This window comes from Temnothorax longispinosus, chromosome 8 (assembly GCF_030848805.1).
Source record: "Temnothorax longispinosus isolate EJ_2023e chromosome 8, Tlon_JGU_v1, whole genome shotgun sequence".
NCBI lineage: Eukaryota > Metazoa > Arthropoda > Insecta > Hymenoptera > Formicidae > Temnothorax > Temnothorax longispinosus.
Window position 1 is genome coordinate 9,903,260 of NC_092365.1, and position 267,500 is coordinate 10,170,759.

Below are 267,500 nucleotides of genomic sequence, written 5' to 3' on the forward strand. Positions count from 1 at the left end.
ACATGATAATGTGAAGGCAGTAAAATCGGATGTTTTTGTGAAAGGGGGATGTTTGCATTTTGCAGCCTGCCGCCGACACGGAGCAATTTTGACTCATCGATTATAGGATTTAAGGTGGCCAGTTTTGTGCCCTTCACTCTTTCTGAATTCGAAATACGATTGATTTCGTCCGAAAAATGCGCCCTTTGAATCAATCTTAGTACCCGCTGTTCGGATTCTATGATTTCTTGTACAGAAAGTGCACCCTTATTTCGATTTGAGAGTAGCATTCGCAAACAATATGCGATGGTACGAATTAACTTCGTATAAGAAGAAAATCTTTTGAAAATATCATCTGAAATAATCTGTGACGCTAGACAAACAGTTTTCTTTAAGCCGGGTAATTCCATGATGGAAGTTTCGAGAGAGATTGGCCAATTCGCTTCGGACTGACTAAGCCATGATGGACCGTTGAACCAAGATTTGTTTTTCAAAAATTCTCGCGGAAGTTGACCTCGCGACAGCGCGTCGGCTGGGTTATGTTCCGATTTAACGTGTTGCCATTTGACATCTTTACAAACTTCTTGAATCTCCTTGACACGATTTGCTTCGAACGTTTTGAGCATGCTCGGAGATTTTTTTAACCAATGTAAAACGATCATGGAATCTGTCCAAAAAATGAACTTATCAGGTTCGAAAGTAAACGCTATCTTTGCTTCGCGATATAATCGTGCTAGTGTAAGCGCTCCATTCAATTCAAGTCGAGGCATTGTCATGTCCTTAATAGGAGCGACGCGCGCTTTAGCGCAACACAGACGCACAAGTATATCTCCCCGCTTGTTACGAGATCGTATGTATAAACAGGCTCCATAACCGAACTTACTCGCGTCGCAAAAACCGTGAACTTGAATTTCGATAGGCTCATCGACCGTCAAACGTCGATCAATAGCTAAATGATCAATTAGATCAAGCTGATTTACGAATGATGACCATGAGGAATATAACGCGCTGGGTACTGACTCATCCCACGAAATTTTGGCCTTCCAACATTCTTGCATTAAAACCTTGGAAGTTAGAATAATCGGACCGATTAATCCGAGGGGATCGAAAATCTTGGCAATTTCCGAAAGAATGCGACGTTTAGTTACTCGATCAGATAGTTGAATAGGTTTGACTGTATAAAGTAATTCATCTCGACATGCGTTCCAAGAAATGCCTAACGTGTTCAAAATTGGATTTTCATTGATAAGAAACTCGACATCTACGTTTCTTTCATTCAAATTTTCAAGAGCTCGCGGATGATTTGATGCCCACTGTCTTATATTGAAACCACCGCGTTTTAGAATCTCGATAGTTTCATCTCGAATCTGTATGAGCTTCTTTAAAGTTTCTGCCCCGGTTATAAGATTGTCTACGTAAAAATCAATTCGACGGAAATTTAGAAAAATGGTTATCATTTAAAAATACGTTCATAACAATGATCGATTCGTTACAAGATATTACAGATTTACAAAAGTTCTTGTATTTGAAAGATTCGTTACGAGACGACGCTCTGAATAAGATCTCAATTTACGACGTGAGCGGGGAAAATTATAAAAATGCGTGGAAACTTCTCAACGATTCATACGAGAGAAAACGAATTCTAATCGCGAAACATCTCGACGCGATTATTGATCTGTCAGTACCGGGTAAAGCTACACATAAAGATTTGACAAAGCTCGTTGATGACATGCGACAACACGTAAACATGCTCGCATCGTTAGGAGTGCATCCGGATCAGCATTTATTAATTCGGATAATAGAACGGGCTTTGCCAACAAACTTTCGGACGAAGTGGGAAGAAACTCTTAGTTTAGATGTTTCGCCGACTCTCGAGCAATTGTATGTACAAGTTTATTTCTGAGACTGCATTCCGCATTTTCACGCTTGAGCAAGACGCGTCGCGTTCTAAATTTGGAGTCAGCAATAAGCGACAATTCTCTAAAGGGGAGTCATCTTCGTTTAAAAAGCGCAAAGATGATGTAGGTGCACACGCTTTAGTTACTAATACGCCTTCGAACTGTCTTTTTTGCAAAAAGGAAAAACATTCGATTTTTAAATGTCTTGAGTTCATTAAACTGACGATACCACGCAGATGGGATTTCGTTAAAAAATCTAAGCTTTGTCAAAATTGTCTTCGATCGCATACTGGCAATTGTAGTTGGTCGCATTGTAAAATGTGCAATAAATATCACAACACTCTTTTGCATAATCCGACTTCCAAATCCTTTTCTACAAACCAGGGATTTCCCAAGGTCGAGTCCGCGAATTCTGCAACTCAGGCAACGATATCGCAGCCCAAAGTGGAATGACAGAGACCACTCGTTTTTGAAGTATTTTCGCGAAATTTACAATCGCAATTAATGATGAGCGCAGTAATTCGTATTAAAAATGCTCACGGTAATTTTATCCAGTGTCGCGCCTTATTAGATACTTGTGCAACGGCTCATTTTGTAACGCAAGATTTTATTCAAAGGGTAAAATTACCCGTACACCCATGTTCCGTTCAGATCGGTGCGATTAACGATATGCACACAACATCAAACGGTACAGTTGAATTGGTCATTCATTCAATCAACAACGACTTCAAGAAAAAACTTTCATTTTTAATAATTCCAAAAATCGCAGATAGAATTCCAGACGAAGTATTTCCACGCGAATTGATTAACATACCAGCTAACTTAAAACTAGCGGATCCTCATTTTCATTTACCGCGTTCAGTCGACATGATCATCGGTTCTGGAGCGACCTTATCCTTACTTTCAATCGGACAAATTAATCTCTCACGAGAATTAAAAATTCCAAAAAAATCACACATCATCTGAGAACTACAAAGAATACTTTTCAGGGTGTAACCGATTTTTTAGACCTTTTTTCTTTAGTTTGTAGCTATGTAAGCAAAAAATTTTGATTTTTTGGACTACTCTTAGTTTTTCGCTGTTTTCAGGCCTTAGAATTTATTTGAGACGAATTTTATCGTATGCATCTTGTTGTGGACGAAATTTGCAACAAAAAAGGACCCTTGTATTTTTTTCGTACGACGAACGCTGATTTTTTTATTGACGCGCAAAGTTATCCAATATTGCGTACAGGTCAGATAACGCTTGTTTTACACTAAAATAATTATTTTTTATTAAAATTTACGTAATTTTTCGCATTATTATTAAACCATATTGCAAAGCCGTTTTCAACACATTCTCTCATGTTTACTTATTTATTAATAAATTGTTTATTTAAAAATTATTATAAACAATTAGAAAAACATATTATATTCGTTGTACTCGTCGTCTTATTTCAACTCAAAAAATGTTTTTAAAAAATTTATTCATGTTATTTATAACATTTATTCAAACATACAGTGCATCTTTTGACTATTTTTCGCACCATCTCTGAGCCAATGGTGCGTTTTTTGTGGTTTTTCCAGTAGGCCTAATCCACAAGCATTGAATATATGTCCTTTCTATGTGATAATTATTTTGACATTCCTTGGATACTAAAATTATCCAACACGCAGATGTTGATGAATATTAACATTTGCCTCAAGATCGTCAAAAAGTCGTACGTTTTTCAGTAAATTCGGGGGTTTTTTTTTTTTAAGGAAAATGGAAAATGCTATTTTTCCATCGTAAAAAAAATATGCCATTTTTCCCTTGTTGGAAAATTGCGCTCATGGTGTCACAGCCAGTAAAAGCATGAGCGAAAGGAATTTTCTCTTTCCTTGCTGCGTTTCCTTCTGATGAACACACGATATATAGCGTTTTTTTTCGCCCATGTTTGAAAAAATGTATATTTAAATCCGAAAAGTTGAAAATCATCTAAATGAAAGACTGTCAATGTTGCCTGTCAATGTATAACGTTTCGAGTGAATAGTCCACGTTTCTGAGCATTGCATTGTATTAATCGTGAGCAGTTTGTATATTTGTGAATTTAAAAAGTTGTATTAATTGCGAGGAAAGTTAACTTATGAAGACAAACATGTCTAACGAGTGTTTTATTTGCAATGAGAGCCTGTTAAAAGAAACTGTAGTTACAGCAAAACGTCGAGCAATCAACACCTTTATAACGAATAGTAAGAGGCGTAAAGACAATAAGTGGTTGGTTTTGCAGAATTTAGACGAAATCCGCATTCATGACAAGTGTCGGAAATCATACAGTTCGGAATTGAGAACTCTTCGTATCGAGAAAAATCCGACGCGATATTCTCAAGCTGGACCATCTCGACGATCGAGCAGTCCTAAAAAATTTAATTTCGAATCGAACTGTTTCTTTTGCGACAAACAATGTAGAGACTATAGATGTAAAGACGATAGAACGAGACGACTTGTTTCGGCCGACAGCATTCAGCTGAGAATTCAAGAGACCGCACGAAAACGAAATGACCAATGGGCCCATGATGTACTCAGTAGAATTGAAGGAGTACATTCATTAAAAGAAGTTGGTGGTCGGTACCATACTAACTGTAATATACGCTTCTCGCACATTCCTACGGGGAATTCTGCACGAAAGCCACCAATAACTGACTTAGAGACTGCTTTTGAAAACGTTTGCCATTACATCGAAGAAAATGATGAATGTCAATTCACATTGACCGAATTACTGGATGAAATGAAGGAGTACAAGCCTAAACCAGAGACATTGAAATCGAAATTACTGAAAAGATATGGAGAAAAGATAATGATTCATGAGAAAAATGGCAGACCGACACTTATATGCTTTCGTGGTAATGACTATGATGCTTTAATCGATTCTTGGTACACCAACAAGGAGAAAACTGAACAAGGAGAGCGCTTACGAATTGTTAGGGCAGCAGCTGCAATTGTCAGAGACGACATAAGGAAACAATTCTATGATACAAGATCATATCCATCTCCTCACCAATTTCTTGACAACGCAGTGGACGATGTTCCGGAATCTTTGCAATTATTTTTAAGTGAAGTTATGCTGAAAGGAAAAAGAGGCAACGAGGAAAGCTTGGAAAGGAAAAAGGACAGCATAGCACATGCTATCATTTCTGTGACAAGGCCCAGGTCGTTTCTGTCATCGATTCAAATTGGCGTTGGTGTTTTCTTGCATCGTAAATTTGGCTCAAAATTATTGATCGATACTCTTTCCAATTTAGGACTGTGTGCATCATATAACAATGTAACGCTCTTTGAAGCCTCTGCAGTTGTAAATTCTGAAGTACTGATTAAAGAGCACGCATTTAGTCAATATGTTTTTGACAACGCTGACCACAATGTTTGTACATTAGATGGCCTCAATACATTCCACAGCATGGGTGGCATTTGTTGTGTTACTCCAAAGGATAGCTTAGAAATACAAGGACGGATTGAAAAATTGAAAGCCATGCCATCTGCTGCAATTTTGGCATCGCAAGCAAAAATTAAGATTAAACATTATGGAAATAATAGTGGATCTGGATTGAAAAATCTTATCTTTAAAGAACTGGAACAAGATGGTTTACAAGAACCTGAGCACCTTCCTCTTACGTATGCGCTCCACGTAATTGCAAAATCTTTTGGAGTAGATAATCTCCCTAGTTGGAAAGGCTATATCGAGGCTATTGCGACAAACATAGAGTACGATGTCTCTCGTGTTTTGTGTTTGCCGTTTGTCAATCTTCCTCCATCAAGCAAGGATGCCATTAATACAGTGCTGTTTTATGCAGCTTCAGAATGTCAAAAAAGAAGGCAAAAAACTTGCTTTGTCACTTTCGATCAGCCACTCTACATTAAAGCCAGAGAAATCATCGCTGAGGGAGATGAAAAATTAGCAAATGTTGTCGTTAGATTGGGAGGATTTCATTTGCTTATGTCTTACCTTGGAGGACTGGGAACCATAATGGAAGCCAGCGGACTGAGCGAATTATGGTCCACGGTGTATGCATCCGTTTCTGTTGAAAAAATGCTCTCAGGACACGCTTTCGCGCGTGCCCTGAGAGCTCATTTGCTAACATACCAGGCATTAGGCACTATGATTGTCCGAGGTATGACAAACATCGATGAAAGCGTTCGTGAATATGTCATCGAATTCTTCAGTAACTGTGACGCTGAGCCACCAACGGCAGAAACTATAAAAAATGATACACGTTTATTTGACTTAGCAATCCGATTGAAGGATGAAATGGATGTAGTGAGGAAAAGAGGACGCACAGCGCAACTTTGGATGCAGTATATGGACTGCATAAATGTCATCAAGTTATACATTGAGGCGGAGCGTTTAGGAAACTGGCATTTGCACTTGCGGTGTATTCGTGAAATGCTGCCTATTTTCCACGCATCAGGTCATTTGGCATACGCTAAATCCGCCCAGTTATACCTCCAGGACATGTCAAATCTCGAACAATTCATGACAGTAAACGAATACCAAAAATTCACGGAAAGTAGTTATTTTACTATCCGAAGATCCGACAAAATGACTTCGGGAAATTGGACGGATATGACTATAGAGCAGACGATTATGCGCCTTTTGAAGTCTGAAGGAGGAGTTACACATGGACGTGGAATATCCGACAGCGTTCTAGCCAGATGGATCCTTGCTATGCCGACAGCCTATGAGGTTATTGACCAAATAGAGACGTTTTCCGGAGTGAGATCGACCACAGGTGAACAACACGTCGATTTGCGATCGAGTCGCATCAAAAGAGACGTGGAAGATTGCTCGCGCCTGATAGAATGGCTGGAACTACATGATCCATTCCCCATATGCGATGAACTGAGATCGATATCCACTGGTTTGGTTGGAGGGCCCAAAATTAATTGCGACAAAGCATTTGAAATAGGAACAACTGCAATGAAGTCGATGGTAGGGATTAGTCTGTCAGATTTAAAATTGAAACGTTCAAACCGAGTCCAGACTTTAGCTATTGTGAAACGAGGTGTAGAAATCCATGGAGAAGTTGTCACTGTCAATACGACCTTACTTTTCCAACGAATAGTTGTATTGCTGAGTGGCAATGAGGAAGCGACACGTGATGCATTTCGCTACGAATTGGCACCTTTTCCGTTATTTTTATTCGATGATCAAGGCTTTATGAGAAAATCGAAGAAATCCGATTTATATAAATCGTTAACACCAATGGCAGCCGATCAATTCACTTTGACTGGAAGCAGAGTAATTATTGATGGTGGATTTTTATTGCATCGAGTAGTATGGTCGCTGGGGAATACGTATACCGACATATTCAAAACCTATGAGGCTTACATTCGGAAGCATTATGGTTTCAATTGCATTGTGGTTTTTGATGGATATGGAGACGATTCCTTAGGTGCAAAAAATTATGAGAGGATGAGACGAACGAACAAAAACTTTGGAGCTGATGTGACATTCACAGAGGATATGGTGGCAACCATGAATCAAGCAAAATTTCTGAGCAATGACAAGAACAAAAGTAGACTGATCAAATATCTCTCGAAACACCTTGAAACCGCTGGCATTGCCGTCAAGCAAGCAGATCATGATGCTGATCGTTTAATTGTCACCACAGCTATTGCCGAGAGTATCCAGCATGATAAAGTCGTAATCGTGGGTGAAGATGTCGACCTTGCCGTTCTCATGATTGGATTAACACCTGTGGATCGAAATATACATTTTTTCAAACAAGGGCGAGGAAAAACAATAGATGTCGTGTATTCATCAGAAGGAAACGCAGCAAAGAAAGAGATAATTCTTTTTGCTCATGCTTTTACTGGCTGTGACACCACGAGCGCAATTTTCCAACGAGGAAAAAATAGCATTTTCCATCTCCTAAAAAAAAAACCAAATTTACTAAAAGATATACGAGTTTTTTACGATTTTGAGGCTTCAGGACAATCTATCGATGATGCAGGAGAACGTCTGATGTTGGCATTATATGGAGCATCAATTGAAGATACCTATCTTGATAATTATCGTTTCAAGCGTTTCCAAACATCAGTTGCTCGAGCTAAGCTGGAGGTTCGTCTTGCTCAGCTGCCACCGACACTGGCAGCAGCTTCACAACATTTCCGTAGAGTATATTTTCAAGTGCAAGAGTGGCTCGGCGACAATGAATTTTCAATTCTGGATTGGGGATGGAAATATAAAAATTCTACGTTGATGCCAGTAATGACAAAATCAAAGCCCGCTCCAGAATCATTACTAAGAAATATCTCGTGTAAATGCACAGGGTCTTGTGGGAAGGCATGTGGCTGTCGACGACTCGGCTTACAATGCTCCCAAATCTGTTTGTCTTGTCAAGGAATGTCTTGCACGAATCGAATGGCAATTGACCTTGGAAACGATGAAGTGGACAAAATAGATGATCCTAACTACGAAGAATTTGAGATCTTCCCCGGACACCAAGATCAAGAAGCTGAGCAAAACGAGGTAGAAAAGGACGAAAGTGACATAGAAGATATCGTAATGCAAGCTGAGCCTATGGATACTGAGAATTGAAATAATTATTCAAGACGCGGATGTTAATTTTCATCAACATCTGCGTGTTGGATAGTTTTAGTATCCAAGGAATATCCAAATGATTATCACATCAAAAGAACATATTTTCAATGCTTGTGGATTAGGCCTACTGGGGAAACCACAGAAAAAAAAACGCACCATTGACTTTACCTCAGAGGTGGTGTGGAAAATAGTCAAAAGATGCACTGTCTGTATGTTTGAATAAATGTTATAAATAATATGAATAAATTTTTTAAAAACATTTTTTGAGTTGATATGAGACAACGAGTACAACGATTATAACATGTTTTTTTAATTGTTTATAATAATTTTTAAATAAACAATTTGTTAATAAATAAGTAAACATGAGAGAATGTGTTGAAAACGGCTTTGCAATATGGTTCAATAATAATGCGAAAAATTACGTAAATTTTAATAAAAAATAATTATTTTAGTGTAAAACAAGCGTTATCCGACCTATGCGCAATATTAGATAACTTTGCACGTCAATAAAAAAATCAGCGTTCGTCGTACGAAGAAAATACAAGGGTCCTTTTTTGTTGCAAATTTCGTCCACAACAAGATGCATACGATAAAATTCGTCTCAAATAAATTCTAAGGTCTGAAAACAGCGAAAAACTAAGAGTAGTCAAAAAAATCAAAATTTTTTGCTTACATAGCTACAAACTAAAGAAAAAGGGTCTAAAAAATCGGTTACACCCTGAAAAGTATTCTTTGTAGTTCTCAGATGATGTGTGATTTTTTGGGAATTTTTAATTCCATTTTAAATGACTGAAAAAAATCACCGACGCAATATTAAAAAAACGATGAAATCGAGGGTTTTCGAGATCCGAGTCTCGGACTTTGACGGCGCGTGCAAGCTAAACGACTAACTTGACGATAAATGTTGTTCAGATCATTATTGTAGATAATTTTACGCTCTACAAAAAAGGTACGTATAGTTAGTTACCCTATCTTGCTTAGTTTTCGAGATATTTGAGAAAAAATAAAAAAAATTGCGTTTTTTGTTGATAATATTGTTAATAACTTTTTAATGCGCATGCGCATTGCGAAGCAAAATCAATCCCACTTACAGCACCTTAAATCAAAGCGATTCATGGTGGTTGCAACCTGAAAAGAGTAATTGGAAGGTTCGATGTCTAATATGACTGGCCTATAATTGAAATATTCTTAATTCGCACAAAATTTATTTAAATAATTTATTTAAATAAAATATATGTATATCCCGGAGTTCTGCATAAGTGTATCGTTCCATAACGATTAGTAAGAGATTGTAAAAAACACCAAGACACCATTTACTTTCAACTCTGCAACGTAAACAACCCACGACCCTTTGCCCGCACGAACAAAGCGTCGTCTCTACAATACACGGAGTAAGCGTGGAGTAAGGAGTAAGAGTAGGCAGGTGTAAGCATTATAGCCTGTTGCGTTCTGATTGGCCGAGCGTAAGTGTAAGAGTAAGAGTAAGAAACAAAATTAATTTATTTCGCTTACGCCCTTACGCCAGCTCTCTTAAACCGAAAATAGCCCTCTTACGCCTACTCTTACTCCTTACTCCACGCTTACTCCGTGTATTGTAGACGACACTAAAAACTGTGTTTAATAATTTTTTGAAGTTAGTGGCGCTACTACGGTACGCCATCTTATTAAATTTTGTTAAATATGTATCAACTACGTGTTTGATACATTCATACACTATATAATATGCGCGGTATACTTGCTATGTATTATATAGGGGAGATCGGGGCAAAGTCGTCACTATTTTCTTGGTGCCGATTTTTAACAACAAAATAAATAATTTTATAAAATGTGGTATACCCCGTTGTAAAGAGTAAACTCTTGGCTAAAAAATTTATACGGACATTATAGGGCAGTCATTTGACATCAGATAACACGAACCAGAGCATTACATCGCACTTTGAAAGATATTTTAACAAATATATACAACTATTTTTACACCTTGACTACACAATCTTGACAAAACAACGAAGCAACAATTCTTATGGACCGGATCCGATTTATTCTCGCCTCCTAACGAGGAATTAATTATGTTAATTTGCTCGCTGACGACCTCCGTTTTTACCTTTGACTTCATAGATGCAACGACAATATCCCTGTGTGTATTTATCAAGCCTTCGAACGGTGATGTGGCTCTGTAGGTTAAGAATTTTATATGGTTAGTTAGGAATTACATTGCGTAGGTTAAGAATTTTATATGGTTAGTTAGGAATTACATTGCGATTATTCTACGGCTGAAGAAGACTCGGTGAAGTCGAAACGTTCCGTTGTTTACATATATGTGATTAATAATTATAAAAATTAACATCCATTATTGCTCGATTATTGGCCTTTTTCTTTAAGTATAACTTTATATAGTTATATATGGTCTTATATACTAGTATATTATTATGTGTGATCATATAAAAGTATATTTATAAGGTTAAAAATAATCATATATAAATCTATACTCTATAATAGATCTATCCATATAAACATGTATAACTATTATAAATATTCTTCTAGTATATTATTTTACTTGACAATATCAAATTAATATGAGATATACAATATTATTTCTAGTTTTAGTTTACACAATTGCGTTTTAAGTCCGACAAAGTCCATATTGGCACGCGCAGTGCCAAAAAAACTGAACATGTATTTAATAATAATTGCTATTGTGAAATATTATTAAGCATCAAGATCCGTTTCGACCGAAAACGGCACTTCTCATTGCTTATGTTATTTTAAGTTTTCTTTTTTTTTAATTTTGCATAAAATACTTAATTTTTTTAATTGACATATTAATTTTTATAAAATATTTTCGTTAACAGTGAAATTACCTGTAATAATTTGTGAAAAAACTGTTATATAATATATATTATAGTTTTTATAAACAAGTATATTAACCCTCAGGGTACGGACTGGGTTAGCGTAACCCGAGCGAATTTTGAAAGTAGCGCCATTTCAAAGGTATCTTCAGACAATTTTCAAATGTATCTTTGTTTAAACAAATAATGTAATAAATCTGTCAACGCCATTGTATTTTTGAGAAAATTTCCAATAAAAAAAAATTGTTTCAATTGACAAATTACAGCCCGATATACAGTCAATCAAAGTGGCCGGGTTAGACTAACCCATGTCCGTACGGAACGTAACTTTTTTATAGTCCGTACCCTGAGGGTTAATCGTATTTTGCAAACATACCTTATAGTTTAAACTGAAAATAATATAATCGTATATGAAATTATATAGTCATATAAGATTATATATGATCAGATCAGAATATTGCATCTCAAAGTATCCGATAGATGGCATTTGATGTGATCTGTTTCTCGTATTTAAAATTTAACAAACAGTGTTATAAGAACGATACACAACGCGACACAATTTTTGTATCAGTTATATCGTGGAGTCCACTCTTATAATAAAGTGACACGCTTAAAAAATAACATTTGAATATATATAACAATTTTCTAAAACTTATTTAAATATATACCAGGTCTGTAAATATGAAACCGGAATTTGTCCTAGATAGCCCTAGCTGTCAATGTAGTTACCGTCAAACCGCGTCATTGGCGCTAGATGTCCTTGTTGACATCTGACAAAGATTTTCAACTTACAATAATACAAGATTCATACAACAGCATAGTTTGTAATAGCGTTGAACATGTCGAATTTTGTGCCTGGAAGCTACGATTTGCGGACAGCATTAATTTTCTGTTACCATTTGAAGAAAACTGCTGCAGAATCGCATCGAATGCTTGTCGAAGCTTACGATGAGCATGCTCTTGGTAAATCACAGTGCTTTGAGTGGTTTAAAAAATTCAAACGTGGCGATTTTGACATGAGAAATAAAGAACGTGGAAGACCACCGAAAAAGTTTGAAGACAGCGAATTGCAAGCATTGTTGGATGAGGATGACGCTCAAACGCAACAACAACTCGCGGATCAATTAAATGTGACACGAGAAGCCGTCTCCATACGTTTGAAAGCCATGGGAAAGATCCAGAAGATGGGAAAATGGGTTCCACATGAACTGAATGAAAGACAGCAGGAAAACCGAAAAATCACTTGCGAAATGCTGCTCGCCAGGTACAAAAGAAAGTAATTTCTCCATCGAATTGTGACGCGATGAAAAGTAGATATTGGTACCAGGTGTTGTTGCGTTTGAGCGTCATCCTCATCCAACAATGCTTGCAATTCGCTGTCTTCAAACTTTTTCGGTGGTCTTCCACGTTTTTCGTTTCTTACGTCAAAATCGCCACGTTTGAATTTTTTAAACCACTCAAAGCATTGTGATTTACCAAGAGCATGCTCACCGTAAGCTTCGACAAGCATTCGATGCAATTCTGCAGCAGTTTTCTTCAAATGATAACAGAAAATCAATGCTGTCCGCAAATCGTAGCTTCCAGGCACAAAATTCGACATGTTCAACGCTATTACAAACTATGCTGTTGTATGAATCTTGTATTGTTGTGAGTTGAAAATCTTTGTCAGATGTCAACAAGAACATCTAGCGCCAATGACGCGGTTTGACGGTAAATACATTGACAGCTAGGGCTATCTAGGGCAAATTCCGGTTTCATATTTACAGACCTGGTATGTCCTCGTATATAATCTTATATAATCATATATGACCATATAAACTTTTATCAGGCCAAAATTCATATATAAGGTCGCTTCTTATATGAGCATATAAGACATAAGAGATATTTTTTATTTGTTCTTATATAATCTTATATAATCATATATGACCATATAGGATCTTATCCGGCCAAAATTCATATATGAGCATATAAGACCGCTTCTTATATGAACATATAAGACATTATAAGGGTTTTTTTGCCCGAAAAATTATTTGTTTTGTTGTTAAAAATCGGCACCGAAAAAATAGTGACGACTTCGCGCCGGTCTCCCCTACGTATTTAGACATATTTCATACCTATTGTATTAAATACGTATTTAACACATTATATTTTATATGAAATAAAATGCAATGAAAATGCGATATACTTACGTATTTAATATATTGTAACGATGCTCCCCTCAGATGCATCGAACTCCCGACCAGCCGGATGCCGCCCGACCGACCATCTGTCGGACGAAAACAGGGCGCGGTGCGCCCACATTTTTTAATCGCTCATAAAATTGTGTGCGCGAGCAATTAGCGCCTTGCGGGCACCGATATTCTCCTCGGAGCTCCGACCAGCGCCTACGGGAGCCGATCTTCGCCGAGTGCGAGAGCGCGGCCGAAACCGTGATTCCGCACCGCTCCGCTCGGCGGCTGCGGCTCGCACGAAGATTGGCTACCCCCACCGAATCTTTTTTTTTATCGCAGGAGAAATCTTCTACTACTGGGATCCCGGTCGCCCGGTTTACCCAGTAGCTCCAAGAGGGGAAGACCCCCCCCCCCAACCTCCGGGAAGAGGCGACGGGAGTGCCGGATTCCATGCATGCACATCGCCAGTGATACTGCATGCGTGGTCTACCGGCTATAACTCCTGCGGATGTCCTTTGCGGCGCTTATTAGGGGATCCCAGCAAACGCACTGATTCTTCCGGGGTCCCCCAGCGCCAGGTCCGTTTTGTTAGGCACCTGCCCGGGATGGGTATTGCGACGGGGTGGGGGGACATCAGCCCTAACTCGCTGCCTCTCTAGTAGGGGTGGTCTTATGTTCAGCGGGAGTGCGGTAGCCCCGCCCGCACGCCCGCCCACCCTCACTGTCCTTTGTGGTGTTAGACCCCCACCGAATTTATCGGTCCGGGGGGGGAGGGGTATAAAATATCGATGCCGCCGCGAGAAAAATCACTTCTTCTCGAGACAGCAATCTGATCCGCTGATCCCGAAGGAAGCCACTTTCCGATTCCTAGAGCGGCAACGAAAGCGGGGTCCAGTGAGGGCCTCGTTCCAAGTGGTCTTGGGCGTTGCTCGAACTCCGTCACCCTATCAATTCTCGGTTGCAACGGCAAAACAGCGGGGTCAATAAACTTGGTCTCGCGACAAGTAGTCTTGTCACCGAAACACCGGGAATTCCTAGAATCGACCGGCCGTCTAGCCTCATCCTGACCGTGCGACCGTACAGCACGGTGTCGCGTTCCCTAGCACGGCAGGTCCCTCGCGTTCTCGTTCAGAGGTTTTCAGCGGAGACGGTGCGGCTGGCAGCAGAATAGCAGGCGAGCAGAGCAGAGGACCTGCCAGCGGACAACGGGACGAAGGCCAGGAACTTAGATTAGAGCGCTCCGAGGATGAGGAACATTTCTTATTTCCAATATTAATTTCAGTTTTAATTCTGTATTGGTTCGTTTCCCATCCGGCGCATTGTTAGTAAGCGTTTGCGGCGAAGTCCGCGGAGCCAGGGCTCAATTAGGCTAAGTTACGACAGGCGTCGATTGTTCATAAATGGTGCTTGATATTCGGTTCGAGCAATAGATATTGTTTATTTTCTTCGCGCGAGCCGGCGCATGACGCGCGTTCAGTATGCTCGAGCCACACACGGTCTTCATGGAGGGTCGGTCAAGCGATCCAAGACCGCGTTCGCGAGATAACTCACCGAGGGCTTAAACTCGAAAGGAACAGCCCATGATCGACTTACGAGAGACGGAAGTCAGTCAGGGAAGGTCGGTAGAGCGATCCGAGAACGCGTTCGCGAAATAGTTTACCGAGGGCGTAAACTCGAAATGTACGGCCCATGATTGACGTGCGAGAGAAGGAGGTCAGTCAGGGAAGGTCGAACGAGCGATCCGAAACCGCGTTCGCGAAATAATTTACCGAGGGTTTGAACGTGAAAATAACAGCCCATGACTGACGTGCGAGGGATGGAAGTCAGCCAGGGAAAGTCGGTCAGGCGATCTGACACCGCGTTCGCGAAATAATTTACCGAGGGCATAAGCGCGGAAATAAGGGCCCATGACCGACGTGCGCGAGATAGAAGGTGGTCAGGGAAGGTCGGCCGCGAGATCCGACCAAACATAAGCGAAATTGCGGACCATGCGTTACTTCCCAGAAATAATAGGCTATGACCGACGTCCGACACCTGGGAGACGGTCAGGGGAGGTCGGCGTCAAGCTGGTGACCTTGGTCAGCAATCCGGAAGCCGGGACGTCATCTCCAGGAACAAGCGGCGGAAACGAGTTCCAGCGGCCCCAAGGATCGGTCATAGGGGGTCGACGTCAACGGCAAGCACGGTGCAGGTCACCCGGACATCTTCTCCGAGGAGGTCGTCTGGGAGCGTGTTCCTTAGTGTAAGAGAAGTCGTGCGCATAGGTCGGCGTCGTCGGCGGACGAAAAACGAAAAAGGTGAAAACCTGGTGCATCGAGGCCAGGGCGCGCAGGTCGCGCGAGCGCAAATCCGGTGGAAATTTCCGCGGTGACGTAGTAGAGCGCCCGCACGCGTAAACAGCGTGGTAGGGGAAAAGAGAAAGTCGGAACATCTGGCACTACGGCGCAATAGGCGACGGAGTCCCCACTCCGTGAGCCCCCGCTGCGACCAATAGTGGGAAGCCTGAGAGAGCGCCGTCGCTCGAGTTCGAGGCAGTCTGTCGGGGATCCTCGTAGAGGTAACACTGGGTGCATTCGGGGAGACGCTATTAACGCTATAAACGCAAACGCTATGAACTTCGTTCGAAGAGCCAATAGCGCGACAGCGATAGCAAGCTGCCCGAACGCAGCTTAAGCGCCAATAGTATTTCGTGCCTCACCTCGAAAATAATAGCGAAAATAGCGCGAGTGATGACGTCACGCTGCCTTTACAGTGACGTCATCATCGTATATCACAGCGCCACAAAGCGTCTCCTCGAACAGTTTTGGACGATAATTGTGCTAATAGCGTGCTCCCCGAATGCACCCTAAATCACGCGCTAACGTTCCTCGTGTATTCTAAGGGTGCGTTCGGAGAGCTCGCTACCGCGCTACCAACGCTAACGCTATTAACTCCGTTCATGGAGCCATGATAGCGCTAGCGAATGCGAGCTCCATGAACAGCAGTAGCGTACTAGCGTAGCGTTTCGTAGACCCCTGCGTCGCCAAATTTAAAAAGCTGAGTTAATAGATGCTGTTGTATCAATTACTTCTTTAATATTTTCAGGTCAGAAGTTGAGAGTAGTATGTGTGTAAATGAATACGATTTATTCGTAGTAAAACAACTTAAAGAAACTATTTTACAAAATATAAAAAAGCGATTTTAAATTCATGAAACTCATATTTGCGGAGCACTTCTGGATCCGACTCTTCAAAGTGTTAGAGGTGTTGCTGAAAATCTCGCAGACAAGCAGCAATCTCCTAAGGAATTTTTAATATGATCCACAAAATGGTTCCCCTGAATATTAGAAATGAGCAGATTAGATTATTTTTATATTTTATTTATTAACATTAAACGACGTTTTAGATTAGATCATATGTTAACAAATATTTTTGTTCTAGTAAAACTTATTGTCCAATTAAGTGACATTGTTTTTATATATAAAATGAGAAATATAATTAAATATATTTTTTAATAATATATCCATATTTGGTTCTATTTGATTATATGCTATATAAAATTAATTTATACTTTTAATACAATGAAAAAATTAGTGTATATGAATTTTGTCTATTAAGCTATATATAACTTTTATTACAGTTTTTATAAACTATATATCTAAGCAATACCTAGTCTAGGTAATTTACAGTATCTAGATTTACAAAATCTAGGCTTAATATTGTATAATTAAGCCTAGTATATATAAGTCTTACATAGTTTATATTTGCAACAGCTTCTATATTAATCACCAAATATAAGATTATTATTTTTATGATATATATAAGTTAAATTTTCATGTTTAGTTTTACTTTTTCATATACTACGTTTACGCGAGCGTTACTTCTGTAGTAACTTACGATATATCACTCGTTTACGCGGAATAAATTATCGTAAGTTACTACAAAATCCCGTTTACGCGAAGGAATTATTGTAAGTTACTACAAAAGTAACGCTCGCATAAACGTAGTAATAGTAGCAGATTATCCTAATAAGTCATGTAAGCTTCTTGGAGTTAAAAAATTACGATTGGAGTTGGCTGCGAAACATATAATAAGCATTATTTTTCCTGAAGATCCTATTCTTGTCAAAGTTAAAAAGTATTTACATATGTCAGAATCTATTATATCGAAGATCTTCTACAATGGTGGAATAAATTAAATGAAGTTGTCACTGCCGAATTTGTACAAATTGGTATGCTGCATTTATGCCATACCGCGATTACAAGTTCAGCATCTGAATGCGCGTTTTCTTCTGCAGGTTTGCTTATCACAGCAAAACGTTCTTCGTTAAAACCATCAAGATCTAATAAAATATTTTTTATTTACGGTAAAGTAAAATAAGTTTTACTATTATTTATACAACTTAATATGTGAAGAAATATTTAATAAGTAAGAGAGAAAGAAGTCTGATATCTGATGGTTATATATAGTGAATTACATTTTATTTTTGTTACGTATGATGGTCAGGAATAACATTTTAAGATAAATTTTATTTTCTTTTGTGAAAAAAAGAGACATTAGTAATGCTAATGAAATGATCGTATTTTGAAAACAAGTGCTGAGTATTTATTGTTTGCTATTTTTGTTCATTCCGATAAATTATCACTCGCCAATTCCGCCGCCGCTGAAAAAGAAAATTATTATATAAATATATTATATATATATATATATATATATATATATAATATATATATATATATATATCTGTTTCTATATAATCCATATTTGTAACTTTGTAATTAATACGATATTTACAATACGTGTGCACACGCAAAGCTTTTTCTTCAAATAAACAATCACAACAATTCACTACCATTCACTATTGCGCTGTTCATAGAGCCTATAAACGCTAACGCTATTAATGTACTCTCGGAAAAAAGAGCGTTGGTAGCGAGCAGTTATGACGTATAACACTACCAGTAATGACGTCACGACAGCGTTTGGTAGCGCTATCATAGAGCTCCGCGAACAGCCAGTAGCGTTAGGTAGCGCTAATAGCGTCTCCCCGAACGCACTCCAGGGGTGCATTCGGGGAGACGCTATTAACGCTATAAACGCAAATGCTATGAACTTCGTTCGAAGAGCCAATAGCGCGACAGCGATAGCAAGCTCCCCGAACGCAGCTTAAGCGCCAATAGTATTTCGTGCCTCACCTCGAAAATAATAGCAAAAATAGCGCGAGTAATGACGTCACGCTGCCTATTTACAGTGACGTCATCATCGTATATCACAGCGCCACAAAGCGTCTTCTCGAACAGTTTTGGACGATAATTGTGCTAATAGCGTGCTCCCCGAATGCACCCTAAGTCCCGCGAGTCGAGCCCGGACGCGTCGATGGTTCGCCCCGAGGTCCGAAACAACCGGCAACGCCCGCGGAAACGCGTTACGTGCTCGCGATATGAAAGCGAGAGGTGCTGAGTCACCAAAAGAAGATTGTGAAAGCGAAGCGAACGGTACTTGTACCGAGTGACACGCGTGTCAGCCATTTTGTGAACAACGAAGATCTGTGAATAACTTCTTGCGGGAAAACATTCAATTGAATAAATTGTTGAATTATGATATAAAATAATTCAAGAATTATCATCATTTACTTACCTTATACTTACCTGGTCCATCGTCGATCCTGGGTATGCGGTGATGCGAGAATCCTGGTGTCGGCAGCAGCGGTGATCCAGCGTTAGCAGGAACCTGAAAACAAGGGAGAATAATTAGATTGATAATTTGCGAAGTCATGACTACTTACCTTCTCGGTTGATAAAGGTTAAACTGAGTGGCGACCGTGTAAAGGAATAAAACATCGGGAATCGGGCACCTAAATCACAACGTCCGGTCACAACCGGCCGTTCCTTTCCTCCGGATGTTCCCGATTGCGACTCGCGTTTTTGTTCGGAAGATCCGCATATCGATTGTACATAGTCCGCGAACCGTAAACTCCCGCGTACCGTCGCGTAATCGACACACCGCACCATGTGTCAGAATCCGATTCCCGGATACCTCTGCGTAAAACATTGTATATCTTCCACGTTCCGTTTCTCCGTATGCATTCGTATAAATCGCTGTAAATATCGTGTTCCGTTTCTCTCCGTATGCACCCGTTACGATCATCAAGCTATATTACCGACAGCTTTAACAAAACCTCCAAAACTTACGTATACTTACGATAATTACGCGCAAGAACTTCGAGAAAGAATACGCGGAACGAACAAAATAGCGAGAGAACACACCGAGCAAGAAAAAATTAAGGCGAAGCGACAGTATGATAGAAAAACGAATATAGAAATATTTAAAGCAGAGGATCAAGTATTATTATATGATGAAACGGTTCGGCGAGGATCAAAGAAGTTAGAATCGCAGTGGATAGGACCGTACATAGTAATGGAAAAAATTAATAACTTAAATTATCCAATTAAAAAAGGACGAAAAATGTTACGCGTACAGGCGAACAGACTAAAGGCTTTTATCGAAAATTAGAAACAAAAATAGATAAGACAACTCTACCTTACTGAGGCCTAGAAACACCGTGCCCGCCACCGATTCCCTGTCGTCGAAGGGCCCTTTGGAAATCACGAATGCGCCGTCCCAGCCGGTGCAAAAAATACTCGTACCAATCTCAGTATCCCGGAGCATCCTCATCCTTCTCTCATAGACGAGGCAGCTCCTCTATTTTTGCGAGCTCCTCGCCTAACTTAAGTCTCCTGGTCCCTGAGCCGAGAACTCTGCGTTGACGGTGGCGACGTACCGTCGCGGCAGAAATAAGAACTCTCTCCAATGGAGAATTCTGTCCTTTGTGACATGTTGACAACCTATTTTGTCGTGCATGCTATTTTTTTATTATTCACTCTGTACTTGTGTTCTAACGTGTATTCGTGAAAATCGTAAAATTGACCGAAAAGTAAGATTTGCATGCGGAAGGAACGTTTTCACTTCTTTTTGATAGTCGTTAAACGGCTGTTTTCCCGTATGTTTAGGTTTCGTTTTATGACTGTTTGTTTATTGTCGAGGGAAAAGGATAGTTTTCGGTCAATTTTGGAAGTGTTCTGAAACGATCTATAGTGATGTTTTATTGAAATGTCTTTTTATTTGAAAATGGCATGCACGACAAAATTGGGTGTTTTCCTCGCCTCGATAGTAATATGGCCGCGGTGACTATCCAGGAGCCTTAAACTCGAGATCGAGTACTTTGAATGCACTGGGCATAGCGTAACAGAATTGACAAAAAAAATTTTACTCTGCTCGAAGAATAGAAGTAGACTGAAGCCAGAACTCGTCAAAGAAATTATGAGAGTAGCGATTCGCTGACAGCCGCTGTCAGCAAAAGAGAAGATAAAATAAAAAATTCCAAGAAAGTATTTCTATTACAGGATACCTATCATCATCCTACACCTCGCAGGAGAAATAACACCTGAACCGATACTACACCGTACGAGGTGACACCGTTTAGCGACGAACCTGGAATTTACTTCGAGAAAATCGGAACCATGCAACTAAAGGAAGCAACGTGGAAATTAGCGATACGCATAGACGTAACCGCATTAAACATTAAACATCAACAGCTACAAAGATATCTAGGTCACACGGAAGAACTTTGCAATTATGCCATGGGAGATATAAAAAATACATATCAGATTGCTGTCCAAATTACTAAAAGAGTAAATGACAGAATGACACGCGCTTTGGAACATTTACAAATAATTTACAAATTACCCGTAAATAAACGAAGTTTAATCGATGTCATCGGTCAGATAAGAAAAACTTTATTTGACACCATGGATGCTAAAGATGCAAAAATAATAAACGAGCAAATATAAATACTGAATAATCAGCAACAAACGCTACAGCACGCAGCGAAGAACCAACTGAAGATCATCAACTCCACAATAGGCCATATGGAAAAATTAGAACAAACGCTTTCACATAACAAAAATTTACTGGCTAACGTTACAAGGAAACTGCAAGATTAATTCATACACCAAGAGGAAATAGATGAACAACTACTAATGATAACCACTATCCTAACTGACCTCACGACAGACATAAACGATATTACAGATTATTTAACATATACAAAAAATAACATTTTACTTACACGCGTACTTCCAATAGAAAATATAATTGTAGAATTAAAAGAAGCAACCTCACACTTAACCAGAGGATCACACTCCCATTTAAAATTCAGACAGAAAATTGGAACACTATCAAAAATATGTAGACGTAAGCGCGTATTACGACAATTCAAACGTATATACTATCCTCGCGTTTTCTATAGTAGCGTTCCCTATAGTAGCTTATCCGGTATACAAAATTAGAAAAATTATACCCGTACCAATACACAACGACCATAATGTATTTACAATACATTTCAAGAACCTTCATACACTCTATTAGGAATTAATCGAGAAAATCATAATTATATAATATTAACTCTCTCTCTTTCTCTCTCTCTCTCTCTCTCTCTCTCTCTCTCTCTCTCTCTCTCTCTCTCTTTCTCTCTCCCCCTCTTCCTCTCCCTCTCCTTCTCCCTCTCCCTCTCCCTCTCTCTCTCTCTCTCTCTCTCTCTCTCTCTCTCTCTCTCTCTCTTTCTTTCTCTCTCTCTCTAAAATGCTATAAATTGAAAAATATTACTTTTTTATCGACTGAAGTTCAATTCTGTCGTATACAATTTGAGATTCACTCAATTATTTCCTAAAAAATTGGAAAAATTTCGTAACCGATTTCCAAAAAGATATCGGTTCCCAAAAAGATCGGTAATAAAAAACTATACAGTTTGTAGCACTTTCCGGGAAATTCTACCCGTTTTATATACAATTCTTTAAAATTTGATCAATTATTTCCCGACAAATTCGAAAAACTTCTGATACCGATTTCCAAAAAAATTGGTAACGAAAAATTATGTACTTATTGTTAGTAGCACTCTCCGAGAAACTCTACCCCTACTTTTTATGTGCAATTCTTTGAGATTTGATCATGCGGAACCGGTTTCCAAAAAAATCGGTAACAAAAAATAGTACACTTTATAGCACTCCCCGGGAAATTCTACCTCTACTTCATGTATAATTCTTTGAGATTCAATCAATTATTTTACGAAAAATTGGAAAAATTAAAAAAACCGGTTTCCAAAAAAATTGGTAACAAAAACTGTACACATCATGGCACTCCCCGAAAAATATATATTCTAGCTCTACTTTATGTACAATTCTTTAAGATTCGGTCAATTAATTCCCAAAAAATTGAAAAAATTTCGGTACCGTCTTCCAAAAAGATCGGTAACGAAAAATTATACACTTTATAGCACTCCCCAGAAAATTCTACCCCTGTTTGATCTATAATTCTTTGAGATTCGGTCAATTATTTTCCGAAAAATTAGAAAAATTAGAAAAACCGGTTTCCAAAAAATCGGTAACAAAAAACTATACACATAGTGGCACTCTCAAGAAAATTCTACCCCTATTTCATATACTTTTGGTAAAAATTCGGTTTAGGAGTTTGGGCTGGGCGTTTATGAGTCAGTCAGTCAGTCAGTCAGTCAATCAGTCAGTCAGTCAGTCAGTCAGGACATCTTCCTTTATACCTATATATAGAAAGAAAGCGATTTAAATAAATGTACGCGAGAAAATACCAAATTTATATGCGATCAAAATTTTCCTATGTAATTTTATAACTGCGAATGCACCAAGCGAGGTGCAATTTTTTGTAAAAGTGTTTCGATACATAGAAAACCGTAGACAACGTCACATCTTCACAAATGTAACATTCTGGATAACATTAGCCGAACTTCAAACATGGTTATATTCCACTCCAAAAATATCAGAAATAATAATTTAATGTAATAAACTTCCAGAAAATAAAATTAAAATAGAAGAAACCGGAAAAATAACATTGCGCGATAATTGTAAATTAACTACACCAGATATAACTTTAGAAACAAAAAACCGAATTTATACTAAATATGTACAAATGTATTTACCAGAATTCAATGTAACAAATACTATAGAAAAAAGTATAACTATAAACAACAAATTAGAATCCGAAAAAGAAATAAAGTTAGAACCGATAATCAGAGATCCGTCAGAATTAATAAAATTAAGTTTAAGTCTAGATGAAATTAAAAAAAAAGTGAAAAATAACAAACCAAGCGTTTTTGCAAAAAAGAATATATATTGTATATTCCATAGGTTCCGTGACCATAATTCTAACCGTAGTAAGCATTATAATTGTAATCATTTATATAATAAAGAGAAAAAGAAATCATTAAGAATTTAAAGGGTGAAAGTACACCGTACATATTAGCATATAAGAAAATTAGATTGTAACCTCTCAGAAAAAAAAACACGCATAAATAAATAACGAAAAACTTCATATACCTAAGTTTTTCTTTTTCTGCAGGGGAAGGGATGTTGTGAGCGCACAACGTTATAATGATTAATTAGTGCACTTAGCAACAGCGAGTTGCCTCCTATAAGTAATCCGATCTTAGCGACTAAAGTCGAATCTGAAGTCCGCCGAAAAACCTGACGATTGCATCGGACGATCGATCTTCCGATGCAAACTGACACCGGAACCAGGAGCGTTCAAATCCAGGACGACCGAAAGCGCTGATGCGAAGGTCAGCGCAAAGCGCTGACAACGAGAAGTCAACGCTAACTCGGGAGCCCCCGAGTTAGCAACAGGATGTCGATTCCGACATTATAAATACCGCCGAATAGGAAGATCGGACGGACAGTCGCTAATACAACATCTAAGCATATACGTGTACAATAACTGTCACATTAATAACTGTCATATTATTCGTCAAATTAGTAACCGTAATAATCGTTAAGCGACTTACAAGTATAACGCGAATATCGGGACTTAAGTCATTTAATCTAAGTCTAATTAAGTCATTTAAAACAGTGCGACGAGTTAATTCTTTCTCCGACCCGGAATCCCCGAATCCTGTGCCGGACCCGAGCACAACTCCCGGCACAACAATTTTTTTCCTTTATCATAGTGAGAATTCCCACTGTCATCCATGCCGGTTGAGAACTCTTTTTATTATACTCCTCTGTGCCTAGAACTTCCTGCGCTGTCTCCTTGATCATGCACTTGAGATTGTCGTACTCTAGCTCTACATTCTCCGTGCTTTCCTTACAGCATAGCTTATCTTCTAGTCTGCGCTGGAATAGATCTCTGATACTTGGTTGATTAAGGAGGTAGGTTTTATAGCGCACCGATTTATAGTTAGCTATGCTTCCGTTCTCCTCTTGCTGTATTATCTCATTCATCCTCCTTCTAAAGAGACATATTACTCTCGCCGTCACTAGATAGTGATCTGATTAACAATTAGGTCTCTGTTTCACTCTGCAATCCACACACTTCAGTCTCGTGATCTCTTTCTCATAATTATATGATCAATAATCGACTTTTGGCACATTGATGGACATGTGGTCACTTTATTTACTCGATTAAAATGGATTGGCATTAATACGATTGGAACCGATAACGGCGGATTTAGATCAATCCGGAAATGCCGAATTAAAAACAATTCCGATTGATTTGTTATTAAAACCGATTCACTTCCAATCGGGCATCCGATTAACCAGATTGAAAACGCATTCATTCTGATTCAATTTCACCAAATTTAATGCGGAACCAATCCGATTCAATCGGTCATTTTCAGCAGGGCAGTGTTACACAGTGTCTCTTGCTGGAAAGCATCCACAATTAGCATTGTTATGCTTGCATTGACGAAATTTGCACTCCTGCTCATATAATAGGCGCAACGGCTATCGAGAAACTGCCGTGGTTGTGATATCGTTAGTCGATTGCAGGTGGTGATTCAAAACTTTCGAACGATTGTCTCAAATTTCACACTAATGATTCACATACGAACGTTGACGAGCATTTATGTAACATACTACATACATACGATCTGTCCGAAAACTATCAAACTCGTCAAACACTGACATATGTCATATTGTGCTCGTTTCAGAATATCCACAAACCGATTCGGCTGCAACCGTTAAAAGCGACATCCAGCATCATTCTCACCGGATACATTCCTGAAAACGCGTCAAGGTATTCATTTTAATTACATACCAGGTTATGTGTAATTTATATTTCGTATAAAATTCATGTTGTGTGGAAAGAATATTCCTTAAATTATAACTTGTTAATAAAAAGCTGAAAGAACGCGAATCATTGCGAACTATTTCATTCTTGTTGGTTCGTGTATAACGCTATATATTCTGTACATTTTTGGAGTTTACGTTGAATTATCGATTAATTCTTTATGTCTTTTTGATACATATGTATTATTTTAAAAATTTATGATGTTACCCCATACAGCACATGTAGATACTGAGAATATTCGAAGGATATCGCAGCAGTATATTGCGTACCTCTCAAAACATTCGAGATACGTACTACAATTTACTGTAGACATATTGAGAAGATTTCTATGTCCGCCTTTTTCCAGTTTGTATTATATACTGAGAATATTTTGCAGAATACCACAAGTACTAATATAGAATAAAGGATAGAATGTGCACGGTATATATACTTATTATGTTAGATTAAATTAATAAAATTATGTTCGTTGCCTTCTGCACTGTGCTACGTGAGATATAAGGATCACTTAAGGAGACTTAAGCTGATCCACAGCGAACAATATCAAGGTTTAAGCATTTTTATCTGCATCTGCATCTCGCAGCTTCGCCTCTTATATTAAACGCGTGAGGATTTTTTATTACGAAAAAGTACGGCACGCAGTAGCCGCGTGGCGGCAGCGTGTGTTACTAGCGTGATGGTAGATTGAGTCAAATTGAGTTTATATAGGGTGAGTCATTTTAATCGACACAGGTAAATATCTCGAAAAATATGAAAGATACGGAAAAAGTTTCGGGCAAAAGTTATCTAAAGGGGAACATATAATTCCGATATAAGTCATGTCGTAGATGTCGTCGTTTTTAAGAAAGGCGACTAATTTCTTAAATGGAACTTGATTTTTTCCTTGAAATAAAAGTTGTACATCTTGTTGAGACGTTTTCAAAACACTATAATAAAGCCCTCTATCGTTAAGAATTTCCTGAGATATTTAAAATTTTATTATAATATTGTTAAATATAAAATATAAAATATCTCGTGAAGTATTCACTTTTCTATGACTTTACCTTTATTCCCTTATACGTAGAATAATGAAAAGAAGCGAATAATAATATTAATTATTACATTTGCACTTTTGCAAAATTAAATGCGTCTATAAAATGCAATCAAATTTTTTAAAATAATTTTTTCTGGTTTTTTTTAATACAACAATCGATTTCTTTTTCGATTTCTATTATTCTACGCATAAAAGTATGAAGGTAAAGTTATCAAAAAGTGAATACTTTACGAGATATTTATATTCATATTTTATATTAAAAATATTATAACAACATTTCAAATATCTCTGGAAATTCTTAACGAAAGAGAGCTTTATTATAGTGTTTTGAAAACATCTCGACGAGATCTACAACTTTTAATTCAAGAAAAAAATTGAGTTCTATTTAAGAAATTAGTCGCCTTTAAAGTTTCTTGAAAATGACGACATGTGCAACATGACTCACGTCGGAATCATGTGTCCTTTTTTAGATCATATGACTTTTGTCTGAAACATTTTTATCTTTCATATTTTTCAAGATATTTGCGTCGATTAAAATGACATACTCTGTAAATTCTGAGTCGTATAAAAGAATTTATGAAAATAATATATACTACTGTAAAATATTACAAGTACGTATTAAGAATTTATGAGAAATAATATACTACTAGAGATATTAGGAGTAATATTCGGAAATATTCGGAGTATATTATATACAATACGTATATTTACAGTACGAGTGCAGAACATTCGAATGATATCATGTGCTGTACGGGACATAACTGGTAAAAAATTTTTGACGTAGAACTACGTCTTTGTCGACAGTAAGTAGGGGGTAACATTGGGAGCACAGATACAACGAAAACATGCCACACTTTTAACGTTTATATCTTCGAAACTAATAATCGTAGAGTAATTATTAATACGTCATTAGATAGCTTATATAGTCCCATTTCCTCTTGAAAATTTCAAAAGTCTCAAAAAGCTAAATGAGGAAGCCGAACAATATTATATTATAAGCAAATAATTATGCTCAGGTCTTAACCACTTTCAATTTTGACAATTTAATATCAATTATTGGCAACTTTTCTAATTCCATTATATTCTTCAGTCTTTTTTACCTCTGTTTCATATGTATATAATACTTTAAGATTTGGTTAATTAGACCCAGCTTTATTAGACTTCTATGTATGTACATATTCCTAGCAAATTTTAACGTATGTAATTCAAGAACTAATCAACTACATTTTAAAGAATTATATATTGTGGCGGTCAGCTGTCCGCCACGACGCGCGACGGTGCGCGCGCGACGACGGCAGTAAGACGGGAGGCGCGCGGCGCGAGCAGCGGCACGGTATCGATCGGCCGGGCAGTTCAACGCGCGCCCGCTACGCGGCACATCGCCGGTCGATTCTCTCGTAAGAAAGATTCAACATCGACCTCTATATAAGGGGCAACCCAGCGGGGTTTCTTTAGCGATCAGCTCACCAGTCAGGGTGTGCTACTACCAAGGCCCCTGACATAATCTCTTTTGGAGACGGAGCGTGCTCTTCAAGGCCTCCGTTTGATACGGAGCGAGCTCATTCCGGGCCTTCGTTTACACCTGCTTTGCAGGGCATTAACTCTCCGCGGTAAGAGTCGACAGAATCCCTGCCGTGGAAAGATTTCCTGGGTCGTTTACGACCCAGCTCACCAGACAACACCGAGACCAAGGCGCTGCCTTCTCTAACTCCGATTCCGACTCCGATTCCTGCACCTGGGACCACGACGAAGGGTCTGTTCCTGATCTCCAAGGTGGATACTTTCCTCCCGTGAAAGCCACACCTCATCGACCGGCCAACTCGAGTACCACATATCTAACTCCAACCGGAGCACTCTGTGGTGACGCACTCACTGGCCTCGTCTTCGAGATTTACCGACCGGCCAACCCGAGTACCACGCATCTAACTCCAACCGGAGCACTCTGTGGTGACGCACTCACTGGCCTCGTCTACAAGAACGTCAAGACTCCTCTCCAAGCTCGGCCTCAGCGAATCTAACTATTCGGGACGGATAATACGCAACACACCGCGTTAACACTACACATTAATCTTCTACACAAATCACACAGTCCACCTATCCGTACACATCCAAGAAATAATTTACCTGTACATACATAGAGCATGAACAAACCTAGCGAGATTCTACCTAATTGAATGACTGGTTTTTGTGGGAACCGACGCACCTTAACCTAATCCTAACCAACAACCCCACATATATGAAATAGGGGTAGAAAAAAGACTGAAGAATATAATAGAATTAGAAAAAAATTGCCAATATAATAAAAAAAGTGTAGAAATTACAAATTTGTACATTTTTTCGCTTAGGGTAACTCCGGTATTTACGCCGCGCGGGGTTTTACGCCGCAGATGTCAGAAAAAATAGAAGGAATGAAGGTACTTGCTCGCAATTATTCTGTTATGTGCCTTTATGCCATATTAGTATTGTGTTGTAATTTCTGTTATTTACTGTTAATATTAACGAAACTGTCGTGAGTTGAATCGATTTCTCACCGTAGTAAGAAGCGCGATCTTGTGTTACGACCTTTTTTTTGTTTTGGAGGAAGAGGGGAAATGCCTCGCGCATTCGACCGGGGGCCGGCCCCGGGGTATGTGGGGCTTGCACCCACTAAAACCCTTCTCCCTAAACACCGCACTATGGACTATAGTCACGACACGCGGAAAACACGAGGTACTACTTCACGTGCCACAACAGTCCTCACGCTCGAGGCGACAGATACATATACTAGACCAACGACGGGTCAATCCAGGAAAGCCCGGATTCCAGGAAGGGGAGGCGAAGTCCCTAGTCGAATGGCCCACACGTTCGTGTCGCCATTCGACCACCTCGGAGACCTCTCATGATAGTGACCGCGGGCAGTCATATCATTGAGGGGTGTCTTCATCGGGTGCGGGACCATTCCCCCATGGGAACCGACACCCCAAGGAAGGACGCACACGAACCAGGACGCATACAAACTATACAAACAGGAAGCCCACTCTATCCGGAGAGGGGTTCAACGCTACAAAACACGAGTCCGAACGGACTCGCCAACGAATAGGATATGACCACTGAAAAATTAGACCAGACTCTTCTGGTCCACATTATACATAGCCAGCTGAGTATTCCTTAGCGGAGAAGAAAGCTGCGCCCCTCCCCAAGACCCACCCATATGGGAGGGTCCAGGGAAAGGGCGCGAAGACATTGCACCAGGGAGAGTAATCCCCCCCGCCGGACCGCAGAAATCCACCAGGGGGGCGACCAACCGCGCCCGGCCGCCACGAAGAAGCTCCAAGCCACCATTGCCGAACAATGGTGCCGGAGCCCCAAAGCAGTGAGCAGCCAGCCGCGGCCGACCAAACCCCAGCGAACCCCACGACCCAGGCGGTGGATACCCCGGAACAAAAAAAACCCGGCGAACGATGGATAAGGCACAGGGAACGCACGCAGGGCACGGAGCCACCCCAACGGCACGGAAGAGAGCGACGACCGCCGGCCGGCCCCGAGCCACCAATTCCCCCCCTCCAGGGATCCGGCATTGTCGCATCAGGTGACCCCCCGGACCCCAGGAGAAAGGAGGCCCGCTACCAGCCGGCGCCCCGCCGCTCCAACTAGCACACCGAGAAAAGTCGCACGCAAAGTCGCACGCAAAGTAACTAACAATAGATCGCACACCATAAGTCGCAATAACATTCACGCATTAGGACGTCACGCATCGTCCTCGCTTACAATGCCCTCGACAATTCTGCCGACCCCGAGGCCCCGTTGCCTCCTTCGTTCGTCTTCTTCCTTCTACCTGAGCACTCTTTCCGCGAAGGTGGAGAACGCGCTCCAGGCCTCGCGAGAGCCGCACATGTGTCCCACTACTGTAGACAAGGTCAAGTCCTGACCCAAAACCGCAGTCAATTCTCCCCGTTCGAAGTTCCAGAAATGTCAGGAAGCAAGTGTGTGTTCGGCCGTATCTTCGGTCTGGAGGTAATAATAGCAGATAGGGGACTCCTCCTTACCTATTCGATGCAGAAAGGCCCTAACTATGACGCGCTCAAATGTCTTACCGACCTCATTCAACAGACATATGGCCCGAGTCTTGGGCAACTCTCCAGGAATGGTCTCATCCTTAGGAATAAAGATGAGATCTGCTAATTTCCAACTTGGTGGAAATATTCCATGTTTTAAGAAAATGTTAAAACACTGTGCCAATCGACCGATCATAGCTGGGGGTAGTTTTTTCAAGACAGTGGCCCTGAAACCATCCGGACCGGGAGCCGTGCTCGTGTTAGTTTTGGCAGCAATGGCTCTCGCTACCTCTTCCTCGGTTACAGGAACACGATTCTCTTCGCAATTCCCTAGATCGACAGGGACAAGCGCATTACCCGGTGGAAAGAGCTTATCTAGCAAATTACTCAAAATGCTAGGTTCGAGAGTGGCGGTAAGGCCGAATGTTGATTTTCGAAGCCTGTTCATGACGATCCTATAAGGCAGACCCCAGGGGTCGTCGTCGAGTGTGGCGATTAGTTCCTGCCACGCCTTCGATTTGGCCCTACGAATTTCTCGCTTTAGCTCCTGATCGGCGAGGACATACGTCGTCCTTTTCCGCTCCGAGATCTCTGGAATATCCCCAGGACGACCACGAATCCACGCTTGCCTGGTTTTATTAGCCACAGCTCGAAGCGAAGCGATATCCGCGCTCCATCAATACGCGTGGGGATTACCCCGTCCACGCGAGGAACGTCGAAGACGAGGAACGGCAGCTTTGCAGGCATCGGTAATGCAGCGATGTATCCAACGATCTGGTATCACATTTACCATGGATTTCTCATCACTAGGAGTAACGGCGCATGTCCATTCAATTGAAGCCCTGTAAAAGTCAACGTCTATCTTCTTGTAATTCCAACATTTGGAGTGCGGGCGTACATAGGGCCTACTTGTCGAGTCAGTGACGGAGAAAGTAATGTAGAGGTGTTCCGATAGGGACGTAATGTCCTCGCGGACTGATCAATTACGAACATCGCGAGACATATCAGAGAAGGCCCACGTGAGGTCGATAACGGAGCTACCTTGGTGACCTACAAATGTAGGTCTACTTCCCACATTCATTAGTCGCAGATCCATTTGTGAAACCCAGCCATTTAATAAATTTTCTTTAAAATTAGTTTGTCTTGAGCCCCAAGAGCGCGCGTGGGCATTAAAGTCGCCACAAACGAGTAGTCTATATTATTTGCAACGGTTGAGCACATGTTCGAATGTTTGTCTAGAAAAAGCAATCCAGTATATTAGGTTCGCCAGTACATATAAATAACAACTTCAAAAAATTACTCGACCCCACTGGCCATTACTTCTTTATTCTTCCTCTTCACAACGTTTCGGCCTCAATCAGGCCCTTTTCAAGTGAGAAGTTATACATTATACATCAAGCAACAATCAAATCACGCGTCGCCAGACGCCGCGTCCAAACCAGATCGTGCGCACGCCAAAAATAATTGTTGCATCAAAGGAGTGAGATTGTAAAACTCGCGAACATCGCTAGCGTAACCGTGAAGAAACTTATTTTCTCCACACGGTCCGCAACGTGCCGTATTCAAAGTCGCAAGTGCAACTCAGTGCGACTCATGCGGACGACCCACGTACGTATGGGGGGGGGGGGGAGGTTATGAGTTATAAATAGTTGATATGCATTCCAGAATCATCGTATGCTTATTCTCACGTACGAATGCAAGCGTTGTTGTTAGCGACACAGTTGTTACTGTGCCCGTTTTTTTTTTTTTTTTTTTTATAATTTTTGGTCATATACATGCGAAAAATAATAAGAAGATTAATCGAAAAAAATTAGATAGAAAAATAAGTTTTCAAACCGTACGATGACAGACCTCGGTTCGTCCTACAAGGACCCAGGGGATGCGATGAGGTGGATCTCGCTTCACGTGAAAAATTAGAAGCTCATGTGGAACATGTTTTCAATGCCTTTTTAATCTCTATAGGATCGGCCTCTTTTTTGGACAATTTTTTTAGTTTTAGTGCTAGAACATTTTTGTCCTTGTCAGTGGGTTGAACTACGAAAGAGATGGCGTTACTCCAGCGCCTAATATTAGGCTTCCGGTCCCGATGAGGTTTCAACATAAAAACTCTTAAAGTTTGATTGTTGACTTGAACAGAAAGATCACGTTAAAATAAAATGGGGAGGTGTTTATAATATATAATGGTGATTTATAACAATTTAGAACATCTTGTAGAATTGTTAAAATCTTCTTATACTTTTTATTATTTTATCTTAAAAAAAGACTTTGTTATAGAAATCGCCAAAATTCCCTTTAAAGGCTTTTATCTTAACCCAAAATAAAACTTTTTATAAAATTTCATCGAAATTGGAGGTAAACCGTTTTCGGAACTCCGCCCCTTATTCCTTCAAACTTTACTTTTTATAAAAAAGAAATGCAAAAGTTATCCTTTTAATTACTTCAAAAATTTTCCTTTTATTATATTTATGTATTTACAGAGATCATACAAGAGAAAAACAAGTAGAAACTTGCACATTGCTTCCTCATAGTTTTTAAGTGTGCAAGTAGAAATAACTTGCACATTGCTTCCTCATAGTTTTTAATTGTGCAAGTAGAAACTTGCACATTGCTTCCTCACAGTTTTTAATTGTGCAAGTAGAAACTTGCACATTGCTTCCTCATAGTTTTTAAGTGTGCAAGTAGAAACTTGAACATTGCTTTCTCATAGTTTTTAAGTGTGTAAGTAGAAACTTGCACATTGCTTTCTCATAGTTTTTAAGTGTGCAAGTAGAAACCTGCACATTGCTTCCTCATAGTTTTTAAGTGTGCAAGTAGAAACCTGCACATTGCTTCTTTATATTTTTTAAGTGTGCAAGTAGAAACCTTCGCTCACGTGCTTCGTGTTATGCCTTTTGAAAAATGTCGTGACGATAAATCGTCTTATTGGCTCCAAACTGCCTAGCGACCATGCTATTGGACGAAATACTTGCGCTCACGCGGCTGTCACGCGCTTCGTACCTGCGAGCCGTTTGCTCGAGAAAAGAAAAGAAAAAAGGGGGAAATGTAAATATACGCGTTTTTTCAGACATTTCGAGCGTTCGAGGACGATCCCTGCTTTCACTTTCCAATCGTCAATTCGCAACAAATATTATTTCGGAAATATTCGAGCACGCGTTCCGCACCTGCGGGAACGAGCTTTCAACAGTATTAAATATCGTAAAAATATCAAGATTCTAATAATTTTCGAATTATTGAAATTAAAGTTCAACTTTGAATAATGAAAAATTGAAATTTCTTTTGTGAATTAAATTTCAAGGAGTTGACTGGATTTTAAAATTGCATTTAATTGATTTTAGATAGAATTTAATAAAATTTTAATTTGAGATATAATTACGAGAGATACACGATATTGAAGATTGGAAATTTGCGATAATAAATGATGACTTCTTATTTTCGATATATTTTTAAAAAGAAAAATTGACCTTAAATTAATTTAAAAATTAGTAAAAACTAAGTGAAAATAATTTATATCACGATGTAAGAGTATTAAGGAGGTTGGCGCGTTTACTATATATAGTATAATTTTGTTTTCTTGATTAATCAGTGTAAAGCTAGTCTCAGAAATGATTTATAAACAACATGTTATCATTGGGATAGATTGATAGAAAAAGCGTAAAAATCGCAATTTTGTCCCATTTTTATACTTAACCTTTAAACACCGCACTGAGTTCCCGGGAGAAAAAAAGTTTATATATAATTATATAATATATATGATTATATAATGATTATATGCAGGGGTAAAAGTCATAGTGGTATAAGTCAAATTTTTTTAAATTTTTTCTTGCGTGGATAGATGCAATCTATACAATATATAAATTGCATCTATGCCATGCACACGAAAAAATATTTTTAAAAATTTGACTTACACCACTGTGGTTTTTACCCCTCCATATATGAAATTTGGTACTTTATACAAAATTATATATGGGTCCATATATTATTATCTATGTATAAGCATATATAATTCCAAATATAACTAAATATGAACAATAGATCATATATGCACTCATGTATGAATACATATAAGATTTATATGGAAGTATATATAATCCTATATGATTATATATAATTTCATGTAGCGTTATATATAAAAAGCAAAATCTTTTTATGTATTTATATATGATATCATATATGATTATATCAAGCGACGCGGTAGCGTCGCGACGCCAAGTACATAAAAAGAGAGTAAGCTAGTAGACGATGCAAGTAGCTTATCCGGAGTTTTTGGGCCGATCGATTTTCTGAATAAAATATCTCAAGAAAGAAAACTGCAATCAAAAATCTGACGACAGTTTTCTAATATAATGTTGATACGAGCTTTCGATTGCGACCAGTTTGATTAAGATTGGTGCAGTCAATACTGAGATCTCGAAATCTCACATGTCAAAAAGTGAATTTTTTCGGCGATATCAGATTTCGGTAATTCTTCAGTTTAGCTACAGCAGCACAAAAAACGATGAATTTAGGCTCATTCGACGCGTTTTTGCACGAAACGACCGAATCTGGCAGAAAAAAGTGTTGCTCTGCCCCGCGACGCGAGATATTAATCGTTAAAGTTTTTTTTTTTTGGAGTTTGTTCTCTCGGTCAAGAGAAACTTAGTGCCTTCGGTCCCACCCCGGAACCATACGACACAACGATGCTTAACCCAGATTGTGATTATCTTCTTAGCTAGATGATCTTTCCTATCCTTTTTATATAGTTATAGATACTTCTAATAGTGATCTATTCCTTTCTCTTGAGCGTTCTTGTGATGTCGATTTCTTCATTGATTCCTCTCCGTCTAAGGTCCCTGTCTAGTATCTCCCTCTCCTCGTCATACCTGTTACATTTCCACAGCACGTGATCAATACTCTCGCACTCCTTGCCGCAATCGCACCTGGCGTCCTCTATATACCCCTTTCTTGCCAGTGACTCATTTACATTGTAGTGATTACTCCTCAGTCGGTTAATAAGAGTTATAAAATATCTTTCTTCATTCATCCCATGAAACCATGGTTTTTTCCTTTTCCTTTTATAGAAATTTTGGAAATAATATATGCCTTTATAACTTGCATCCTTAACTATGGAATCTTGAGTTTTGTTCCAAATTTCTTGTCTGAATCCTTGTCGAAAATCCATAAATGGAACTTCTATAAATTCATCTTCTTCCTCTTCTGTCGCTTCTTTCGCCAATTTATCTGCTGCCTCGTTGCCTTTTATTCCCACATGTGATGGTATCCACACGTAGACTATCCTTTTCTTTTTTTCTTTAGAAAGTTTATAATGTCTTTCTCTAATTTCACTAATATATCTGTTTTTGTATACACTAAGATGATTATTGTTGATTGCTAGTAATACTGCTTTGGCATCTGATAGGATTGCTATATCACTTGGTCTGTTGTCTGCTTCATTTTCCATAATTTCTAAAGCAGCCTTGATTGCTATTGCTTCTGCGGTAAACGTCGAGCAATTCTTCGATATACTAATATTGTACGCCTCCTCCTGTTCTTCTATCACTACACTCGCTCCCAATGATTTGCCTCCTTTCTTCTTCGATCCATCCGTGTATATTATGGCGAATCCTTCTTCTAAGCCATGAGTATTTTTAATTTTTTCTATTAGTTGAGCATCCGTCACTTCCTTTCTCTTACGACAATATCCAGTACTTACATCTATGTTTACTTTTTGTGTAACCATATCATATTCCATGTCGAATATTTCAAATTTTCTTCTCGCTCCCATCTTCTTTCTACACCATTTAATTCTTCTCCATGCCTCTCCTATAATACTTCTTTGGTGTAGAGGTTGTCTATATCTAGCATAGTCTTCATTTTGTACTAACTCTTCGATTTTTGTACATAAGTCTTCCTCTCCGTATATACTAATCGTACTTAGAAAATTTCTAGCTAATAGTTTTGCTCTATCCCTGAGTAAAGTTACTTTGGCTTCCGCTATGATAACATTATTTGGTGTACTATTTCTATACCCTAACGCTGTACGTATTCCTAAATATTGGGTTCTTTCCATTTTTAGTTTTTGATCTGCTCTTTTTGGGAAATATACAAAACTTCCATAATCGGTTATTGATCTAATCAAGCTTTTATACAACATTAAAGCTGTATTAACTTCCATGCCTTTAGATTTTTTATTCAAATACACCATTAATGAATTTGCTTTACTGACTTTACCTTTTACTTTTTGAACCTGTTTCATAAATTCTAGTTTATTGTCTAGCCAAATTCCTAAAAATTTCGCTTCTGTCTGCGCATATATCTTAATATTGTCTAATTCTATATAAGTATTATTACAGCCACCATGTTTTGAGAATTGTATCAATACTGTTTTTTTTGGTTCTAGTTGGAGTCCTAGCTCTATTAATTGTTCATTAATACTATTCACAGCCTTCTCTAATATACGTTTATTATTGTCTCTATTATGTCCTTTGACATATGCTGCTATATCATCTGCAAATTGTACTGACTCATACTCTATCTGTTCTTTATTCGTTACATTAGATGTATATAACGCGTATAACAAAGGGCTAAGTACTGCTCCCTGCGGTAAGCCTCTATAGACTCTTCTATGTTCGGATTCTTGTCCGTTAATAATAAATTCCGTATCTCTATAATATAACCATTTACCTATAAACTTTCTAATATTAACTGGACATTTAAGTTTCTTTAATATTGCCATTAATATACTATAAATTACATTATCATATGCTGAGGAAACATATAAAAAGGCTGCTAGAACATATTGATTTGTATAAATACCGTTCCTTATATCTGTTGTTAACCTGACCAAATTTTCTGCGCACGACCTGCCTCTCCTAAATCCATTTTGGTCCCTAGCCAGCTTGTTGTTTCGTTCCGCCCACTAAACCATTCTTTCATTCACCATATTCTTTCCATGATTTTTCCTACACAAGATGATAGAGCAATTGGTCTGACTTTTTCTTTTCCAGCCTTGTCTATGAACATCGTTTGGTATTTCCTCCAGTCTTCCGGGAACCAGTCTGTAGTTCATACTTCATTGCATATGTCCAGCAGTACTTCCTCCATTTCTTCCGTTAAGTCCTTCAGCATACAATATTCTACTCCGTCTCTTCCTGGGGCTGAATTTTTTTTATCATTTGTAATGCTTTTTTTAATTCTTCCCTTGTGAACTTATCTTCCAAGCTGTCTTTTGTGTTTTGATTTCCTTCTTGGTCTATCATTTCTACTTGAACACTTGGAGGTGCTAATTTATTAATTTCTTTTCTTATTTCTTCTTCTCTGTTTTTATCTTTCCAGCTATTCCAGTTTATCTTTTTTCTTACATTTTTGAAAATCCTCATTTTGTTCCAAACATACGTCTGACTCGTAAATCTATTTATTGATGCACAAAAATTATCGAAGCTCTCTCTTTTCTTTGTATTTATGATCTTCTTTGCTTCCGCTTTTCTCTTATTATATTCTGCCAATGAATGAAGATCTTTCTTCTTTTTAAAATTTTTTAATGCTCTTTGTCTTCTTGTTATTGCCTCATCCCACCATTGAACTTTTCTTCCTCTAGGTTTTTCTTCTGTTCTTCTTTTTTTCTGATCCTCTGTTGTAACCCTTCTGTCTTCCGTGATGCTTTTAATAGTTGATTTAAATATCTTGATAAAATTTGAATATTTTTCTTCCCTGTTGATCTTGTTTCCAAATAGTGTTTCTTTGTATTCTTCCATGTTGTCCTGGATTATTTTATTCATTGTATAATTATACTCACTCCATCTAGTTTTTTTAGTCGAGAATTTATTTGTTTTCTTCCTGTAACTTTCAATTTCTGTTGTTAATCGTAATAATACTGGATGATGGTCTGAGTCCCAAGTATCATTGATTTGTTCATATTCAATATTATCATATATTTTGGTTGAAGCGAAAAACAAACCCAAATTATTTGAGCGTTGCCCTATTGCTCCCATTCTTGTTAGTGTATTTAAATTGACACAAATGTAATCATTATCATACATATTTTCATATAAGTATTCTCCTTGTTTGTCTATATCCTGACGGTTCCATAAAGTATGATGAGCATTAAAATCGCCTGCGAATATTGTCTCTAAATTTTTTGTCTCAAATTTGAGTATGTCCTTTCAGACCCTATCTGTTATTTCTCCCGGTCTTTTATATATTGCAATAACATTAAATTTTTCTTTTGTGTTTATAGTTCTTATACCTATAATATCAAAAATATCGTTTATTCTTTGTCAGCCATTTATAATTTCAAACTCTATATTTTCTTTGATACTAATAGTAACTCCTCCACTATTACCTCTACTTGGTTTATTATATGATTTAAAACCTGGTATATAAATATTATTTTTGTTACTTTGTTTCTGTAAATAATTATATCATATTCTTGTGCTCTTTTTATTATCTCATTTTTCTTACCATGAAATCCTCTACAGTTCCAATTAATAATTCTTAAGTTAAATTTTTTAATATTTTAATAGCGCTGTGCAGAGTCCACGCGGGCTTCCACACGCTCTATCTGTTGCTCTTGTTCTCTTTTAAATTTCTTCTTCATATCGCTAATCATTGTTCTTTGATTATACATCTTTTCCTCTAGTTCTGCTTCCTTTTTTTTCCGTGTTACATTTCGTCTAAATTTGTAGTTAGCTCCCTGCTTTCTTATTTCTTGTTCCTTTGATTCTAGTTCTTGAATCATCTCCAATATAGTTCTTCTAAATTCCAAATTTTGTTGTGCGTAATGGATTAATTTCGCTGCCAGATTTGTAACGACCTCGTCATTTAGTCCTACTTCTTCCGAGGTGTTCTCCGATTCTTCCTCTGATGTCACCTTGTCCCAGCCTTCCGGTTGTTTTTCTGCTTTCTTGAGGGCTATACCTCTCTTGTCTTTTGTGATTTCTTCTCTTCTATTGTCGAATTGTTTGTAATAGTCCTCTTGTTTATTTTTCTGCGCCATTAATTTGTTTTTATATGGGCTTGTTTTCTTTCTATCCTCTTCATATGTTATTACTCTTCTAGCTGCAGGTGGTTGTTCCCATCTTCCCTCCATCTCTCGTCTTGGTTGAGTAAGTTTTGGCCATTGATTCGGCGATTCGTATCTATTGTATGTTTGCTCTTGTATTTTATCTTGTTCCTTTCCTGACAATATCCTTTCTGCTTCCATACGTGATACGTTATTCAAACCCATAGCTAGGTTTATGTTTTTGTTCCTTTCATATTCAAGACACTTTCTCCATGTAGATCTATGGTTACCTCCACAATTTCTACATCTTGTTTCTTTTGTACAGTTTCCATGAGCCAGGTCTCCACATATTATGCATCTTTCTTCACTCTTACACAGGGCTTTAATATGGCCATATCTGAAACACTTAAAACATTGTTTGACCGATGCTGTGAACGGTCTAATTTTTATCGCCGTTCTTCGTCCGAACATATCCATGCTCTTGCGGACTTTGTCGCCCATGAACGTAATTATCAAATTGCCTGTGTCCTCTTCCGTCAAAATCTTCTTTTCTTTGTCCCATTTTTTCCTATACATCCTTGAAATTCGGATGACGTCGTCATGGTCGTCCATCGACTCCCATAGCTCTGGGATGCTATCTCCCCAGTCCGAGATTACCCCGACAAATTTTGATCCTCTCTGGTCAATTTCTGCCGATATTCCAGTTTCTTTGGTTAATTTGTTAATTCCCTCTAAACAAAGATTAGCATTAGTACAATCATCGAATTTGCAGATCGCCGTTGTGTGCGATAACATTATGATATCCTTCGGGGAAATTTGTTCCCTTGTCGCAATTTTCCATATTTTAAATCTATTCTTACCTCTTTTGGTTTGTATATTGTCTTTATTCAGTCTTAGGACTAATCTATATGTAATGTTGGCCCCTTCTTTAAACTTAACCTGTTTTTGGTTTGCTAATTCCGATGCATCCAGCTCATTAATCTTTTCCAAAACACCCGCACGATTCTCAAATATCTCCCGTGCCGTTCTATTCGTTGATCTGCTACTGTCCGACATACTCGTATTTCGTTTATCTTTCACGCTAGAATTTATTTCTACGTTACACGAGGTATTCGCGTGTTGCATCACGTCCGAATCTAACGGTTCTATTTCCATCTCACTCGCCGTTTCATATCTAGAGTCTTCTGTGGTGATATTACCTGATTCGTGGATCATTCCTTCCGAGATTACGTCATCGTTACCTGATTGGTCGTCTTCCTTGTTGTCTATCTTCATTGCAGTCTGTTCCTGTATTTTGGCGCGCTTTTCCTTCGCCATCTTGTTCTTCGGCTCGACCAGATGCCAATCTCCCTCCTCCTTCGAGAATCCTTGTGTGTCTATAACTTCCACACAATCCTTTTCGTCGTCAGCCATCCTCTTCTTCTCGTTAATCACCTTGGCTGCTGTACTTTCCATTGCTGTTTTCTTTGCAGCACTCATCGGTATCTTTGTTTGTACTTTGTTTGTACTTTGTTTGTTCGTTCTGTTTGGCCTTCATCTTCCCCGGCCCCGAAAAAATCCTATTCCCCCCTTCACGGGGGGAAATTAACTTTCTCCCCTTTTCTTTCGCTATCCTAGCTATCGGTGATAACCCTCACGGATCCCCAAACTACTTCCCTTAGCTATAAATAAACCTAAAATTGGATAAAACTTTTCGCGAATCCTAGCTAGGTTAAAACGCGTGTGTTCGCTACGGCGGCCATCACGCAACTCCAATCGTTAAAGTTGACAGGAATCAGGTTATGATTTCTGTCATACCGACGACATGTAGCAACACTGAACGTGCCCTGCGGCCACATGCGCATGCTCAGTGGTCGCACGCGCATGTAAAACTGCGCCAATTTTAAATGAATCAATCGTGCAGAATAACCAAGCATCTTGATTCAAGCAGTTAGGTCTCACGCTGGGAGTTTCTTTAATTTAATTATGCGGGGGAAGCACACACACACACACACACACACACACACACACACACACACACACACACAACGGGGGGGTGCGAGGGGGGGGCCCTTCGGACATACACACACACGTGTGTATGTCCTGCTTTATAGAAGTTGTGATTTTCGTTAAAAAAAGCGTCATCTAATCTACATAGGTTAGATGACGCGCTTTAAACACTTAAATACTTTTAAAGCGCGTCATCTAACCTATGTTCATCATTGAAAGCTAATTGTAAGTGATATGTAAGTGATTTATTATTCTAATAAAATAGAATTAATAGATTTTTTAATTCAGCATGGAGTATTAGCAAATACAATTAAGTGTAGTCAGTGCGATAACAATATAAACATTAATAAAAATACATTAAAATATCGATGTGGAAAACGATATTACATAAAAAATATACATAAAGAACGTGTCTTCAAAATGTGCGATATAACATGTTTTTAACGTGCAGTACTTGGTCCCGGCTTCTCGGATGAGACTGGCTGGTCCTCGGTAATGGACATTGGAAGATACATCTCCGCGATTATCTCAAAAAAGGCTTCAATACGTTCCAGTCGTTTATAGGCGCGTTTGAACAGATATTCGGACAAATATCCAAGAAGGTGCTCGGATTTAGTTCCGTATCTTGGAATATTTGCCCGAACCTCTCTCCAAACACGCTTTATATGTTGAGTGTGTGCACCTGTAAATTGAAAAAATGTATTGGAATACAGTACAACATTAATAATATAATTAGCTATATATATATATATATTTAACATTTTTTACCACTCTCAGGATCGACAAAATTGTAGAAATGGTTCACTGTCAGATGTTGGAAGTCTTCATTGCTTAAGCAATTGTAAGACTTCCAACAATCTGACACGATCGTGGTTCCTGGCAGAATCCATTCCTTGATGCATGCCAGGAGTGTCTTTTCTGTCCGATCCTCGACTGAAGACCTTTTTTGAGTCTCGCTCGTACCCTCCAAAAATCCAATTACCCTTTAGAAGTCGGCCACGATTGTACTTGCGATGTCCAATTTTCGCCTCATCTATTTCAACTGTGTGTCCTGGGCCACCAAGCTTTGTACTATACTTATCTGCCCAGAACACACAGACCTGCAAGTAAAAAAATAATATTAAAACTATTTTTCGACATTAATTATTATACATTTTTCTTTACTATACAGTACAATTATTATTAACATAAATTAAGATATAATTACCTCTCGGCAAAAATTGAACCAATCTGTAATCGTGGCTGACGCCACGCCAGTCTCATCCATTGTGTCATCGTGACGCGGATGTCGAAGCATAAAAAAACATGCTACTATTTTACAAATAGTAGCGATGTCTAAATGACTTTTATGGAACCAAGTACCGGTTTTCGCACTTTTGTAATAATTGCACGTTTTGCAGACGCGTTTTTTATGTACATCTTTTACATAATATCGTCTTCCACATCGATATGTTAATGTATTTTTATTAATATTTATATGATTACCACACTGACTACACTTAATTGTATTTGCTATTACGCCATGCTAAATTAAAAAATCTATTAATTCGCTTTGGCTATATGTTAAGTGGGAGAACTCTAACAAGCCCAACATTATTGCACGTGTCTGCGACTTCACATATGACTTTAGCGCGTTTCATTTGTTTAATTCTACTTGTTATTTTGCACACTAGTTTCAAATTGGCGCACTTTGCATGCGCAGTGCGACCACTGAGCATGCGCATGTGGCCGCAGGGCATAGTCGTAGTCGCTGCATCTCGTCGGTATGACAGGAATCATAACCTGATTCCTGTCAACTTTAACGTTTAATATCTCGTGTCGCGGGCCAGAGCGACACTTTTTTCTGCCAGATTCGGTCGTTTCGTGTAAAAACGCGTCGAATGAGCCTAAATTCATCGTTTTTTGTGTTACTGTAGCTAAACTGAAGAATTACCCAAATTTCAATCACACGAACACACACACGCAAAGCCAGTTTGTCCCTCAAAATGCGTTCATACCGCTCTGGTCAATGCAACTGCATTCACACGTTCACATTCCTTGACGCTGATTGGTTATCTCGCTTATATGCAGATTGAATTTCGAAATTATCATAAGAGTGAAATTGATGTTAAATGATGTTGGTTAGTTATCTCAACGGCTTGTCAATGTGTGTCAAAAAAGGTTAAATTTGTTTCGCATTTGACAGTGCAAAATTACAGAAAGAGTTCCAAGAAAGAATTTTTCAAGAGAGAGAGAGAGAGAGAGAGAGAGAGAGAGAGAGAGAGAGAGATTGATTGATTGATTGATTGATTATATTTATGCTATAGTCAAAGACTTTAGGCAAATCATGAATAACAAATGTATGAATATATAAAAATAAAAATAAAATGTAAGGAATAGTATAATTGCCGCGGATGTACAATATGCTATAAATGAGAATAGAAATACAGGTGATAGGTACACCCCCAGCGAAGGATGCAATAGGTCTATAAAGAAATAGAAAATGAAATATAAGATTAAAGCATGCTACTCGTCCCCCGCGAAGGATGCACAAGGAAGCGATACATAAGTACCTAAACTAATTTCGCAAGCAAAAACAGATTACAAGAATAATAGCATAAGAACCAAAATGTAGCATAAATTGCTTAATATATGTACAGTGAGTTGACACCCTTAAACTAAATTGCGCTTAACCCGTTGTGGTCACATGGGGTCCAGTGGACCCCAGGCTTTTTTTTTTTATTTTTTTCTTAAAAGTATATTATTTTGAGAGTAAAACGCACAAAGTTTTTTTACTCTATCTCAAAAAATTTTGATGAATATTTTTGTGAAAAAAATCAAATTTCTCGAAAAAAAAATTTTTTTCTCGCGTTTTTTCAACATAAAAAAATTTTTTAAATTATTGGATTATCAAGAGGAAGTCATAAATTAATTCCAGTTCAAGGTTTGAGTCGATACATCAAAAAAGAACGCAAATGGAAACTGTTGTGGGGTCCATTGGACCCCGTGTGACCACTACGTTATTTTTAGGAGGTGTGACCACAACGGGTTAAGGGGATCCTGGAATGACAGTGACACTGACATTATCGGTCTAAGCAATATCTTTAAATTGGCTGAACAGAATGGAAAATTCTTTTACACGATTAAAGTACGCACAAAAATGTAGAGGGCTGTACGTCATTTTTTCTGATAAACTAAAAGAAAGAGAGAGAGAAAGAGAGAGAGAGAGAGAGAGAGAGGTACATTTACACAAATTTAAAAAATATTTTAATATATTTTAGTATCATGTAATATGCACTGTTCGTGGGCAGAACGGGCAAAACCGGATCGAAAAGTCCTTTATTATTTTGCAAGTTTCTTAATAATTAATGAGAAATTAACACAGATACGTGAATCAGAATGCGATTCGACGAGATGAAACAGCCCAACGTTCACGTTTTGTTAGGTGCGTGGCGAGGCATTGGAAGGAGTGCATAACAACGGCTATACATGAACGACATTCGTGCGTAGCAATTGTTATTTATAAAGCGCTCCTTCTAATATTTCTCCGCACGAGTAACAACGTGAACGTTGAGCTGCTTCTCTTCGTCAAATCGCACGGACGCATCCTGATTCGCGCCAAAAAACCAAAAAACAGCCTTATTGACACCCCTTCTTTTTGGTTCTAAAATCGAAAAACGCATTACACAAAACCTTTTTATACCAAGTTTTATGAATATCGGTCAAATACTTTCTAAAACGAAATTATGCGTGCATGCTTTGTCGTCAAAGGGTAAAACGAGCTAAACTTCGCTTATTCTAACCATGTTCCCACCACTTCAGGATGAAATAAATGTCATTTTTAACATCCTCCGTCATTTTTAACCTCTCAGGAGTACCCTTACTTTCTCTCATCACTGCACCTCAATCACACTATCCTCAACCTCTCCTCCACTTTTCCGACTTCCTCCGATCCTCCTCCACAGGCTCCTCCACCCCACTTCATCCTCTCATTCTCCCTTTTAATTCACCTTCTCTCGAAAACCCTTTTCTTACTCCTCTCCACTCCGGGCCAAACCGTCCACCGCTCTCCCTCCGTCAACCACCAAATACGTATTTATTATATTTAATGTTATTCTTGCAATTCTCTATATTAAGTGGATATAAAATACACATATATATCGTATATATACATATATATAACATTAACATAATGTTTTTAAAATCATGTTTAACTGCAATAATTAAATTATTTATATTAAACCAATTAATAATTTTTTAAATAAGTAATTTACCTGACGAGACTAATTATTTCTTATCCACTAATTATTAATTTTCAAATAAATAATAATTTATTTCTTACAAACTATTAGTTTTTTTAATAATAAAGAATTTATTTTTACTATACAAATTTTTACGTAATTAGAAATTTTTTTCTGACAAATTATTATTTTTTCTTTGTAATGCGTAATTCACTTTTACCTAACTATTATTTATTTTACGTAATTAGTAATTTTTTGTGACTAATTACTAACTTGCTAGTTCAATAAAACTTTAGGTAAATATGTACGTAGTATTACGACACTCTCTCCAATTTCTTTTCAAATTTTATGTATTTTGGGTAGTAAAAAATATTCTTAAAAGGAAAATTGTCGTTTCGTTTGTTTATAATTAATACTTAAAATATCACAATATCAGTATAAGTAAAGAAATAATAATTTATGAATGTATATTTTACTTCTTACTATTAGATCATATGTTATTTACAACTTCATTCAATTCAATTCAATTCAATTTGTTAAAGCAGAGAATAATTGAAAGCATAAATACAGACAATATGTGTGAGAGAGGCAATAGGAGCCCAGCGCGGTACTCAGTGCGCAATAAATTTACCACGTGTACATATAAAACAATATATTTAGTCGTTAAAGACAAAAGAAACGAACGTTTCGGCCCTTTCTTTGGCCATCCTCAGTGTAAAACTATATCAATTCCGCGCAACGCAATTTCCTACATCCTACCTTGATTGTAACATTTAACGTAATCAGACGCACAATAACAAATTAACGTTAGTCACGATGATCACATCGGTCGATTATGTAGCGCATTCGCAGTCACAAAACTCTCCAGGCATGGTACGCAGATGTATATTCCTCTGTATTTGCCCGATCTCCGGTGTGTCTGAACTCCGGTCGTACAACGCATCTCACCGCTCGACTCCTCGGTTGGATAGCCAAGAAGTGGCTGAGATTTCATGCACGGAAATTTCTTAGAATCTACAATTTCGGAGTCAGACACACGACGTCAGTGCGCAAATAAGAATTAAACTTTTTACAAATGAGTGACAATTGAGCAGAACTCACGGAAATTCAATGCATTCACTCTCGGGGCCACTAATCCATCGTAAAATGTAACTGTATACGACGCTTTTATTCTACATGTCTCGGTGAAGTTACGTGAGACACTGCCGTGACTATCAAATTCGGAGGTCGATAAAGGACTCGAAACAATGATACACGCCGTCGTTATACATCGGTTCAGGAATAACAGTGTTGTGTGTTTATTTATCCGCGGAAAAATTAAATTTTTCGGAGCTTGTCGATAACATTCAGGTAAATGTCAGGAAGGCATTCCGTGTCCGTCTGCAAATTCAAGCCGTTTTTTTGCCTCTAAATCTATATCATCTCAGATATTAGTCGTTTATGATAATATTGTTCACTATCTAGAATTTGCACGTCATCCCATTTGAAATCATGATTACAAGCTTTTCTATGATCAGTAATGACAGAATGGCCCGCAGTCTTTCGTCTAATATGACTCTCGTGTTCCGTTATTCTCGTTTTTAGTTGTCTCCCCGTTTGGCCTACATATGAGGCGTCGCAGTTATTGCAGTTAATCTTGTAGACGATGTTTCTATGCTTGGTTTTGGGGAGGACGTCTTTATGCGCTTTGATGAACGTTCCCATTTTGTTTAGACGTTGGTACGACGAGCGAGGAAGATTGTCCAGCGGTAGTAGAGATACCAAATGGCCACGTACGACTGGCACTTTGGTTCGGACAGCACACGCGTCTGCGGTGGCTCCTGTCTAGCCGCCTGTCTCCACCTTCGCCCGATCTCCAAGCACCAGAGCTTGTTCACCATTGCGCGGCGACATAGCGAGCATTGTAGGAAGAGCAACAGCAGTCGTTTAGAGGAAGGCAATCCTGTGAACGAGAGTACCATCCTCGAGAGAGACTGTCTCGCGATGACGCGACGACTAATGTTGCTGAATTGCTCCGTGATCTTAGGAACATATGGAATTGTAAAAAATGGAGTTATTTCCTTCTCGGTCATGTTGTCGTTCCCTCCGTCTTTCCTATAGTTCACAAGTAATTTAAGTCGCTCATGTAAGACTCTAAAGACAAAATCGAGAGGGTAACCATTGTTGAGTAAAATCTCAATGACCAGTCCGAAGTTCTTGGCGTGAAAGGACGGGTGAGATAACCGAAAGACTCTATCGATCAAGCCTATCACTGTCCCTCTTTTTTGACAAGTAGGGTGCTGAGACATAAAGTTTAAGTACCTCCCGGAAAAAGTTGGTTTGTGAAACCAGTCAAATGTTAGCCGGTTATGTTTTAAGATCATCGTGACCTCCAAGAAATTTAATGTGTCTCCCTCTCCTACCTCCATCGTAAACTGTAATCTCGGGTGGAAGGAGTTGAATACATCTAGAGTGTGCTGAAGCAGGGCGGACGGAGCTGCAAGAGCAATGTCATCGACATATCTATTAAAGAACGAGGGGGTGTATCTCAGAATTGTAAGGGCTTTATTTTCCAAGTCTTGCATAACTATATCTGCTCCTATAGGTGACAAAGGAGAGCCCATGGGTGTCCCGAAGGTTTGTTGGTAAATCCTGCCATTAAAGGTAAAAAAAGTAGAATTTAACACTAATTTGACCGTTGTGAGAAATTCTGGTTTCGGAATTTTGCATTTTGCTGCAATATAATTCCATCTGGCAGAAATGCTATCCAACACCATTTCAACGGAGACGTTATATATAGTGAACAAGGAGACAACATCGAGAGAGATTAGCTTATAGCCGTCTTCTATCCGTGTGTTCGCCAGTCTCTGAACTAGTTCGAAGCTGTTTTTTATGTGGCTTTTTGCCGTCGGAAAATTCTCTATCATTATTCGGTGGAGAAAGGCCGCAAGATCGTACAGAGGGCTATTCAGAGAAGAGATAATCAGTCTAAAAGGACAATTTGCCTTGTGGATTTTTGGGAGCCCGTAAGCTCTCGGCAACACTCCGTCGCTGCAATATACCCTCCTATAAGTTGAATTCGAGATGAAGTTAGACTTTTTCCACTTAGTTAGTATTTTCCTAGCATAGGCGGTGAGTTTATTTGTAGGGTCTACGTTTATGACTTGATATGTCTCTCTATCACCCAGCAATGATTCAATTTCGTTGATATATTTATTCTTGTCAAGAGCCACTGTTACATTCCCCTTGTCTGCCCTTGTAAGAATTAAATTTGGATTGTCGTTGAGAAAAATTTTTGTGTCAGAGACAAGTTTTTGAATTTTAGTATTAAATATATTTTTCGGAACAGAATAATAATTGGGGAGGTTGTTAATGATATTAATTAATCGGTTTCTTATTGCAATTTGATGTGTTAAACTGTGTTTTTTTAGATTATTTTCAATACTCTTTATGAATTCTATCATTACGCTATTCTTATTGGTTACCGGAAGACTAAAATTATTCCCCAGTTGCAGAAGGCATTGAATATCTTTCGGAATCACTGTAGACGACAAATTGACGAACCATTTGTCATTAATCTGCATGAATGTTGACTGAGTATCAACAAACGACTCCGGACTCACCTTAATCTCAATTTCCGTTCTTTTGTCATTGTAAAGTCGGTGTGTCGGTTTAAACGAAAACTGGAAATCCCCGCCTTCAGGTGGGTTGGAATGTTCCGTGGGGAAGTTACAATAATATTTTATCGTGCCAATATTTGCGGACCGGTCAATGGATTTCGAAACAAAAAATTCAAATTTCTTGTTGATTCTGTAAAAGTGACTTCTAAAAAAGGAAGACAACGGGCCACTCTGTCTTTCAAAAAACGAATTGCAGACGGACGTCGGTACGCACTTGTACATAGATTTCGAGATTCTAAATATTTGTATGTATGCAAACCTAGCGCGGCAATAGTTGTCCCTGAGTTCTATGTTTATAAGTTGTCTAGTGAAACGAAGTTTGCAATATTTATATTTGCCGATTGCCCTGTGGCTGACAAGATTATTCTCGAAGTTCGATAGAAAATTCGAGACGTGTGACGGTGTGATATTATACCTAATGCATTTCCGTAAAAATTCGATACTTAACTTGCATCTAATGAGAATCTTATTGTACTTAATCCAATCCTTGAATAATCTAACCGCGCACCTGCCATAATAATAATAAATGTATTAAAAAAAAAGAATAAAATCGACGCATTTTTCAGCCTGCGTGTAACAAATATAAAGTAAAAAGGCTCATTGTATAAATCGACAATATGTGTGAGAGAGGCAATAGGAGCCCAGCGCGGTACTCAGTGCGCAATAAATTTACCACGTGTACATATAAATACAGCCAACACATAAATACAGAGTATTCTCTGTTTAACCAAAAGCACAAACTGTTTTCTGCTTAAATTGTGATTCTTTATGTTTTTATCCTAAAACATTTTTTGAATGGGCCATGTATTCACATTACCAATTACATCTTGAATTGCAAGCAAGGACTATTATTAATCTAAAAATCTCGTGTACTTGTAACTCGTGCGTTCGCGTAAAAGAGTCACGGCGGTTTCGCGCTGCGCGTGTACTTGGCGCGAGACACTAGGGGAAACCGGGGCTCATTGGCACCGTTTTCATAATTTCGGCATTTGAGTTTTTATACAACTAATTATTATGATTAAACAGTACTAATATGATAGAAAGAACCATTCTCTACATTTTCATGCCAGAAACGCTTCTGTAGACTGTACAGTTTCTTTGTAATAAGTAAAATACGAATATGCTGAATTGTAGCTAACTTGCCCCGATAGTAGGGTAAGTTGGCTATGCGACAAAAGTCCATGTTAAATTAATAAAAATAGAAACACAAAACGGGTAACAGATATGTACTTCTTGATAAAGATTGTATCTTTTAAAGTTATTTTGTAATGATCGAGTAGCAAAATACTGTTGCAAAATAACAATTGTAAACTATTTTAGATGTAGCTTTCTTCAACATAAAAAAATTAGGTAAAACTGAAGATTAAGGGCGACTTCACCGATTTCAATGACCTTGATGTATGTTGTCAAGGTCATGACCCCGAGTGACCTTCAGAAGGTTTTAGCCGTCGCTCGCTATTCGTTAAAAAGTTATTAACAAAAAAAAGTTTGGAAAATATAGCAGCTATTTTGAGTATTGGAAGGCATAAAGAACGGTAATTATGCAGTAATAGGGACCACCCTCCGATGACCTTGACCTTGACATATGTTGTCAAGGTCATCCTCCTGAGTGACCTTCGGAAGGACGCGTTTTAAAAGTATTTAAGTGTTTAAAGCGCGTCAACTAACCTATGTAGGTTAGTGACGCGTTTTAAACACATAGGTTAGTTGACGCGCTTTAAACACTTAAATACTTTTAAAGCGCGCCACAAACCCATGTGACCGCAGGGGGATGATAAAGAATTACAATAAACTAAGTAGGTTTATATATTTTGAGCTTGTAAAGCGCGTCACAAACCTATGTGGCACCTTGTTTTGCGTGGAAAGTGTATGCGCATTGAACTATTTTGACATATATATTAGTTATTTATGCCTTCCAATACTCAAAATAGGTGCTATATTTTCCAAACCTTTTTTTGTTAATAACTTTTTAACGAATAACGAGCGATGGCTAAAAGCTTCTGAAGGTCACTCGGGGTCATGATCTTGACAACATACATCAAGGTCATTGAAATCGGTGAGGTCGCCCTTAATCTTCAGTTTTACCAAATATTAATACATATATATCTAGCTTTTATCATTGTAGGTAGCAAATCACATGCTCACACAGGTCTTACGCGCGCAGCAACAAGTCAAGCTAAGCGTGTCTTGATATGAGCCAACATACCCTATCCCTACATACCTTTGATTTCAGTCATTTTATTACAATAAATTACTGTTCCTCAAAATGACATGTCGTATAGTAACAGAAACTTTTCTTTTAACTAATAATACGTCACTTTGATTTACTTCTCAAGTTGAAGAGCATTATTAATATGATATTTTAAAACGCTCGAAAACTTGCCATTTCTTGTATTAGAGTTTTCTCTTTTTCTGTAATACTTGTTTGATTTATATAAAACTTTGGGAAAAGTACCTATATCATAAAAGAGATATCTTGTGATAACTTTTCCATTGTTTCTTTCGCTATAAATACATAAACGGAACGCATTGCCAACTTGCCTCTTGTGCCAACAAGCCCCGATCTCCCTTACATTCGCCGCTTCATGCTCTCTCCACCCAGGACGGACTTTATTGGTATCATTGTCATGGACATCACTGATTCCAATTCTTTTTACCATGACAACTCACACAGCAAAATATATCACCAAGATATCTAGACGATATCTGAATGACGGAATATCTGATTGCGCAAGATAGCATGAAAATATCTCAGAGACATCTCCAAGATTATAAAAAGCTATGATAATTTTATCTTACTTAGATATAATATCTGATTCTGCATATATATTGGATATCTATCCCTCATTTAAAAGCAGATATGTTATATACTACTCAAATAGCAAGAAAAATAAAGAAGAATTTTTTTTAAATTCTTGATTTATCAAATTAATTTTTTTTCCGTATTTATTTCTCTGTTCTAAAATGATTCTTGAGAGTTCAAAAGAAATTCATTTTTATGTCACCAATTCTGAAATTCTGAATCCTTCGTCAGATGTAAAAGAAGTTTTTTTACATAAAAATTCGCAATAAATTCAAAATTATGCTTTGATACTAATCCAATATTTTGCATTTTGCCATTTCTGCACTGTATGATATCTCGGAGATATCACGAAAAATATTAGAGCCAAGTTCTTACAGGCTCGCCTTTTATTCTAGTGCGTAAGGATTTTTGCGAGAAGGTACTGGCGCATATAGCCGCGTCGCGGCAGTGCATGTTACTAGCGCTCGCCTGAGCAAAAATTTTTTAAGTCCCCTCACGGCATGTTGCTTTCGCGCCGCGGTTGTTACTTCCGGCGCAGCCCCAGCAAAAGTTTTCTAAGTCCCCTCGCGGCGAGTTGTTTTCGCGCTGCGGTCGTTACCTCCGGCGTCGCCCGGTGATAATTTTTTAAGTTCCCTCGCGGCGTGTGGTTTTTGTTGGGACGAATCCGTACGGCGTCCAAGTCCTCTCGGATTGTTTTATTGGCTACGAATAAACTTGAGTTAATCTTTATAAAATATATATAAGAGCTAACCGTGAATCGGCCATATATTCGAATGCAAATGTTGCAGAAATGTCTTTTTCAAAGATATAATGTGATATTGAGTAATGATGTCTTGCAGATATTCTGTGAATATCTGAAAATAAGATATCTTACATTTGACTTGAAATTGTAGGCATAAAGATATCTGGTTATATCTCAGATATATTTTGCTGTGTGGGAATATAATGAATTAGTAAAATTAATGATATTCAACATTTGTTTGTCATCAAACGAATAAAATGATATCATTAGGAAATCTGCTTTCGGCGGAAGTTTGAGAATCTAAAACCATTTTTTTAAATACTACTATTATTATTTACCAAATTATATATGATTGATGACTAGCCCAAAATTCTTATGAAAATGGGTGAAGTTTTTCTCAAAATTATTACATAACAAAACATCTGCAGCCAAAATCTTATTAACATAAAAAACACATAAGGAATACAAGATATAACTATTAATTATTTACTTTTTATATTAAATTGTGCTCCGAAACTATTTTTAAAAAATAGTTCTTAAAATAATTGTATTCATCAAGTTTTTCTTCGTAATCTTATGACTAAAAGCAACGTGATCTCATTTTAACTCATATAATCACATGACAGGTTTTCGGTAAATTTAATATGCAAAGCAGCTGGAAACATTGCTCTGCATTTCAATCCACGATTGGATAGAGGATATATTGTTAGAAATACGAAAGTGCGTGGATCCTGGGAGGACGAAGAGACCTGTTCGCCTGCAGGTCCAAGCGGATGTATTTTCCGCCGAAACACTTATGTACATCTTATGATCTTCTGTACGAATGATGCATTTCAGGTAAGAAGCATACAGGATATCTTATAATACTAATGCTCACTTCTATCAAACAGATTAATTTTACTCTGTTTAACTTGTTTTTTTATCTTTTTCTAATTTTTAGAACTGGTGGGCCACTAAAAACAAAAAAATAAGCGTGTTTTTTGGAATTTTACCTAATTTATTCGAAAAACGCTCGGACACTTTAGTTGCAAGAGGGAAATAAAATGATAGCAATGATTTGATCTTGAATGGTTGCTTGAAGGTCACGCGAATGTCACCTTCAATTTTTTAAATAAAACCTCATATATTATAGTATATTGTTTAAAAGGGCATAAAATAAGAAAAATTCTGGCGCAAACCAGAGGTCGATACGTTGACCTGTCTGGGAGTTATTTAAGGTCAAAAATTGGCTTTTTCGAACTTTGACCTTAAATAACTCCCGAACGGGTTAACGTATCGACCTCTGGTTTGCGTCAGAAATTTTTTTCTTTTATGCCCTTTCAAACAATATACTACACAATATGAGGGGTTTCATTTAAAATTTTTTAGTTGGTGTCTTCTGGGGCGCTGAAAATTTTAAGTGAAACCTCTTATATTGTAGTATATCGTTTGAAAGGACATAAAGGAAATTTATGTTTGCGCCAAAATTTTTCTTATTCCATTCCCTTTCAAATAATATACTATAATAAGGAGGGTTCTGTAGAATTTAATGCCAGATCCGTAACGTACCTTTATTAAACACTCTTATTCAGGTTAGCAATAGCAATCATTAAACTACACGTCGAATATATTATACAGCTTTTTATTCAGCTAACTCAGTTACAAGAAGTATTTCGTGAGAAAAACAGACAAAAGGAAGGAAGGAGGGAGGGAGGGAGGGGAGAGAGAGAGAGAGAGAGAGAGAGAGAGAGAGACGAGTGTAAACAAAAGCGCTATGAACCAAAAGAACTAAAATTATTACCAGATTGTATTGGTCAAAAGATAACTCGAATCTATATACTTTATCGTTATATGGGTTTAAACGTAAAAATCCAATATTACCAACACTCCTCGTTTAAACAATCATTCAATGTTACACTTTCTTACTGACAATTAATGGTTTTGTGAACAAATCCACGATCATCTCTTCAGTCGGACAATCTTTACATTGAATAATTCCCTTGTCGATGTAGATAATACCTAATGAAATGGAATTTCGTATCAATGTGCTTGGTCCTATTTGAAAATCTTTCTTTTTTGTACCAATTTCAAACAGCTCTGGTTGTCTTCATGAATCGTTGTTGAAAAGTCAATGTTCTGATGCATATCCTTCAAAAATTTTTGTAGCCAAAAATGCTTTTTGACAAAGTATCAGAAGGTGCAACAAACTCTGCTTCTGTTGAAGATAATGATACGCATGCCTGCTTGCGACATGACCAGCTGATTAAACCTCCATTGTAAAAAAATGCGCTGCCACTATTTGACTTTTGTGTACTACGATCTCTCCAATTTGCGTCTGCATCGCCGATTAATTCATTCTCGTCACTTGCTGTATTATTCAATTTTAATTTTGATGTGCCTTTTAGATACTTGACGACGCGTTTTAATTGTTCTAATATTCTTTTGAAATCTTTTGCGCAAGAATGCTAACACTTGCCGTGATATCTGGTCATGAATTTACTGACACATACAATAGGCATCCAATTAGTTTTTGTAATGGCCGTTGTTACGCATTTGATCTGATTTTGTTGATGACTTGTAATACCCGACGTCCAACGGTGTGTTCGCTCCTTTTGCGATTTGTAAACCAAAACTTGATGCAATCCTCTCAATATATTCTGATTGATAAAGCTCGAAATTTCCACCTTCGTCTTGTGTCCACCTTAATGCCAAGATATTGTTTTATTTTTCCGAGGTTTTGCATCTCAAACTTTGCTGAAAAAATTCTCTCAATTGTCTTTATTTGATCTCTTAACTTACACGCCACCACAACATCGTCGACGCAAATGAGTATGTATATAGCACCAATCGTTTTCTATTTTTTTCGAATACAGGTACTGTTAAAAGGCTCTGTATTGAACTGTACGAGAAAGGGAAAGAGCAATACCAATTGAGATCAATAATTCGTTTATAATTGTTCGAACACTCTTTTTATAAATGAGTGAGTAAAATGCAGCATGAGTTATCAACGTTTAAAACTATACATAATTAAATATATGTATATCATAAATAAATTCAAACAGATATATTCTGATAAGAAGAAGGTGAAGTTCTTGTTTATCTTTAAGTTGTTAATTACATTAAACTATAAAAGTATAAATCAACGAAATGGAGTGTTATTGAATAATGTAAGCTATTAAATTATAAATGACTTGAATTTGAAGAAAATGGTAATCTTTAATTAAGCCGAAGGACCATGTGAACTAGAATTAAATTGTATTTATAAGAAATGAACTATTATCTTTGTGTTCTGTTTGAAGAAGCATGTACAAAATATTAATTTAGTTTATCAGAATATATCTAAACATATATAAACATATCAAGGCATGAAAATTATGCAATTATCACAACAGAGCATGCATAATATATCAAATATCACGTCAGAACATGTACAATATGTCCAATATCACATCAGAACTTGCACAATATGTTAAATATCACATCAGAGCACGCACAATATATCAAATATCACGCAAACAATCTCTAAATATTCTAATTAATCTCTTTTGATTAATTACACAAATATCAACGGAATTTAACAATGCTTTGGTTAGATGCGTTAAACAGATGTTAACTGAAATTCTGATGGAATAAATTACAGTGAAGATTCCCTTAAATTGAGCAATGACAAACGTTTGTTAAGTTATTGTAAATTATAATTAAAGTAACTGAATGATTTTACTTAACATAGATTACAATAAAAAGAACGTCTTATTTTAGTTAGTGTAAATTAAAATTAACGTCTTGTTCTTACAAAATCTTTCTATATTAACGTCTTGCATGGAATTGGCTCGAATCTTGATCGATTGAGTGATGTTTCTGAAACCAAGAGAGTTACATCACAAACTCTTCTCGGGTTTCATTGAAACACTACTAAATATCTGTGTTCAGGATGAACGGTTCGTCGAACCGAACAGGCAGAGAGAAGATCTCTCGTGGTTCCTGGCGTCGGCACTAGGAGCTGGCTGAATGATGTCGTGTCGGCATCATTCCTTTCTCTCAATTATTCCTATGGACGGCTGGCGAGGGTGCTCCTTCGTTGTATGGAGGAGCTCACAAAATGGCCGGAACAATCCGTAGTCGTTATGCGATGGAAATCTCTTTTCGTCAACTCTCGTTGGAATTCGCCGTTCACAATCAAGAATAGATGATTTGAGAGCGCACGCAAAGCAGTTAACACGACTCTTTACAATGAAATCACTCAATCTAAACTGTTAACACAATGTTACAAAACGTAAAAGCACGTTAATCAAAACGTGTTGCTAGCTCGAACTGTAAAGACTGAATGGCCGAAAACGACGCACCGAGAGACGATCGTCGCTTAGTCTTCTTCGTTGAGAAAATCAGAAGTCGGAAGTGCGCCCTTGACAACGACAAGCGCCGTTTGTTTTTTATTGCTCTCTACCTTTCCTCGCGATCGTACTTTACGCGGTTATTTTTAAACAGGTACAGATCAGCTTTACTTTGTATAAAACCCGCTTCGATCAATACTTCATAAATTGTCTCATTCCAAGCTCTTGCTGCCTGCTTGAGACCATGCATAAATACTTTTCTTCGGTAGACATACCTGATTTAGATTGTTCTTATTAAAGCCTGGAGGTGCTTTATAAAAATAGTTTCATTAAGCCTTCCATTTAGAAATGCCGTCTTTGCGTCCAAGTGTTAAACCATTAGTATCTTCTTTGCCACTGATAACAGAGTCCTAAATGTAGATTGTCGAACCACTGGTGCGAAAACTTTATTGTAGTCGGTTCCAAATTTCTGGGAAAAGCCTTGAGCTACAACTCTTGTCTTGAAGCGCTAGATGCTTCCATCGGTATTTGTTTTTACCTTATACACCCACTTGCTCCCTATTACTTTTCTGTCATCTGGTGGGTCTGTCAACTGCCATGTACCATTCCTTTCATGTGATTGTATCTCTTCGTACATAGCTTTAATCCATTCGTCCTTTTCTCTGCATGTGATTGATGAGTTTTTGGGTCTTTAATCTCTTGCTTTGCCACAAGCATTTCATCAATCAGACGTTTTGGTGGTTTTCCTTTCGTTGTTTTTTGTGAGACACGTGGAGTTTCTGTTATTTTTACTGATTGTGCTTCGACTTGATGAACTTACTCCTCCTGAACGCTGGTATCATTCGCTTCATCGCCGTACTTCCTTTACTGATGATTCTAAATTTATGTCCACATCTTGCTGAACTGTTTTATTTGAATTTATTTGATCAAACTTGACATCACGACTGATTACTTACTTTTTCGTGACAGGATAAAAAAACGAAATGCTTTTGACTCGTCGTCGTACACCATGAAAATCATCTCTGTTACAGTCTGATCAAGTTTCTTTCTTCTTTCCGCTGGAACATGTACGAAACATCTACTGCTGAACACCTTGAAATGCTTCAGGGAAACTCTTGTAAGAGCCCGGGAGGTAGAGGCCAAAATCGGTCAGTGATGTTATTAAACTTGGAAAGCCATTTTTTCTCTTATTTTAGTGCTGAAAATGACGAAATGCAGAGTCTGGCTGCGGCCTCTTCCGGGACGACGGGCGTCGGGCGTCGGGACGCCGTTGACCTTGTCATAAAAATGAACACATTGGAATGATTTTATTAAAGCTGAGACTTTTTATGTACAATGTTTAGTTAATAAAAAACAATATTGACAGAGTCTGGCGGCTGTCAGCCGGGACGGCATGAGTCTGGCGACCCTCTAAACATGTAATGAAAAGTGACCCCCAGGAATCACTTTATTAAACCTGCAGGTAATACGAGAAAAAATGGCTTACCAAGTTTAATAACATCATGTCCAATTTTGGCCTTTACCTCCCGGGCTATACCGTTCCATCGCTCAGGGTTGCAAATAATTAAGTCAAATTTTAATTTAAATTTTCACGAATAAATCATAAATCAATTTTAAATTATTAATTATACTAATCTTTAATTCACAAATCAATTTTGATTTGTGAATTACACAGGCTTTAATTCATAATTAAAATTTGATTCGTGATTTAAAGCTGGTATTATAATTCACAAATAAAATTTGATTCGTAACTATTTAAATAATTATTTAATTATTTAAAAAATAACGAAATAATGCTTATCGCCAGAACTCTTCGGAGAACGTTAGGACACGTTCAGAACTGTAGGAAAATTATAATAGAACTCACAGAATTGTCAAAAATTGTCGAAAAGTTGATTTTTAAATGTTAAAAAACGGCAAAAACTTGAAAAATAATTATTTTACGGACAAAACTTATATGACTTTTTAGTAGAATTTTGGGAACACTACGGAGAACTCTTATCAGATCGGCTAGAACGTGTAAAAAAGGTTTTCTTAAATAAAAATTTCTTCTTATGTGTTAAATATGGTTTTTATCTTAAAAATAATTGCATTACTAGAAAGTGATTAAAATTTTTTGCAAAACTACGTGGAAAAGTCGCAAAAATACGATCCGGTCGGAACTGTTACCTTTCTTAGATAGGTGTTACAGTTTGGGCACTAGCATTGATATATTTGATACAGAACTGTAGAACTATTGTAAAACAAACTAGAACTCCGAAGAAATAATTGAGTTTCACGATTTGGTGCGTTGCGTGAACTTAGCGCACCATATTTTCAAATTCGATTTTTTTTGTAATTAATCATCCGGAACTATTTAAAATGCTTATCTAGAACTCTAGAACTATTCGAAAAAAAGTCAGAACTCTAAAAAAACTTTTAGATTTTTAGGTATGATGTGCCAGTTCACAGGACCCAGGGTTAGGACCTCGTTTCACAACTTACAAAGTACTAAGTTGTAAAGCGAGGTCCAGCCTGCCTACCGGCGGAGGGGGGCAGAAGGCCCCCCCTTGCACCCCTTCGCGCGCGCTTATGTGTGTGTGTGTGTGTGTGTGTGTGTGTGTGTGTGTGCTATAATTTTTAATTTAAAGATTAAATTACAGCATGTGCCCAATGTCTAGACACTTTGCTGTATTAGACAGTAAAGGGAAGTTTTCACACGCAATGATTAATGGCGCCAATTAATTAGCGCTAGTAAAAATGCGCGCAAGTGTAAACACTTGATATAAGCTGGCGCTAGTAATGAGGCGTTTACTAGCGGTTATTGGTCAAAGCATGTAACCTCAAAATTTGAGGTTATATGCTTGCTGTCATTTACTGTGTGTTTAATTAATAAATGTTAAGTATTTTCCATATTATACGTCAAATAGTTCAATAGCATCACTGTGTAAACACTTGTGAGTTTTCTAATCGGTTTCTAGCGCCAATGAATGCCAGTCAGTTGGCGCCACTAATCATTGCGTGTATAAACTTCCCTTAAAGTACATTATAATACCTTATAAAACTGTTATTTCATCCACAGTTTTACATATATTAATTATATACAATTAAAACAATTTTTCTCTTACAAATCAAACGAGTAATTTACTGATATGGGTGTATAGACGGTACACATGTAGGCGGGGGTGGGTGGGGGGTAGATCTCGGTTCGCGGGGAAAATTAGGTTTGGGTGGTAAACCAGAGACTACTTTGTATTTATACTTTGTAAATAATAAAATTGTACATATACTTTTCAATATACCTACTAACTATTCTCTGGTTTAACAAATTGTTTCTGTTACAGATGTTAAGCATTTCCACACAAAGCGAGGAAAAAAGAAAAAACGGGTTTTTAACTTTCCACGCAAACCCAGGTCCACTTCCACCCACCCCTGCCTGCGGTGGAGAGGCGGTAGTCCCTCCCCCGCCTACATGTGTTGTGTATAGACACATACCTGCAAATTACTTCCTTTAGCACTGACCCAAACTGGCAAATTTCTCAAACTTTTTCGTTAATAACTTTTTAACAAACAATGACCGAGGGCTAAACCTTCTGAAAGTCACTCAGAAGGGTTACCTATTGTTCGAGAACGAGCTCGATCGTTTATTTGTTCTTAAATTTGTTTCGTCGCGCAAACAAAGTTTCGAGAAGCTTGCTTCTCGCGTGATCGTCGCATGGCCCTATTGTTCGGTTGCCGTGATGGGCGGTCCTTAACTTGTTTTTCGTACAACCAGCAACGATCAGGCGAACGCGTTACCGTTCGGAGCAGCGCGACGCGTATTCAGTCGGCGTACCGAAATTGTCGGGCAAGCTCGTCGTCTCCGCGAATCCCGAAAAGTGGTGATCGCGCGGTGTTTCTCCGGCATGCATTACTAGCAGATCATAACGCTGTCCTACATCTCCGCCTGTGTTGCATTGAGACACACGGGATTCAATCACTGTTATTACTCCTGCGGAAAACCGAGCAAAGTCATTCGGAGTAACCGACGGCTTGCCCGCGAGTCAAGTGTGACTCCACGCCGCGAGTGACGTCACGCGCCAAGGTGACCGTTCGCTCGAATCAAGACTATATAAACTCTAACGCGAAAGATACTTTATTTGTGAGCATAATAAATAGTGCTGTTTGACAAGTTTGTCGAATTCTGATCTTTATTTTGTGAGTGCCTACTCCGATCCTCTGGCGATTGTCATAATCGCGTCACGCGCATTCCGGGCTCAGCGCTGGGCCGTTCCGGCGAATCGACTGGCGAGTGCAATTGAAACTTCTATACAATTGCGACTTGCACGCTTTCACACACCTATCTTGACAACATATGTCAAGGTCAAAATCATCGGAGGGTAGTTCCCTGTACTGCATAATCATCACAATTTGCAACACAGGTCAAATTTTCGTTTTAAATGGAACGATCGACTGTTTGATATAAAAATAAGTAATATGTAGAGTCGTCAAGTTTTTTAATATTTTTTATCAGAGATTCCATTGCTATATTTTAGCATGCCCGTTCTCTCTGTTTGTTTATTGTACTTTGATATAAAAATAACTGTTCGGATTGAAATAAATAACAAAAAATTTGTCTAATCCTATTTCGTATGATTCCAGAAAACTCTGGCTTATATTTTAATTGCAAAACTGATGCAATTGGATCAGACGTATTGCCAAGGTCTATTTTTTTAGCGTCTAAGTAAATTGATTCGCTTTGCGCAATACAGATTCGCTGTACAAATGCGCTAGCTCTATATCGCCAAATATCATTTATTTTGTTTGCCCTCTCTTTCCTCCAGCCATATGCTGACTACATTACATGTAAATCTTTGACTACACGACTTCTTTCAATATTATACGTATTGTCGCTTTTTATAATGAGTAATTTCCTTCGTATCATATGTAGAAATATGAATCTACATACGAGTCTTCATCTCTTGAAACATGGATACTATACATATTAAAATGTGTACCACATTTTGCACATTTTCCTTTTATTTTTAGATATATTTCGCCTAGAATATGGTTGATTTTCTCAGATTTGAAGGCATGGTAACACGATATAATTTTAGTTGTTTCCATATTTCATTATAAATAATATTTGTTCATTCAGGGTTTAATGTCGTATACTTTCTACAGATCGTGTTTCGCATATAGAAATGTTGCGCCATGTCTCTTTAGACAAATGTATAACCGACCACCACGGTTTAAAATGACATGATGAAGAAATCGACCAGTTCGAGTTTGATGTGTTTCATTAGACACATCAGTTAATTTCGTTTTATCATTTATATAAATCGAATCGGGTGAATCAGACAACGTGTTTTTCACGATATTATGTGCTCCTCGAAATCGTTTAGGGATTCCATTTCTATTTTGTGAAATATACTCAGATAGCCAAGCGTGTCTGAGCAAAATCGCGTAAACTTGTGATTGCTTATGATGCTAGCAACTTGCCGTATATTTGCTTCAATTGTTTTTGAGTAATTTAATATTTAAAGCAACACAGGCAACATTGGATATATGTATTGCCAGCAATTTATCGGCAAAAGAGCAGCATTAAATTTACTTCGCGTTGCTAGCAATATGACAGCATTGTGTGATCTTATGAATTATTACAGCAACAGCTCGAATTTTGAATCAGACAATTTTAGACCGCAGCATAAGTTGCTAACAAGTTGCTATACAAAATTGTTATATCGTAAAGGCATCAACTTGCTGACAAATGCGGACTCAGTTGCTACAATTCTGGTAGCAACACATACTATGTTGTTGGCAACATGCCAGCAACAATGCAGACACGTTGCTATCTGGGTAGACATCACAGAAGCGCATAAAACATTTCTCGATGTTAAAATATACATAATGTGTCATTATATGTATGTTGATGCATGATATATCGTCGCTTCCGAATAAAAGGGCGTTAACTTGGAAGCCGGTTGAAAAAGGCGTTAACTCGGAAGCCGGTTGAATAAGGCGTTAACTCGCGCGCTCTAATTTTTTGCGTCAATTTAAGTTGGCAGTACTGCTGAAATAATGTTGGTGTTTGAATTTCATGATTTTTATTTTAAATTGATGGAATAAATTTTTTTCATGCAAATATAGTTTAAGTTTTGCATTATTAAAAGACAATATTTTCTTTTCGTTAATTTTATATGTTTATGTTCTGTTAATAATTATATTATAGTAAATAAAAATACATATGTATATATATACAAATATGCATTGTATATAATTTATTTCATTCTAATAGAGAGAGGGAGGGGGAGAGAGAGAAAGAGCAATCATGGGTCATTCATGACCCACCATGTTTTTTACAATACTCGATAGATATTTATTAACTTTTAATTCATAAAAATTAGTAAATTAAAAATGGAATCATATTTATTGAGCAATGTAAAAACATGAAAAATTTCTCATTGTAAAATTTTTATAAAGACTGAATTTGTATTATTTATAATAATTTATGTTATTAAATATATCATTCCATCGATAGATTAAAATGTTATGCTTTTTTGTATGAGTTTTTTTCTTTATGAAAAAGCATAATATTATTTAGAATACAAGATTTTTGACATCAAATTCGTAATCAGCACCCTCGAAAACCTATATGCGCATGCTAATAATTTTTCGTTTCAATATGATTTATGTTATAAATATAAATCAAGCACCAACATTATTTCAGCAGTACTGCCAACTTAAATTGACGCGAAAAATTAGAGCGCGCGAGTTAACGCCTTATTCAACCGGCTTCCGAGTTAATGCCTTTTTCAATCGGCTTTCGAGTTAACGCCCTTTCCAACCGGCTTCCGAGATAACGCCTTTTCCAACCGGCTTCCGAGATAACGCCTTTTTCAATCGGCTTCCGAGCTAACGCCTTTTCCAACCGACTTTCGAGTTAATGCCCTTTCCAACCGGCTTCCGAGTTAACGCCTTTTCCAACCGGCTTCCCAGTTAACGTCTTTTCCAACCGGCTTCCGAGTTAACGCCTTTTTCAACCGGCTTCCAAGTTAACGCCCTTTTATTCGGAAGCGACGATATACTCTATACTGTGATATAAATTAAAATATATATCTCTCTCAAAAACATATAGTTTTAACATGGATGGAATTATTAATTTTTTATTATTTATTAATAAAAGTTTATACAAAGGTTATGATCTTAGAAGATCGAAGTCGACAAAAATACGTTTAATCAGACCACGTATAAATTATTTGGTATTTTTTGATAATAATTATTTTAAAAAAAGATTTGTAATGTTAAAATACAGCTATTCATGAAGTGGTACGTCACAAAGAAGTAGGTTAAGTGTGCGCATGCGTCAACCGAGTGAGACGGTGAGCATATTGCTTTCTCACTCGTGTGATTCCACGCATAAATGGCGACCATCCAGTTGTGGCCAGACTCTTATTAGAGGGTCTCTATACCTACCCTCTCTCATCTCATTACCCAACCTGAACTTCGCGACTCTAATCATTCTTTCCTCTCTTCCCCTTTCCTTTAAGTACCTCGGTAACCCTATTGTTCCCACTATTCTGTACCATCTGTTCCATCTGGACTTACTTATCCTTCCATATCTCTCCTGCTGCTGTACCTCTCTGTCTCTTTCCTCCACTTCTCCTCTAACCTCTCGACCCTCCTCCCTCTGCCTCCTCACCCACTCCACAGAGACTCCTCTCTTTCTATAAAATTCCTTCCTTTGTTCCTCCCATTTAGATCCTTTCCCATCTTCTATTTCTTTTATCTCTTTCCAACATCTCCTTGCCCACTCACTGCCCCCTCCTCCCTCCAGTTTTTCCTCATATCCCAGTGCTCTTTTTCCCATCCTTGTCCTCAACTTGTCCCTCTTCCCCTTTTCTCTCACCATGTAACCTGGCGTCCTCCCATCCAGCCCCAGTACCCATCTGATACATTTTTCTTGCATCCTCTCTATCTGTCTCCATTCTTTCCACCCCCACCTCTGACCCGAAGCTTAAAACACTTCTTATCAAATAATCGAACAACTTCATTCTCCTTTTTCAGTCTCCGCCAAACTTTCCTTTTCCTATTCCTTATACCTGCCCCATTACCCCCATTGCCTTCTTTACCCTTTCCCTCACCTTTAACTCCTGCCCCCCATTTTAATTGAACCAGTATCCTAGATATTTAAACTCCCTTACCTCTTCTAATTTCTTACTTTTTTACTACCATTTCTCCTTTCTTCCGCCTCCACCTCTTTTCCCAAATTTTACTATCTTTGTCTTGTCCACATTCAATTCCAATCCCTTCCTCTCTAAATACCTCTCTAACCTCTTCAACAACCATTTCATTCCCTCCTCATCCTCTGCTAGAATCACTACATCGTCCGCGCATGCCCTAGTACCCTTAGTTGTATTGGTTTATTGTCTATCCCCGTAGGGTTTACAAGGCGTTTTTGTCTGAGGAACTTACATAAACCTCTACAAAAAGCAAAACAACCCCTTTATCCTGGCCATTTGCGACCTTACATTTTTTTTTATTCTTCCTCCCCGTTTCCCCCCCCCCCACCCTCTCTTATCTTCTCTGCTTCCTCAGAGTCTTCGTCGCTCTGCCTCGATCCTTCCTGTCTCGCCTCGCCCCCTTCGTCCTACAGCCCTTTCCTCTTGTCCTCCTTCTTCTCGTCTGAAGTCATCAGAAGTTTCTCCTCCATCCCTCTCGTTAGTTCGTCCTCCTCCGCCCGCTCCTCGTTTCTGCTTTCCACCATCCTTTTTTCTAATCTCCCCTCTCTCTGCCTTCTCTCTTTGTCCCTTGCCTCCACCGACCTGTCCTCGTCTTCTCCCAATTTGACTCCTTACCTCCCCATTTCTCCTTCTCAACCCTTATAATCACGTTCCTCCTTAATTCCTCCCCTTCTTTCTCCTTTCCATTCTTCCTCCCTCTTACTCTCCTTTCTTCCTATGGCCCTCGTCCTCGTCCGTATCCATATCCATACCCTCGCCTCCATCGCTTTATCCTCGTCCATCTTCCCCCTTCCCACTCCCCTCCCTTCTCCTTGCCACCAAAGTCCAGCTCACGCACGCTCGTCACCTCCTCTCCTTCCTCGTTCTACTTCTCCGTTGCCTTCTCTCCTTCTCCTTCCATCACCTATCTATCTGTCCGGCCCCTTCAATCGTTCGATCCATCGATCTGTCGAGACAACTCCCTGCTCCGTTCCGCACCTGCCGCGCCACCATCGACAAACCCTCTGTCTCGACAGGTCGATCGATCGCCCGATCGATACTCCCTGCTACCAACTCGCTCAGTTCCCTCGTCGTGTAACCTGGGCTGCTACCACCGTTCCTTCAATCCCGCCCTTCTCCCTAACCTCACTTTCCACGTGTCTCTTCACCAACGTTTCCCGTCTCCTCCAGACCACCTTCCGCTTCACCTTCATTCTCCCGTCTTTCTTTCACACTCCCCTATCTACCCCCTTCCATCAACACCTTCCTCACCTCTCAATCTCTCCCTTCATTTCCTTTCACTCTCCTACTACTTATCCACCTGTTCCCCCGCCGAGGGCTACGGAGAAACTCTCCCCTAGTACCCTTAATTTTTTCCTCCTACTTGTACCCCTCCCATTCTATCTCTTCCCAGCTTTATCTCTATGTCCGCTACCAGTAAATTGAACAGCATTGGACTCAAAATTTCTTTCCGTATTTTTCCTCCACCCTCACTACATTTCTTGTTTTCTCGTATATTTCCATGATCCTCTTTCTCAACCTCTCATTCACTCCTGATTTTTTCGGACATCTTCCCAAAACCCTCCTGTTCACTGAATCAAATGCCGCCCTTAGATCTACAAAAGCAGCCACCACCTTCTTTTTCCTCTTTAATCGCTTCCCTATCGCATAATTCAGTATGTAAACGTTGTCCACCACTTCTCTTCCCTTCTTAAACCCTGCCTGACTTCCTGGTATCATTCTTTTCTCCTCCATCTCTTCCTTCAACCTATTTGCTAATACCGAAGTATACACTTTGTACGCCGTCGGCATCAGCGTGATCCCTTTATGCTCATTCACCTCTTTTGCCCATCTCTTTTTCGCTATTGGAATCACTACTCCGTCTTTCCACGCCTCTGGGAAACCCTCTCCTTTCCATACTCTCCTGCATATTTCCCATAACTCCTTTTTTAAACCACTTTCCACATAAATTCACACTTTATTTCCTATCTTGTCTTCTCCCGCCGTTTTACCTTTTTTCAGCACTCTCTCTACCTCGTCCTATTTTATCTCTTCCCCTTTTTTTACTTTCCTTTCCGCCCCCTGCTCTCCCACCTATCTTTCTTTTTTGCTTGTATTTCGTTCTTTCTAACATCTCCCTAAAGTATTTATCCCACTCCTCTATTGTTATCTTTTTATTAATTTCTACCCTTTTTTTCTTTTCCTTGTTTATTACTTCCCACACTTGCTTCTCTGTTTTCGCCTTTCTTGCCTCTTCCAGCAGATTTCTATTTTTTTCTTCCTTTTTCTTCTTACACATTTTTTTATACTTCTTTTTTTCTCTCTTATAATCTTCTTTGTGTTTTCTTTTTCTTTTTTAGTCTTTTAATAACATTTCTACCTCCTTTTTCTTTTTCCTACAGTCCCCATTCCACCATCCTCCCTTTCCTTCTGCCCTTTTTTTTACTCTTCTCACCCTTACTTTCATCTTAATTCTTTCTGTCAACTTTTCGACTTTTTCATCTATTGCCCTTCTACCTATTTCTACCTTCTACGTCCTTCTTCTAAACTCCTCTCTCGCCTCTTCCGACCAGTCCGTCTTTTCTACCCACCCCTCTTCCTTCGCTATTGTCCCTCTTCTTTCACCAACCCCTCCTTTATCCACCCGTACTGCTACTGATTAGTGATCCGAATCTACCGCACACCCCACCTCCAATCTTGTCACTCTTTCTCAAGTCTTCCCATCTCTTATTGCGTAATTGATCCCCTCTTCCTCCTGTAAAAGTCACTTCCCCCTCTTCATCTTCCTCCTTTGCTCTGTTCATAATTCCCCACTTTTCTTTTTTCACTTATCTAATCAGCCCTTCCCCTTGCTTATTTATCATTTTATCTTTTGATTTTCTTTCAACTCCCTTTTCTCCATCCTCCAACGCTCCTTTCTCCCCTGTTCTTGCATTGAAATTGCCCCCCACTATCCATCTCTCCTTTCTCCCTTCCTTCTCCTATACCGATTTTATCTTACTCATTATCTTGTCCAAGTTGCCGCTTACGTAAACTGTTGCCAATCTCCATTTCTCCTTCTTTCATCTTACTTTCATAATCATTAAACCCTCCCTTCCACCCATTCTTTTTCCTCTTCTAATCCTTTTCTGACTCCCATCATTATCCCACTTATTGCTCTTCCTTTTCTTTCAACTCTTTTTTCTTTTGCACCCTGTACCCTCCAGTTGAACTCCTTTGGCACCCTATTCTTCATCTTCTCCCATTTCTCCTGTTCCAGCCACGTCTCCACCAACCCCACGACATCCCACACTTTTATCCTTTCCCAAAACCTTTCCTGTTTTTCTTTCACTCCCGCTACATTCCAAAAGCCTATCTTTAAACTTCCTTCCCGTTTCTTCCCCTCCTCTTCCCTCCTGCATTCCTTTTTTCCCCTTCCTTCTTTCTCGCCTCTTTTTCTTCTCTTTTACTCCTTTTTAATTTTCCCACTCTACTCTCTCTGACTCCTTTCCTTTTCTCCTCTCAGTCTTACCACATTTTCTCCTTCCCTACTCTTCCTCTTTTTCCTCTTCTCTCCGCCCTCCCCTCCCATCGTTTCTCCTTTCACCTCACTACCCTTTCTTTTCATGTTTCCGTCTCCTTCTCTTTTATCGAAAAGTAAGTGTTTGTTCCGCCAATGATAATCAACAAAAAGGTGCATATATTTAATCGACTACTAATTGGCAATAATTACATAACTCTCACGACGTTTTGACCCAGGATTCGGGTCCTTCTCAAGTGATCTAACAAACAACAATTAAATAATCACAGCGTCAATAAGTTAGGTTAATACATGTTGGCTATTGCTGGAGGGCAGTGAATAACTCCGCACAAAAGATTATGATTAAGATACTGATACTTTATTTGTAAGATACTTTGAGAACATATGTAATGTCGTGAATCGTGAGCTTGATTCTGTGTGTGTATATGTGTTGGGTGCGCACGCAGTAAGTCTCCGTGCACGTCTCGTGTCAGTAACGTCGTTCGTTCATAGATGGCGTCATTGTAGCTTTTGGCTCCTAATTTGAACACTCCTCCTCAATGACGTCATCTTCATCGTTGGATAATACCAGTCCACTTGCTTTTGACAGTTTCCGTAGCTTCACCTGGTGTATCGCTTTTGTCAGCATATCTGCAAGCATATCTTCACTTGGACAATATTCAAGCAAAATTTTGTTACCTTCGCTTAGATCCTTTATAAAATGATACTTCGTGTCAATATACTTGGATCTTTTACTGAATTTTTTGTTGCTGGCCAATTTGATGCAGCTCTGGTTGTCCTCGTATATCTTCACTGGTAGCTTTATATTTTTTTGGAAATCTTGCAGTAATTTTGTCAACCATAACATCTCTTGACATCCATCACTCAACGCGATGTATTCTGCTTCAGCGGATGACAGCGCCACACAAGACTGTTTCCTGCAAGCCCAACTGATTGTGCTTCCATAATACTTAAACAAGTACCCGCTATTCGATTTTCTGTCTGCCTTAGACTCTGCCCAATTTGCGTCTGCATAGCCAATGAGTCCTTCATCCTTTTGACTGTTACTTCCCAATTTGAGCTTATATTTTTCTGTATACTTCAGGTATCTTGCAATCTTCTTGGCTTCTATCCAGTCTGTTTCTGTCGGGTTGTTTAACTTCTTGCTCAATATTGCGACGCTGGCCTTTATATCCGGTCGTGTAGATGTAGCTATGTACAATAAACTTCCGATTAGACTCTGAAAGTTTTTGTTATCCTGCAGTAATCTGTTATCTTCTAGGCCCTCATATCCGACACTTAGTGGTGTCTTGGATCCTTTTGCATCCTTTAGTCCATAAGTCTTTAGAATGTTATATATGTGCTTCCTTTGATGCAAGTAGTACACCTCTTCCTTGTCCCTCTCTATCTGGATTCCTGAATATTCTTTAATTCTTCCTAGTTTTGTTAGTGTATATACATTTGATAGTGCCTCTTCTAACTTGATTATCTCTTCCGTGCTGTTAGATGCTATTATGATGTCGTCCACGTAGATCGTCACGTAGCATATAGTACCTTTATTACGCTTTATATAAAGGCATGGATCAGCTTGGCCTTGTGTATATCCTGATTTCTCTAGTTTATCCGAAATATTCTTGTTCCACAAGTTTGCTGACTGTTTCAAACCATATAGACTTTTGTTTAACTTTAACACGTAGTGTTCCTTTCCTTTGACTTCATATCCTTTAGGTTGTCGCATATATATTGTTTCCGTCAAATCTGCGTTTAAGAATGCATTTTTTATATCATAGTGTTGCACTTGTAATTTATCTCTGCCTGCTATAGTTAATAGAGTCCTTAACGTCGTCTGCTTGACCACTGGTGCAAATACTTCATGATGATCTATTCCGTACTCTTGATTATATCCTAGTGCAACTAATCTCGCCTTATAACGGGTTATATTTCCTTTTTCATTCTTCTTGAGTTTGAATATCCACTTACATCCTATAATTTTTGCGTCCTCTGGTGGTTCTATTAACTCCCACGTCTTGTTTGCGATTAATGATTCATATTCTTCGTCAAGAGCCCTTTTCCAATTACACTTATTCTTTCCTGCTAGTGCTTCCTCAATCGTCTTTGGCTCGTCATCTTCATGTGTCGTTATCATTCCAGCAAATTCACCAAATCTTGATGGTGGGATTCCTTTATTCTTTCGCTTTGATTTTCTTTGTGGTGTTTCTGTTATGCCTGGTTCTTCTGTTGACTGTTCTATCTCGTCTTCTTTGTTTTCTTCTTCTTCTTCCTTTTTATTTTCTTCTTTTCTTTCATCTTCCTTAGTCGCCTGTTTTAGATTTTGGATGATTTCCATTTCTTCTTCTGATGTTTCAATTTCCTTTTCTTCGCTATGCTCCTCCTGTTTCTGCTTGCCGTCCAGAAATATTACATTTCTACTGATAACAATCTTGCTTGTTGCTTTATCTAGTAACCTGAATGCTTTTGACTGCTCACTATACCCTACGAAATGTAACTTATTCGCTTTATTATCTAATTTGCGCCTTAACTCATCTGGAACTTTTACATATGCTATGCATCCGAAAATGTGTATGTCCTTTAAATTTGGCTTCTGTGAATGCCATTTTTCGTATGGTGTTCTGTCTTCAGATTTAGTTGGCAATCTATTTTGTAGGTAATTAGCCGTAACTACAGCTTCACCCCAGTACTTCTTGGCCAAACCACTGTCGATAATCATGCATCTAGCCATTTCAATCAAGTACCTGTTCTTTCTTTCGGCCTTACCATTTTGTTGTGGTGAAAAGAGTGCCGTAAGTTCCATCTTGATACCCTCCTCCTTAAGGTAATCCGCCATCTGTTTATTCACGTATTCTTTACCGCGATCAGACCTCAATATCTTAGGCTTCCTGTTAAATTTTGTCTTGACTGCTTCAATGTACTCTTTGACATATCTGAAAACCTCCGATTTGTGTGCTAGTAAAAATACTTCCGTATAGCCGCTATAATCATCGATCATTGTTAAAACATACCTTTTTCCACCTGGCGTAATGGTTTGCATAGGACCGCAAACATCACTGTGTACGATCTCCAAGATATCCTTTGTTTGTCTACTTGACACTTTTGGAAAAGACTTTTTACTCATCTTTCCTTGGATACAGTCCTCACATACTTCCTTAATTCCACAGTCCTGTAGTGTAATTCCGTGTGCCATGTTCTCCTTTGCTAGTTTCCTTATTGCGTCCGGGTCCTTATGTCCTAGCTTCCTGTGCCATGTATGAATACATTTATCCGAATGTGTCTTCATTGATGATAAAGCCTTATGCTCCGTTCTGAGCCTATACAGGTTTTCTACGCTTTCTGCTGTAACAACTATCTTTTTATCTTCCATTATCATCCATCTTATGTTGCATACTTCCTTCTTGAATTCTATTGTAAATCCGTTTTCTGTAATTTTCTTTACTGATAGTAAATTACTGTGTAAACCTGGTATGTATAGGACATTTTTCAATGTAATTGTCTTCATAGTATTTTCGTTATAATACTTAATTCTTCCTGACCCTATACCCATTACTTTAGCTTCCTTTCCGTTTGCTACTGTAACTTTATCTTCCACGCTTGCGAATGTTTTGTCGAAGAACTCTTGCTCTCAAAACTGCTTTTTTCCATAGTCTGGACCTGGAAATTATTCCCTATAGAGTCCAGAACAATCCTCTCACCATCCTCGTGCGAGTCGTCGATCTGAACAACCTCCGGTTTTTTTTTCGTGCTCTGACCGTCGTACGTCACCTCGGCTGACGAGTCCAATACAATATTTTCGCCATCGTCGTCGATTTGCACCACTTGCGGCTTCGATCTACTCTCGCCTTCGTCAACAGCTCGGTTTGTGCCCTCATATATCAATTCTATGCTGATTCGTGATTTGGTCTGCGAAGATGGGATCTCGTCCGTGTCGTCAACAATCTTCTCAGTGGGTTCGGTGCACGTCGATTGTTCCACTTGATTATTTTCATCCAATACCGTTTCTGTATTCTTTACAGACTCCGTCTCGTCCAACGTTCCAATCCCAGATTTCTCGTCGGCTATCACAACGTTCGTGGAAGCAACATCCCCTTTCGTTTCGACCGACAGATTGTTGTCATCCAGCTGAGAATCATTTTCGTTTGTGGAATTCATAATAACTACAGTGCTGTCATTGGCGCTGGTGTCAGTTAATTTTGCCGAAACATTCAGATTCTCATCTTTCTTCACGTCGCATTTCTCGGATGTCTCGTCCCGCTGTTGATTCGTATGTTCAGTATGCTCCTGAGCCTTTTCATTGTCCGTCGTTTCTGTCTCATGCTCCATGGGAATCTTCAGAGAGTTCTGAGTAAACTCCAAGTTGGTTGGATCTTGAGTCTCCTCTATTATAACATTCTTTTCAATGTTTTTAAACAAATCCTGATACGAATCGTCAGATTCATAAGATTGATGACTTTCCTCCTCCTCCTCGAGTTGTTTCTTAACATTTGTCGCATCCTCTGCAGATGTTATTCGAGCGATCTTAGCAGGTAGTTCGTCGACAGTCTTAGCTTTACGCTTTAGACTTGCAACGTTGACGCTACCTGCTTTTCTGGATGGCGAGTAACTCTGAGGAGGTGTACCTTGGATGATCTCGTCCTCATCAAGAAGCTCGTCTTTCTTCTCTGACTCGCATAGCTCGCCAGATGCCTTTCCTTCAGTCTTTTCGATAGGCTCGTTTTCTATTACTTTTTCATTCGTGACAGTTTTGTCCTCTTTGTCGCTTGTAGTTATCGCGTTGTTATCCACTTCTGATCGTGATGTTTCCGGGATTTGTTGCAAATCCATTTGCTCGACCGACTCCTGGCACGTAGCCTCTACTTCCTGCGTCTGCTTTATCCCTTCCACCATGCTCTCGTCTGCCCCGGAATCAACGAGGTGAAAATCTTGACTCTCATTCAAGCTCATACTTTGCGTTTCGTTGATAACTTTGAAGCTTTCGTTGGCACCTTCGTAATAGGTCTCCTGCGTGTCTAGCACGCAGCTGCTCACTTCCTCAGGGTTAGACATTGTCGACGAATCGTGATAAGAGCTCATTATACCACAATTCAGCTATACATAAGTTGCGACTCCGAGACTCCGAGCGGTCGGCACCTTTGAGCCAGGCGAGCCAGGCATTCGGTTCGGTACTAACTCTCTGCTATTCGTCATATGACTTGTGGCGCCCGAATCAACGTACCATGAATTCCTTGAGTCATCTTCATTGCTTGTGCTAAAACAAAGATTATCCTTATCGTCTTTATCCGCGGTTGCTGTATTCGCCTTTTCGTTCTTCTCTTTCCAAGCTTTGTACTTTCTGCAATCCTTCTTCATATGCCCTTTCTTTTTACAGAAAAAACATTCTGCAAGATCCTGTCGTGGTTTCGTGTATTTTCCACTGTCTCGCGTCTTTAAAGCTTTGTCCTGCATTTCATTTGCTCCAGCGGAATTGCTTATTCTTCTGCGATATTCATCGATGAGCTTTCCTTTTACCAAACTAAGAGTTAAATCCTCTTCCGGTCTGCTTTCGAGTGCGTTTATTAGACTGTTATACGAATCTGGAAGACTACCAAGTATCATTGCAATAAACAATTGTTCTTTTATATTCTCTCCGATAGCCTCTAATTTATCCTTTATTATTGACATATTAATAATGTGTTCTTCCATATTACCATTTTCTGCGAGTTTCATGCTGCACAGATTCTTTAGTAGAATAACCTTACTTGATAGTGAAGATTTTTGATGGTAGTCTTGTAGTGCTTTCCATGTTGCCGCCGCTGTTGTCTTACTACGAATATGTGTGAGCTGGTTATCCTCCACCAGGAGTCCGATCGTCGCTCTTGCCTGCGCGTCCTTGGTTAGCCACGCTGCCTCTGGTTGTGCTGGTGCCGCCTTGCTCACGACGTCCCACAGGCCTTCTTTTATGAGTAGTAACTCAACTTTATATCTCCATGACTCGTAATTGTCGTTATTCAGCTTGGCGATCATCACACGAGGTGTTTCCGCCATTTTCGTGCTCTCTTATAACGTCTTAACCTGTACCTTACTTTATGCGACTTTATTCTTCTTGTATTGCCTTTATGATCTTAATCAATCTTAAGCCTGGGCCCATAACCTGTTGGCTATTGCTGGAGGGCAGTGAATAACTCCGCACAAAAGATTATGATTAAGATACTGATACTTTATTTGTAAGATACTTTGAAAACACATGTAATGTCGTGAATCGTGAGCTTGATTCTGTGTGTGTATATGTGTTGGGTGCGCACGCAGTAAGTCTCCGTGCACGTCTCGTGTCAGTAACGTCGTTCGTTCATAGATGGCGTCATTGTAGCTTTTGGCTCCTAATTTGAACAATACATGTACCGAATTCAATTTGTGTGTAACAATTAAAAGTACCTGATGAGGATAATGTACCATCGTCAAACGATTCTCAGTCAAAAATTCATGAGATTTTGATAGAAGTCACAAGAGTGCTAAAAAAATTAATTCGTCAAAAGGTAAGTATGCTATAATAAATAAAAAACAAGAAACAAGAAAGAAAAAAGGAAATTAATTACGCAGAGAATGCTTTCCAATGGCATCGGTTCGTCTCATGCTCGCTGAGTTACATTAAAACACAGAACAGCAGGCAAATTTATGTTTACGCGATGGACGACGGAAACGAACTGAAAGTATCGCGTCATGCTTTGTTTAAAGCACAAATCTAAGGTTGGCGGAGCAAGCACCATCGAATAACAAAAATTATAAACAAGAGATGACGTCATAAATGGGATTTAGATTATCCGTATCTTTTTGGAGATTTACGGTGTCAGAATATTTCTTTATAAGGAACATTTCCGCGATTTCTCTCTTTTTTGTATTTTTTTCCTTATGAAGTATCCCAATTTCGGACCATTTAAATTCGTGACCATGAGAGACGCGGTGCTTACTGACGACAGAACGCTGACGATCATTCTTTTTTATATCGTTGAAATGTTCTGTGACGCGGGTCTTTAAGTAGCGTTTTGTTTGACCAATGTAGGATGCACAACAATCATTACAGTTGATTCTATAAACCTTCTCTTTTACTCTTTCCCTCCTTCTCAGTTCCTCTTTTTCGCCCCTCAGCCGCGACGGATCGTCGGCGATTTTGTCAGGTGTCGAAAACGCGTCCTCGCCGGCCGCAGACTCCACGCCGACATCTCAGAAGGATTGCCACCTCTTAGTTTCCGCCCCTTTACGTCGCAGTTTCTTCCGCACCGCTCCCGAAAATTTCACTAATTTCTCCGCTTCTTGCGAGCGCGCTCGGCTTCTCCCTCGAGCTTCCTCTCCTCGATCGTTCCTCCAAAAACCGTACACTTGACGCGCGGCCACGCGCAATCTCGATCGCTTCTCGTGAAACTGATTCAATTTGACGAGCCAATTATCCGGACGTAGCTGCTGCTCCCCCTCCTCGATTAGGTGAATCGTTTGCACAGGCGACGCCGCACGCGCGCGGCGCCGAACTTTTCGAACGGCACCTTCCTCGCGCGCGATAGGTGTCCTCCGAATCGTTCGAATTTCAGAGTCGTCTCGATCGGGATCTCGATCGTGCGGAAAAGATCATCGAAAGATTGCGCGTCGACTTCTCCTCCTTCTCACTCGAACGTCAGGCACAGCTGAGTGCTGGTTCAACAAACAAATATGTCGAGCGGGTATTTTGATATGCCGAGAAATCGGAGTCGATTATCGCGATCGAGTCGTTGCCGTCCGCGTCGCGAGCGCGTGTTTCTCATCCGTCCTTCATCCCTCGCTCGGTCAAAACCGTCGATCCTCCCCCCGATCTTTTCCTGCTACCTGTCCTCTTCTTCTTGTTCCTCATCCCAACTCCACCACTTCCCTTCTATCCAAATATTTCCGTACTTTACAGGCTCTTTTTTTCTTTTAAAATAATAATCATCTATACTTCCCTCATTACATAAACTCGCACTTCTCTCTCTTCCTGTGCTAGCCACCTTACCTATTCTACCTGTCATCTTTTTGACTTCCTTCTCTGATTTATCCTTCCAAAAATATATCGCAATAAAATTTAAAAACTATTTAATTTAGAAATTACATTAACTGACCAAAACCCATGGTCGAAATTAATAATGTCTCGATATTGATCTGAAAAAAGTGCTGTATGAATCCGACAAACCAAGTTGGCTCGTAGTTTTTCAATGTTCATATCGGAAAGACGTTATATATATTGCCAGTCAGGTCGATTTAAATTACTTTAATTATTTTTTCTTAATAGAACGGACTTTAAAAAAAGCTTTAAAAAGAATAAAAAATGAAAAAAATTAACAAATAAAGAAGCTCTTAAAAGTATAAAATAATGCTTTTAAGAATTTCTTCCAATTTTTTGAAGTCGGCGCCAAATTAATGATATTTTTAATAGCGTTTTTCATTGGCAGAATTAGTGCGTACTCAGTGCACATTAAAAAGCCGTTGTATACTGATTTAATCTCTAATATTTAAAGTAAAATGCAAATATATCGACAGATAAAATACCCAATACATATTTTACCAAATAATACAATAAAGAATATTGAGTATTTCGTGACTTAACCCGTTTACATTAAACATATACTTTACGTTGATTTGTGTGTACGACGGCTTTAATGTGCACTACTAATACAATAAATAATACAATAAAGAATATTGAGAATTTCGTGACTTAACCCGTTTACATTAAACATATACTTTACGTTGATTTGTATGTACGACGGCTTTAATGTGCACTGAGTGCGCACCAATTCTGCAAAAAAAAAACGCTATAAGTATTTCTTTCGATTTTTTGAAGTCGCCGCTAAATTGATTTAGTAATTATTAATTTGGCGCCGACTTCAAAAAATTGAAAAAAATACTTAAAAATATTATTAATTTGGCGCCGACTTCAAAACATTGAAAGAAATTTTTAAAAGTATTATTTCATACCTTTTAAAGTTTTCTTATTTTTTAATTTTTTTCACTTTTTTTAGTTTTTTTGAAATCGGTTTTATTAAAAAAATTTTTTTTTTAATTTATACTTTTTTAGTGCGTTATTCAGTTGATACGAATCAAAAATAATAATTTATTATTTGCTTGTAATTATTAAGTATGCATATTTCCATACTGCTTCGTACCCTGATGTTTTAACGCGATATTTTACGTACTAAAACTTTCCGGAGCAAGGATTGCTCTACAGTGTAAAAAACTGCATCCGTCCAGTAGTTTCAGAAAAAATCGTGGACATACCCACGTACATCGTACTCGTTGAATTGAGAACCCCCTTTTTGAAGTCGGTTAAAAATAAATTTAATTTTTTATCATAAAATTAAATTTTACACGTGACTGTTATAGACCGAGAGCTAGCTACGAAAATACCAACGTCATTTCTTTAAGGAAATTTTCAACCTCAAACGATTGTGGCAATGTTGCAAATTAAGAAAAGGCAAGTCTGGCTGCTGGCCGCTGGTGCGTTTAGGGGGGCGTACGGCCTTAGGTGTAAAATATCGAGGGTAAAAAACGTCATATCTGTAAGGCTAAAAATTTTTTTGCTTGTAGTATATAATATTGTAAAGTACTTGCAAATGTTGCCAGACCTGTAGGTGGGGTCTAAAATATTGCCAGATCAGGGTATATAACTGCTTAAGACTTGATAACATTTACGTCATTTCTGTAAAGTTGAATTTTTTTTGCTTATTGTATACGTGTTTAATAATCTGTACATGAAATTGTTGCGATGGTCGGAGGAGGATCGTGATAAAATGCGCAGTAATAGTGTGAATACACGCTTCAGTCGTTTATTAAACGGAAGACTCTCAGATCAAGTCGTACACAGAATGCACGTTGAACAGAGTACCGGCAGTGAGTATATAAATAATAAGATGGGCGGCGCGGGCGCGGTTTGCCCAATAGGAAACTCGTGCCAGGGTGGTATCGCATGTACTGCCGGAAGTGCGTGTCGCCACAGGAAAGTAGAGTTGTAGACTCTCCAACACTCCCCCTTGAAACGCACTCTAGTCTAGTTGATAGCCGTACAGGGAGCCAGTCTGATTGATCTGAAACATTTCAAATGCTTGGGACCAGGCAGGCCCTTAGTCAATACGTCTGCAACCATATCCTCCGTTGGGATGTGCTCAATGCGAAACTGTCCCGCGAGCAAGGCATCGCGGACGAAATGGTGTCTCAGGTCAATATGCTTGCTTCTTGAGTGAAAAACGGGGTTTTCCGCAAGCTCCTTAGCGCCCAAACTGTCGCTGAAGATAACGATGTCCGCCAGATCACGAAAACCCAGCTCCATCAAGAAGCTACGCCAGTGAATTGCTTCTTTTGCGGCCTCGGAGAGACCCATGTACTCCGCTTCGGTCGAAGAAAGCGCCACAGTCCTCTGCTTCCTGGCTTCCCACGACACAGCGCACTTGCTCAAGATAAATGAGTAACCAGTGAAGGAACGCCTATCGATTGGACAATTCCCCCAGTCTGCGTCGACGAATCCTTTAAGTGGGTCGGTATCCGCCTCGAAAGTTAATCCTAGGTCTCCAATAACCTCTCAGATAACGCAATACGCGTTTGGCAGCAGTCCAGTGAATGCTTCCGTAAGAATTGCTGAACTGGCCCAACGAGCTGACTGCATAAGCGATGTCCGGCCTTGTAGCAACCGCCAGATATGTAAGGGCACCAACCAACTCGCGATATGGCAGCGCCTGGACACTGGGGTCAGAGGCATCCTCGGGCATCGCCAACTTCACGCTGGGATCCATTGGAGTTCGGACGGGCTTCGACTCAGTCATTCCGAAGCGTCTTAAGACATCTTCGATGTACCCCTTCTGGTGCATGATTATTTTTCCGCCATCTCGTATAAACTGGACTCCGAGACAGCAATTAACGTTTCCAAGGTCCTTGATTTCGAACTCTTGTGCCAAGCTCTCTTTCATCCTACTGATGGCGTTAGAGTCACGCGAGGCGATTAATATGTCGTCGACATAGATTAACAGCAAGTTCTTTCCTTGTCCGATGTAGTACACGCATGGATCACCGTGACAGGGGGTTGCTCCGAGTTTCTTTAGAGTCTGATCCAGCGTGTCGTACCAGCATTTACCTGCCTGTCGAAGGCCGTACAAGGATCTTTTCAGCAAACAGACCTTCTCGCCGGACTGCAATTCGTTGAGCATCTGTCTCGCCTTGATGCCGACTGGGCTGTTGCTTGCCTCCGATTCGATGATAGATTCCAGAGCTTTATGTAACATCTTAGGTGGGAACATAAATATTTCCTCGTTGATAGTACCATTTAGATACGCCGTCGTTACGTCTAATTGTTGTATGTTCATTCCGAAATGAGCGGCCACGGCAACCATCAGCCGTATGGAACTTATCCTAGCCACAGGAGCGAACGTCTGGCTAAAATGTACCCCTGGGCGCTGGGAGAATCCCTGAGCCACGATGCGTGCTTTCCTCCTCTCTATGGAACCATCTGGTCGAAACTTGTTTCTCAGTCAGTACTATTCGACTTCCGATGATGTGACGGTCGGTAGGACGTGGTACGATTTCCCACGTGTCATTTCGGATAATAGATTTAACCTCTGATGCCATAGCTTCCATCCATTCGTCTGCGTGCGGACTGGACATTGCTTCCTTCAGGGGAACTTCCGATAGAAAAACGTAGTGTTCTTCCATCGTGTTTGCGGACTCGCGTTGCTCGTGAAACAACTTTCGCGGTCTCCCCCTTAATCCTGTCCGGATTATGGCCTTCCGGGGCCTCTCTTCGGAGTTGTTGGCACTTCTTCTACTGGTTCTTCGTTCGCGACCTCCGAGGCGCCCTCGTCCTCCGAGTAATCCGAGTTCAGATCAAAATCTTCAGGGATGAAGTTCTGGCAATCAGTGCTTTCCTTCGATGTCGACAAGTCAACCTCCACCTCGCGTGGAGTGGGCTGCGCGGTCTCCTCTTCCAGAGGAATTTCCGGGACGGATGCTTCGTTACTTTTTGATACGTCATCATGGTCTTCCAAAAACTTCACGTCTCGTGATATTTCGACTCTTCGTTCTTCAAGGAGCCAAATCCGATAGCCCTTGGATTCGTCTGAGTAACCGAGGAAAATGCCCTCCATGCTGCGTGATGCTAACTTTCCTTTGGTGGGGTCGCGGTCCAGACACAGAACTTTGCAGCCAAATTCTCGGAAATGCTTTACGTCCGGTTTGTTTCCCGTCCAAGCTTCGTAGGGGGTCATTCCGTTTAGACTCTTCGTCGGGCATCTGTTTCTAATGTAATTCGCGGTATTAACCGCCAGCCGCGAGCGAATCCGCGCTTCGGAAGCTAGGTTGTTTCATGTTTTTGTTACATGTAAAATTTTATTACGTTGTCTTGTATACTCTGCTTTGATTTTAGTCTGTGTAATTCCTTACTTGCTGTCGTAATTGTCCCATCTTTAGTCATTCTTCTTATAATTTTTAAAATTAATGGTATGTAGTTCCATTCATGTTTACTTAAGCTGCAATCCATTTAACATTTCAAATGTTCTTCGAAGTATTCCTCTTCTCTTTTCTTTCAGTGAAAAAAAAACGAAGAAGATGAAGAACGCTTCAAAGCATTTGTAGCATCAAATGGACCACAGCCATCTACCACTTAACATCTTGTTCCTAATCTTCTACTTTTCTTAACGTTTGACAATCGACAACTGTACATATGTAATATGTACAATACATACATACATATATCTATGCAGGGTGTTTCCTAATAAGTGGGAAATATTGCAGTGGTGGATTCAGGACACGAAAACAATGAAAAAATATAAACATATGTCCTATTTGACCTTATTTCCGAGTTATGAAAATTTCTGTGCTCCAGTAATTTATAGCTGCTTACATTCGTAGGAAGTGTTTGAAATGGTCATATTTGGTTTGTATTTGTAAACAGTACTCAATATTTACTGAATATTTCCCGACCTTGTTGATTTTATAAATTCTATTAAGTAAATAGCAGTAAATTATTAAATTCTTCTAGCAAAAAAATTACGTTTCTAAACTCTCAACAAACTCTCGCAAACGCGCATGTAAACGCCAAACAAACGTTCATGAAAATTCTTCTTATTTTAACTTTGTGGCAACCTTCGTCAGCCACCAAGCCTTCAGGGTAACCTCCGCTCCGACGACACGTGGTTTTTGCGACAGCAAGCAGGTTAACATTTACGATGTACGCGGGGCAAAATTCAAGTCGACAAACGCGGAGAGATTCAAGTCGTCAATCGCGAAGAGATTCAAGTCATCAATTGACAGTTTCACGAAACGCAAGTTGCCTAGCAACACTCGTTGTTGATTCTCGCCGCCGAATTTCTCGGGTATAAAAGGAGAGCCCGACGCAAAGAAAATTCGGTCAATTCGGTGTGTTGTGAGCGATCAAGCGAAGCAGTTGAGCCAGCCTCACCACGCCACGCTCCGACAACATCCAGAACCCTTCCCGGCTTGCCGAAGAAGTGGTGGTCGCGCAAGCGACGAAACGGCACAGGACTCAACCGCTTCCTCTTCAGCGATATATTACTGTGAAGAAGAGGAAGGTTGTCCTGGGGGACTGTCTAGCGAACATTTCGCAAGCAACTCCCGGTGCTAGTCATCCGGTAGATCTCTTCCCGAATCCACCGAAAAAGATTTCTTCGTCAAACGGGAAGCAGCGTCCACCCAGCGCCAGACGTACAGTGGCAGAATCACCAAGGAAGGTGATCGTGATTGATCCGCCTCCCGGTGCTAGCCACCCGGAAACTGATTCTCTTCAATCAAAGGCGAGATCTCTACCTTCTCTTGAAAGCCCCCGATCCTCCGATGCCCAGACACCGACGCCTAGAGGTAATAAAACTTTAAGCGCCAAGTCGCTATCAGGCGCTAGACGCCTTGTCAATCATTCACCAATTCTTGGTGCAAGCAGACCAACTCTATTGGTCACACCAAAAACTCGAACCTCTTTTCTTCCAGCAACCTCCACACCAAAACCGGAGTTAGAGAAAATCCTAAAGGAATTCCAGGTTTCACGTCTCCTCTCTCCCCTTCCCTCCTCTCCTAAAAGACTCGACGAGGTTTCGCCAAAGAAGTCTGAGGATAAAGCAACCCAGACGACTGAGTTACATCGATCTGTAACGTCTCATCAAAGTGTTGCTACGCAAACCAAATCTCGTGGGAGAAGACAAAGAAGAAATAATCAAATAAATAAAGAAAATGATAAATGTTCTTGTTGTCATAAATGTTGGAATTGTGGAAAGCATTAAAGAAATAAAAATGTTCAAATAAAAAGGTTCCATGATACAGTGTCAATTTATATCTTAGCAAGTATCTTATAAATAGAAAAGCGATAATCCGCGATCGATAAATCAGCGAGCGACAAATTTATTTCCTAAAAACTTCTTATTTTTAAATATATCATTAGACTCGTAAAAATGTCAATAAATTAATTAAAAGACGGCGCGGTACGTGGTGCGCAAATAGAGAATTAATAGTTACAGAAGTAACGAATTACAATGTATATACGTATATACATATATATTCCAACTTAATAAACTGCGCGCCGATTATTTGTCGGACTTGAAACACAGCTATCGTTGGAACATTAATACCCTTCCCTCCCCGGAATTAAATCTATACGATTTAATTATTTTAAAAAACTGTAAAGAAATTATTGCGAAAAATATTACCTCAGCCAGGATTCGAACCTGGAACCTCCCTCATTCCGTGAAGGGCGTCGTACCAATTCAACTACCGAGGCATGTGGTAATATTTATCGCAATAACCGCGTTGATAAGTTTAACAAGCGCATGTTTCAGCCTGCGTAAATTCAAATATATCATTAGACTCGTGAAAATGTCAATAAATTAATTAAAAGACGACGATACGAATCAAGCGCGGTACGTGGTGCGCAAATAGAGAATTAATAGTTACAGAAGTAACACGAATTACAATGTATATACGTATATACATATATATTTCAAACTTAATAAACTGCACGCCGATTATTTGTCGGACTTGAAACACAGCTATCGTTGGAACATTAATACCCTTCCTTCCCCGGAATTAAATCTATACGATTTAATTATTTTAAAAAACTGTAAAGAAATTATTGCGAAAAATATTATCTCAGCCAGGATTCGAACCTGGAAACTCAACAGATCGCCGCGTGGTAACTGCTCTACCGAGTACAATACCCCGCCAGGTACCTAAGTCGTCTACAGACGATTCCGAGTCTTGACATCGAACTCGCGAAACTCATGTTCGACCGTTAGACGCCGTGCCGTCGTAAGCGGTGAGATCTCGACGACGGGCAGAGGCGCCGTACGGCAAACCGGGCTTGTGCGACGACCGGCCCGCGAGGACCGGCCGCCTAGTAAGTGTGTCACATTGTTTTGAGCCTTTCGACTCACGAGACTCCTAGAGATATCATTGACACCTTTGACTAGAGCATTTGTATATACGTATATACATTGTAATTCGTTACTTCTGTAACTATTAATTCTCTATTTGCGCACCACGTACCGCGCTTGACTCGTATCGCCGTCTTTTAATTAATTTATTCTTATTTTTAGTTGGAAAATCAATTCCCGAACGGGTCAACGTATCAACTTCTGGTTTGAGCCAACATTTTTCTTATTTTATACTCTTTTTAACGATATACAATATAAGAGGTTCAATTTGAAATTTTTAAGTTGGAGTGCCCTTAGGGCAATCCCTTGAGGAGACAACCCCCAATCTCCTTAAATGAGTTGCTCCTCGAAATGATTAAACACGTAATTCACACATAAAGGTCATCGCCATTTTTTAAAATAGAATTCTATGATTCTTTCATAATATAATTCTTCTTATTATTCTACATATAAAAATTTAAGTTAAAGTTATAATTAAAAAATAAATAGTTTACATATTTATATATTTATATATAAGGTGTGCCATTTTAAATACCCCAGGCAAATATCTCGAAAAATATGGAAGATATAAAAAAACGTTTTAGACAAAAGTTGTATCAAAGAGGACAAATAATGATAAAATCAATTTTCGAATAAATCAATTTTTTAAGGTCACAAAGGTCATCGCCATTTTTTAAAATGAAATCTTATGATTTTTTTTATAATATGATTTTTCTAATTATTCTGCATATAAAAGTATTAAGATAGTTGTAAAGAAATTAATAGTTTACAAGATATTTCATATTTTATTCTGGCACATTTTAACGAAATATAAAGGACCTCATATAAACTCTTCATTTTTTGATAACTGTACCTTTAACATTTTTATGTACAGAATAATAAAATAAATCAATTGGTGTAAAAAAATTGTTGCTTAGCAAAAAAATTATGTGATTTGCAATATGCAACCACATGTTTTTTTGAAAAGTAACAATGTGTTTTCTTTACACCAACTGATAAAAATGTTGCATTACAAGAAATAAAAAAATGCTAGTATGTTTATTCTATACATTCTTAGCTATATTATAATTTTATAAAGAAAGTAAAAGTATTTACTATAATTATATTATTCCTTATAAACAAATATACTAAAACCTTATAAACAACATACTAAAAAGTTACATATGGATGGATCCAAAATTTTTATTATAAAGTAACTCTGGTATTTTTACGCAGCGCGGAGTTTTACGCCGCAGATGTCAGAAAAAATAGAAGGAATCTTCGTACTTGCTCGCAATTATTCTGTTGTGTGCCTTTATGCCATATTAGTATTGTGTTGTAATTTAAGTTTTTTACTGTTAATATTAACAAAACTGTCGTGATTTGAATTGATTTCTTACCGTAGTAAGAAGCGCGATCTTGTGTTACGACCTACGTAAAATAATTACTGTAAGGAATGTAAAAGGTTTAATGGTTATTTCATGAGTGTACATAAGTGTAGAGGGATAGTAAATGATGGAATACAAGTGCATAGCTCTTGTATTCTTTGTTTAACTTAATATCTTGGATATCCCTCTTGTGTTTAGGATATACGGCAAATTAGCATACGGGATTTACGCCATAGTACGGATACTTTGTAAAACTTGAAATCTCTTATGTGTCCTTTTTCTTTTATTTTTTGGATCGTATAACAATAATCTTTAATGCATCTATCGCTCTTCTATTTTCTTTAAAAAATTTTTCAGTTTCATAATTTGTTTATTATTCTTACATTTTAATAAACTTCTTACACACATTTCATAACTTATTATGACATTTTATTTCCTTATTTATAAACATTATTTGTAATTTTTTATAAGGCCTATATTTTACCCATAAATGTCGTATAACCCACCCTCCTGGGATATGTGGCAAAAATGCAAAAGTTTCTAAGTTTTTTTTATTAAATACAAAGAATAAATATTTTATGTTTCTATTTTTTTATAGTAGTAGACAGTATAAAGTTTTATTAGTATAATTTATTTGCCTTAAACATAGTAAATAGTGTGAGATCTGGGTTCTAGAAACATCGAAAGCGCTCTCGCGTGATCAAAATACGGGCGACATGCCTCGACCGCGTGACTTGCAACGTATTGTGTGCGTAGCGGGCCTGTCGAAGTACGGTCGTAGAGTCAGTCGTCTATCGGCCGCCGAGCGATAAGACGGATCTATGTACTCGCAATGTGTTAGAATAAAGTTTAGAATAAAGTATCTTACAATAGTATTCAATAAATTAAGATTTCCTTAGCTGCGGCGTATATACCGGAGTTACTCTATTATGTGTTTTTGTAAACAGATTGAAATAAAACTGCAAGTAAATTATTCATTATTATCTAAAGCCTTTAATGTTCAGCATCGACTCGTTATCTGTTATTAGTTTAGAGAAATTAACAATTCATTACCTTATCCCTTTTTCTCTTACATAAAATAGGTACTTTGTGTATTATATAGTAGGTACAACTAATAGTAAAAGTTTTGATCTTTTTAATTCTAACAATAATATTAATTAATAGTAATAGAAAGCATAAATACAGAGTATTCTAAAAGTTAAATATGAAGTATAACAGCACTCTATCCAATTTCTTTAAAATTTTCAAGGAAATGATAATTAAAATAATAATTTATGGATATATATTTATGGATATACATTCATAAATATACATTTATGGATATATATTTATGGATATACATTCATAGATATACATTTATGGATATATACAGCTTTTGAATTGTTAAAAATCCGATCACGTATGCCCCGTCTGTCAGTACTTTATTCTGGAAGGTCGCTTTGTCGCCTAGGCAAATAGCCAGTTATATATAAAAAAAGGAATGTAAGGAGATCAAAGCTCACTCGCCGATCGATAACCGTCCGTGCTCAGTTTATTTATCCTTATCTTAAGGGATATCTTAACCCTCCGAGAACACACCTATTTTTTCATTCACGGAGAACACTCTGGGTCAATCTGACCCTACACACACTTTGATCGTCTACCATTTTAAATTGACGAGTGCGATCAGCTTGAAAAAATTTTCAGATGTACTTGGAACATTGTTAAATCAATTGATATAAATAAAAAGTGCCGTTGAAATTATTTACATATTTAAAAAAATTCAACAAAAAATTATTTAAAAAAAAACGTAATTTACGAAAAAAATTGTATTTTTTTAAATTTTGAATACGGTTACGGTTACGAAAGGTACTTTATTTACCCCAAAGGGGCCTTAAAGGGCGTTTTGGAGGAACGTTCCCAAACCTTTACATTTCGGCGTTTTGAAGAGACGTACCCAACCCTGTACAAATCAAAATTAATCAATAACAATTAGTTGACGGCCTCACAACCAAAAATAACATATAAGTCTTAAGCCTCCAGAATCTTAAACAGAACATTGTCATATATTGTCATATATTGCGCTCCCTACCCCTTCCATTGCCTCCTCCCCAGTCCCTCCCCTCGGTCCGCTTTGTCCTCGTCATCTTCCGATGCCATCAGAGGTTTATCCTCCAATTTCTTCGCAATATCTTCTTCTGTCGACTCCCCTTTTTTCTCATTTTCCTCCTCTCTCCCTTTCTTTCTCTTTTCCCTCTCCTTTCCTTCTTTAATTCTTTCCTCCACCGACTTGTCTTCGTTTATTTTTACTTTCATTTTGCTCACACAGCTCGCTCTTATTGTCGTTACGTGCGTCTCCTACCTGTTCCCCTTCTTATCTTCGATCCCTTCCATCGATCTCTCGGTCTTGCCACCTGTCCGTCGCACATGTTGCGGCGACACCGGTCTGTTCTGCCGCCTTCGATCCCTTGCTTTTGCCGTCTGTCCGTCGCACACGTTGCGGTGATACAGGTCTGTTCTGTAGCTTTCTCCTCCGTTGTCACTTCCTCCTTTCCCCAGGTTTCCCTCCTTTCCTCTCCTTCTCCTCGTCTTCTCCCTCACTATCCCTCTTCGCCTCTTTATTTCTTCCGTCACTCACTCCTCTCCTCTAAAGTTCCTTTATTTTCATTCCATCTCAACTCTTTGTTGTCCACCCACATCTTCTGGTAACCAATTGTCGTTTTCTTTCCCGCCTCTTTTTCTTCTTTTGCTCTCCTTCTTATTTCCTTCTGTATCTGTCTTTCCATCTTGGTGAGGTCGTCGTCCAGAAAATTTTTTCCCTATCTCCCTCCTCGTTCTCATTATCTCCCTTTTGGCCTTCCAGTTCCTGCACTTCAGCATTGTCATTTTATTATCTCCGTATCCTATTTCCTGCACTTCCTCGATGACCACTTCTGTTTTATTTATTTCTCCTATCATCTTCTCGATTTTTTTCTTCCTTTCTGTTTCGTTTCTTCCCGTCGTTTCCTTCACAATTATATTGCATCTCCTGCTTCTTCTCTCCGCCATTTCCAACTTTTTTTCTATTTTTTTCCATTTCTCCATTACTACTTCTCCCTCGTTTCCCTCCCTTCCCTTCAAGCCCGTTTTTTCAACCTTTTCCTCCAGACTTTTCAATCCTTTTTCTATCGAGTTTCTTTGCTTTCCCCATTCCTCCTCCCTCCTTTTAAATTCCTCCTTCAACCCTTTTATTATCTCTTGTATCTCATCTTTATCTTTTTTTTCCTTTTCCTGCTCCTCCATTTTCTTTAGAATTTTTTTCAACATTTCCTCCGCCGTTATGCTCTCTTTCCCTTCTCCATCTTTTTTAATTTTTGCCGGCGGCGATCTGTTCATCTTCTTTAGAATTTCTTTTAACAAATCTTCTGTCGCCATGTTTCCTTCCCCCCTTTCTTCTTTTTTGATCTTAGTTGGTGGTGATCTGTCGACCCTTCTTTCCTCGTTAAATTTTTCGAGGATTTCTATCTCTGCAGCTCTCGCTGCTTCTTCTTCTAACTCTTTTCTTTTTCTTTTCTGGATGAACTCTTTGACCGATCCTAGGCTGCCCGATCTTTCTCTTTGTTTGGCAAGCTCCTCCGCCTTTGTAGGCCTGCCTCTTGCTTTCTTCTCCCCTTCGCCTTCCCTCCTCTTTCCTTTATTTCCCTGCTGTTCACTCTCTAATCCTATTTCCTTCTCTGCCTCCATCCGCCGCTTTCCTCTTTGCCTTTCCCTCCTACTCGTTACCTATCCTATGGCTGAAAGCACTTATTGCAGTTATCCCCTCTATATCCTAGCTTGCCTATGCCCGCTTGCGCGACGCCGTCTTCACGTCTGTCGCCCCTCTATTATCTCTCTAGTCTCCTTCTATATTCCGCGTGTTCCCTGTCTGTGGCCGTTCTTCTCACAATGCCTTCCCTCTTTTCACTTCACATACTCTCAGCCCGTCCTACTTTCACTCACGGTTTTAGCAACCTTTTTCTCCTCTATTCTGACCTTTCCCGACTTTCCTCCACTTTCTCGCAAACTCTCGCTCCTCTACTTTCTCGTCCCTCCCGAGCTTTTCCTCCAGACCTCTCCTATGCCCTCCTAATCTGCCACAATTTACTCGCCTAACTCTCACGTGCCACACTGTATCGTTCCGGAACCGGAAGTCCCATTTAATTTTTAATATTTCTGTCTAAAAATTTACATGTATATTATTGAAATGTAGTAGAATCAAGAAAAAAATTGTACTTTATTGTACCTTTAAGAAAAGGTATTTATTTTGCTAGGTGACGAAGGTGGTTTTTAAGGTAAAACAATCAAAAAATTTTGTGAAAAAATTTTAGAAAAATTTATTTCTTATTATATAAAGTTAATACTTCATTATTTCATTATTTATTCACTTCCGGCGCAGTTATTACATAAATAAACACGATGTTCATCGCACATCGGACCCAAGCAACTCGGACATTGCATTTTAGTTTGACTGTACTGACACATTATCCTCCTCCTCAGAAGAACTGTTGCCATCGAAATGTTCTGGGTCCGCACTTACTATAACATTCTGAACACGTGGCCGCAAACTATACGCCATCGTGCTCACTATTGCAAACCGACGCTTAGTTACACCTCCAGGGTCAGAATGATTCTACACCGACTTTATATAATGTCCAACGCCTACTGCGTATTGCGCTGTACAATGGAAGCATCTTAACGTATAGTTAGTACCCCAAACTACCCCTGCATAAAACGTCTTATTCAAAAATATTGTTTCGCATTCACGAGATTTTGTCATGAATTCTGCTTTGTAACAATTTCGGATTGGATCACGGGTCAATACTTTTCAGTGCGATACTGGGAATAGAACGTGAAAATCTTGTATGCCTCTGAATCCAAAAACAATTAGCAGAATAAGTAAATCCTTTTTAATGCGAGAATTCGCATTTGTTTGATTGTGATTGAATGCGAGGAATATTTTAAGCTAAGTGAATTCTTTTTAATGCGTAAGCTCGTACTTATTTGTTAAAATTTTGCGTTTCAACACCATAGCCAGGCGCGTTGTGGGGATAGCGCATACAAGGAAAGAGCCGTGCACACTGTACATGCGCACACGTACACGGCTTTTTCCTTGTGTGCGCTACCCACACGCCACATCACACGCCTAGCAGCAGTAGCAGCAGTGCTGAAACGCAAGATCGGCTGGATCGGCATGCTTCGTGCTCGTGCTATCTATTCATTATCCCGTCCAATCCCGGATAAGGTCCCGACCATTATTTATTAGGGATGTCATAAAAAAGGTTTTCTTATTTTTGTCTAATGAGGCCCTTGTAAGGATTTGATAAGAATGTTTTAACTTTATAAATATACTTTTTTCATAAATATATTTACGAACACAAAATTTTATAATGAGCCGGCACTGGTTTCTGACATTCACCCGACATTAAGAAATATTATATCATATATCCAATTCAAAATTTTATTACTTTTTTTAAACTAAATTTGTTTCTTAAGATAATTTTTGAAAAATTATATATTTGCGCTGGTTATGACATATGTAGACTATATATAACACTTACATCAAATTAAGAAGTAGTCTACCACGTAAGGCAGTTGGCTCACGATCCAGAGGTCCCGAGTTCGAATCCCACCAAGGTAAGTGTTTTTTTCAAATACGAGAAAATATTTATAATCATAGATTTTTCATCTTAAAAAACAAACTTAGTTATAAAATAGTAATAAAATTTCGAAAAAAATAATTTTTTTATGCCGGGTGAATATAAATAACAGAATATTTTTTTTAGGGTGAATTTAATGCGATCCAATACTTTTCAATGCGAAGCATCAACCACTGCTGTCTCACATTCAGCGCGATAAAGTTTTATGCAAACCAATACTTTTCAATCCCTTTCTTCGCATCAAAAAACAAAATTTAAATTAATTCTTTTCAATCCGACATTTTATGCAGGGACAGCTAGAGGGCCTCAGGTCCGCCAATTTTAAAAATGCTTTCAAGATATTTACGATAAAACTCGAGGTTCGGGTCAAATTGACCCAATGTGTTCTCGGAGGGTTAAGCGCTTAATAGGAATTTCCGCGAAAAAAGGAAATCGTGGAGTTTGCAGGACGTAACAGAATACTCTGTATTTATCCTTTTTACTATTTTCTGCTTTATTAACAAAAAGATGATTTTAAAATATATAATTATGTGGAACATAATATGATCTAATCAGTGAACTATACACTAAACTGGAATGTGTGTGTGTGTGTGTGCGTGCGTGCGTGCGTGTGCGTGTGTGTGTGTGTGTGTGTGTGTGTGTGTGTGTGTGTGTGTGTGTGTGTGTGTGTGTGTGTGTGTGTGTGTGTGTGTGTGTGTGTACGGATTTGATGTCCGTGGTTGCTCTAACTTCCGCAAATTTTGAGATATCGGGTTCAATTTTTTTTTAAAGCATTATTAAAGGAAGGTTGGTATTGAATTTGGCGATGATCGGTAAAGGGGTTCATTTTTTATAAAATTTTGAATTTTTTGAAAAATGTCTGTAGCAGCTCTAACTTCCGCAAATTTGGAGATATCAGGTTATTTTTAATTCTATTTTATTTTTCAGTCTTTTGTACTTCTGTTTTATATATAATTCTTTACGATTTGGTTGATTAGACCCAGCTTTATACGCGATCAAAGGTCCATATGCGAAGTCCATATATGGACTATGCAACCTGAACTCCCAAAGTCAACATCGATTTGACATTGCGTTAATTGTAAAACCCCACTTGTGTTACTAAGCTGACCCTTTTGCAATTCATATAAAAAGGTTGAATTTAAAATTTAAAAAAACGTGCAAATTAGAAACTGGCACATTGCTTCCTCATCATTACAGATCGCTTACCATTGCTCCTATTTTATTTCGCTTATAAAGCTTCCTCTATGAGGAAGCCAAACTAATAAATACTGATAATTATGCATCAAATAAAATACAAGCTTCCTTATAAGAGGAGGTTTGTGAGTAAAATAAAATAGGAGCAATGGTAGCGATCTGTGACGATGAGGAAGCAATGTGTTTTATACGTGCCTGTACGTATGTTTAGGAGGTGAAACGCCCCTTCCAAAAAAACAGGTTTTTCTCTTTCGGGCCAAATATCTCCAAAACTATAAAAAATAAAAACATTTTCCAAAACGGAAATTAAATGGCTTGAAAAGTACTTTGAAACAATGACAAAACAGTACAAAATAAAAATATTTAATTAAAATAAAATATTCAATAAAAGTTGATCGCCAGTGATGAAATAATTAGGTATAGTTAAACGGCCTGACTGGCAAATTTTAATTAAGCATAACACAACGACGTTTTGACCACTATTTTGGGTCACACGACGGTCTCATCTATATATATACGTATAATTTTGACGCCTTACACGGAATGAGGGAGGTTCCAGGTTCGAACCCTGGCTGAGGTAATATTTTCCGCAATAAATTTTCTTTACAGTATTTAGATAATTAAATCGAGTTGATTTAATTCCGGAAGGGAAGGGTTTTTAATTCTAACAATTACTGTGTTTTAAGTCCGACAAATAATCGGCGCGCAGTTTGTTTGGAAAAATTATATGTATATATATAGATGAGACCGTCGTGTGACCCAAAATAGTGGTCGAAACGTCGTTGTGTTATGCTTAATTAAAATTTGCCAGTCAGGCCGTTTAACTATACCTAAAATAAAATAAATAAATTTTTCTTGTAAAAAAACTTGACGCTGCTAGACTTTGAAATTTAAACATCAGTATTAAAATTTTTGATTGAATAAAAAAACAATAAACGTAATTTAGGGAAGAATGTGACGAAAGTAAAAAAGCAGCGCGTCAAGTTTTTTTACAAGAAAAATTTATTTATTTTATTTTAATTAAATATTTTTATTTTGTACTGTTACCTCTTAAATTCTTTGTGATTAAATTGATTCTTTGTAATATTATAATTTTGTTAAGGAGATTTAAGAAGCTATTACCACTTAGGTTGGAATAGGAAGATCCTTTAATGGGAACACAAAGATACGTACCAGTTAGATTTTATTTTTTAAAAGTAATGCACAACAATTATTTTTCAAAGCAATATATATATTTTCTTTGCAATTGGCGCAATTTAAAGATTTCACATCTTTTTTTGAAATACCTGTTACTTGGGTTGAGTTAGGTAACATAATTTTGTGATATAATAATTTTGTTAAAGAGAAATTAAACTACCACTTGGGTTAGATTTTTGAATTTACAAAATACATTGCGTGTACTTGGCGCCTTTTTTACCTTCTTTGAAAAAAGCAAAAAAAAATAACAAACGCCTCTGTACACACGCTATACGTGTGTGTGTTCGCCCATGCGCTCGATTCTTCGGCGCTGCTTTTTTTTTACTCTCGTCGCATTCTTCCCTAAATTATGTTTTTGTTTTTTATTTAATCAAAAATTTTAGTAAGTATTTTATTAAATTTCGAAGTCTAGCAAGCGCCAAGTTTTATTACAAGAAAAATTCATTTATTTTATTTTAATTAAATATTTTTATTTTGTACTGTTACTTCTTTAATTCGTTGTGATTAAAATGATTCTTTGTAATATTATAATTTTGTTAAAGAGAATTAAAGCTACTACCACTTGGATTGGAATAGGAAGACCCTTGAATGAAAACACAAAGATATGTACCACTTAAGTTTTATTCTGTACTGTTACCTTTTTAATTCTTTATGATTAATGTTCTTATTCTTACACATTTCTTGCCGTTTTAAATCACGTCATTTACAACACGGTTGAACGTATTAACTTTTAATTTAATACGATTAAACGTGTTAATTTAACACGCAACAAAACATGTAAAACGAGCTTCAGTCAAATGTGTCATTTTAGACGTTTATGCATGTGGAAATAACACACTTAGATTTACAGTGTATCTGAGACCGGGGCGAAGTCGGCCCTTTTTTTTGGTGCCGATTTTTAACAAAATAAATTATTTTAGTGAAATATTGTAAAGAGTGAACCTTTGGCTACAAAATTTATATAGGCATTTTTGGTCTACGTCGCTTTGTTCAACCGGTATAGAGTAAAAACGACAAAGGTGCAAAAATGTCAAAATTCTCGGAGCGGAGTCTTATCTTCATTCTCGGACTGGATTGTAAATAAAGATACATAATTTTGATCATAAAAAATAATAGAATATACTTTATTCATTGTTTTTTAGTAGAAAAATGGAAAGCGGAAAATAATTTCAAGAAAATCAATTTTCTTTTTCGCTAACAGCATGTAAAAACAGAGTCTGACGAGCGCACGCACTCGTTGTGTGCCCACTCGGCATGTTATGTTGCTGTAATATTGAAATATTCGGAAATAGTACAGAAATATTTCGTTAACATTTCATTTGTAACTATGCATCTGAAATATTTCAGAAATGTACCTGCATTATGTTTTTTATAATATTGCATTAACAATATTTCTGAAATCTTTCAGAAAGTTGTTTACAATATTTGTAAGTGTCTGTAATATTGCAAAAAAATGTAGCAGATGCAATATTTCAGAAACATTTCTGAAACATTATAAAAGTAATATTACGTTTGCATTGCACAAATAATATTTATGTAACATATCAAACGCAACATTGCATTTAAAATATTTCTGAAAAATTTCTGAAGGATTGCGTAGGTAATGAAAAATTGAATTGCAGGCAGTAAATTTTTACAATATTGCAGAAGAAATATTGCAGATGTAATGGTTTAGAAACATTTCTGATACATGATAAAACTATTATTTACATTTAAATTGCACGCGTTATATTTTTGAATGTTTCACATACAACATTGCATTTGTAATATTTCCAAAAAGTTGCTGACAGAATTTAGAACTTATAAAAAATTAAATTTTTTATTATATAATTATTACATTTTATTGCATTTTTTCTCTTTTATAATATTAAGAATTTTCTGATATTCCAAATTTTGTCATATGGCATTTTTAATATAAAATATAAAATACTTAATAATATTTAATATAAATTAATATTCGACGTTGACTGGCAAAAAAGATTTATTCGTATATCTGTATTGTTAATATTGTTATGCGATAGCTTTATGGTCACCAAAATAAGCAAGTATAAGAAAGAAAGAAGCTTCGGAGTCAGAGGATCACCACTACCCTGTTCGATCATCAATGTCAAGCAACAAGGCGCCGGTATACTACTTGGATGGGTGACCGGCTGAGAGAGCAGATTTCTTTGGACAAATGCGCGGCGGCTATACGCACATGGCTTAATATATTTTTTTGTTCCGGTAACAAAATATTTCATTTTTCACATATCAACAAATAGTTTTTACGTCAGTAACAAAATTTTTTTTGCTAATACAAAACATTTTTCTCAGTGTAAAATGTATTTGAAATATCTCTGAAGTGTTTCTGCAATATTTCATAGATATATTTCAGAAATATTTCAGTAATATTACCGAAATATTGCCGAAATCTTTCAGCAAAGTTGCATTTGAAATATGTAATTGTGCCGATTGAAACATTGCAGAAATGTTGCAGAAACGGTCGTGAAATATTTCTGAAATATTGATGAAAGGTGTAATATTTCAAATGGAATTTTGCAGAAATGTTTCTGAAATATTACATGCCGAGTGGGTGCCTTTATGCCTGCACGAAATGCACTGTTTTTCATCGGCTCTGTTTTTTATTATCTTCGAGTATACGCAGCACATATTATTTAGCTTTCTTGACTTTGTTTTGACTTGGAAACGACTTCGCCCCGAACACAAGTTTTAGGTTTGATCGCTTATAAAATAATAAAAATCAATGAAAATAAAAAAAACTGCACTGGATTCGTATTCAGCATGCATTACTCTTTAGAATCACTTACTTGAGATTCGGAGAGACAATAATACTTAAGATATTACAAACTTTTGATGTGGAAGAAATTTTACTTTCGACCTGCGAAAACACGTTTGCTTCGATAAGAATCACAACATGGCACGTAACCTCACTAAACTCCGTTGGTCACGTGGGCACCATAAGCCGCGCTTACAGTATTAATGGCGAGTTCACACAACATACAGATTTCGAGATAAATGCAAAAACGACTCCGCCCCGGGGCCGACTTCGCCCCGCTTTCCCCTATGTATTGATATTCTGGAAAAGATGTTTATTAATGTTTATACTTCTCTTACAATTTAACTTTTATAGTATTTTTTCAATCAATTATATATAATAAGGATTCTTAGTTGTCGTATGTTTCTTATAGTATTGTCAAGAAACGTTTCGTGGAAACTACTTCGTAGAAAAAACATTAAACACAGACGCTTATATATTATGTAAAATTATTCGTTTTTATTTATATTTAAATTTCTCACGAAGAAAATATTTCAAAGGAAGGTACGATATATCATGAAGTAAGAGTAAGAAGAGCTAGGTGTCTACCTAAATTGAAAGTGCATGGTCACAAAAAATGTTCCGTGTGTGGCCAGGTTTGCCGAATGGATTTCGTCGCCATCTTGAATCTTTGTATGTGTCACGTTTGTGTTGTTGGGTTAGTATTAGTAAGTGTGTAGTGTTTAGGTGATAAATAATTTTGATACTACATTTTAAAGTGAGTATAAAGTGTTAAAGTAAGTCAGACATATTTTTGTTTTCACGTTCCCTATGCGCATGCGCGCCTTCTGCGAAGCTTCCGTTTACCGGCCTGCGTGCCGTGCGTGAGTCAGTCGCTCACATACCAAGCCACGAGTTGGATGTTCAAATAAAACTTCTCTGTGTGTTAACCAGTAAATGCATATATACTGTCTTCTCCCTTGACTCCTTATCTCAGTAGCGAAATACAATTAGCCGGACCTCAACAGGTTATGGGCCCAGTGGCGTAGTATTTCGAGATAAAAAGAAAGGTTGAGCGAAGGCGAGAAACGGTACGCGTCGTGTGGTTGCAGGGAGGCGGCCATTGTGCAAGACAGTTTTTCCCGCGCAATTCGTGTACGAGCTAAGGAACGCGAAGTGTGAAAAATGTCGAGTGAATTGTCGGCGAGGCATGTTCAGAAGTTCGACGGAACGAACTTTCTCGGCTGGAAGTTCCAGGTTACGCAGATCTTCTTAGCAAACGACGTACTGGACGTCGTGAACGGGGATCGAGTAGAGCCGCGTGATCGAGCATCGGCGGAAGGAAAGGCGTGGGTCAAGGACAACGCGAAGGCCATGTTCTTCATCTCGTCGTCGATGGAATATTCGCAGCTCAAGCCTCTTCTGACCTGTGTCACTGCAAAGGAGATGTGGGACAAATTGGGGACAATTTACGCACAGAAATCGGCGTCGAACAGGCTGATGTTAACACAAAAGTTCCACGAGTATCGCATGGGCCCGACGGACACGGTCGTACAGCACGTGGCGAGGGTGCAGAACATGGCGACGCAGCTCATGGATCTAGGAGAGAATTTGTCGGACGTGACCATCATGGCAAAGGTGTTGGCGAGCTTAACAGCGAAGTTCTCAGCTTTTCATACTGCATGGGACAGTGTTGAGCCAGCGAGGCAAACAATCGAGAATCTCCAGGAACGTTTGCTTCGAGAGGAAAGCCGGTTAAGCGCCGATGCGGGAGAGGTAACGGCTTTTGCTGCGGTGAAGGTCACGAAAACATCTACCTCTGAGGACTCAAAAACAAAGAGGAAAAAGAAGAAGAAAGAAAAGAAAGACATCGAGTGCTTCATTTGCCAGACAAAAGGACATTTCGCGCGCGAGTGCCCCGAACGTAAACAGAAGAAAGGTGACGGTAACGAGTCTCAAAAAGTTGCGTTCGTTGCGGTGAGCTCAAGTGCGAGCAGAGAGAAACCTGAGAGCGGCCACCGGGATCATTCCGTTCCAGCGGACGTATACTAACGCGCCGCCTGAGAAAGTGGACGTCAACTACGTCGTTACGCTCGGTAACGGTACACACATGGTTCGTGTCCGTGCTATGGTTCGTGTCCGAACTACTCAGATGGAAGGGATATGCCAGTCGGCTGACTCGACACTCGGCAAGCTTCGAGCGGGGAGAGAAGGGCAGACATACGATCTGCTGTCTCCTTCTCGCTTGAGCTGTGACGTATAGTAGCTGCTTAGCACGCGCCGGCTATGCCACGATGCCATGCATTTCGGGTATCGCTCCTCGCGTCTCGCCGAATGCCGAGTCTCGCGTTGGCAAATCGACGATGCGCTATACCCGCTATATACGTTACATTTGCTTGTATATATTTGAAATTTATAAATATAAAGATTGCAATTATAATTAATTAAAAAAATATTTATAAACATAAAAATTCGTAAATGTAATGTATAGAAATCCCCGTTCTGGCAAATTTGCTCTTATATAAAAAAAAAGTCTTACATTAAAAACCTTTACTTTAGCATAATGCCCGATCTACAATAGCTGTAGTAAGCTGTAGTAAGCCTCAAGCCGTAAGAAATTGACCAATTACAGGCAAATGTGAGGAGAATAATCGACTGTGATTGGTCAATTTCTTACATCTTGAGGCTTACTACAGCTTACTACAGCTATTGTAGATCGGGCATAATAGTATTTAAATTTAATATTGAAATGCATAACAATAATTACATATTAACTATATGAAAAAAGTAGTTCATAATGTTCTTTTTACTCTTATGAAATTTATATTAGCTATTAATGTTTATAAGCGGCCACGAGCAACAACAGAGAGATATTGAATTAAAATAAAAACAATTTCTTAAATAAACAATACACATGCTTAACGTTTCGACTGTACTTAGTCTTCTTCGGAACGGATTACTACGATAGAAGAAGATAAATATAAAAAAACATGATAATTAATGTTCAAGTTTACATACTAAAACATTAAACATTAGTCTAGACGAAAACATTAAACAATTATCTAATAATATAAACAAAGTAAACAATAATCTAATTAAATCACAAATATAAAAACGCCGGAATAATCGAATAAAACCATAACAAGATAAATTTATATTTATATTGAGAAGTGGTAAAATCTCTTCTGTCAGGAAGAGAATGTAAAGAATTATTAACGGAGGTCTGATTTAAAAGATCTTTAAAATATATATTTTTCAGGAACTTTTTATAGGGAAACGAAGAAAGTGAATAACGTTAAACTTTGCATGTTCTCTTCACCTTATTTTAAAAATTTATTTTTATTTTTTAAGTAACAAAAATGCTCTTCTTTTCTGTTATATCCTGGTCACCATAAATGACAGACGGTGTAAATAATTCTACCTGTTCTAGGTATCTGAAACGCAAAAAGCTAAAATTTTTTTATTCAGAAAAAGTATATGTGGCTATAGTCTGAACTAGAATTAAACCAATATTTCCATTCTAGGTTCTAGGCGGTTTTTTTATCAAAAATATTATTAATCAATATTAAATAAACCATTTACGATCTGAGCTTAGATTTTATAGTAGCCTAATAATATTTTTTATATACTATATTTACATATTTTTCCAACTTTAATCAACTATATAATACGCGCCGATTAACTTGTCAGACTTACAACACAGCTCCTATTGGATTAATAAAATCCCCTCACACCCCTCTAATTAAATTGATTTAAATAATAGTAAAGAATTTACTACTCTAACAGGAGCTGTGTTGTAAGTCTGACAAGTTAGTCAGCGCGCAATTTATTAAGATTGGAAAAAATATACGTGTAATTATACATAAAAAATATTATTAGGCTATTAAGATCCAAGCTCGGATCGTACACGGCTTATTTAATATTGATTGATTGTATAACGGTCACATAAAACGGTCTTATTTCTCTTATATTATTAAAAATCAGAATAATAAATTTATTTCGCCAGTGAATAGAATAACAGTTAAAGCAGCTTAAATCGACAGTAACTGGCAATATATAACGTCTTTACCGATATGAACATTGAAAAAACCGTGAGCCAACTCGCTTTGTCGGATTCACACAGCACTTTTTCGGATCAATCATCGAGACATTATTAATTTCGACCAACGCTTTTGGTCAGAAGATGTAATTTCTAAATTAATAGTTTTAAATTTTATTAAAAATATTATTAAAAATATTATAACTTTTTTCAAAATTTTGTTAATAGAATGAGAATGTGAGCAATACCTTAACGAATTAATAATGCAAGGACATACAGACGTTATTACAACCATTCGAGAAAACTGTTCAACATTTTATGTGTTGTTGCAGAAGAAATTAGTAATGTCGGCGGACAAATTATACGCTAGTGGCTAGTGCTGCTAGAAAAGATCGTAGTATTTTAAGGATACATGCTGTAGATGATATTGCTTGTCCCTCGCTTGCAGTTTGAAAATGTTTGATTATTAAAAACATTTGATTTTAATCTTACATTCAAAATAACGCTTATAGCAAATAAACAAAAATCTTGTCTGTATTTGACATCACACTTGTGAAAATTAAGCGTGTAAAAAATCTGCAAAAGAAATGTAAACGTGCAAAGAAACTATTGTCAATAACATCACACATACACACACAGAAGAAAATGTAAATAATTGATTTCTTTATTATTACAATAATTTAAATATTGAAATTATTTTGTACCATATGCTTTCTCACACTTATATGTATGTAGTTAATAATAAAATATGTTAATGACAAATAATAAATTACAAGAGCGTATTCTGGTTTGAAAGATCTTAAGGACGTTCTCCGGAAAATCGATTTTCTCTAGATTTTCTTGAAACTGTGAATATACATTAATTTATAGGTGTGCTTTATGTGTAGTATAAATTTTAGTACCTTTTGCGGTATTAAAAATCGAGATATTGAGCTTCAAAGTTTTAACTTTTAACACGGAATTCCTATTTCGAGGTATTGTGAAACAGACATTTTAATAAATTGTGAAAAAAGTTTTCTCTAAATGTTTTTGAAAGACTAGTATATGATGCTTTATATATAAAAATAGAAATTAATAATATGCGATAAGTTTCAATACCCTTGCGGTACTCGTTTTCGAGAAATACTTGTGTAAAGTACGCGATTTGAAGTTAACTTCTTATTTTTTAGTTGTTATATGTAATATTTAGTAAATTAACTTTAGTAAAATAAATTTTTCTTTTTAAGCATGAATACAAGTTGAGTATGATTGGAGCCGGAGAGGGTCTTTAAAAATAGGTATTTTTCAGGAATTTTTTATAGGGGAACGAAGAAAGCGTATAACGTTAAACTTTGCATGTTTTTTAAATCTTATTTTAAAAATCTATTTTTATTTTTTAAGTAAGAAAAATTTCTTCTTTTTTGTTACTTTTATATTATATCTTGATCACTAAAAGACGTAAGTATGAGAGACGAAGTAAATGATTCTAGCTGTTCTAGGTATCAGAAACGTAAAAACAAAAAATTTTCTTATTCAGAATAAGTGATATGGGCTAGCTGTCGTCTGAACTAGAATAAACATTTTTTTTAAATAAAATATTAATAAAATTTTGAAAAAAGTTATAATATTTTAAATAAAAAAGCCGCTCAAAATGAAAATATTGATTTAGTTCTAGTTCAGACAATAGCCACACTTCTCCTGCAGAATAAGAAAATTTTAGCTTTTTGCGTTTCAGATACCTAAAACAGCTAGAATTATTTACATCGTCTGTCATTTATAGTGACCAGGATATAACAGAAAAAAGAGCATTTTTGTTACTTAAAAAATAAAAATAAATTTTTAAAATAAAGTGAAGAAAACATGCAAAGTTTAACGTTATTCACTTTCTTCGTTTCTCTATAAAACATTCCTGAAAAATATATATTTTAATGATCTTTTAAATTAAAATATCTCCGTTAATAATTCTTTATACATTCTCTTCCTAACGTGTGTGTGAAGCTATCGTCTCATTTTGCAGAAACTCACAAATTATTGAGAGTTCTGGCTTCTTTCAAAAAACGCATCAGTACAAACTGAGACGCTATGTTCACGCAGCGTCTCATTTTGTCCTACATAAGTTCCACCACTGTATCTCATCAGATTTTGCAAGATCTATAGTTCTATAACAGTTCTATAAAGAGTTCATCTCATCAGATTTTGCAAGATCTATAGTTCTATAACAGTTCTATAAAGAGTTCTGTCATATAAAAGCAAAAAAATTAATTATAAGGTACTAAAAAAAAATTACAATGCAACGAGTATACCGGTTGAGACGCCAGTTGAAATCTCGGAGTTCCGGTTTATGTAAAATATTTTTCGAGTAGTTTTGAGCATATTGAAACATTTTCTAAAGAGTTCCGAGCGTCTAATCTTTGTGTTATATTTAAAAAAATTAATATTAACCGAAAAGTAATCATGACAGAAGAAGATGAGACGCTGTGCGAAATCTCGGAGTTTTGGCTTATATAAAATATTTTTCGTATAGTTCTGAGCATACTAAAGCATTTTCTAAAGAGTTCCCGCCACTAGCTACGTTGTATATATATGTTTATTAACTTTAGCAAACACTAGCTACGTTGTATAATTTTTAAATAAATTAATACCGCTCAAAAATCAGGAATTTATCGAAAATAAGGTGAGAAGCTGGCCGTATTTCGGCAGTTCTGTGAGTTCTGCTATAATTCTCGTGTAGTTCTGAACGTGTTCTAACGTTGTCTTATTTTATTCTGGCAATAAGCATTATTTATTCATTTTTTAAATAATTCTTATCGCTCGAGAAAGACCCTATTCTCGATAAATTCCTGACTTTCGTGCGTTATTAATTTATTTAAAAATTATACAACATTGCCAATGCCCGAAACTCTTTAGAAATTGTTTTAGTATGCTTAGAACTGTACGAAAAATATTTTATATAAGCCAGAACTCCGAGATTTTCTACAGCGTCTCACCCACATACCCGTAAATGCGTCTTTCTTGGTCGATAAAAATTATTTAAAATATGAAAAAATAATGCTTATCGTCAGAACTCTTTACAAATAAACGTTAGAACACGTTCAGAACTATACGAGAATTATAATAGAACTCACTGTTACCCATGTGTATTGTTTATTTAAGAAAGTGTTTTTATTTTTATCCAATTATCCTTCTGTTGTTGCTCGTAATTTGGCCGCTTGAACATGCATAGGTAAAATAAATTTAATAAGAGTGCAAGAAACATTATAAACTACCATTTTTTTCTTAATATAGTTAATAATATAATTATTGGTATGCATTTAAATATTAAATTTAAAATTTATTATGCAAAGTGAAGGTTTTTAATGTAAGACTTTTTTAGATAGAAAAGCATAGAACGGTGATTTCTGTACATTACATTTATTTTTAGTTTTTATGTTTATAAATATTTATTTAATTAATTATATTTGCAATCTTTATATATTTATAAATTTCAAATATATGTACATATATATATATATATATATATATATATATATATATATATATATTTATTTATTTAATTATAAATATAAAAATTAAAATTTGTATATAAGCAAATGTAACGTATATAGCGGGTATAGCGTATCGTCGATTTGTCAACTCGAGACTCGGCACTCGGCGAGACACGATCAGACGCGATACCCGAAATGCGTGGCATCGTGGTATAGCCGGCAAGCCGGCCCGTGCAAAGCGGAAACGTCACAGCTCAAGAGAGACAGCAGATCGTATGTCTGCCCTTCTCTCCCCGCTCGAAGCTTGCCGAGGGCCTAGCGTACACGGACAGAGGAAAGGCTTGCGCGACCAGCATATCCCTTCCATCTGAGTAGTTCGGACACGAACCATAGCATGGATACGAACCCATGTATCGTTACCCGAGTCCTCTCTGATCGTTACCGAGCGTAACGCCGTAGTTGACGTCCACTTTCTCAGAGGGCAGATTAGGACAGACGTCCCCCGAAGCCGGATGGCCGCTCTCAGGTTTCTCTCTGGTGCGAGTGATAAAAGCGGACAAGTTGAACACGGTCGGTACAGGAGGCCAGACGGCGCGCAGCGGCGCGCGGTACTCGCAGTCGAGCAAGGCGACATCTGGTATATCGACAGCGGGTGTTCGAAACACGTCACGTTCCGGAGAGACTGGTTCGCGGAATTCCGTCCGAAGAGGGATGGCGACACTATATTGCTTGGCAATAACGGAGAGTGTGCTGTGACCGGCGAAGGAACGGTGATAGTGGATAGACTGGTAGACGGCGTGTGGAGCGAGGCTCAAATTGAACACGTGTTGTATGTTCCGAGTGTCAGGAAAAATTTGTTTTCTGTTGGAATGTGCACAGTGCGCGGGTACTCAGTCGTATTTCGAGAGGATGATGCACTGATAATACGCGGCAACGAGATTCTCGCGACTGGAGTTAAGCAGTCAAACGGAATTTGCAGGTTGCTATTTCGAGTCAGAGTTCAACAAAGTGCGGACGAGGTTAACGTGTCAACAACGAGTCTAACAAGTCTGAAGGGATGGCACGAGCGCCTCGGGCATTTAAACAAACGTGCGTTGTCCGTGTTAGTGTCGAGCGGCATGGTGAACGGAGTAAAGGTGAGAGACAAACGAGACTTCTTCTGTGACGCGTGCAGATTTGGGAAAACGCACAGACTACCGTTTAAACAAATTGTCAATCAAGTGAGTCGGGAACTGGGTGAGTTTATTCATAGCGACGTGTGCGGGCCTATGTCGGAGGAATCAATCGGCGGCGCGAGATTCTTCGTGCTATATAAGGACGATGCCTCGGGTTTTAGACAGGTGTTCTTTGTAAAACACAAGTCTGATGTGTTTGAGAGCTTCAGGATCGTCGAGCGCGCGTTGGCAAATAAATTCGGTCGCGCGATGAAAGTCCTGAAAACCGACAATGGGCTCGAATACTGCAACGGGACAATGCGTAACTACATGCAGTCGCGGGGGATAAAGCACGAGACGACGGCTCCGTATACTCCCGAGCAGAATGGGAGAGTCGAGCGGGACAATAGGACGGTAGTGGAGTGTGCGCGTACTATGTTACACGCAAAACAACTTGGGACTTCGTTTTGGGCGGAAGCAGTCAACACTGCGGTGTACCTGCTTAATCGAATTTCGGCAACTGGGGAGGACGACAGTAAAACGCCGTATGAGATTTGGACAGATAGAAAACCAGATCTTGGACACGTGCGAGCGTTCGGCGAGGAAGGCTACGAACACGTGCCGAAGCAGTTTACCCGAAAATTCGATGCCAGAGCGAAGAAAGTAATCCTCGTGGGATATGACGGGGACTCGTCAAACTACCGGCTGTATCATCCAAATACAAAGAAAATAACAGTATCCAGAAATGTGGTCTTTTGCGAGAGTACCAGCAGAGATGCGTGCTCGAGCGACTCAAGTGACGAAGAAGAGTGGATGGAGAGAAGAGAAGAAGAGCAGCTGGCCGAGCCGAGGGAAGAAGAAGAAGAACCACGAGACGGCGCAGAGCAGGAAGCAGATAACAGGGATGCCGAGGCTGAACCGCCGGTCGAGAATGCAGAGGCCGTTCACCGCATAGAAGATCCACCTGCAGCACCTGCTAACCAAGGTCGTGAGTTAAGAAATCGAGCGCAGCTCCAGAGACCGAATTGGTTGATCGATTACATCGATTTCGCTGAGTACAACGTGCCGCAAAATTATGAGGAGGCGGTAAGTGGACCTGACGCTGATCAGTGGCTCGGAGCCATTAAAGAAGAGCTTAAGGCACACGAGGTGAATCGTACTTGGGAAATTGTACCGAGAGATCAATCGAAAAAGACAATTGACTCCAAGTGGGTGTTTAAAGTCAGTCAAGACCCGGATGGAAGCGTGCGTCGATACAAGGCAAGGCTGTGTGCTAGAGGATTCCTCCAGGAAGAGGGCGTGGATTACACGGAGACCTTTTCCCCCGTCGTTCGTTACGATTCGCTGCGAGTGCTGTTGGCAACAGTCACTCAAGAAGATCTCGAGATGGTGCAATTTGATGTGCGCACCGCATTTCTATACGGCGACCTCAAGGAAGATATTCATATGAAGATACCAGTGGGCTTGAAAGTCGGACAAAGCGTAAGTGAGGTTGTGTGCCGACTGAGAAAGTCGCTGTATGGTTTGAAGCAGGCGCCGCAATGCTGGAATCGCAAATTCTGTGATTTTCTGAAAAGATATAAGTTTGTGCAAATTGATGCAGACGAGTGCATCTTTTACAGTGACTTTAACGGGTGTGTAATAATCCTTGCGATGTTCGTGGACGATGGACTTGTAGCGAGCAAGTCACGAGCCGCGTTAAAAGGAGTGATTGATAAGTTAAGAAGCGAGTTTGAAATTACAATTGGTAATTGTAGTAATTTTGCCGGGCTGCAAATAATTCGCAATCGCGTCGAGAAAACGATGTTTGTACACCAGGGCGCGTATACGCGAAAAATTCTTGAGCGTTTTCAAATGAGTCAGGCTAAAGCGTTGTCAATTCCTGCAGATCCAAACGTCGCACTGCACCCAGTAGAGTCAGACAAGGAAAAATTGTGCAATGCGCCATACCGCGAAGCAGTGGGATCGCTTATGTTTCTTGCGACTGTATCGAGACCGGACATAGCATTTGCTGTAAATACCGCGAGCAAATTCTTGAATAAACCGAGCGAGAATCACTGGCGTGCGGTTAAACGTATTTTCGCGTTTCTAGTCGGAACCAAAGACGTAGGTATAATGTATCGAAGCGGCGGAAGCGAGCCACAGCTGATCGGGTACTCAGACGCGGATTATGCGAGCGATCTCGAAACAAGAGACGCTCGACAACGGGTTACTTGTTTAGTTTGGCAAACGGCCCAGTAACATGGGCCTCTCAGAGACAGAAGTTAGTAGTTCTGAGCACAACGGAAGCGGAGTATGTCGCTGCATCAGCTGCAGCGAAAGAGGCTGTATGGCTCAGAAGATTGTTGGCCGGCATTGGACATCAATGCGAACAAGCGACAGTATTGTTTGTTGATAACCAGAGCACAATTCGCCTGGCTAAAAACCGCGAGTTCCACAAGAGAACTAAACACATTGATGTCCGATACCACCAGTTGCGTGAAATATCAGAGGCAGGAATATTGCGCGTCGTCTATACGGCTTCGGAAACTCAACGCGCGGATATTTTTACAAAAGCGTTGCCGCGAAACCGTTTCTTATGTCACAGCGAGAGCATTGGACTGCGTGAATGTAAGAATGAGAAAAATATTTAGACGGCGGAAGTGTTAAAGTAAGTCAGACATATTTTTGTTTTCACGTTCCCTATGCGCATGCGCGCCTTCTGCGAAGCTTCCGTTTACCGGCCTGCGTGTTGTGCGTGAGTCAGTCGCTCACATACCAAGCCACGAGTTGGATGTTCAAATAAAACTTCTCTGTGTGTTAACAGTAAATGCATATATACTGTCTTCTCCCTTGACTCCTTATCTCAGTAGCGAAATACAATTAGCCGGACCTCAACATAAAGGATTTGGACCGATTCCACGGGTATTGATGCGAATAAATATATCTGTATTAATGCGAGTACCCGTACCCAGATAGCAACGTGTTCACATTGTTGCTGGCATGTTACCGACAACATAGTATATGTATTGCTATCAGAATTGTGGCAATAACTGAGTCCGCATTTGTCGGCAAATTGACGTTTTCACAATATAACAATTTGGTATAGCAACTTGCCAGCAACTTGTTGGCAACTTACGCTGTGGTCTAAAATCATCTGATTCAAAATTCGAGCTGTTCCTTTCATGTTGCTGTAATAATTCATAGGATCACACAATGCTCTCATATTGCTCTCATAGCAACGCAAAGTAAATTTGATGCTATTCTCTTGCCGACAAATTGCTGGCAATACATATATCCAATGTTGCCTGCGTGTTGCTTCAAACATCAAATTACTCAAAATCAATTGAAGCAAATGTACGGCAAGTTGCCAGCATCATAAGCAATCACAGGTTTGCGCGATTTTGCCCAGACACGCTGTGCTATCTAAGTATTGACGCGGATACCCGTATATTAACGGGGATACCAGAATTATCCGGGCACCCGTGAAACCGGTCCAGATCTTTTATACTCACTTTAAAATGTATTATTAAAATTATTTATCGCACAACACTACACACTTACTAATACTAACCCAATTGAACGTAACACGAACGTGACACAATGGTCCAAGTTATTCCATTTGGCAAACCTGGTTACATACAAAACATTTTTCGTGACCACTTTTTCCGCTCCACACTATAGGAGATACCTCTCCTTACTCTTACTTCATGGATAAATGTTTGTTTTTAAAAGAGTAAAAAATGTTTAAATGCCATAAATATTATAATGTAGGTATACATATATAATAAGCATACAGTAAAACGTTACTATTCTTTAAGTATAATGAATAATTATATGTTAAACATACATCTCTGTATACATCACTTATTATTTATAATTTTTAATGTTAAAATGCAGTTTAATCCAAGAAACGTTGTACTACTGTTGTTTAGTGCCGCAACTTTTAAGGTGGAAGCACATAAAATTGCAGGAGCCATGAGCAAAACGCAGAAGCCATATGCGCATGCGCTATGGTAGTATCTGCCTGTATTTTGCCCATGGCTGTGGCTTCTGAATTTTCAATCTACATAAACTATGCTTATGTATTTTTATGTAGATTGAAAATTCAGAAGCCATGGGCAGAATGCAGATACCATAGCGCATGCGCATATGGCTTCTGCATTCGTGCTCATGGCTCCTGCAATTTTATGTGCTTCCACCTTTAATCTGCCACAACTCCTTTGACAAATGAAGAAACAGTAAAAGATAAAACAGAAAATATGCTACAATAAATGTATGAGAACGAAATAGAAGAAGATTCTCTTAATTTTCAAAATTCTTTTCATGTACCAAAAACAGAATTAGTAACAGAAGAAAAAAGAAATGAAGAAGAAGAAGCATCATATTATATGAAGGAAATAACATGTGTAAATGATGAAATCTTAATTGAGTATAAAAGAAGTGCTGTTGAGTTTTGGAAATCTGCTGATTCAGTTAAAAGAAAATTTCTTGAGACCGTGAAATATAGATTTCGGAAAATTACGTTGCTACGCTAATTACGAAGATGGGAAGAACAAATGAGGTAAAACTAGATTGCAGAAGCTGAAGGAAATTTTATCATATACATTAGATAAATTCAAAAAGAAGGTGTTGTGAAAGAAATAATTATTCATGGCATTGATATTGTGCAATGAGACCTTAAAGCACAACAGGAGATTAATGCATCAGGATTTACAGCATCATCAAATCAATAATATTGATTAAAAAATTTAAGAATGCACATAATATTGTTTCCTGTAAAGTCACAAAATTTATTACAAAAAAAAACTATAAAATCAAAAGAATTTCTGGAAGCAGAAAGCAGTAGGTCTATTGAAAATGTTAAATATTATATAACGCGTTATGTTTTATTGTTTCGAAGTACTTTTCAAGGCATTTAATTTCCGTTTTGGAAAATTTTTCTATTTCTTATAGTTTTGGAAATATTCGGCCCGAAAGAGAAAAACCAATTTTTTCTCGAAGAGGTGTTTTACCCTTTAAACACGCGTATGGGCACGTATAAAAAAATACGTGTCCCTTATTTTTGTTTACAAAACAACACATTAAAAGCTCATCAAAATTGGACGTGAACACTTCCGTAGATTTCCTTGTGAATACCAACAATGTGTGCAACTTATATCTCCTTTTCTAAAATATAATATCCCTATATATATATATATATATATATATATATAATATTATATCTACATGTAATAAAATCAGCTTGCTCTACTTAGCATACAATTACACGCAAATTAATTTAATATTGTCAATAATTATTATATTTGTTTTATCTTCTTTCTTTATTTTATTTTATCTTTTTTTGCATTGCATTTTATATTCTCGATATTATCTGCTGGTACATATATATATTTATATACATAAAATACATAAACATTAATGATAAGTATACTTAAAGTATACTTAAAGTATGCTTAAACTTCTTATTTATAAATAAATAAATACATACATAAAACATGTGTAGATGTTTCTTAAATTCTTATGAATAACATCCTTGTTAAATTATATTTACTTCAGTATAGTCGGAGGTTCTTATAGACGTACACAAACTGGAATCGTCATTTACTCCTTATTACACAACAAAATTAAATGAGACTCTTACTCTGAGATTACATGACTCGACCCTTCCATGTATACGGAGAAAGTGGACGTGCGCTTTCAACAACGGAAAAGAACATGAGAACGGAAACGCTACGCTAGCGCCTCGAATATCGCGACATCTTTACATTTATATACGTGGGCACCATATATATAGGCTAACTGTAGCTCGGACAGTTGGCGCCAAACTTAAATTATAATAGTTGCACAATTATTTTCTACACCTTCTCTTAATTGTGAAACAATTTCTAATAAACTTAGCTTATATTTAACCTGAATTTGCTAACTCATAACTAAAATACTTATAATTAAAATTATAATCTTATTCTTAACTTAGCTTACTAATTTGCTTTTGTGAATCTCGAACTTATTATGCCCTAGTGCTTTGGTAAATATATCCGCTAGTTGCTTATCAGTCGTACAATACTTTATGTTTATCAATCCTTCCGTGAACTTTTCATTTATAAACCGATATCTAACATCTATATGTTTACTTCTTTTATTACTTATGCCGTTTTTAATCAATTAAATAGTACTTTGATTGTCAATATTTAATGTTGCTACAATTGATTTGCCTGTTAATTCTTCAATTAAAGATTTCAAATATAAGATTTCCTTGCAACATTCGGTTGCTGCAATGTACTCAGCTTCAGTACTAGATAATGCCGTTATAGACTGTTTTTTCGAACTCCAACTTATAGGCCTGCCGCAGTACATAATAACAAAACCGGATGTACTTTTTCGAGTCTCTATATCGCCTGCATAATCTGAATCTGTATAACCTATTAGTTCTTCTTCATCTTTACTACTATCTACTTTATAACTAATACCTAAATCTTTAGTCGCATTTATGTATCTTAATATTCTTTTTACGTTTGCTACATCTTGTCTTGTCGGTTTATCTAAATGTCTACTTGCAAATCCAATAGCGTATGCCAAATCAGGTCTTATTTTGCTGGCCAGATAAAGGATGCTTCCAACACTTTCTCGATATGGAAAACCTCTTTTCATTTCTTCGGTTTCGTCATCATTGGCAAGCATGGGAGTGTTTACAGGCTTCGAATTTTCCATATTATACATCTCTACTACGTGTGTTGCATAGCTTGATTGTTTGAGTTTAAGACCTTCGTTGTTTTGCATTTTTATACCTAAAAAAGACTTAATATTTTTAAATACGCTTATTTGAAATTCCTTACCTAGATTACTCAGCAGTTTGTCTATAATCTATCTATTTAGTCCAATTATTAGTCCGTCATCTACATGAATAGCCAATATTTACAAATTGTCATCAGTTTTGTATATACATGTCTGTTCTGTCTTGGTTTTTTTTAGTCCTTGGGCTTTAAGGAACGTAGTAAAACGCTTGTTTCATCTTAAAGGAGCTTGTTTGAGTTCGTATAAAGCTTTGTTGAGTTTGGATATCTTGTCAACCAGATTGAATCCCTCCGGAAGCTCCATGAAGATTTGCTCATTTAGTTCTCCGTAAAGAATGCAGTTTTTATATCAAATTTTACGATATGATATCTTCTTTTTTCAGCCATTTCAAATATGGTCCTCAAAGAACTGCTGCTAACTACTGGACTGAATGTTTCCTCAAAGTCAATCCCAAATCGTTGCTCACATCCTCTCACCACTAAACGTGCTTTATATCTTCCGTCATCCTTTACTTTAAAAATCCATTTGTTGCTTAAAACTTTTGTGTTCTTCGCTTCAGTTCTTTCCACAATCTTCCATGTATTGTTTTCCTCTAGTGATCTTCTTTCTTCTTGTATCGCTTTCTTCCATTTTTTCTTGTCTGGTCCTGTGGTCGCTTTTTTGTACGTTAGAAAAACATAATCTTTTAACTTTTCTGTAATCTTCTTTTTCCTCTTTTCACGTCCTAGTTCTTCTTGAACTTCTTGTATTTCTTCTTCTTCACTTTGTGATTCTGTAATTGCTTCTTCATACTGTGTGTCCTCTTCACTTTTACTTATATTCTCTGATTCGTTTTCACTTTCTTGTTCTTCATTTTCTTCTTCTATCTCATTTATTTTGACCAGTTTATCTTCCTGTTTATTCTTTTCCGCAAAAAGCACGTCTCTTAATATTATTACTTTTCTTCGTTTTTGATCATATAATCTGTACCCATTCGAAGCATAGCCAACAGAGGTGTATTTTCTGCATCTCTCGTCCAATTTCTTCAATGGTGTTAGAGTTTTTGTATAAGCATTACAGCCAAAAATTTGTAATCTTGATAAGTCTGGTTTTCTTGAAGTCCAATTTTCAAATGGTGTTTCTTGAACTGCGTCAGAGGGGCTTCTATTTGTCAGATATGCTGCTGTACGAACTGCTTCTCCTCAAAAGCTTTTATCTATTTGTGCATCCATTAGTAAAGCCCTTGTTTTTTCAACTAATGTCCTATTCATACGTTCTGCCTTCCCGTTAAGTTGAGGAGTATAAGGTGTTGTAAGATCTAAAATCGTTCCTCGTTGTTTGCACCAATTCTTGAGATCTTCATTGACGAATTCTCTTTCATTATCGCACCGCAATTTTGAGATCTTCATATTCCATTTTGCTTCCACTTTATTTGTGTATTCCTTTACTTTGTCAGGCACCTCATATTTCCCTTCAATCAGATAGACCATAACAAAATGTGTGAAGTCGTCTATAAAGGTTAGCATATACTTCTTCTTATCCCATGTTTGTGGATCGATGGGTCCGCACACATCCGTATGTACAATCTCCAGAGGTCTTTTTGCTCTTGTCCTCTCTTTCCCGAAAGGCAATCTCGTCTGTTTAGCTTTAAGACAAGTCTCACATGCATTGTTTAAAATATTTAGACTTTCTTCTGTCATCTTCATACCATCGGACATGGCTAGTAACTTCTTCATATTTCCTTTTCCGAGATGTCCCAGCTTCTGATGTCAGTTGAGAGCTTTTTTACTTTCTTGCATTATAAGAGCACTGCCTATATGATCTTGATTTAGATTTACTGTCTATAAGCCTTCTCTAGTTCGTGAACCAATAAATTTTACGTTATCTTTCCATATTTCAGCTTTTTCTTTTGTAAAAATCACTTTCCCTCCGTTTTCTGTGATTGCGTTAACTGACAATAAGTTTTTACTCAAATCTTCAACATAGAGAACTTTATTTAGTATACATTTATCTGTTTCAATAGTGCCAATTCCTTTAGCAGCTAAAACTTCTGTTTTCTTTGCAGTTTCGATCTCTGACGTCACCTTTTGTATATCCTTAAATAAATTTTTGTCATTTACCATATGTGAGGATCCTGAGTCTAGAATCCATTCATTCGTTTTGCAATAAAAGGCCAAAAATGATACTTAATTCTTCGCAGTTGTTTGATCGTCCGATTTATTTTTACGAAAGTAACAATCTTTCTCAGAGTGTTTATTTTTCTTGCATATGCCACACTTTGTTGCATCTCCTGAATTATCTTTTTTCTTGCAGAATTTTGCTATGTGTCCTCGACCGTTACACATTGTATTTCTTGATTATTTTTCTTGCTCGTTTTACATGCTTTTGCGAGATGTCCTCCATTATTACATTTGTAGCATTTTTTCTCGGTCGATTAAAATGCCACTGCATCCTGTTTCGAGTCTATCGCTACTAGTCTATTTTCTTCAGAGAGCAATCTTGACGTGAGATTTGTAAGTGTCTTCTGATCTTGAGCAGTAGAATCCCAGGCACATGCAAAATATTTAAACTTTTCTGGCAGAGTTGCAAGTATCTTTGACATTAACATTACATCATCGATGTCTGCATTCAGAATTTTTAATCTATATATACTAAGTTTTCGAGTTTACTCACATGTGTAGCTATGTCTGTTCCTTTCTGATATGTAAAATTAAAAAATTCCTGAAGTAGAATACATTTCTGCTGCTGCGTGTCCCTTTCGTACATAGCACAAATTCGTTGGAACATTTCATGTGATGTTTTGCATACCAGTATGTGAGTCATTGGCTGCCTGTCTATCGACGTAATTATTATCTTCTGGGCACGTGCGTCCTTCCGGATCCATTCTGCTTTTACTGCTTCCATATTATCTTCTCTCAGAGCAGATACTCCTGTTACGATTTCGTATAATCCAAGAGATTTGAACAGAATCGTGATTTGAAATTTCCAGATCATAAAGTTCTCACTATCCTTGAGCTTTTCAATGTGTATTGTCTCATCTTGATTGTTATTCGCCATTTTTTCCTGTGCTGCCCTTTTACTTTTTACATTTAGTCAAAATTTTTTTACGTCTCCGACATACCTGGGCCCATAACCTGTTAAATTATATTTACTTCAGTATAGTCGGAGGTTCTTATAGACGTACACAAACTGGAATCGTCATTTACTCTTTATTACACAACAAAATTAAATGAGACTCTTACTCTAAGATTACATGACTCAACCCTTCCATATATACGGAGAAGGTGGACGCGCGCTTTCAACAACGGAAACGAACATGAGAACGGAAACGCTACGCTAGCGCCTCGACCTCGAATATCGCGACATCTTTACATTTATATACGTGGGCAGAGAGAAACCTGAGAGAGGCCATCCCGGCATTTTTCGTCAATTTTTCTGTGTCACATTTTCCGACGCGCCGCCTGAGAAAGTGCGTATCAACTACGTCGTTTCGCTCGGTAACCGCACATGGTTTGCGTCCGTGCTAATGGTTCGTGTCCGAACTAGCCAGTTAGAGGGGATATGCTGCGGCCGCGGCGCACAGTAGAGCCGTTTGCGCGAATCGCGGAAAAAATTATGTTACTTGTAAAATATGCAATGAATGATCATAGAACCTTTCAATGTTGACTTATAAAAATTGCAAAAGTGTATATTTATTAAAACAAGTATTTGATTGAAATTAAATAAAAATTCAATTTACATTTAATTTACGTATAAGAGCAAAGTAATTCGTGCGTCGATCATCGCTTAAGTCTAAATTTTTTTGATGTGGTTTACTTCTTAAACTAGTTATTAACGGATCGGATGACACGAGCATCATATGCATAACATCTTCATTTGTAAACAGACGGCTACATTTTCTACTATGATTAAGTCGATATCGTTTATAGTCCTTAATTATTTCTTGCCTCTTGAGCTTCTTCCGATAATGTCCCAAACAGGTAACGCTGCATTTTCCGAGGCATTTTCTATAATTTCCTTACCGTGAAGAAGAATTTTATGAACGGTAATTGGCATAAAGTACCAAGAATATTTTTCAATAAATATTTCCGCTGCCAAATTGTACGCATATAAGAACCGAATTTTTCTGAATTTATTTCTTCACCACAATTAATCGTTTGTAATATTGTGGAAAATCTTCTGATCAATTTCTCGTCAACTCCAGTTATTTCTGCTGTGATTTTTGGATCAGCAAAAAATCGTCGAGAAGTATTTCCGTCATTAGATGATCCGGAACCTTGTTTAACGATGTCTACCCTCAGTCCAAGTTTATTATAAAAAGCGTCTTGTATTCTTTTTTTTGTTTCTTCTTTTTTAACGCGTGTTTCTGGCGTTGTTGACCACTTTGTCTTGAAAGACAAATTGTAGGCAATATGTAATATACATTTCATGAATTTGATTCGTGCGTGCAAGGGTGACATTATTCCTAATTTGAGTGCTTCTTTTCTTTGTTAGACCTTTTATTAATTTCTGTTAAGTTGTTCATTTGAGATGGTTTGGAACCGCAAATGAACCACGAAGATGATGAAGGCGTGTGGGTTACAGCTTGAGCTACCTTACCGTTTATCATCGTAAATATCATTTGATGATTTATTTTGAATGTGGTTCCGAACTTTTCTATTTCTGTTTCTCGTAATTGAGCAATTTCGTCATCCATACGTTGCTTTTCACTTTTTATTTTTTCAGCAGTTTCTTTTGTGTATTCAAATTGTATTGCTTTGCAATATATATATATATATCTTCGTGGTTCATTTGCGGTTCCAAACCATCTCAAATGAACAACTTAACAGAAATTAATAAAAGGTCTAACAAAGAAAAGAAGCACTCAAATTAGGAATAATGTCACCCTTGCACGCACGAATCAAATTCATGAAATGTATATTACATATTGCCTACAATTTGTCTTTCAAGACAAAGTGGTCAACAACGCCAGAAACACGCGTTAAAAAAGAAGAAACAAAAAAAAGAATACAAGACGCTTTTTATAATAAACTTGGACTGAGGGTAGACATCGTTAAACAAGGTTCCGGATCATCTAATGACGGAAATACTTCTCGACGATTTTTTGCTGATCCAAAAATCACAGCAGAAATAACTGGAGTTGACGAGAAATTGATCAGAAGATTTTCCACAATATTACAAACGATTAATTGTGGTGAAGAAATAAATTCAGAAAAATTCGGTTCTTATATGCGTACAATTTGGCAGCGGAAATATTTATTGAAAAATATTCTTGGTACTTTATGCCAATTACCGTTCATAAAATTCTTCTTCACGGTAAGGAAATTATAGAAAATGCCTCGGAAAATGCAGCGTTACCTGTTTGGGACATTATCGGAAGAAGCTCAAGAGGCAAGAAATAATTAAGGACTATAAACGATATCGACTTAATCATAGTAGAAAATGTAGCCGTCTGTTTACAAATGAAGATGTTATGCATATGATGCTCGTGTCATCCGATCCGTTAATAACTAGTTTAAGAAGTAAACCACATCAAAAAAATTTAGACTTAAGCGATGATCGACGCACGAATTACTTTGCTCTTATACGTAAATTAAATGTAAATTGAATTTTTATTTAATTTCAATCAAATACTTGTTTTAATAAATATACACTTTTGCAATTTTTATAAGTCAACATTGAAAGGTTCTATGATCATTCATTGCATATTTTACAAGTAACATAATTTTTTCCGCGATTCGCGCAAACGGCTTTACTGTGCGCCGCGGCCGCAGCATATCCCCTCTAACTGGCTAGTTCGGACACGAACCATTAGCACGGACGCAAACCATGTGCGGTTACCGAGCGAAACGACGTAGTTGATACGCACTTTCTCAGGCGGCGCGTCGGAAAATGTGACACAGAAAAATTGACGAAAAATGCCGGGATGGCCTCTCTCAGGTTTCTCTCTGACGTGGGCACCATATAGGCTAACTGTAGCTCGGACAGTTGGCGCCAAACTCAAATTATAATAGTTGAACAATTATTTTCTACAATCCTCTTTGTTGGAAGCATTACGTAAATTGCAACGACAATTAATATTTTCTAGATGCTAATCGCGCCACTTTTACATTTCAGATTGCAGTGAATGGAGAGCACTTCTGTTCCTTTTACTATAAATTGCCCCTCGAAGATATAACAGCTCTCGAAGTTAATGGGACTATCGAAGACATCAGGATTCGTCAACTTAATCTATTTGTATATCCAGATCCTAATATCTGCCGACCATCGCGAACATTGATCCTGACAACTGAAGAACCGCTTGTGGATTTTTTAGTAAAATCTACCTATTACTCATGTAAAAGTCGAAAGACTAATATACATATACGTATAACCGTATACATATACAGGGTGTTTGACTGATGTATGTCATTAAAAAAATCACATATTTTACATAAAAAACTGAGTCAAAAAGTCTCTTATAGTTTTTGGATATCTTTAATATTAAGCGAGATATTGCAACTTGAAATTTGAATAATTTTTCAAATCAAGTACCTATAAATGAGGTGTATATCTGCATATTCCGTAAATAAGAAAGACATTGCCTCAAAATCTCAAGATTGAATACTTGTGTATAATTTTGAAGCCAAAAGAACACTGCTTAAAATGTGTTAATAAACTGTGATACCCCAGGTAACAGGTCTAAAGATGTTTTAATGACGTTTTATTAACGTTAGAGACATCATTAAGAAGTTATTAATACGTCACTCTGCTACCTGGAATAGAGAATAAATTTTGTTATACGTTTAGATTTTTTTAAATAAAGCAAACTACACAAATACGCACGCATAGGGTAAGTAAGGCAATCTGTGGTCCCGTTTTTAACCAAACTACCGAGCGCGTGGCGCGTAAATCATAGCGCTTGATTTGAAAAACTACTCAAACTTTAACTTGAAATATTCGCTTAATATTAAAGATATCCAAAAACTGTAAAGGACTTTTTGACTCAGTGTTTTATGTAAAATATGCGATTTTTTTTATGACATACATCAGTCGAACATCCTGTATATAAAGGATATCCGACAAGTCACTGATCAACCAAAAGGTGAAGATAGATTGGATACAACTCAAACGAAAAGTCATGTACACTGAGAGAAAATTTTTCGGTATTTGCGACTTTAATTGCAATAGTAAAATAATTTTACGGTAGGGGTTACTATTTTATAGCTATTATTGCTATCGTATTAGTAAATATAACCTTACAATAGTTGCAGTTATCACAGTTGCACTATAATTTTTAGTTGTCCCTACTGGGGACAGTTATACCCATACAGCACAGAATATTTTTAAAATATTTTTAAAACATTTATTAGGAAGATTAAAATAATTCACAAAAATATTTTTAGAATGTTTTTATGTCCGCCAGATTATGCCAGAAAAATGTTTTTAAAAATAGTTTTAAAAGATTGCAAATAAATATATTTAATAATATTTGTAAAATCTTTTAGAAATATTGCTCCCAAAAATTAAATAGTTTAACTAAATTCACGTTTGAAAGATTTTTTTAAGATTTTAAAATATACATCTTAACATCTAAAGCCTGTTTCCCACGATGAAAGTTGACATAGTCAATTGGCTGCTTACAGCAACTAGCAAAGATATATGTCTTAAGCCGGCTTTAGACAATGCGTTCACTTGCCAAATATTCGCCAAATGTAAACAAATGCAGCATTGTGTGGATACGATACGATGCTTGTTAATGCGATGATATAGGTAGGTTTGTCCCAATAACAAATGTTCGACGAGCGTGAATAAATTCCGCATCGTGTGGATATTACATACCGACAAATTCGGAAGGATGTGTTCACTTGTCAAATAATCGTCAAAGTCAAAGCTATACATAAGGCACATCGTTTGGACCATGCAACGAATACATTTTAATCGCTGTATGATGGTCCGCTCAGAGGGCGGTAAATATAAGCATACATCAAAGCAGACGAATCTCACCTGCCGCCAGATTCGGCATGGCGTTTTCTCCCTTTACTTCTCCTGCTGAAAATGACTGATTGAATCCCGCATTAAATGTGGTGAAATTGAATTGAAATGAATGCGTTTTTAATCCGGTTAATCGGATGCCCGATTGGAAGTGAATCGGTTTTAATAACAAATCAATCGGAATCGTTTTTAATTTGGCATTTCCGGATCGATCTGAATCCGCCGTTATCGGTTTCAATCGTATTAATGCCAATCCGTTTTAATCGGGTGAATAAAGTGACCACATGAATTGTATTGAATCCGCATCAATCGTGAAATTTTAATTCAACACCGGAATCGGATTTAATGCGATATTTCCGGATTTATCTGAATCCGACTCAATCAGTTTCAATCGTATCTGCGCTTAATCCATTTCAATCGGGTAATGAAAGTAGGGTTTCCAGTCAAAATGTCTCTCCTAAATGATCTCATACATAAAAGTCTCGGGAAAAATATCTCAGTCCAAAATGTCTCAGTCCAAAAATATCTCAGTCCAAAATGTCTCAGTCCAAAAATATCTCAATCCAAAATGTCTCAGTCCAAAAATATCTCAGTCCAAAAATGTCTCAGTCCAAAATGTCTCAGTCCAAAAATATCTCTGACAATAATTAACTTCGAAGGTACATCATACAATTAATATTACACAATATCATTATAATCAATTACATCTTACAAATTTTTATTACAAAATATCATTATAAAAAATTAATATTACATTTAATTAGTATTAGGATAGTTGTAAACCCATGTGACAACTCGTCTTGCGTGAAAAGTGTATGCGTGGAGGCAGTGGGTTCCACCCCCCTGCGGGGGGCTTCACTATTATTAAACTAGACACATAGTGTGCCTTCAAAGTACATGCGTGGGCTTTCCACACGTGGAAAGTTGTAAACCTATGTGGCACCTCGTTTCGCGTGGAAAGTGTATGCGTGGAGGCAGTAGGTTCTGCCCCCCTGCGGGGGGCTCCACTATTATTTAACTAGACACATAGTGTGCGTTCAAAGTACATGCGTGGACTTTCCGCGCATCCCAAGCATCAGTATTTTCACGATGCACACCATAAATAAAACCATGAAGCACTAATTGTCGCTTCCCCTTCTGACTACTTACAAATTTCAAAGACATCGCACAATCCTAACAGATGTAACTGACTGACAACCGTATCGCAAGTAACATCCAGACATATATTCACCAGTACACGTTCCTTATTATTGTTTATAACCGAATGTCGGGATAAGGATATCGAGGCGTTCGGCGCTCTACCTCAGGTACGGCGCGCACAATACAATCCACGCACAGTTCATGAGAACAAATCATGTGTTACTTTGTTGCGTTATTTGTGTATTTATATTTGTACTTTAATGATTAATGTGTATCTATGTATGTAACCGTTATTTCTGCATCCTTGGGATATTTTGTCAGGAGATATTTTGCCATGGGATATTTTGCCAGGGGACATTTTGTCATGGGATATATTGTCGCGGGATGTTTTATCGCAGGGATAATAAAACCGGGATATTTTGTCGCGGGATATTATGTCCGGGATATTTAGTCGTAACACCAACAGCCATACATTGATAATAAATTATTCTAATCAACTGAATATACGAATAATGACAATAATATAATAAATCACAAACAATTAAGCCAACACTAGAAACATGTACCCGCATCATTTAAATTTAAATTGACGATTTAGAACGTTAATGAATCCAGCAGACGTTTCATCCTACCAATATTATTTTACTTGAGATATTTTTGTTCAATACATTATTGCCTGAGATATTTTTGGACTGAGATATTTTTGAACTGAGACATTTTGGACTGAGATATTTTTGGACTGAGATATTTTTGGACTGAGACATTTTGGACTGAGATATTATAGACGAGATATTTTTGCTGAGATGTTTTGGGCTGAGATAAAATGAGGGGTCACCTTAGCTTAGCTATCTGAATCGGATTAAATCCGCTTTAATCATTAAAATTGTATATAATTTTTACGTAATAGAGTTCTTACTACAGGATTTCCTTTTGGTAAAGTCATGAGTTCTACATTTGCAAAACTGTAAAATGTTTTCATTTAAATAAATACTGCACATTGTAATAAATTTGTAGTACAAAGAATGGAATTATAATATAGGCCAGTAAAATGAAAATGGCAAAACGGATTGAAAAGCCAATTTTTTGAGGGTGAGTAGAAGGTCATAGGAGATGCCCAAATTCACAAAGTTCGAACAAAATTTCCTTGTGTGTCGGCGGCCATCTTGAAAATAGGGGTAAATATTCAAAGTTTGAATATCTCGGTTTTTATTGGTCGAATTTTTTTCTTTTTTTTAGTTTTGTAGGGAAAAATATTTGCTACAACTTTTGTTTAAAAAAATTTTTAATAGCTGTCAAGGAAAAAAGTTACAACCAAAAAGTGCCGTCAATTAGGGGTTGAACATTTTTATTGACACTTATATCGCCCTCTGTTTGATAAAATAAATGTTCAAATAAAACTTGTAGAGGATTCATTTCTCTACAATTTTCGTACCTATATTTTTTTTGCGGTGACTCAAAAAACATCAGAGATAGAGAGCGCCAAAGTTAAGTGTGTCTAGTAAATGCTCTTTTTCGTGGAAAAAATTCGCGGTTTTATTGTGAATTGTCGCACATTATAAAGCTCTTTTCCGCGAACTGTACAGTGTGTTATTGCGTGTGTGTGTTGTTTATGTGTGTTATTGTGACCTGTGTGAAGTTAGCCCCCCCAAAGTTAAAAAATCCAAATTTTTTTTTGCAAACGTTTGCCCATCGTTTGCCCACGAATGCCCCGTTGGAATTTTTGTTTGCCTCTATTTAGTTCAAAAGTTATGGGAAAATCAATTTAACAATTAAAAGATTTTATTAGTTTATCCTGATTATCCTGACTAAATTAAATTGTAGATGTTATGCACACACACACACACACACACACATACACACACACACACACACACACACACACACACACACACACACACACACACACACACACGCACACACACACGGGGGGTGCAAGGGGGGGCTTTCACCCCCCCTCCCGCACCCACCTCCGCCGGTAGGCAGCGTAGACCTCGCTTTATAACTTAAAGTACATGTTAAATTGTAAAGCGAAATTATAAAGCACATGCATGCGGAGGGGTGCAGGGAGGCTTACATGCGTGAGCGTACGTGAGCGGGAGGGGTTTGCTCCCCTGCAGCCCCCCATGCATACACATGTAAGCCCTCCTGCACCTATCCATGCATGTGCTTTATAATTTCGCTTTACAATTTGGCATGTACTTTAAGTTATAAAGCGAGGTCCACGTTGTCTACCGGCGGAGGTGGGTGCGGAAGGGGGAGCCGAAGGTCCTCCCCTGCACCTCCCCGCGCGCGCGCGCGCGCGTGTGTGTGTGTGTGTGTGTGTGTGTGTGTGTGTGTGTGTGTGTGTGTGTGTGTGCATAACATCTACAATTTAATATAGTCAGGATAGTCAGGATAAACTAATAAAATCTATTAATTGATAAATTAATTTTTCCATATCTTTTGAACTAAATAGGGGCAAACAAAAATTTCAACGGGGCATTCGTGCATGGGCAAACAATGGGCAAACGTTTGCAAAAAAAATTGGATTTTTCAACGTTGGGGGGCTAATGTAAAGTTGGCCTCCCAAAATTGATTTTTCCATAACTTTTGAACTAGATGGGGGCAAACGAAAATTCCAACGGGGCATTCGTGGGCAAACAATGAACAAACGTTTGCAAAAAAAAAGATTTGGATTTTTCAACATTGGGGAGCTAACTTTACACAGGTGTTATTGTGTATTATTTTCGGTCAGTCGTGAACTGTATTTCGAGCGTTTCAGAGTGAAATTTCACGAAAATGAGCGAGTGTTTTATTTGTGGGAAACCGCTGAGCGACGGTAAAATTACTGTCGTTCAAAAAAGAGGTGTGCAAACTTTACATTCGTTTGCTATTAAGAGGGGCGACGAGGAACATGCGCGCATGCTGGAGGACGTCAACAACATCACAGTGCACGTACTCTGACAAAAAATATACATCAACGAGAGAATGGCTGCAGCGGTTATTCGTCGTCGGAGCAACTGTGCTGTCTCGATCTCAAAATTACCTCCATCTTCTCCGTCGTCATCGCAATCTTCGAACCATCCACCGGCATTCCATCCACTGGCATTCGATTTTGAAAAACGATGCCTTTTTTGCGCCGAAGTAATTGATGAGGTATTTATAAAACAGCAAAAATCATTGCCCGTTGACAGACAAAGAATAATTTGTGGAGTGAAAAGTAATTCCATACGAGATACAATTTTCAAGCATTTGAATGATTGCAACGATGATTTTGCTCGGGGTGTAATGAACCGTATCCGTCCGATTCCGGATCTGCAGACTGTGGTTAAAGCGCGATATCACCACGATTGCTGCCGTCGTTTAACTATCCGGGTTAAAGAAAAAAAATAAGTCGAATGATATCAATACAGCCATGGAGTATATTTACTCTTTTTTTGCGGAAAATTCAGACGAATGCAGAACTCGGGAGGCCCTATACTCGGCGAACAGTTTTAAACATGTTTCTGTAATCGATCACATCTTTCTTCTTCACACGTTCACAAGATGTGATACTCCTTCAGCAATTTACAATATTGGTAAAACGAAATTAATCAACATTCTCGAGAAAAACGATGGACTCCGAGAAGTTCTTTACATGTTTAAGAAAACGAAACTCGATATCGACGTCTTGACAGCAGCAGGAGAAAAAATGTCGCTTAATTCTCTACGATATAAGCAATATTGATCAGTTAAATCAGTGACAAAAACAAAATTCAATCTTTCCTCCTTGCCTCCTACACCGCAGCGGCTGCATGGCAGCATACATTCCGCGCATACCATCAAGTACAAACCTGGCTTAACATCTACCAGGATCCAGAGGAATGGGGCTGGCGACGAACTCGACTAAGACTAGAACCAATCATGACCACCCAGGATCCAGCGCCTTCTGCGGTACTGGGATCAATAACGTGCAAATGTAAAAGAAAATGTGGAACGGCCTGTGGTTGTCGCAAAGCTGGGCTTAAATGTTTGGTAATATGCGAACATTGCAGCGGGGAATCATGTACAAACATTGTACAGTTGCAGCAAGTACTCGAAGACGACGACTGCAACGAATTCGAATTTCCCCCGGTTGACTTCAACGATTTCGAAAGTGAAAAAGACGTCACCGAAGAAAGTCGAGATATCAATGATGATGATATTGATGAAAGAAATATGCCATGTCCAGCGACAAAAAAGCAAAGACTTGCATAAATTGTTTTCACATATATATAGAAAGAAAGGCACTTTCTCGGACCCGTGGATTATATCTACTGGAGATACCACGTAAAAAAAAAATGCGCCTAAAACTGCACCTCAGTGGTGTTGCGGAAAAGAGTTTTATAATATACGACAATTTACAATAAAACCGCGAATTTTTCCCACAAAAAAGAGCATTTACTAAACATTTACTCAACTTTGGCGCTCTCTAATCTCTGATGTTTTTTGAGTCACCGTAAAAAATATACGAAAATTGTAAAGAATTGAGTCCTCTACAAGTTTTATTTGAACATTTTTTTGATCAAACTAACAGGGGGCGATAAGTGTCAATAAAAATGTTCAACCTCTAATTGACGGCACTTTTTTGATTGTAACTTTTTTTCTTGACAGCTATTAAAAATTTTTTCAAACAAAAGTTATAGCAAATATTTTTCACTACAAAACTAAAAAAAAATTCGATAAATAGGAGCCGAGATTTAAACTTTGGATATTCACCCCTATTTTCAAGATGGCCGCTGACGCACCGGAAAATTTTGTTTGAACTTTGTGAATTTGGGCATTTCCTATGACCCTTTACTCACCCTCAAAAAATTGGCTTGTCAATCCGTTTTGTACATATTCGGTGTTTTTCGAGCTAATTTTACTGGCCTAATAAAGTAGTAAATAATCCTGTTTATATATCCGGAATTTACGGATTCTATCAGTTTGAATCGGTCAGTTAATCCGTTTAAATTATTATGATTTCGTGATTTCGGGGTTCACGAAATCATCATAACAATTGGATAAAGTTCCGAAAACGGGTTACCTCCGATTTTGATGAAATTTTGTAAAAGGCTTTATTTTGGATTAAAATGGAAGCCCTTAAAAGGAATTTTGGCGACTCCTATGATAAAACCATTTTTTAAAATAAAATGTACAATCAACTGTACTGTAACCACAACGAACAATTGTACAAATCAACAAACATGTTTTCATGTAAATTCAAAAGCCCCTACCCATTTTTTCACGCGTGGAAAGTTGTAAACCCATGTGGCACCTCGTTTCGCGCGGAAATTAAGTGTATGCGTGGAGACAGTAGGTTTCGCCCCCCCCCCCCCCCGGGGAGTCTACTACCGTTAAACTAGACACATCCCAAGTAGCACAAACGTCGTCAATTAGACATCTATTTGACTAAATTTTTTTGTCAGAACTTACGTCAAACTGACGATCAGTAGACGTCTAAATGACCCTATACTGACGGCCATTTGTCACAGCATAAATGACGTCATCAAATGACGTCAAACTTACATCAGTATATGACGTAAGTTTATAATAATTTTAAAAATGCTTTAAAAATGACGTAAATATGAGTCATTTAAAAGTATGTATATGCCGTTATGCTTTCGTAAATTAAAAATTTTAGAAAAACAAAAAAAAACATATTTATTAAGGTTGTGCGTACAGTCGCGCGGTCACCCATCCGAGTTAATACCGCACCTAACATCGCTTGACATCGATGATCGAACGGACTTTTTTTTTAACGAGAATAATTTATTAACTCATTTAAATACATTTTGCTATATACAATATAGTTCCTGCCTATTTAGCTTAACCTACTTTGTAAATTGAGTACAAGTTGATCTTATGGCCATCTCCGGTACCTTTTACTTTGTTCTCATTACATTATATACCTATTCTTTAGAATATACTTTGTAGGAAAAACATAAAAAAACCTACTTGTCAGATAAACATTTAGTGCAATAAAAATCTGCAACACTTTTGATTCAAGTACTTAAGTTACTTAAATCTATATTGCTTTTTTATATATATCTAATTTTTGGTAAGGCACTTCATACTTAAAGTGTTTTGGCATATTATCAGCTCTAAGCTGAGTTATATCTTTTGTTAGTTTATTATATTCTAATTGTGTGTTGTAGAATCTTTCCGCAATACTATAAATATAATCTCTTATATATGGCATTTCTGCTTGTTTATGTAGATCTACTATTTTACAATATCTACCTTCGTTTAGAATCAGTCTTAAGCACTTATTTTGGAATCTTTGTATAGGTAACAGATTCGTTATAGCTGTTCCGCACCAAGCTGTCGCCGCATATGTGACTATCGGCCTTAATATCATCTTATAATCAAAGCCTTGTTATGCTTACTAACTGCAGAGTCTCTTACTAACAATGAATAAAGTTCTTTTATTACCATGTATGTTTTTCTTAAAACTATATTGATATGTCTTTTATACGTCAACTTATGATCTAAATTTACTCCTAAGTATTTAACAATACTTTTACAATTTATTGTCTGGTTGTATACTCTTATTGGTTGTATTATACGTGAATCTTTGATTTTTCTCGTAAAGACTATTACTTCTGTTTTCGCTGCATTTAGTGTTATTTTCCATTTATTATAATATTTCTGTAACATATCGATGTGTATCTGTATCTGTATTTGGCCGCAACTATAACGCTAAAGCAGTGTGCGTACGACGGCGTATCATCCGCAAACATCGCTAAATTGGTTTTCTCAAATCTATCTATATCGTTTAAATATATCGATCGTAAACAAAGGTGGACCAAGTACCGAGCCTTGTAGTACACCTGCTCTAACATCTCTTTCTGTGGAGTAAGTATTATTTATTCTTACTTGCAGCTTTCTGTTTTTTAAATACGAGTATATTAGTTTGATAATATAAATAGAATAATTATTCTTTATCATTTTATATATTAGACCATCCCTCCACACTTTGTCGAACGTTTTCTCAATATCCAAAAGCATCGATCATAACTGTAACATTACCCTTATTATAATTAAGTCTTATATAATTAATAATTCTAACTACTTGTTGCACCGTTTTGTGTTTCTTTCTGAATCCGAATTGTTCATCTATTATTATAATGTTTTGTTCTTCATATTTCCTTATTCTAATCGCTATTATCTTCTCTATTACCTTACTAATACTTGATAGAAGACTAATTGGTCTATAGCTAGATGGTTTGGTCGGATCCTTGCCTGGTTTTAGTATTGGTATTACTATGGCAGTCTTCCACTCTTGTGGAAAATGCCCAATTTTAAAAATCGCGTTTGTTATGTACGTTAACTGGACTATAGCTTTTCTGCTTAAATTTTTAAAAACTATATTTTGTATCCCATCCTTTCCAGGTGCTTTAAGTGCAGCTAGTTTCTAAATAACAGTACGGATTTCCTTCGGTGAAGTCAAAGCTCTTTTGTATTCATCCAATTTTACTTCACTATTATCTATAAATTCCTTAACTGTTCTAATAACTTCTTTTTGTTGTACACTGTTATTATTTAAATCAATATTATGTACGTTCTCATACTGCGTCGCTATCATTTCTGCTTTATCTTTGTTACCGAATGCCTCAATACTATTATCCTCTAGTGTAGATATTGGTTGATGTTTCTTTTTAAATATTTTAATCATTTTTCAAAGCGAGTTATCATGTGAAGTGTGTACATTAATTTTTGATAGCTTTTCTGTCCATATGTTATTTCTAAATTTTACAATCATCCCTAATTATTCGCATTTGTTGCCTATAATCATCTCGGTGAACTGGATTCCTAGTTCTTTGCCAGAGCTTTCTAGTGTTCTATTCTTTTGTTTAATTAACTCTAATATTTCCTCAGGCAGTTTCTCTTCTTCACTTTTTATTTTGGTTTTATTTACTGTTTTTTTAAGCGCCGCTTCTATATTGTAAACTAGTTTAAATACTTCTTGCTATATGTTTTGTTTTGTATTTATTTTATTATTTATTGTTATGCTCTCATCCAATATATATTATATATCATCTAATATATATTTCTAAATTTTTTCCAATCTGCTTTTTTATATTTATATACTTCTTGCATAAATTCATTATTGCAATTTATTTGCCCTATTTCAAATAACACAGGTCTGAGATCGGAATTCAGCTCATCGAGAACTACAGGCTCGAACGGACTAGTGGCGCATGGCGATCTGTACCGGATAGCATTACAATCTGACTCTGGTTCCGCGTCGTCTTACCTGTATAGGTGTGAGAAAGCAATGGCACGTGGAAGGATGCCGCTCGCTGGGCACTGCCGTAATGGTAGACAAGTGTATTGCCGCCCTCCGCGTGACCCTCGGTCACTCTCTTTCTCAAATATGTAGCTGCCCTCAGAATGTACGCTATTAGGTACTTGGCAATGGCAAGGAGCCCTCGTAACTATCGTAGCTGCCCTCAATCGTACGCAAGGTACTCGGCAATGGCAGGATGCCCCTCCGTAGTCGTACGCCACACGAGACGCGACGTGACGACATACCATCACTACTGACTATACACACTCACACACGCACGAAACACGCGGTAGAAACCGCGCAGCTCGCTCTCCGCAATTACCGTCGCTCAATCCTCGGTGTCGATAACATCGATCCTTTCCGATACATCACCGTCCGCCTTCGACAAGAGTGTTATCGAATACGTTGGATCGGGATCCGGAGGTAAGACACACAGTTTGGCTATAGGTCGTTTGTAGGTGGACGTTGAAGTCCCTAGGGTAACGACTCTAGTCAACCCATCCAATCCCGGATGCAATGGTATGACCCTGGCAAGAGGCCACTTTCCCGGCGGATAGTGCTCATCTGTAATCAAAACTAGTGATCCCTCTTTAATCTCGTTAGTAGGATGGTGCCACTTAGAGATGGCCAGATATTGTTGTAAACACTCCGAGGACCACCTCGTCCAGAAGTGTTCTACGGCTTGGCGAAGTAGCTGCCAACGAGTGAGTCGTGACAGAAGCTTAGTAGCCAGATTGGGTTGCGGTATGACAGTCGGTGCGTGTCCCATCAGGAAATGCCCTGGAGTCAAAACGGCATAGTCGGTTTGCATCGTCGGTGAGCGGACAAAGCGGTCGAGAATTTAACACGGCCTCAATCTGTACGGTGACAGTGGTCATCTCCTCGTAGGTAAGGACTTTCTCCCCCAGGATTCGTTTCAGGTAAAATTTCACGGATTTCAACGCCGCTTCCCACTTTTCACCGAAATGAGGAGCCGATGGAGGGTTAAACCTCCACTCGGTACCGTCGTTGGCCAGAAGGGAGGCGATGTTACCAAGTTTTTGAGAGGATTGTTGAAATAGACGTTTCAACTCAACGTTGGCTCCCACAAAATTCGTACCACAGTCACTCAACAGGATGCCGCATATCCCTCGTCTTCCGCTGAAGCATTTGTAGGCAGCTATAAACGTATCGGTGGTATAATCCGTAACCACTTCGATGTGGACGGCAGATGTCGCGAGGCAGACGAATATCGCCAAGTAGCACTTGTAAGACTTTGCCGCCCGCCCTCTCCACGTCTTCAACGTCACGGGTCCGGCATAGTCGAGGCCTGAATGGTAGAAGGGCCGCGCTGGGGTCACTCTAACGGAGGGGAGTTGGGGGAGTTGGCCCATCAGCTGTTTTGCTCGAATGCCGCGATAGCGAGCACAACGTCTACATCTTAATATGTGGGATCAACCCAGTATATAAGTGTGAGAAAGCAATGGCACGTGAAAGGATGCCGCTCGCTGGGCACTGCCGTAATGACGGACAAGTGTATTGCTGCCCTTCGCGTGACCCTCGGTCACTCTCTCTCTCTCTCTTAAATATGTAGCTGCCCTCAGAATGTACGCTAGGTACTTGGCAATAGCAAGAAGCCCTCGTAACTATCGTAGCTGCCCTCAATCGCACGCAAGGTACTCGGCAATGGCAGGATGCCCCTCGGTAGTCGTACGCCACACAAGACACGACGTGACGATCACATACCATCACTACTGACTACACACTCACACACGCACGAAACACGCGGTAGAAACCGCGCAGCTCGCTCCCCGCGACGACGACGCCGCCGCGGAGATCTTTCCGTCGATAGATTACCATAGCTCAATCCTCGGTGTCGATAATATCGACCCTTTCCGATACACGATCCTTTGACTCTGACGCTTCCTTGTTGCTTATATTCCTATATAACATATCTTTATAGTATTCAAAAATTGTGTAATGATAATAACCGGTAAATATTAAAAATAATAACGCAATTACAATTAATGTACAATAATTACACAGGCCCACAAAAAAAGAAAAGTTGTCTGCGCCATAGACTAAACCATGATATTCTCATGTATTTTCGCCTGCTGAAACCGAATATGACCTCAGTTTTGCCCCTACATGTCAGGATTTTTTTCTACAGCCAAAAACACCTTTAGAAATCCATTAAATCGTAGATCCCACAACTTAACATCAAACTCCGTAGCTCACTCAACTCCAAACAACCAAACTAAGAATGCCATAACCTTTATACTAATCCCGTAACCCTGGAACCCTATACCTGCAAGCCTCATAACCTCATGACCCTATAACACCATAACCCTGGGACAGAACGAGAGATATACCAACAAAATGGTGAGTTCCACTCATTCGAATCAGAAGTCCCGAATCATGTCCACGGGAGTACTATCGAATTTATATATATATGTGGCTATCCCATAGTTACATTGTGCCTGAATGTGTAAGGGTGCCGTCCCATGCAGGACGGAATTTCGGAAAATGGAATCTCGGAATCATTGTGATTGGTTAGCCCCATGAGGCGTCACCCTAAGAATCCAAACAATATGTTTCTCCTTCTGATAACGGAATCTCTAATTCCGTTATTGGAATTGAAAATCCTGCTGCCTCAGAGAATGCTGGAGATGGTGACAACTATCTGAATTAAGGATGTGTAGAATGATCCATTTTTCGATCCTCTGAGGTAACGAAGCCGGCGAAGGCGCGCTGCCTTGCAGAAGAGCGTTAGGGTGTGAGAATGAAGCCATAATGTGTCTGACAACGAGTTGACTTTGTCCTCGTCAAAGTCGGAAAGCCCTCATACTTAGACCTAGGGAGGTATAAGGGTTATCACCCCTAGGACGGCGGACTCACCTGCGATCGGAACAAGATCCCTAACGTACGGGTTTTTCAATATATCCATGACTCTTGAAAATCAAAAATTCCAGAGTTATGAATTTATAAAGTTATATTATGTATGTTATTGTATATCCTTCCTTCTGTCCGCATAACTCCCAGGGTCATGTGATTTTTGGGAGCCTGCTGTCTTGGCTCTCTCCTCCTCCGGGTCATGTGGTTATTGAGAGTCTGCTAGATTTCCAGATTTATGGGATTATGGAGTTATGGAGTTGTGGGTTACGGGGTTGTGGGGTTTGCTGTTTAAAAATAACGAGGTTATAGAAATATAAAGTTTGCTGGTTCAAGATTTAATGAATTTTCCAAGGTGTTTTTGGCTGTAGAAAAAAATCCTGACGTGTAGGGGCAAAACTGAGGTCATATTCGGTTTCAGCAGGCAAAAATACATGGGAATACCATGATCTAGTTTATGGCGCAGACAACTTTTCTTTTTTTGTGAGCCTGTGATTAATATAAAATTCGTATATTTAACGTAATATAATATTAGTATATAATAATGTTAACAATATGAGAACGCCTAAAGACGCTACCTGACAAAATAAAGAATTTATTTAATAAATCGAATCAAAATTGAAAAATAATTAGGAATCAAATTTAAAGATATATACATAAATCTAAAAAAAATCTATTTTTTTTATGTATGTGTGTGCATATATATATGTTCACGGAGTAAGTTATAGTACTATATGTTACTTATTTACTTTAATCAGGTTAATTGTGGAATGGCAGATAATCTGTTAGGATTACTCAAGTGAAGAGACACAAGAATCCTATATTTAATATGTGGATTTATTCTCGTGTATGTAACAGTGTGCGTAGAATCAACGGAACCGGAAACGGAAGAAGGAAGAACATGAACGAAAAAAGAACTAAACAGTCCGACATGGACCATAAACTAAAACTGAATATGATATCGCTCTTAATGTGAGCTGAATGACAAACAAAAGAAACTAATATATATAATATGTAAATATGTAACACTCTCACCTTCTTTTTGTTTGTACACCGGTTTGCCGTTTTTTACATTGCATTCTTAATAGATAATAAACTTAGATTATTCGAAAACTTTCTTTTTGACAACGGTTTTGTAAAGAAATCAGCTAACTGTTCATTTGACTGAACATATACTGGTTCTAATATATTACTTTTTCAATGCATTCGCGTATATAATGATACTCAATATCAATGTGTTTGGTTAATTCATGAAACTCAATGTTTTTTGTTAGTTTTATAGCGCTTTGATTGTCTATATGTAATTATGTAGGTGGTAATGTCTTTGTAGTTAATTTTTGGAGTAAGGTACGTAGCTACACTATCTCTTGTGCTACATCAGAAGCAGCAATATACTCCACTTCTGTAGTAGAACGAGCAACACATTTTTGCTGTCAAGAGGACCACGTGATCGGACCACCTGCTAAAATACTAATATAACCAGATGTTGATCTGCGGGTATCCTTATCGTTCGCAAAATCTGCATTATAATACATTTTAAGAGTATCAGAGTTGCCGCTATATGTTATTCCTAATTCCTTAGTTTAGTTCCGTGTAAATAACGCAAAATTCGTTTAGCTGCTTGCCAATGCTTTATTTACCTGGATTATTCAAAAATTGACTGGTTTGACTAACTGCGAACATTATATCAGATCGTGAAACAATCGCAGCAAACATTAGACTACCTACTAATTTGCGATATGGAATTTTATGCATTTCTTGTTTTTCTAACTTTGTGGCCGGACAATCGTTAATATACTTAACATTATGTTTAATTCTGCTGGCGTTGTAACTGATTTACATTTATCCATGTAAAACTTCTGTAATAAATCTAGTAATGTAACTACTCTGACAAATGAAAGTTTTTTCTTTTTCGCGATCTCTTTTAATTTCTAGACCAACAAAACAATCTGGGTTACTTCGTGTGATATTAAACTCTGAATCAAGTGCTGCTAGTATATCATTAATAATTTCTGTTCTTCTGCATAGAACAAGACCATCGTCAACATAAAGTGCGAGAAATGCTATTTTTCTTTTGATAATTGCTAGGAAATAGTATATTGTGCACCAAGGGGCGAAAGTAGCGTTTTTCTGAAAAACGTTCGCTTCTATATTGCTTGTAGTTTTAAATAACATTTTATAACATTGATTTTACTGCTTGATAGGGGCGGCAGTGTGGTCTAGTGGTAGAGCGCCAGACTCGTAATCTGAGAAACCAGGTTCGAGTCCACTAGAGCCATGAAGCATGGAATGTTTTTCCGATAGCTGCGCCCCTCCGTGCAAGATAGGCTTTTGTGCGGAGAAAACTGGGCTCCGTCTTTCGGAAAGAGACATTAAGCCGTTGGTCCAAAAGGGTTAAAGTGAGAGGAGAAGGATTGGTAGTAGATTGCGAACCCTGCGGGGATATGCAATAAATTACGAATTTTACTGCTTGATACCTACAGCTACTAATCTATTACTATAAACTTCCATTCTGTCCTTAAGAAAAATATCCTTTAAATTCTTACTTGTCGTAGCGCCCACAGAAAATAAGTTCTTTCTTAACTTTGGTACATACAAGACGTTTTCAATTGTCAGTGGCTCCCATTCACTGTTGACTAATGCCAGAACTTCAACAGAGCCATAACCTTCTACTTCAATGTGAGTATTATTCCCTATTTGGACTGACGTAGTAGAGATCCATCGTTGTTTTCTTGAAACGTGGTAAACCAATCTCTTCTGAAGGACATTAATGCTTCGATGCGGCGCTGTCTCCTAGCCAATCTTCATTAATGACTGCAGTTACATTCTTCTGCTCAACAACCAATGCTTGATGTTTTTGTTTATCATCTCCAGCTGGTTTCTGTTTAGCTTGCTTCTTCCGACACTCCGATTTGTAATGGCCTTTTTTATTGCAATAGTAACATTCTATATTTTTTTTTATCAAATACTTTTCCTTTCTGACTATTTCCTCTTTGATCTTTGGTCTTCGAGTTCTTCCCTGTATTTAGTGATGCAAACGCTACCGCCATATCTTCTGATTCGCTTTTCTTCTTTTAACAGTGCAACTAAATTATTATACGTCTGGTTGCCTTCATCATAAGAATCCCACGGTGTAATGAAACCATTGTACTTCATAGGTAAACTTCTAAGTGCTTTCGCTATTTTGTCCACTTCTGTGACCTGCTCTCCTCTATCACCGAGTGTCTCAGCTAGGGAATCAATTTTACTCAAGTGTTGAACAACCGTATCAGTTTCTGACATTTTATAGTTAAAAAATTGTTGTTTGAGTTGCAATTTGCTTACTACTGACCTCCGTTCACGTATGGTTTTTAAGCGATTTCACATTTCCGGTACTGTTTTGCAACTTACAACCGTTTGCAGTTGATCGTATTCCATCCCGTAGGATATCAGAAACATTCCTTTTGCATTTAGTTGATTCCATGCGGCTTGTAATTGTGCATCTTCCAATGGGCGTTGTGTCGTTCCGGTGATAATCTCGAACATGTATTTCTCTGATCGGAATATTATCTCTATTTGATATTTCCATAACTGGAAATTCTTTCCGTCAAACTTTTGGATTTGAAAGTGTTTGAAATTATCCATCGCTTTTTTATTACGATAATAGTAATAAAGCACGCGGCGATATAACCTCATCTATACGCTCGTATAGGTTTTTTCTCAAGACTTCACTTTTCCTGCCTCGGCTCTGGACGCATAACCTGTTACTTATTTACTTTAATCAGGTTAATTGTGGAATGGCAGATAATTTGTTAGAATCCCAGATAGCAAGTTGCCCGCAGGTTCCTGTCAATTTGCTTAAAACTGCTCTGCTAAGTTGCCTTCAATATTGAGAAAAGCGGCTTCCGATTTTGCATATTGGATTGCCGACTTTTATTGCCACCAAAACGGTTGCCAACAGATTGTGGCAACTTTTATGGCAATAAGTATGCTACGAGCTTTCCGCTTGTTTGCGTAAGGTAATCGTTGTCTGCATAATGCTTTTAAGTTGCTCTAAACAAAATTACTGTTGTCCGGTGATAGCAATATGATGACAATTGAAAGGAAACTTATGCCAAACACTATTTTCTTTTTATGCCAAGGAATGCTTGGCTATCTGAGATTACTCAAGTGAAGAGACACAAGAATCCTATATTTAATATGTGGCTTTATTCTCGTGTATGTAACAGCGTGCGTAGAATCAACGGAACCGGAAACGGAAGAAGGAAGAACAGAACGAAAAAAGAACTAGACAGTCCGACATGGACCATGAACTAAAACTGAATATGATATCGCTCTTAATGTGAGCTGGATGACAAACAAAAGAAACTAATACATATATCTGTAAATATGTAAATATGTAAATATGTAACACTATATATATTCAATTATTCTTATAATATTTTCGCAATGTTGTTCTAATATTTCAACGAAATGTTGCAATTGTCTCTACAACATTACATTGCAACTTGTAACGTTCCTGCAATATCTTGCAAACTTCTGTGCTGTATGGGTCTGTTTTAATTAAGAAAAACTCAAAAAATAAAAATAAAATTGTTGTGTATCAAATTTGGTCTTAAAATGACATCTAATTCATGTCCTTTTTATGACGTCATACTTTCGTCCACAATAGGCCAAATACACGTCATATAAAGGACATATATGACATCTTAGACAAAATATGACCTTAAATTGATGTTAATAAGACCATGTTTGCTACCTAGCTGGGATAGTGTGCCTTGCAAACTACATGCGTTAACTTTTCACGCGTGGAAAGTTGTAAATCCATGTGGCATCTCGTTTCGCACGGAAAGTGTATGTGTAGAGGCAGTAGGTTCCGCCTCGGGGCTCCACCTCCAAAAGAACTAACCTACTAAATCATTCATCATATACCCAACTCAATTGTTGTGTGGATGGAAAAGTATATGCGTGAATACAATAGATTCACACGAGATCTATCATTGTATATACGGTTCGGATTTTTAACTTTCCACGCAAACTGAGGTTTACCCCCACCCCCTACCCAACCCTGCCTGCGGGAAAGAATAAAAACATAAAATTATTCAATAAAAACAGTATATATTCAATTTATCACATGCTGTAGAATTATGAAAATCTTTCTATACTTTTTATCATTTTATCTTAAAAAATGGCTTTATCATAGGAGTCGCCAAAATTCCTTTTAAGGATTTTTATTTTAATCCAAAACAAAGCTTTTCACAAAGTTTTATCGAAATCGGAGATGGACCGTTTTCGGAACTCCACCCTGCTCCGTTTCAATCGTTTTCAATCGGTATAATTATTATGAAATTATAACGATTTAAACCGATAAAAACTGATTGAAATTACATCGTTAATTGATTACGAATCCGTTTCAATCGGTTTCAATCGGTGTAATCGTTACGAAATCATAACAATTCAAACCGATAGGAACGGATTGAAATTACATCGTTGAATACCAATCCGTTTCAATCGTTTTCAGTCGGTGTAATCGTTATGAATCCGTGATTTCTGGATCAAGAATCCAGATTCATGCAGATTCAAAATTTTTAATCGGATTCAATCGGTCATTTTTAGCAGGGTGCGTATACAGAGACGCTCTGTCTATCTGTGTGACGACGCGCGATTGGTTACACTTACAGCCGTCTACTTTTATTTAAGGATATCATCCATCATCTTCTTTTTCCATTTCTGTTTAATTAAATATGCACCCGCAAAAAAATGTACGCGGCACTTGCTGCAACACTTACCTAATTTGCGTTTATTTTCACAAACTACTATTCATTATTTCTCTACATTTGTGTCAAATTGGTCGAACTTACACAAGCGGATAGACATGTGAAAAATTGGCAAATGCACACATTGTGTGTAGAACATAACGAATATTTGAGAATGTTTTTTCTATGTGCTTACATTGTCATACCTACACATTGTCATACCAACAACGTGGCGCTAATAAATTCTTACCAAATAATTTACAAATATTTGACGCATTTATATTTGACGAATGTTTGGCGAGTGAACGCATCGTCTAAAGCCGGCTTTCGAATGTTATATGATTTTGCTTTGTCGGAGGCCTGCTTATATTAGCTCCCAACAGAAATTTACGAGTTAGTCTTACTATTATACGTCGCCTAATGGCGTCGTTGCGAACTAGCACGGAAAGATGCGTTACCATGCATCTTTTTTAATTAAGAATATTTCATAAGATTTCATGAATATTTGAAAAATGATTATAAAGCCAATAATAAATTTTAAAATATTTTTTAAATATTTTGGAACGAGATTATAAAACAATAAATATGTAGATTTGAATTAATATTTCAAAAATATATTTCAAATATTTAAGAAAATATTGTCACTCGGTGATAAAGAAGAACATTTTTATAAACATTTTTTAAAAATTCTTAAAATATTCCTAAAACCACTTTAAAATGTTTCTTGTAATATTTGTATAGAAATATTCATTGTTCAGAAATATTTTTTGAAAACATTTTGTGCTGTATTGGTATTTACTACTGATACATACCAATAACAGAGGGAAAGTTACATTTACTAATATTATAGCAATATCCACTTTTAAAAAAGGCGTGTGTTACCTGAGTGAATTTCGTTTGTATCGTAAAATTGAAGCCTCTTTTCCGCGATGCCGATTGGCTATCTCGATTGATTGCCGTGCCGCGTAGCTTGCTTCATCCCGTGCGAGGGACTGTCATCGCGGAGTGTGGCGAGTTTCGTGCGTGTATAGTGCGTCGTGTGTGTCATGATGTGACAGCTCGCGTCGTGTCGCGAGGTTAATCGTCCCGTGTCGTGTCGCGATTATTATACAATAGCATAATGTTAAAGCTAAATGGCGCGCGCGAAGCGCGCGCGTCTGTAGTGTCTAGTAATAACTATAAAATAGTTACCACTACCATAATTATTTTACTATGCAATTATAGTCGCAAATACCAAAAATTTTTCTCTCAGAATAGGCATGTAAAATGTAAAATGACTTATAGTTGTTGGATCTCTTAGCAACGGTGTCGTATATGTCACGCGTCGCTCATTGCGTCATTTTTTAAATAACAGTGTCATATGTCACTCGTCACTCGCCGCTCGTTGCGTGACTCCACCGAGCGATCCTTTTATATTTTTTATATTTTTTTATATTATCTCATTATTTTACATTACAAAATATTAAAGTAAAAGTTGTTAAATAGTATATTGTACAACAAGCGGGAAAAGTGGTCGATTCTGAATGAGTGTGAAGTTGGTCGCACGAGTGACTCGCTTCGCTTGTGCGACCATCACACTCATTTGGGCTCGACCACTCTTCCCACGAGTTGTTCATTGTTCATACTATTTTTCCTAACAAGAGCGTGAAACAGGCCGCTTTTCGCGCTTGTTTTACAATTTCATTTCTCCACTAGTTAAGAAATGGATCCATTTCTCAACGCTTACGTTATCATTGCGAAATGGATCGTTTTGCTCACTCAAAACAAGCGCGAAAAGCGGCCCATTTCACGCTCGCGTTAGGAAAAAATAATTTTATAAAATATTTGATATTTTATGTCGAAATATATTAAATTAAGGTATGTAATATGTTGCAAACCATTCAATTTTCAGTCATAATACTTTTATGTAGGTATTTTATCTATTGAAGAAAATATCATTTACAGCCTGTGCTTGATCTTGGTAGCCTAATAATAATATTTCTGTGTGAATCTTGCATACTTTTTCCAAGCTCAGCGTGTAAAATAGCTTGCCGAGTTTTTGTCAGTCTTTAAAATAGTTCCTTAATCAGTTCTGAACACAATTCTCATATCACATTAGAGGATCGCTCTAGACCACCCTGTACATATATGATATGTATTTTTTTTTTTTTTTAATAACGTGTGAAGATATTTCTATATAATTACTGAATATGTATATTTTCTTAAAATTATTGTATTATACTTTTTATTCATTTATATATATATATATATATATATATATATATATATATATATATAAACCGGTATATTGTTTGATTACATCTATGTTTAGTTATTTTAAAGCACGAGCGAAACTGAATATCAAGAAACATAGCGAGTACCCAAGATTTTGAGATCTCATTCTTTTTACAGGATGTTCCAATGACCGTAGATATTGGTAGCGAATTTCGTGTCGGTGCTCGTTTATTCATCGCCGGAAGATTGAAGCTACTGCCACACTCGTAAGCATTTAATATTGTAATTTAACCGTTTCCGTACCTTTGCAAGTTTATTCGCATGACAAGATATATCATGATCCCTTGCAGGTTTTATGTGAATCTGCAGAAGGGTAAAGCCATTTATCCTCATCCCGTTATACCGCTGCATTTAAACCCGCGTTTTTTATATGGCACTAGTGCCCCATACGTTGTCATGAATTGCTGGAACAACGGCGTGTGGAGTCATGAGGAGCGACATCAAGGCCATTTATCCTGGATGCCCGGTCGAGACTTCTTGCTTACGTAAGACCTTTACGATTCGAACGGCATGTGATTCCTATAAATATTATTTACGAGTTTCTCTAACAACAAATATTTATTTGACAGCATCCGCTGCGAATACGAAGGATACACGATATGGCTGGGTAACAAGATGATCGGCGAATTTAAACATAGACTGCAATCATCGATCGCGGATACTTTACGAATCTCTGGCGACGTTGTGCTTTATCAACTCAGTATGAGTTACGCTTAAGGAACTGATGAATTACAAATAATATGATAATTGAGGAAAACGAATGTTAGAATACAGAAGTTGCTAATAAGATTTTACGCTGAACTGTTCGGCGATCACGAATATGCAACGTCAATATATACGATAATAACCTTGATCCAATGTTAAACTATAATTCTAGAAGATCCACCCTTTAATTCTCGTAAAGTCTAGTGAAAATGACGCAAGTGTTTCTAAATGAATTTTCCTAAAAGAATTCTTGGCACAAATAAAAATTAATATTAATATAAAACTATGGCAGTCATTATTTGAAACAAATTATATGTATTATAGATATTTATTCTTGAAATATATTGCACATAAAAGTATAATAAGTTGATATTCTGAACATCCTGATAACCATGGATCCGTCTTTATAAGACTTCAATTGGTATCAGAAACATGATTTTTTAGTTTGTACAGTATGTCGCGCGCGCTTGCAATACTCTATACAGGGTGAGTCATTTCAATTTACCTACTCCAAAACTTTTTTATTTTTAATTGTAGAAAAAATGCTTCGGACAAAAGTTTGGTTTAAAAGTTGAGATAAAACGGAAAAACGCTTAAATTCTTGTAATGTCTAGGTTGGCAGTCTTAAGCGCATGCTATATGCTATCTCTCTCTTTGTCCCCACTTGGTTGTTGCCTGTGGCAGCACGCGCGTCTAGTATAGTTTTTAGTTCTATGGCGCAACGTTAACACGTTCAAGTCGCGCGTTCCCGACGTTATATACGTTCCCGAAAGCGGTGTACAATAACCAAATAAAACGTTTCTTTGTCCACACCTAATTATTTAGATTATTCTAACATGGTAGCAAAGCGTGGTTCGCCGTGAGCGTGGTTCGCCGTGAGCGTGTTTTGCCGTGAACGAGGTTGCCGAGTACGTAGTTGCCGAAAAGCGCGGTTTATCGTGGGCGTTGTCTCGTGAGCGAGGATCTCGTGTACGGGCGTGAACGCGGAAAACGCATTGACATTGTCTTTGTGTCCTGTGAGGAAACGACCGGAAGATGGAATATCAAGGAATCGAGAAGCTTCGTGGCGCGGATAATTGGAACGTCTGGAAGTTCGCCGCGCGGAATTTACTGCGTGGAACGGAAAATGCATACGAAGTATGCATCGGTGAAATTCTAAAACCGAATCTGCTGCTGGCGGATGCGGAAACTCAGCAACAAGAACAGTATCGAAAAGGTCTCAAAAAGTGGGACAAAGCCGATCGTGCCGCGAGTCAAATCATAGTTAAAGAGGTTGAAGCGATCCAGTTGAGTCAATTGACGGTTTAGAAAAAAGTTTTTTATTAAGTCATTAAAAAATCTGTATTAGGTATCATTTTATTCTCCATACGCTGCTATTGCATAAAACGTATAGTAAAAGTATCATATTATGCATCTTTATATTTTAATTAGCTAAAAACGAAACACTTTTTTGCCAATGCCAACTTGAAAACTTGTAGTATTGCTAATTATTTCAATATAAAAATGGCATGAATATATGTTTTGCCGTTGATAGAATGAAATAATGATTCTTACTGGTAGCTCTCTTGACAATTATATAAGCTATCGATTTTTTAATAACTTTCCGTCGATTATATTAAATACGATTGAAACTTGGCAACGTTTCACTTTTATGGGGTTGGTAGCAGTACTCGCCTCTGTGTTGAGCCACGTAACGGCAGTTGCTAAACGTAAACATGCCGGTGAATTTTTTGTCATTCTGGATAGGTTAGGTGCCCGCGAGACCGTGGCTATACTCAAATCCTGTCGGTATGTGCACGTTTTTGGTTCTCTTCCGTGCTGTGTCTACTATTTTGTGGTAATGTCAACGATTTTAGGGTTCTCTTTTATGTTATGTTCACAATTTTTTGGTTTTCTTCCGTTAGATTCATGATTTTATGGTTTTATTTCCAAAGAGAATAAAAAAATCGTGGACATAGCACGGAAGAGAACCACAAAAATGTGCACATACCGACAGGATTCGGGTACAGCCAAAACGCGGGCGACGCTGCGTTGCCACATCTACCTACTCGCGAACTATCAACTGCTATTTCAGTCTAATTTCGATCGCTTTAACTTGTAATATATTTGTTATTAGATGGTGAATACGTGTTTTCTTGCGTTCTAAATGTTCGCATTAATTTACTGTACGCGTAGGCACGTTTTTTGAGCGTTTATATAAACTAGATATTAAAGAAAATTGGGATCAATCATCGCCGTCAACGCTTTCTCCATCTAACCCCATGTAAAACGACGCATTTTTGGAAATTAATATCTCAGCTTCTGGATGGTCAATAAATCTGAAATAATTCTCACACATGCGGTAGATCCTATACTATCATATATATTTTTTACAAACTAAAATCTAGAGTTGACCAAACTGCTTCAACCTCCTTAAGACGCTGGATACGAAAGTAATGGCGCTTCTGGTTTCATGTGAGACTGCGCGGGATATGTGGCTGAAGTTACACACGATTTATGAACAACAGACAAAACAAGCTTTGCATACTGTCCAATCGGAATTTTTCAATTTCAATATGGATCTGTCGGACGACATGGTGACTTATATTGCCAAATTCGAAAGACTAATCCTACGCATGCAGCAATTAAATGTAAAGCCGGACGAATTATCGCTATCGGTTAAGTTGCTGGATACATTGCCAGAGGAATACGAAAGTCTTCGCCAGGCATGGTTGGCAAGAGCAGAGAATCAGCAAACGTTCGGTGATTTGCTTGAGGTATTAACCTCTGACGGCGCACGCCGGAAGATTTGAGTCGGAAAGCAGGAACAGATGGCTGCACTAGTGGCGAACAAATCTAAAAGACACGATCGCGGAAATACTAGTGGTAACGCTAAGAAAGGACAGTCACAACAATCAAGTGAGTCAAAGGTTAATGAAAAAGGGAAAAGCAAGTCGAACTATAAGTGCTACAATTGCGGAGAAAAGGGGCACTTTTGTCAGAACTGCCCTAGGAAACAGAAGAAAACGCAAGATAGCAATCCGAAAGAAGAAGCTTTTGTTTGCGAAGCCATGACAGCTAAGCTCGACAATGATTCGTGGATAGTGGATTCCGGTGCAACGGATCACGTGACAAACCGAAGTGACTTGTTTACATTGTTTGACTATTTTAGAACACCAGCGATGATCTATATTGGAAATAAAACTACAATGGACGCCCTAGGAAAAGGAACAATCAAGATTGAAACTCTAGTTGACAGAAAATGGTTACCAGGACAAATGGAAAATGTGTTGTTTGTGCCGGCTGCTCGTCGAAACTTGTTTTCGGTAATTTCAGTTCTGGACAAGGGCATGAAATTCAGTTCTTCGAAGGACGGTTGTGAGTTTGTAAAAGACGGTATTATCAAAGCTCGCGGAGTGCGTGTTAATCAGCTGTTCAAGGTGGTAATTCGTGTGAGACCGCCTGAAAAGACATGCATAGGAGAGGTCAACTTGGCATCAAAAGACTCTCTGCACGTATGGCACGAACGCCTTGGCCACCAGAATAAAAATCATGTAAAAAAATTTCTCGTGAACAATCAGATTGACTTTTTTGACGATAATCAGTTTTGTGGTTCCTGCATTGAGGGGAAGCAACACCGAAACAGCTTTCAACTACGTCAACAGCCTGCTGAATCACCTGGTGAAGTTATTCATGCCGATCTGTGTGGTCCCATGGAAACAACGTCACTTAGCGGGTCAAAATACTTTGTGTGTTTCACGTGTGACCATTCAAGGCTACGCATAGTTTATTTCTTGAAGAAGAAGAAGAAGTCTGAAACTGTTGAAAAAATCAATGAGATGTTGCAAGTCGTGAAGAATCAATGCGGAAGATCAGTTAAAATTTTTCAATGCGACGGAGGCTTGGAATTTGACAATGAAGCGTTCCGGAAACTGTTAAAAACGAATGGCGTCACACTAACAATCTCAAACCCTTATACCCCAGAACAGAATGGGTGTGCTGAGCGTACCAATCGAACTGTGGTTGAATTCGCTCGTACGATACTATTATCCAAGAATTTACCGAAGTTCTTATGGGCGGAAGCTGTCAACGTAGCCGTGTACATTTTCAATCGAACCGGATCGAGTCGTGTTCAGGACAAAACCCCATATGAACTGTTTACAGGAAAGAGTATACACTTGAAAAATCTTTGTGTTTTTGGGACGCCATGTTATATTCATGTGCCGAAGGAACGACGTAAGAAGTGGGACTCGAAATCTTAACCTGGCATTTTTGTTGGCTATTCGGATAATATGGAAGGTTATAGAATCTGGTTGAAGTCCACCAATCAAATTATTCGCAGCAGGAATGTTGTATTTGAGCCAGAACATCCAGGAAAGACACTTGCTTGGATCCCTCAACAAAAATCTACAAGTGAAGAGGTGAAGAATGAAAAAGGCGCATTATCGAATTTTTCAACTGAAGACCTTCATGAAGAGGCTAAACCAGCGGAGACTCCGAAACTGATTCAACGTGAGCTACGTGACAGAGCTACGTTGAAACCACCTCGTCGCCTGGTTGAGTCAATGCTTGCTGAAATAAACGAACCTGGAAGCTTTGTGCAGGCTCTTAACTCTTCAGATAAGCAACACTGGAAGAATGCTATGGAAGAGGAAATGGCTTTGTTGGAAGAAAACTCAACTTGGTCATTGGTTGAATTACCGGTTGGTCGCAAGACGATTTCAAATCGATGGATTTACCGTGTCAAGCACAACGCTGAAGGAAAAATTATTTGCTATAAGGCTAGGCTCGTCGTTAGAGGTTTTAGTCAACGGGAAGGAATCGACTATAACGAAACGTTTAGTCCTGTTGCCCGGTTTGACACGATTCGAACAGTGCTAAGTATTGCGGCTAATGAAAATTTGGAACTAGCACAATTCGACGTGAAGACTGCGTTCTTGAATGGTGTGATTGAAGAGGACATCTATATGGATCAGCCTGAAGGTTATGAAGGTACTGATCGCGTTTGCAAGCTTCTTAAAAGCTTATACGGATTGAAACAGTCACCCAGAAGTTGGAACGATCGATTCAAGGAAACCATGACCAGACTTGGATTTCAGCAAAGTTCGGCTGATCCATGTATGTTTTATAAACAATCTAGTAATGAGAAGATAATTGTTGTCTTATATGTCGATAACGGATTGGTGGCTGCAACAAGTAAAACTATTATTAGCGAGCTCCTGAGCAACCTGGAAGATATATTTAAGATAACTATAGAACCCCTTGGTTCATTTTTGAACATGATGATCAGTCGTCAGGAAAATGGCTCGATTTTTATCAGCCAGAAGGCGTATGCAGCATTAATAGTTAGAAGGTTCAACATGGAAGATGCAAACCCTGTTTCCATATTAATAGAAAAGTGTCAGCTGACGGAGGAAGCTGGTGACGAGTTAACGGATGTTCCATATAGAGAAGCCGTAGGATGTTTATATCTGGCTGTCGCAACCCGACCTAATATTGCCTACGCTGCAAATTATGTATCACAGTATATGGAAAACCCGAGACAGAAGCATTGGGAGATGACCAAACGACTTTTTAAATACATCAAAGGTACAGTTGGTCTAGGAATTCGTTACGATGTCGCCTGGAAGACTGGTGAGCTTCAAGCATACAGTGATGCGGACTTTGCCAGTGACACAATAACTCGAAGATCGGTCAGCGGAATCGTTCTCAAATACAGCGGAGGAGCAATTGTTTGGGCATGCAGACGACAAGACTGTGTCTTTCCTTTTCAATCACTAAGGCGAAATATATTGCTTCTAGTGAAGCAGCAAAGGACACTGTATGGTTAACACGGTTATTTAATGAGATTTCACCCTTGAAAAAGAAGCCTGTACTTTTAGATAATAACGCTAGTGCTATAAAGCTTGCAAAAAATCCTATTTTTCACAGGCGCTCTAAACATATAGAGATGCGTTTTCATTTTGTACGCGAATGTTATCAAAAGAAGCAACTAAATATTGAACATGTATCTGGTAGCAATCAAGTAGCTGACATTTTAACCAAGCCAATTCCACGCGTGCAATATGAGCGTTTACGTGGAATGTTAGGCATTGTGAATATTGGACACTAAATACAGAGTTTTTATATATTAGGTTTAAGTTTATACGAGCTAATATATTAGGTTTAGGTTTATACGAGCTAATGTTTAGTTGTTGCGTTTCTTTTTAATTTAAGGTTTTTAGGGGAAGTGTTGAGATAAAACGGAAAAACGCTTAAATTCTTGTAATGTCTAGGTTGGCAGTCCTGAGCGCATGCTATCTCTCTCTTTGTCCCCACTTGGTTGTTGCCTGTGGCAGCACGCGCGTCTAGTATAGTTTTTAGTTACATGGCGCAACGTTAACACATTCAAGTCGCGCGTTCCCGACATTATATACGTTCCCGAAAACGGTGTACAATAACTTGAATAACTTTTTTAGCCCTGCCGATATCGTTCTCTATTTTTAATATGTTATTTAAAACAACAAAATAAAGCGATTTAAAAAAAAGTAGTTTCGAATTTTTTTGCACAAAAGTCATATTTTCGTCTAAAATGACTGAACTAATAACTCACATCGGAATTATGTGTCCTCTTTGTTAAAATAATCTGCATAATTAAATGTGGACAAAAAAACGTTTTATTTGGTTATTGTACACCGCTTTCGGGAACGTATATAACGTCGGGAACGCGCGACTTGAACGTGTTTGCGCCATGTAACTAAAAACTATACTAGACGCGCGTGCTGCCACAAGCAACAACCAAGTGGGGACAAAGAGAGAGATAGCATGCGCTCAGGACTGCCAACCTAAACATTACAAGAATTTAAGCGTTTTTCCGTTTTATCTGAACACTTACATACATACATACATACATATACTAAACGTAGAACACTCACATATTCTTTATATATATATATATATATATATATATATATATATATATATATATATATATATATATATTGAACGGGGATTGTTTCGCCCCGGAGGCGAGATTTGTGTTATTAGCGAGTTTGCTCGAAGGACCAGAGGGGGGGTAGTAAAATTCCCCTTACGAGATTAACGATAAACGAATAAAGCGAAAGCGACTCACCGTTCGGTCGGCCGTCTTCCGGAGAGATGTCTTCCTTCCTCGACAGGCACGTGCAGCAAGCAAGCAGAACAGCAGGCAGGCGGCCGCAAGCAGGCAAGGCAGCAAGCAAAGCGAGGCAGCAAGCAGGGAGCAAGGCAGCAGGCAAAGCGAGGCAGCAAGCAGGTAAGTAAAAAAGCAGGAGAAGTGCACACTCCAGGGAGATCGAGAGGCTTTCCGAAGATTCGAGTCGGCGCGTGCCGTAGATGTCCCGAGATCTCTTAAGCTCTGTGTCCACGATACAAGAAATTGAACCAAGTCGTGGAACCAAGTTTTTGGAACTAGAAATTGAATCGTGTACACTAGTTTTTTTATATCAAGAAATTGGACAAAGTTCTATTATGATAGTGTTCACGATACAAGAACTGTTGCGTGAAACTGTAACCAAGTCCTTGATATCGCGAGTTTGACTGAAAAGTTGCACGCAAGCAACCAAAGAGTGAAATGCGACATGTTGCATTTTATATATTGAAAAACGCTAATTTATGAGGTAAGAACGCTTTAAATTTATAAGTTAGCTCGAGTAATAATAAACTAAAAGTTATTCAACTTTTAAAGCTTGTACAAATGACGGCAAATAAAGAAAACGTTGTGAGAAGTTATGATCGCACTCAATCTGAAAAGTTAGGTAAATATTAATTTTATCATATTTTGATTATATAGAAGTTAAATTATTTGCATAGTTACTAGTAGGTCTATTTATTTTATCCAAATATTTTGTTATATATTATATTTGTATTATTTTATTTTTGTTTTATATATATATACATATATATATATATATATAATCTTATTTTTGTTATATATATATATTTTATTATATTATATTATTATATTTATACTATACATATATTGTAATAATTTCAGGATCTGTGGACTTAACAAAAGAGCAAACCAGGATGTTGGTGTTATTATATCAGCAACATCCTTGTTTATACGTACAAAAGAGCGGAGATTATCATAATCGAGATAAAAGATTGAAAGCTCTGCAAACAATAGCTGAGCAGCTCCTCGAACTGAGTGGTTGTGTGGTTACCGTAGATGTAATAAAGAAAAAAATTGCTAATTTAAGAACACAATACTTGGAGCAAATTAATAAAATTCAAAAATCTAAATCAAGCGGAGCTGGTGCAGACGACGTATATAAACCAACTTGGTGGCTATTTGAAGAATTAAGTTTCTTGGCACCTCATGTAGCATCCAGAAAAGGCGAATCCTCTGTATCAAAAAATATTGTCGCAAAATCATATGTTGATACATCTACATCCTCGATATCCATTGGATATTCATGGGGATATCTATTTGGACATCCATTAAATATCTAGTGGATATTTATATAAATAACTATTGCACGTCTAGTGGATATTGATTAGATATTTACTCGATGTTTTTTATTTTTATATATGTCCATTATATACAAATAGAACCCCATAAAGCACTTAAACGTTGAATCTACATCTCAAAAATATTATTTCTCTAGATTTAAAAAAGGAGCCGGGTTTGAGCACCCGCGGATGTCGCGATTTTGCTTCGCCGGGGACTTGCTTATATTCTTTTCCAACAGAAATTTACTTACGAGTTAGTCTTACCATTATGCGCCGCTTAGCGGCATCGTTACGAATTAGTAAATATCTGTGGTAGGCATGTGGTAGATACTTGGTGGACACGGATATGTGGATAACACGTGGATATCTAATGGATATCTTTGATAGATATTTTGTGGACATCCGAGGAAAAAAATCTCTTATAATGTCTTATACGCTCATATAAGAAGCGATCTTATATGCCCATATATGAATTTTGGCCTGATAAGATCTTATATGGTCATATATGATTATATAAGATTATGTAAGGAATATAAAAAACATATAAAAAAATATCTGTTATAATGTCTTATATGTTCATATAAGTTCATATAAGACATTATAAGTTCATATAAGAAGCGATCTTATATGCTCATATATGAATGTTGGCCTGATAAGAGCTTATATGGTCACTAGATTTTTCGCCCGCGCTTCGCGCTGGCTCAAAGTCTATTCCCCTCTCCCCAAATTCACTCATTAATTAGGAGCACCAATAATAGAACCCCATAAAACCCAATTTTCAATCCCATAGTAGCCATCTCCATAAAATTAGTAATTTTTTGGTACCAATTTCATCAAAATTATCAACAAAAAATTAGAAAAATTTTGGCACTGGTTTCAAAAAAATCGGTCAATTAATACTTATTATTTCTCAAAATTTTAATAATTTTTAAACCGGTTTTCAAAAATCGGTAACAAAAAATTATCCATAAAAATTATCCATTAAAAAATTCAGCTTGATATCTCAAAGTTTGCGGAAATTGGAGCAATCACGTATATTTTTTTTAAACAGAAATCGTAAACCACTTTACTATTAGCAATTTTTCTAATTCTATTACATTCTTTAGTTCTTTCTACCCCTATCTATATATATAAGTACCTGACGTCTGTATGTCTGTCTGTCTGACCGCAAACTACTTGTTATTTTCCGAGAAATTGGAAAAATTTCGTAACCGGTTTCCAAAAACCGGTCTTAATCGCTCTCGACAGTCAAATGAAGTGACTGATTAATTCCCGAAAAATTTGAAAAATTTCTGATACCGGCTTCTAAAAAAATCGGTAACAAAAAATTATACACTTTATAGCACTCCCCGGAAAATTCTACTCCTGTTTCATATATATAACTCTTTGAAATTTGGTCAATTATTTCCCGAAAAATTAGAAAGACCAGTTTCCAGAAAATCGGTAACAAAACCTACATACAACATATTTCATTTAAAACTAATCGACCTATGAACGATTTAATTCCCGAAAATTATAAAAAAAAAATTTATTTTTTTTTGGCCTTTGCAGCTTTCTCCATTTCATAATTTAGTGCTGCTTTTAGCAATAGATCATCCTGACCGTCTTCTAATGTACATTTTTTAAAAAATCACGTATTTTTTTTAAACAAAAATCGAAAACGTTTCAAGAAAATCAGTACATTAATGAAAAATTAAACTCGCGGTTTAAAAAACAAACAGCATATACAATTCTTTGAGATTCGGTCAATTATTTCCAGAAAAATTGAAAAAATTTTGGAACTGATTTCCAAAAAGATCGGCTACGAAAAATTATACACTTTATGGCAATCCCCGGAAAATTCTACCCCTACTTCATATACAATTCTTTGCAATCAATTAATTCTCGAAAAATTAGAAAAATTTCGTAACCGGTTTCCAAAAAGATCGGTAACGAAAAATTGTATACTTTATGGCACTCTCTGGAACATTCTACTCTTACTTCATATACAATTTTTTGAGATTTGGTCAATTAATTCTCATAAAATTAAAAAAAAATTCGGAACCGGTTTCCAAAAAGCTCGGTAACGAAAAATTAACCACGACATTTTCATCCCCTGAAAATTCTACCCCTATTTCATATACTTTTGGTAAAAATTTGGTCCACTAACGAATGAGTAGTTCGCGTACAGACAGACAGACAACGTGACTTATATATATAGATATATGATTATACCTATAAGATTATATATAAGGACATATATATATTTAAATAAGTTTCAGAAATTTGTTATTTTCAAGTATTATTTTTTAAATATGCTACTTTATTATAAGAGTGGAGTCCACGATACAACTGATACAAAAATTGTGCCGCTCCATAGCGCGAGACAGTCGTGTCTTTTGATACCGTTCTTGTAACACTGTTTGTCAAATTTTAAATACGAGAAACAGATCCCATCAAATGCCATCTCTCTGATACTTTGAGATACAATATTGTGTATATGATTATATTATTTTCTTTAGTTTAAAGTTTAAATTATAAGGTATGCTTATTTATTTATAAAAACTATAATATATATTATATAACAGTTTTTTTCACGAATTATTACAGGTAAAATTTCACTGCTTACGAAAATATTTAATAAAAATTAATGTCAATTAAATAAAATTAAGTGTCTTATGCAAAATTAGAAAAAAAGAAAATTTAAAATAACATAAGCAATGAGAAGTGAAGTTTTTGGTCAAAGCGGACCTTGGTGCTTAATAATATTTCACAATATTTGGTTAGCGCTTGCTTGTATATAATTGTAATATAGTGGTTTGTCGCATGTATATAATATTGTTGCGCCCGCGCTGAGACACCCGTTGCACGAACGGAAGTCGAAGATCGTCCCTGACGACCAGCTGTTTATTGATATTGATTTACTACGATTTGTTGTTGTTTGTTCTGAGCCTCCGTCTCCGAGCGGACGTGACAGCTCGATTCTGTGTTCAAATTCGTTTGCTCTACTTAATAAACGAGTCTATCCTTTTCTTACATTGTGTCGTCTCATTAACCGCGAGTGCCGGTTGCGCGAGTGAGAGAGAGTGCGAGTGAACGAACGACTCGGCGAGCGCAACATTTTGTGGTTGTTGATTCGCGTATATTTATTGTATATTAGTCATTAAGCTCCTAATCGTTAGAGTTACCGTCGGTAATTGCGATATCGTGATTTGGGACTCGGGCGAAACGTTGGCGGACCGCGACAGGTGTCAATATTCGCGCGACTCACCCGACTCGTGCTGCCCGCCCGCGGGTAGCAGGCCCAATTATTGGGATACTAGTACTTGCTCGCGCCGTACTTCCAGGAGCGCGAGCCGGAGAGAGAGAGCGCCGGAGCGATTACTCCGGTAAGACTCGCCGACACGACAACACCGAGCCTCATGTTTACCAACGAGTACTTGTCGCGAGAACGTCGTGTGCCTGCTTGCCCGTCTTTGACTGTTGCTTGTGACACTCTTGCCTGCCTGACTGCTTGCTTGCGCTATCTTGCCTGCCTGCACTCCTCCCGCTAGCACGGAGGCTATCGTCAGCCGAGAGGACGAACCAGATCAACCGATTGAGCATCCCAAGAGGGCACCAGGCTGCGATACGGTGAGTCGCTTCGCATAAGTAACTCGCTTTATTTGCCTAACTCGCACCTATCGAAATCGTGAGGGGATTGCCCTCTGGTCCTTTGAACCACCCTCGTACAGGCCAATCGCGAATCCGGGGAGCGATAAATACCCCCCCGAGCATTGGTCCTTCGAGCCGGATATAAAATCGCGTTAGAGAACTCCGCCGACCTTTCGCGCGAGTCTGCTAATCAACGTTAATCGTCTCGTACATTATATCGCATAATCGGCGCGTGCACGCTCGCACCGCGTGATCGCTCTCTCGCTCGCACGTCGCATTGGCACGTCGCGGCGAAGACATCCGCGTGATCTGATCGTTGCGCGTACCATTATTTCGATCAATCTCAATCGCTGCATATTCGTTGCAGCCGCTAGTAAAATCAAATAATCAGCGCGTGCACGCGCGTACCGCGTGATCGCTCCCTTGTTCGCACGTCGCATTCGGCACGTCGCGGCGAAGACATCCGCGCAATATCGTTTGCGCGCGTGCCATAATCTGGATTGTTCCCGCTCGCTGCATTCGTTGCAGCTTTTATTAACACGGCGGTTAAGCGGCGCGGGCACGCGCGCCCTGCGTGATCTCGTCTCTCGCGCGCGCGCCCTTAGCTCGACCACACGCGTGATCGCTCTCTCGCTCGCACGTCGCATCGGCACGTCGCGACGAAGACATCCGCGTGATTAATTCTCTCAGAATCGTTGCACCCTCGGTGCATACTTTGCCAGTAGCCGCATTAATCGTTGAGGACCTTCGCTAAATCGAATAGTTGACGCGCACCACTTCATATTGCGTGATTGCGCTCTTGCTCGCTCGTCGCGGCGAAGACATCCGCGTGACTATAGTCGTACGCGCGCGTGCCTTTCTCTCGATCTTTATTGCAACCGCTGCATAATCGTTGCAGCCCTTATAACAGGGAAACGAAATAATCGGCGCGTGCCCGAGTGCCACGCGTGATCCCCCTCGTCCGCCCGTCGCATGGGCACGACGCGGCGAGGAAATCCGCATAATTGATCATTGTACGCGAATAGTGAAATTGTAAAAGCTCGCGCACGTGCCATTATTCGTCTTTGCTGCGCTGAAATTCTGCATAAACGTTGCAGACTTCGCATTGCAACTTTGATAGTATCAAAGGCGATCGAATATTCGAACATATTCCATCGTCTTCGATCACTTGTTCGGAATCGAGCCGTCCGCCCCCCTTCGGCCTTGGCGAGGCGCGGTGTTCTTCGCCTATTGATTCAAATTGTTTTGGTCTCGGCATTCCGAAGCGAGACATATTTTCGTGCGTTGTTGGCCGGCTGCCATCCTCCTGACTTTGTCGACCCTTCGATTCGAAACCGTTCGTCGGTTTTTCGGCTGTTTTGCGCGTGTACACATATCTCACCTTGTTGACGGATCGATCTTTCAACATGCCTAAAGGATATAGAGCGCGACGCGAATTGTGTATTCGTCGTATGAAGGAGATCGACCAATACTCGATGCTCGCAATAGACAACGCGGCTCAGACATCGAATTTTCTCGTGCGTTATCCAACCGTGCGCCAAGTAGTCGGGGATTTTGAGGAAGCTCACCTCAGGATAATACAAGATGCCACGGATGACGAGTTCGCTGTCGAAGACGCGATTCGCGACGCATTTGGCCGGATGCGTTTCGCGGTAATAGGGCGATACGAAACGTTAGCCGCCGCGGAGCGAGCAGCCGCCCCACAGCCGTCGCAACCCGCGCCCCTTTCGGCCATCCGATTGCCGAAGATCGATCTCCCTAAATTCGAAGGTGATCTCGTCCTATGGCCGTCCTTCATCGCCTTATTTGACACGGCAATTCACGAGAATTCGGGGGTCTCCGGTATACAAAAATTCCATTTGTTAGCCTCGCTGTCGGGAGAGGCGCTTGGCGTCGTTAAGAACCTGCCGTTGACCGCCGAGAATTACGTGATTGCGTACGATGCGCTTCGGGGGCGCTATCAAAACAAGCGCAAATTAGCCACGCAGTATTGGCGCTCGTTTGTACACGCCAAACCTTTGGTCGCGAATACCGCCAAATCGCTCCGCGCCTTGTTGGACGTGTTCACCGAGAACACGCGCGCCCTGCAAACGATGGGCTATCCGGTGGAGGCGTGGGATTTTGTGCTACTAAATCATTTGTTGGAGAAGCTCACCCCTACGCTACGGGAGAAATTCGAGACGACCCATATGTCCGCGGAACCACCCCGGTATGAACAACTGACAAATTTTCTAGCGGGATATTGCACGGTGCTCGCGGCGGTATCGGACGCTTCGCCGCAGTAAAACAAACCGACAGCGCAGAATCAGTCGTCAAGGAAGGCCGCGTCGACGACTTCGCTTGTTGCGCAGAACGCCGCGTGCCCCAAATGTGGGGAACAGCATCTACTGGCTAAGTGCCCCGAGTTCTTAAAACTCTCGACCAAAGACCGACATAACTTCGCTCGCGGACAGGGACTCTGTTTAAACTGCCTCCGTGCAGGACATAATCTAACGAATTGCCCTAGCTCTTGGACCTGCCGGTCTTGTCAGGCGAAGCACCACTCTCTCCTGCATTTCGAGCAGGCCAGCGTCCCGTCCCCCGCGAACGCTCCGGCGGCCACTCCGGTCGACGACCCCGCGGCGCCGGGGGATACAGGCGGAATAAACTAGACAACCACATTGCCTCGAGACATCATTGGCGCGCGCCCTTCGCCCCTCGTGATGTCTCTCGTCCGTTCGTCGTTATTGTATGCCCTTAGTTGTAGTTTTTGTTTAGACGCCGTCGAGTCACTACATACTCACGGTCTTTCTCGTTACCGCCGTCTTGGCGTATCGCCATTCGGATGTCGCCAAACGGCCGGACCTCACTCGGAGGTCAAACGAGTATCGCTTGCGCGCGTACCATTACCTCGATCTCGTGGACAAGCCATTTATTGCGATCACTCAGGTTGCTTTGCTGTGTTGATCCTGCGGGCGTTTCCAGGGTGGGCGGCCGGCTCGCGGAATCGGGGTGGCCATTCGAGACCAAGCACCCTGCTCTATTGCCTACTAAACGTCGGTCAACCGAACTCGTTATTGAACGAGTCCACCGCGCAATCCAAGTCGCCACGGTGCGGGGGCGAACGGCTCGATTCAGCGGCCCCTGGTGAGGCCGTGCCCCTTGCCCATGGGCCCGCCATCACGGGCGACCGATACCGATTAAATAAAATCCAACACGTTGGATTTTGGTGGGCGGCATGGTTGGCGCTCGTTTGTATATAATTGTAATATAGTGGTTTGTCGCATGTATATAATATTGATATTGATATATAATGTTGATTTGCGTATATTCATTGTATATTAGTCATTAAGCTCCTGATCGTTAGTTACCGTCGGTAATTGCGATATCATGATTTGGGACTCGCGCGAAACGTTGGCGGACCGCGACAGGTGTCAATATTCGCTCGACTCACCCGACTCGTGCTGCCCGCCCGCGGGTGGCAGGCCCAATTATTGGGATACTAGTACTTGCTCGCGCCGTACTTCCAGGAGCGCGAGCCGGAGAGACAGAGCGCCGGAGCGATTACTCCGGTAAGACTCGCCGACACGACAACACCGAGCCTCATGTTTACCAACGAGTACTCGTCGCGAGAACGTCGTGTGCCTGCTTGCCCGTTTTTTACTGTTGCTTGTGACACTCTTGCCTGCCTGACTGCTTGCTTGCGCTATCTTGCCTGCCTGCACTCCTCCCGCTAGCACGGAGGCTATTGTCAGCCGAGAGGACGAACCAGATCAACCGATCGAGCATCCCAAGAGGGCATCGGGCTACGATACGGTGAGTCGCTTCGCATGAGTAACTCGCTTTATTTGCCTAACTCGCACTTATCGAAATCGTGAGGGGATTGCCCTCTGGTCCTTTGAACCACCCTCGTACAGGCCAATCGCGAATCCGGGGAGCGATAAATACCCCCCCGAGCAATATTAATTATTATTAAATACATTTTTCAGTTTTTTAAACTGCGTGCCAATATGGACTTTGTCGGACTTAAAACGCAATAATTGTGTAAATTGAAACTAGAAATAATATCTCATATTAATTTGATTGTCAAGTAAAATAATATACTAAAAGAATATTTATAACAGTTATGTAAACTTATGGATAGATCCGAGTATATGTTTATATATGATTATCTTTAACCTTATAAATAAACTTTTACATTATCAGACATAATAATATATAAGTATATAAGACCATATATATATGGCTCTAAAAGAGGTTATACTTAAAAAGGTTTTATGGTGGAATATGTAATCATATATTTTCATATATAGCTATATAATATTGTTCAAGATTATATTTCCATTTCTTATATGACCATATATAATTATATATCTACTAATATGAACAAATAGAAGGTAATCATATATGCACATATATGGCCATATATAAAATTATACACTCTCATATATATATGGCCATATAATACTGTTTAAGATTATATTTTCCGTTTCTTATATGATCATATATATAATCATGTATCTACTATGCAACCCGATTTCCCTCGGTCTCGCTGGCCGAGGGGGCGCGGCTGCAAATTAATCCGCGGACCACCGGACGATAGCTCCAAGGGGATAACGAAGTCACTTCTCTTACCGTAATTCCCGTATCTGAGGTCTTGGGCGATACCATTCGATTGGGCGCCAGGTGCGATTATAGACGCGCACCACGTCTCGATCAGGGGGTACAAACTCCCTCTTGAGAAAATGAGGGACGGTTTTCAGCGCCATCTGCTCTCTGACCCAGGAAAAGGCGAACTAAAATAGGTCACGTGATAAAGAGTGGGGATTCAGGAACGCGCATTCAAACCTATATATATATATATATATACATACATACATAACACAATACATACATACATACATAATACATACACACACACATACATACATACATACATACATACATACATACATACATACATACATACGTACATATATATATACAGACATACAAAATATTCTAATAATTAATTATAGTAATAATTTCAATACACATAATAAATAGAATAAATGACAGAATTTATTTTTTCATTTTTTTTATGTACATTGTTTATATTCATCATTTGACACGCATTTTCTGTTACATTTTTCTCTAAACATCTCTCGCTTTTTATTCATTTTTATAATGTCCTGTATACAATTAGAAACGGTATCTTCATCATTAATACTATATATAAGTAAATTTTTTTTTTTGCACCACCAAATCAAGAATTTGCAAGTAATTACTCGTATCATCGTTTTAAACACATTATTATGATGCTCGACACAATCATACCAATCAATTTTAACATACCAATTGTCAAAATGCTCTAACAATATTTTTAAAATATCTCGTCGATGAGCTCGCGTTTGTAACAATTTATTAAGCCTACTTAATATGTGCTTTACGAAAATTGGAAATTCACTATATGTCAAACAGGTATTACATTCTTTACAATAATTAAATTGTTTTAAAATGGCAGTGATAATTTCTTGTAAATATTCTGACACAAAATCTACGGTTGATTCTTCATGAACAGTTACATTACTAATCAATTCATGTGGTTCGTCATGTTCATCATTGTTTTCACAACTAACATCATACACCTCAGCATTTGAAAGATTATCTTCCAAGCACTTTTCTAGCGAAAACAACATGAAGCTATCATGTACAGTTTCGCAATTACCGCCTGTTTGGCGCTCACCAAACTGTAGATGGATGCATGTATCATACTTAATTGTTTAGTCTCGTTACTCGTTGTATATAGCATTCTTGCGTACCTAGTATTAAGTATTTCGGTGACTCGCGCGAAACGTCGGCGGATCGCGATCAACGCGGAATCGATAATTGCGCGACTCACCAATCGGTGCTGCCCTCGCTCACCCCACGAGGGCACCCGCCTGAAGAACAAGCACTCGCTCGCGACACTGTTCCAGCGCCGCGAGCTCTCGGCACTCATCGTTACGACGTCTCGGAGCACAGAGAGATTAACGGAGCACAGAGAGATTATCGGAGCAGGGAGACTTGCGCTATTCCGGAGTCGCGAGATAGTGCGATCGCCTACTTTCTCGGCCTGCTTGTGTGCTGCTTTTGCCTGCTTACTCCTGCTTGCTTGCTGCCTGCCTTAATTTACTGCTGCCTGCCTCGCTTTCGCTTTGCTCGCTGCCCTGCCTGCGTTGCTGCACGAGCCCGATCGCGACCGAGACGAAGCCTCCAGGAGTCGACGGCACAACGAACGGTGAGTCGCATTTTAACTTTCGCTTTGGGGAGACTTTACACTTCTCCCCTGGTCCTTCGAGCTTCGCTTTATCGCAAATCCGGGTACGGCTCTACCGCCCCCCGAGCATCTGGTCCTTCGAGCCGGATCATCATATCTTCGCGATTAGTCTACTGCCGCCGACCTTTCGCGTGTCCTTTCATTGTAATAAGTCACCGAATCTTGTGTTCTGTAGCGCGTGACCTTGCGGATCTCGCAGGATCTCCCGTATCGCAACGTACGCTTCGCGAAGGGAATTCTCGCGTAGCATCGCGCAATCGGCCATTAGCCGCCTGTAATTTACGCGAATTCGCTGAATTCTTATTCTCGCATTAACGAGGTGCAATAACGCTCGGCGTGCTGACAACTCGTGTCTCGCGCGGTATCTCTCGTGCAACGCTAGCTTCGCAGCGAGAATACGCGTGCGAACCTCGTTCGTCATAGCTCGGGCCGCAGCCGTTAATCGCCTTAAAATCGAATCCGCGCTAGCCGCGGTAATTAGTCGCCATTTACTTGATTTAATCGTAACCGAAATATTCGGTCGAATATCCGAGTATTCCGGGCCAGCGATACTTTCGCGCATAGAGACAACGGCCGTGGCCTTCGATTATGGGCCGGTCTCGCGCTCGGTGTTTTTCTGTATAGTCTCGAGCATCGCTCGTGTTTACGTCGTTGCGAGGTACGTACAGCCCGACCCAGCACTTGTATTATTTCGACATTCGTGCTCCGTGCGAGAGTACCATCGCTCGAAAATATTATTGTCACCGATCGAGAATTTGCCTTTCGAACTCTGCGACGCGTGTTTATCGCGCTAATCCAACGGCTGATATTCTCAGTGTTCAACTCGAGGAATATTATCGAGAATATTCCCTCGGGACTTGCGCGAGCGCCGAACGGAGCCGTCCGTTATCCCTCACCTTGGCGACCTGACTTTCGTGATTGTTTTCGCCGGGTTTCGATATTGTTGGTTCGAGTTGCCGTCGCCTCCGACTGCCTATTCGTCGTATACCCTTCGCTCTTAGCTTCGTCTGTCTGTGGTGGACGACCCCTCTGACGTCATGTCGAAAAACGCATATGCCCGCCGCGAAGTATGCAATCGGCGTATGCAAGAAATACACGACCTCTCCCTACAAGCCGCGACCGACGCGGCAATCCGACCGACCTTCCTCGCTCGCTACTCGAGCGTAGCGAAGATCGCGGAGGATTTTGAGACCACCCACCTGAAGGTCATCCAAGAAGCGGCGGAGTTCGAGGTCGAGGACGCAATCCGAGCCAGTTTCGATAAAATGCATTACGCCGTAAAGAGTCGATATCACCGTGAGACGGGCGCGCCATTCGGAGGCGCGCCGGCACAGCCCTCGGGTCAGGCCTCGGTGGTCAAGTTGCCTAAGATCCCGCTACCGCAGTTTTCCGGCGACCTTACGTTGTGGCCTTCCTTCATCGCGTTGTTCAACGCGTCGATACACAACCAGCAGATTTCCGCGATAGAGAAATACCAGTATCTGCTGGCTTCACTCAAAGGGGAACCACTCAACGTGGTGAAAAACCTGCCGTTTTCCGATGAGTACTATCTGATCGCTTACGACTCGCTGGTCGATCGATACCGGAATAAGAGAAGGTTAGCGGACCATCACTTGAATTCGATAATCGATGCAAAGCCATTGAAGGCGGAGACGGCCGAGACTCTTCACCATTTATTAGATACGTTTACCGAGAACACGCGCGCGCTCGCGTTGATGAAGTTCCCTACCGATTCATGGGACTTTATCCTACTGAAGTTTTTGTTAGACAAGCTTCCTTGTTCCCTTCGGGAAAAATTCGAGTCCGCTCACCGGGCTGAGGAAATACCGCGATGTACTCAACTCACGAAATTTCTAGCGGAACATTGTCAGGTTCTCGAGGCCGTCGCGGGCCCGTCCTCCAAAACCAAGTCCACGCCGGTCTCTTCGTTCGTGACTAGCACGGCCGATTGCCCCGTTTGTAAAGAGCCTCACTACGTGTCGAAGTGCAACCAGTTTTTGAAACTCTCGCCGAGAGAGAGGCAGGCTAAGGCTCGCGACTTAAAATTGTGCTTCAACTGCCTGCGCTCAGGGCACGGATCGAAAGATTGTCCCTCCGCGTGGACATGCCGATCGTGCGGTATGCAACACCATACGCTGCTGCATTTCGAGCAGGCCAGCGTCCCGTTCCCCGCGAACGCTCCGGCGGTCACTCCGGTCGACGACCCCGCGGCGCCGGGGGATACAGACGGAAACTAGACGACCACATTGCCTTGAGACATCATGGGCGCGCGCACTTCACCACTCGTGATGTCTCTCGTCCGTTCGTCGCACGGGCGCGTTCGCGACGAAGATGTTCGTGGTCGCAGTTTTCGTTTGGACGAGGTCGAGTCTTACACACTCACCCCGTCCCGGGTCCCTTACGACTCATCGTGCACCGTCGAGTCACCATACACTCACGGTGCTTTTGGACACCGCCGTCTTGGCGCATCACCACTCGGGTGGCGCCGAACGGTAGGACCTCGTCATCGCCGTCTTGGCGTAGCACCAGCGTTCTCCCGCTATCACGGAGGGCTTCGGGTGTCGCCGAACGGCTGGACCTCATTCGGAGGTCACAAATCGTCACGCGTGATGTCTCTCGTCCGCACGTCGCTTGGGCACGTTCGCGGCGAGGATATTCGCGTAATCGTAGCTCGTTGAACGAGGGCGAGGCCCTACACCCTCGCCCCGTTAACGCGCACCGTCGAGTCACACACTCACGGCGCCTTTGGACACCGCCGTCTCGGCGTATCACCATTCGGGTGTCGCCGAACGGTAGGACCGCATTACCGCCGTCTTGGCGTATCACCACGTCCCTCCCGCTATCACGGAGGGCTCGTCGGGTGTCGCCAAACGGCCGAACCTCACTCGGAGGTCATAACCGTCGAGTCACACACACTCACGGCGTCATTGGATCCCGCCGTCTTGGCGTACTGCCACGTCCCTCCCGCAACCACGGAGGGCTCGTCGGGATTCGCCAAACGGCCGGACCTCATTCGGAGGTCCTGCACAAGCTCGCTCGCTTGAGCCTCGAGTCGAACCTTCCCACGGTTCGGAAACCTCTCCGATCGAGGAGGAGAAAATCGTATCGCTCGTGGCGCTCGAGCCGCCTGACGCGGTACGTTCATTGCTCGAAAGATTCTCTTCAATCGAGAAAATTGGCAGAATTATAGCATACATTCTCAGGTTTGTACATCACTTCCGTGCAAAATCTGCTCCTACGACTTTGGCCATAGATCAGCTCGAACTGCATTCCGCGTTACTACTCGTTGTAAAGAGTGTACAGGCGGATGCTTTCCGCGATGAGATCGATCGTCTCCAAAGCGGGAGAAGGCTCCCCAAGCCCTTTCGCAAGCTCGCTCCCTTCCTTGATCCGGTGGGTATTCTCAGGGTGGGCGGCAGGCTTGCAAAATCCGGATTGACATTTGAGAACAAGCACCCTGTCTTACTGCCCTGTAAACACAGGCTCACGGATCTCGTTATCGAACACGTGCACCGCGCGAACATGCACCCGGGTCGGCGCACGCTGCAATACCTGCTCACGCAACATTATTGGGTCCTCGGGGTGCATCGCGCTATACAACGCGTACTCTCGAGATGGCATCGATGTTTCCGCGTAAATCCACACACTTCTCAGCCCCTCATGGCGGAACTACCGGCCGATAGGGTCCGACGGGCCAAGCCATTTTCGATCAGCGGCGTTGATTTCGCGGGACCGTTCAACATAGTTACGCGACGAACCCGGGGGGTCTCCTCCGTCAAAGTATACGCGTGCCTACCGATGAATCGTCTGAGTCGGTGGCAACTCGTCCAACGAATACGCCAGGACTTCTGGAAGCGCTGGCATCAGGAGTATCTCCATACGCTGCAACAGCGCCCCAAATGGTGGACCTCCGTCAACCCGCTCGGAGTCGGGTCGTTGGTCCTCCTCAAGGACTCCAACATGCCTCCTCTGCGTTGGAGGCGAGGACGAGTGGAGGCGCTGCATCCGGGCAGCGACGGCGTCCCGCGTGTCGCCACGGTGCGGGTGGCGGACGGCACGATCACGCGTCCCCTAGTGAAGCTGTGCCCCCTGCCGATGGGCCCTGCTCCACAGGCGACCGATTCAAATTGATAATAAAATACAACTCGTTGTATTTTGGTGGGCGGTATGTTTGGCGCTCACCAAACTGTAGATGGATGCATGTATCATACTTAATTGTTTAGTCTCGTTACTCGTTGTATATAGCATTCTTGCGTACCTAGTATTAAGTATTTCGGTGACTCGCGCGAAACGTCGGCGGATCGCGATCAACGCGGAATCGATAATTGCGCGACTCACCAATCGGTGCTGCCCTCGCTCACCCCACGAGGGCACCCGCCTGAAGAACAAGCACTCGCTCGCGACACTGTTCCAGCGCCGCGAGCTCTCGGCACTCATCGTTACGACGTCTCGGAGCACAGAGAGATTAACGGAGCACAGAGAGATTATCGGAGCAGGGAGACTTGCGCTATTCCGGAGTCGCGAGATAGTGCGATCGCCTACTTTCTCGGCCTGCTTGTGTGCTGCTTTTGCCTGCTTACTCCTGCTTGCTTGCTGCCTGCCTTAATTTACTGCTGCCTGCCTCGCTTTCGCTTTGCTCGCTGCCCTGCCTGCGTTGCTGCACGAGCCCGATCGCGACCGAGACGAAGCCTCCAGGAGTCGACGGCACAACGAACGGTGAGTCGCATTTTAACTTTCGCTTTGGGGAGACTTTACACTTCTCCCCTGGTCCTTCGAGCTTCGCTTTATCGCAAATCCGGGTACCGCCCCCCGAGCACCGCCTTTAATTGAAAAAGATTTCATGTTGCTCACTAATAAAGTTATGAATGAATCTTCGAATTGCCGAGGTGTCGGATTTACATTACGAACCCGATGACTTCTAATTTGGCCAAACAAATTTTCAAGTGGATCTTGATTACAAAAACGCGTGTTGAAAAATTTAAAATCATATTTTTTATTAAGTATATTCCAAATTTTTTGAAATCCATCTATAGTGAATAACCAATTTTTTACACTTGGGACATTTTTTTGAATTTTATGCGTTACCTTATCTATAAATGTCATGTTTCGAAGTACATTTTTCGCATTCGCCCAGAATTCATGATGGACACTCTCTTCCGTTACGGGAGATTGCAAATTATTATCCACTGTAACACTATTAACTGAGTTAACACCATTAACGGAGTCGAACAAGTCATTGAAGAAATTCACGATTTCCGCAGTTGCAATTCCTTCTTCGAAGTCAATTTTAAGCGTTTGATCCTTAATTTGTGTAGTACCTGCAAAAGTAAAAATAATTTATTAAAAAACAATTATTTTTAAAAGAAATACGTTTTTTTATTTGTTCTTATATGTATATATATATATATATATATATATATATATATATATATATAATATACTTACATTGTGCTCTTGTAGGTTTTTTTATTTTTTGGCGATAAATACGAATTTCTTTTTTTGTGTTATATAGTCGCTTTTGATAACGTCTGAGTTTATTACGCAATTTACAAACATCCGTCATATGAACTTTATTGATGTTCACAATTGGCTGTACCGGCTGTACCATTTCGCATGATTCTGCGGAAGCTGCGGCAATATCAGAATTCACTTCAACATTTTCTGAAGTTTGTAATGCAGTGATACTACCAATATATATCAGCAGAACTAGTACTGGGAATATCTGCTGCAATATTTGCACATGATAAATACAATGTAGGCATTGCAGTGTCCTTAAGACGCCGCTTCTGCCCATAAGGTATTATCATACTTTCAGAAAAATGTAAGGAGCAAATTCTTAATTTGCCCTTTGCTTCTTTTGTTGCATCTGTAACAAAAAAATACATATCGAAACATATTACTATAAGAAATTCCTTATCATGTAAAATATATATGAAAATTATCAATATGAGACTGTCATTTTATCAGACATTTTTATAAATTATTGTAAATAAAAAAAATACAAATATAATATTAATTTAATTTTTTTATATATGTAGAATATTCCACATATATTATAATTTTATATATTTATATATTATTTTATATATTATAATACAATATTATTAATACATATATCAATTCTTAAAAACTTACCGATTACATCACTTCTTCCGATTGCTCTCAACCATGCCTGAGCCTTTATTTCATCTCGTGGTAACATGTGAGCAGGAACTTTTGCAGATGATGTGCACCCTGGCACACAGCATTTCCACACCATTGTAGCTTTTCTTAAAATAAATATATACATTATAAATAAATACATTAAAATAAAAACATATATAAATATATCTATACTAATATATACAAGCAACGTTGTGTTATATAGCTTCAGGGTGGAGCTATATACACAAAAAAAAAATATATATATATAATATTAACACACATACTTACATACATAATAATATTGTATATAACAATCATATGTACATGTGTACACGCTCCAGTAAGAACGTAAATCGTACTGGTTATTAAGAAAACTCAACTAGTGTAATTCGTTTGAAAAGTAACCTTTCGATATATTGATTGAATATAATTTTTAGAACTTTGAGAATATAACGCGGTATTAATATACATCACATATAAATGAAATACATAGTTTAAGTATCAGGAAACTCAATTATTAATAATCCGTTCACTTTAATAAATATATATCCGTTGCCGGAGATATTTCTTTCATAAATTCCAATACAATAATTACGCAAGACTAATTTCACTTAAACAAATTAGAAGCACTGAGAATCATTGAATATTTGTAACGCATAAGAGAAAACCTTGAAAAACAAATTATATTTGTGAAAGGACCATTAATGCAAAACATTTCAAAATACAATATAATACAAGTATAAATTCAAAATATATTTAATATATAGAAGAAATGGAACAATGCATGAATTAATTTGGTATCTTCCTAATGAAGAAAATAGATTTCAGAGAAATCAATGTTAAACAAAATAAGTGGTTCTTAACCAATACATATACCCTTTTTTCCTTTGGTAATTCAATGCATTAATCCATAATCAACCTGACATATATTCATATAGATATCATCAATCGTGCATAACATGGTTTAACCATTGGATAATGTTTCTGAAATAATTCTTCGTTTCGAATGAACTTAACGATATTCAACTTATGATAAAGAAAGAATATACTGACTATTGAATCGCAATAGAGTACATAAAATATGTGAACATGTACTATTTTACGAAATATTAACTTTACAGTTTCGATGAGTTAATTCTCGATTAATATCTTAACGAATTCTTACAATCTTTATACAACATACGTAATTGTACAATGAAAAGAAGCGAATATACTAAATACGCGTGGTTGCAACCAAATTCTTTTTATACTTGATTACTCAAGTGAAATGAGAAGAATCTTGTCTTAAACAGTGGCCACCGATTGATCGAAAATATTGGATTGAATGCCTTGCCGAAACGCAAGAATGGTTATTGGATTGAATGCCTTGCCGAAACGCAAGAATGGATGTTATACATCCAAAATCCAATATGAAAGAAAGCTCTCGAATATTCTGGAACCAAAGATAGTCATTAACTAACGTTTGTAGCGACTTTATCAGTGGTCCCCTTACGAATAACGAGAGTTACCTGTGCGAACTTTCACTTTACGTGAAAGCCGACTCCAAAGAGGAGGAATACCGCCCTTCAGGTGAAAAGTCGGAAATATATTTCCATCGAATGTATTCTGCAATCGTCCTTCCTTCTTTAGTAATGGCGGATGCCTTTTCCTTATATCTGGCAATGGCAGATAATTTTCCAGTGTCGGTAGTCGCCTTTCCTTACGTCGTGCTGTCGTATGTAATATATTCGTCGTTGTAATTACGATTGAGTATAACTTTAAACGATTGATTGAACGACTCAATATCCTTTTTACAAAGAATATTAGAAACGGGTAAAATACACGACACGACTCGAAACGCGCGACTTTTGTGGACGAAAGATGTGAATATAATAACGATCGTGAACGAAAGATATTGATACAATGACGATCGTTGCTACGCAAGCTCGATACTTCCGTAACGAACGCGGAAGTCAGGTATCGCAGCGCCATACGGACGCGGAAACCAAGTATTGCAGCGCCTTTGCGTGCGAAACATATGCACTACCAATGTCACTAGACCCATGTATGAGTCTCTATAGAGTGTTTACGTAGAGTGTTTACGGAATCAGTTGCTTACTGGCGAATACCATAGATGGCAACACGCCATTTTTCATTCGTCGATAAATCGCTGTGTTTTCAACATTTTCCGCCCGCCTTTGTTAACTAGAGTTAACAAACAAAATTATTCCTGAGTTGGTTCAATATTGAGCGGACATATCTTTGTGATAGGTCGCTTGAATTCTGAAAATTGAGTTTTAACCGTTACGACTCGAACATGTCCGTCAGTTCCCGAATGCGTCTCAACAACTCTTCCTAAGGGCCATTTGGATGGTGGATATCTTTCATCAACGACCAGCACAATCGATCCGATCGCTATCGAAGGATTAATCTTGTTCCATTTATAAATGGAAAGTTGTCTTTGCAAGTATTCCTTTGACCAATGTGACCAAAAGTTTTCGAGCTTTTGTTGTAAAAGTTTCCATCTATTCAGGTGAGAAGTCTTAGCCAGGGAGAGAGAGGGTTCAGGAACAGTAGCAATCGAGTTTCCTATAAGAAAATGTCCTGGGGTTAGGATGGAGAGATCATCTGGATCATCAGACATCCTACAGAGAGGACGTGAGTTCAAGATGGCCTCAATTTGAGCGAGAACAGTCGAAAACTCTTCATAAGTCAATAAAGTATTCCCAATAGTACGTTTCAAGTGAAACTTGACTGACTTAACACCTGCCTCCCATTTTCCTCCAAAATGAGGTGCTGAAGGAGAGTTAAACTTCCACTGTGTACCGTCGTTTGACAAAATAGAAGATAAGTGTTTCCGCTCCGTTGAGGCAGCTAAAAATAGTTTTTTAAGTTCTTTATTCGCTCCAATAAAAGTAGTACCACAATCACTTGTGAGAGTGGCACAGATTCCTCGCCGAGCTGTAAAACGTCGATAGGCTGCAAGGAATGCCTCAGAAGTATAATCCGTGACGATTTCTAAATGAATGGCAGAAGTTGAAAAGCAAACAAACAAGACTATATATCCTTTGTATGTTTTCGCGTTTTTCCCTTTCCATGTTTTGATGGAAAAGGGTCCCGCATAATCCACTCCGGAATGTAGAAATGGACGAGATGGAACAACCCTAGATGCTGGAAGTTGACCCATGAGCTGTTGCGCACGTTCTTGACGAAAACGAGTGCAATTAACGCATTTGAGAATAAACGATTTAACCGCTACTCTACCCTTTACAATCCAGTACCTTTGACGAATGTAGGACAGTGTAATTTGTGTTCCTCCATGCAAGGTTCGAGAATGTGCATCTGATGTGACTAAGGTAGTAAAGGCAGATTCTTTGGGTAATATACAAGGATGCTTTGCTTCATCAGTTAAGAGCGAATTTTCTAGTCGACCCCCTACTCGTAAGAGTCCTTCAGAGTCTAGATAAGGTGTAAGACGTATCAACGAATTTGATTTAGGGAGTGTCTGTCCTAGAGAAATCATTTTCAGCTCCGAGGAAAACGCAGAACGCTGAACTGCTTTTACCCAAAAATATCTTTCATTATTTAAGTCATTGACGGAAAGAAAGGTATTTAGAGTCAATTTACTATCTTTACGCGTTTTACGAATAAATTTTCGACATAAAGCGGTAATTCGAAGCAATTTTGTAAGATTTGAATATCTTAATAAAAGATTCCATACTTCAAACTGCTTGGTTGTTACAAAAGAACGAACCTTCCTTTCTCTTTCTTCGAGATTCTCATTATCAATTGAGGGAGAAATCATAGGCCAAAATAAACTGGTTTTAGACAACCATTCTGGACCGCTCCACCACATGGAACTTTCATTCAATTGTGACGGAGAAATACCTCTTGTAGCTAAGTCCGCTGGATTTTCAACACCTGGAACTAAACCCCATTTGCATTGCGGCAATGTGTCCTGAATAAAACAAACTCGATTATGAACATACTCCTTCCACCGAGAAGGATGATTTGTAATCCATTTGTGAGCTACCTGCGAGTCTATCCACGCGAATATTGGTAGGTCAGGTTTATTGAGTGTAAGAAGAATGGAGTTCAATAATTTAACGAGTAATGCAGCTGCAGCGAGCTCGAGCCTCGGAATGGTCAATCTTTTTAGCGGTGCAACTTTTGTTTTAGAAGCGACAAAAGTAATGGTGATCAAGTCATCCGTAGTGCAAGATCGCAAATATACAACGGCTGCTATTGCATCCTGAGATGCATCACTAAATCCGTGAACCTCAAAAGAATCAATAGAGTTAAATCCGATCCACCTAGGAAAAGTAAAGCTTGATGCTTCTCGCAACTGGCCTAAGAATTGATGCCATTTATTTAAAAGAACGGAAGGGAGTTTATCATCCCAATCGAGTCCACTCGACCATAGCTCTTGAATAAGAATTCTTCCGGTGATAGTGATGGGTGAGATAAATCCTAGTGGATCAAAGATTTTTGATATTGTTGAAAGAATAGTACGTTTCGAAATAACCTTTGGTTCCTCAAGATTCAAAGTAAATCTAAACTGATCAATAGCCGGATGCCATGACAAACCAAGAGTATGTATAATAGAGGATTCATCTATCTGAACCGTTGATGTATCAAGTCTTCTGTTTAATGGTATAGAACTAAGAACGTCTGGCTCATTACTGATCCATTTCTTTAGCTGAAAACCGCCCGCCATGCAGAAATTGTCAACTTGCTCAACGACCTCACGAGCTTTCTGAATTGTATCCTCTCCTCCAAAAAAATCATCCACATACCTTCCATTTTTCATGGTTGGTATTGCGAGAGGAAACCTTTTTCCTTCATCAAGGATCAATTGTTCGAAGGCACGCAGTGCCAAGAATGGAGCGCAGATTAACCCATAAGTTACGGTTAGAAGAAGAAATATGATAAGTCTACCAAGTTTATCTATCCAAATAATTCTCTGAAAATCCCAGTCATCTGGGTGTGCTAGTATTTGTCTGTACATTTTTTCTATGTCCGCAAAGAATACGTATCGAAATAATCTAAACCATATAAGGACATTGAACAAGTTCTTTTGCAGCTTTGCTCCCGAATGGAGAAGCTGATTAAGTGAGTAGCCAGAAGTCGTCTTGCTGGAGCCGTTGAAGACGACTCGCAACTTTGTACTGAGACTATGCTCACGATAAACGCCATGATGAGGCAAATAATATACTCTATCCGGTTCATTATGAGGGTTTTCTACGCGTTTCATATGATCTAATTTTTCGTATTCATCAATGAAGTCGTTATACAATTTAGCGTGGGATTGGTTATTAGCGAATTTTTGATGTAAGTTAGCCATTTGTCGAATGGCCTTTGTTTTCGAGTCACCCAACTTATCCGGAGATTCCTTGAACGGAATCTTAACAATATATCGACCGTTTGCGTCGCGAGAATGATTAGCTTGAAAGTGATTTTCACAGTCCTGTTCGTCTTTGGTTAACGTTTTAGTAGTAATTGAAATTTCTTCTGTTTCCCAGAAGCGTCTGAGAAGATCGTGAAGATCGTCAGTGATTGAAACATGATAACTTTGAACTTGAGGATTAATTGAGTTAAGGCTGGTTGCACCGGAAACAATCCAACCTATCTTGGTGAATTGCGCGATCGGAGTGTTAGGTTCTCCCTTTATGATTCCTTCCTCTATAATCTTACTATACAACTCGGCACCGATTATTAAATCGATGGATCTTCGCTCATGGAATTCTGGATCGGCCAATTCCAAATTATTTAAATGAGACCAATTATCTTTATTATGTGAGAAAGAAGGAATAGGCGAAGTTAACTTAGGTAGAATATGGGCTTGCATCTGAACTTCGAAATTTGATTGAAAGTGTGGTTTGAGTAAAAAGGATGTAATACCTTTAGTTTTGTTGGCCTTTTTTGCACCAATACCTGTCAGCGAAACATGCGAATGACATCTGGGTAGATTAAGTTGTTGAACAACTCTCTCTCTTATAATCGATACCTCCGAACCCTGATCTATAAGTGCTCGCAATTTTCTGGATTGGCCTGTTAAGGAAATCACCACAACTCTCGCAGTTGCCAAAAGAATTGATGATCCCACTGAATTTTCATGACAAGAGTGTAAAACCTTTGCCTCAGTCTTGGCTGAAGTATTAGATGGAGACTCCTTTTTATTTTCCGCATTCTCCTTGTTTCTTGATTGAGCATAATTTGATTGATGGATTGAAGTATGGTGTTTGCGACCACACTTCTGGCAACGTTTCGTCACTCTACATTTATTAACCCGGTGATCTCCTAAGCAATTATAACATAGTTTTTGTTTGGAGACAATATCTAATTTCTGTTGTATCGGTTTGGAGGTATATTTAGAACAAAATGTAATATAATGATTTCCTTTACATAATACACAAACTGATTTCTTATCCGAAGAAGTGTAACTGGATTGACCTTGATGATGAACTTTAGCTGAAGGTTGTTTTGCTGGTTGCAAAACCCCTTTCTGTTGCGATTTTTCAAATGATTGTAAAGAAGACATACGTGAAAATAAAAAGTCATGGAACTCTTTCCAAGAAGGAGGTTTCCTGGTTGAACCTAATTGCGATTCCCACATTTTATTTGATTCTACATCTAGTTTTTGAGTACAAATGAATATCAAAATATGATCCCATTGGTCGACTGGGCATTCTAATGTTTCGAATGTACGGTATAACTGCATAATATCCGAGTAAAATTGTTGAAGTTCAGTGCCCGATTCCTTCGTTGCACGTTTAAGATTAAATAGAGATTGAAGCGTAGTATTGATTAGTAGTCGCGTATTTTCATAGAATTCAGTGAGTAAATCCCAAGTTTTCTGAAAGTTTTCTTCGGTTAAAGGCGTGTGTTTTACTAAATTGAACGCAGGACCACTAAGATGAGTTTTCAAATACTGTAATTTTTCGATTGCAGATAACGAAGTCTTAGAAGCTACTAACGAATGGAAAAGATTTTTGAACTCAAGCCATCTTTCAGAACTTCCGTCGAATGTGGGAATTTTCATAATTGGCAACTTGGAATGTTGAATGTACGTGTTATCATTACTGGTAAGAGTCTGAGTACTAGGAAGAGCCGTTAATTGCGCGGGAACCGTCTCATTCGTGGAATTTTGAGCAGTATTTAACAGCAAATTAAATTTCTCGATTGAATTTAGATAATCCTCCTTTGTTACATCGTAAATCCTATCAGTGAAATAGACGTGATAGTGAATTTCATCTTGCTCATCATCCGAGAGTTCCGGTATCGAAATGGTGACTGCATTATGAACAAGACAAAACTGTTCCCAGATTTCTTTAAGGTTTGAGAGTCGCGTTTGTATGCGTGCATTTGAAATATTGTTTACGCCAATCGTTGTTAATCTATCGTAAGAATTTTCAATATCTTGACTGAGCGCTAAAAGCTGCTCTAGTCTATTCTCAATATGCTGAATTCTCATTTTGACTGTATAGAGAATGACTTGAACCCGAACGAATATGATTCCGTAAACAGCTCTTTACAATATTCGTAATATCGTTGTGTTTCCTTAACACCATATGACTGTACATCCGTAATTTTAATTAACTTTGACTATTTTCTTTTAGCTGATTTCTGTTTATCCGGCTCGAAGGACCAAAAAATGTACACGCTCCAGTAAGAACGTAAATCGTACTGGTTATTAAGAAAACTCAACTAGTGTAATTCGTTTGAAAAGTAACCTTTCGATATATTGATTGAATATAATTTTTAGAACTTTGAGAATATAACGCGGTATTAATATACATCACATATAAATGAAATACATAGTTTAAGTATCAGGAAACTCAATTATTAATAATCCGTTCACTTTAATAAATATATATCCGTTGCCGGAGATATTTCTTTCATAAATTCCAATACAATAATTACGCAAGACTAATTTCACTTAAACAAATTAGAAGCACTGAGAATCATTGAATATTTGTAACGCATAAGAGAAAACCTTGAAAAACAAATTATATTTGTGAAAGGACCATTAATGCAAAACATTTCAAAATACAATATAATACAAGTATAAATTCAAAATATATTTAATATATAGAAGAAATGGAACAATGCATGAATTAATTTGGTATCTTCCTAATGAAGAAAATAGATTTCAGAGAAATCAATGTTAAACAAAATAAGTGGTTCTTAACCAATACATATACCCTTTTTTCCTTTGGTAATTCAATGCATTAATCCATAATCAACCTGACATATATTCATATAGATATCATCAATCGTGCATAACATGGTTTAACCATTGGATAATGTTTCTGAAATAATTCTTCGTTTCGAATGAACTTAACGATATTCAACTTATGATAAAGAAAGAATATACTGACTATTGAATCGCAATAGAGTACATTAAAATATGTGAACATGTACTATTTTACGAAATATTAACTTTACAGTTTCGATGAGTTAATTCTCGATTAATATCTTAACGAATTCTTACAATCTTTATACAACATACGTAATTGTACAATGAAAAGAAGCGAATATACTAAATACGCGTGGTTGCAACCAAATTCTTTTTATACTTGATTACTCAAGTGAAATGAGAAGAATCTTGTCTTAAACAGTGGCCACCGATTGATCGAAAATATTGGATTGAATGCCTTGCCGAAACGCAAGAATGGTTATTGGATTGAATGCCTTGCCGAAACGCAAGAATGGATGTTATACATCCAAAATCCAATATGAAAGAAAGCTCTCGAATATTCTGGAACCAAAGATAGTCATTAACTAACGTTTGTAGCGACTTTATCAGTGGTCCCCTTACGAATAACGAGAGTTACCTGTGCGAACTTTCACTTTACGTGAAAGCCGACTCCAAAGAGGAGGAATACCGCCCTTCAGGTGAAAAGTCGGAAATATATTTCCATCGAATGTATTCTGCAATCGTCCTTCCTTCTTTAGTAATGGCGGATGCCTTTTCCTTATATCTGGCAATGGCAGATAATTTTCCAGTGTCGGTAGTCGCCTTTCCTTACGTCGTGCTGTCGTATGTAATATATTCGTCGTTGTAATTACGATTGAGTATAACTTTAAACGATTGATTGAACGACTCAATATCCTTTTTACAAAGAATATTAGAAACGGGTAAAATACACGACACGACTCGAAACGCGCGACTTTTGTGGACGAAAGATGTGAATATAATAACGATCGTGAACGAAAGATATTGATACAATGACGATCGTTGCTACGCAAGCTCGATACTTCCGTAACGAACGCGGAAGTCAGGTATCGCAGCGCCATACGGACGCGGAAACCAAGTATTGCAGCGCCTTTGCGTGCGAAACATATGCACTACCAATGTCACTAGACCCATGTATGAGTCTCTATAGAGTGTTTACGTAGAGTGTTTACGGAATCAGTTGCTTACTGGCGAATACCATAGATGGCAACACGCCATTTTTCATTCGTCGATAAATCGCTGTGTTTTCAACAACATGCAACACAGACAAATACACATATTTTGCATGGAAAAGGATTAAATTTATTTATCATATATATTATATATTATATATAATAATGTGTATAAAATAAATGTATATTTGTCTGTGTTGCATGTACATATAATTGTTATATACAATATTATTATGTGTGTAAGTGTGTTAATACTATATTTTTTTTGTTATTCCCTTGGTTGAAAGGAACTTAGTGCCTTCAGCTCCGTCCTGGAGCTATATAACACAATGTTGCTTGACCTATGTATTTATTCTGCTTTTTTTCATATTATTTTGCCTATCCTCTTAGACTGGAATGTGTATATGTATGAGTATAAGTGTAACTGTGTGTTTATGTCCGCGATGTGATGACCTCGGGGTACCATAGATGCGTTAAGGTAAATGTCCCAGTAGCCGGACACATTGGAAAAAATATTTACTATTTATTTGAACAATTAAAAATAAAAATAATAATCAAACACTCAAAAATTAATATATATTATGCGGACAAGCAAGATCCAGTCTTGACCGTTTACGGCGTTTTCCCTTGTTTATTGATACTTATTGTAAAAATAATAATTATTGTAAAAAAAACTTTAATATTTAACGATTCATTTGGAAATTCATTTTTAATTGTTCAAATAAATAGTAAATATTTTTCTCCAATGTGTCCGGCCACTGGGACGTTATAGGCCCAAGGAATTGCGCAAATCACTTCCCCCTGCGGCCGTGTTAATATTATAACATGCAATTACCTTGCTTTGGCTTGCTGACTTGTTCTCGCTGTATCTCGCTGTCGACGGGAAAGTGCCGGGAAGGATCCGCGACGACCGCGACGTGATCGCGATCGGAGAAAGGCAGCTGGCGGCCGAGAACTCGTGTACTCGTGTAAAGCGGGCCACACGAACCAGAAACTAACGAATAGAATGTAACGGCCGAATAGCATGCTATCCGACAAGAAAACGTGGCGTCTAAGAAAAATGTGATGCACAATCCAGCACAACTGAGCACGACAACCGACTCAGGAAATGTCAGCCATAAGACCATGCCAGAAACTATCCCCACTCCATGTCACGTGACCGATTTTAGTTCCATTTTCCGGGTCATGGTGCAGATGGCGATAATGTACATCCGTCCTCCGTTTTAGCATGGGAGTTTGTACCCCCTGGTCTCGATAACGTTCTCCTCCTTAGTCTCGCCACAAGCTCAGGGCGTAGTTCCGCGTGAAAGGGATGAAGGTGGAGAAGGAGCGTGACCCAAGCAACACACAAAAATAAAGCCCGACGATAAACAATATTAATGAGATATATTTCATTCAGTAACGAACAAATCGTATCGGGAAACCAAGGCCGGATCTCGCTCAAAATCTCCGGATCCCGAACGCTCGGCGATTTTTACACGCCCGACGCAAACGATTCTCATACACTCGACATAACAATCCTCACACGCTCGACATACACGACTCGCACCCGCACGACACAATATATGCAACGCCAAATAATGGCGCGCTCGCGAGATTCCCTTTCGAGCCGACGCGACGATATTTGCTCGCACACACGGCGCAAGATATCCGCGAGGCTCGCGATGCACCCCAATGCACCCCAAAGTGCCCGGCGCGGTCCCTCCCGACACGCACACGGGGCTTCCGTACGCGACACGCGACAATATACCTAAATACGCAAAACAGGTGCCCGGCGCGGTCCCTCCCGACACGCACACGGGACTTCCGTACGCGAAACGCCACACTATACTCTAATACGCAACACTAAACACAATATGCACCGGAGCGTGCCGCCCGCGGCACACCTCCGCCCACGATTCACAAGACACGCACGACGATATACGCGAACTGACTGCCGATCATTCGCAAGCTTTCGAGTAGGGCTTTTACTGTTTCTGGCTACGATCTCGGCCGGCCACGTGCCCGCGATCCCGACAAACAGCCGCGATAATCTTCCCGGCATCCACAACGGCGGGAGCCGGTAGCTAAGTACGACACGTAATCAGGCCGATTCACACGGTAATCTACTCGATATACGCCTTTCTGGCACCGTGTCGCGACCGAGATCGAGCCCTCAATTCATAGGCAGCACCGGAGTGGAGATCTTACAATTCTGCTGCTCGCTGCGGCTCGGCGGCGTCGGGGCGCTCCTCCAGGGGTGGCTCCTCGTCCGCAGGGGGTACAAACTCCCATGCTAAAACGGAGGACGGATGTACATTATCGCCATCTGCACCATGACCCGGAAAATGGAACTAAAATCGGTCACGTGACATGGAGTGGGGATAGTTTCTGGCATGGTCTTATGGCTGACATTTCCTGAGTCGGTTGTCGTGCTCAGTTGTGCTGGATTGTGCATCACATTTTTCTTAGACGCCACGTTTTCTTGTCGGATAGCATGCTATTCGGCCGTTACATTCTATTCGTTAGTTTCTGGTTTGTGTGGCCCGCTTTACACGAGTACACGAGTTCTCGGCCGCCAGCCGCCTTTCTCCGATCGCGATCACGTCGCGGTCGTCGCGGATCCTTCCCGGCACTTTCCCGTCGACAGCGAGATACAGCGAGAACAAGTCAGCAAGCCAAAGCAAGGTAATTGCATGTTATAATATTAACACGGCCGCAGGGGGAAGTGATTTGCGCAATTCCTTGGGCCTATAACGTCCCAGTGGCCGGACACATTGGAGAAAAATATTTACTATTTATTTGAACAATTAAAAATGAATTTCCAAATGAATCGTTAAATATTAAAGTTTTTTTTACAATAATTATTATTTTTACAATAAGTATCAATAAACAAGGGAAAACGCCGTAAACAGTCAAGACTGGATCTTGCTTGTCCGCATAATATATATTAATTTTTGAGTGTTTGATTATTATTTTTATTTTTAATTGTTCAAATAAATAGTAAATATTTTTTCCAATGTGTCCGGCTACTGGGACATTTACCTTAACGCATCTATGGTACCCCGAGGTCATCACATCGCGGACATAAACACACAGTTACACTTATACTCATACATATACACATTCCAGTCTAAGAGGATAGGCAAAATAATATGAAAAAAAGCAGAATAAATACATAGGTCAAGCAACATTGTGTTATATAGCTCCAGGACGGAGCTGAAGGCACTAAGTTCCTTTCAACCAAGGGAATAACAAAAAAAATATAGTATTAACACACTTACACACATAATAATATTGTATATAACAATTATATGTACATGCAACACAGACAAATATACATTTATTTTATACACATTATTATATATAATATATAATATATATGATAAATAAATTTAATCCTTTTCCATGCAAAATATGTGTATTTGTCTGTGTTGCATGTACATATGATTGTTATATACAATATTATTATGTATGTAAGTATGTGTGTTAATATTATATATATATATATTTTTTTTGTGTATATAGCTCCACCCTGAAGCTATATAACACAACGTTGCTTGTATATATTAGTATAGATATATTTATATATGTTTTTATTTTAATGTATTTATTTATAATGTATATATTTATTTTAAGAAAAGCTACAATGGTGTGGAAATGCTGTGTGCCAGGGTGCACATCATCTGCAAAAGTTCCTGCTCACATGTTACCACGAGATGAAATAAAGGCTCAGGCATGGTTGAGAGCAATCGGAAGAAGTGATGTAATCGGTAAGTTTTTAAGAATTGATATATGTATTAATAATATTGTATTATAATATATAAAATAATATATAAATATATAAAATTATAATATATGTGGAATATTCTACATATATAAAAAAATTAAATTAATATTATATTTGTATTTTTTTTATTTACAATAATTTATAAAAATGTTTGATAAAATGACAGTCTCATATTGATAATTTTCATATATATTTTACATGATAAGGAATTTCTTATAGTAATATGTTTCGATATGTATTTTTTTGTTACAGATGCAACAAAAGAAGCAAAGGGCAAATTAAGAATTTGCTCCTTACATTTTTCTGAAAGTATGATAATACCTTATGGGCAGAAGCGGCGTCTTAAGGACACTGCAATGCCTACATTGTATTTATCATGTGCAAATATTGCAGCAGATATTCCCAGTACTAGTTCTGCTGATATATATTGGTAGTATCACTGCATTACAAACTTCAGAAAATGTTGAAGTGAATTCTGATATTGCCGCAGCTTCCGCAGAATCATGCGAAATGGTACAGCCGGTACAGCCAATTGTGAACATCAATAAAGTTCATATGACGGATGTTTGTAAATTGCGTAATAAACTCAGACGTTATCAAAAGCGACTATATAACACAAAAAAAGAAATTCGTATTTATCGCCAAAAAATAAAAAAACCTACAAGAGCACAATGTAAGTATATTATATATATATATATATATATATATAAGAACAAATAAAAAAACGTATTTCTTTTAAAAATAATTGTTTTTTAATAAATTATTTTTACTTTTGCAGGTACTACACAAATTAAGGATCAAACGCTTAAAATTGACTTCGAAGAAGGAATTGCAACTGCGGAAATCGTGAATTTCTTCAATGACTTGTTCGACTCCGTTAATGGTGTTAACTCAGTTAATAGTGTTACAGTGGATAATAATTTGCAATCTCCCGTAACGGAAGAGAGTGTCCATCATGAATTCTGGGCGAATGCGAAAAATGTACTTCGAAACATGACATTTATAGATAAGGTAACGCATAAAATTCAAAAAAATGTCCCAAGTGTAAAAAATTGGTTATTCACTATAGATGGATTTCAAAAAATTTGGAATATACTTAATAAAAAATATGATTTTAAATTTTTCAACACGCGTTTTTGTAATCAAGATCCACTTGAAAATTTGTTTGGCCAAATTAGAAGTCATCGGGTTCGTAATGTAAATCCGACACCTCGGCAATTCGAAGATTCATTCATAACTTTATTAGTGAGCAACATGAAATCTTTTTCAATTAAAGGCGGTAATTGCGAAACTGTACATGATAGCTTCATGTTGTTTTCGCTAGAAAAGTGCTTGGAAGATAATCTTTCAAATGCTGAGGTGTATGATGTTAGTTGTGAAAACAATGATGAACATGACGAACCACATGAATTGATTAGTAATGTAACTGTTCATGAAGAATCAACCGTAGATTTTGTGTCAGAATATTTACAAGAAATTATCACTGCCATTTTAAAACAATTTAATTATTGTAAAGAATGTAATACCTGTTTGACATATAGTGAATTTCCAATTTTCGTAAAGCACATATTAAGTAGGCTTAATAAATTGTTACAAACGCGAGCTCATCGACGAGATATTTTAAAAATATTGTTAGAGCATTTTGACAATTGGTATGTTAAAATTGATTGGTATGATTGTGTCGAGCATCATAATAATGTGTTTAAAACGATGATACGAGTAATTACTTGCAAATTCTTGATTTGGTGGTGCAAAAAAAAAAATTTACTTATATATAGTATTAATGATGAAGATACCGTTTCTAATTGTATACAGGACATTATAAAAATGAATAAAAAACGAGAGATGTTTAGAGAAAAATGTAACAGAAAATGCGTGTCAAATGATGAATATAAACAATGTACATAAAAAAAATGAAAAAATAAATTCTGTCATTTATTCTATTTATTATGTGTATTGAAATTATTACTATAATTAATTATTAGAATATTTTGTATGTCTGTATATATATATGTACGTATGTATGTATGTATGTATGTATGTATGTATGTATGTATGTATGTATGTATGTGTGTGTGTATGTATGTATGTATGTATGTATGTATTGTGTTATGTATGTATGTATATATATATATATATAGGTTTGAATGCGCGTTCCTGAATCCCCACTCTTTATCACGTGACCTATTTTAGTTCGCCTTTTCCTGGGTCAGAGAGCAGATGGCGCTGAAAACCGTCCCTCATTTTCTCAAGAGGGAGTTTGTACCCCCTGCTCGTCCGCGGCTAGATCGACAGTGAGGAGCGGCCGGCTCGGCGGGACCACGCCGGACCCCCGCACTTGCGCCCTCAAGCTCGCGGTTCTTTCGCCCCGCCGATTGGTCGTGTGTGTCGCCCTGTTCGCGGCGTTGCAGACGATTTCCGCCATTTTCCCGCGGTCCGTTTGACTTGGCTGCTGGTTGCGCGCGGGCCCTTCGCGGTTTTCCGCCAGGGGGTACAAACTCCCATGCTAAAACGGTGGACGGATGTACATTATCGCCATCTGCACCATGACCCGGAAAATGGAACTAAAATCGGTCACGTGACATGGAGTGGGGATAGTTGCTGGCACGGTCTTATGGCTGACATTTCCTGAGTCGGTTGTCGTACTCAGTTGTGCTGGATTGTGCATCACATTTTTCTTAGACGCCACGTTTTCTTGTCGGATAGCATGCTATTCGGCCGTTACATTCTATTCGTTAGTTTCTTTTGTGGTTCGTGTGGCCCGCTTTACACGAGTACACGAGTTCTCGGCCGCCAGCCGCCTTTCTCCGATCGCGATCACGTCGCGGTCGTCGCGGATCCTTCCCGGCACTTTCCCGTCGACAGCGAGATACAGCGAGAACAAGTCAGCAAGCCAAAGCAAGGTAATTGCATGTTATAATATTAACACGGCCGCAGGGGGAAGTGATCCGCGCAATTCCTTGGGCCTAAGGTAAACGTCCCAGTGGCCGGACACATTGGAGAAAAATATTTACTATTTATTTGAACAATTAAAAATGAAAATAAACTTTTTCCAAATTAATCGTTAAATATTAAAGTTTTTTTTACAATAATTATTATTTTTACACTAAGTATCAGATTATACGACCGTGTAAGATACAATCAAACAAGGGAAAACGCCGTAAACGGTCAAGACTGGATCTTGCTTGTCCGCATAATATATATTAATTTTTGAGTGTTTGATTATTATTTTTATTTTTAATTGTTCAAATAAATAGTAAATATTTTTTCCAATGTGTCCGGCCACTGGGACATTTACCTTAACACATCTATGGTACCCCGAGGTCACCACATCGCGGACATAAACACACAGTTACACTTATACTCATACATATACACATTCCAGTCTAATAAATTATTTTTACTTTTGCAGGTACTACACAAATTAAGGATCAAACGCTTAAAATTGACTTCGAAGAAGGAATTGCAACTGCGGAAATCGTGAATTTCTTCAATGACTTGTTCGACTCCGTTAATGGTGTTAACTCAGTTAATAGTGATACAGTGGATAATATTTTGCAATCTCCCGTAACGGAAGACAGTGCCCATCATGAATTCTGGGCGAATGCGAAAAATGTACTTCGAAACATGACATTTATAGATAAGGTAACGCATAAAATTCAAAAAAATGTCCCAAGTTTAAAAAATTGGTTATTCACTATAGATGGATTTCAAAAAATTTGGAATATACTTAATAAAAAATATGATTTTAAATTTTTCAACACGCGTTTTTGTAATCAAGATCCACTTGAAAATTTGTTTGGCCAAATTAGAAGTCATGGGGTTCGTAATGTAAATCCGACACCTCGGCAATTCGAAGATTCATTCATAACTTTATTAGTGAGCAACATGAAATCTTTTTCAATTAAAGGCGGTAATTGCGAAACTGTACATGATAGCTTCATGTTATTTTCGCTAGAAAAGTGCTTGGAAGATAATCTTTCAAATGCTGAGGTGTGTGATGTTAGTTGTGAAAACAATGATGAACATGACGAACCACATGAATTGATAAGTAATATAACTGTTCATGAAGAATCAACCGTAGATTTTGTGTCAGAATATTTACAAGAAATTATCACTGCCATTTTAAAACAATTCAATTATTGTAAAGAATGTAATACCTGTTTGACATATAGTGAATTTCCAATTTTCGTAAAGCACATATTAAGTAGGCTTAATAAATTGTTACAAACGCGAGCTCATCGACGAGATATTTTAAAAATATTGTTAGAGCATTTTGACAATTGGTATGTTAAAATTGATTGGTATGATTGTGTCGAGCATCATAATAATGCGTTTAAAACGATGATACGAGTAATTACTTGCAAATTCTTGATTTGGTGGTGCAAAAAAAAAATATACTTATATATAGTATTAATGATGAAGATACCGTTTCTAATTGTATACAGGACATTATAAAAATGAATAAAAAGCGAGAGATGTTTAGAGAAAAATATAACAGAAAATGCGTGTCAAATGATGAATATAAACAATGTATATCCAAAAAAATGAAAAAATAAATTCTGTCATTTATTCTATTTATTATGTGTATTGAAATTCTTTATTACTATAATTAATTATTAGAATATTTTGTATGTATGTATGTATATATGTACGTATGTATGTATATATGTATGTATGTATGTATGTATGTATGTATGTATGTATGTATGTATGTATGTGTGTGTGTGTGTATGTATGTATTGTGTTATGTATTTTTGTATATATGTATGTATGTATATATATATATATATATATATATATATATATATATATATAGGTTTGAATGCGCGTTCCTGAATCCCCACTCTTTATCACGTGACCTATTTTAGTTCGCCTTTTCCTGGGTCAGAGAGCAGATGGCGCTGAAAACCGTCCCTCATTTTCTCAAGAGGGAGTTTGTACCCCCTGGTTTTCCGCCCGGCTGGCCAGGCCGTGGCGGCGCCGCTCGGCCCTTGGGGCGCCGTCGGGTGAGTGTGTGGGTCGTCCACCCGCGCTGCAGTCGCGGTGGCGCACCCGTGTTCATGCTGCGGCGGGGCCGTGTTACGCTGTGCGAGGCATTCCCGGCGCTTCTCCAGCGGCAGGTCCCGGTGGCCCGCCCGTCGGCCGACCACTCCGCCGTGCGTCCTCCGAGCGCCGGTTTCTCCCTCGTCGCGACTATCGTCGTTACATCTGGTCGTGATCCCACGCTCCGGCACCACCTGTCATCCCTACGGAATGTTTCTCAAAAAGGTTAGTTAAGGGAGGATTCTGGTTTATAAGGTCAAAATTTTCAATTTTTTTTTTTGCTTAATCGATAGTTAGACAATTCAAGAATATATTCCCAAAGTTTCAGAGCCCAATTCGAAGTATTTTAAAAGTTATAGAACACATGGTGAGTGAGAGTCGCGCAGATATACGAGCGCTCGACCGGAACGAGCCGCCCGCTCTGTCTCTCGGTTCTTTCGTCCGGATTACTCGGCAAATGTTTAGCTAAAAATAAAGATAAAGATGAAGATAAAGATGTATGTGTTTATTTACAGTAGGAACAGTAAGTGTATGTGTTGTGTTTGGGTTTTGAGGCGTTAGTTTCAACGGTCGGTCTTATTCCGATTCTCGACGAGCAAAGAGCTTCTATTTAGCAAAGATCGTTTGACAGTATTAAATATGTATCCAAAAGGCTCAAGAGGTACTTTGCATCGCGTTTCGAAACCGCGGAAAAGAAAATTTCATGGCAACCAGCATGCCAAGAATAAAAGTGATAATTTGGACACGAGCACCAGTGCGAAAAAATTAAAGACAGCGAGTACTGATAATATTATTGTAAATCCATTACATTGTTATAGAATCATAGAATTTCTTACGGTTTTTGATGCGCTCGCGGAAATTGTCATTTGTAAAATGTGTAAACAAAACGTGAAATTTGAAGAGCGCGGACATAGAGGCTTAGGTTTTAAAATTGTAGTTTCGTGTAACTGCGGGCACAGAGAAATTGCTTCAGGACCACTGATTAATACTGGATACGAGATAAATCGACGGATTGTATTTACTATGAGATTACTTGGTATTGGACGAGAAGGCATAAACATTTTTTGCGGTTTGATGGATATCTGCCAAGGGATATCAATCTCTACATACCATTCGATTACCGAACATATACACACAGCGGCGTCTTTAATGTTTAAATTTACGACAAAAAAAGCTGTTGATAAAGAAAAAGAATTAAATGTACAACAGGGAAGACCTTTAACGGATTTAAAAGTATCTGGAGATGGTTCATGGAAAAAGCGAGGCTTTAATTCTTTATACGGCGTTGCAACGCTCATCGGCTATTACAGTGGAAAAGTTGTTGATCTCGCCGTAAAAAGCTCCTACTGTCAAGCTTGTGTATTGTGGAATAAGAAAAAGAATACTGATGCGTATGTCGAATGGTACGAACAGCATGAAGAGACGTGCTCTGCAAATCATGAAGGTTCCGCGGGCAAAATGGAGGCAGACGCAATCAACGAAATGTTTTCATCGTCTGAGGAGAAATTTGGAGTGAGATATGTAAATTTCATTGGAGATGGCGATTCTAAAACTTATAAGTCCATTTTGACTTTGAATCCGTATGGCGAAGATTGTCCCGTAAAAAAAAGTGAGTGCGTCGGACACGTTCAGAAGCGGATGGGGACACGGCTGCGAAATATAAAAAAAAGGAGAAGCTTGGCGGCAAGGGGAGATTGAACGATCTCGTCATAAAGAAATTAACCACTTACTATGGTTTAGCCATAAGACGAAATGTACATTCTGTTGGTGATATGAAAAAAAGCATAATGGCAACACTCTACCATTATTGCTCGACCGATGAAAATCCAAAACATGAAAATTGCCCCGCAGGCGCCGACAGTTGGTGCGAGTGGCGCAAAGCTGAAGCCGCCGGTCAACTCGTAAATTATAAACATCCTGCTCCAGTTATAAAGCCTGATATTGAGAAACACCTTACTTCGATCTATGAAGATCTTTCCAATGAAGATCTTTTGACTAGGTGTTTAGGCGGGCACACACAAAACTCCAATGAATCTTTCAATTCGACTGTGTGGCGTATCGCTCCTAAACACCTCAATTCGGGCTTTGAAATTATTCAAATCGCTGCATATTTGGCTACTGGCATCTTTAATGAAGGCTACACTGCCATTTTATTAATGATGCAGTTATTAGAAATCAATATCGGCCAGCAGTGCAAAATGTTTGCTGATAATTACGATGCGCAGAGAATTGCGAGAGGGGAGCGGCGGCGAAGCAGCACGACCAAGGAGGCTCGCACAACTCGTAGACTGGAGCAAATGCATTTTTTGAAGAAGCTGAAGGCTTGCAGTATGGCCCTGGTATAGCTGATTAGCATAAGATTGCGGTAAGTCACCAATAAATGATATTTTTTTGTACCGCAAACTTTAAACGCGTTTTTCTCGAAATGTCATTTTTGTACTTTCTTAAAATCTGCGGGAAAGATAGAGAAAAAACTAATTGATCAATCGACTTGATTCAAAGTGCGTCAGCTAAAGAATGAACAACCATTCTATGTGAACCACCATTATTGGTAAAAATATTAATTTAAATAATTGTTATTGCATAAAAACGGAGGATATTTTTTCTCAAAAATGTCATGTTTTTGTTCAAATGCTAAAAAATTTTGTATTTTACAGTTTTTTAACCATATTGTTGGTTCACATAGAATAAAAATATATAAGAATTAATAATCTTTTTCGTTTTTTTGTCTCAGATCAAATTGTGGGCTACATTTTTCCCGCAGATTGGCAACTCGGTTGGCGAGGCGCTCCGATTAGAGATATACTACGGCGCCATTTTGCAATTATTTTATAATATAAAATTTTTTTTTACCTCTTCAAATAAGCAGTAAAACACTGTAAAAATTTTAGAAACCTCAACTGCATTATTGTCAATAAAAAAATTCATAAAAATCTCCTTTTTTCTAGCCTCCTAAACCAGAATCCCCCCTTAACGCGGGTAGCCCTTCCTCGACCCGAGTCGAGGCGCCATCCCTGACCCTCCCCTCGGCCGAGCTATCGTCTGGGCGGCGGACGTGACAAATGTCACGTCACAACTAGTATAAACTAATATGAACTAATATGAACAAACAAGAGGTTTTTTCCCCGGGATGGATATGTGGATAACGCGTGGATATCTAATGGATATCTTTGACAGATGTTTTGTGGATATGGATATGTGGATAATATGTGGATATCTAATGGATATTTTTGATATATATTTTATGGACATGGATATGTGGATAATGTGTGGATATCTAATGAATATCCCTGCTGGTTTTTTGAGAGATATGGATTATTTTTACATTTATGTTAGATATTTATTAAATATCCACAATAGATATGGACATTATATGTAGATATCCATTGGATATCTATTAAATATTTTGTTCTGTATGGGTACAATCGTAGACAAAAGTGATCGAAATTCAAAACTCCGGAATATCTTCGTTCAAAATTCATCGTAAGGCTTGAAAATGTATCAGATGGTAGCCAGAGCCAAAAAATGATCATCTGGAAAAGTATTTTTGATTGCTAAGCCATTTTTTGGGCTGAATTTGCAAATATTCTATTTTTCTTTGACCAACTTTTGGAAGTAAAAATGCCCTGCATGTAACTCAAAAAAATAAGAATACGTTCGCAAGCCTCGCGTAAACCAACCTAACCATTTACTGATTATTTATCAAAGCAGAGTCTGATTTGACAGTTCAGGTTATGTAGTTGTTGGTTGTGTTATTTATTTATCACGTTTTACGATGCCGTTCAATCAAAATGTGTATCTCTAATAATGTTTTTAAAAAACCTTGGAAGTTACTTGAAACTGACAGAATGCGAATGAATGAGAGAAAATATGAGCGAGAGACTGAGATAGAGAAATCAGCTGTTTGCGACGTTGCCGCTCTTACGACCTCTATCAAGTTAGCCCCCCCACTATTGCAAAAAAATCCGCACCACTATTAAAAAATTTAGTGCTATTTATGTGCTAATTTGTTGCTCTAGTCCGGATTTTGTTCCATGGACGTTCAGATCAACTCTATAGCCTTTTCTATAGCCTATATATCTAGCAGTTTCGAGAACTTTAGATGTACGATAGAATCTCGTGACGCGCTGCCAAACGTTGAGCAATTAAAAATAAAAATCGTAGAGGAATACGAAGCGCGAAATCAAGTCACCGTCAACGCATCAGGCGCGATGCTCGCTCACGGCAGACGCAACCCGAATTTGAAATCCAGCAAGAATAACGCATCGACGTCACATAATGATAAGAACGCGAAAGCACCCCTTCGTCTTAAATACAAATGCTCCTTTTGTAAGATATTACCGGCCACAAATACGCTGACTGCCGTAAAAGGAAGACGCAAGAAGCCGAAAAAACAAACAATACGGAGGTGGAAAATTTCTTCGCGGAAGTCGCTCAGTATTCGTCACCCGAGCCCACTAGGGGCACAAACGCAAGTCAGTGGTGTTTCGACAGCGGGTGCACGTCTCATCTATACAAGGACGCTCGAATGCTGACAAACTTGATATTCACACAAAGCGACATCAGGTTAGCCAACAATGCAACAAGCGCGGTAGATGCGCGGTAGATGAACGAAATACGCTACATGTTCCAGATCTGAAAACAAACTTATTATCTGTGGCCAAGATTGTGGACAAAGGCTATCAAGTCGTATTCGGCTCAAACCAAGCATCCATAAAGGACATCAAAGGAAATATTAAGCTCACCGTTGAACGTCAAGGTGACTTGTATATTCTGAAAGGATCCGGTGAACAAGTTAATACAGTCTCGCAGAAGAAATACTCTAATACCGAAATCTGGCATCAACGCCTCGGCCATCTCAACTTAAGAGACTTACTACCAAGGTCGAAAACTCAAGCGGCATCCGAATTCAAGCTGAGAGGATAACTCCAAAGTTTCGAATTCCGAAATATGCATTACACAGAAATTAACAAGCTTTCCATTCTCATCTCGAGCTAACAGATCACAGCACCGCCTCGACATCATTTATTCAAATCTCTGCGGACCAATGCGAGTAAGTTCAACGGGAGGCGCGCGCTACTTAATTCATAACGCTAATCGACGATCATACAAGATGGTGTCAAGTCTACTTTCTGAAGAGCAAGGATGAAGCAACGAGCAAATTCATCGAGTTCAAGAACTTCGTCGAAAATCAGACAGGTCTCAAGGTGAAAACTTTTCATTCGGACAACGGAAAGGAGTTTTGCAACTCCGTCATGGATCGTATATTGAAAGATTCCGGAATTCAACGACGCCTAACCATTCCGCATACTCCCGAGCAGAACGGGGTCGCCGAGCGGAAGAACAGAACGCTGATTGAAACCATTCTTTGCCTGTTGGCACAATCCGGACTCCCGACGCAATTTTGAGCAGAAGCTATTACTGCAAATTACATACGGAATCGCTGCATCACTAAGAGTTTGGATGGATGTACTTCTTACGAACTATGGAAAGGCGAGAAGCCCGACATAAGTCATCTTCGATTGTTTGGATGTAAGGTACACGTTCTCAATAAGAATCCGAATAAGGGAAAATTCGAGCCCAGAACCGTCATTTTCGTCGGTTACGCAGACACTTCCCTTATGAAAAAAACTATTGAGATCCAATAGTAACTGTTCAGGAAAACTATTAACAAATTTCCAGTAGTTTTTTGGCTGACTACTGAGAAACTATTTGGGATTAAGTATTTTCCAATAGTAACTATTCACGAAAACTATTGACGAATAGTTTCTTATGGAAAAATACTATTGAGATTCAATAGTAACTATAGACAGCCACTAAATAAAAAAGTAAAATTTTTATTTATTACCTTTTTTATTGTTCTTAAGAAGTGAATGCCAATACTTTTTCTATTACTGAAAATCTTAGAATCACAATACAATTTAAATTATACCTGAAAAATTTGTTTATACTTTAGTGCGGCGCCCCTGGTGGGATTTGAACCTGAGACCCCTGGCTTATGAGTCGCTCATCTTACGTACTGCAGCACTGCTACGATTGATAAATATATTTTTTTTGTCTATATATGTTATGACCAATCACATATGAATTATTAGCTAGCAACTATATACTCAGTGACAAGTTAGAAAACTTAATTTAATCAATAATGCTTAGGTCTTGGATCAGATCGACTAGGTTAATTTCTACTCGGGTATTCGCAAAACTATTGACTGCAGTTACTATTCAGATGTGAATAGTTATTATTGAACAATTGGGCTTGAAGTATAGCCCCAATAATAACTATTTACCAGACTGTCGACGAACGGTTGCCATTGAGTTCAGAATTATTCAGCAATTATACATTTTTACAACAATGTTTTTTCCAAATAAATAATTGTGAATAGGTACCATTTATAAGTAGTAACCCCATCAGTAGTCAGAGTTTATGAAACTATTGGGCCAATAGTATATTATTTGTCAATAGTAACGCCACCAGTAGTCACATTTTATGAAACTATTGGATCAATAGTATATTATTTGTCAGTAGTAAGTCCATCAATAGTTACAGTTTATGAAACTATTGGATCAGTAGTACTATTCGTCATATAGCAACGCCACTAAAAGTGTACTCTTCGTCAGTAGTAAACTGTTAAAAGTTACTATTAACGTACTATTCAAATCTAATAGTTACTATTGAAGGTCCAGTAGTTACTATTGGCTCTCAATAATTTTTTTCATAAGGGTTCCAAGGGTTACCGCATCTGGATCCCGAAGGACCGAAAAGTCATTGTCGCAAGAGATGTAAATTCCTGGATGGATTCGACACAAATAACACTTACGAAGACTTCATAAGTAATGAAACGACAAATGGTCGGACGAAGCTTCTCGATGACGATGATGACTCACTTCAAAACCTAGCGATAAAAATCGCAAACAATGACAAAATGATCCATCGTCGAGCATCCGAAGATCCAGCAGATACTGACATCACGACTGAAGATGAGGATGAGGAAAATGATCCACCACCACCTGCAAATGAAGATGGCCACGCCAACGAAGATCAACCGCTTGTACGAGGTCCTGGACGTCCACGGAAGATTCGTACCGTTAAACCTACCCAGCAAACGCAAAAAAATTAAAAAATATTAAAATTTTTTAATACCTTTGAATCTCTTTTTTGGCGGAATTAGATGAAATTCGAAATGAGATGGTCCAATCCTATAGAATCCAAAAAAGAAATTTTCAATTTTATCCAATTCTATGGAATCCGTAAAGGTTATGGATTGCATGGCATTAGATGGTTTAGGAAACGTCTCGCGCCTCCGTTGGGCGACCAAGCGCCGTTGTTCGTCGGTGAGCTTTTGTGTATGCCTAAGGGCATTACACGCACTACTTTCGACGGGCAATTAGCCCGAAAATGAGATTTGTAAGATCTGTCAGACCCCGTAGGGGGTCCCTTTACATAGCGGTCGAGATAAAACTTTGAACTCGAGAAGATGCCCCGGCGATGCGACGCCTAGCGGCGTCGACGCGAACTGCCGATAATGCAGATACCGCGCGGGCGTGTACTATTGGTGGCGCGTACCGCCACAGAGTTCAACACGGACACTTTTCAATCCCTATCCTGGCATTCAATGGTATTCATTTTATTGTCAGAATAGACGGAATTCAATGGAATTCAATACGGATTAATTCTCAGTTTGGCATTCAATGGTATTCATTTCGTTAACGGAATCAATGGTATTCAATGGAATTCATCACGAAACTTTCCAATCCCTAACCTGGCATTCAGTGGTATTCATTTCGTTAACGGAATCAATGGTATTCAATGAAATTCATCACGAAACTTTCCAATCCCTAACCAGGCATTCAGTGGTATAATATTTTTGTGTCGGAATTGGATGGGATTCAAAAAAGACAAATTTTTTCCAAAATAAGGAATTCCATGATATTGAAACTATTTCAATCCCTTTTTTGGACAGAATGGAATTCGGAAAGTCCTTAATTGAATTCCTGGCAATCCCGTTTTAATTCTTTTTAATCTTTTTTCGTTTGCTGGGTGGTCAGCCAAGCAGTACCACATGAAAGGACCGGTTTTACAATAAAGTCGGCCTGCGACCGTTGAGGAAAATCCCGGAGAAGAGAATATGGCCGAAGATCTGGAGTGACGCGTAGTTTACCATCACGGAGAAAATTTTATAGTAAATATTACTATGGTGTCGCACTAGCTGCGGACCATCGAGAAATTTCAAGTTAAAATACTATAATTATTGTTTTAAAAACGATTAAATAACGTAATTTTTACCATAAACATAGTAATTTAACTTAAAATTCCTCGATGGTCCGCAGCTAGTGCGACACCATAGTAATATTTACTATAAAATTTTCTCCGTGATGGCCGCTTCTGAAATATCTCTTTCTCAGGCTGTTTTAGGTCCAGACGGTGATGAATGGCGAGACGCTGTGTATGCCGAGATTGAGTCTCTTAATTGTAAGCAACGACACCTGGACACTCGTTGACAGACCCAATGACGAAAAGGTGATCGGCTGCCGAACCGTACTAAGGAACAAATACAAGGCCAACGGAGAGCTGGAAGAAAAGCCCGCGTAGTTGCAAGGGGATTCTCACAACGTCCTGGCGTCGATTTCCACGACACATTCGCCCCGGTTGCAAGACTCAGTTCGTTGAGAGCGCTTATGGCTGCGTCCGTAGAGCAAGGCATGCAGATCTCACAAATTGACATCGCTACTGCCTATATAAATGGCATAATGGACACGTTAGTATACATGGAAACGCCGGAGATGCTACAAGAGATGCTCGAGAGGATTGTCGCGACCGAATCCGACGCTGTTTTGATTGAAAAGGTTAAAAAGATGTTGTATGCGCTGTCACGTCTTTTTACACTCCCGGACCGCTCCGAGACGTGCGACGGATCAAAAGGAGGGGGGAGGGAAGGATGGTCCCTTCGACTGTCCTCTCGTACCGCTCGACAATTATACGCGACAATATTGTGTTGGGCGCCAGACGCGGAATTCGCGTCCACTAAAGTACGTTAGAATTACCGAAAATTTCCAACCGCGACACAAGACGGAATCAATGCGACGTACGAGAGGTCGGCCAGCTTGACCTAATAGCTATGGGCGGGGTTGATGAAGGGCAGCGCAATATTCGGCGGGGTGACGCCTAAATCAAATACTCAGCGGATTGATAATGATAAGGAATAACAACGTTTATTCTGAGGTAACTCTCAGGTGAACAGTCAGTGCCAGTTTGGCTTTCATTAATAAATCATCGAAATCAAGAAATCAAATGATAATGGCTGACGTCAGGAAATAAACCGACAATAATGGTAACGCGAACGTCAGAAATGAATGAAACAAATTAGACATTGAGCTATTTACAGCGAACGCGCGGAAGGCGCCGGTACTGAATAAAAGAGTTATAGCAGAAAACTAAACTTGCGAATAACATAGAACGTCGGCCAAGATACGACCGAATGCAAAATAATCTGATTAAACGTGAATAACAGAATAACTAGGAAGTAGAATCAAACATGAAGTATTGCGAAATGATGGGGCGGCACGCTCGGAGCGCGTGAACGCTACTTCTAAAGCCGCGCAGAAATTCTGTCGCCAATTATCTTAATCTAACGCAAGTAATAATCGCAAGTAATAAGCGCCGCGCAGGCAACGTTCAAACGCAATTATGCGAATGCTATGTGCTTTATCGCCAGATTTTTAACGCGAAAGGTGATGCGCCGAGGCACTCGGCATCACACGAGATACTATAACTGATGCGAAAATACGGAGTTACCGTAAATAATAATGGAACGTAAGCACCTTTAGAGCACAAATAACAAGTCACGCAAACGAAATTCGAACGCCATTAGGCATTCCACGCGAGTAATGTCCTAACGCAATCAGTCTCGGCGGCCCGCGAGCTTTGCTTTGATTCGCTTCTGCGATTCCTCCCTCGACTCCATCTTCTCCGGCGATTCCATCCTTCACATTCCCCCGCAGGAAATCCGCATCTCGTTTCGGTGAGGCGCCGCGCAGCATACAAAATAATAAAATAAAAGGGATCAGAATACGTAACGCGATTATAATATGCCCCTGGAGATCTCGTAATGACTTATTGAACCGTCCTCAGGCGTGAAAAGGTCGCGAAACTCGCGCCTTGTGACGGCGGCGGGGCGCTGCAACGTCACAGCGCTCAAGAAGGGTAACAAGGTATGCAACCTCAAGAAGGCAATATACGGCCTTCGTCAGACAGGCCGTCAATGGTACGAACAACTCGACAAAGTTTTCAGAAAACTTGGATTGACTCCAACCCATGCCGACCCGTGTGTGTACTACGACAAGGAGAAACAAACGTTAGTATTGGTCTACGTGGACGATATCCTCAAGGCTTCTCGTGATGAAATCCTCATCATCCACTTGAAAGAAGAACTAGCCAAGGTCTTCGTATCAAGGATCTCGGATACCCCAAATATTGTCTCGGGATTGAAATATCTCGGATTAAGAACGGGATACATCTATCTCAAGCTGGATACATCCGTGACGTTCTAGACAAATTTGGTATGACCGATTGTAAGCCAGTGAAGACACCTCTGGATGCTAGTGTCAAGCTGCATGATGCTGTCGAAGACACGGATGTAGACGAATCAAAACTACCCTATCGTGAACTTCTGGGTTCGCTGATGTACCTGGCGCAGGAAACTCGCTCTGATATTGCTCACGCAGTGAGCGCACTAAACCAATGGTGCACCTCTTTTAAACGAATCCACTGGACATCTGCCAAAAGGGTACTCAGGTACCTCAAGGGCACCATCAACCACGGATTATACTACACAAAACGCGGAAAGGCTCTTATCGGATATACGGATGCTGATTGGGGGAACTGCGGCCTGGATCGCAGATCGTACACTGGATCTGTCTTCCTACTAGCCAACGCTGCTATATCGTAGGAGTCGCGAAAGCAAAGAACCGTGGCTCTCTTATCCACTGAAACGGAGTATACCGCCCTTAGCGATGCTGCAAGGGAAGCCATTTATTTATCTAAACTTTTTTCAGAGATTGGCTTACCATCACTCGGGAAGGTGACCTTTCATAATGACAACCAAGGCGCTGCGATACCCGAGAAAAAATAATTTTGACTAATTATATATGATCATACATTATTGTTTATATGATCAGATCCGAAAATTGGCCAGGTCTGACCATGCATGCTCATACAAAATCATATAGACGGTCATATCTATTCATATTTGAAATTAAAATTAAAATATAAAAATATAAAATTTATTTTTTTTGTTAAACATTATTTTATTGCCAAAAATCTTTATTATGTGCAAGCTTAATTAATTAAATTTATATTGTACTTGGAAAATTTGCTGACCACCGCTGGGATTTGAACCTGGTACCCCTAGGATCTTGAGTCAGTCACCTTACGTACTGTGCTACAACGTTAATTAATAAAGAGGTTTCGTATTGTACTACATATGTTACACTTATTGTTAGCAGATGTACGGAAGGTGTCAGACATAGATACTGTATAGTATTCTAACAATATAATTTAATTCTACAAAAATGTAACAAATAATTGGATTAAAAATTATTTTTTTCCGTAGTAGCAGATTGTTTTGTGTGCCGCTGATTGATATTGGAACATGTGTTTTACCTGGGTTTATGCACTCGGTTCTTCTTGGGATAGTAAAACTTATTAAATTGTGGTTTGATAAAAAAGGTCCTTGAAATATTAAAAAAAAAAGAGTAAAGATATTGATAATTTTATCACAAATATACGATCACTTCAATCATTTTGTCGATTACCAAGACCTTTAACATATTATCAATTTTATAATGCATCCGAAAATTACAATTTTTTGTTATTTTATTCTCTTATAGCTCTTATTGATCATTTGCCTAATGAATATTTTCAGCACTGATGGATGATGTTAGTTATAGCATTGTTTAATTTACTTCAAAATCAAATTACACAGTTTGATCTTAAACAATCAGATATTTTACTTAAATTATTTGTAAAACAATTTGAAAAACTGTACAGTGACAGAGAATTAATGTGTAATACTCATCAACTTATACATTTAACACTATGCGCCGAAAGATGGGGTCTATTATGGGCGACGTCAGCTTTTCCTTCGACAATTATATCGGATTTATTGCAAAATGTGTGCATGGTAATAAACACTTAAGTCAAGAAATTGTCAATAATCTAGTTATTGCTCAAGGAGTACTAATTTTGAAAAGTCCGTGCCATTGAACGGGAACGTAATGCTAATAATGTAATGTACAATGGAATATGAGATCAAAATAAAGCTATGAGCTCTTAGGTAAATACATAACAAATATAGAATTCAATAATATTGAACGTCATTTGCTTACATACGAAGGTTTTGATATATATATCATATAGTCATACATGAATTCATATATACAGTCAGGTATGAGTCAGGCTTGATAAGGTCTAATCATATATGAATCTGTACCTACTCATACGAATTAGAATATATTAGTCATATCAGCATAGAAATGGTCAGATCTAAATAAGCACAATTATATATAGATATATATCTAGTTATATATAAATTTACATATAGTCAGGTGCAAGTTTATATTAGCCAGTCATGATTAAATAGAATCATACATAGATTTAAATATAGTCATATATGAATTCATATACAGTCTGGCAGCATATGAGTCAGGCTTGATTAGGTCTAATCATATATGAATCTGTACCTACTCATACGAATTAGAATATATTAATCATATCAGCATAGGTCAATGGTCAGATCTAATCATATATGGATCCATATATAATCATACAAGGAGCAAGATGTAAATATACATAATCATAAATATACCCATGTATATTCATTTATGATTCTATACATAATCATATACAATTATATATGATTAGTCAAAATTATTTTTTCTCGGAATGCTGGCTGTCAACCCAGGGAGAAACGCGAGATCGGATAGACGTCTATTAGATGTCGGAGCCATCTAATCTAAAACAACGTCTAGAAATATCTTAATTAGATGTTATGTGATTTTATGCCATTGCGTTTTCTTAGAGACAGTTCAAACCTAATATTCACACAATAACGGTGCATTGTTCATAAAACATTTTTTTGAGCTCAATTTACTTTTCGACATCTAATAAACATCTAATAGACGTCTAAGTGAATGACACGTAATGAATTTGAAAAGACGTCTAATCGACATCAATACGACGTCGATATCGGGACGTGCAGGCGGCTACTTCCGCTCTGCTGCTGCTAAATATAATTATATGTACACAATAATTGATATTAATTAATCTTTAATTAAAATTAGACTTTTACGGAATGCTGTACGTTATAGTGATTGATTTTTTCGCGGGCGTCATTATTAGCTAATTAATGCTGGTTATTAATATTTGATTGTCTACACTGGTGTCGCGCCCTTTTACCGCGCGTAAAGAGCCTATAGGAGAGAGTAGCACCAACGCGCCACTCTCTGATTGACTGGAGTAACGTCACGTGACCAATGAGCGCCTCTCTAGCTCTCTCCTAGAAGCTCGCTCTAACCGCGCGGGAAACGTTGTTGTTCTCGCGGTCGCGGTTACGGTGGTTCAATTACAACAGACTGTCGCGATAGTTACAACGGAGATGCATGCGGACCATGCGGCTAACGCGGGCGGTTTATAATCTAGACGACGGTCGCGGTAATTACAAAGTACGGAAACGCATTCGGTTTATGCGGCGGACGCGGGCGGATTATATTCTATAGGACGGTCGCGATAATTACAAAGTACGGAAACGCATTCGGTTTATGCGGCGGACGCGGGCGGATTATATTCTACAAGACGGTCGCGATAATTACAAATTGTGGAAACGCATTCGGTTTATGCGGCGGACGCGGGCGGATTATATGCTATAGACATGAACGCATCGGTGTATGCGGTCGACGCGAATCAGGTGGTCCGTACCGGCGCGATGCGGTACGCGTGCGAACGGGCCTTTAAGCCGGCCAATGGCTGGGCGGCCCGCGGCGCGGGATTCGCGGCGCGGGCGCGTGTATTTTATTCGGCGCGGTGTCTTTCTCGCGATATGATCTGGTGTTAGTTACGCGGCGTGTTGGGAAAGAAAACGAACGGCCAGGGGCTAGGCTGGTCGATCGGTTGACGAGGAGGTCCGACTGTTCCGGCGGCAAGAACCCTTGTCGAGAGGCCGAGCACGCTCGACCCCTGGTTACCGTGGCAGACGGGGTGTTCCGGGTAGGAAGGCGGTCAGCGCTCGAGAACTCTCGAACGAGGCACAGAACGCTGTACCCCGTTTCGTAAGCTGGCCTAGGAAGCGGAAAGGTACTCGTCTCCGAGGGTAGCGGAGCACAGGTAGCTAGACTCGGATCGGAGTGTGTCTACCTGTCGCGGCGCCGGTATTTTATACTCGCCCGGGTGGTACGCTAGGGAGGGGAGGCCGATTCCCGCGTGAGCCGCGCCGCCGGCGGAGCGGAGCGGAATCGGCGTGGCGGTAAGCGTGCTCGCGCTCGGAGGCGCTCGGCTCCCCTCGGTTTCTGTCGGAGACCCGGGAAGATGTCGGTGCGGCGGAGTGCCGCGCACACGATCGGAAGTCGTTTAAAAATAAGGTGGGCGCACCGCGCTCTTTCCTCGCCCGACGGAGATCGTCGGGCGGCATCCGGCAGTTCTTCGCCGGGAATGATGCATGTGTGGGGGTGCATCGTTACATCACCCCCCCCTTTAGTATGCCTGAACTTTGAGGCATGCGTTGATGGCCGGTCGGGGTAGCCGGCTGACCTTGGCTGGACCTACCCCGTGGTGCCCTGGGATTTCTCCTTAATCCATCGAATTGACCCATCTCCATTAAATCGGATGTGCCAGCGCCTGTTTCCGAGTCGGGCTTTGTATTCGCGGGAGACGTGGCGTGCGAAATGTGGCACGTCCACGGTAATCCCGGGCGCGACGATGATCGGCATCGGCGGCGGTGGCAGCGGGCCCATCACTCGGGCCGGGTTGAGGGCTGGTCGTGGCCTTAGCGGTGCCGTATTGCGCGGTTGCAGTCGCCGGGGTAGCGGTGGCGGCGGCGTGGTCAGCCACGCTTGTTTCGCTCTGTTGGCTGCGTCGGACCTCTGCACGATGGTGCCGATGCGAGGCCACGTCCGTGGAGGTGCGGGTCTCTCCGGCGTTGGTGGCGGCGTGGGCTCGGGATCGCCGCGGTATAGCGTGGCCCACCCGTGCCCGATCCCGGGGTTGGCGGGATCGTACGGCTCGGGGTCCTCTCTCAGGATTTCCTCGATCTCTTGCAGGATATTTCGCTCCGTAGCTTGCTCCGTCGCTGTGTCTTCCGTCATGGTGACAGTCGATCTGACGGATCGGTGGCCGCGTTGTTTGCTCGCTTCCTATCGTCGCCGGGTTTCCTGGCTTATCCGGGGAGGAAGGTCGTACCATCTTTATTTTGTTCGGCGTGACAATAATATTCCACGGTGATCTTACACGTTGACAATAATATTCACGGTACTTGACAATAATATTTTTGTCGGCGCTAACAGTTTCAGCGCGCGTCGTCGGCGTGGATTCGTAACGTACGGTCGCGGCGGCGGTTTTGTCGGCGGGTTCCCCTTCCAGGTCGGGATCGTGTACGACGGGTGTCGTATCGGTAGGCGCGCGTTTGAGATCCTGTACATGCACGTGACGGTACCATTTTCCCTGGCGGCTACGGAGGTCGACTATTACTGGCGAGATGATGCGACGAACTTCGAGCGGACCGATAAATTTTGGAGCGAGCTTCGCGTTGAACGCGGCTTCTTTGTTAGACAGGGGCCAGTCGCGCTTCCACACCCATTCCCCGATTCGCGGTCGCCAGTCCCGGCGGCGGAGATTGTAATGTTTCTCCTGGCGTTGGAAGGCGCGGGCTAATTGAACGCGCACGAGCTCGTACGCCTCGTTCAAGCGGCGGTGTACCGGGGTGGCCGGGCCGGCCGCGGACGGTAGGCGATTTTCCCCGGGGCGGCGTAATTCGCGGCCGTGATTTAAAAACGCGGGCGTGTAGCCGGTCGCGTCGTGCGTTGCGGTGTTATACGCGAACTGGAGTTCTGGCAGGTGCTCGTCCCACGTTTTATGTTTCTTGGCGTACTGCGCGATCATCGTTTTAATGACGCGATTAGTTCTTTCTACGGGGTTGCAGTGGGGTGCGTATGCCGGCGTGAAACGTTGTCGGATACCGCACTCGTTTAGCAGTTGCGCGAGTTGTTTTGACTTTAGTTGCGTACCATTGTCCGAAAGAATCTCCTCCGGACAGCCGTGTCGGAGGATAATGGTTTCGGTAATATGCTTTACGATCGCGGGCGCGGTGGCGCGTCGTAGCGGGCGGAGCTCGACCCATTTCGTAAAACGGTCTTGCATATTGAGCAACCATATGTGTCCGGCGGCGGATCGTGGCAACGGACCGACGAGGTCGATGGTGACCTGTTGCCATGGTCGTTCGAGGGCGGTCGGATGCAGCTGGCCGGCTGGTTTTTCCTGCGCCACCTTATGCGCGAGACAGGTCGCGCATTCGCGGACGTACCGTGCGATATCGCGGAACATGCCGGGCCAGTAAAATCGTTGCGCGATCCGCGCGATCGTTTTGGCGATCCCCAAGTGGCCGGCGGTCGGGGCGTCGTGGTAACGCGCGAGAATCTCGGGGCGCTGGTCCTTCGGCACGCACTCTTTCCACTGGTCGTCGGCCGGTGTATCTTTAAAATTGAGACTGTGGAGCACGTGCTTCCACAGTCGGCCCTGGTCTATTCGGAAATCGGGCGCCTCGTGTGGCGCGGTTTCGGCTGTGTGCCACATGCGCGTATACCATGGGCATTTCGGGGCGGTGACGCTGAGGAGCTCGGATTGCCTCGACAGCGCGTCCGCCACCTTGTTCAGTGTCCCTTTACGGTATTTAACGTCGAAGTCGTACTGCTGCAATTCAAAAGACCAACGTCCCAATCGGCCGGACGGCGACTCTAGTTTCTGTAGCCACTTTAACGATTGGTGATCCGTGATCACCGTGAACCGGTACCCCTCGAGGTAATCGCGCATCCGCCTAATCCCCCATACGACTGCCAGACACTCCAGTTCGGTAGCGCTATAGTTTCGCTCGGCGTGGTTTAAGGTGCGGCTAGCGTACGCGATGACACGCTCGCCCTCCGGGAAGTACTGCGTGAGTACGGCTCCCAGACCCGTGGTGCTGGCGTCCGTCTGGAGGTGAAATTGCCGCGTAAAGTCCGGACAGGCGAGGACCGGCGCGGTGGTCAGCGTGCGTTTGAGTGTGTCGAACGCGTTTTGCTCGGCCTCCCCCCAGGCCCATCGGGCCTGCTTGCGTGTCAGCGCGGTGAGCGGCGCGGCGAGGGTGGCGAAGTCTTTAATGAACCGGCGGTACCAGCTCGCGAGTCCTAAAAATTGTCGGATGTGTCGTACGTTCTGGGGCACGGGCCAGTTCGCGACGGCGCTAACCTTGTCCGGGTCGGTGCGGATACCGTCGCGGTCGACGATGTGGCCGAGATACTTTATACGGTCGGTACAGAAACGGCATTTTTCCGGGTTAATCCTTAGCTTCGCGGCTCGGAGTCGGCGGAAAACTTCGCGCATAACGCGTAGATGCTCCTCGAACGTTTCGGTGGCGATCACGATGTCGTCCAAGTATACGAACACGTGCGGCCATAATTCGGGACCGAGGATCGAGTCGAGCAAGCGCTGAAAAGTCGCCGGGGCCGAATGCAAGCCGAACGGCATAACCCGGAATTGCATCAGCCCTTTACCGGGTACCGTAAACGCGGTTACGGGTCGGCTCTCTGGCGCGAGGGGCACCTGCCAGTACCCGTTTTTTAGATCGAGGGTTGACAGGTACCGAGCCCCCCGTAATCTATCTAGCGTCGCGGTGATTTGCGGTAGCGGATACGCGTCTTTTTCGGTAAGCTCGTTAACCCAGCGGAAATCAATGCAAAAACGCGGCTTGCCGTCCTTTTTCCGTACGATCACGATCGGCGAGCTCCAGGCGCTGTGCGACGGCTCGATGATGCCGTCCTGCAGCATTTTTTCGACTTCTGCGTCTATGATTGCCTGCATCGCCGGGTTCCGCGGTCGATACCTCTGCTTAACCGGGCGGTCGGTTTTTACGCGGATTATATGTTCCCCGCGGTCCGTGGGGCCCTGCACCCCTTCGAACTTCGCGAGTTCGTCTGCCAGAAAACGGCGGAGGCGGTCTTCCTCGGTCGCCGCGTCCTCCTCGTGAATGCCCCCGACGGTGGCTGCTATCGTGTCGGCGTTGGGCGGCGGCGGGGGCGGAATGGCGAAATCCATTTTGCCCCACAGGTCTACGCCTATCAACATGTCGCAGTCTAGCTTGGGCATGATTTGGAACCGGTGCCAAAACATGCGTCCTTGTACGGTCACGGGGACCGTAATTAACCCCGGGATGTCCGCGCGCGTCCCATCGGCGAGATATACCCGCCCGGAAATTGTCGTGATTGGGAAGTTTGCCGCCAACGTTTCCGCGGTGCTCGCGTTCACGAAGGAGGCTTCGGACCCGGTGTCTAAGAGAGCGTCGAACGTTTGGTCCGCTACGCGGACGCTCAGGTGCGGACGCGGTTTGTACGTTATGCGGAGGACCGGGGGGCGGCCGCCTCTTCCCCGGCCCGCGCGGCATTTCCCGACGGCGGGTGACAATCACGCGTAAACACGCCGTCCCGCCCACATTGTGAGCAAAACCGTTTGGGTGGCCGGCGGCAATCAAAACGGGTGTGCCCGCGCTGTTTACAGCGCCAGCAACACTCGTGTCGGTCGTATGCGGTAGCGGCGAGCGCGGGTTGCGGGGCGGCGGGCTGTCGCGCGCGAGTCCGCTCTTCTATGCGCTCGAACTCCTCCGCCTGGCGCAGGATCTCGCGCGTCCGGGTGACGGAATCGCGTCGGATGTAGAGCTGGTACCGCGGGTGCATGTTATCGTAGAGCGCGTCGAGCCGGTCTTCCTCTGTGAACCCGGTCGCTCGGCGCATCATGGTGAGCATTTCGGTGGCAAATTTGCGGTACGGTTCGTCCGGTCGCTGCATTCGCGTCTGTATTTCGCGAATGAGTTGAGCGCGGTATCGTCGCGAAAGGTAATGCTCGCGGAAATCGGCGTGGAAGTCCTCCCAGCCCTGCCATGTGTGCCGGTTATTCCGGTACCAAAGAAGCGCGTCGCCCTTAAGTAACTCCGGAAGCCCCGCCAGTATTTGCGCGCCGGAAATCTGGTACGCGTCTTTAAGTTCTTCTAGCCGCTCGAGAAACGCGACGGGATCTTTGCCATCAAAATGGCACCCCCATTTCCTTATTTGATCCACGACTTGACCGGGGAATCCGGCCGGGCGATCGCTTACCGCCGAAAAAAAACTTCGTACGGTGTTGCCGGAGCCGACGGCGGGCCGGTCGTTGTCGGCGCGAGGAGCGATCCCGGCGGCTGTATGACGATCGGAGGCACCGTTTTCGTCTCGTTGCCCCCCGCGGCGTCGGTTCGCGTCATCTCGGGATGATCGGTCGCATGAGCACTCAGGCGTTGCCGTAGCTCGTCCATCGTGCCGTCGGCGTCGAGTTCGCGTCGCGTGAGCTCTTCGATTAGCTCGTTTTTCGGTAGTTTATATATCCACGCCTTGGCCATTGCGTATCCTGTCTTTTGTCTCTCGGAACGATCAAAACGGTCCCTGTTCGGGCGCCATGTAACGGCCTGCCTTTTGGCTGTTTATATCGAACGCGGACTAGCTCGCCGGACCAGGAGTTCGATGGTAGGCCCAGAGACAGAAGGCAGTTTTGATACGGAACGTGGTTTATTACGGTGGTTCAATTACAACAGACTGTCGCGATAGTTACAACGGAGATGCATGCGGACCATGCGGCTAACGCGGGCGGTTTATAATCTAGACGACGGTCGCGGTAATTACAAAGTACGGAAACGCATTCGGTTTATGCGGCGGACGCGGGCGGATTATATTCTATAGGACGGTCGCGATAATTACAAAGTACGGAAACGCATTCGGTTTATGCGGCGGACGCGGGCGGATTATATTCTACAAGACGGTCGCGATAATTACAAATTGTGGAAACGCATCCGGTGTATGCGGTCGCGCGACGCGAATCAGGTGGTCCGTACCGGCGCGATGCGGTACGCGTGCGAACGGGCCTTTAAGCCGGCCAATGGCTGGGCGGCCCGCGGCGCGGGATTCGCGGCGCGGGCGCGTGTATTTTATTCGGCGCGGTGTCTTTCTCGCGATATGATCGGTGTTAGTTACGCGGCGTGTTGGGAAAGAAAACGAACGGCCAGGGGCTAGGCTGGTCGATCGGTTGACGAGGAGGTCCGACTGTTCCGGCGGCAAGAACCCTTGTCGAGAGGCCGAGCACGCTCGACCCCTGGTTACCGTGGCAGACGGGGTGTTCTGGGTAGGAAGGCGGTCAGCGCTCGAGAACTCTCGAGCGAGGCACAGAACGCTGTACCCCGTTTCGTAAGCTGGCCTAGGAAGCGGGAAGGTACTCGTCTCCGAGGGTAGCGGAGCTCAGGCAGCTAGACTCGGATCGGAGTGTGTCTACCTGTCGCGGCGCCGGTATTTTTATACTCGCCCGGGTGGTACGCTAGGGAGGGGAGGCCGATTCCCGCGTGAGCCGCGCCGCCGGCGGAGCGGAGCGGAATCGGCGTGGCGGTAAGCGTGCTCGCGCTCGGAGGCGCTCGGCTCCCCTCGGTTTCTGTCGGAGACCCGGGAAGATGTCGGTGCGGCGGAGTGCCGCGCACACGATCGGAAGTCGTTTAAAAATAAGGTGGGCGCACCGCGCTCTTTCCTCGCCTGACGGAGATCGTCGGGCGGCATCCGGCAGTTCTTCGCCGGGAATGATGCATGTGTGGGGGTGCATCGTTACAACTAGAGCAATTATATTTTTGGATGACTGTATAATTGCAAGCTGGATTTTTTTTGTTCATCTGGACTCATCCGCTACATCGACTAAAGATCAATCGAAATGGATAAAACAGATAAACCGGTAAGTACAGTAGTACACATTATTTTCAGATCTAGAATATTCTCGAGCAAGCCATACGTTTTCGCCTTGCTGTCGGCGGCCTTGGCGCTCGGTCACGGGCCGGCCGTGTGTACACGTTGTTTTTTTACATAGACTCGCGCTCAGTAATAACGCGCTATACACTACTTCTCGCTGTTGCTGGGTCGACTTTCGCCACGATTCGAAACATATTATTCAGATCGTTGGAATTTTTGAGAAAACATTTGCCATCGATCGAGACTATTGTTGTTGGCACTGGTTCCCGGTATAAATTATCTCCGCACTCTGGCGTTCCTTTAAGTTGGTCATTAAACATTATAATTATAATCGAGTCAAAAGAAGTTGTCGTATTTAATGCTTGTGCCGTGGATTATTGCTCGTGTCGTGTATATCGCTCGTGTCGTATACGCCGCTCGTGCCGTAACACCGCGTGCAACACACCCTGATATCTAATCGTAACGCCATAGATATTGGAGTTGCAAGTCTTTATTATTTATTATTAGATTATATATTTCTTGACTTGATAAAATGTAACGTCGGATAACCTTTACGTATCTGTTGTTTCTGTATCAATCTCCTTTTATTTCAGTGTTACTATTTGAAATCTCTTCCTTTGGGAAATGATGAAGCTCGAGCAGTATCTAAACTTATGTCAAACCTCATGAGTAACTCTCTTGCCCAAGAGTATAACTTCGATGGTCATGGAACTAAATTGGCTTTCAAATCCACAAAATTATGGGAATTGGTACAAGGTATAATGTCTGAATGAGTAGTTGAGTTCCGTGAAATGTATGTGCGCATGTGCATATATGTATATATAAAATGCGCTTTTCAGAATCCAGCTAGTTTTTTTTTTTTAGCAAATGTTGATATTTTTTAATCCATACGTTTATTTTTTTAGGTACATTGTTGTTAAAATTTGAAGAAAGTGATCTGAGTGAAGCATTGAAGTCTCTCATATTATGGCTGCGAAATGCCAAAGGAAGAATGAAACCTGCACATTAGTATTACAGGTATTGTGATGTAGAAATATCGACATGCTCTTTTTACGTCGGAACGAAATGACACCACCAGAGGTGCAAGATAGTTCAAGCTTTTGATACACTGCAAGATAGACCTTGTAAGAGGACCCTGCGGGGTGTTTATCGCGAAAAGCCACTGTTGCGATGGCCGAGTCTCGTAGATCATCCTAGTAGGACAATCATAGAGTTACGCGTTTATGTTTAGACGCGCTAGTAAATTTTATTTTATTTTATTTTTTTATTTTTACGATTCCGATAAAAATGTGGGAGCGAGGGTTCATAGAGAGAGAGTGGATTTGTGAACCTGGCGTTCAATTGCGGATGTCTTGTTATAAACATGTAAGTGCGAGCTTGTCAATTTCTGCTTAGACTTAACTATAGCGAACGAGAGAATTGCTAAATAATAAAATGATTATAATGACATTAGTATATATAATACATATACCATATATATATACTGATACGATACTGAAGCATCATCTTTTGTATCATTTGTTCGTTTGTTCGTTTGTTCGTTTTTTATCTTACTGCGTTTGTCTTTCATTATTAATACAATACCAAGATGACTCGGTTTCGACTCGGTATCTTGTGTGTAAATATATATCCGCTCATAAAAAAACTGTGTAAGAATAACTAATAAAAAAATATGTATACAAATGCAACGAGGGCAAGTCTTATCGACGAATCTTCCTTGCACTCCCCTTTTTCAGAATTTCTACATTCTACAGTGTTAAGTACCAAATAGTGTGATTTAAATAGTTTATTTAACATACTCGTATTAAATACACCAACTTGTATGGGATACAACGCAATAAGCAGACCGGATGAGCAAAAAGGTCTGTTGATATTCAGAACCGTTGTTTAAAACAATGAATTATTTTGCTGCTAATTTCAATTAGTGAGAATAAATGCGAGTTCTGAATACAGACTACAAAGAACGCTAGGAGTGAATAAAGAATGAAAAAAAAAGGATGAGTAAGTAACGAACCTCTTTGAGGAAAAAGACAGTTTTCGAGACAGAAGGCACGTAGGATGATCTAACATTTATATGTATGTACTCCTTGGTAACATTTTTCCTAGAAATTAAATATTTTGAAAAATACTGTGCCATACTTTAAATTCCTTATCTTGTATAAATGAGTACGTATTATTATTTAGTAATAAGTAAATTAGTCCTTTTACTTTAGAGGTAGGTCTATTATACGTCTATAATACGTCTATTACGCATCAGAACGTCTATTAGACGTCTATTATATGCGTCTAAAAAAGGCCACTTAGACGTCTATCTAGATGCGTCTATCGATCTAAGTTAGATGCGTCTGATAGACGTTTGCTAGATGTCTATCCGATCTCGCGATTCTCCCTGGGAACCCGGTCTTCCATTCTAGTGTAACGATGCACCCCTTTTACCGAAGCATCGTACTCCGGAAAACACCCTCCGGATGCCGCCCGACCGATCCGTCGGGCGGAAACAGGGCGCAGTGCGTCTACATTATTTTTAATTTATTCCAAAACACCGTGTGCGCGAGCAACAGCGTGGCACCGGTGTCTCCCCGACGAACGCCGACGGGAGCCAATCCTCGCCGAAAGCGAGCGCGCGTACTCGTACCGCTTCTACCACCGCTCGCCTGAAGATCGGCCTTCCTCCCACCGAACCCGCCGCGCCGGGATATTGTATATCAAGAGACACGGTAGTGTCTCGCGCCAAGTACCGACGGTGACTCATTTACGCGACGCGACGAGTTGCAAGTACCCGAAATTTTGAGATCTCGATAACTAGTGAACGGATCAAATTCTAACTATGCTTAATCGATAGCTTGGACCAAATTTATATAATAAAAGTCTTTATTTTTCTGTTACGTGTCCTACGAGCGGAGATATTGCGATGCAAAGTCCAAATGTAGAACATTTTTGTTTAAAAAACGTCCACGTCGTCGGACAAAAATGGCGGCTGGTGTGTCACTTTCCCATTTTTGACACAAGAGGGCAGTGATGTCCGTGCAGCCATGCACTGCAGTGCACTACCGACGTATAATTGGCAAACAAATTAAAAATTATTGAAAATTATCTTATCCAATCGTTTGGAAATAATTTGGAGATATTTGGAAAAAACTTTTCAGAGTTTGGAAAACCATACAATAATCACAATTAATTAAAATCAATTAAGCGTATAATTTGCAGAAAGTGTCTAAAAAATATTGTTTTTTTAATTCAATCGCTCCAGAATCATTTGGATAAAGTGTCGATATAATTTTTATTATTTAGAAAACAACTATTCTAATAAAAATTAATTAAAAATCAATATTTCGTTTTAATGTCTGCACTATAGTGTAATAAAGTGCACATAATTTTCTATGTGCACATGTTTTATTGGTAGACAGGCTGTGTGTCGATATTGACTGTAAGTACTGAAAATCTAAAATGTTACATACGTCATCACTTTTTCAGTACTTTATAGTCTACTAGACTACGCCGGCTTGTAGTCGGTTATTACTCCAGTGTTACTCCAATCCATTTTAAAGTAAAATTAATTAGCACGAAGATCCAGCTATGACTGATGACGGCTTTAGTTATTTAATTTGTTGTTTTTATATATCGGTCGATATTCTATATTCTGTTTAAAAAATAATTATCTACACTACGGTACTACTTCAGGGGCACAATGAGGAGACTGGTGTGAACAGCTACGTGTTAGCATTGAAGCCAAAAATTGACTTGCTAGGCCCTACATTATTATGTTGCACTGAACATAACAATTACGTAAGTATAGTTAACCTAACTTCAAAATCTTGTTGAAACTTTAATAAAATCTTTTTTTATCAATAATTTAACTAATTTTAATCAGTTATCTAATAATAAATTAAATTTTATTCATATATGACTAATTTTAATCAGTTATCTAATAATATATGAATAAAATTTAGTTTATTATTAGATAACTGATTAAAATTAGTTAAATTATTGATAAAAAAAGATTTTATTAAAGTTTCAACAAGATTTTGAAGTTAAGTTAACTATACTTACGTAATTGTTATGTTCGGTGCAACATAATAATGTAGGGCCTAGCAAGTCAATTTTTGGCTTCAATGCTAACATGTAGCTGTTCACACCAGTCTCCTCATTGTGCTCCTGAAGTAGTACCGTAATGTAGATAATTACTTTTAAGACAGAATATAGAATATCGACCGATATATAAAAACAACAAATTAAATAAGTAAAGCCGTCATCAGTCATAGCTGGATCTTCGTGCTAATTAATTTTACTCTAAAATGGATTGGAGTAACACTACTGGAGTAATAACCGACTCCAAGCCGACGTAGTCTAGTAGACTATAAAGTACTGAAAAAGTGATGACGTATGTAACATTTTAGATTTTCAGTACTTACAGTCAATATCGACACACAGCCTGTCTACCAATAAAACATACATAGAAAAGTATGTGCACTTTATTACACTATAGTGCAGACATTAAAACAAAATATTGACCTTTAATTAATTTTTATTAGAATAGTTGTTTTCCAAATAATAAAAATTATATCGACACTTTATCCAAATGATTCTGGAGCGATTGGATTAAAAAAACAATATTTTTTAGACACTTCTGCAAATTAACGCTTAATTGATTTTAATTAATTGTGATTATTGTATGGTTTTCCAAACTCTGAAAAGTTTTTTCCAAATATCTCCAAATGATTTCCAAACGATTGGATAAGATAATTTTCAATAATTTTTAATTTGTTTGCCAACTATACGTCGGTCAGTGCACTGCCGCAGTGCGTGACAGTTTGTACGTACGTGTACGTTCTGCACTCAGTGCAGATAGTGCGTTCATTCAGCCGGTTCAACGCGCTGTCATACTATTTAAGTCATTTATTTGACCCTCCCCCCTTAATTGTAAAATTTGACATTTTGGACTTCGCATCGTAATATCTCCGCTCGTAGGGCACGTAGCGGAAAAATAAAAACACTCTTATTATATAATTTAAACCCAAGCTATCGATCAAGTCTACTTAAAGTCTACTTGATCCGTTCACTCGTTATTGAGATCTCAAAATCTCGAATACTTACAACTCGTGCGTTCGCGTAAAAGAGTCACGGTGCGGTCTTGCTTCGCGTGTACTTGGCGCGAGACACTACCGTGTCTCTTGATTTACACAATATTTCAGGATTTTTTTACAGTTTCGCAAATATAGAACTCATGACTTTACCAAAAGAAAATCCTGTAGTAAGAACTTTATTACGTAAAAATTATGTGCTATATACAATTTTAATTATTAAAGCGGATTTAATCTGATTCACATAGCTACTTTTATTATTCGATTGAAATGGATTAAGCGCAGATACGATTGAAACCGATTGAGTCGGATTCAAATGAGCCCGGAAATATCGCATTAAATCCGATTCCGGTATTGTATTAAAATTTCACGATTGGTGCGGATTCAATACGATTCATGCGGTCACTTTATTTACTCGATTAAAATGGATTAGCATTAATACGATTAAAACCGATTGAGTCGGATTCAGATAAATTTGGAAATATCGCATTAAATCTGATTCCAGTATTGTATTAAAATTTCACGATTGATGCAGATTCAATACGATTCATGCGGTCATTTTATTTACTCGATTAAAATGGATTGGCATTAATACGATTTACGATTGAAACCGATTGAATCGGATTTAGATAAATCCGGAAATAAATCCGATTCCGGTATTGTATTAAAATTTCACGATTGATGCGGATTCAATACGATTCATGCGGTCACTTTATTTAGTCGATTAAAATGGATTGGCATTAATACGATTTACGATTGAAACCGATTGAATCGGATTTAGATAAATCCGGAAATAAATCCGATTCCGGTATTGTATTAAAATTTCACGATTGATGCGGATTCAATACGATTCATGCGGTCACTTTATTTAGTCGATTAAAATGGATTGGCATTAATACTATTGAAACCGATAGCGGCAGATTCAAATCAATCCAAAAATGACGAATTAAAAACGATTTTGATTGATTTGTTATTAAAACCAATTCACTTCCAATCGGGCATCCGATTAACCGGATTGAAAACGCATTCATTCCGATTCAATTTCACCAAGTGATAACGATAGCGATTGTAAGCGAGCGAATGAGACAATGAGACGGAGCGTTATAGGGAGTAATGGCGACAGCCAATGAGCGAGCGAGGGAGTGAGCCGAGATGGCGCTAGAGCGTGAGCGCTGGTAAAGGCCATTGCACGTAACAAAGTTTTAGTCATAATCGTAAGGCCGCGCCGTAAGAAAATAGACCAATCACACTCGATTATTCTTCGAGCTCAAGGAGAATAATCGGCTGTGATTGGTCTATTTCCTTACGGCCTTACGATTATGACTAAAACTTTGTTACGTGCAATGGGCTTAAGCGTGTGTGTGTGAGAGAGTCAGTGAGTTAGAGAGAGTCAGAGAAGGTGCGAAAAAGACGAGAGAGGAACGCGAGATTAACGAGCGAGCGCAAACTAAGAGTGTAGGGCAGAGGCCCGAAACGAGTGTATTTCCAATAAGTGTATTCAGCGTGATTTAATTAAAGACGAAAATGGAAAACCGACCCCTCGTGTGATTATTATAATCTCCGAATCGAGAACTCTTACGAGCCACCGACAAACCATCCGCGACAAAGTTTCGATACCGAGTTGAGATTCCGCGAGTCATTATAGTACAATTCAGTTAACACAAATTTAATGCAGAACCAATCGGATTCAATCGGTCATTGGTAAATGTCTAGATTAAGGGCGACCTCATCAATTTCAATGATCTTGATATATCTCTACGTCCTAGCTTATTACTACGGCAACTGTTTGTTTTTATATTGTCAAGTTCGTCAGTCTAAATTTTACCACCGCACGGCTCTGACATGACACAAACATCTAACGAAGTATGCTGTTTAACGAATATTTTATATTGTATTGTTTGATCCTGACGCACAAATATGTAAGTTTCTAATTGTATAATTACGGATTTTTGATTGTCTTTTACTTATTGCGGAGTACTGAAATATGTTGTTTAGTTTCTAGATTCGGCGTAGTTAGGGCATTATGCCTGACGAATATATTGTGAGAGATCGCTTGAAAAGGACCGGATCCACGGTCGAAACGTAGCGTTGTAAATCAATAAAATTTGGCCAGTTGGGTCGCTCGCAATATCTCTGTTAATCTTGATATATCTTGTCAAGGTCATGACTCCGAGTGACCTTTAGAAGGTTTTAGCCGTCGCTCGTTATTCGTTAAAAAGTTATTAACAAAAAAAAGTTTGGAAAATATAGCAGCTATTTTGATATATATGTTATATATATATATGTATAAGGAACACGATGAAGAACACAAAGCCCAGATAGCAAACACAAGTCATTTTGACGTCAAATTTTGGTCCTTTACTAACCATTCCTGACGTCACTAACTGGCGGCATAATGACGTTAAAATAACGGTCTAATGTCACAGACAATTGACGTCATCGCGGATACGTTATTTTGACGTCATTTTCTGACGTCTTATTGACGGCAAAAATAGGTCCATTGTACAACATACCGGTTTCCAGAAATGTTTTTTATGAAATTAAAATTTTAAAATGTCTACTTGATAAACGTTTATAAAAAAATGTTCTTTTTCTTTATCTGCCATGTGCGTATAGCCGCTCTCAAGGCGGTCACCTATCCTAGTACAGTACCGCGCCCGAGTCGCTTGACTTCGATGATCCAGTAAACAGTGACGATCTTCTCACCCTGATGCTTCCTTATTAACTGCACGTACTTGTCTATAACAGGTACATCTTTAAAGTGTTCAAAAATCTTGTAATGATAATCTTCTTGATAGCTATAACACTGCATGAAATAGTTATCATAAAACTATAATCACACGCAACTACATCCACTTATACCATAAATTCGCCACTTTAATCATAAAGTTGCGAAACAAACATATTGTAGTTAATTTTGTGGTTTTTATTTTATTATTACTTTATTATACAATATTAAGAAGTAAAAATAGTTATATTACAAAAAGACCTTATTTGGACGACTTTAAGACGTCTTTAAAATGACGTCTTTAGATGGTCTAAGAAATGACGTCTTATAAACGTCCATTATTAGTCGCCGATGTCATAGACCAAAAATAGACGTTATAATGACGTTATGGAATAACGTCAGTATAATGTCATTTTTAAAGACATAGTCGCTTTTTGGTCATTTGACGTCATTTGTACAAACATGACTAGTATTTGACGTCAAAATGACTTGTGTTTGCTACCTGAAAGTGCATAGAGAACACAAATAACATCTAGGTAGTTTGCTTCAACAAATAGATATTTACATAATAGATGTAGGTATTGAAAGAAGTAATAAATTTGCACGTCTAATAAAATTACTTTTTAAAATTTACTGAACTAAATTTTATTTGTATCAAAAGATATCTTTTTAAGTTTGTTTGTTTATTTCATCAAATTTTATACGGCAATCGAAGAATCGAATCTTTCTGGAACTATATCCCAATGCCGAGATTCTTGTATATATTACTCTTCAATAATATATTTATATATTTGCATTTGTGTATATTATGAGAGATATTTATTTACGAGAATAAATCAATATATTGAATAACAATTTATAATTTATTTATATGTATATGTCATGTATATATTAGATTATCGATATATCCAAACGACTTAAGAGTATTTTCATATAACAAATTATCCTAGGCATACTATTGCCATTGTTGCTAAAATTAAACAGAACAACACGAAAGCTATACGATCGATGGCTATGCCTGCGAGAATCCATTGCAATTGCGTGGTGTTCTTCGTTGGCGAAATTATATTTTGCCGGTCTCCCTCGTCCGAAATGTTAGACGTTGAATTAGTAGTGGATTCCTCCGTAAGTTTACCACGCAATTCTTGACCTGGCATAGGCCGTCGCGATTCAATCTGGAAAAATTATCGACGATAATTTCAAAATTCAATAACGTGAGAGAATTAAATTTTATATTGCATATAATTATTTATATTTATATTTAATTTGCATAATTTCTTATTACTATTAATATTACAGAAAAATAGATGTAAACAATATGAGATTGTGCGTGAAATATTCTTTAGTTCAAGTTTTATAACATCCTGGAAAAAAAGGATTAGATCTGGACTAGATCAAATTTTATCTGGTCAGATATGCTTAGATATGACTTCTTATGTCTGCGCAGATCTGGTCATGTACATATGTTCATATATAACTATATATAATCAGATATGGGGTGTACTCTGGTCTTCGACGGTTCAGATCGGATCATATCTGCTCAAACCGGATCATATCTGCTCAGATTAAATCATATCTGTGATTGAATTTCATCGAAACAGTCCACATCTGACTGTATCTGTTTAGATATAACCATATATATGTTGAAGAGTCCTCGGATCTTCGGTTTCTGCGGCCATACGCACTTGGTGACTCCATGCGTTACCGCCTTAACGCGGCTCCTCATTGGACGGACCGCCACCTAACTTCTTATCATTACGCGTGGTGTAGCTACTCTTCTGAACACACTTGATCTGTACTCTACCGTCTCGAAGCCCGCCCGCTTGACTTCGTCAATAAAGATTGCAGCGTGCCTATTTTACATCTGCGTATATTTACTCGATCCATCACCGTTCCCGGCTATCCCAACAGGTTATGGGCCCAGGCCTCGCATAAAAGGAAAGGAACGAGGAAGTAAGCGACAAACGAGTAAGCGACGAACGATTCAGCAACAAGGAAATAAGCGACGTGTACGTATATCTTGCTTTGAGGTTATACTGTGACTCAATACGAAATGAATTCCACCGTAAGAATCGAAACCTTGAACAAGGATAATTTTGACACGTGGAAGTTGCAGATGCAATAAGCGCTGCTTATTAAAAACGACGCTTGGGCATATGTCAGCGGAGAAATCCCGAGGCCTATTCTTGTCAGCGGAAACGCGACTTCTCAGCAGAAAGTGGATACATGGGTCAAAAACGACAGTAAGGCCAAGTCAGACATTATCCTATCGATAAGCCCGTCGGAATTAAAGCAAATTAAAGGCTGCAATACCTCGCGCGAATTATGGCTACAGTTAGAATATACATATATATCAGTCGAAAGGGCCGGCACGAAAAGCGACGCTTCTGAAACAGCTCACGTTACAGCGCATGGAAGAAAGCGACGACATTCACGAACACATTCGGAAGTTCTTCGATGCCGTGGACAAGCTCGGAGAAATGGACGTTGACATTAACCAAGATTTGCTAGCGATCATGCTGTTATACAGCTTGCCACCAAGTTTCAAAAACTTTCGATGCGCAATCGAATCTCGAGATGAGTTGCCGTCACCAGAAGTGCTCCGCATCAAAATCATAGAGGAAAGTGATGCTCGAAAGAACGACACGCGCGAACGCCCGAAATGCCATGATGGCGAACAAAGGCAATACTACGAAACGGCGAAATCAGAAGAAGAGAACGACGGAAGGCGACAAATTCGATACTAAAGAAGGATTCAAATTCCAATGTCACCGATGTCGTAAGTATGGACATAAGGCAGCTGAATGTAGACAAGGACGCAGCAGTGACGCACAGTCTGCGAAAAAAGTGGAAGACGTTAGCTTGTATGCTGGACTCGAATCGCCGCACGATCAGAACGCTATGCGCGCCAACGAATCAAATAACCCGAAGTGGTGCCTGGATAGCGGTGCGACATCACATATGTGCGACGAATTAAGCAAGTTTACGGACGTAAAAAACGGAAATCACGGACGTTTGAACCTAGCTAACAACGCATCGACACAAATCGCAGCGAAAGGGACAGTGTCTTTTACGACAAACGTACACGGTGGGGCAAGAAATATTCACTTGAACAATTCCCTACACGTTCCGGATCTTCGGACAAATCTTATGTCAGTTGCGAGAATTGCAGATAACGACTACAAGGTGATCTTTAGTAAACTCGGTGCTGAAGTGATATCGACAACGATGGAAACGTAAAATTAACGGCAAATCGAGTCGGCGATCTATTCTACGTGTGCGAAGATACGATCGAACATTGCAAGGCAGTCACGGAAGATAACTCTGAAGCGTCGGGAACACTGATGTCATGGCATCGTCGCCTCGGACATCTAAACATCGAAGATCTTTTTGACGCTGAACGCAATGAAACTCTGTTAGGAATCAAGATCGGACAGCACAAGGCCAAAATACAGTGTAGTACTTGCATTCACGGAAAAATGACTAGAGCGCCGTTTCCCAAAAAGTCAGACCAGAAGACAGAAACGTTAGAGATTATACATTCTGACGTATGCGGCCCAATGAGAACCGCATCTATTGGAAAGACGGAGTATTATGTAACTTTCATCGACGATCGCACGAGATGGTGCGAAATTCGCTTCCTAAAGTCCAAAGACGAAGTCCTTACATCTTTCAAAGAATTCAAGCAACTTGTCGAGAATCAAAAAGGTAGACGAATGAAGTGCCTACAGTCCGACAACGGAGGCGAGTATACGAGCAAGGACTTTGACAAGTACCTGAAGGAACACGGAATTACTAGGAGGCTATCCGTCGCACGCAATCCAAAGCAAAACGGCATTGCGGAAATGAAGAACTGTACCATCCTGGATACAGCCAGATGCCTATTATTACAGTCAGGCTTACCTTCGAGTTTCTGGGCAGAAGTGGTTAATACCTCGAACTCGAACTATATTAGGAACAGTTGCCCAACGAAGAGTCTAAACGGAATGACACCTTACGAAGCTTGGACGGGAAATAAACCGGACGTGAAACACTTCCGAGAATTCGGATGCAAAGTTCTATGCTTAAATTGCGATCCCACTAAAGAAAAACTGACATCACGCAGCAAGGAGGGCATCTTCCTCGGTTACTCAGAACAATCCAAGGGTTATCGGATCTGGCTTCCTGAAGAGCGAAGAGTCAAAATATCACGAGACGTAAAGTTTTCAGAAGACCATAATGTATTGAAAAGCAACGAATCACCCGTCCCGGATATTCCTCTTGAAGAAAAGACCGCGGAACCCACTCCACACGAGACGGAGATTGACCTATCGACAGAGAAGAAAGACACTGAAGATATCGATCTAAACGCGGACTATTCAGAAGACGAGGACACCTCAGAGGCCACCAACAAAGAAACGGCGGAAGAAGCGTCGACGACTCCAAAAAGAGGCCCCGGAAGGCCCAAATTAATCCGGACTGGATTAAGAGGAAGACCGCGAAAGCTGTTTCACGAGCGACGCGAGACCGCAAACACGATGGAAGAACATTATGCCTTTCTATCGGAAGTTTCCCTAAAGGAAGCAATGTCCAGTCCGCACGCAGAAAAATGGATGCAAGCCATGGTATCAGAGGTCAAGTCTATCATTCGAAATGACACGTGGGAAATCGTACCCCGTCCTACTGACCGTCACATAATCGGAAGTCGAATAGTACTGAGAAACAAGTTTTGGCCGGATGGTTCCATCGAAAGGAGAAAAGCACGTATTGTGGCCCAAGGATTCTCACAGCGCCCGGGGGTACATTTCAATCAGACGTTCGCTCCTGTGGCTAAGATAAGTTCCATACGGCTGATGGTAGCTATAGCTGCTCGTTACGGGATGGACATACAACAATTTGACGTGACGACAGCATATCTAAACGGTACTATTGACGAGGAGATATTTATGTTTCCACCTAAGATGTTACAGGAATCTCTGGAATCCATTAGCGAATCTGAGGGAAGCAACAGCACAATGGGCATCAAAGCAAGACAGATGCTTGAAAAATTGCGTTCCGGTGAGATGATCTGTCTGCTGAAAAGGTCTCTCTACGGGCTTCGACAAGCAGGCAAATGCTGGTACGACACATTAGATGAAGCTCTAAAGAAACTCGGCGCAACCCCCTGTCACGCTGATCCATGCGTGTACTACATCGGACAAGGAGAGAGCTATTGATCGGCACCTACGTGGACGACATATTAATGGCCGCACGTAACCCTAACGCCATTAATAGGATGAAGAAGAGCTTGTCACGAGAGTTTAGAATTAAGGATCTCGGAAAAGTCAGTTGCTGCCTCGGAGTTCAGTTTATACAAGATGACGGAAAAATCATAATGCACCAAAAAGGATATATCGAAGATATTTTAAGGCGATTCGGGATGAACGAATTAAAGCCCGTCCGGACCCCAATGGATTCCAGCGTGAAGTTAACGATGCCCGAGGACGCCTCTGACCCCAGTATCCAGGCGCTGCCATACCGTGAGCTAATTGGCGCCCTTACATATCTGGCGGTGGCTACAAGGCCGGACATCGCGTATGCAGTTAGCTTGCTGGGCCAGTTCAATAATTTTTATGGGAGCATCCATTAGACTGCTGCCAAACGCGTATTGCGTTACCTGAGAGGGACGACCGACTTAGGATTAACTTTCGAGGCCGGATCCGATCCACTTAAAGGATTCGTTGATGCCGACTGGGGGAATTGTCTAGTTGACAGGCGTTTCTTCACCGGATACACTTTCATTTTGAGCAAGTGCGTCGTGTCGTGGGAGGCCAGGAAGCAGAGAACTGTGGCGCTTTCTTCAACCGAAGCGGAGTACATGAGCCTCTCTGATGCCGCTAAAGAAGCAATCTACTTGCGGAGTTTTCTGATGGAACTGGGTTTACACGACTTGGCAGACATCATCGTTTTTAGCGACAGCATGGGTGCTAAGAAACTTGCCTGTATTTCACTCAAGGAGCAAGCACATCGACTTGAGACATCGATCTCAAGAATGAGACTTGCATCTCGAGGGGGAGTTTTGAAAAGTCCTCGGATCTTCGGTTTCTGCGGCGATACGCACTTGGCGACTCCATGCGTTACCGCCTTAACGCGGCTCCTCATTGGACGGACCGCCACCTATCTTCCTATCATTACGCGTGGTGTAGCTACTCTTCTGAACACACTTGATCTGTACTCTACCGTCTCAAAGCCCGCCCGCTTGACTTCGTCAATAAAGATTGCAGCGTGCCTATTTTACATCTGCGTATATTTACTCGATCCATCACCGTTCCCGGCTATCCCAACAATATATACTCGAAGCGATTCAAAATACATTATATCTGACTATATCTGTCCAGATATAAGTCGAAATGAGGTTGTGTTTGATCGAAAACTGTTCAGGTCTGACGATATCTGGCCATGTTTAACTATAACAAATTAAATTATGTTCGATGATCGATATTCGTCTAATGTAATATTCAAATATATAAATATGAATTTATTTATACATAGCAAATTAAAGATATTCAATTATATTATATTTGCAGAAAATAAGTTTTTTTTATAAACCAAAAATGTTAGTTATTTGTTATAAAAGCATTTTCACCAATTCGCCTTATATCTAAAATACAAAAGACAATCACAGAAATATGTTATTTCGCACATTGTAAGATAATGGATAAACAAAAGTGATAAAATTCTCAATTTGATTATTATTTAATAGCTAAATTACATTAAAAATTTTGTTAAAGTTATTTAGAGACTTGTATAAATAATTACCAACTCGAATAAGAATTGTTAGAGACTTTACATTTTTTACTTTAATTAATAAGAATTATTTACTAGTTATACAGGGTGTAACAGAAAGGTCAGGAATCTATTCTTGTAAAAACAAACAGAAAAAATTATTTTAAAAAATTTGATTGCATTTTTTTGTAGACACAAATTCAATTTTATAAAATTGCAAATGTAAAGATTAATAAAAATTAATATTATTATTCAATTTTTTTTATTATTCTACGTATAAAAGTATGATGGTAAAGTTATCGAAAAGTGAATATTTTATGAGATATTACATATTTTATATTAAAAAGGTTATGACAAAATTTAAAATATTTCAGGAAATTCTTAACGAAAGAGAGCTTTATCTTAGTATTTTGAAAATGTCTCGACAAGGGTTATAAGCATATGACATAAAAAATAGCGGTTTTCGTTAAAAAACTTAATGTGACCTTTATATGACTTCCCCAAGATTATTCAAGGTTAAATCAATATCACCACATAATGGATAACTTGGTATCCTACAACTTTTGTATAAAACATTTCTTCCGAAAACGTCATCTTTCCGAGATAATTCAGTATCCCGACCTTTTTGTTATACTCTGTGCAAATGTCGGATTATCCGATAGATGGCATTCGATAAGATCCGTTTCTCGTATATAAAATATGACAAACGATAGTATAAGAACGGTATATAAATCGAGTGTACGGTACAACTTTTATCATCAGTTGTATCGCACGTTAATAATAAAGTGGCACACAATTTCGAATTGAATTGATATATTTATGGTTTTATAACATTTTATATCCCTTTATAATTTTTAATTATATCTGAACAGATCTGGATACATTCAGTAAATAATTATATCTCGGCAGATTATATTTTTTCAGATCTGGCTAGATAGAGACAATTTGCAGATCAAATAATATCTGGCCAGATCTGATGAACCAGATCTGGTTATACCTCGGCAGATCTAATTTTTTTTCCCGGGATATATTTATTTAAAATCGTTTTTTGTTTGTCAAACTAGTTACGCGTAGTAAAAATTAACGATTTCTAAATAATTAAATCAAAGTTAATGTTTTTATATTTGGAGGGGTAAAAACCACAGTGTAAGTCAATTTTTTTTAAATATTTTTTTGTGTGCATAATGCAATTTATATATTGTACAGATTGCATCTAAAATATTTTCTCGTGTGCATAGATGCAATCTATACAATCGCGACCGACGTGGTCGTCCTCTTCGGCCGCCATTCAACGCTCAGCTCAGAACTGGCACGGACTAGGGGAATCCGACTGTCTAATTAAAACATAGCATTGCGATGGCCCTCACGGGTGTTGCAATGTGATTTCTGGCCAGTGCTCTGAATGTCAACGTGAAGAAATTCAAGCAAGCGCGGGTAAACGATGGGAGTATCTTATGACTCTTTTAACTATGACTCTCTGCGCCTTGCCTCCCTCTTGTTTCTTGGGCCACCAAGAAACAAGAGGAAGGCAAGGCGCAGAAAATACGGAGCAACCCAGAGTCTCTGGACCAGGGATCGTCTCCGGTGTATCAATGGAGTGTTGGACCAGATAGGTGCCATATCACAACCCCCAAGGGAATTCATGGAACCGTATTGGACTGCGGTGATGACAACACAGACTGATATGGCCCTGCAAACGGAGACAGCGCCTGTTGTGGAAGGATTATAGGCGCCAATCACGGAACCCGATTTAAAAATCGCGCGAATTGTCAGATCCTCAACCGCGGGCCGGACGGAGTCTCGGTATTCCTCTTCAAAACAATTCCAGCTCAGGTGCTTCTGAGAATATATAATATCCTGATGTGGTGCAGAGAAAACTGTCGCAGGATCTTCTGCGCTCCAGGACAGTCTTCCTACCTAAGAAGAAGGACGCAAACAAGCCGAGAGACTTCCGACCCATCACCATCCCGTCTGTACTGGTTAGAGGTCTGCACAAGATCTTAGCCAAAAGAATGAAGACTCTTCTGGACATAGAAGAGTCAGTTCAGGTCTATGGATGGATACGCAGACACCTTTCTGTTAGATACCCTGCTAAGGCTGCAAAGAAGATATTGTTGATCGCTATATCTGGCCTCTCTGGATGTCAGTAAGGCGTTCGATTTGGTCACTTATGCGGCGATCGTGGCCACCCTAACGACTCTTGGTGTTCCCGCCCCGATGGTAAAGTACCTGTCTGGGGTCTATGCGGCCTCAATAACAAGACTGGAAGGGGATGGCTGGACCTCTCCGTATATACACCCAACAGGAGGCGTTCGGCAGGGTGACCCATTGTCACCGATCATCTTCAACGCGGTCACACATCTGATGCTTAAGAAACTGCCCGAAGAAATAGGTGCGCATCTAGAGAATCTTCCAAAAAATGCGGCAGCATTTGCGGACGACCTGCTGCTTTTCGCAGCCACTGTGGAAGGGCTGCAAAGGCTCATTGACATCGTGACAGAATACCTGGCAGAATGTGGAATAAGCATCAATCCAGACAAGAGCATGACAATCGCTATTAGGACGGTACCGCACCTGGGGAAGACGGTAGACGATGGCATCAATTTTTAGTGTAACGGACGACCCCTTCCAAGTCTAACCATATCAAGCGAATGGAAATATCTGGGGATTCACTTTACGCCGGAGGGAAGGACAAGATGCCGGCCAGTCCAGATCTTGGAAACAATGCTGAGGTCGCTTACAAGAGCCCCGCTAAAACCGCAACAGAGATTGTTCGCACTAAGAGTTGTGGTGATGCCGAAACTCTATCACCAGCTAGCGTTGGGAGCAGTCACACTGGGGACACTGAACAAGGTGGATCGCCTAGTGAAAAATGCCCTTAGGAGATGGTTGACACTACTAGAGTTTCTATAATAAGAGTTAAGACGCCGTTATAGCTTTGTCTCACTCCCACTAATTTCTTGGCTGAAACATATGGCGACCATGATAGCTTTTTCTCACTCCCACTTATAACTTGTCTCACTCCCACTAACTTGGCTGAAACATATGGCGGAACACATAAAAAATCATTACCACATTGGCTTAACTCTTATTATAGGAATAACTCTAGACACTACCACACGATGTGCCTAATGCGTACTTTCACGCATTAAAGATGGAAGTCTCGACATCCCATCAATGAGATGGACGGCACCAGTACAGAGACGCGGAAGATTGTTAGCTGCGTCTGTCTGCAATTTCGTGTTACAACTCTAACTGTTTCTGCTCGCATCCTATCCGAGGGAAATCTTAACTGCGTCTGTCTGCAATTACGTGTTACAATTCTAACTGATTTTGTCCGCATACTGTCTGATGGAAATCTTAACTGCGTCTATCTGAAATTACGTGTTACAATTCTAACTAATTTTGTCCGCATACTGTCCGAGGGAAATCTTAACTGCGTCTGTCTGCAATTACGTGTTACAATTCTAACTGTTTCTGCCCGCATCCTATCCGAGGAAAATCTTAACTGCGTCTATCTGAAATTACGTGTTACAATTCTAATTGATTTTGTCCGCATACTGTCCGAGGGAAATCTTGACTGCGTCTGTCTGCAATTTCGTGTTACAACTTTAACTGTTTCTGCCCGCATCCTATCCGAGGGAAATCTTAACTGCGTCTGTCTGCAATTTCGTGTTACAACTCTAACTGTTTCTGCCCGCATCCTATCCGAGGAAAATCTGAACTGCGTTTACCTGCAATTACGTGTTACAATTCTAACTGTTTCTGCCCGCATCCTATCCGAGGAAAATCTTAACTGCGTCTATCTGAAATTACGTGTTACAATTCTAACTGATTTTGTCCGCATACTGTCCGAGGGAAATCTTAATTGCGTCTGTCTGCAATTTCGTGTTACAACTGTACGCATCAGATGCTGACGGTATCTATCCGTAATTGCGGATACCGCATCCATCTGCATCTGTACGCAATGTCGACCTATAGGAATTTGTCTGCAACTACGGATACGAATCCTGTCTGTTTCTGTCCGCAGTCTGTACGCATCAGATGCTGACGGTATCTATCCGTAATTGCGGATACCGCATCCATCTGCATCTGTATGCAATGCCAACCTATAGGAATCTGTCTGTAACTACGGATACGATTCCTGCCTGTTTCAGATAAGAGTTGAATTTTTTCTTCAACGTTGCTGTTAGAGCGAACAGGATTTCGTTAGATATTATTGTACCAGCGACTATATCAGCGACTATATAACAACAACGTTGAAGAAATATTCAACTCCTATCTGAAACAGACAGGAATCATATCCGTATAGTTATAGACAAATTATATATATAGGTTGGCATTGCATACAGATGCAGATGGATGCGGTATCCGCAATTACGGATAGATACAGTCAGCATCTGATGCGTACAGAATGCGGACAGAAACATACAGGATTCGTATCCGTAGTTGCAGACAAATTCCTATAAGTCAACATTGCGTACAGATGCAGATGGATGCGGTATCCGTAATTACGGATAGATACCGTCAGCATCTGATGCGTATACAGAATGCGGACAAAAACATACAGGACTCGTATCCGTAGTTGCAAACAAATTCCTATAGGTCGACATTGCGTACAGATGCAGATGGATGCGGTATCCGTAATTACGGATAGATACCGTCAGCATCTGATGCGTACAGAATGCGGACAGAAACATACAGGACTCGTATCCGTAGTTGCAGACAAATTCCTATAGGTCGACATTGCGTACAGATGCAGATGGATGCGGTATCCGTAATTACGGATAGATAACGTCAGCATCTGATGCGTACAGAATGCGGATAGAAACATACAGGATTTATATCCGTAGTTGCAAACAAATTCCTATAAGTCGACATTGCGTACAGATGCAGATGGACGACGATTCGCGACGACGCCGCTAGGTGGCGCATGATGGAAAGCGTTTCTCACATTTAAAATACAACCAGCCATAATATATAAGCAGGCGTTCTGTCAGGCGACAACCAGAAAAATTACAGTGTCGTAACTGGAGGAATCCCTTTTCCTGGCGTTTAAAGGTAGAATCTACCTGATAACTACCACAATGTACATGTATTTGCAGTAATAAGAAATGAATAAAATGCATTTGCAGTTAGAAACGGATAGAGCGGGCAAATCATAATTGCATGCAAATGCAGATAGATATCCTACCTGGTTTTGCAATCAGATGCGGATAGACATTCAAAACTGGTTGCGTATAGAAACGGATAGGATTCGTAATTACGTTTGCGTATAGATTCGGATAAGTTCCGTTGCGTATAAATGCAGATAGATATTCTGTCAGGTTCCGCAATCAGATGTGGATAGACATTCAAAACTGGTTGCGTATAGAAACGGATAGGATTCGTAGTTACGTTTGCGCATAGATTCGGATAAGTTCCGTTCCGTTAGGAATCGGTTAGATGCAGTTAGCCATGCATGCCATACCTTTCCGCTTTTACGGCCAGAAGCCGATAGATTGCGTAACCTGTTCCTAACCGTATCTGCCCGTAATTGCGTGGATAGAAACACACAATTTTGCTGACAGAAACAGATAGGTGCGCGTTCTGACCGTTTCTGTCCGGAATTTTTACCAGGGACAGCACTGCCATAAGACTTACGGGAACAAGGTTAAGAGACACGACGCTGTAGTGACCTACATCGCCCGGAATATCCCTAGAGGAGGATATCAGGTACTTCTGGAACCTCATTACAAGACTACCGAGGACCTTAGGAAGCCAGATATAGTGACACTGCTCGGACGCAGTCGTGATAGATGCGCAGGTAGTAAGCGAGCAAACAGATTTGGAAGACGTACATAGAAAGAAGACGTGATACTACAAATATCCGGCAGTTATAGAGGCTATACGAAGAGAGCACGACGCGCAAGAAGTGGTAACCGCATCGGCCACCTTATCATGGAGAGGGATCTAGAGTGAAAACTCAGCTAAAGAGCTGCGCAGGTTGGGATTCCTTAAGTCCCAAGACCTTAAGATAATACCCACACGGGTTCTGATAAGAAGTATGGCTGCATTCTGAGTATTTAACGCTGTAACATCGGTGGAACATCGCCGCGGAATAGGCTAAGTCCCTTAATACCCCCCCCCTCTAGGTGCTGCCTACCTAACAGGCATAATATGCCCTTCCCTTAGTTGTAGGTACTAATGTATATATAGTAATATGTATAAATAACGTTGTATAATTGTAATAAAGCGGTAGGCAAATTTTTTTTAGCTAAATGCCTTGTCATCTATAATTAGTGACGCGCATGAATGGATTAACGAGATTCCCACTGTCCCTATCTACTATCCAGCGAAACCACTGCCAAGGAAACGGGCTTGGAAAAATTAACGGGGAAAGAAGACTCTGTTGAGCTTGACTTTAGTCTCGCACTCTGTACAATATTACATAAATTGCATCTATGCACACGAGAAAATATTTAAAAAAGTTTGACTTACACCACTGTGGTTTTTATCCCTCCATTTAATCTTGCAAAGTTCTAATTTGCCATTTTGAAGTAATATAATAAAATATACATTAAGACTGCTCCTGCTGTGTGTGTGTGCGTTGTGTGTGTGTGTGTGTGTGTGTGTGTGTATGTGCGCGTGTGCGTGTGCGTGGCGTGTGTGTGTGTGTGTGTGTGTGTGCGTGTGCGTGTGCGTGTGCGTGTGCGTGTGCGTGTGTGAGACGATTGACTCGATTGCCAAGTCCACGTTGATAGTACACACAATGTCATTCTTGGCAAAATTGTAAAATGTAAAGCGTTAAAAAGTTAAATTATTCTTACAACGTACAGTATTATTTTATTTTGTTTTAGTGTAGTGTTTTTATATTTAAAATAATTGTCATAGTATTAAATAGTGTTAATATGTTGTAAAATATGCTTCAGAAATACACTTAAAAATAAGTAATTATGATAAAATGTTTGAAATGAATAGTTTAAAATTAAGCAGTTGCATGTAAGTCATATAAAATTTTTTAATAAATATAATTTTGAGAGAATTTTAACGTTACTTACCAAACTTATGAGATCGGAAAGTCCCAATAGTTTTCCAGGCCAACTTAACAAGCATAGCCTAATATTTCGTGGAAGTGGTTTGCAATAAACCCTCTTTGACATGTTGATTACCACTATTGATAATGTCAAAGATATTGTTTCTAGACAGAGGCAGCCACTATAAAAGTAAACTGTAAAATAACAGACATTAATTAATGACAATTTTTCTCGCGATTTTTATAGGACATAATGTAAAATTTGCTAAAAAAAAAAAACAGAACATAAATATTTTATCTGATTGCTTGTAATGCATTTAATACATGCAATGCAAGTAAGTATATCGCATAGTTTAATTCTATACATTTATTAATTATTATATAGATTTTATAATTTCTAGTTTTTTAAAAAGTAAAAAATAAATATTTAGAATTAGGTATAATTACAATATATGTATGTATGTACAAGGTGTCCTAAATTTTTCAATAAAACATTTTGAGACCTGCATTACCGCTCATTAATTTCAATACACCCTTAGATTCTTTGATTTCTCTGTAAAGGATGAACATGATATGTGTGTTTTGCACAGAAATGCTAAGGTTACCTAACTTGACTTTGCGCGCGTATTTTCTTTATTTTCAGGAATCAGACACTATCCGGCTGTTAGCCCCGTTTTTTTAAACTACAGTTTTCAAGGATTTTTATATAAATAATATATAAAAATACGATGCATGCAAGTGTTGAAAGTGTTTATAACAGCAGGTGCATTCATTTCTGTGCAAAACACAAGTATCATGTTTATCATCTTTAAAGGTAGGTTTTCATGGGCAGTGAAATGCAGCAGCAATGAGCAGCAGTTTAGTAATTTCCTAGAAATGTTTTGCTCACTTCCAGCGCAAATTTTTGCTGCTCGGAATTCGGGCTTCAGTATTGGCTGTATAGAACCAATTTCATGAACATTTCTAGGAAATTACTAAACTGCTGCTCACTGCTGCTGCATTTCACTGCCCATGAAAACCTACCTTTACAGAAAAATCAACAAATCTGGGGGTTATTACAATTAATGAGCGGTAGTTTATACAACATTTTCTTTTTATTTCTGCTCACAGAACATACTAGTAAAGTTTTTACAGAAAAATCTGGAACACCCTGTATACAGGTTTTAAATAATTACCCCCAAAATGTTTTACTCTTTTCAATTTTAGAAATAAATGTACGTTTTAGATAAAAGTTATATGGTCTCGAGAGAGACAAATAATGGTAAATTTAATTTTCGAAAAAAATCTATTTTTTAAGGTCACATGAAAGTCACTTTCAATTTATGAAATGAAATACCCCAAAATTTTGATAACAATTTTGTAGCTGATGTTGAGACGTTTTCAAAGATCTATAATAGTTAACATTTTTGTTGAGAACTTGCGGAGATATCATGTATTTTCCGATACCGCCGACATTGGAATTACACAAGGTGCCATGGTTACCTCCACGCGGAGATTGTACGGTCGAATTTATATCTTTCTTGTGTCGATTATGCGTGCATGTGCACGCTTGCGCGAACGTGTGTGTGGATGGATATGTATATGTGTGCGCGAGTAAAGGTAACAGGACATACGCGTAGGTAAGACCCCACGATTCATTACTTTCGTGGTATTTTAAGATTCTAAACTATTATGTACCTTGCTACGCAAATAGATAAATTAAAAAAACCCAGATAACATAAATGTTCCAAATCCTGACATTGTGCTGTCTGGGAATGCAACCTCCGCTATAGACGTATAACCACTTTGTGTAATTCCAGTACCGACGATGTCGAAAGATACGCGATGTCATATCTCCGCAAATTCTCAACAAAAATATTAACCATAATCAATCTTTGAAAACATCTCAACATTAGCTACAAAATTCTGTTATAAAAAATGGGATATTATCTTCTTCTTCTAAAAAGGGCATGTCATCAATACTCGAATCTATCGAAGTATTGTTGTCGCTTTTCCGCGATGCCGATTGGTTCTCTTGTTCCGCTTACTTAATGGAGCGACTGTCATGGCATATTTTAACAGTTGTGTGGTTAATGTAACAGTGAAATATTAAAAATAAATAGCGTGCGCATACCGCGCGTTTGTGATGTCTGGTACATTTAAAAAATTGAAGGTGACCTTTACCTAACCTTGATAAATAGATTTGTTTGAAAATTGATTTCACCATTATTTGTCCCTTTAAACTGTACAACTTTTGTCTAATATATTTTTTCTAAAATTAAAAAGAATAGAAATTTTGAATGGTAATTGTCTAAAATAGAATACCCTGTATATATTTATATAAAATGTGTATGTAAATTAAATATTTTATATGACATGTATAAAAATATATCTAATAATATAGTTTTTATAATATATCTATGTTATAAAATTATCTGTATTAAAAAGTTTAAACATTGTTAATTCAAATTTTAAATTTGAAACACTTGAATTATTTAATTATCGAAAAATTTTGATACTGAAATTTAAAAACTACATTTTTCTGTTAATGTAAATATAGAGAATAGCTCATTTTTTATTTATTATTTTCAAGATTAACTACATAAATTATATCTTTCCTCAAAACCTTTTTCAAACTTATGAACTTCACATTAATCTATATCTCAATTTTAATCTATTTTAACGAAATTATCTTAAATGGAAAAAATCATACATAATACAGAATATAAATAAATTGACTATTTTTATCTTGCTAGATTCAACAGTTTTGTAGTGTAAAATAACATTTATTTTCTTTAAAGTGTAACTGAAAATAATTGAAGGCTTCAAAGGAATTAGAGTTTTGCATTAGTCTACCTATGAGTGGAGGGGTCGCGGTTAATGGTACTTTAAGGCCGAGGTAGCCTAAAAATACAGCGATGATTAATATAGTACAGGCCGCAACGCTGATCTTCATTTCACTCTGAGGTGGTAACCAAAACGTGACCAGAACCAGGAAAGCTATGGCTGAAAGTTCATATATCGTAAATATTGTTGACTGGATAAAATTCAGATCCAACCTGTGATAAGTTTGGATCTAATCTCACCACAGTCGCTTAACTTAGGAACGGTCGTGTTAGGGATTGCCATGACCCAGGCAGTGTTGGGCAAAATTTATTCTGAATAACGAATAAAATAAATTTATTCCTTACATTAATAACAAATAAAATAAATTTATTTGTTATTTATAAATAACGAATAACTCAATTATTCATTATTCAAATAAGACGAATCACAAATAATTTATTCGTAATTCATAATTTTTATTCAAGAATGTAACGAATAAAAAAAAATTGATTACGAAAAATAATGCGCACCAATAAAAATTTAAAGTTTACTTTACTCGTGAACGTAAAGTTATAATTTACTAATTAGTATTTTTAATGTTAAATAAATTAAAGAAATTAAATAAATAAAGAAATCAAATAAATTTACAATCAATAAAATAAAAATAAAAATTTATTTTAACAAAAACCTGTGTTATTAGTTTTAATTCATAAAATAAGAAACAAAATAAAAACCAATTCTATTTATAAATAGAAAAAAAGAAATATAATGATAAAAAAACATAATTAACTTTAGTTTCTCAAAAGTGTAGATTTCAGAATGTTAGTTGGTTTATAAAAAAAATCACTCAAATTTATAATTTTATTTGCTACGACGATTAATACAGCCAAATCTCATCGACTATCAGACAGTGTTTGAAAAACATGTGCTTCTGAAAGCTTTTTTAAATAAAAATGTATCAAATCTCTATATATATAAAATAGAATGTCTGTATGTCCGTTCTTTATACACTCTTAAACCCTTTGACCGATCTGGACCAACTTTGGCACGGTTACTCTCTCTACCCCTGCGCAAAATATAGGCACAAAATCAGTTTTATGTCACACGTGCATGGAAAGTGGCCCATTACGCACGCGACGCGTGCGTGATAGACCACTTTCCACGCACTTGCAACATAAAATAGGGTGTGTAACACGTGTGTTAAGTTGAAAATTGGACGTGCGGAGTGGACGCACAAGCCGGAGGCGAGTGCGATCACCCGCACGTCCAATTTCCATCTTACAGCACTTGTTACACAAATAACTATTTTATTACCGATTTTTATGGATACCGGTTTACAAGGTATTTTTATGATAATAATTAATCAAGTATTTTCTAATAATGACGATGGGTTCAATTTTTCCGTTTTCCAGAAAACGGTTCATTAATGAATGAGTAGTTTGCGGTAGAAATGGAATCGGTATTTGATGCCAATGTGTTCAGAATGTTTTAAAACGTCGATGGGTTTAATTTTTCATTAATGGATCAATTTTGTTGCCAAAATTTTGACCGCGACCTACTCATTTATGGACTCTACACCCGGCTGGAAAAACTGTAATGTGAAAAATAGAATGTTTGTATGTCTGTTTTTTATACACTCTTAAACCCTTTGACCGATCTGGACCAACTTTGGCACAGTTACTCTCTATATATACCCCTAGTAAAACTGTGATGTGATGGAGATCAGAAAAATTAGCAAGATGTAAAATTATACAGCTTGAATGGATCGAATGGATCAAATTTCGAGCTGTTGCGAATCACGAATCGCGCATCGTCTGGCGCCAGCTTCAGAGGATTACAACGAATTATTGTTTACAAACGGTTGCCAAGGAGATTCGAAGTTGAACTTTCAAGTCAAACGAACGTAACGCGAGCTATGCTGTATTCTAATTGCAAATTATATTCTAAATCAGTTCTAAACCGTGAGCCTGTGTGTGTTAATAATTTCTGCAAATACGGAAGTGGAGGGGGCGCGGACGCGAGGAAATGCACGCGAGCGAGCTACGGACGCAATATTGTGAGAGAGTTTACAATTTTCCAGGTAACAATTTTTTTCCAACATCATATTTATCTCTCTTAAGCTGGAGTTAGACTATGCGCAATTCGTGGTGATTTGCGCCCTTTAATTTCGTCAAAAATTGATTTAGGCAATGATCGGTAAAGTTTACAAAAAAAACTAGTAAGAAATATAAATTTTGATAAGAATTACTTTTGAATAATAATTTTTTAAACCAACTAACATTCTGAAATCTACACTTTTGGGAACTAAATTTGATTATGTACCTTTTTCATTACATTTTTCTTTTTCTATTAATAAATAAAATTGGTTTTTATATTTTGGTTTTTATTTTATTAATTAAAACTGATGACATAAGTTTTGGTAATTATTTAAAATAGAGCCTTTCCCAAATTTTGATATTTTTTTGCGGCTCTCTAAAAATCTTTGTTGTGACTCCGACTGTGATAATCAATTGATAAAGAAATAAGTAAGGTACATATTTTTCTGGCTTCCCTGATTGATTATCACTGTCAGAGTCACAACAAAAGTTTTTACCAAGAGAGCCGCAAAAAAATGCCAAAATTTGGAGAAGGTCCTATTCTAAATAATTACTTAGGTTTTTATTGAAATAAATTTTTAACCGACTCAAAAAAGAGGTTTTCAATTCGGCGAGTATATATGTATGTCCACGATCTTTTCTAAAACTACGAAACGGATTTGAATGCGATTTTCACTGTCCTATAGAGCAATCCTTTAGGAAGGTTTTAGTACCTAAAATATCGCGTTAGAACATCAGGATATGGAACAGTAAGGAAATATGCAATAATAATTACAAGCAAAAGTAAAAAATAATAAATTATTATTTTTTATTTATATTAATTGAATAACGCACTAAAAACGTATAAAATAAAATAAAATTTTTTTTAAAATAAAACTGACTTCAAAAAAGCTCTAAAAAAAATAAAAAAAAATTTTTAAATAAAAAAACAGTCGTTTTTGTTCGACCCAACTGGCCAAATTGATATACTTAAACTTACGACGTTTTGACCGTAATTTCAGTCCTTTTCAAGTGAGAAGTGAGAATAATTACGCAATCAATCCGCATACAATAAATCCATTACGTCGCTAATATCGTGCCCTAACTACATCATGCATACGCAAAGTAAAAAGTAAAAAGTTAAAAAGAATAAAAATATATTAAAATACAGTAAAAAGGCTTACATATCTTGTGCGTCGAGGCAAAATGTAAAAGCAGTGTAGCGTGAAAAGAGAAACATATATTGCAAGCCATATCAGAGAACACATCCGGACAGTATAACTGTCAAAGTCACACTGAATATAACAGACATGATCAGCGAATGACAAGATGTGCTCAAAGATAAAAACGAGCAAAACCAAAACAAAAAGTGCAGACTAAGTGGCACCGATAACGCGGTTGTAAGTCGCAGGCAGATTTTCAGTGTACTTTTGAAGATTGATTGTGCAATCGTACTTTTTAATAAAAAACATTTCTGCGATTTCTCTTTTCTTAAATTGTCTCTTTTTATATAAAACCTCAGGTTGATGCTAATTAAAATCATGATTGTACGTGAGACGGTGCTTACTGACTACTGAATGATTGTCGACATTCTTCCTAATATCGCAGAAATGTTCCGTGATGCGTGTCTTTAAGTGCTTTTTTTGTTTGTCTAATGTATGTAACGTTACAATTTGCGCAATTAATTTTATAAACCAACTCAGTCTGCTTAAGATTCTGTAGTCTTTCTTTTCCTTTTCTAATGCGTGACGCTAAATTTAGAGTACTTCTCACCATTCCGAAGAAATTGGATTGCGTTATTAGAAAAGGAAAAGATAGACTACAGAATCTTAACCCTCAGGGTACACACTGGGTTAGCATAACCCGAGCAAATTTTGAAAGTAGCGCCATTTCAAAGGAAGTGAATGGTGGGGGTCCGTATCGGGGGGGAAAAATCTTTGAGGTAGCTACTATGCATTCGAGGAGCGCGCTATTAGCGCTATATTGCATCATTCTGTCTTTATCGCTTATCAGATGTAAAACAAGGATAGAATAAGCAAATAGCGCTAATAGCGCGCTCCTCGAATCCAGCCTATGTGAGCGCCAAGGGGCAGCGTCAGTCTACGCTTGGTGCTCAAGTTATACGATTTTGAAAATTGAACTCGGGTAGTCTACACCCAGTCCATACAGAACGTTACAAAATCCGTGTTTAAAAAAAAAAAATTTTGTGTTTTTCGAGTATTTGCTGCAGTAGTTTTTTTTTTTCCAAGTATTTTGGTATGTATAATTTACTATTTTTAATATACTTTTGTGCATTCTAACCTCAAAATGATGCTCTGTAGCATACCAGCATGACGTATCCGTGCATGCATGTTAATATTATTTCAATTTTTGATATTTATTTATATTATACTAATCAACAACATCCAAAAAAACTATTTTTACTTTAAGATACTTTTTTTTGCGTTATTACGATAAATCAAGCAAGTAACGTTATATCGCTATCGCAAAAAAACGGGTATTTTCATAGTTAAAAAAAAATATACTTTTTGGAATGGATCAAAAAACGAATTCAGCCATTTCAAAGAACAACTTTTTAGCTTTCAAACGCAACTTAAAAAATGTCGATATCTTTTTTCTTCATAAAGTTGTGCAATTTAAAAGAAAAAGTGAATTTTTATGAACATTTTTTGAGAATGGTTTACATTTTTAAATGTATCTTTGTTTAAACAAGTAATGTAATAAATCTATCAACGCCATTGTATTTTTGAGAAAATTTCCGAGCCAAAGAAAAAAAAATTTGTTTTAATTGACAAATTACAGCCCGATATACAGTCAATCAAAGTCGCCGGGTTAGGCTAACCCATGTCCGTACGAAACGTAACTTTTTTATAGTCTGTACCCTGAAGGTTAAGCAGACTGAGTTGGTTTATAAAATTAATTGCGCAAATTGTAACGCTACATACATTGGACAAACAAAAAGGCACTTAGAGAAACACACCAAGGAACATTTCTGCAATATTAGGAAGAATGTCGACAATCATTCAGTGGTCAGTAAATACCGTCTCACGTACAATCATGATTTTAATTAGCATCAACCTGAGATTTTATATAAAGAGAGACAATTTAAGAAAAGAGAAATCGCAGAAATGTTTTGAAGTAAAACTTCTTTAGGCACGGTAGTAAGTTCGATTCACGACACGAAAAAGTGTAACGAAAGTGAAACTTCTTTGGTACGGTAGTAAGTTCGATTGTGCGACACAAAAAAACGTTACGAAATAGTGTCACGAAAATTCGACCAACAGGCGTGCAAAGTGAAACTCCTTTTGGATCGGTAAGTAAATTCGATTTTGTGACTCGAAAACGCGTCACGAAAATTCGATCAGCCGTACGGCACTGGCGAGACGGATATAGTGAGAACTGCGTGTAACACTATATTTTCGAGTTGCGGGCGGCTTGGAGTGACTAATTCCGTTGCATTGTTTTTGTATTAATTTCAGAAAAGTTATGGCAAAGCCTTGCCTTCAGAAGTTTCACTTCTAACGCGCGTGGCGACCACGCGTTCATTTTTTTTTATTAAAAAGTATGATTGCACAATCAATCTTCAAAAGGACACTGAAAATCTGCCTGGGCCTTACAACCGCGTTATCGGTGCCACTTAGTCTGCACTTTTTGTTTTGGTTCTGCTCGTTTTTATCTTTGAACACATCTTGTCATTCGCTGATTATGTCTGTTATATTCAATGTGACTTTGACAGTTATACTGTCCGGATGTGTTCTCTGATGATATGGCTTGCGACGTTTCTCTTTTCACGCTATACTGCTTTTATATTTTGTCTCGACGCACAAGATATGTAAGCCTTTTTACTGTATTTTAATATATTTTTATTCTTTTTAACTTTTGACTCCTGATCAATTTATCTTTTTGACTAACGTGAGCTCATTTTTGTAAATGTCGACTTTTACTTTTTAACTTTGCGTATGCATGATGTAGTTAGGGCACGATATCAGCGATGTAATGGATTTATTATATCCGGATTATGCGGATTGATTGCGTAATTACTCTTCTCACTTGAAAAGGATCGAAATTATGGTCGAAACGTCGTGAGTTTAAGTTTGGCCAGTTGGGTCGAACAAAAACGACTGTTGTTTTGAATTTTATTTACCGACGAAGGAAGTTACTTGTTTTGTTCAAAATAAAAAAGCTCTAAAAAGTATGAAATAATACTTTTAAGAATTTCTTTCAATTATTTGAAGCCAGCGCCAAATTAATAATATTTTAAAGAATTCCTTTCCATTTTTTGGAGTCGGCGCCAAATTAATTTAGTAATTATTAATTTCAGTATTATTTTATACTTTTTAAAGTTTTTTTTATTTTTAATTTTTTTTATTTTTTTTATTTTTTTAGAACTTTTTATTTTTATTTTATTAATTGTAAATTTATTTAATTTTTTTATTTTAATTTATTTAATACTAGCTTAATACCCTACAGTAACACACATTTTACCTCTTTTCATCCCCTTAAACGGCAGATTTCTAAAAATCCCTTCTTACGGATGCTTACGTAGAAGAAATATACTCCCTAAATTTTATGTTTCTTACGTTTAAGGGCTTGGGCTGGGTGTTGATGAATCAGTCAGGATATTTGTTTTTATATGTATAGATTAAAAATACTAATTAATAAATTATAACTTTACGTTCACAAAATATTATTGTATGTTAACAAAAATTTTTATATATTTTATTCTATTTTTAAATAAAAATGACGAATAAATATGTTTTATTGTGAATAACGAATAATTTTAATAATAAATAATTCAATTAACAAATAAAAAATAACAAATACAAATAACGAATAAACATGTTTGTAAGTAACAAACAATTTTAATAATAAATAATTCAACCAACGAACAAAAAATAACGAATACAAAAATTATTCGTTATTCGTAATCGAATAAAAATTTATTCAGTTACAATTTAATGTACAACACTGGGCCAGGCTACTATCTCTGAAATTATATCATTGTGTAAAACAATATTGTAAAATAAATGGTAAATTTTTGTGACAAAATATTTGTTGTAATAAAAATTTGTAGAAGATAATGAATTAACAATAAGCAAAAAGAATCTGTATACTTTTAATATATTATCTCTAATATTTCATAGTTCTTTATTTTAGAAGAAAATATTTAAAATATAAGTTTGATATTCTTAGGAAAAGAAAAAAGAGAAATAAGGCATGCAACAATTAGATTTTCATAATTATTCTGCATTAAAATTTCTATTTTTAAAATCAATAGTTTGTGAGATATTTTATACTTTGTTTTGATTTTAATATAAAGTATGAAACTTCTTAAATTAATAATAGAATATTATTTATATTTTATGTCAAAATTGATTTATATATAAAAAATATATAATTTTATTTAAAAAAATATATTAATATCTCATGAAATAACGCATTTTATAAAACTTTGTTTGCAAATATCATATTTCCATCTAAAAACTGTAGAACTTTTATTTTTGTAACATTATTTTATAAAATAAAAAACAATTGAAATTATTAGACAATTAAAACAATTCATTTTGTTTTCATAGAACATGCGCGACCGCTACTGAGCATTAACGCTATCTATACAATAATTAATGGTACACACCGGCAGCAGGCATCAGCAATATACTGCAATAAAGTGCCGAGTTCCTCTTTAAAGTCATCTTAAAATTGAGATTGATGTATGGCTCTGCACAACACGAATACACGACTGATTCACGTGATTTGCTCAAGTCCATTAATTTCCACCCTGCATTTTTCACGTACATGCGTTCCTATTGTAAATCGCTATCTTAATATTATTACATTATATGATATCATCAAATAAATAATAACATTAAATAAATTGTAAAGTTTTATTTTATATTATATATATTAACTAATCTATAAACAAAAAGTTTTTATAGTTATTTTTGCAGAAAAAACTGTTTGATTTTACAATCTGGGGGGGAGTGAAAGGAGGGGGGGAGATAGATAGATAGATAGATAGATAGATAGAGAGAGACAGAAAGAGAGATAAATAGATAGATAGATGATTTATTATGCCCGAGCAAAGGCTAAAGGGCAAATGTAATAAAGCATATACAATAATTGCAGTATTAAAGCAGTTAACAATCTAGTAGTTACAGGATGAAACACGTTGCTCTCAATCAAGTGGTTACTTCAGGAAGCCATGCAGTCCACAATCACCAGCAGACACAGCAGTCGCAATGCAGTATAACATAGCACAAAATTAGTAGACCAATCCGTAGAATTATCATCATACACGAAGCTGTCAATACGGTATAAAGCGACAAAAATCTATAGAACAGTAATAATGATAAGCTTAAACCAACGCACGCGCTATAAAGCAACAAAATTTTGAATAACAATCATAGTGATAAACTTAAGGTTAACGCTCTTATATTATTAACACACCAACAATAACAGTAGAATTGACTTCATACACGAAGCTATGCGGTATAAAGCAACAGAAAGCTATAGAACTGTGTACACGCTCCAGCAAGAACGTAAAATCGTACTGGTTATTAAGAAAACTCAACTAGTGTAATTCGTTTGAAAAGTAACCTTTCGATATATTGATTGACTACAATTTTTAGAACTTTTGAGAGTATAACTCGGTATTAATATAAATCACATATAAATGAAATACATAGTTTAAGTATCAGGAAACTCAATCATTAATAGTCCGTTCACTTTAATAAATATACATTTTGCTGGAGATATTTCTTTTATACATTCCAATATAATAAATGCGCAAGACCAATCGATTTCACTTAAATAAATTAGAAGCACTGAGAATCATTAAATATTTTTAACGCATAAGAGAAAAACCTTGAAGAACAAATTATATTTGTGAAAGGACCATTAATGCAAAACATTTCAAAATACAATATAATACAAGTATAAATTCAAAATCTAATTAATATATATAGAAGAAATGGAATAATGCATGAATTAATTTGGTATTCTACTAATGAAGAAAATAGATTTCTGAGAAATCAATGTTAAAAAAATAAGTGGTTCTTAACCAATAAATATACCCTTTTTTCCTTTGGCAATTCAATGCATTAATCCATAATAAACATGACATATATTCATATAGATATCATCAATCGTGCATAACATGGTTTAACCATTGGATAATGTTTCTGAAATAATTATTCGTTTCGAAATAAACTTAGAGATATTCAATTTACGATAAAGAAAGAATACACTGACTATTGAATCGCAATAGAGTACATTAAACAATGTGAACATGTACTATTTTACGAAATATTAACTTTACAGTTTCGATGAGTTAATTCTCAATTAATATCTTAACGAATCCTTACAATCTTTATACAACATACGTAATTTTACAATGAAAAGAAGCGAATATACTAAATACGCGTGGTTGCAACCAAATTCTTTTTATACTTGATTACTCAAGTGAAATGAGAAGAATTTTCCTTGTCTTAAACAGTGGCCACCGATTGATATATAATATTGGATTGAATGCCTTGCCGAAACGCAAGAATGGTTGTAATACATCCCAAATCCAATAAGAAAGAAAGCTCTCGAATGTTCTGTGCGAGCTTTCACTTTACGTGAAAGCTGATTCCAAAGAGGAGGAATACCGCCCTTACGAATAACGAGAGTTACCTATGCGTGCTTTCACTTTACGTGAAAGTGACTCCAACGAGGAGGAATACCACCCTTCCGAATAACGAGTTACCTGTGCGTGATTTCACTTTACGTGAAAGTGACTCCAAAGAGGAGGAATACTGCCCTTCGTGTGAAAACTCGGAAGTGGATTTCCATCGAATGTATTTTCCAATCGTCCTTCCTTCTTTAGTAATGGCGGATGCCTTTTCCTTATATACGGCAATGGCCGATATTTTTCCAGTGTCGGTAGTCGCCTTTCCTTACGTCGTGCTGCCGTATTAATGTATTCGTCGTTGTAATTACGATTGAGTATGATTTGAAACGATTGATTTAACGACTCAATATCCTTTTTTACAAAGAATAGTAGAAACGGGTAAAATACCCGACACGACTCGAAACGCGCGACTTTTGTGGACGAAAGATGTGGATATAATAACGATCGTGAACGAAAGATATTGATACAATGACGATCGTTGCTACGCAAGCTCGATACTTCCGTAACGAACGCGGAAGTCAGGTATCGCAGCGCCATACGGACGCGGAAACCAAGTATTGCAGCGCCTTTGCGTGCGAAACATACGCACTACCAATGTCACTAGACCCATGTATTAGTCTCTATAGAGTGTTTACGTAGAGTGTTTACGGAATCAGTTGCTTACTGGCGAATACCATAGATGGCAACACGCCATTTTTCATTCGTCGATAAATCGCTGTGTTTTCAACAAACTGTAATATAAGCTTAAACTAACGCACACGCTATAAAGCAACAAAATATTGAATAACAATAATAGTAATAAACTTAAGGTTAACGCACTTATATTATTATTGACGCACCAGTAATAACAACTTGAAGCATGCAACCAATGCACTCACTTGACGTCTGTACTGACTTCAATAAACGGAAAGAACAGCAAGTTGATATATTCAGTCGGTTTCAGATACAAGCAGAAATGATCTAAGAAGACTCTTAAATGATGCGATAGTCGATGCAGAAGTTATGTTATCAGGGAGCGAGTGCCAGAAATACATTCCAAATATATGAAAAGAGTTTCTGTATGTTTCCGTTCTGTACGAAGGAATGTGGAAAGTCTGAGTTGCAACCAGACGTTCGGATCTCCTCAACGATGGATCAAGTTTGTTGAAAAGCTCACGAATGTAGGAGGGTGATCTCATATGGAGAATCCGATATGTCTGGCAGCCCATAAAATACAGCCTCCTATTTTCAACTCGAAGCCATCCCAGTTTCTTTCTGTACGGCGTTATGTGATCATCTCGTCTGAGATCATAGATGAATCTAATGCAGCAGTTGAGCAGTCTCTGCAATCTGGTGTTCAGCTCAGCAGTCATGCCGTGATACACCAGACAGCAGTAATCGATGTGAGGCATTATTAGGGTAACACCAAGCTTTATCCTTAAGGAGGTTCGATGGCTTCATCGGGGGGAGTAGTGGGACGCGGGGGTTCTGGAAACAGCGCACTAGCGTTTGAAGTAGTGGGAATGAAGGGGATTGCTCTGATTGGTCGCCGCGTGTATAATGCGTGCTGCTGTTCACGTCGTTCACGACCATGACAGTCTATGCAGACGAAAAATCAAGCAATTTATGCTTTAATAATTAATTTTTCTACAAAATGTGCGGTAACCTTCCCCTTTCTTTCGCTCATTTATTTGTAAATTATTAAGTTACATATGCAAATTTCTTTTTCTTTATCATTTGCATTTTTTCTTGCACTTATTTCATTCTGAAGGTATATGCAATATGTCATTTCCCATAAAAACCATAAGAACCTATGTTAAAAATGCAGCCAGTTTCATGCAATTTTAGTATGTTGTTCTGGAATGCAAAATAGAATTATGTGAATTTTTTGGGAATTTTTCACCGTCCCGTTTTGAAATAAATCTACTCCTAAAATTGTACTTTTTAGGTTTTTGGAGTAGATTTTTTTCAAAACGGGACGGTGAAAAATTTCCAAAAAATTCACATAATTCTATTTTGCATTGCAGAACAACATATTAAAATTTCATGAAATTCTCTGGATTTTGTTGTAGCCATCGAACCACCTTAACTTCAGTCGAGAGAGAATTTCTATTGAATTTAGATATGAGAGATATGGGTGACATGCTTCCTCCAAGAAAGGTTGGCTGTAAAGATAACACCAAGGTTTCTCACTTCACTCACAAACGGAATTCGTGTATTATTCACCACTATTGGCTGTAAGAAATTTAGATTAATGGTTCCAATATGAGCTCGACTTCCAAATATAATAATCTTTGACTTGTCAGGATTGAGCTTGAGACCGTTTACCTCGGCATAGTCGAATATGGCCTTAGCATCCCTAGAAATCAATTCAAGACTACGATTGATGTCAGCCGGCGGACACGAGAGATAAGCCTGAACATCATCCGCAAAGATCATATGAGACGTGTGAAGCAAAACACGGCATATATCATTGATATATAGAGAAAATAGTGGGGGACCAAGTACAGAGCCTTGCGGGACTCCAGATGACGTGAACAGCCACTCAGACATGTTACCAAGATCATCCACCACTGCCTGAGACCAGTCAGGTAAGAGAAAAACCACAGTATGGCTTCATCTGAAAATCCGATCTCTTTCAGCTTTATATAAAGTTGGGGATGTAGGACAGTGTCAAATGCCTTGCTGAAATCAAAGAGTATCATTATAGTCACAAGGCCATCATCAATCGCGCGTTTGATATCGTCGCAGACACGTAAGAGAGCGGACTGAGTGTTGTGACCCGAACGGTAAGCGGACTGTCTAGGATTTAACAGATCGAACTCATCCAAGTACTGTGTAATCTGCAAGGCGACGATTCTTTCAAGGATCTTTGACAATTCAGACAAATTTGCTATCGGCCTCGTGTCAGACGGGGACTGCGAATTTCGAGTTTTGGAATGTGGGCGGATTAGTGCCCGCTTCCATTCCGACGGGAACGTATAAGTCTCCAACGATCGGTTAAACAATGTCGTAAGCACCAAAGAAATAACCGGCCAAGCAATGCGCAGAACATACAACGGAATGCCGTCTGAACCAGACGCATAAGAATGCAGAGGTGCAGTCATAATAAGCTTGTATACATCACTTGGTAGTACGGTAGAGAACTTAAACTGCGGGCGTAGTGCTGGTCGAGGAATCAAGGCAATGGCGGCGACAAATTCTGCATATGAGCATGACAGCTGAGCCCTAGAGACTGACGCAAAGTACATATTTAACTGATCTGGTGTAAAGAAGTGCAGTGGAGAGACTTGTGTCTGCTTTACCAGACCAAGTCGTGCAAGTTCTCTCCATAGCTTGGCCGAGTCTGTAATTCTGATAAGTGAATTGTAGTGGAATTCACTTTTAGCACGCCTGATGTCAACATTGAGTCGATTCCTAAAGTGCCTGTAGGTGGCATAGTCAAGCAAACAGTCCGAGCGCTTGGCCTGTTTGTACATCCTGTTTCGGGCGCTAAGACGCGTTTTGAGATCGTCCGAGAGCCACTGCGCCGGCGGCTTCCGCACCGCGATCACACGCGCAGGGGCCAGAGCATCCAGAGCTTCATTAATGGCATCCGACAACGCAGCACAGAGACCATCGACACAGTAACCCCCGTCCACATCGGTGATGGCCTGAATGCGCTCAAGGTACCTCGGATAGTTCATGATGGACCTAAGGCCACCACAGAACTCTTCAGCATCAATGTTTTTGAAGTTACGTCTTACAATAGAACGCTTGGTGTCAATATCTGTGCCAAGCGAAAGCTTTATTTCTATTAGGTCATGTCCAGAGATAAACGGACTTTCAGATTTGGTTAGCCGTATAATCTTGTCGCCGTCATCCACCGCCAAGATATCAAGCCACGAGTCAGCAGCTGCCGTATGGTACGTAGCTCCAGTATTTACAATAATCATTGAGATGCTGGACATCAGGTCGCGCAAGTGGTTGGCCTCAGAATTGGTCGACAAGAGGTTGCAATTCAAGTCACCACCGATGATTATATTCTTGTACAAGTGTGAAGCACTCGTAAGTGTCTCAAATAATTCATGCAGGAAGAGACCCTTGGGTCTTCTATAGACCGAAGCAAATAATACCGACTCGTTGTTGGGTTTACGAATCTCGAGAATCAAATACTCTGGAGAGTTAAAGTCGACTCTCGGAGAAACCGCTATAATTTTAGCCTTCAATGAGTCGTGAACAAAGCAGACAACGCCTCCGCCCCGTCTACCATCGCGATCATGACGAATCAGGAAATAGCCATCCAAGGCCACAAGTGCATCAGAAACATCAGAGTTCAGCCAAGTTTCAGATATCGAAATTACATGAAAAGGATTAGACGCAAACTGAATTCTGATTAAATCGATATGAGCTCGAAGTGAATTGGCATTGAACTGGGCTACGCAAAACTGAGACGAGTTCGTGAGTAATTTTCTGTGATTGGTGGGTGGCGATTTACTGTTATTATGCTCGAGTCAAACCAATTTCGCAAGATCAGCTTCCGAATTTATGTTAATAACAGGCATACCCTCTGAGAGTCTGGCACAAATGCGTCTACCTTTTATCCAGACAAACTTGTATGACTTTTCCTTCGCTACCCTCCTAGTCAATTGCAACAAATCATATGTGGCCTTGGATAGCATTTCGTTTACATGGATGTTACGATTAGAATCATTGCCGCAGACCTCGCTTTGCTTGAGCACTCGCTTCGCACGCATTCTAGATATGACCCTATGCTGGACAGCACTAGAGGTCAGAGTAACCGCAAACGAGCCAGTCTCATGCGCACGCGAAGAACGATCACCATTCACATTCGAAGCTGCTTTCCGGATCATCGGTCTCACGTTCAAAACGTGACACGAGAGATCCTTAATGTCAAGGGCTTCAAACACGTTTTGGACCAGCACGGCCCGTGTGATCTGTAATGCAACTGGCAATCCCGAAATGACGAGCTCGCTATCAACGTGCTCATCAGCCGTCGGGAACAACTGAGCAGTTTTTAGCTCTCTGAGCTCCACGACCTCACGCTCCAATGCGGAGATGTTTGCTCAAGCTCAATAATACGCTTACTATTTTGCGCCGCAATATCCGCGATACGATTAAGATCGTTGAGCTTATCTGTTATTTCTTTGTTGGTGCGCAGCTGACTATCTATGAATCCGGCCAGTTTATCACTCAGTCCGTGTAACAACTCATTCGTCGTGGCTTGTGAGCTCGATTGAGTGCGGGAGTCGACAGGAGAGGCCATGTTCCTGAGATCGAAGTCAAATGACTGTGCGCTCTCCTCAGTTTGCGGTGTGAGAGGAGGTATGTCGAGTGACGCTAATAATGATTTGCAGCAAGCATCCGCGTATCTATTTACTGAATACGCCGTAATGCAACCAGGATGAAATATCCTCCTACACTCCCTGACTCAATCGACTTGTGCGCAATTGCCTTGCTACACTTAGTGCACGTTGGCTGCATGTGTTGTAAGTTTATTTTGTAAGTTTACTTGTTACTTAAACCTAAATGTCACTAGGCACACTGATCATGCAGCAGGCATGAAATACGCAAAGAAATACAAAAGAGAGAGAGAGAGAGAGAGAGAGAGAGAGAGAGAGAGAGAGAGAGAGAGAGAGAGAGAGAGAGAGAGAGAGAGAGAAGGAGAGAGAGAAGGAGAGAGAGAAGGAGAGAGAGAAGGAGAGAGAGAAGAGAGAGAGAGAGAGAGAGAGAGAGAGAGAGAGAGAAAGAGAGAGAGAGAGAGAGAGAGAGAGAGAGAGAGAGAGAGAGAGAGAGAGAGAGAGAGAGAGAGAGAGAGAGAGAGAGAGAGAGAGAGAGAGAGACTTTTGAAATAACGTGTAAAATTGAGTCAGTAATTATAAAATTTTGTTATACTTTATTTTTTGAAAAGTTGTGTTTAACAATTGGAAAATTAACATCTTAATAGCCACTGTTAAACTAGGTAGGATTTTAGAAGATAAATAAGAATTATTTAAATTTAGAAAATGAACAATATTAAAAAGTAAAAACTTGAATTGATTTTTTGAAAGATGAAACTACACATAACAAATTTAATTATTTTTACTTTTTCACTGGAATTGTCAATTTCTTAAATGTACTACCATTACTTCTTAATAATTCTACTTACAAAAATTATACGTTATTGTTTTTTCAATTTTAATTTGATCTTTAATCGGATTTTGGGACTAAAAGTCAAATTTTCTTTTGTTTACATGCAATCTGCATCTTATTCCGGATCTTAAATCTTTTTTTTTAATATCTCTTGTATAACCTACACATTATTGTGTATTATTAACTATCCTTTCTCTCAATAGGAAATGTATAAATAAAAAAATAAATAAGGATTCAAAATCTTAAATTTAAGAATAAATTTTACAATATATATTTTTCTGAGAAATGCGGGAACGAAGAACTGAGTAGTAATTTTTGGCGAGATCAGGAGGAAATACTTTGTAGAATATGCCAACAAGAAGTTGAGACAATAGAGCGTCTATCAAAGATGTAGGGAAAAGATAAGAAGTAACATGAGTATGGTGCAATTATTGACGAGGAAGGGAGAAGGAATTAGCTGGATAAAAAAGATTATTAAAATAAGAACAGAAAATATAACTAGAGACCAAAGAGCGTTTTAGAGTAAAAACTATATTATAGGGTAGAAAAGGACAGGCGTAGTAATAGTCGTTAAAGTATGTATAATCTTTATGTAATTCTGTGCATTCGCGGCGGCGTTTTTGTTTTTTTGTTAAATGCAGACTGTGATAGCGATATGGCATTATTGTAAAATTGTATTGTAATACCCCCTTTCAATGCCGAAAGGCAAGAAATAAACAGTTTATCTATATATCTATTTTTTCTGAGAAAATCGCGACGTAATTTTTGCATCCTGTGTAAAATTGAATTAAAAGACAGACGTGATTAAATGTAGTAACATTTTTCATACCATGTTTTCGGTCTCGCTCAATCGCATGTCGATTTGCTCGCCATGGTACGTCCAGGAGCCGAACGTCATATTGCAAACTTGAGTATCAAAGGGCCAAAGACGAAGATCCAGCTCGCAAAGGCCAATAAATTGCGCGGGTGGCACCCATAATACTTGACCATCATGGAAGATGATGCAGGCCGTGTCACCATAATGCTCGACTGTACCCGCGGTTCCACTGAATAAAATAAAGTATATTGAATTATTTGACATAATTTTAGATTAAGGTTTGAGAAAGAATTACATGGTCAAGCTATTCGAACATTTTAACGTAGAAATGTACGAGTTTTCAAAATTTGAATAGTTTGAAAGAAACTGATAATCTATCTATTTGATCATCAGTTTGATCAAATAAATTGTTCAATATTAAAAAAAATTTGAGCAAAATTAGTACTTATTGCAAACAAAAAAAATGAACGCGTGGTCGCCACGCTCGTTAGAAGTGAAACTTCTGAAAGCAAGGCTTTGCCATAACTTTTCTGAAATTAATACAAAAACAATGCAACGGAATTAGTCACTCCAAGCCGCCCGCAACTCAAAAATATAGTGTTACACGCAGTTCTCATTATATCCGTCTCGCCAGTGCCGTACGCCTGATCGAATTTTCGTAACGCGTTTTCGAGTCGCACAATCGAATTTACTTACTGATCCAAAAGAAGTTTCACTTTGTACTCCTGTTGGTCGAATTTTCGTGACACTATTCCGTGACGTTTTTTCGTGTCGCACAATCGAACGTTTTTTTTTTTTATTAAATATCTCGCTTATTTTCAACTTTAGAGTGAAAGTGGTAAAACCAAACTTCTTTGGTACGGTAGTAAGTTCGATTGTGCGAAAAAACGTCACGAAATAGTGTCACAAAAATTCGACCAACAGGCGTACAAAGTGAAGCTCCTTTTGGATCGGTAAGTAAATTCGATTTTGCGACTCGAAAACGCGTCACGAAAATTCGATCAGGCGTACGGCACTGGCGAGACGGATATAGTGAGAACTGCGTGTAACACTATATTTTCGAGTTGCGGGCGGCTCGGAGTGACTAATTCCGTTGCATTGTTTTTGTATTAATTTCAGAAAAGTTATGGCAAAGCCTTGCCTTCAGAAGTTTTACTTCTAACGCGCGTGACGACCATGCGTTCATTTTTTTTTTTTATTAAATATCTCGTGATAACGATAGCGATTGTAAGCGAGCGAATGAGACGATGAGACGGAGCGTTATAGGGAGTAATGGCGACAGCCAATGAGCGAGCGAAGGAATGAGCCGAGATGGCACTAGAGCGTGAGCGTTGGTAAGCGTGTGTGTGTGTAAGAGAGTCAGTGAGTTAGAGAGAGTCAGAGAGTTAAGAAGGTAGAAGGTGCGTGAAAGACGAGAGAGTAACGCGAGATTAACGAGCGAGCGCGAACTAAGAGCGTAGGGCAGAGTCCCGAAACGAGTGTATTTCCAATAAGTGTATTCAGCGTGATTTAATTAAAGACGAAAATGGAAAACCGACCCCTCGTGTGATTATTAATCTCCGAATCGAGAACTCCTACGAGCCACCGACGAACCATCCGTGACAAAGTTTCGAGACCGAGTTGAGATATCGCGAGTCAATAGTACTAGACAGTTAACATTCAGAAGTGGGATTGTTTTCGAAAAATTCGGTGATTAGTGAACGATGGCAACGAAACGAGATTCGGACGATAGCGGAGACGAAACATCTCGATGGGAAGATCTAGAAAATACGATGCGGCCGCGGGACCAAGATGGCGGCGACGGGCGTCGAAAAGCGCGGGAGGACCGTGGTGTTGGCGGGAACGCAGGATTGTTTCCGGAAGTGGTAGTGGAGAGTACGCAACGATCGTATACAAGTGAGTCGAACGACGACTATCAGGAGATGGTAACTGTCGATGAAACCCACGATATCGACGGTGCGGCGTTAGGTGCGGCGGCGCCATATCCACGTCACGATCGGTATTAGACAACGCGCTGCGTACCATCAGACGTGAGGAAGGAGAGAGCACGGAAACCATGTTGGTTCGACTGCTCGCACGTGCGCTTCTAAATGAACAATCGCGTAATGAGCAACCGCGTAATGAAGTGCCGCGTAGCGAAGTGCCGTTATATCATGTGATACCAGACTTGAGTAAGAACATTGAAAACTTTACGGGCGATGGTAAAGGTGTGCGACCCAAGGATTGGATAAATAATATCGAGAGTATGCGGAAAATTCATAAATGGCCGGAGAACTTTGCGTTGGAAACGGCGCGCATGCACTTGCGAGGAGGAGCACGCGATTGGTATCGCGCACGCGCTTCGACTCTAGTGAACTGGGAAGCCTTTAAGTTAGCGTTTAAGGCTACGTTTGTGATACCGGAAAGTACGTCTGATCGATGGCAGAGAATGATCGAAAGAATGCAGCAAAAAGACGAATCGTTGAGTGCCTACTTTCATGCGAAGACAAAATTATGTGTTGACTTGAGGCTCGAGTTTCGTGACATTAAAGAACAGGTGCTCGATGGATTGTGGTCAAAGGAGTTGTGCATCTCCTTAATGGCGAGAAATCATCTCTCGTTAGATGATTTATTACATGACATAATAGCTAACGAACGGGTGTTGACTCAACGCACCACGAGAATACGAGCCGGTAAGGATCCAGGAAAACCGAAGCAGCAGAGAACTTTGACATCGAAGATAACAAGTACGAGTAAGGAGAGTAAGCAGGGACCGTCTACGAGCCCTTCTACAACGGCCAATCCGGATAAACGTCCTCCAGTGACGAATGACGAGGGACAGCCAAAATGCTATAATTGCAAAGCGTTCGGACATATCGCACGTGACTGCCAAGAGCCACGCGAGTTAATATGCAAACAGTGTAAGAAGAAGGGACATACGCAACGTCATTGCCCTGAAGCGAGTAATAATACAATCGGTAAATATATAAAGTTAGTGAAAATCAATGGACGACAAATGCGAGCTTTGATTGATCCGGGTAGCTCAGATTGTACAGTGAAGGCGACGAGAGTTTTAATCGAGCGGTTCGAAGTGATACCGGTGCAGTCCGATCTGAAAGGGTTTGGACCGGCACATTACGTGGTGACATCGCCGGGACTTGTGCGAGCTGAAATAGACGTTGACAATGTGGTAGTACCGGACATACTAGTGCGAGTAGTGCCGGATGACACGCAGAGTTATGACGCGATTATTGGACGTTCGTTTACCGAACAACTGTATGTTGAATATCGAAAAAGCGGTGACGAACTAACCTTCACGAAACGGGAGGACGCATATCTGACCGTTATCGAACCGAGTGAGACCGCGAGTACGACGATGGACGCTATTGTACCGACTGACGTCATAGTACCACCGTCTTCGATGCAACTTATTGACACAATATCAGATAACAAACATTATGAGTTCGCGGTATTGAACATGGGAGTTACTCCTAAGACCGTGACCAAAGGACAATGTGTTGAACGAGGCGACGTTTCACGTTTGCCAATGATTCCGAGAGAGACAGCGAAGAAACTCATCACACGCCAAGATTTGATCATCGGTGAAGATCAACCGGAAGAAGTGATAGAAGAATTGGTCTCCATAATGAACGAGTACCGTGACTGCGTTGCAATGAATTTGTCAGAGTTAGGATTAGCGACGAACATTGTTATGGACATTAAAGAAATACCAGGTAGTAAACCGGTAGTGTCAAAACCATACCGAGTTAGCAATTCTGAGCGAGAGGAAATAAGTCAAATTATTCGAGAGTGGCGCGAAGCGGGAATAGTGCGGGACACAGATTCCCCTTACGCGAGTCCTGTATTATTGGTACGTAAGAAAAATGGTGAATCACGTCTTGTTGTAGATTTCCGTAAACTTAACCGACAAACTGTACGAGTGCCTTTTCCTATGCCTAATCCGGATGATCACTTAGAACAAGTTAGAGATTGTAAACTTTTTATTACTCTAGATCTAGCGCATGGGTATTTACAAGTTCCGTTGACCGAGGAAGCAATGCCAAAAACTGCGATCATTACGCCAGACGAAACTGTAGAGTGTACGCGAATGATTTTTGGGTTGTTAAATGGGCCTGCGTATTTCACTAAAACGATGGATAAGTCAGTAGGACCACTACGAAAACGGGTGATATTATATTATCTAGACGATATATTTATACCAGGTCGCAATTGGACAGACTTACGTGAAAGATTAGTGTTGACACTAAAAGCATTGCGTGAGGCAGGATTGACTATTAAATTAAGTAAATGTAGGTTTCTCCAGAAACGAGTTAGTTATCTAGGGTTTGAGATATCAAACAAGGGAATTGAGCCAGGAGAGTCGAAGGTGAAAGCGATAATAGGATATCCGACACCGACTAACGTGCATGAGACGCGACGATTTATTGGCATGGCCAGCTTCTTTAGGCGATTTATCCCGAAGTTTGCACAGATAGCTGCTTCATTGCATAAGTTACTAAAAAACGAAGTGAAATTTACGTGGAGCGAAAATGAACAACGAGCGTTTGATAAATTAAAAGAGATGTTAGCGAATAAACCGATTTTGCAATCCTTTGATCCCAAACGAGAAACCGAGTTACATACCGATGCCAGCGCCTTGGGACTAGCGGCGATGATGTTCCAGCGTGATGAGCAAAAACGTTTACGATTAGTCTATGCGATTAGCCGACGAACGAGTGAACCCGAGAAAAATTATCATTCCAGTAAATTAGAACTTCCAGCGATCGTTTGGGCGGTTACGCAACTGAGAACCATGTTAATAAATATACCATTTACCATAGTTACAGATTGCCAGGCATTATTGTACCTAAGTACCCAGAAAACTGTGAATCCGCAAGTAGTACGATGGAATAACACGTTGAGCGAATTTAATTTTAATATTACGCATAAGCCGGGTACAAAACTTGTACATGTAGATGCATTGAGTCGAGCGCCAGTAGGTGAGAGCGATCAAATGAATGAGCATGGTGTGTTTACATTAGTGAATGAGTATGATGAAATTGCCATGAACCAGAATAATGATGTAACGATAAGACGTAAGAGCGAAATACTTAGAAAAACTGTAAATAAGAGAATTAAGCATGAAATAAGAGAGATAGAAGGTTATGAGCTAGTAAATGGAATAGTGTATAAACGCCAAGGAAAACGATTACTCTTTGCAGTTCCGCGAGCGATGAGAAAGGGACTAGCTATACGTTTCCACGATTTGAAAGGTCACCCAGGGTTGGACCGGTCAATCGTTATGTTAACCGAACATTATTACTACCCAGGAGTGAGGAGATACATGCGACAGCACATCGGAGCCTGTATACAGTGTGCGTTAACAAAGGTCAAAACTAGCAGACAAAGCGGACTATTGCATCCGATTCCGCCAGGCGAACGACCATTTGCAGTGATACATGTGGACCATACGGGACCGTTTGTGACTACGAAGAAGGGTAATAAGTATATATTTGCGATAATCGATAATCTAACGAAATACGTGATTTTGCACGCAGCCAAAGACACGAAAGTGAGTGGAGTAGTACGAGCATTAGAGAAATTTGTTCAAGAATATGGAGCGCCTCGTAAAATTATATCGGACCGAGGAACGTGCTTCACATCCAGTCGGTTTGCCGAGTTCTGTAGCGAGCACGGAATCCATCACACGTTGAATTCTCCACGACACCCCCAAGCCAATGGCCAGATAGAAAGGGTAAACTTTACTCTGATACCAGTGCTACAAGCGAGTCTACAAGATAATGAAGGACGAGATTGGGACAATAAACTATTGGAGGCTCAAAGAAATCTAAATGATGCTCCAAATGCGACGACCAGAAAGAGTGCCTTCGAGTTGCTTTATGGGTACCAAGCCCGAAGGAATGAAGGAGAACTACGTAAAGTTACCGACGAGAGTACTTCGAATACACTACCAGAAGAGTTACAGCAAACAGCACGAGAAAGGATCAACACTGAGCAAAAGAGAGTGAAGGAGAGATATGATCGGAATCGCGCAAAGAACGTTCGATACAACGTAGGAGATATTGTATACATGAGAGTTGCTCCAATCGCCACAGGCGAAAGCACTAAGCTTCAGCGAAAGTATCGAGGACCGCTGACCGTCACCCAAGTGTTACACCAAGACACCTACAAAGTAGCTGATCTGCGACAGGAAGAACCGGGTCGACGTTACGCATCGACTGCCCATGCGAGTCAACTAAAGATTTGGCGGCCACATGAGGAAGACAATTCGTCTGAAGATGAGAGCGACGACGGAGATGAGCAGTTGGAATTTTCCGAGAGTATCGAGAACGTGTCTAACCAAGAGGAAAAACAGATTCGAGAGCAAGAAGATAGCAAGACAACGAGAGTACGAGCTAATAACCAGCCAGATGCAGAGGAGGGCGAGATCGAGAACCCGCAGACGCGACGTTCGAAGCGAGAGAGACGAGTGCCTGTGTATCTACGGGATTATGAGACACTATTACCCGAGGACGAGTAATAAACAGAATGGCCAAGTGATAACGATAGCGATTGTAAGCGAGCGAATGAGACGATGAGACGGAGCGTTATAGGGAGTAATGGCGACAGCCAATGAGCGAGCGAAGGAGTGAGCCGAGATGGCACTAGAGCGTGAGCGTTGGTAAGCGTGTGTGTGTGTAAGAGAGTCAGTGAGTTAGAGAGAGTCAGAGAGTTAGGAAAGTAGAAGGTGCGTGAAAGACGAGAAAGTAACGCGAGATTAACGAGCGAGCGCGAACTAAGAGCGTAGGGCAGAGTCCCGAAACGAGTGTATTTCCAATAAGTGTATTCAGCGTGATTTAATTAAAGACGAAAATGGAAAACCGACCCCTCGTGTGATTATTAATCTCCGAATCGAGAACTCCTACGAGCCACCGACGAACCATCCGCGACAAAGTTTCGAGACCGAGTTGAGATATCGCGAGTCAATAGTACTAGACAGTTAACACTCGCTTATTTTCAACTTTAGAGTGAAAGTGGTAAAACCAAACTTGTAAAAAATTTAATTCTCTACAATTTTGGTTATCATTTTTCGCCTAGGATCGATATTTTGGGTCTTAGACTCGAAGTGGGGGGTAAAATCTTTATTTTTTTTTATTTTTTAAATTTACTTGATATAATAAAAAACATTTTTTCTACGCCACCACGGGGGTAGAGTTTATGGCGCGTTTATTCAAAAAATAAAAAAAAATAAAATAATTGTACCCCCCACTTTCGAATCTAAGACCCAAAATATCGATCCTAGGTGAAAAATGATAAGGACCAAAATTGTAGAGTATTAAATTTTCTACAAGTTTGGTTATTACCACTTTAACTCTAAAGTTAAAAATAAGCAAGATGTTTACAAAATCACCCTTCTAATCCAAATGGCGGCTAACGCTCCAGGGTTAGAATCCCGAAAATCCGGTTTTAGACTATCCATGACCCTCCGAAACAGACAAAAAATTAAAATTGCTTCCCGGAATTAATGCAATTTCAGCGGCTTTTTCGGGCTCTATTGACTGGGCTACACGTGCGGGTTAAGAATTGGACACAAGTGCGGGTGATCGTCGGGTCCACTCCGCACTCGTGTCCAATTCTCAACTTCCCGCACTTGTTACATAATAGTTATCCGCACGCGTGTCCAATTCTCAACCCGCACACACCCTATTTTATATTACAAAGTGCGTGGAAAGTGGCCCATTATTGCGCGCGCGTAATCTGTGCGACGGATGTAACATTACCGCACTGTTTCGACTTGTGTGTGGAATTGGCTATTTGTCGCACAGATGGCGCGCGCGTAATAAGCCACTTTCCACGCACGTGTGATATAAATAACTATTAAAGAATCAAGATGAATGATTATATACCTGTGATACAGCAGAATGTCTGGCTGCCATACCTCGTGACTTCCTACATGAATATGTTGGATATTGCCATATTTTACAGGATCCCATTTGAGCTTCTCATCTGTCCACATCTAAATACAAAATAGAAAATGATAATGAATAAAAAATTAAGAAACTTGCATCTTTGATCTTAATTATTAAGTATACATTGAGCGTATTTTTGCAATATTAATTATAAAAAAGTTACAATATAAGGTTATGATACAATACGCCACTTGTTATAATATCAAAGAAATATACAGAATTTTTTTGAACTACATAGTACAATAAAAAAAGGGATAAAATCTTCATAAAGAAATAAATCAAAGACGTAAAATAAAATTTTTTTATAAAATTAATTTTTTGGGGAAAAAATTGACATATAAATAAACTATATAATATATTCTACTTAATAAAATTTAAAATAAATAAAGTTATTAAAAATATAAAAATTAAATTTAAATCACTTTTTCTTTTACTAAAATTTTTATCTTTTGTACATATTTTAATAGCTGTTATTGATTCAAATTTGACAACATGTGTAACACAATGTTATCGAAAATTATTCAAATTTACAAAGATAAATGCAAGGTGCACATTATAGTGTACAATTTTCTTAATTTGTGAAATAATTATTTTTTAAAACAAAGCTTTTCACATAAGATTTTATTTTACATTTTTATATAATTTTTTTTTTCATAAAAAGTCCTCTGTTTTAATTTTATCATCAGATATCTTGTATAATGTATACTAAATATCTCAAAAAGTTACATTTCTTAAATAACAGATTCGATCCTTGGTCGACTTTTTCTTAGCATAAATATTGAGAAACTTATATATAATTTTTGAGTTACAAACAATGAAAATTTTTTAAAATTAAGGTGATGCTGGAATCGTCTGTATAACCGACAAAATTGCCATTTTTTATGTTATCGACCTATATCTGTCCTTGTATAATAGACAAGGACGTAGACAAGGATAGCATCTACATTGCACGCACACATACGCATGAATCGTCATATACACTGTACTCTTATATTAGACTTCTAATCCCGATTTGGAGGGTTCATCGATGTTTTTCTTGTTGTGCAATTCAGGGAAACTCATTTTCACGTTCGTATCAAATCGTATATCTTTTATATGAAGCACATCATGTGATGAGTTGATAGCGATCGCTGTAACTCGAGACGCCATATTAGGATAAAAGTAGGTAAGGAAATCTGTAATTCCGTAATTTTTTCTCGTTTTCTATATAAAATTGAAGTTTCCCTGAAACATTGATGTATGTACTGCAATTATATGGAAAAGCATTTTTAATTCTGTCAAATTAATACGACGCTACATGAGTAGAAAGAAAATGGTAATTTTATCGATAAAACAGACGACTCCAGCATCACCTTAACTTCAATATCAAATAAAAAAACTATTATTTAAGTAAAAATCACGTTAACAGAATTATTTGAGGCTTAATTACAAAAATATAAAAAATTCAAAACTAAAAAATTGCGATAAATAACTATTTTTAACATCTTTAGTAAGAAATCGGCTCTAATTTAAAAATATATCCTTTTTTTAACAGTCACTATATGTAAGAGTATCTCATTTATTTCAAAATTTTATTTGATGTATCTTGAATACAAATAACTTATGTAACATAAAATTATTTAAATTTTATTAAAATTTCCAGAGCTTTATGTTAATTAAATGCTTAAATGTTATATAGGAGTGTTAAGCGTATTATATAAAGACATTAAGCTTCACGTACATGAGAAGCCCATCCGTTGACGGTGATGGTAGATTTGAAGTCGTCCTGAAAATTGAAAAAATAGAATCGCGAGGGTAAAGTTACGTCTATTACGCGTTTTAATAGTCGCGCATACTTGCCACATCGACATAAAGCAAAGTAATGTCGAATTTGACCACTGTTGTATTAAAATGTTGCGTCGGCCGGGCGAACTTGTCGTATTTTACAAATAGATCTTGCTTCAACCGATCGGTCCAGGTCTGATTCCACACGGGGGACCCTGTTAATCACCGACGGACAATGTCGGAGGCTGTAAGCTCGTTAATTATGTGAGATACAATAACTCGCGTCTTGCCCGCGTTTATTATTTATGAAATGACTTCATAGGCGACATTACAATTAAATCATTATGATAATGATTTAAAAAGATTATTTTCGTTTTATTTTATGCCTTACACTTTTTCTCTCCGATGATTTTAATTTTAAAAATAGATCCCGCAACTAAGTCGAAAGTAATTTTTCATGAACAAAGATATCGAGATAGGTTAACAGGGTTAACTAATTGAACATTTAATTAAAGTTTTATTCTACTAAAACCTATTTAAAATTAAATAAATTAAATAAATTAAAATTAAATAAATTAAAAATTTGAAGGAATGATATTGTTACCCATCTTATTCCTCTGAAATTTAATTTGCCAAAAGCTATTTTTCTGTGATTATTTTCAAAACTATTCGAAATTTTCATTAATAGAAATAAATAATTGCAGGTTCATCAGATGTGTGCCATCAAAATTAATTTGTAATGTGTAAAACATTTTGTATAGAGAAAAAAAGCAGGTATTATATACTCTACGGAATACTCTAAGACTTTTTTAAGAAAACTTGAAAAGTATAATATTAAAGATAACTGAACTCAGTTTTCATTGATTGTAAGTTGTAATGCCAAGTATTTTACTGCAAATCTAAGTGTGTTATTTTTACATATATAAACGTCTAAAAATATCACATTAGACTAAAGCTCTTTTTACATGGTTCTTTATGTATTAAAGTACGTTATTTAACACGTTTGATCGTATTAAATTAAAAGTTAATACGTTCAAACGTGTTAAATGAAGTGTTTTAAAACGGCAAGAAATGTATAAGAAAAGCTTCAGCTAAAACTGCTAAAATAACATACTTGGATTTGCAGTATTATTATAAAAAATTTGAACTATACTATGAAATTGTTCATATATTATAGTTCTATATCTGACGTTTTGCATAATTTTTGTTTATTTCCTGGCAGTATTATAGGTAGTTTTTATGGGGTAAGTACATTTGACAACGTGCTTTTTAGAACTTTTTTAATGCTTTATGTAACTTCAAGCGTTACATTATTTTTAACTCGATTAGCTTGTCGTTCTGTTAATATTGGTTATAAAATGAAAGTATTCAATACGTCGCTGGTTCGTTTTACTGACAGCCGTATTGTACAGGCTTATTACAATATAAAACTGTGTCTTGGGAAAATATGCAACTACATAAATAGGAATAAAATGCCAGTATATAAATTAGAAAGTTGTAAACAGTATAAACAAATATTTTCCTGTATAAATGTTAAAAATAAATAAACCTAAATATTTATTTTATGCGCTATATGAATAAGCTACATCCTATTTTAATATTTTGCAAAATTGTCCGGATAATTTAGACTACTTGTAGTACACAACACTATTAAAATACAAAGAAAGTAATAAAAATATTGCTTTACATGTTTTAAACAAGAATGCCTTAAATACGAGAAAGATTAAAAAGAAAAAATGTAGCTAAATAAAGTGTAGCTGACACAAAATTGTAAAAACAAAGTTTTAAGATCTTAAGGTTTATAAGGTTTTAAAGTTTGTGAGGTTTAAAGTTTTAAAGTATTTAAGATTTACTTTTCAGTTTAATTTCAAATGTTGTAATCCAATATTACAATAATTTTAATATTACAATTTAATTTGAAAATTTTATTTTTTATGCTAAAAACTATTTGTCCTGACTTATTTTAAATTCTATTTGTACTGTTTTTATGAATAAAGTAACCTTACATATTTGGCATATTACATGGTTGGGTAATATATACTACGTTGCAACACTTTTGTATTTTTTTTTTTTAATAGTAAACAATCATCACATATCCTAGGGGATCCTGCAGCCGTATGATTTACCGACATTATCGTTTTTAGATGGATCTTTTAATTGGCTTTATAGAATTGCAAAAATCTTTTACAGAATTAAGGGGATCCTAAAGTGAATTAAGGCTGAACTTCCTCGACGTCGGTAATGTCAACATTTCTAATTCTGTTTTCTTGTCATACATCTATATCTGTCCTTGTCTAACGAGAGGCATCTGTCTTTGTTCGATTACTGCGCCATCTCTTGCCACACGCAATATTGCTTATCCTGTCAACCTGAATGTGCTTTTGCACATATAAAAGTTATATAAAGTAATCTTTTTTTCTAGGTTTTCAATCTTAGATCTAATTGCACGATATTGTTCTTAAATGTTGTCCCTAGGTCATGCCGGTCTAATTTTGTGGATATTTATCGTGGAATTTTTGTACAAAGCAAATATTGTCGTCACGTATACCAAAAATTAACAAAAATATTAATTTTTTTTCGTTTTTGATATAAATTTGACCACCATGACCTAGATTTTGATGCGTACTTTAATTCTAGACAAGAATTTTGCATTTCTATAAAGTCAATTAAAAGATTAGTGCTAAGAAAAAAAGCCGGTATTACAGACGGCTTTAGGATCCCCTTAAAGTCCGCACAAAAATCTAGGGTGCCAAACGCGATTTTATATTAAAAACTACACCAAAAAATTAAAAATATTACTTATTTGGGCACATACACAGCTGTCATCTGACGACAATATTTGCTTAAAACAAAAATTCTGCAGTTTATACATACATAATGTTTATCATCCACCCTTGGGAAAACATGTAGAAATAATATCGTGCAAGTAGAAGTAAGATTCAATGCGTACAAAAAAAGATCCATTTAAAAATTATTTTAGTAATGCAAATACGAATGCAAGATGACAAGAAGAGCAGCAACAGTAGTTGCCGGATCTTGCGTAAGATGGCGAGCAATCGAACAAAGACAGATGTTATTTCGTTAGACGAAGACAGATATAGGGAAAACAAAATTAGAAAGGTTGACATTATCGACATCGAGGAAGTTTGCCTGTCACTGCAGGATTCCCTTAAAATCATATACAAATAACAGATAAAAAAAGGAAAAAGGAGACCAGTATGCAAAGATACTTCAAAGAGAAAGAAAAATAGAAATTAAAAAAAAAAACAAATTTTTGTTAAGTGGCATATTCCCCCTAGGTACCCTATACCATGTTTAAAACTTTTATTATAATAATATATACTCATCAAAATAATATTACTTCTGAAATAAAGAAACATTAGAGTATAAACTGCAATAATAATTATTTTTTAACGTTTCGGTACTCCTATCAATGTATCTCCAACTGGGAATTCCAGTTTTTTTTTACAAAAATCTTCTTGCACCTTTCTGCTTGTTTCGACGTTTAGATTGAAATAGGTGAAGAAATTAATATGAAAGTGTTGAGAATATAATATATAAGTTTATTAGAAAAATTAACAAAATGATCACTTTGTTAATTTTTCTAATAAACTTATATATTATATTCTCAACACTTTCATATTAATTTCTTCCACCTATTTCTATACATTTATGCAATAATTCTTATAAAAAGTGGCAGGTTATACAAACTTCCATTATTCAACAGTGCAATTTTTTCTTCTTTATCATATTTATACACACATATTTATCGTACACAACACTTGCTAAATAGATTACATTAAAGCTCTATCTTAGTTTTACATGTAACGAAAAGCGACTAAGAATCTGTGAAGTAGATTGGTTGTAAAATAAAAGTTTATGAACTAACCTTACGCAAGTAGCGATACACACAAAATGTTAAATTACATGTAAATTACACATAATTAACTACATGACACTTCGTGCTACATTGCCGTTTTGTACGTTTAGATAGAGGTTCAGCAGCTAGTAATCCTACTGCTGTCTGCTAGGTTGTAACATTTAATAGGCTAGATATCGTAATATTTTATATTACCTCACTATTCTTCATTATCCGCACTTCCTCTACCTATTTCAAGCGCAAAAATGTGAAAAATATTGATAAAATAATATTGATAAAATAAATAAAATTAGACTACTATAAAATGATGCTATTGTGATCTCTGCTTTTCTTCTTTCTTTTCGCATTGCAGCTTTGCATTTTACATTACAAGTTAATTATTTTAATTTTAATTAAATAATTAGATTATTATCTTTGTGTTGTTATTATTTTTTATAATTTTTCTTTATGCATTCATCTTCATATATTTATGGTTACACATCTTGCTAAAAGACTTTCTGGATCAAACATTATAACAGTAATAACCCTACATTACTCATATAGTTTTTTTAACGTAATTACTCGTAGAGTGTATTTTATACCTTTAAAAATGTCTATTTTACTCTGTAGTAAATTTCTAAAGCTGAGTTATGTATTTTACACCCCACACGAGTAACATAAAGTTAATGCTGCTGTAGCTTTATTTTTAATTATTATTATTAAATCATATTTATATATAACATGTTTCACATTGTATTAAATTTTAATTTATTTGTATAAGTTTATTATTATTATTATCATCATCATCATCATCATCATCATCATCATCATCATCATCATCATCATCATCATCATCATCATCATCATCATCATCATCATCATCATCATCATCATCATCATCATCATCATCATCATCATCATCATCATCATCATCATCATCATCATCATCATCATCATCATTATTATTATTATTATTATTATTATTATTATTTTGCAAATGTATAACATTATTGAAAGCAAATGATTCGTGTATATTTTGAAATACTAGGACGCTTTCATTCCCTTGATTCGCTTTGAATGACAGTACAAGTGGATAAATGATAACAATCTGCAGCCGCTGGTAAATAAGGAAGCGTGAACGTCGGTCGACAGGGAATATTTCTATTGCCGTAGGTATATTTTGTCGATACGACTTCAATGAGATCAAATTACAATGCTATTGTATAATATATGGACATGTGATGTGATGATATTTTAGAAACTGAAAAAAATATTATATAAACCGTATAAATTACTGGTGAGTTAATGGTGACATTCTATGTGTCGACGACATTTATCGATGTTTTTGTTTACGCGTACATTAAAGTATCGCACAAAATAACCGACAAGTTGACGGGATGAATACTATAGCTCCCAGTTGTCTGAGACATGTCGAATCAATCTATGATTATACCTATAGAATTATCGTGGGCAATATTTTGCAATAATTACAAATATTGCAATAATTTAAATATTGCTAATGAAGCATAGATGATGCTCTTGTAGCAATAATATTTCTTGTTTTATTTGTTTATTTAAATATTATGTATCATTACCCGGTAAACAATTTTTTATCTAAAATTATATATAAATCATCAATTATAGAAGCGGAGATGAGAAAAGATAGGCGAGAGCAGTAGTGATAAATAATGGCGAGCTTTAGCGTGAGGAATGATCCCGTCAAAATTGTTGTGATTGACGGGCAATGTGCGGATGGATGTGTGTTAAGGAACTTATTGTAAACCAAGTCTACTTCTTGGCAGCAGCCGAAGTTAAATAAATATTATTATTGTTATTATTATTATAAATCGTCAATTGATGATACTATATCAGTATACGTTACATAATTATATTAATCAATTAAAATACAACACAATAAAATTATATTGCAGTAGTGTATAATGTTTTCTTTTATTTATTTTTTACCTTTATTTAATCTTATAAATTTATAATGTCTATAAAAATTGTCTAAAAATGTATCTAGTCTCCTCTGATCTTATTAAATGTGTGTGTGTGTGTGTGTGTGTGTGTATGTACACACACACTCGAATATTTAAATGAAATATATTGCACAATAATATTGCGCTTTGTTCATATTATGTTTTTTTTTATATCAAAATATGATAAAATAAAAAGTAAACTCATATAGTATAATTCATAACACAACGCACTAACTCATAAAAAAACTGAATTTATGTATAAAAATTTTCAATTTATACGATCGGTTCAATTTTCTGATATCATAATTTATGTAGAAACACCAGTAAAATTAAAAATATTAAAATGTAAATAATAAAATTTAAAAAACATTCTTTAAATCTTAATATCTTTTTTCCTGCAGTATATTAATGCTCCTTAATCCATTGGTTAACATTTTTCAATCAATCTTTATATAACAAAACATTTCTAAATAATTATACATTGTACCTAAATATTTTTGAATTTTATATCAATATGTTACACGATTAAAAGAATTAATTGTTCCAATATTTACTTTAAACTGAAAGATTACGGGTATAACTATGATGGCTTACTTTCCAAGGAAATATACATATTACAAGCAACGAATAGAGTGTGTATTAATTAAATTAGTAGGAATACAGAATCTGTAACTTTATACTTTCTAAACTGTTTGGCCACGTTTTGTGAAAATGTTCTATGGCACGTATACACAACAAGAACTTTAGATAGAATCCAGGAGCGCCTCGCGCGATACTCGCTGTCACTTACTTTCTGAGCTGCTCGCATACACTATGTTGCTGAATAAAATAAGCGTGATCGCTGTGTAGACAGTGCAAGAAAGCCGCATTGCGAGTTGAAGTGCGAACCGTCGTCGAGTTGACACTGACTACGTGAGAATCACGATACGTCGGTATCGTCACAGACAAGAGTGACAAGAAGGGGCTACCATAGATTTTAAGTAGTTAACAACCTGTTGAATAGACATTTCGTCGCCTACCGCTGATCAATGAAACGCAATGACTTTGACCTCTTTACACCGTCGTAGATACTTCTATATTATTTAATTAGCTCAAACTTTTTCAATTGTATCGATAACTCTGCAATAATTTCTATTCTTACTTCTTTTTATTTCGACGATTTTTCTGTTTTTCCAAAACAAAAGTTATCGCGAAACTCTTATCAGATAGTACTTTTAATCACAAAATCTTCTCAGTCAAATATAAAATAATTTTTTCTTCAGTAGTAATATTATAAAATGTTGTCATTTGTTACATTTCTTCCAATTTTTAATCATACACATTTTTGCAATAAACTGTGAAATTAAAATTTGAATAAAGTTAAATTTAATTTTTTTAACTGCTTAAAAATATAACACGTGTTATCTACTTTCTTTGGTGTAAAAAAAAGAGAGGGAAAGAAGCTTATGACATATTATAAATTATATTGTATAAGACAGTAATTGCAAATGAAAAGAAAATAATTATAATCAATGATGGGCGCGTTCGGATTCTTAATTCAAAGGTTTTCAAATAATTTAATCATGTAAAGTGTTTTGAATTATTTCCAATATTATTCGTAATTGGAAAGTTTTAGAAGTTTTAAAAAATATATCTTGGAAATCTTTCTTTAAATTGTTCCAAAATCTATCAAACATTGAAAATTCATAAAGTAATAAAATTGTTATCTATATTTATGTATGTAATGGAGAAGGTGGATTAAATAATAATATAAAACACAATGAATAAAAAATATTTTTGAAACATTGTTGATATAAACAAAATTGAGAAATAACACAATAAATTAATTATTATAGTTTGTACCATTACGAGATATTTAATTAGCGCTTAGTTTTCTCGAAAAACTTACAAATAAATGAGAAACAATTCTAGTATTTTGGATATCAAAGCAATTAAGGCACATTACAACATTTTCGTAACAAAAAAACTAATTTAACTTTGGTAGAAAATCAAAGTACTTACATTAATGTATCTTGATATTACAACCGCTACTACTTATTATTCTTTGTCACAATAAATGCTCCCTATAATTTTTTCCTATACCGCGCAATTGAATTAAGTATTATGCAAATTAATGTTTGTTTGAAACGCCAAAACCGCGGGACGAACACAGAAGAGAACATTTATTTAAAGAAATTTGAATCGAATCTTTAATTCCCGCAAAAAATTATTTATTTTCTTTTGTTTGTTTGTATAAAAATCTGTGTACAGTGTTGAATTAAAAGATAAATTGAAATCACATATTTTAAGCGGGAAATGTGGTTAAAATCGCTATTAACTAACAATTTTAAATATAGAAGTTTACTTGTAAGGAATAAACAGAAATAGAAAATATACATTTCTTTATATGTATTTATTTACATAACATTAAGTATTAAATTGAGGATAATATAAAATTTAATATCTTTTTGTAGCCAAAATATATAAAAATAACCCATACTGCGTAATAATTTTCAGTTCTTGAAGTTATTTAATAATTATAAAAATAATATGGGCATATCTCGCAAATTAGGATTTAAGAAGGTATAAAATCGTTACATGTGTATGTGTATACGTATTTTGTTTTATAAAAACTAAATATTATGAGAAGATGATTGAAAGTAGGATATCGCTAAAAAGAACAGTTTCTTTAGGAAAAACAATTTGAGCGGGAAAATAGGGCAATAAGAGACGTCCTACAAAAATAGTATCGGAAATATTATTGAAATAAGTGCTATCAAAGAGAAACTTCTGCTGATGCAAATTGGTAGCATATGTAGTACTCCCGTTACATCCTGCAGTAACAAGTATGAATTACGTGCGTTTATGCAACAGTCTGCGCATGTCGGCAATAGAGAGACGATCTTTACGCTAATATTAAACTTGAATACGAGCTTATGCAACGGTGTACGACGGCACCGATCTCCTTTTGCGTAGGCAAGCTCTTTCACCTAAATGATAACTAATACATATATGCATAACTTGTATCTCATATACTTTACTTTACAAGAGAAAACATGAATTCATATGAAACGCTTTTTTTATAACAGATTATAATTCAAAACCCAATGCTCAAAACGATCAAAATTTTCACGATGCAACAAAAACATGTCACACTTTGAACGTTTATATCTTCAAAAGTAATAATCGTAGAATAATAAATGACATCTCATTTTAAAGCTTAAGAAGTCCCATTTATGATAAAACAAGACCGAACTTTCTATTTATAACCGATTTTCTTGAAATGGAATTATTACAAGAACCTGACGTCTGTCTGTATGTCTGTCTGATTGTGAACTACTCATTCGTTAATAGACCGAATTTTAAAGAATTGTGTATGAAGTAGGGGTAGAATTTTCCGGGAATGACGGTGGTGAGGTTAATTTTTCGATACCGATTTTTTTTAAACCGGTTGTGTAGTTTTATGTTATATTTTCGAAAATAATAATCGTAGAGTAATAAATAAGTTGTCATTTGATAGCTTATATAGTCACATTTTCTCTCTAAAGTCTATAAAGTCTCCAAAAGGAGTTACCGATTTTTTTCTTGCAACGTTTTCCGTGAACTACTCATTTGTTAATAAACCGAATTTTCAAGAATTATGAAACAGAGGTAGAATTTTCTGGGAATGGCGGTGGTGGGTTTAATTTTTTGATACCGATTTTTTTAAACCGGTTGCGTAGTTTTTGATGCCAATGTGTTTCTTATATTCTAAAACGTCGAAATATCGCATTAAAAAAATGCAAATTTGCTAATAATAAAGGGGTTAACGATTTTTGTTATTTTGTTATATTTTCGAAAATAATAATCGTAGAGTAATAAATAAGTTGTCATTTGATAGCTTATATATTCTCATTTTCTCTCTAAAGTCTATAAAGTCTTCAAAAGGGGTTATCAATTTTTTTTTTTGCAACGTTTTCCGCGAATTACTCATTTGTTAATAAACCGAATTATCAAGAATTATATATGAAACAGAAGTAGAATTTTCCGGGAATGGCGGTGGTGGGGTTAATTTTTTTATATCGATTCTTTTTAAACCAATTGCGTAGTTTTCGCTGCCAATGTGTTTCTTATGTTCTAAAACGTCAAAATATCGCATTAAAAAAATTCAAAATTGCAAATATTAAAGGGGTTACCGATTTCTGTTTAAAAAAACAGCCAAACTTACCAAAATTTCTATAACTCAAAAATTGATTAACTAAATTTTAAAGAATTATATATGAAATAGGGGTAGAAAAAAACTGAAGAATATAATGGAATTAATAAAAATTGTTTTATTTACTTTACCATTGTTTAAACAAAAAAACCTTATAACTTGAAACAAAAAAAAAATCATCGAAAACTAAAAAAAATAAACGGGCACAGTAACAACTGTGCTGCAAACAACACGTAGAACTACGTCAACTGTCACTATTTCATGTTAAAGTAATTCAGCGAAGGAAAGTAGACGTAGGGCTACGTTAACTGTCTTTCGCTAAATAACAGTGACAGTTGACGTAGCCCTACGTCTACTTTTCTTCGCTGAATACTTTAACATAAAATAGTGACAGTTGACGTAGTTCTACGTGTTGTTTGCAGCACAGTTGTTATTTTGCAATTATGTTTTATGTTTAATATAAAAGAGCTATTTTTCTATAAGAATGTTTTTCAAAAAGATCAGATGTGATCAATTTTAAATTAATTTTTTCTTGGCGGAAATATTAAGGAAAGTTATCATTTATCTTTTGTAGAACTTTCTAATTTCTAACATTATGTGTTTCTATAATTAAGCTTATAAAATTGAAATTTCATTACAATAAACTTTATCTGAAATTTGCTGAAAATTGTATGTATTTCTATTATCCGTTGCTTTCTTTTGAAGCTCAGTTTGCAAGAAATCTTCTGTTTTTAATTGCTTATAACTCGAAAATAATTAGTGTCTCGTTATTTTAGGAAAAACAAACTTTAAATTGGATAAAGAATTTGTCATTAAAAGGACATCAGTTTCTTCAAAACGTTGTAAATATGACCCTAAGACCTTGATGTTTATATTCGACTTAGATGAGAATCAGTAAAGAGAATTTATTAAATATTTATAACATATAATAAGTAATTATTAATTACTTATTATATGGTACAAATGCTAATACAAAAAATGATATACAATTGTCAAAATAAATATATTATTTAAATATTTATATTTTATAACGCAAACCATGCATCTTATCCTATTTGCAAAATAAATATTGATATTTTTTATAAAAGTATTCTGATAGAACCCATTTGTGTGCCCTGCACTTTTGGCTTTAACAAATTTTTATTTAAGCAAAAATTTTACCTAATAGCCAGCTATTCGCTATATTCTTTGCGCCATACAGTATCTTACCATATTGCGCGTGCATCGTCATCTTCTTATAATTTTACATGTTTAATATCTTTCAACTAAAAAACAAATTATAGCTTGTTGCTTTACGACAGTAATATAACTCGAGAACAGGACGGCATGTATGTATAACGCTCCGTCCATGTAAGCTATTACTTTAATCGTAGAATAGAAATAGCAGTGATCGATAGACTCCAATCATATTGAGTCAATTCAAATATATGATGAGAAAAATTTTAAATCATTTCAAATGTACGAAATAAAAAAGTATTTTTAAAAATCTTGAATATTTTGAAATAAATATATATTTATTTATAATTTTACAGTATACTCTGTATGTTATTATTACAATTCACACTTTGTTTATATACATTAAAGAAAATTATTTTATTTTAAATAAATAACAAGCAAAAAAAGTGAGCTTTGAGTGTATGTACAACGCGGTCAATAGTGCGTAAATTAACATATTATAACAATCTTTAATTATGTATCTTATTAATAGAATACATAATTATACACTGTTGGAAAATTTGTGTTAAATATAACATAAATCACATGTCCAAAACGGTTTACTCAAATTTTTGTGTTAATTTAACATAATATGGATGTGTTAAGTGGTAACACTGATATTATGTTAAAATATTTCAACAGAAAGAAAATGTAATTCTGATCGTAATTTGAAGTTAATTATGTGTACAATTAACATAACTTTTATGTTGAAGTTGAGATTGTAAGATAAAATCAACACTCTATTTCTGTAAATTTTTATTCCTACTTCTTTTATAGAGTA

The 267,500-nt window shown here is 38.5% G+C and overlaps 7 protein-coding genes, 1 long non-coding RNA gene and 3 pseudogenes across 14 annotated transcripts; 5 read left to right on the top strand and 6 right to left on the bottom strand.

The window, feature by feature from the left end:
* The first annotated feature begins 25 nt into the window (after nucleotides 1-25).
* Nucleotides 26-12,168, top strand: LOC139817823 (uncharacterized). The gene is made up of 2 exons (XM_071786113.1): nucleotides 26-10,613; nucleotides 10,656-12,168. Exon 1 carries the CDS (start codon nucleotides 3,982-3,984, stop codon nucleotides 8,431-8,433), a length of 4,452 nt encoding a protein of 1,483 aa, XP_071642214.1. The 5' UTR covers nucleotides 26-3,981; the 3' UTR covers nucleotides 8,434-10,613; nucleotides 10,656-12,168.
* Nucleotides 12,169-25,322: 13,154 nt separating this feature from the next.
* On the top strand, nucleotides 25,323-141,092 carry LOC139818258 (galectin-4). The gene is made up of 7 exons (XM_071786876.1): nucleotides 25,323-25,355; nucleotides 25,439-25,524; nucleotides 53,659-53,869; nucleotides 118,123-118,320; nucleotides 140,389-140,477; nucleotides 140,562-140,756; nucleotides 140,841-141,092. Exons 1-7 carry the CDS (start codon nucleotides 25,323-25,325, stop codon nucleotides 140,986-140,988), a joined length of 960 nt encoding a protein of 319 aa, XP_071642977.1. The 3' UTR covers nucleotides 140,989-141,092.
* LOC139818019 (uncharacterized) lies at nucleotides 41,708-43,213 on the bottom strand (annotated as a pseudogene).
* On the bottom strand, nucleotides 47,538-50,355 carry LOC139817749 (uncharacterized). Its single transcript, XM_071786042.1, has one exon. It carries the CDS (start codon nucleotides 49,707-49,709, stop codon nucleotides 47,538-47,540), a length of 2,172 nt encoding a protein of 723 aa, XP_071642143.1. The 5' UTR covers nucleotides 49,710-50,355.
* LOC139818459 (uncharacterized) lies at nucleotides 109,268-110,348 on the top strand (annotated as a pseudogene).
* Nucleotides 141,093-163,340: 22,248 nt separating the features above from the next.
* Nucleotides 163,341-176,221, bottom strand: LOC139817435 (uncharacterized). 2 transcript variants are annotated; one of them, XM_071785529.1, is made up of 4 exons: nucleotides 175,707-176,221; nucleotides 165,473-165,601; nucleotides 164,783-165,203; nucleotides 163,341-164,655 (listed from the first exon to the last, which is right to left on the bottom strand). In XM_071785529.1, the coding sequence occupies exons 3-4, from the start codon at nucleotides 165,129-165,131 to the stop codon at nucleotides 164,066-164,068; spliced, it is 939 nt and encodes a 312-aa protein (XP_071641630.1). In that variant the 5' UTR covers nucleotides 165,132-165,203; nucleotides 165,473-165,601; nucleotides 175,707-176,221; the 3' UTR covers nucleotides 163,341-164,065. The 2 variants fall into 2 exon arrangements, with proteins under 2 accessions (XP_071641630.1, XP_071641629.1); XM_071785528.1 differs by having other exon boundaries at nucleotides 165,473-165,606.
* On the bottom strand, nucleotides 165,625-173,086 carry LOC139817434 (uncharacterized). 3 transcript variants are annotated; one of them, XM_071785527.1, is made up of 3 exons: nucleotides 166,990-173,086; nucleotides 166,732-166,913; nucleotides 165,625-166,465 (listed from the first exon to the last, which is right to left on the bottom strand). In XM_071785527.1, exon 1 carries the CDS (start codon nucleotides 172,932-172,934, stop codon nucleotides 167,685-167,687), a length of 5,250 nt encoding a protein of 1,749 aa, XP_071641628.1. In that variant the 5' UTR covers nucleotides 172,935-173,086; the 3' UTR covers nucleotides 165,625-166,465; nucleotides 166,732-166,913; nucleotides 166,990-167,684. The 3 variants fall into 3 exon arrangements, with proteins under 3 accessions (XP_071641628.1, XP_071641626.1, XP_071641625.1); XM_071785525.1 differs by having other exon boundaries at nucleotides 165,628-166,465; nucleotides 166,665-166,913; XM_071785524.1 differs by having other exon boundaries at nucleotides 165,628-166,465; nucleotides 166,647-166,913.
* A 971-nt stretch (nucleotides 176,222-177,192) lies between the features above and the next one.
* LOC139817436 (uncharacterized) lies at nucleotides 177,193-183,221 on the top strand. 2 transcript variants are annotated; one of them, XR_011733234.1, is made up of 5 exons: nucleotides 177,193-177,538; nucleotides 178,490-178,623; nucleotides 178,893-179,313; nucleotides 179,419-181,543; nucleotides 182,053-183,221. It is a non-coding gene; the product is annotated as an uncharacterized lncRNA (long non-coding RNA). The 2 variants fall into 2 exon arrangements; XR_011733235.1 differs by having other exon boundaries at nucleotides 178,495-178,623.
* Nucleotides 183,222-185,021: 1,800 nt separating this feature from the next.
* Nucleotides 185,022-186,273, top strand: LOC139817960 (uncharacterized; annotated as a pseudogene).
* A 27,111-nt stretch (nucleotides 186,274-213,384) lies between these two features.
* LOC139818192 (acetylcholine receptor subunit alpha-like 1) lies at nucleotides 213,385-262,279 on the bottom strand. Of its 3 annotated transcripts, XM_071786773.1 has the most exons (9): nucleotides 262,121-262,279; nucleotides 255,568-255,707; nucleotides 255,449-255,493; nucleotides 253,666-253,775; nucleotides 245,792-246,008; nucleotides 236,815-236,983; nucleotides 229,135-229,284; nucleotides 226,325-226,494; nucleotides 213,385-213,715 (listed from the first exon to the last, which is right to left on the bottom strand). In XM_071786773.1, the coding sequence occupies exons 1-9, from the start codon at nucleotides 262,197-262,199 to the stop codon at nucleotides 213,482-213,484; spliced, it is 1,314 nt and encodes a 437-aa protein (XP_071642874.1). In that variant the 5' UTR covers nucleotides 262,200-262,279; the 3' UTR covers nucleotides 213,385-213,481. The 3 variants fall into 3 exon arrangements, with proteins under 3 accessions (XP_071642874.1, XP_071642875.1, XP_071642876.1); XM_071786774.1 differs by lacking the exon at nucleotides 229,135-229,284; XM_071786775.1 differs by lacking the exon at nucleotides 262,121-262,279 and having other exon boundaries at nucleotides 255,564-255,703.
* Nucleotides 236,991-244,479, bottom strand: LOC139818191 (uncharacterized). Its single transcript, XM_071786772.1, has 2 exons — nucleotides 238,927-244,479; nucleotides 236,991-237,509 (listed from the first exon to the last, which is right to left on the bottom strand). Exon 1 carries the CDS (start codon nucleotides 242,778-242,780, stop codon nucleotides 241,266-241,268), a length of 1,515 nt encoding a protein of 504 aa, XP_071642873.1. The 5' UTR covers nucleotides 242,781-244,479; the 3' UTR covers nucleotides 236,991-237,509; nucleotides 238,927-241,265.
* Nucleotides 262,280-267,500: the final 5,221 nt, after the last annotated feature.

Bases quoted from the DNA above. Each gene is read 5' to 3' on its own strand.
- LOC139817823 (XM_071786113.1), top strand. From the start codon at position 3,982: ATGAAGACAAACATGTCTAACGAGTGTTTTATTTGCAATGAGAGCCTG.
- LOC139818258 (XM_071786876.1), top strand. From the start codon at position 25,323: ATGATTCACATACGAACGTTGACGAGCATTTAT. The intron at 53,870-118,122 runs GTAAGAAGCATA...TTTACATTTCAG, and splicing joins GTACGAATGATGCATTTCAG to ATTGCAGTGAATGGAGAGCA. The intron at 140,478-140,561 runs GTAAGCATTTAA...GATCCCTTGCAG, and splicing joins TTGAAGCTACTGCCACACTC to GTTTTATGTGAATCTGCAGA.
- LOC139817749 (XM_071786042.1), bottom strand. From the start codon at position 49,709: ATGTACAAGTGCGTACCGACGTCCGTCTGCAATTCGTTTTTTGAAAGA.
- LOC139817435 (XM_071785529.1), bottom strand. From the start codon at position 165,131: ATGGGCAGAAGCGGCGTCTTAAGGACACTGCAATGCCTACATTGTATT. The intron at 164,656-164,782 runs GTAAGTATATTA...TTACTTTTGCAG, and splicing joins AAAACCTACAAGAGCACAAT to GTACTACACAAATTAAGGAT.
- LOC139817434 (XM_071785527.1), bottom strand. From the start codon at position 172,934: ATGAGAATTCAGCATATTGAGAATAGACTAGAGCAGCTTTTAGCGCTC.
- LOC139818191 (XM_071786772.1), bottom strand. From the start codon at position 242,780: ATGTCCAGCATCTCAATGATTATTGTAAATACTGGAGCTACGTACCAT.
- LOC139818192 (XM_071786773.1), bottom strand. From the start codon at position 262,199: ATGCGGCTTTCTTGCACTGTCTACACAGCGATCACGCTTATTTTATTC. The intron at 255,708-262,120 runs GTAAGTGACAGC...GGTGATTAACAG, and splicing joins GTATGCGAGCAGCTCAGAAA to GGTCCCCCGTGTGGAATCAG. The intron at 253,776-255,448 runs GTACGTGAAGCT...TTTTGTATTTAG, and splicing joins TCAACGGATGGGCTTCTCAT to ATGTGGACAGATGAGAAGCT.